Genomic DNA, 253,312 nt, shown 5'->3' on the forward strand with positions numbered 1-253,312 from the left:
GACCATGAACTACACACATCTTCCTGCCTTACCACCAGGGACTCCAGCTTCATTTCCACCCATGCATGTCACCCTCCTGCTTGGGAAGTTCCTCACAGGGACAGCAGCAATAAGCCAGGCATTCCAGACTGAGTCATTGGTATCACCCCAGACTTCTTCACCACCATATGCAATGTTTGGTTTCCAAGGTCCTTTCCATCTTCATATACAGACTTCAGCATATTCCTTGTTGTTGCTGATTAGTCTCTCAGTCATGTCCAACTCTTTGTGACCCCATGGACTGCAGCACACCAGGATTCCCTGTCCTTCACCATCTCCTTGAGCTTGCTCAAACTCATGTCCATTGAGTTGGTGATAGCATCCAATCATCTTGTCCTCTGTTGTCCCCTTCTCCTCCTGCCTTCAATTTTTCCCAGCATCAGGGTCTTTTCTAATGATTTGGATCTTCACATCAGGTGGCCAGAGTATTAGAACTTAAGGTTCAACATCAGTCCTTCCAATGAATATTCAAGACTGATTCTTTTCAGATTGACTGGTTTGATCAGCATGTCCCTATTACTCCATTGTTTAGTTGACCACTGATGGTTCTACTCAATGTGAGGGACACTGAAGGAATAAGAGCATCCACTGTGGTCCTCACATGGCCTGGTTCCCAGGTTCTTCCTCCTGTCCTCTTTACTGATCTCCTCACTGCTCCTCCCATCCCCAAACCCTTCCATAAATGTAAGAATGTAAGTCACCAAATGATTGTTAAGCAACAAGTACTTGCCTACCCATTTTTGGGACCCACACTAGACCAAGCTATCTTTTTCATTTATTTTTAATATTTACTTTTAATTGCAGGATAATTGCTTTACAATGTTTTGCTCGTTCTGCCATACAACAATGTGAATTATCCATTGTATAAATATGTATAAATATGTCCCCTCCCTCTTGAATCTGCATCCCATCCCCACACCCAGTTCCACCCCTCTAAGTTGTCACAAAGCACTGAGTTGAGCCCCCAGTTCTATACAGCACCTTCCCAATAGCTATCTGTTTTATGTATGGTAGAGGGTGTTTCAGTCCTATTTGCTCCATTTTTCATACCCTCTCCTTCCTCCAGTGTTTCCATAAATTTCTGTCTGTGTCTCTATTCCTGACCTATAAATAGGTTCATCAGTACCATTTTTCTAGATTCCATGTATATGCATTAATATATGACATTTTTTTTCATGACTTCTCTCTGTATAGTGGGCTCTAGGTTCATCCACCTCATTAGAACTGACTCAAATTGATTCCTTATTATGACGGAGTAATATTCCATTGTATACATGTACCACAACTTCTTTATACATTCATCTGTCAGTGGACATATAGTTTGCATCCATGTCCTAGGTATTGTAAATAGTACGCAATGAATGCTAGGGTCCATGTTTCTTTATGAATTATGGTTTTCTCAAGGTCTGTGGTGGGAATATTGGAGAAGGCAATGGCACTCCACTCCAGTACTCTTGCCTGGAAAATCTCATGGACGGAGGAGCCTGGTAGGCTGCAGTCCATGGGGTCGCTAAAAGTCGGACACGACTGAACGACTTCACTTTCACTTTTCACTTTCATGCATTGGAGAAGGAAATGGCTCCCACTCCAGTACTCTTGCCTGGAAAATCCCATGGGCGGAGGAGCCTGGTAAGCTGCCGTCTCTGGGGTCGCACAGAGTTGAACGCGACTGAAGGGACTTAGCAGCAGCAGCAGCAGCAGCAGCATGGTGGGAATGTACATTGATACCGCCATTATGCAGAACAGAATGGAGATTTCTTAAAAAGCTAAAAACTACCATATGACCCAGAAATCCAGCCTATCTTAAATTCTAAGACTGAATGCATGCTGACACCTCCAATGAAGACTGTCAGATAGCAGTATGAAATCATTATGATTTTAATTGCATTTCTCAGGATTTTTTATGTTGAGTGTTGTTGGTTTTTAACGTCTCTTTTCCTGTGTGTTTTGTTTGGATATCTTTCTGTTCCTATCCTTTTGCCTACTTTTATTTTGTGGGATTTCCCCATTTTCCCTTTTTGTGACAAATAAGAGAGCAGGGAAACAACAAAGATATCTGTGGTATTTCACTTATTCTTCAATAATGTGAGTGTCTCCTGCATGGAATTTGAATTTGGAATACTGAGAGAACATGTTCTCATGTTTTCCTCAATTTCTTTACTATGCATAATGTAATAATCAAATACATTACACACATTTAAGATAAATGTATACTATTAGCATAAGCTACCTCAATCTTAAGTGCAGACATTCAGTTACAAAGTAAATCCTTTTTTATATTATAGTGTTTGCCAATTTCCATGAGTGCAAATACTTCCATAGCCAATGTTGGACTGAGAACATAATGTCACTGAATATGAAGTTGGGAAGAATTGCCAGTAGCACACCACTGTGTACTTTCCCTTTTAACAGGTTCGGTAGCCAAAAATAACTTTCAAGAATGCTACCATAGTTGAATGATCATATGGTGACAGGTTTTGCATATTTTAAAAATCGTTTTCTGGTTGTGTAGTAGACTTAAATTTTACATATTTAGAATGTAAATGTCAACATGCTGATACTTTGTGTATACCTCTCAAACCAGTTTCTACCTGCCATTTTAATTCATCTTCAACATTAAAATTACTGATGTAAGAACATATTCCACTTTTTAAAATATATAATTTTATTTATTTTTTCTGGTGGTGGGTCTTCATTGTTGCACAGGCTTTTTTCTAGTTGTGGAGAGTGAGGGGTTCTCTCTAGTTATGGTGCACAGGCATCTCATTGCAGTGTTCTAGAGCAGGGCTCTAGGGCACTTGGGCTTCAATAGTTTTTGCATATGCGCTTAGTAGTTTTGGTTCCCAGGCTCTAGAACATAGGCTCAATAGTTGTGACCTGTGGTATTTCCTTGACCAAAGATTGAAACCTTGTCTCCTGCATTGGCAGATGCAGTCTTTACCATTGAGTCACGAGGGAAGCCCACTACTTTTGTGATGACTGTTTTCAAATGTTTATATAAATGGAATGACTATTGGGTCCTACCCCTTTGTGAGATCATTCATCATATCATGTATTTTTTTGTGTGTTTTTGTAACATCATGTCATCTGGAGTGTAAGCAGTTCAAGAAACAGAATGTCCCAGTCCTAGGTTCTATGTGGTGGACTGGTTGAAGGCACAATGGGACAGATAGAAAAGTTGCAGGTGCCTGAGCTCTGTTTAGTAGGAGTTTGCTTGCTTGCTCCTGGCCCTTGAGCCTGGCAGAGTGAGGTCTGCTTTATCTGCTGCCGGTTTCCAGTGAGCAGGTTCACATACACCCTAGCCAAGGAGAAGACATGCTCTGGCTCCATTGACTCCATTGCCCCAATGTGTTGCTGAATCTGGTGCAGTCAAGACCAGGGTAAGGACTTGATTTTGGGGTGCAAAGGCAAGTCCCAGGGCAGAGCCCAGGTTGGGCTGCAGTGGCCATTGTTGGCAGTTACTCCATGGGTGCGTGGGAGCAGCCCACATTTCTGATAGCTGCTTAGCCACAGTTTACCCACCCCAGCATATCTACAGAGAAACCACCCTGGCCCTGCCTCCTCCCTGTGGAACTCGGCCAGGCAGGACAGGAGTGGCAGAAACTGGAGACACTGATCAGCTGTGAGAGACAAAGGGGTCTAGTCTTAGAGTCAGGATAACCTATTAATAATCGCTCAGACTGAATACCAAAGAAAGAGCCCAGAGACAAGGACAAAGACATCACAAGGTCCAGGAGAGACACATCACCATGGTCAGATACAGCAGGCAGGATGTGGCGGTAGGCTTTTTTTTTTACTGGGGAGGATAGGGAGGTTATTGCTTTAGAGGGAATTGAGGTGAGATTGGCTCATCAGTTGACCAGGAAACCAGGAAAAAAGCAGGCCACTCACAGTCTCTGAGAAACTCAATGTGAAGTAGTTACTATCTAATGACAAAAACAAGGACTATCTGGGGCTAGAGCAAGAAGGTAGGTATTGACAGATGAGGCTTTATTATTAAGTGAAAGTTCAGGTAGGTGAGTAGGGTAAGGTGAATCAGACTGGTGGGGCAGTGGATGCACAAAGAGGAAGCATACAGCCATTTTGGGTGTCCTGACTGTCCATCACTGTTTCTCACTCAGTTGCACACCATCACTGACTATGCAGGCAAGACAGCCTTTTCTGGGGGACCAAAGTAAGTGTTTCTCTCTTGTTCAGCTGTAGCAGGCCTGTCCAGTATCAACTTTCCACATTCCCAGCCAGAATCCTGTAGTCTTTTTTTCTTTTTTCTTACTATAATTTACAGATGACTTGAGCACTTCAGGCTGCATGCATTTCAAGAGCAATAAGATAATGTTTTCTCACTTCCCGTTACCAGTGGATGTCAGCTAGATTATCCCTACACTTCAGTGATCAGTATCGTTAAAGACTTAAATTCTCTGGAGCACCCTCCCCCACTTCGTCATCGACTCCCCAGCTCTTTAATGAGGATGGAGGCCCCCGACACGTGATTTCCCAGCGCTCCTCGCGGTGCTGCTTAGCTTTCCTCCTTGCGATTCCAGTGTGGCGCCATTCCTTGAGGCCTTGGCACTACATTACCCAGAAGAACTTGGGCTAAGGCGAGGTAGAGCCCTTGAGAATTCAGAAACTGCGCAATTGCTGGAGGCCGAACATCCAGCAGTGTGACTTCCGGCGCGTTTATTTCGACGTTTTGTTTGTTGTTGAGACCGTGGGGTTGGTGATAAGCTCACGAGTGAGCAGTTTGCTGGGCGGTGAGGGGCCTAAGGCGGAAGCGGGGTCTTCGTGCACACTGCACAGGATCTGTTGTTAGGGTCGGAGAGGTCTCCTTCTGCGGGGAGTTATTGTACCGAAACCGACCTGGTCGCTATACTTTGGAAGCTCCGCTCCGCCCGCAGGCTCGGATGGCGGCGGCTTCGCTGCCGGTGCCACCTCAGGTAAACGTTCTGCCCTGCCCCCTTTCCCGTCAAACTGTGACTGCCCTGACCTTCTCAGGTCGCTTTATCTCAAGGGCCTCTTCCATGACAAGCCTGAAGGCCTCTTGCAGGCCTTCACGGGTGGTGTCCTTATTTCCGAGGACCTGTGTAATGTGTGAGTGAGGCTTTGAGATGCAACTGAAGCAGGAATGTTGGGGAACCTGAGGTCCGTCTAGCTTCTGTGAGGAACAACGCTTAGGGGCAGGCTTCACCAGGAGTGGAAAATGAGAGGTTGTAATCTCCTGCTTAGACCCTCTGGAAGCACTGAAGAGTTGAGCATGGAGGGACGTCATCTGAATTTAGGTTTTTAAAATTAGGCTTCAAAACTGTTCAGTGAAAGAAGTCTGTTGGTTTGTGATGATTAATTTGAGGCAGAGGGAATTTCTGGCTTTTTCTTGCTCACAACTGGTAAGAGGTGGTACTGAGGATGGAGTCACGAAGGAGACCTTAGCCAGCCACCGTGCCATTACGAGGACTCTGGTCCCAGGCAGAAGTCCTAGGAAAGTTTGAGCCCCTGGAGCATCACCCAGGTCACCTTCCTACATGGCCTGCCCGTTCCCACAGATTCCCAGGACTGCAGAAGCACTTTTGGTAACTGGAGGTTGTCCCTGTCCCTCAATTATTCTCAAGCCCATGCACACATTCTTTGTATTTGAGAAGGGTCTTGAGGCTCTTCACCTGCCATTCACCCAGACCCTTGGTTTGGGAACCCCATGTTCAGGGTCCTGAATGCAGGACGGGGTCTATTGAGGTGGTTCCTATTTTCCATCATCAATGGAAGGAAGTGTGGAACTGGTCACTTTTAATGTGAGGCTGAACTGGTCTAGGTAAGTGCAGGTTTTGTTTTTTTTTTTTTTTTTCCTGGTGGGAATAAACAGGGAAGAGCAGAATTTTGGCTTGAAAGGACTACCTGTGTTTTCTGGAGCCAATGGGAGGGTCAGATCAAAGGAGGAAGGTTTTTTTCTAACTCCAGGTTTCAAGAGGCCCCATCTGACTGGGCAGTGAGGGAGATGTGCGAAGGAGTTGGATGGTGGTTTTTTGGGAATGAGTTTGTTCATTGTTTTGTTTGTCCTTATTGTACCAGGGCAGTGTGACCTTTGAGGATGTGGCTGTGTACTTCTCCTGGGATGAATGGTGTCTTCTTGATGAGGTTCAAATACGCCTGTACCTTGATGTCATGCTGGAGAACTTTGCACTTGTGTGCATGCTGGGTAAGGTCTGCACACCCACCTCCCTCCTCTGAGCTGCTGCTGCTGCTAAGTCGCTTCAGTCGTGTCTGACTGTGCGACCCCATAGACGGCAGCCCACCAGGCTCCACCATCCTCTGAGCTAGGCTCTGCCTTTCTCCTTTTCCCCTGGGGCAGGTATGTCCTTCTCACATATGGACCATGGGCACTACTTTCTCACAATGCTGAGTTATGTCCTGTGGTTAGTATAGCTAGGAAGAGCGCAACCTCAGTGCCAGAACACCTGTATCCCCAAATTTGCAGCTGAGGATTCAGGGTCAGTAGTCTTTCTGTGTTTTTGTTTTTATAATTTTATTAAAATATTCTGTTCAGTTCTCAACTTTATGTTAATTTTTGCTGCACAGCATAGCTACTAAGTTTTTTTTTATACACACACATACACACAGACACATATATATGTATATTATTCATTTCCCTTACGGTTTATCACGGGTATTGAATATAGTTTCCTGTAATATGACATCAAGACCTTGTTTATCCATGCTATGTTTACTAGTTTGCATCTGCTAATCCTATACTCCCAATCCTTTCCTCACTTACTTCCCTCCCACTTGGCAGACACAAGTTTGTTCTCCATTCCTGAGTCTGTTTCTGTTTCCTATATGTTTATATGTAGATATGTTGTATCATATTTCAGATTCCGTAAAGAAGTGATATCAAATGGTATTTGTTTTTCTCTTTCTGACTTACATCATTTGCAAATATTTTCTCCCGGTTTTTAGGTTGTCTTTTTTGGTTGCTTTTGTTTTGTTTTTAGAATACTTAAAAAAAATTTTTTTTTTGGTTGCATTGGGTCTTTGTTGCTGGGAGGATTTTCTCTAGTGATGAGCAAGGTGTACAGGTTGGTTTCAGTACTTGTGGCCTGAGGGTTTAGTTGCCCTGTGGCATGTGGAATCTTCCTGGACCAGGGATCTTACCCGTATCCCCTGCAGGTAGATTCTTAACCACTGGACTGCCAGGGAATTCTTGACATGGATTCTGTTTATTGTTTTTTGAATGTTACATTATCCTTGTGTCAGTCAGTCAGTCAGTTCAGTCGCTCAGTCGTGTCCGACTCTTTGCGACCCCATGAATCACAGCACGCCAGGCCTCCCTGTCCATCACCAACTCCTGGAGTTCACTCAAACTCATGTACATCGAGTCGTCGATGCCATCCAGCCATCTCATTCTCTGTCATCCCCTTCTCCTCCTGCCCCCAATCCCTCCCAGCATCAGAGTCTTTTCCAGGGTACCTTGCAATAATCCCAGTTGGTCATGGCATATAATTTTTTCTTTTTTTTTTTTTTTACAGTTTTTGATTCAATTTACTGATATTTCATAGCATGTGGATCTTTTAGTTGAGTCATGTGAACTCTTAGATGCAGCATGTGGTGTCTAGTTCCCCGACCAGGGATGGAATCTGGGCCCCTTGCTTTGAGAGTTAGGAGTCTTAGCCAATGGACCACTAGGGATGTCTCTCCTCTTTCATTTTTTTCCCCTTTTCTTTCATTTTTGATATTATTAATTTGTGTGCTGCCTCATTTTCACAGTTAGACTGACTAGAATCCTTTTTATATTATTTGTCATTTTAAATAACAAGGTTTTTTGGAGCTTTGTTGATTTTTCTATATAGTAGTTTCATAAGGTAAAAGCACAGATAGGTCTCCTTTTGGTCTCCTTTGATTTTAGGTCTCCTTTTGCAATATGTTCATTCAGTGCTATAAATTGCCTTATAAAACACTGCTTTCACTTATTTTGAGAAGTGTTGTGTTTATTTGAAAATACTTAAGAAGTTTTCTTTAGTTCATTCGCTTGGTCATGTCTGACTCTTTGCGACCCCATGAACTGCAGCACGCCAGGCCTCCCTGTCCATCGCCAACTCCCGGAGTTTACACAAACTCATGTCCATTGAGTTGGTGATGCCATCCAACCATCTCATCCTCTGTCGTCCCCTTCTCCTCCTGCCCTCCAGCATCAGGGTCTTTTCAAATGAGTCAGCTCTTCACATCAGGTGGCCAAAGTATTGGAGTTTCAGCTTCAATATCAGTCCTTCCAATGAACACCCAGGACTGATCTCCTTTAGGATGGAGGACTGGTTGGATCTCCTTGCAGTCCAAGCGATTCTCAAGAGTCTTCTCCAACACCACAGTTCAAAAGCATTAATTCTTCGGTGCTCAACTTTCTTTATAGTCCAACTCTCTCATCCATACATGACTACTGGAAAAACCGTATCCTTGACTAGACGGACCTTTGTTGACAAAGTAATGTCTCTGCTTTTTAATATGCTATCTAGGTTGGTCATAACTTTCCTTCCAAGGAGTAGGCGTCTTTTAATTTCATGGCTGCAGTCACCATCTAGAGTGATTTTGGAAAAATAAAAAGTAAAGTCAGCCACTGTTGTTTCCCCATCTATTTGCCATGAAGTGATGGGACCAGGTGTCGTGATCTTAGTTTTCTGAATGTTGAGCTTTAAGCCAACTTTTTCACTCTTCTCTTTCACTTTCATCAAGAGGCTCTTTAGTTCTTCTTCGTTTTCTGCCATAAGGGTGGTGTCATCTGCATTTCTGAGGTTATTGATATTTCTCCCGGCAATCTTGATTCCAGCTTCTGCTTCTTCCAGCCCAATGTTTCTCATGATGTACTTTGCATATAAGTTAAATAAGCAGGGTGACAATAGACAGCCTTGATGTACTTCTTGCACTATTTGGAACCAGTCTGTTGTTCCATGTCCAGCTCTAACTAAAAGTTTTCTTAAGATTTCTTTTTTGGGACTTCTTCTTTGACCCATGTTTTATTTGAAAGTGTATAGTTTAATTCTCAAAATTTTTGGATTTTTTTTTTTCAGCTATCTTTGTGTTACTTATTTTTTTTTTTGAAAGTCGCTCAGTCATGTCCAACTCTTGGCGACCCCATGGACTGTACAGTCCATGGAATTCTGCAGGCCAGAATACTGGAGTGGGTTGCCTTTCCCTTTTCCAGGGAATCTTCCCAACTGTGTTACTGATTTTTGTTATAATTCTACTGTGTTCTGAGAAAAGACATTGTATGATTTCAGTTGTTTCAAATTTGTTAAGGTATGTTTTCTCACCTAGGATGTGGTCTATCTTGTGAATGTTATATGTCAGCATGAATAGACTATTGTGCTGATTTTGGATAGAGTATACTAGTAGTCTTTAGATGTCCTTACATCCAGTTGATTGATGATGGTACTTTTCAGTTCAACAGCATCTTTACCGATTTTCTGTTTGCTGAATCTGTTCATTTCTGGTAGAGCAGTGTTGAATGAAGTCTCCAACTATTATAGTCTCCAACTATTATATCTGTTTCTACTTGTAGGTCTGTTTTGCCTCACTATTAAATATTCTGTTGTTAGGCACATAAATGTTAAGGATTATTCTGAAATCTTAAAAACTGACCCCTTTATCATTGTGTTATTCTCTTTATCCCTGATGACTTTGCTTATGTTAAGTCAGCTTTGATATTAATATAGTAACTATTTCTTTTTTTTAAAAAATCTTTTCCTGTTTTTTTGGCTCTGAGACATGTGGGATCTTAGTTCCATGGCCAGGGATTGAACTTGCGCTCCCTGCATTGGCAGTGCAGTGTCTTAACCACTTGGCTGTGAGAGCCACATCCAGTCCTTGTGTCCTGGACATGGTGAGACCAGCTCCTTCAGTTTAATCCCAGTTCATGTCCTGAACATGATTCCATGGACTGCGTCTTTCATGTATCAGATGTACTTGTGATGATATTATTCCCTCCAATAAAGTCACCCTGTTTGTTTTCAGGTTCTTGTCGTGCAGTCCAGGATGCAGAGACATGTTCTGAACAGAATGTATCTGCAGAGGGAGCATCACAGATTAGGACTCCCAGGGCCGAATTGTCTCCTGAGAATACCCAGCCCTGTAAGATATGTGTCCCAGTCTTGAGAGACATTTTACATTTAGCTGAAGAGCAAGGAACAAATAGGGAGCAGAAAGAATACACGTGTGGGGAATGTGGGAAACAATTCTATTTTACTGCCATTGTTCAGCAGCACATTGGAGTGAAATTCTGCCAGTGTCATATGGGAAGACCTGCATATTTGAAAAGCTGTACGATACATGCAGCAAGGAATCTGTCTACCAACATGGAGATTGGGAATGATTTCCTGGCCAACATGGGAGTTCAGAAACAAGCCACTAATACCAGGATGCCACGAAGCAACACTAAGGAGTATGATGCTGTTTTTCACAGTGGAAAAAGTCATCAGAGCTGGGGAGAAGGCAAGATAGTCTCCAACCCCACAGACATACTTATTCAGGATGAAGAAGCCCTCACTGGTGAAGGATTTTGTGAGTTTAGCAAATGTGGGGAAGCCTGGACCCAAAGAAATAGCCTTATTCAGAACCAGGAAGTTCGTGCCAGAGAAAGGTCTTACGAATGCAGCCATTCTGGAAAATTTTTTGCCCACAAGTCTGGTTTCCTTGCAGGTCAGAGATTTAACTCTGGAGGAACGCTATATGCCTGTCCTGAATGTGGAAAGTCATTTAGCCAAAGGAGGTACCTCAGAATCCATAGAAAAATCCACACTGGAGAAAAGCCTTATAAATGCAAGGAATGTGGTAAATCTTTCATCCAAAAGGGGAGGTTAATTGACCATCAGAGAGTTCACACTGGTGAACGGCCCTATGAGTGCAGTGAATGTGGAAAGTCTTTTGTTGCTCTGCGTGGCCTCCAGTATCATCAGAGAGTTCACAGTGGCGAGAGGCCCTATGGGTGCAGTGAATGTGGGAAATCTTTTATTGCTAAATCTGACCTCCATTATCATCAGCGAGTTCATTCTGGAGAAAGGCCTTACGAGTGCAGTGAATGTGGGAAATGTTATATTGATAAGAGAGGTCTTCAGTATCATCAGAGAGTTCACAGTGGAGAAAGGCCCTATGAGTGCAGCGAATGTGGGAAATGTTTTATTTTTTCAAGTGGTCTCCGGTATCATCAGAGAGTTCACAGCGGAGAAAGGCCCTATCAGTGCAGTGAATGTGGGAAATCTTTTATTGTTAAGAGAGGCCTCCAGAATCATCAGAGTGTTCACAGTGGAGAAAGACCTTATGAGTGCATTGAATGTGGAAAATGTTTTATTGATAGGTCACGTCTTCATCGGCATCAGAGAGTTCACAGTGGAGAAAAGCCTTATGAGTGCAGAGAATGTGGGAAATGTTTTACTGATAGGTCAGGCCTTCATCGTCATCAGAGAGTTCACACTTCTGAAAGGGCTTAAATGTTGGTAATCCTTTAGCCAGAGACAACTTCTACATATCCATAGGAAAATCCACACTGGAGAAAAGTCTTACGAGTGCAATGAATATAATAAATCTTTTTTCCAAAACTGAAACATAATTGTACATCACAGAGTTCACGGTGGAGAAAGGCCTTACGCCTACACTGAATGTTGGAAATCCTTTAGTTGAAGGAAGTACCTCAGTGTCCATAGCAAAGTCCATAGTGGAGAAAAGCCTTATCAGTACAAGGAATGTGATAAATCTTTTACCTGAAAGTACTGTTTCATTGGACATCAGAGAATTCATACTTTAGAAAGGCCTTATTAGTGTAATGTATGTGGTAAAAGTCTTACATATTCTGTCTGGTTTCCATTATCATCAGGGCAGTCACAGAAGAAAAACACTATATATGTGCAGTAAATATAGGACATCCTTTAACCAAACCCACCAACTGAGTTCCTTTAGGATAATCCACACTAGAGAAAACCCTTACGATGCAAGGAAATGTGGTCAATCATTTTCCTGAAAGTGCCACTTGATTAACCATCAAGTGTCTCACACTGGAGAAAGGGCTTTATGAATATCGCAATATGGCTGGCAGTGACATTGAGAGATTTGAGTTAGTAAGAAGGTGGGACTTACCTATACAGCAAACGGACACTTTCTAGAGAGGAAACTGAAGCACAGAGACACTGTATCATGTTTGTGATCTCTTCGCAATGGATACGGATCTGGGATTTAATTCCAGGTTACCTGTTTCAAGATTTAGGGAGTCTGGTCATTTTACCCCCTCCTGCTCCCTCCAGGTTTGGAGACTGAAAGAACACCTTGTCCATCCTGACATTTCTGCACCCCTCATCCCCTGCCTGATGAGCCCTGCTTATACCCTAGCCTCACGCTGATTATCTTTTTTCTGAAAACCAGCATTGATGACTTTCTGCAGATTGTTCCATTTAGCTACTCAACCAAACCAGCGCTGTGATTCAGTTTTTATTATTGCTATTTGAGAAAGAAGGGGCGTCCATCTCAGAGAGGTAGAGGGCTTTTCATAAAGGCTCTATTGCCAGACCTTTTGTGAGAGTGGTTTTTCTTAACTGCACATATACGCTGGCAGCTTTTCTGCCACTCAGAGCAGGCACTCTTATTTCTTGTGTTCCGACCATGAACTATGCACACCTGATGCCTGCATTACCACCAGGGGCTCCAGCTTCATTTCCACCTATGCACAATTCTTGCAAACACTCTCTCCTTGGGAAGTTCTTCACAGGGACAGCAACACTAAGCCAGGGACTCCAGACTTGCTCGTTGGGTCACTCTACATTTTACACTGGCTTCACCACTTAAGGATGTGCCTGTTGTTCCATTATGTAGTTGACCCACTCATGTTCTAGGCAGTGTGAGGAACACTGAAGAACTAAGTATCCTCTGTGGTCCTCGCATAGCCTGGTCTCCAACGTTCTTCCTCTTAACCTCTGCGTGTCCTGTCACTGCTCCTCCTACCTCCACTCAATTCGAAAAATGGAAGTTGCCCAGTAATGATTGTTAATCAGTAAGAACTTGCCCCCCCACCCCCAATCATTAGGAAGCACAGTTGACGAACACTTCTAAAAAATATTTTTGTTTGGAAACTTTCTTTACAGTATGTTGGTTTCTTTCATACAATGACATGAATCAGCCATAAGTATACATATGTACCCTCCCTCTTGACCCCTCTCCCACTCCATCCCACCTCTCTAGGTTGTCAAAGAGCACTGAGTTGAGCTCCTTGTGTTATACAGCAACTTCTCACTAGCTATTTTACACATGGTAATTATATATTTCAATGATACTCTGAATTCCTCTCACCTTCTCCTTCACCTGCTGTGTCCATAAATGTCTTCTCTATGTCTCTATTTCTGTTCTCTTCCTGCAAATAAGTTCATCAGTACCATGTTTCTAGATTCCATATGTGTGCATAAGTAAACTATATCCGTTGTCCTTTTTTGACTTTGTATAATGGGCTTTTAAGTTCATCCACCTCACTAGAACTGACACATTGATTACTTGTTATGGCTGAGTAATTATATATATACTGTAGCTGCTTTATCCATTCATCTCTCAGTGAGTATCTTGGTTCCTTCCATGTCCTAGCTATTTTAATATTGCTGCAGTGAACATTGGAACATGTATGTTTTTGAATTATGGTTTTCTCAGGGTATATGGTGAGAGTGGAAATTGATACAAACATTATGGAGAACAGTATGGAGATTTCTTAAAAACTAGAACTAAAGGTACCATATGACCCAGAAATTCAGCCTACGTTAAAATCTAAGACTGGATGCATGCTAATACCCCCAGTGAAGACCATTTAACAGCAGTGTGAAATCATGATTTTAATTGCATTTGTCAGGATTCTTGAGGTTAAGTGTTGTTTCTTAATATCTCTTTACCTATGTGTCTTGTTTGGAGATCTTCCTATTCTTATCTTTTGCCTTCTTTTATTTCCCCATTTTCTCTTTTTTTGATGAATAGGAGAGCAGGTAAACAAGAAAGACATCTGTGAGAGTTCACCCATTAGCCAGTAGTGTCAATGATGCCTGCACAGAATTTGGAATACTGAAAGAATGTGTTCTCGTGTTTTCCTCAGTTTCTTCAGTATGCATGATGTAATGACCAGATACATTATGCACATTTAAGATAAATCTGAATTTTTAACAAATGCTACTTCAGTCTTAAGTGCAGACATTAAGTTACAAAGTAAATTAAGGCCTATTTTATAATGTTTGCCAATTTGTGTGGGTGTAAATACTCCCATAATCAGTGTCAGATTGCCAGCATAATGTCACTTAACCTGGAGTTGGGAACCTTTGCCAGTACCCCACCATTGTGTACTTCCCCCCTTTACAAGTTCAGTATCTCTGCATATAATTTTTAAGAATTTTACATTACTTGAATGTCTATAAAAGACAGGTTTTGGATATTTGTTTTAAACATTTCATGGATGTATAGTTCGCTTAAAATAAATTTTACTTATTTTAAATGTATGTTTTGATACTTATGTACACCCCTTGAAGCAGTGTCCTGCCATTTTTAATTCATCCTCAGCGTTAAAATTACTGATACAAGAGCATATTCTACTTTTTAAAATATATAATTGTATTTACTTACTTATTTTTGACTGTGCTAGATCTTTATTCCTGTGCAATCTTTTCTCTAGTTGTGAAGAGTAGTGACTTCTCTTGTTGCACACTACTGGCTCTAGGTCATGGGCTTCAGTCATTGTTCTCAGGTTCTAGAGCACAGGCTCACTAGTAGTGGATCATGGGCTTAGTTGCTCTGGGGGCATGTGGGATCTTTCTAGACCTGGGATCAGTTGAACCTGCGTCTCTTGCATTGGCAGGTGGGTTCTTTACCACTGAGCCTTGAGTGCAGCCCACCACTTTTGTGAGACTATTTTCAAATGTTTATATGAATGGAATGACTATTGGGTCCTTCCCCTATATCATTTATCTTATCATGCACATTTTTTGTATTTTTGTAGCATCATGTACTACATGTACTTTTGTGTTTTTTAAATTTATAATCCCAGGTATCATGTCATTGCATGCATAACATCTTAGAATGCATTTGTAAACTGCTGCTGCTAAGTCACTTCAGTCGTGTCCGCCTCTGTGTGACCCCATAGATGGAAGCCCAACAGGCTCCCCTGTCCCTGGGATTCTCCAGGCAAGAACACTGGAGTGGGTTGCCATTTCCTTCTCCAGTGTGTGAAAGTGAAAAGTGAAAGTGAAGTCGCTCCGTCGTGTCTGACCCTTAGCGACCCTACGGGCTGCAGCCTACCAGGCTCCTCCATCCATGGGATTTGTAAACTAAGAGAGCCCTTATGTAACTCCAGTAACTTTACTGCACATGAAAGTATTCTAAATATTGCTGCATGTTAGCCCAACAGGGGACACAGTGTGACAGAGTTTGAATGCTGACCACCCTTCATTGTGGCCTGGATCTACAAACTCATGTACCACAGCACAAAGGGAAATGAGAAATGAGACCTTGTTGGGAAAATACAGTGGGAATTGCAGACCCAACACAGCAGGTTTGGCCAGAGAAACACACAAACATTCCAGAGAGATGTTGGGACAGGCATGTGAGATGGATGCCCAAAGTTCTGGGCTTGTTACAATATGTGTGGAAGATTGAGTTCAATGTTAAAGTAAAGATAGCTGAGAATTTATAGCCAAGAAGAAATGTTAAGGGACAGTGGATGGAAAAACACTGGCATGAAACACCATAAGGGCTGTTCTTTGCAAGCCAACTTAAGACTTGCCATATAAATCAGATAGTAAGCATAGGAAATAGGTGTTTGATTAGATATCAATATGAGAGTTATACTTGCTAAGTTGCCTTTATCTGTTAGGCTTCATCAAGCCTATTAAATATCAACTTTCTGCATTCCCATTCAGGGTATTGCAGACTTTTTTTTAAAATGACTTCAACACTTCAAGCTGCATGCATTTCAAAAGCAATAGGATCATGTATGTTTACTTCCAGTTATCAACGGATGTCAAGTAGGGTTGGCTTCAAGGAGTCTGAGATTATGTCTGTAACACTTCAGTAATCAGTAGCAGTAAAGAATTAAAATGCTCTGAAGCACCCTATTTTCGTTCCCTCCTGGGCCCCCATCCTCTTTAGAATTATGGAACCACCCTCCTCCACCTCAGGTGATTTCTCTGCGATCCTCGCGGTGCCGCTGGGCTTTTTTTCTTGGGGCTTCCAGAGTGGGGCGCAATTGCTCGAGGCTGTGGCACTACATTACCCAGAAGATTTTGCGCTAAGGCACACCTTCAGCCAATGAAAATCCAAAGGCGGTGCATTTCCTAGAGGCGGGACATCCGGTAGTGGACTTCCGGTGTCTCGGTGGCTGACGTTGTGGTCGCTCCTGGGACTGTGGAGCTGGTTAGAAACTCCGGAGTGTGTTGTTGGAGAGGGAAGTGAGGGACTAAGGCAAAGTTGGACGCTTGTCCGTACTGCTCAGGGTTGCAGACGTCGCCGTCGGCCGAGAATAACCGTGCCAAGTCCGACTCGGTTGTTCGTGTGTTGTCGCTCCGCCCACAGGCTACAATGGCGGCGGCTGCGCTGTCGGCCCCACATCAGGTAAAGGCTTCGTGCTCCGGGTTCTCCTCTGCCCATTTCCTCACTGAAATCCTGATGCCCAGCGTAAGAAGCGCCTGCTCAGGTCGCTTTATTTCAGGCCGCTGGTTCAGAACATGCAGGCCTTCGGAGGTGGTGTCCTTATTTCTGAAGACAAGTGTAATGTGTGGGTGAGGTTTGGATGCAGCTGAAGCAGGATCGTTAGGGAATCTATAGTCCATCCTGTTTCTGTGAGGAGCAAAGTTTGAGGTCAGGCTGCAGCTCGAATACTAGATGAGAGGGTGTATTTTACCTTTCTTCTTAGGGCCTTGCGAGCCGTGGAGTTTTGACCAAAGGAAGGACACGGTCTAGTCGAGCTTTTTAAAAGTTCTCCAAAGATTGTTCAGTGGAAGAAGAGTCTGTAGGGGGTGATGAGTACTTTGAGCAGAGGGAAGTTGTGGCTTTTTCACGGTATCATCTGATAAAGGGTAGCACTGACGATGGAGTTACGGAGGAGAGGCTAGCCAGTCAGCTGAGACTCCCTGGCCCTGGTACCAGGCAGCGGCCCTGGCATGTCCGGAGTCCCTGAAGCACCTCCCTGGTCACTCTTCTCCGTGGCCTTCGTGTTCCCGCAGATTCCCAGGGCTGCAGAAGCACTTTTAGTAAATGGAAGTTGTTCCAGTCCCTCACTTGTTATCACTCCCAGGAGCAAATTCTCTGTATTTGGTCTTGGGGCTCTTCACCTGCCATCCACCAGTTTTTTGGTTTGGGGACCTTGGGAACCCCATGCCTGGGTTATTAAGTGCAGGCCTGCTCTATGGAGGAAGTATGGAACATTACTCCTGGAACCCCTGTCAGTCCATGGAAGTGCTTTGAGGTGAAACTGAGCTGGTTTAGGTAAGTGTAGGTCTCCTTTTTTTCTGGTGGGAATGAGCAGCAGGGAAGAGCAGGATTTCAGCTTCAGATGACTGCCTGTGTATTCTGGAGGCAATGGAAGGTTCAGATCAGAGGAGGGAGATTTGCTTCCCGATGTTTCTAGAGGTTACATCTTACTGGGCTGTGGGGAGATATGTGGGAAAATAGATGGTGGCTTTTCAGGAGTGAGACTCTTCATGGTTTTATTTGTTCGTGTTGTACCAGGGCAGTGTGACCTTTGAGGATGTGGCCATGTACTTCTCCTGGGAGGAATGGTGTCTTCTTGATGAGGCTCAGATACAGCTGTACCTCGATGTCATGCTGGAGAACTTTGCACTTGTATGCATGCTGGGTAAGGCCTGCACACCCACCTTTATCCTCTGAGCCAGGCTCTTTCTCCTTTCCCCCAAGGACATTGCTTTACTCCTCACATCACTGCTTACATAAAGTGCTGAGTTATGTGCTGTGGTTAGTATGTCTATGGAGAGTGCATTCCTACTCCTTAGTGCCCGAACACCTGTAGCCCCAAATTGCAGCTGAGGATTCAGGGTCAGTAGTCTTTTTGTTGTGTATTTAATTTTATTGAATTATTGTTGATTTACAATTTTGTTTTAATTCCTGTTGTACATTAGGTTCTGCTGGTTATCCATTTTAAATACAGCAGTACATGTCAGTCACAGACTTTCTTAACTATCCATGACCTTCCCCTTTCCTCTTTGGCAACAGCAAGTTCATTGTCTAAATCCTTGAGTCTGGTTCTGTTTCCTAAATAAGTGTGTACGTATCAGTTTTTTTTTTAAATTTCATTTAAGTAATATTATATGATATTTATCTTTCTTGCCTGAGGTCCTTTCTCAATGACCTGGTTTAAAGAAGCCCTTCCCTAACACATACACACATTAGTCACTCTCTGGGACGTTATCCTGTTCGTAAAAGCACCTTTGAGGTGTCCTGGTTTGTTTGCTTACATGTTTATGATCTGCCTTCCCCACTTAGAGTGCTAGTATCCGAGAATGCTTTTATACCTGCTTCACAGTTGTGTTCACAGCCTGGAAAAGAGTGCCTACTATATAGTAGGTGCTCAATGTAATCTGGCACATTAACTGGTTGAGTCGCTTTTCCAGTAAACAGAAATATGATGTTTCTTCCCACAGAATACTTTCAATTTTGGTTGGTTTGAATCTATTCTAGTTTTCCTAAGTTTTTATTTTGTAGCGGGTTATAGCTGATTAACAATGTTGTGATAGTTTCAGGTGAATGGGGAAAGGACTGGGCCGTCCACGTACAGGTATCTGTTATCCCCCAAACTCCCCTCCCATCCAGGCTGCCACATAACATTGAGCAGTTTCATGTGCTGTATAGTAGGCTCATTTTGGTTATTCATTTTAAATACAGGCGTGTGCACATGTCCACCCCAAACTCCCTAACTATCCCTTCTTCCAGTCCTTCCTCCTGGCAGCCATTCTCTAAGTCTGATTCTCTTCCTGTTTTGCAACTTCATTGGTATCATTTCTTTTTAGATTCTACATATAAGGGATGTCATAACTATTTCTCCTTCTCTTTCTGACTTAACTTCTCTCAGTATTGACAATCTCTAGGTCCATCCATGTTGTTGCAAATGGCATTATTTCATTTGCTTTGATGGCTGAGTTCTATTCCATGGTATATAAGCACCACATCTTCTTCATCTATTCATCTGTCAACAGACATTTAGGTTGCTTCCATTTCCTGGCTCTTGTAAACATTACTGCAAGGGATATTGGGGTGCATGTATCCTTTCAAACTATGTTTTTCTCTGGATACATGCCCAGGAATGAGATTGGTGGATCATAAGGTAACTCTTATTTTTCTTGTTTTAAGGAACCTCCTTAGTGTTTTCCATAGTGACTGTACCAATTTATTTTCTCACCAACAGTGTAAGAGGTTTCCTTTTTCTCCACACCCTCTCCCAAATTTGTTATTTGTAGACTTTTAAAAAATTGGTTAATTAATTTACTTATTTTAATTTTGGCCACACTGGGTCTTCGTTGCTTCGCTGGGTCTTTTCTCTAGTTGCGGAGAGAGGGGTCTCCTCTCTAACTGAGGTGTCTTCTCTTGTTGCGGAGCATGGGCTGTAGCCCTGCAGGCTTCAGTAGTTGTGGCTTGTGGGCTCTGGAGCACAGAACTAGTAGTTGTGGTGCACAGGTCTAGTTGCTCTGCAGCACATGGGATTTTCCCGGATCATGGATTGAACCCGTATCCCTTGCATTGTAAGGTGGATTCTTAACCACTGGACTATAAGGAAAGACCATATTTGTGCACATTTTACTGATGGCCATTCTGTCCAGTGTGACGTGGTACCTCATTGTATAATAGTTTCTATTTGCATTTCTTTGATAATTAGCGATGATGAGCATTTTGTCATGTGCCTATTGGCCATCTGTATTTTTTCTTTGGAGAAATGTCTAGTTAGGTCTTCTGGGTTGGGTTTTTTGTTATCAGTTGTACTCCTCTCTATATATTTTGGAAATTAAGCCCTTGTCAGTCACATTATTTTCAGTAGTTTGTCTTTTTGTTTTGTTTATGGTTTCCTTTGCTGTGCAAAAGCTTTTGTTTGATTTTGTTGTTGATCACTCATTCAGTTGTGTCCAATTCTTTGTGACTCCATGAACTGCATGCTTGGCTTCCCTGTTCTTCACCATCTCTTGGAGTTTGCTTACATCCGGTGACTTAATGGTACCATCCAACCTTCTCATCCTCTGTTGCCCTCTTCTCCTTCTGCCCTCATTCTTTCCCAGGATCAGGGTGTTTTCCAGTGAAGTGGCTCTTCGCATCAGGTGGCCAAAGCGTTGGAGCTTCAGCATCAGTCCTTCCAGTGAGTATTCAGGGTTGATATCTTGTAGGATTGACTAGTATGATCTTTTTACTGTCTAAGGGACTCTCAAGAGTCTTTTCCAGTGCCAGAGTTTGAAAGCATCAATTCTTAAGCACTCAGCCTTCCTTACAGTCCAAGTCTCACATCCGTACATGACTGTGGGCCCATCCGTACATGACTGTGTTTGATTAGGTCCCGTTTATGTGTTTTTGCTTTTATTTCTCTTGCCTTGAGAAACTGTCAGGGTCAGTAGTCTTCCATCAGCCTGATTTATTTCTCCTTGTTTGCCCTCTTTTTGGCCAAGTGACTTTCCGAGTGAATGGTGCCCAAGTTTTCCTCTGTTACTATACCTGACATTTCTTTTTGTGCCTGACTCTGCAGCAGTGTTGTCACTGACACCATTACTCCTGAAACAGACCATGAGATATTTCTGCAAGATCTTTTTGCAAGGTTCCAACTTCTTTATATCCATGCCAGCATCTGTTATTTTCTGTTCTTTTGTTTTGGTCTCCCCAAGGGGCATGCAGGATGTTATTTCCCTGACAAGTGATGACCAGGGATTGAATATCTGCCACCTGTATTGGCAATATGCAGTTTGTTTATTTTATTTTTTAAATATTAGGGAATTGAAGGTATGAGTGCAAGGTTTTTCTTTTTTGTGTTTTGTTTTTTATTTATACTATTTATTTATTCATTTGGCTGCCCTGGGTCTTAATTGTGGCACTTCAGGTCGTCAGTCTTCAGTCTTCGTTGCAGCATGTGGCATCTTTAGTTACAGCATGTTAACTCTTAGTTGTGGCTTGTGGGATCTAGTTCCCTGACCTGGGATGGAACCCGGGGCCCTTGCTTTGGAAGCCTGGAGTTTCAGCAACTGGACCACCAGGGAAGTCCTTGTTATTTTCTTTTCTTTTAATTATTGCTGTCCTAATGGATGTGAAGTGGTATATTTTCCCATTTTGGTTACATCCCTCATGGTGTGCTTATTGGTCATTTGTGTATCTTTTAAAAATATCTACTCAAGTCCTTTTTAAATTTATTAATCGGGTTGGCTTTTTAGTTGTTTTTGAATTAAAATTTATCCATAGATTCTGAATATCAGTCCTTTACAATTTATTTATTTGGTTGCACTGGGTCTTTGTTGCTGTGCACAGGCTTCTCTTCAGGGTGGCTTCTCTTTTACTACGTGAAAGAGACTCTCACAGGCCTCAGCAGTTGCAGCACCAGGGTGCAGGAGTTGCCGTGTTGGCGCTCTTGGATGTGTGGGCTTCAGCAGTTGTGGTGCACAGGCTTATTTACTTACATGTGGAATCTTCCCAGACCAAGGAGCGAACCTGTGTCCCCTGCATTGGCAGGTGAATTCTTATCCACTGTACTATCAGAGAAGTCTGTTATTAATCAGTTTTTGTATTTGTGTTTTGGAAATGCTTTCTCCCAACCTATGGTTTCTTTTTTACTGTGTTTATAGTGTCCTTTGATGTACAAACCTTTTCATTTTTTTCTTTTTTCCCCACAGCTTTCTTGAGGTATTATTGACACATGATACTGTATAAGTTAAAGGTATGCAACCGAAATTGTTCCTTTTTATGAGGCCCAGTTTATCTTGTATGTTTTTCCTACGAATCTGTAATTTTCTCTCTTAAGTTTAGATCTTTGGTATACTTTGAGTGAATTTTTGTATATGGTATTAGATAAGGTTCCATTTTCATTGTTGTACATGTGGGTATCCAGTTTTCCTAGCACCATTTGTTGAGAAGACTGTCTTTATTGAATGGTAATGGTCCTCTTGTTAGTAAGTATTGGGTTATATACTTGAGAGTTGATGTTTAGACTCGTTAGTCTCTGTTTTATCCCATTAGAATATATATCTGCTTTTATGTCAGTAGCACACTGTTTTACTTTCTCTAGCTTTGTAAGAATTTCAGATTCATGTATTGTGGGTCCTTAAACTTTGTTCTTTTTAAATAAAATGTTTATTTGTTTAACTGTGTATTTATCTTGGCTGCATTGGGTCTTAGTTGCATCATGTGGAATCTTTTGTTGTAGCATATGGGCTCTTTACTTGTGGATCACAGGTTCAGTAGTTGTGGCTTTTGGGCTTAGTTGTTCCAGGGCATGTGAAATCTTAGTTCCCCAGATAGGAATCTAATCCAAGTCCCCTGCATTGCAAGGAGGATTCTTAACCATTGAAACCCCAGGAAGTCCCTTAGCTTTATTTTTCATAATTGCTTTGGCTGTATAGAATCCTTTGAGAGTCCATATGAATTTGAGTTTGAGTTTTTCTGTTTTTTGAAGATGTGATTGTTTTTGATAGGGATTGCATTGAATCAAAAATCCCTTATCTGAGTGTTCTTTTTAAATTAACTTTTTCCTGTCCTCGGGCTTTCTCTAGTTTCAGTACACAGGCTACTCATTGAGGTGGCTTCTCTTGTTATGGATCATAGGCTATAGGTGCAGAAGCTTCAATAGTTTCAGAATGCTGGCTGAGCAGTTGGGCCCAAGAGCCACGAGGAATCCAGTAGTTGTGGCACACAGGCCTAGATGCTCTGCAACATGTGGAATCGTCCTGGTCCAGGGATCAAACCCACATTCCTTTCATTGGCAGATTGACTGTCATCAACTATACCACTAAGGAAGTCCCCATCTGAGTGTTAAAATTTTTGTTTTTTTTTGAGTGTTAAAATTGATGAACCTACATGAACACATCGTTACACTCAAAATCTGAGTTTGTGTTAGGGTCCACTATTGATATTTTCCATTCTATGGTCTTTGATTTTTCAGCTAAAAAATTCTCTGGGCTCCACCTGTTCATTCCTTCTTCCCTCTTACTCCTTGGTATCCCCTGATTGCTATTTTACTGACTCTTTAGTTTCCCCTTTTCAAGAATCTCATACTCTTGGAATCATGCAGTATGTAGGCTTTTCATATTGACTTTCTCATAGTAGTAAGTATTTTAAGCTTTTTGCCTGTCTTTTCATGATTTGAGTAGTTTGTTGCAGTTTAAATAATATCTCTCTTCTGTGGGTGTATCATGTTTATCCATTCATCTACTGAAGGACTTCTTGATTACTTCCAAATTTTGAGAGTTATGAATAAAGCTACTGTAAGTTTCTGTGTGAAGGTGTTTGTGTGGATATACGAAGTGGACTCTACCACTAAGCATTCCAGTTGGCATTGAATAAATTTCTTGTTGCTCCACACCCTTACCAGCATTTGCTATTGTCAGTGTTTGGGTTTTGGCTGTTTCATAGATATATTAATATATTGGTATAGCCTTTTGCATTTAATTTTCATTTCCTTTCATCTATGTACACGCTAACTTGTCTGTATATCTTTGCCTTTAATGAGGTGTCTAGTGAGCTTGCTCGAACTCATGTAAATTGAGTCGGTGATGCCATCCAACCATCTCATCCTCTGTCATCCCCTTTTCCTCCTGCCCTCAATCTTTCCCAGCATCAGGGTCTTTTCCAGTGAGTCAGTTCTTTCCATCAGGTGGCCAAAGTGTTGGAGTTTCAGCTTCAGCATCAGTCCTTCTAATGAATATTCAGGACTGATTTCTTTTAGGATGGACTGGTTTGATCTCCTTGCAGTCCAAGGGACTCTCAAGAGTCTTCTTCAACACCACAGTTCAGAAGCATCAATTCTTGAGCGCTCAGCTTTCTTTATAGTCCAATTCTCACATCCATACATGACTATTGGAAAAACCATAGCTTTGACTAGATGGACCTTTGTTGGCAGAGTAATGTCTCTGCTTTTTAATATGCTGTGTAGGTTGGTCATAGCTTTTCTTCCAAGGAGCAAGTATCTTTTAATTTCATGGCTGCAGTCACTGTCTGCAGTGATTTTGGAGCACAGAAAAATAAAGTCTGTCACTGTTTCCACTGTTTTCCCATCTATTTGCCATGAAGTGTTGGGACCAGATGCCACGATCTTAGTTTTCTGAATGTTGAGCCTTAAGCCAACTTTTTCACTCTCCTCTTTCACTTTCATCAAGAGGCTCTTTAGTTCTTCGCTTTCTGCCGTAAGGGTGGTGTCATCTGCATATCTGCTGCTGCTGCTGCGTCGCTTCAGTCATGTCCGACTCTGTGCGACCCCATAGATGGCAGCCCACCAGGCTCCCCAGTTCCTGGGATTCTCCAGGCAAGAACACTGGAGTGGGTTGCCATTTCCTTCTCCAATGCATGAAAGTGAAAAGTCAAAGTGAAGTTGCTCAGTCATGTCCGACTCTTAGCGACCCCATGGACTACAGCCCACCAGGCTCCTCCGTCCATGGGATTTTCCAGGCAAGAGTACTGGAGTGGGGTGCCATTGCCTTCTCCCTGCATATCTGAGGTTATTGATATTTCTGCCAGCAGTCTTGATTCCAGCTTGTGCTTCATCCAGCCTGGCATTTTGCATGACATACTCTACATATAAGTTAAATAAGCAGGGTGACAATATGCAGCCTTGACATACTCCTTGCCCTGTTTAGAACCAGTCCGTTGTTCCATGTCCAGTTTTGATGTTGGTTCTTGACCTGCATACAGATTTCTCAGGAGGCAGATCAGGTGGTCTGGTATTCCCATCTCTTGAAGAATTTTCCACAGTTTGTTGTGATCCACACAGTCAAAGGCTTTGGTGTAGTCATTAAAGCAGAAATAGATGTTTTTCTGGAACTCTTGCTTCTTCAATGATCCAAGGATGTTGGCAATTTGATCTCTGGTTCCTCTGCCTTTTCTAAATCCAGCTTGAACATCTGAAAGTTCATGGTTCACATACTGTTGAAGCCTGGCTTAGAGAATTTTGAGCATTACTTGCTTGCATGTGAGATGAGTGCATTTGTGTGGTAGTTAGAGCATTCTTCGGCATTGCTTTTCTTTGGGATTGGAATGAAAACTGACCTTTTCCAGTCCTGTGGCCACTGCTGAGTTTTCCAAATTTCCTGGCGTATTGAGTGCAGCACTTTCACAGCAGCATCTTTTAGGATTTGAAATAGGTCAGCTAGAATTCTGTCACCTACACTAGCTTTGTTTGTAGTGATGCTTCCCAAGGCCCACTTGACTTCCCATTCCAGGATGTCTGGCTCTAGGTGAGTGATCACACCATCATGGTTATCTGGGTCTTGAAAATCTTTTTTGTACAGTTCTGTGTTTTCTTGTCACCTCTTTTTAATATCTTCTGCTTCTTTTAGGTTCATACAATGTCTATCCTTTATTGAGCCCATCTTTGCATGAAATGTTCCCTTGGTATCTGTAATTTTCTTGAAGAGATCACTAGTCTTTCCCATTCTATTGTTTTCCTCTGTTTCTTTGCATTGATCACTGAGGAAGACTTTCTTATTTCTCTGGGCTATTCTTTGGAACTCTGCATTCAAATGGTTTTCTCTTTCCTTTTCTCCTTTGCCTTTAGCTTCTCTTCTTTTTTCAGTTATTTGTAAGTCCTCCTCAAACAACCATTTTACCTTTGTGCATTTCTTTTTCTTGGGGATGGTCTTGATCACTGCCTCCTGTACAATGTCACAAACCTTTGTCCACAGTTCTTCAGCACTCTTATCAGATCTAATCCCTTGAATCTATTTGTCACTTCCACTATATGATCATAAGGGATTTGATTTAGGTCATACCTGAATGGTCTAGTGATTCGTTTCCAAGGCAAACCATTCAATATCACAGTAATTCAAGCCTGTGCCCCAACCAGTAATGCTGAAGAAGCTGAAGTTGAACGGTTCTATGAAGACCTACAAGATCTTCTAGAACTGACACCCAAAAAAGGTGTCCTTTGCGTTATAGGGGACTGGAATGCAAAAGTAGGAAGTCAAGCGATACCTGGAGTAACAGGCAAATTTGGCTTTGGAGTACAAAATGAAGCAGGGCAAAGGCTAACAGAGTTTTGCCAAGAGAACGCACTAGTCATAGCAGATACCTTAACAACACAAGAGACGACTCTACACGTGGACATTACCAGATGGCCAATACTGAAATCAGATTGATTATATTCTCTGCAGCCAAAGATGAAGACGTCTATACAGTCAGCAAAAACAAGACCGGGAGCTGACTGTGGCTCAGGTCATGAACTCCTTATTGCCAAATTCAGACTTAAATTGCAGAAAGTAGGGAAAACCATTAGACCATTGAAGTATAACCTAAATCAGTTTATTTATGTCCTCTTAATAACTTCTGGGGATTTGATTTGGATTATATTGAATTGATAGGTGAAGGTGGGCATAACTGACATCTTGACAAAAGTGGACTGTGAAATATCTTTGACACTTTAGGAATGTGAAGTATTTTTCCATTTATTTAGTTCTTTGATTTCTTCATCAGAGTTTTTATCATTTCCGTTATGTAGATCTTGTACATGTCTTGATAGATTTATAACTATTTCTTCCTTTCTGTCTCCATTCTTTCAGGGGGTGTTAATGTACATGGTATTGTGTTTTGGGGGGACTTCTCAGGTGGTGCTAGTGGTAAAGAACCTGCATGCCAGTGCAGGAGATGTTAAGAGATTCTGGGACAATCCCCTGGAGAAGGAAATGGCAACCCACTCCAGTATTCTTGCCTGGAGAATCCCAGGGACAGACGAGCCTGGAAGTTTGTGGTCCATAGGGTAACAAAGAGTCAGACGTGGCTGAAGTAACTTAGCACATTGTGTTTTTAATTTCAAACTTCACTTGTTTATTGTTGATGTATAGGAAAGTAACAATTAACTTTTGTATAATATTCTTGTATCCTGAAACCTTGCTGTAATTGCTTCTGAATTCCAGGATTGTGTGTGTGTGTATTTTGTTATAGCTGGTTATGCCATCTGAGAATGAAGGCAGTTTTATTCTTTCACTCCCTGTCAGTATAACTTTTATATAACTTTCTTTTCTCATTGCATTAGTTATTACTTACAAAGTTGAATTCTTCATCTTAGTGGCAAAGTTTCTAGTTTTTGTCTAGGAAGTTTGATGATACTAGTAGGGTTTTATTTTGATTGTGAAGTTAAAGAATTTTTCTATTTTTAGATAGCTAGGAGAGGGAGATTTTTGTCATGAATGGGTATTGGATTTGGCCAGATCCTTTGGTGTTTTTTTTTTTTTGCATCTCTTGATGAGATCATGTATTGGTGGGTGCTTTTGTTTGTTTTTTTGGACATGCCACAGCTTGCAGTGTCTTAGTTCCCTGACTGGGGATTGAACCCCAGCTGAAGCAGTGACAGTGCTGAGTCCTAAGCCCTAGACTGCTAGGGAATTCCTGCATGTTCATGTTTAAAGTGGGGTTTTTGGAAGGAATATGTACTTGACTCGTCCTTCTGAATTCACTCTGATAATGTCTTTTTTCATTGGTGTATTGAGACTATCAATATTTAATATAGTCATATAGTTGAATAAATATCTAATGAATTTGTTACCATTTTATACCATTGCCTTTATTCTTTTTCCTATGTTTGTTGTCCACTCTTTTTCATTTGTTAATTGAGAATTTTGTATGATTGCATTTTCTCTTCTTTGTTAGCATATCACATATACTTTTTTCCTTTCATTTTTCTTTAATGTAATTGCACTGGAGTTTGCACTATGTATTTACATCTGATTGTAGTCCACTTTCATATGACCCTGTATGGCTTCCTTGGTAGTTTGAATACTTTGTAATTTAAAAAAATTCCTAATTGCTTTCTCTGCTCCATTTTATAATTGTTCTCATTTGTTTTAATGTTATATAAACATATATATATATATGGGTGTTTTAAAAATGCCTAATGGGGTACACAGTTGCTGTTGTTCTTTAGAATACATATGTATAGGAAGCAGATACATGAAAAGATGCTCGGTATCATGAATGGTTGGGAAAATGCAAATCAGAAAGACAATGAGATACTACCTCATACACATTACAAAGTGAAGTGAAGTGAAGTTGCTCAGTCGTGTCCAACTCTTTGCGACCCCATGGACTGTAGCCCACCAGTCTTCTCTGTCCATGGGATTTTCCAGGCAAGAGTACTGGAGTGGGTGCCATTTCCTTCTCCAGGGGATCTTTGCAACCCAGGGATTGAACCCAAGTCTCCCGCATTTCAGGCAGATGCTTTATCCTCTGAACCACCAGACACGTTACAATGTCTGTTATAAAAAGGACAAAAAAATAAATGTTGGTAAACTTGTAGAGAAAACGGACCCCTTGTGCACTGTTGGTGAAAGCGAAAGTGTTAGTCGCTCAGTCAGTTGAGACACCATGGACTGTAGCCCTCCAGGCTCCTCTGCCCATGGAATTCTCCAGGCCCGAATACTGGAGTGGATAGCCTTTCCCTTCTCCAGCGGATCTTCCCAACTGTGGAGTTAGACCCGGGTCTCCTGCGTTGCAGGCAGATTCTTTACTGTCTTTGGGTAGGAATATACATTATTGCAGCCACTATAGTAAAGATTATGGAGACTGCTTACAGAGTTAAAAAAGGAACTTACATATTGTCCATCAGTTCCACCTTTGTGTATTTATGCAGAGGGAGTAAAATCATCATTTCAAAAAGGTATCTGTGCCTTATGTCTATAGTAGTTTATTTATAATATTCAAGAGATGGAAACAACCTAAGTGTCCATTGATGGATGAGTGGATAACAAAAATGAAATATATATGGAATATTATTCAGTATTATATAACCATAAAAAAGATGGCTATATTGCCATTTGCAATATAGCATTATACTAAGTGAAATAAACCAGGGAAAGACAAATCCAGTTGTCCCACTGTGTCCACTGAGGAGTGGATCCAGGACCCTCTAAATATACTGAAGTCTAGAGGCCCATATTGGAGAAGGAAATGGCAACCCACTCCAGTGTTCTTGCCTGGAGAGTCCCAGGGACGGGGGAACCTGGTGGGCTTCTGTCTATGGGGTCACGCAGAGTCGGACACGACTGAAGTGACTTAGCAGCAGAGGCCCATAGTCAGTCCTCTGATTTTGAAGTTTCCCCATTTGTGGATTTCATCCAACTACACAGAGCATATGATTCTGTGTGTGTTTATTGAAAAGTATTCCTGTAAAAGTGTACCCAAGCATTCAGAATTCAGGTTGTACCACATTTACCTGTACTGGATGGTTATGCTTACATGTTGAATCTTTAAAACAATAACACCAACACCAAACAGATACAGACAAAGGATTAGTGACTGCCAGACCAGAGCAGGGTGGGCAGATGAATGAAGGATGTCAGAAGTTATACACTTCTAATTATGAGGTGAGTAAGTCCTGGGGATGTAAGGCACAGTATAGCGACTCCAGTTAACATGACTGTGTTGAATATTTAGAAATTTCCCAAAGAGGGCATCCCTGGTAGTCTCCTGGTTAAGAATCCACCTGGCAATGCAGGAGACAGGGGTTTGATGCCTGGTACAGCATTGCTGCACACATGCTATGGAGCAACTAAGCCCATGTGCAGCAATTACTGAGTCTGCCTGTTGCAGCTACTGAAGCATTCCTGCCTTAGAGCTTATGCGCTGCCACAAAAGAAGCTATTGCAATGAGAAGCCCATCCAAGACAACTAGAGACTAGCCCTCGCTTGCTGAAACTAGAGAAAGCCTGAGACCAGCAACAACCACCAAGCGAAGTCATAAATGAGTAAATAAATGAAAAAAGAAAATTCCAAAAGAGTAGATCTTAAAATACTCATCACAAGAAAAAAAATCACAGTCAGATTTTCTGAGGCTTGGAGATCTGCTTCCTTACAGTGTCACAGGTTGAGATGTGTTCCTGGTAAAAGCCATTGACAGAGGAGGGAATTGTAGAGGGAATTGCCTTTCTCCTTGGGCCACATCCAGTCCTTCTGTCCTGCGCTTAGTGAGAGCAGCTGCTTCTCAGTTTTATCCCAACTCCATTTCCTGAACACAGTCCTGTGGAGTAATTCTTTCATGTGTCAGATATAGAATTGTGATGGCATTCCCTTCCTCCAGTAAAGTCAACGTGAACTTCACTGTCACTTCTTTGTTTTCAGATACTTGGCATGGAGTTCAGGATGAGGAGACACCTTCTGAACAGAGTGAATCTGTAGAAGGAGTGTCACAGATTAGGACTCCCAGGGCAGGTTTGTCTCCTGAAAAGGTCCAGCTTTGTCAGATGTGCATCCCAGTTTTAAGAGACATTTTGCACTTGGCTGAAGAGGAAGGAACAGATAGTGGGCAGAAAGCATACACATGTGGGTCATGTGGGAAACAGTTCTATTTCACTGCAAACATTCAGCAGCACATTGGAGAGAATCCCTTACACTGTATCATGGAGAGACCCTCATTTTTGAAGAACTGCACAGTTCTTGCATCAGGGAATCTCTCTACCTTCATGGAACTTGGGAATGAATTCATGGGAAATATGGGAGCTCAGCCACAGGCCACTAATACCAGGAAGAAACTGAACAATAGTAAGGAATGTGAAGCTATTTTTCACAGTGGAAAAAGTCATCAGAGCTGGGGAGAAGGCAAGATAGTTTCCAGCCACACAGTCATACTTGTTCAGGATGAGCGAGTCCTCACTACTGAAGGGTTTTGTAAGTTCAGTACATGTGAGAAAGCCAGCACCCAAAGAAATAGCCTCATTCAGCATCAGAAAGTTCATGCTAGAGAAGGGCTTTATGAATGCAGCCATTGTGGAAAAATATTTAGCCACAAATCCCATTTCCTTGCACATCAGAGATTTAACTGTGGAGGGATGCTTTATGACTGCAGTGAATGTGGAAAATCCTTTAGCCAAAGGAAATATCTCATTGCCCATAGAAAAATCCACACTGGAGAAAAGCCTTATGAGTGCAAGGAATGTAATAAATTGTTTATACAAAAATGGAACTTAATGGAACATCAGAGAGTTCACACTGGAGAAAAGCCTTATCAGTGCAAGGAATGTGGAAAATGTTTTGCCCGCAAATCCAATTTCCTTACACATGAAAGACTTCACACTGGAGAAAACCCTTATGAGTGCAGCAAACGTGGGAAAGCTCTTACTATTAGCTCTGGTCTCTATTATCATCTGAGAGTTCACACTGGAGAAAGGCCTTATGAGTGCAGTGAATGTGGAAAGTCATTCATTACTTGGTCCATCCTTTCTAATCATCAGAGAATTCACAGTGGAGAAAGACCTTTTGAGTGCAGTTCCTGTGGGAAATTCTTTAGCCGAAATGAACAGCTAAGTGCGATATGAATGTTCACACTGGAGAAAAGCCTTATGAGTTTGAATGCAGTGAATGTGGGGAATTCTTTCGCCAAAAGGCACATCTCAATGCCCATAAGAAGTTTCATGCTGGAGAACAGGCTTATGAGTGTAATAAATGTGAGAAATCTTTAACTGCTAGGCTGAACCACCAGTGTCCCCAGAGAGTTGACACTGGAGAAAGGCCTTTTAATTGCAGTGAATGTGGAAAATGTTTTACTAGTAGCTCGAGCCTTCTTCGTCATCAGAGAATTCACAGTGGAGAAAGGCCTTACGAGTGCAGTGAATGTGGGAAATCTTTTATTGCTAGGTTGAGCCTTCGTGATCATCAGAGAGTTCACAGTGGAGAAAGGCCTTATAAGTGCAGTGAACGTGCAAAATGTTTTACTAGTAGTTCGAGCCTTCTTCGTCATCAGACAGTTCACAGTGGAGAAAGGCTTTACGAGTGCAGTGAATGTGGGAAATCTTTTGTTGCTATGAGTGGCATCCAGTATCATCAGAGAGTTCACAGAGGAGAAAAACCTTATGAGTGCAGTGAATGTGGGAAATCTTTTACTGCTGGGTGGACCCTTCGTGATCATCAGAGAGTTCACACTGGAGAAAGGCCCTATAAGTGCAGTGAATGTGGGAAAGCCTTTAAGCAAAGACAGCTCCTCCACACACATTGGAAAATCCACCCTGGAGAAAAGCCTTAGGAGTGCAAGGAACGTGGTCAATCTTTCACCTGAAGTTGCCGCTTGATTAAACATCAGGGAGGTCACACTGAAGAAAGGGCTTTGTAAATATTGCAAATATGTCTGACAATGATGTCAAAGAAGTTTGAGGTGGTGACAGAGTGGTCAGAACCTGTGAAGCAGATGGACCCTTCATAGAGCAGAAATTGAGGCACAGAGATGCCATGTCATCTGTTTATGATCCCTGTTGAAGGGATAAGGATCTGAGATTGAATGCCACGTTGCACTCCTCCCTTGCTCTATGCTCACCAGGTTTGAGGACTGAAAGAACCCCTTCTCCATCCTGACACTTCTGCTCCCTCTGCCCCCACCCCATGAGCCGTGCTTACATCACAACCCATGCTGATGGTCCACATTATCTTTTCTCTGGAATCAGCATTGATTACTTTTCTGTGGATGACTCCATTTATCTATCCATCCTAACCAATGCTTTGATTCAGTTTTTATCATTGTCTTTAGAGAAAGAAAGGGCTTCCCTGGTGGCTCAGACGGTAAAGAGTCTGCCTACAATGCGGGAGACCTGGGTTCGATCCCTGGGTCGGGAAGATCCCCTGGAGAAGGAAATGGCAACCCACTCCAGTACTCTTGCCTGGAAAATCCCATGAATGGAGGAGCCTAGTAGGGTACAATCCATGGGGTCGCAAAGAGTCGGACACGACTGAGCGACTTCAGTTTGAGAAAGAAGGGCTGTCCAGCTCAGAGAGGCAGAGGGACTTCCACAGGAGCTCACTACTGCCACACCTTTCATGAGAGTGGTTACACTGCACATGTCCACTGGCTTTTCTTTTGCCCCTCAGAGCAGGGACTCCAGTTCCCATATCCTGACTATGAGCTGTGCACACCTGACAGCTCTATCACCACAAGGGGATGCAGCCTCATTTCCATGTGTGCACATCTCCCACTAACACCCTCCGACTTGGGAAGTTCTTCACAGAACAACAGCACTAAGCTAGGGACTCTGGACCGACTCATTGGCATTTCCCCAGATTTGACAGTGGCCTCACCGCTGTCTGCGGTGATTGGTTTCCCAAGTCTTGCTCATCTTCTTCACATACCCACCTCAAGATGTCCCTGTTCCCCTGTTACGTGGTTGACCTGCTCACTGTTTTGGGCAGTGTGAGGGACACTGGAGGCTTGAGAATGTCCAGTGTGGCCCTCACATGGTGCAGTCTCTAAAGCTCTTCTTCCTTTACCCCTTTACTCATCTCCTCACTTTTCCTCCTACCCTTCCAGAAAAATGTTACTTAGCAAAATAATGCTTATTTATTAGTGTGAATTTGTCCTCACTTTCTGAGACCCACACTTGATCAACCTAGCTTTAAAACTAACAGGAATGCAAGGTGACCCCTCCCTTGAAGACCAAAACCTCTTGTGTTAAAAAATCGTTATGGTTTTAATTACATTTTTCTCAGATTATTTATTTACCTAACGGTGCCATGTGGCATGTGGGATCTTAGTTCCCCCAACCAGCAATCTAAACCATGTCCTGTGATGTGGACATGGGGAGTCCTAGCCACTGGACCGCTGGTGATTCTCTTTCTCAGGATTCTTGATGTTAAATTTTTGTTTTTCATGTGTCTGTCTTTTACCTGTGTGTCTTGTTTCATTAGATTTCTGTTCATACTTTCCAACTTCTGTTTTGTGAAATTAGGCTATTTTGTCTTATTTTGACATTAGGAAAGCAAGGAAATAACAAATACGTGTTAGATTTCACTCATTCATAAATGTGAGTGGCTATGTTTTCTGCATGGAATTGTAATTCAGAATACTGAAAGTTTGTGTTCTCAATTTTTATACAATGCATAATGTAATGGCCACATACATTATACATGTTTTTGGTAAGTTTCATTTATTAATATATGTTGCCTTCAGATATAATTACACAGTATATCAATCCCTGTTTTGTAGTGTTTGCCAATTTCCCTGGTGAAAATATTCACACCATTACCAGTGTCAAATTGCTAACATAATTTCACTGAAATGGAGTTGGGAAGCATTGCCTGTAACCCACCATTGAATGCTTTTTCCCCCTTATAGGCCCAGTAGCCACAAAATGTTTTAGGAATGTACCTAGTAAACCATAGTACAGTGATTATGAATAGATTTTTCTAATTTGAAAAATCGTTTACTGGTTGTATAGTTGACTTAAATTTTGTGTATGTACATTTAAACATTTTTATGTACATCCTTAAAATCAGTTTCCTTCTGCCATGTTAAACTCATCTTCAACATTATAATTACTGATACAAGGGCCTACTCTACTTTAGTAATAACTGTTTTCAAATATATATATAAATGGAATGACTGTGTTGGACCCTTCCTGTATATTCTATCATTTATCATAATTATACACATTTTTTGTTTGTATCATGATTTACCTAGTCATTTTTAAGTTTTGTAATCGCAGGTTTCACATCTTTCAACACATAACTTCTTAGAATGCTTTTCAAAAATAAACCTTTTTGTAATGCCAGCAATTTATTACTCTAGAATGTATTCTAAATATCAGTGTTTATCCGCACAACCCGAGGGCAGTGTAACAAAAGGTTGAATTTTCACACCCTTTAATGCAGCCTGAATTTACTAACTCATGTACCATAGCACAAAGGATGTGTGACCGAAGTGAGACCTTATTGGGGAAATACAGTGGGACGTGCTGACCCAATACAGCAGGTATGGGTACAGAATTCACAAGCAGTGAATTTTGGGGGCGCCAGGCATGTGATAGGATGCCCAAAATTGTGGTGTGTGGACCAGACACAGTCACACAGTTCTCATAGATCCCGTATGATCAGGTAAGTGCAGATGGGATTAGAAAGACAATCTTTCACATCACTTCAAGTTTGATGCACTGATTGTGTTCAGATTAGTGACTGAGTCACAATTGTGTTATAAGCTGGAGATTCACATCTGTGAGCAGCTTTGTTTAGCAGAGAACTTCGGGTTGGGTTTTTGAAGCTTTATGGGAGGTGTCGTCATTCCTTGAGCCCTTAGCATTTGGACTAAAGTTTGTCAAGGTTCGGTCCCCAGAAGATGTGGGCAAGTTCTTGCTGATTATCTTGCTAGATAGCAATCATTTGGTGATTTATATTTTTCTGGTGGGTAGGAGGAGCAGTGGGGTGATGGGTGAGGGGATTAGGAGGAAGAGCCTTGGAGACAGGGAGAGGTCCACTTTGGATATTCCTAGTCCTTCAGGGTCCCTCACTGTGCTCAGGATAGTGACTGGGACAGTTTGGGCAAGGTATATCCTGAAGTGGGTTCATGAAAAAGATGGGCAGAACCTTGGAAAGAAATCACTGCATACGGCATGTGGTAGAGGCCATTGTCACATCTGGGGTGACACTGAAGACCATGTGTGGCTTGTTAGTTTGGTGCCCCTGTCACTTTGCACAACATCACAACAGGAAACGCGTTTGCACAGAGATGTGAGCTGGGGAAGGTTGAGCTGGAGGCCCAGTGAAGATGTAGACCCCAGAATAAGTAGTTCATGGTTGTGACACAGTTGATGGTGTGCATGCTGGGAAATGCAGAAGAGAAGTCAGTGCATCTGTTTGGTGTAGTGTAAGCACTCATCAAAGGCCTGGCAGCTGTGTGTCCTTGTAGAAGCTATTCAGCTGAGATGCAGACCCGTTCCTCCACAAATTTGAAGAATAATGATAGATTCTGAGCCCAGGGAAGTTTGCATAAATAAATGGGATCATTCACGTTAAAATTATGAATGTTTGTTCCCACTGAAAAGAAAGGTGTGTCCATTGGCACGGGGCTGTGGTATGACTAGGGCTGTTGTGGGGAGGGAGACAGGGTGTCAGGACGTGTACATGGTGTTCTTTGAGTCTCCATTTGGGTAAGGTGGTCATGGGGTACAGAGACAAGACTTCAGTAAATGTGAAGAAATTATGATCTAAAGATAGAACAATCACTAGCTGAGGCCAGGGCAAGAAGGTAGTCATTGACTGATTAGGCCTTACGATAAAGATGAAAAATCAGCCATGTGAGTAGGCTATAGTTGAATCCGACTGGTTGGGCAGGCGATGTTCAGAGAGCAAGAGAACAGCCATTCTGTGTGCCCAGATTATACATCGGTGTTTCTCAGTGAGTTGGGTACAGATTCTGCAGGCAAGAGAGCGTTTTCTGGCTGTACAAAAGCAGTGCTTTCCCTCTTGTCCACCTGCATTAGGTGTGCCTAGTATCTCCTTTCCAGATTCCCAGTCAGGGTGCTTTTTTTTTTTTTTTTTTTTTTAAGGCAAGGCTTTGTTGGGACTTGAGCTGTAGCACCAGAGAGCAAAAACGTGTAACAGGTTCCATTGCTTGGTCTCAGAGGGGCCCTTTCTGACATTTTTATTGTCCTTGAGCAAAGTTTGCAAAATTAATTCAAACTTTTTTTTCTTCTTTTTTTTTGACTGGGACAAGGGGCTTGCTGCATCTTATTTCCTGGAATACCGATTGAACCCAGCCACATGGCAGCAGCGAACATGGTAAATCTTAATCACTGAACCACCAGGGAATTCCCCCAAATGGCTAACACTTCAGGTTGTATGCATTTCAAGAGCAATTGTTCAGTCTCTAAGTGGTGTCAAAGTTTTTGACCCCATGGACTGCAGCATGCCAGGCTTTCCTGTCCTTCACCATCTCCTGGAGCTTGCTCAAACTCATGTCCATTGAGTCGGTGATGCCATCCAACCATCTCATCCTCTGTCATCCCCTTCTCTTGCTTTCGATCTTTCTCAGCATCAGGAATCTTTTCCAGTGAGTTGACTTTTCGCATCAGGTGGCCAAAGTATTTGAGCTTCAGCATCAATCCTTCTAATGAATATTCAGGGTTGATTTCAAGATCACTAGGATAATGTTTGTTTGCTTCCAGTTACCAATGGTGGATGTCAGCTTGAGTTGGCTTTAAGGAGTGAGGCCATGTGCAGACACTTCGGTGGTCAGTAGCATTAAAGACAAATAGTCTTAAGCCCTTCCTCCGGTCCAGAATCTTCCACCCACCTAAGAAGGATCAAGCCCTTCCTCCGCACAGGCAGTTTCTCAGTGCTTCTCCCCTCAGCGGTTTAGCTTTTCTTGTTGGTCTTCTAGTGTGGGGTGCCATTTCTTGAGGCCTTGACACTACATTTCCCAGAAGACCATGTGTTATGATGGCGTTCAACCAATGAAAATGTAGAATCTGGACATTCCTTGGAGGCCAAGCATCCGGCAGTAGACTTCTGGTCTCTTCTTGGCAGGCATTTTGATTGGTGTAGAGATTGTGGTTGAAAGTCTTTGTGTCTCATATTCGTGCATGTCACATTCATGTCTGCTGTACAGTAAAGTGACTCAGTTACATGTATATATATTCTTTTTCTTATTCTTTTTCCTTATGGTATATCACAAGATACATAATATAGTTCTCTGTGCTATAGAGTAGGACCTTGTGCTTTATTCATCCTGTATATACTAGTTTGCACTCCCAATCCTTCCCTCACTCAGCTGCCTCCCACTTGGAAATCGTGTCTGTTCTCTGTGTCTGTGAGTCTGTTTCTTAGATGTATTCATTTATGTGATAGTTTAGGTTCCATATATAAATGATATATGGTATTTTTCTTTCTATTTCTGACTTGCTTCACTTAGGATGATGATGTCTTAAGTCCATGCATGTTGCAGCAAATGGCATTATGTAATTATTTTTTATGAACTCAATAATGTTCTATCGTATACATGTACCCTATTGTCTTTATGCATTCATCTGTCAATGGATATTTAGGTTATTTTCATGTCTTGGCTTTGAAATTTTTTTCTTCCTGTTTTTTCTGCAGTTTTATAACGTCTATTGATGTACAAAAGTTTTTCAGTTTTTTCTTTTTTCCCTCCAATTTTCTTGAGGTTCAGTTGACACATTATATGATGTAACTTAAGGTATAAAGTGGTAATTGTTCTTTTTTTTCAAGTCCAGTTTGTCTATTTTTTCTTTTGTCAATTTTGCCTTTATTGTCATAGGCAAGAATTTATGGCTGAATCCAACATTTTGAAATTTTTCCCTTTTTTTTCCCCTAAGAATTTTGTGATTTTAGCAGCAGCAGCAGCAGCTCTTACATTTAGAATGCCTTTTTGTATATGGTATAAGACTCTTCATTTCATTTTTGTACATGTGGCTATCCAGTTTTTCCAACATTATTTGGTAAAAAGCCTCTCTTTATTGAATGGTAATGGTCTTCTTGTCAGTAATTATTGGATCATATATATGAGGGTTGATATTTACAATCTGAAGTCTCCATTCTATTTCATTGGAGTGGATATATGTCTTTATGCTATTAGCATGCTGTTTTGATTACTATAATTTTATAATATGGTGTGAAATAAGCCTTAAGTGCCTTTCATGAATCCCACTTGGTCATGATGTATAATTATGTTTAAATAGTTTTTGAATCAGTTTACTGACGCTTTGTGTTTTTGAATTTATGTTCATCAGAGATATTAGTGTATACTTTTTCTTTACGTTTTTGGTTTGATATTAGAGTAATGTTGGCCTCACAGAATTAGATAGGAAGCAGTCTCTCTGTTTCTGTCTTCTGAAAGGAGTTGTAGAGAATTGTATATCTTTCTGAAATATTTGTCATATTTCACCAGTTAACCAATCTGGGCCAATTACATTCTGTTTTGGAAGGTTATTCCTGATACAGTTACTTTAACAGATGTATATATATTTAGATTGTGAATTGTTGTGTGGGCTGTGACAGACTGTATATTTCAAAAAATTAATCCATTTCATTTAGATTATCACATTTATTGTCTTGGAAATGCCCATGTATTTCATTATGTGTATAATGTGCATTATCTCTGTAGGGGATTTTCCTCTTTCTTTCTTTAATTCTTTCTTCTTTTTTTTTTTTGGCTGTGCTTCGAGGCATGTGAAATCTTCATTTCCAAACCAGGGATCAAACTGTCCCCTTCTGTGGAAGTACAAAGGTTTTACTACTGGAACACTGAGGAAGTCCTCCTTTATTTTTGATACTAATAATTTATGCCCTGTCTTGTTTTTGTGATTAACCTGACTAGAATCTTTTTTATTTTATTGGTCATTTTAAGGAACCAACTTTGGCTTTGTTGATTTTTATCTTGAATTTTTAAAATTATTTCTTCCTTTGGATTTTCTCTTTTTCTAGTTTCCCAAGGTGATTGCTTTTAGATCTTAATTCTTTCTAATATATGTATTCAGTGCCATAAATTGCCCTATAACCACTGCTTTCACCACATGCACATTATTTTGAGAAGTGCTGTGTTTATTTCAAGATACTTAAAAATTTACCTTGAGATTTCTTTTTTGACCCTTGTTTTCTTTGGGTTGTTTCATTTCTTCTCATTGTGCGATTTGCCAGCTATCTTTCTGTAACTGGTTCTAGTGTGATTCCATTATATTCTGAGAACAGACATTGTCTGGTTTCTGTTTTTTCAGACTTGTTAAGGTATCATTTTTTGGCTCATGGTGTGCTCTGTCTTGTAAATTTTCCATGTCAGCTTACGATTATTCTTCTGTTAGATGGAGAAGAGTAGTAGTCTGTAGAAGTCCCTATATCCAGTTGGCTGTGCTGGGTCTTCATTTCTGTGCAGGCTTTCCTCTAGTGCAGCAGGAGGGGGTACTCTCTAGTTGTGATGCACAGACTTCTCATTGTGATGGCTTTTCTTGTTCAGAGTATAGGCTCTCAAGCATTTAGGCTTCAGTAGTTGTGGCTCCTAAGTTCTAGAACACAGGCTGTGTAGTTGTGGCACACAGACTTAATTGCACTGTCGCGCGTGGGATCTTCCCAGACCAGGGATTGAACCTGTGTCTCCTGCGTTGGCAGATGGATTCTTTATCACTGAGCCATCAGGGAAGCCTCTGGTTAGATATTAATGTAGTTAATAGCACTTTTTATTGTTTTGAATTCTGTTAATCTCTATCGTTTTTCTTTAATGTATATTTGGGTTTTATTTAAAGTACATTTTGTTGTTTTAAATTTCATTTACTTAAAGATTTATTTTGGCTGTGTTTGGTCTTCTTTGCGGCGCACAGGCTCTGGAGTGTGCAGAGTTAGTAGTTGCAGAATGTGGGCTTAGTTGCTTAGTGGCATGTGGAATTTTAGCTTCCTGACCGTGGATTGAACCAGTGTCCCCTGAATTGCAACGCTGATTCTTTACCACTGGACCACTAGGGGAGTCCTAAAAGGGGTTTCTTAGATAACATATGGTTGAGTCCTGTTTCTGAATCCACCCTGATAATGTCTCTTTTAATTGGTACACTGAGACTATCGATGTTTAGTATATTGATATAGTTTGATAAATACCTACTGTGTTTGTTATCATTTTCTAAAATTGCCCTTGTTCTGCATTCCTGTGTTAGTCTACCACTCCTTCTCTTTTGGTGTTAATTGAGCATTTTGTATGATTTTATTTTCTCTCCTTTGTTTGCTTACCAGCTATATTTGCTTCTCACCATTTTTTAATTTAGTGGTTCTAAAGTTGTGTTATGTATTAACAACTGATTTAAGACCACTTCCATATAATCCTGTATGACTTCATGGGTAGTTTGAATAAATATATATTTGCATCTTGTGGGATCTTACTTCCCCTACCAGGGATCGAACCTGGGCTTCTGGCAGTGAAAAATGTGGGATTGTAACCACTGGGCCACCAGGGAATTCCTACGTAACTAAAAAATATCCTAACTGAGGTGAGGTTCCATGGTTGCCTAGTGGGTAGGACTCCATTTTTTCACTGCTGTGGACCAGTTCACCCCAGCTGTTACCTGTTAGATATGAATAGATATTTTTCCAAAGGAGACATGCTGATGGGAACCTTGTACATAAAAAAACACGCAATATTACAAATGGTAGGGAAAATGCAAGTCAAAATGACAGATACTACATCACATGTTATAACATCTGTTATGAAAAACACAAGAAATAATGCTGGTAAAGATGTGGTGAAAAGGAACCCCTTGTGCAGTTTGTTTTGATCCTTTGTTAAAATTCCAGTCTCTCTGCTTACATTGTCCTTCGAGTTTCAATGCTGTCTGCCCTATCCATTAGTAGACATTAATTAGCTTATTAATCATAATTGTTTAAAATTACCAATATGATCATTCCAGTATATCTGTGGTATTTGATTGTAGTTTTGAAGCTTTGTCTCTTCAAACTCTGTTTTATGGGACACTGTAGAACTTCAGTAGGCTCAATAGTTGCAAAAGAGTTATATCAGTTAGATTCTGCCAGAGCAGTTATGTTTACGTGGGGAGTTGAACTCTTAAAAAAGTTTGTACTCCATCCACCGTACATCCTTTTCTCTGGTTCCAATAGAGATTATTTATTCATTTACTCATTTTAACTTCTTATTTTATATTATAATTCGGTTGATTTACAACGTTGTGTTAGTTTCAGGACACTTTTCATAGTATTTAAAGATTATTTAAATGTTTTTGTAGTATTTGATGTCATGTATTGTGTATTGAGTTCCTCTGAGCCACTGTTACTGTTCTTTTGTCCTAACTTTGTTAGGACTTGCATCATTTTGACTCTTGTAACTGGGAATGGAGAGTCCTTGGGCCTTATGGGATGGACATGACTCTGGTCTCTGCAAAAGAGCTTGGAGATTCTCTGGCCCAGATGAGTGTCAAGTGGGGAAGGACTTGTTATCAGGTCTTTGTTCGTCATACCAGGAACATATGACTTCCATTTTTTGACTAGTGTTGTGGTGCCATTGCCAGTGGCTACAAATGACTTCTCTTGTCTTTCTCTATTCTTGACATTCTGCCAACTTGTCATTTCTACTACTTTACATTCTTAGTCTGACTCCAGCTTGGGATTCATCTCCCACCACCTGTGTAAACCTCATGTGGTCTTCACATTGTTTTCCCTGTGTTACTTGGTGGCAAAATTGTTTATGTCCTCAAACATGCATGTATGCTTGTTGAACTCCAGCTGCGTGTTGCAGCCAGATTTTCAGTGGCATGGATGAACAGTATACTTCTCTACAGTGTCACAAGTCACCAGAGGATGTAGTCCTGATAAATGCATTGAGAGAAGAGTGCTTTGTAGAACATGCCTTTTGCCTTGGGTTACATCCAGTCCTTGTGTCCTAGACATGGAGAGAGCACTTGCTTCCTCAGTTTGACCCCAACTTCATATCCTGAACATGATTCCATGGACCTGTGTATGCTTTCTGCTCCCCATTTTTCCCCACTGCTTCTTTCATGTGACAAATATACAATTGTCGTGATATCATTCCCTCCAATAAAGTCATCTGGAACTTCACCATCACTTGTTTGTTTTCAGGTTCTTGGCGTGGAGTCCAGGAAAAAGAGACACCATCTGAAGAAATCAAACCTGCAGGGGTGTTACAGTTTTGCACATCCAGGGCAGGTTTGTCTCCTGAGAAAATCCAACCCTGTGCGATGTGTATCCCAGTCTTGAGAGACATTTTGCACTTGGCTGAAGAGCAAGGAACAAATGGGGAGCAGAAAGCATACACATGTGCGGCCTGTGGGAAGGAGTTCTATTTCACTGCTAACATTCAGCAGCACGAGAGGCAGCGCGTTAGAGAGAATTCTTTCCTTTGTAATACCGAGAGACCCTCATTTTTAAAGACCTTCACAGTTCACCCAGCAGGGAATTTCTCTACCTACATGGATATTGGGAATGACTTCATGGCCAGCATGGGAGTTCAGCCACAGGCCACTAATACTGGGAAGAAACTGAACAACAGTAAGGAGGGTGAGGTTGTTTTTCACAGTGGAGAAAGCCATCACAGTTTGGGAGAAGGTAAGGTAGTTTCCAGCCACACAGACATTCTTGTAGAGGATGAGAGAGTCCTCATTAGTGAGGCATTTTGTGAGGTAAACAAATGTGAGAAAGCTGGCACCCAAAGAAGTAATCTCATTCAGCATGTGCAAGTTCACACTGGAGAAACGTCTTATAAATGCAGCCGATGTGAAGAATTTTTTAGCCACAAATCCCAAATCCTTTCACATCAGAGCTTTAATTGTGGAGGAACGCTTTATGACTGCAGTGAATGTGGGAAATCCTTTAGCCGAAGGAAATACCTCATTTCCCATAGGAGAATCCACACTGGAGAAAAGCCTTATGAGTGCAAGGAATGTAATAAATCCTTCAGACGAAAGGGGAACTTAATTGAACATCAGAGAGTTCACACTAGAGAAAAACCTTATCAGTGCAAACAGTGTGGAAAATTTTTTGCCCGCAAATCCATTTTCCTTGCACATGAGAGAATTCACACTGGAGAAAACCCTTATGAGTGCAACAAATGTGGGAAAGCTCTTACTACTATCTCTAGTTTCTATTATCATCTGAGAGTTCACACAGGAGAACGACCTTATGAGTGCAATGAATGTGGGAAATCTTTCACTACTTTGTCAACTCTTTCTAATCATCAAAGAGTTCACAGTGGAGAAAGACCTTTTAAGTGTAGTGAATGTGAAAAATTCTTTAGCCGAAAGGAACATCTCAGTGCCCATATGAACGTTCACACTGGAGAAAAGCCTTATGAGTGCAATAAATGTGGGAAATCTTTTACAAGTAGGTCAAACCTTTGTAATCATTGGAGAGTTCACATTGGAGAAAGGCCTTTTAAGTGCAGTGAATGTGGGAAATGTTTTACTAGTAGCTCAAGCTTTCTTCGTCATCAGCGAGTTCACACTGGAGAAAGGCCTTACGAGTGCAGTGAATGTGGGAAATCTTTTGTTGCTTCGAGTGGCCTCCGGTATCATCAGAGAGTTCACAATGGAGAAAGACCTTATGAGTGCAGTGAATGTGGGAAAAATTTTACTGCTCGGTCGACCCTTCGTGATCATCAGAGAGTTCACACCGGAGAAAGGCCTTATAAGTGCAGTGAATGTGGGAAGTATTTTACTAGTAGGTCGAGCCTTCTTCGTCATCAGAGAGTTCACACAGAAGAACGGCCTTACGAGTGCAGTCAATGTGGGCGATCTTTTACGACTCAAACATACCTCTATGATCATCACAGAGTTCACATTGGAAAAGGCCAATGAATGAAGACAGTTCCTCCTCATCCATTGGAAAATCCACATTGGACAAAAGCCTTTTGAGTGCAAGGAATGTGTTAAATCTTTCACCTGTTGGTGCCACTTGATTAAACAACAGAGTTCACACTAGAGAAAGGGCTATATGAATATTGCAAATATTGCTGACAGTGATGTTGAAGAAGTTTGAGGTGGTAACAGAGCTTGAAGAACCTGTACAGCAAATGGACTCTTTCTCAAGTGTAAACTGAGGCACAGAGAGTGTATCATCTGTTTGTGATTTCCCTGGAATGAATAGGCATCTGGGATTCAATGTCAGGTTGCCAGGTTTAGGATTTAGGGAATCTGGTCACTTCTCTCCTGCGCACCCCCTTTCCTCCCCTTGACACACCAGGTTTGAAGACTGAAAGAACAGCTTGTCCATTGTCACCCCCCCACCCTAGGAGCCCAGCTTATACCCCAGCCTCATGCTGATTGGACAGGATTGTCTTCTCTGCCATCCAGCATTGATGTCTTTCATGTGAATTACCACATTATCTACCCATCTAAACCAATGCTTTGGTTCAATTATTATTATTGCCATTTGTGAAAGAAGGGGTGTCTGGTTCAGAGATTTAGAGGGACTTACACAGGAGCTCACTACTGCCACACCTTTCATGAGAATGGTTGCTCTACACTGCAAGTGCTTCTCTTCTGCCCCTTAGAGCAGGGACTCCATTTCCTGTGTCCTGACCATGAGCTACACAGACCTGAAGCCTGGATTAACCCCAGGAACCCCAGCTTCATTTCCACCGATGCACATGTTTCACTAACAGCCTCCCACATGGAAGGTTCTCAGGGACAGTGGCATTAAGCCAGGGACTTTGGACTGGCTCATTTTTATTGCCCTAGGTTTGGAACTGGCTCCACCACCATAAGCAGTGATTGGTTTCCAAGGTCCTGTCTACCTTCTTTATATAGCCACCTCAAGAAGTCCTTGTTGCCCTGTTATATGGTTGACCACTCATTGTTCTGGGCAGTGGCAAAGACACTGAAGGCCTGAGAATGTCCAGTGTGTTCCTCACATGGCGTGGTCTCCAGGATTCTTCTTCCTTTACCCCTTTGCCCATCTTCTCACTTTTCCTCCCACCCCTACAGAAAAAAGTAGCTCAGAAAGTAATGGTTGTTTATTAGTATGAACTTGCCCTCCCTGTCTGATCAGCCTAACTTAAAAACTAGCCCTGAATGCAGACTGACCTCTTCCATGAAGACTAAAACCTCTGAATAAAAAAATCACTATGATTTTAATTGTCTTTCTTCTCAGGATTTTTTTTCCCCTTCACTGTGCCATGTGGCTGTGGGATCTTAGTTCCTTGTCCAGGAATCTAAAATGTGCCCCTTGATATGGACATGTGGAATCTTAGCCACTAGACTGCTGGGGAATTCCCTTTCACTGGATTCTTAATGTTAATTTTTGTTTTTCATGTGTCTGTTTTTCACCTGTGTGTTCTATTTGGGAAAATTTCTATTCATATTTTGGCCTACTTTTGTTTTCTGAGATTTGTTTTCTCTCTTTTTTTGACAAGAAGGAAAGCAAAGAAACATCAAAGACATCTGTTAGATTTCACTCATTCACCAGTAATGTGAGTGAATTTTTTTCTGCATGCAATTGTAATTCATAGTACTAAAAGTATATGTTCTAAAAGCTTAGGTAATGTAATGGCCACATGCATTATACATGTTTTCAATAAATCTGCTTTATTCACATTTGTTACCTTAGTCTTAAGGTCAGACATTTAATTGCACAGTAAATCAAACCCTGTTTTGTAGTGTTTGTTCGCCAGTTTCTTTGGTGTTAATATTCCCATCCTTTCCAGTGTCAAATTGTGAACATAATGTCACTGAAATTGAGTTGAAAAGAATTGCCAGCAGCCCACCATGTATGCTTTTTCCCCCTTATAGGTCCAGTATCCGGAAAATATTGTAGGAATGTAGCTAATAAATCACACTAGAATGATTATTGATAGATTTTGCTAAATTGTTTTAAAAATCATTTACTGGGTGTAGAGTTCATTTAAATTTTATGTATTTAAGATGTTCATTGGACATACTTGTGTACATCCTTCAAACCAGTTTCCTCTTGCCATTTTAAATTTACTTTCAACATTATCATTACTGATGCAGGAGTATAGTCCGCTTTAGTAATGACTGTTTTCAAATATATATATATATATATAATTGGAATGACTGATGGACTCTTCCTGTATCTTATACCATTTATCATATTTATACACATGATCACTTTTTGTGTTTGTGTATCATGATTTACCTAGTCATTCTTAAGTTTTATAATCTCAGGTATCATGTTTTTCAATATGTAACTTCTTGGAATGCATTTCTAAAATGAAGCTTTTTCGTAACTCCAGTAACTAATACAAGAAAGGATTCTAAATATCAGTGTATATCAGCACAGCCTGAGACACAGTGTGACAGTTTGAATGCTCACACCCTTTGACGCAGCCTCAATCTACAAACTCACATAGCATAGAACGAAGGAGGTATGACAGAAGTGAGACCTTGTTGGAGAAATACAGTGGGACGTGCTGACCCCGCACAGCAGGTGTGGGTACAGAATTCACAAACACTCCAGGGAGATTTGGGGCTGGGCGTGTGATACAGATGCCCCACATTGTGGTGTGTGGGCCACACACACTCACACAGTTCTTGTGGATCCTATGTGATAAGGTGAGTGCAGACAGGCTTGCAAAGAACAAGTTCTGACATCACCACAAGTTTGATGGTGCACTGATGGTGTTTAGTTGAAGGACTGGGTCACAAGTGTGTTACAGGTGAAAATTCACACCTGTGAGCAGCTTTGTTTCACAAGAACTTGGGGTTGGGTTTTACAGGCATTATGGGAGGTATCATTCTTCAGCCCTTAGCATTTGGACAAAAGTTTGTCCAGGATGGGTCCCCAGATGTTGGCACATTCCTTCTGGTTATCTTGATAATTAATAATCATTTGGGGATTTACATTTTTCTGCTGGGTAAGAGGAGCAGTAGGTTGATGAGTGAAGTGGTTAGGAAGAACAGCTGGTGCAGAACGAGAAGACCTTAGGATTAAGAGGGAAGGCCAATCTTGTGTGTAGGATATAGTTGATTAAGACTGGTTGGGCCAGGGGAAGAGCTAAAGAACAGCTTATTTGGATGGCCTGAGTATATATTGGTATTTTTCACCAAGTTGGGCACAATCACAAACCACAGGCAAGAAAGCCTTCCCTGGGGGGACCAAAAGTAGTGCTTTCCCCCTTGTCTACCTGCTCAGGCCTGCTCAATATCTATCTATATTCAGGGTCCTGGCTGACATTGTTTTTTTTTTTTCTTCCTCAGACTAGGAAGAAAAACGAATAACAGGTTCCCTTGCTGGCTCTTTGAGGGGCCCTGTCTGACATTTTTAGTGTCCCTGGCCAAAGGTTACAGAATGACTTTTTCCCCTGGCTGCGCAAAGGCACTTACTGGATGTTATTTTTTGGACCAGTGCTTGAACCCAGACACATGGTGGGAAACACCAAGTCCTAATTACTGAACCACCAGGGAATTCCCCAAAATAGCTTTAACACTTCAGGCTGCATGCCTTTCAGAAGCATTAGGATAATATTCATTAGCTTCCAGTTTCCACTGGATGTTAACTTGGGTTGACTTTTAGGTGTCTGAGACCATTTGCAAACACTTCAGTGACCAGTATCATTAAAAACAAATGTTCTTAAGCCCTTCCTCCTGCCCTGGATCCTCTGCCTGCCTAAGGATTGAGCACCTCTGTCACAACAGGTAGTTTTTCAGCTCTCCTACCTCAGTGGTTTTCCTCTTCATTCTTCCAGTGTTGTTTTTCAGTTGCTCAGTCGTGTCCAACTCTTTGCGACCCCATGGACTGCAGCACGCCAGGCTTCCCTGTCCTTCACCATCTCCTGGAGCTTGCTCAAAGTCACGGTCCATAGAGTTGGTGATGGCCATCCAACCATCTCATCCTCTTGTGCCCTTATCCTCCTGCCTTCAGTCTTTCTCAGCATCAGGGTCTTTTCTAATTAGTCGATTCTTCGCATCAGGTAGCCAGAGTATTGGAGCTTCAGCATCAGTCCTTCTAATGAATATTTAGGATTGACTGGTTGGATCTCCTTGCAGTCCAAGGGACTCTCAAGAGTCTTCTCCAACACCACAGCTCAAAAGCATCAGTTCTTTGATGTTCAGCCTTCTTTATGGTCCAACTCTCACATCCATACATGACTACTGGAAAAAACATAACTTTGACTAAGTTGCTCCACAGCATGTGGGGTTAGTTCCCTGATCATGGATTGAACCAGTGTCCCCTGTATTGTAAGACAGATTCTTAACCACTGGGCCACCAGGCAAGTCCTAAAGTGGGTTTCTTGAAGACAACATATGGTTAAGTTCTGCTTCTGGATCCATCCTGAAATATTTCTTTTAATTGATGTACTGAGACTATCCATGTTTAGTATATTGGTGTATACTTGGATTATTAATTAATACTGTATTGATAGTATACTTGGATTAATATCTAACATATTTGTTATTATTTTCTAAAATTGCCCTTGTTCTTTTTTAATTTTTTTTTTTCATTTTCATTTTTTGGCTGTGCTGGGTCTTGGTTGCTGCCTGGACTTTCTCTGCTTGCAGAGAGAACAGACTACTCTCTAGTTATGCAGGCTTCTCATTGCCGTGGCTTCCCCTGTTGTGAATCTTGGGTTCTACGGTGCATTGTCTTCAGTAGTTGCTGCTTTGGGGCTCTAAAGCACAGGCTCAATAGTTCTGGTGCACGGACTTAGTTGCTCTGTGGCATGTGGGATCTTCTGGGATCAAGGGTTGAACCTATGTCTCCTGAATTGACGGGCAGATTCTTTACCACTGAGCCACCAGGGAAAAAGCCCTGCCCTTGTTCTCTGTTCCTTTGTTAATCTACCACTCTCTTTTTTTGTGGTGCTAATCAAACAGTTGTATGATTTTATTTTCTCTCCTTTGTTAGCTTATCAGCTCTATTTGCTTCCATTTTTTAATTTAATTGTGCTAAAATTTGTATTATGTATTTATAAATGATTAAGGAGTGCTTCCTTATGCTATATGGTTTCATGGGTAGTTTGAAAATATATGTATTTCTATATAATACACAGATACAACACATATATATATACATGTATGATCCTGTGGTTTTTTATTGAAAAGTATTCATGTATAAGTGGACCCAAGTATTTTAGAACCTGTGTTCCAGGTTTACCTGTACTGATTGATTATACTTACTTGTTGAATCTTTAAATCAATACCACCACCACCAATCAGATTCAGATAAAGGATTAGTGGTTGCCAGATCAGGGTAAGGAGGGTAGATGAAATGAGTTGAAGGGTGTCAGAAGTTACACACTTCTAGTTTATAAGGTAAATCCTGAGGATGTAATGCACAGCCTAGTGACTCTAGTTAACAAGATTCTGTTTTATATTTAGAAATTTCCTGAGAGCATTCCTGGTGGTCTGGTTAAGAATCTGCCTGCCAATGCAGGAACAGGGGTTCGATCCCTGGTGCAAGCAGATCCCATATGCTGTGGAGCAACTAAGTTCATGCGCCGCAACTGCGGAGTCTGCCTGTTGCAACTACAGAAGCATTCCTGCCTCAGAGCCTGTGCTCTGCAACCAGAGTTGTAGTAAGAAGCCGACGCATTTCAACTAGAGAGTAGCGCCTGCTTGCCGAAACTAGAGAAAGCCTAAGACCAGCAATGACGAACAAGAGAAGCCATAAATAAAGAAACGAAAAAAGAAATTGCCAAAGGAGTAGATCTTAAAAGTTCTCCTCGCACACACAAAAAAATTGCAGTCAGAGTTTCTGAGTTCTGGAAGTATACTTTCTTACCATATCACAGGTCCAGGAAGTGTGTTCCTGGTAAAAACCATTGACAGAGGAGTGAACTGTAGAAGCCGCCTTTCACCTTCAGCCACCTCCAGTCCTGTCCTGCGTTTGATGAGATCAGATGCTTCTAAGTTTTACCCCAACTAATTTCCAGAACACAGTCCTGTGGAGTGGTTCTTTCACTTGTCAGAATTTATGGTTGAATCCAACATTTTAAAAGTTTTCCCTGTTGTTTTCCCCTAAGAATTGTGTAACTTCATCTCTTACATTTTGACCTTTGATATATTTTGAATGCCTTTTTGTATATGGTATTGGGTAGGACTCTAACTTGATTCTGTACATGTGGCTATTCAGTTTTTACAACACTATTTGTTGAAGACTCTATTGAATAGTAATAGTCTTGTCAGTAATTATTGGATCATATATTATGAGGGTTGATCTTTATAATCTGAAGTCTATTTCACTGGAGTAGATATCTGTCTTTATGCTATTAGCATGCTGTTTTGGTTCCTATAACTTTTAATATGGTGTGAAATAAACCTTAGGTGCCTTTCATGAATCCCACATGGTCATGATATGTAATTCTGTTTGTATAGTTTTTGAAGCAGTTTGCTGATGCTTTGTGATTTTTGCCTTTATGTTCATGAGAGCTATTGGTGTATATTTTTTCTGCATGTTTTTGGTTTGGTATTAGAGTAATGTTGGCCTCACAGAATTAGCTAGGAAGTAGTCCTTATGTTTCTGTCTTCTGAATTGTATATTTTCCTAAAATGTTTGTCATATTTCACCAGTTAACCAATTTGGGCAAGTTGCATTCCCTTTTGGAAGATTACTTCTTATTGATTCAGTTACTTTAACAGATATATACCTATTTAGATTGTGTATTGTTGTGTGGGTTTTGGTAGACTGTATCTTTCAAAAAATTGGTCCATTTCATTTAGGTTATCACATTTATGGTCTTGGAGATGCCTGTATATTTCAGTATACCATTTAATTTCCATTCTGTGTAGTGGTTTTTCCTCTTTCTTTAATTCTTCCTCTTTGTCTCTCTTTTTTCTTTTCGCTGTACCTCCAGGCATGGGAGATCTTTGTTTCCAAACCAGGGATCAAACTGTCCCCTGCAGTGGAAGTACAGAGACTTTACTGTTGGAATACTGAGGAAGTCCTCTTTTATTTTTGATATTAGTAATTTATGTCCTGTCCTGTCTTGTTTCTGTGATTACCCTGATGAGAATATTTTTTATTTTATTGGTCATTTTAAGGAACCAGCTTACTTTGTTTGTCTTTGTTATTTTTCTTTGTTGATTTCTTAAATGATATCTTTTCTTCCTCCTTTGCATTTAATTTTCTCTTTTTTCTAGTGTTCTGAGGTGATTGCTTTTAGATCTTAATTTTTTTCTAATATGCATTCAGTCCTATAAATTGCTGTATAACCATTGCTTTCACTGCATGCACATATTTTGAGAAGTGTTGTGTTTATTTCAAGATACTTAAAACTTTACCTTGGGATTTCTTGTTTGCTCTGTTTTATTTGGGTTGTTTGATTTCTCATTGTTGTGCGATTTTTCTGGTTCTAGTGTGATTCTACCATGATCTGAGAACAGACATTGTCTGATTTCTGTTGTTTCAGATTTGTTAAGGTGTTTTTTTCTGGCCCAGGATGTGCTCTGTGTGACTACTCTGCTATTAGACGGAGTAGACTTGTAGTCTGTAGGTGTCCAGATACCCAGTTGACTATGCTGGGTCTTCATTGTTGTTCAGGACTTTCCCTAGTCACAGCCACTGGGGGCTACTTGCCAGTTATGGTACACAGACTTCTGATTTGGTGGCTTTTTTTTTTTTTTTTGAGCACAGGCTCTCAAGCATTTAGTCTTCATTAGTTGTGGCTCCTGGGCTCTAGAGCACAGTCTCACTAGTTGTGGCGCATGGACTTAGTTGCCCTGCCACATATGCGATCTTCCTGGACCAGGGATTGAACCCGTTTGTCCTACATTGGCAGGCTGATTCTTTACCACTGAGCCACCTGGGAAGCCTCTAGTTAGATATTAATATAGTTACTAACATTTTTATTTTGAATTCTGTTAATCTCTCTCTATCCTTTTACTTTAATGTTACATGCATGTTTTTATTTAAAGTGGGTTTTGTTGTTTTAAAATTTTATTTTTTAAATATGTTTTTAGTCCGCACTGGGTCTTCATTATGGTGCACAGGCTCTGGAGTGTGCAGAGTCGTTAATTGTGGCCTACAGGCTTAGTTGCTGTGGCATGTGGGTTCGTGACCATGGATTGAACCAGCGTCCCTGTGTTATACTTCGAATAGTTAACCACTGGACCACCAGGGAAGTCCTATAGTGTGTTACTCAGAGACAACATATCGCTGAATCCTGTTTCTGGAGCCACCCTGATACCTTTCTCTTCATTGGTACACTGAGACTATCGATGTTTAGTATATTGATATAGTTTGATAAATATCTAATGTATTTGTTATCATTTTATAAAATTATCCTTGTTCTTTGTTCCTGTGTTAGTCTGCCATTCTTTATTTTTTGGTATTGGTAGAGCATTTTGTATGATTTTGTTTTCTTTCCTTTGTGAGCTTACCACCATTTGCTTCTTTTCATTTTTTTATTTAGTTGTGCTAAAGTTTGTGTTATGTTTTCAGAATTGATGTAAGACCACTTCTATATAACATTATATGACTTTATGGATAGTTTGATATATATATCAGTTCAGTTCATTTCAGTTGCTCAGTCATGTCCGACTCTTTGCGACCCCATGAATCACAGCACGCCAGGCCTCCCTGTCCATCACCAACTCCTGGAGTTCACTCAAACTCATGTCCATCGAGTCAGTGATGCCATCCAGCCATCTCATTCTCTGTCGTCCCCTTCTCCTCCCGCCCCCAATTCTTCCCAGCATCAGAGTCTTTTCCAGTGAGTCAGCTCTTTGCATGAGGTGACCAAAGTATTGGAGTTTCAGCTTTAGCATCAGTCCTTCCAATGAACAATATATATATATATATATATTTTTTTTCATCTTGTACCCTTATGGCAGAAAGGGAAGAGAAACTCAAAAGCCTCTTGATGAAAGTGAAAGAGGAGAGTGAAAAGGTTGGCTTGAAGCTCAACATTCAGAAAACAAAGATCATGGCATCTGGTCCCGTCACTTCATGGGAAATATATGGAAAAACAGTGGAAACAGTGTCAGACTTTATTTTTTTGGGCTCCAAAATCACTGCAGATGCTGATTGCAGCCATAAAATAAAAAGACGCTTACTTGGAAGGAAAGTTATGACCAACCTTGATAATACATTAAAAAGCAGAGACATTACTTTGCCAACAAAGGCCCGTCTAGTCAAGGCTATGGTTTTTCCCATGGTCATGTATGGATGTGAGAGTTGGACTGTGAAGAAAGCTGATCGCCAAAGAATTGATGCTTTTGAACTGTGGTGTTGGAGAAGACTCTTGAGAGTCCCTTGTACCGCAAGGAGATCCAACCAGTCCATTCTAAGGGAGATCGATCCTGGGTATTCATTGGAAGGACTGATGCTAAAGCTGAAACTGCAATACTTTGGCCACCTCATGTGACGAGTTGACTCACTGGAAAAGACTCTGATGCTGGGAAAGGTTGGGGGAGGGAGAAGAAGGGGACGACCGAGAATGAGATAGCTGGATGGCATCACCGACTCTGTGGACATGAGTTTGAGTGAACTGCGTGAGTTGGTGATGGACAGGGAGGCCTGGCGTGCTGTGATTCATGGGGTCGCGGAGAGTTGGACACGACTGAGCGACTGAACTGAACTGAATGTCTTAGTTCCCTGACTAGGGATCAAACCTGGGTCCCTGGCAGTGAAAGTGTGATGTCATAACTGCTGGCCCATCAGGGAATTCCTTCATAACTAAAAAAATAATAACTGAAGTTCCATGGTTGCTTAGTTGAATAGGACTCTAGGCTTTCATTGCCATGGACTAGTTTGAACAAGGTATTATCTGTTAGATCTGAAAAGATATTTTTCTGAATGAATCATGCAAATGGGAACTTGTATGTTTAAAAAAAAAGTTCAGTATCACAAATGGTCAGAAAATGCCAATCCAAATGACAGTGAGATACCATGTCACACCTGTTCTAATGTCATGAAAAAGAAAAGAAATAATGTTGGTTAAGATGTGGTGACAAGGAACCCCTTGTGCACTCTTGGGAGGTGTGTACATTGTTGTCACCACTATGGAATAGATCATGGAGAATCCTTACAACATTAAATAAGGAACTACAGTATGATCCAGCAATTCCAAGTCTGTGTATTTATCCATAGAGAGTGAAATCATTGTATCAAAAAGGTATCTATACCCCATGTTTATTGTTGCATTTTTAACACTATCCAAGTGATAGAAACAAGCTGAGTGTTCATTGATGGATGAATGGATAACAAACATCTGGAATATATGGAATATTATTCAGCCCTAAAAAAGAAGGCCGTTTTGCCATTTGCAATTTGTGTGTTTGCTTTACTATTTCTTGAAAACCAGCTACCTGTTCCACCCAGATTTTCAGATATATAGGATGTACGGTATACTTCTGCACAGGTCACCAGAGGATGTGGTCCTGGTCAAAGCCATTGACAGAGGAGTGAGTTATGCAGCATGCTTTTCACCTTGGGTCACATCCAGTCATGTGTCCTATGCTTGGTGAGAGCAACTGCTTCCTCAGTATGACTCCAACTTCATACCCTGAACACGATCCCATGGACCGCTTCTTTCATGTACCAAACGTACAGTTGTGATGGTGTCCTTCACTCCAATAAAGTCAACCGGATCTTCACCATCACTTGTTTGTTTTCAGGTTCTTGGCGTGGAGTCCAGGATGAAGAGACACCATCTGAACAGAGCAAATCTGCAAGAGTGTCACAGTTTTGCACTCCCAGGGCATGTTTGTCACCTGAGAAGACCCAACCTTGTAAGATGTGCATCCCAGTCTTGAGAGACATTTTGCACTTGTCTGAAGAGCAAGGAACAAATGGGGAGCAGAAAGCATACACATGTGTGGCATGTGGGAAAGAATTCTATTTTACTGCAAACATTCAACCGCACCAGAAGCAGCACGTTAGAGAGAATCGTTTCCTATGTAATACTGAGAGACCCTCATTTCTGAAGACCTTCACAGTTCACCCAGCAGGGAATTTCTCTACCTACATGGATATTGGGAATGACTTCATGGCCAGCATGGGAGTTCAGCCACAGGCCACTAATACTGGGAAGAAACTGAACAACAGTAAGGAGGGTGAGGTTGTTTTTCACAGTGGAGAAAGCCATCACAGTTTGGGAGAAGGTAAGGTAGTTTCCAGCCACACAGACATTCTTGTAGAGGATGAGAGAGTCCTCATTAGTGAGGCATTTTGTGAGGTAAACAAATGTGAGAAAGCTGGCACCCAAAGAAGTAACCTCATTCAGCATGTGCAAGTTCACACTGGAGAAACGTCTTATAAATGCAGCCACTGTGGAAAATTTTTTGCCTATAAATCCAGTTGCCTTGCACATCAGAGAGTTCACACTGGAGAAGGGCCTTATGAGTGCCCTGAATGCGGGAAATCTCTTGCTAATAGGTTGACCCTCTCTTATCACCTGAGACTTCACACTGGAGAAAAGCCTTATAAGTGCAATGAATGTGGGAAATCTTTTCCTGCTAGGTCAAGCCTTCGTCATCATCAGAGAGTTCACACTGGAGAAAAGCCTTGTGAGTGCAGTGAATGTGGTAAATTGTTCAGCCGGAATGAGCATCTCAGAGACCATAAGAACATTCACTCTGGAGAAAAGCCTTTTGGGTGCAATAAGTGTGAGAAATCTTTCACTGGTAGCTCCAATCTTCGTCATCATCGGAGAGTTCACGCTGAAGAAAGGTCTTATGAGTGCAGTAAATGTTGGAAATCTTTTACCAGTAGGTCCGGCCTTCGTTATCATCAGAGAGTTCACACTGGAGAAAGGCCTTATGAGTGCAGTGAGTGTGCAAAATCATTCACAACTCAGTCAACCCTTTCTAATCATCAGAGAATTCACAGTGGAGAAAGACCTTTTAAGTGCAGTGCATGTGGCAAGTTTTTTAGCCAAAAGGTACATCTTAGTGCCCATATGAATGTTCACACTGGAGAAAAGCCTTATGAGTGCAATAAATGTGGGAAATCTTTTACAAGTAGGTCAAAACTTTGTACTCATTGGAAAGTTCACATTGGAGAAAGGCCTTTTAAGTGCAGTGAATGTGGGAGATGTTTTACTAGTACCTCAAGCCGCCTTTGTCATCAGAGAGTTCACAGTGGAGAAAACCCTTATGAGTGCAGTGAATGTGGGAAATCTTTTGTTGGTTCAAGTAGCCTCCGGTATCATCAGAGAGTTCACAATGGAGAAAAACCTTACGAGTGCAGTGAATGTGGAAAATCTTTCGTTGGTTCAAGTAGCCTCCAGTATCATCAGAGAGTTCACAATGGAGAAAGACCTTATGAGTGCAGTGAATGTGGGAAAAATTTTACTGCTCAGTGGACCCTTCGTGATCATCAGAGAGTTCACACTGGAGAAAGGCCTTATAAGTGCAGTGAATGTGGGAAGTATTTTACTAGTAGGTCGAGCCTTCTTCGTCATCATAGAGTTCACACTGGAGAAAGACCTTATAAGTGCACTGAATGTGGCCGATCTTTTACTACTCAAACACATCTCTGTGATCATCACAGAATTCACACTGGAAAAGGCCTATGAGTGCAATGAATATGGGAAAACAGTTAAGCAAAAACAGTGCTGCTTCATCCATTGGAAAATTCATACTAGAGAAAAGCCTTGTGAGTGTCAGGAATATGTTAAATCTTTCACCCGAAGGTACTACGTGATTAAAAATCAGCGAGGTCACACTGGAGAAACAACTTTATGAATACTGCAAATATTTCTGGCAGTGATATTGAAGAAGTTTGAGGTGATAACAGTGGGAAGAACCTCTGGAGCAAATGGACCCTTTTTAGAGAGGAAACTGAGACACAGAGACGCTGGATCACCTGTTCGTGATCTCCTTAGGATGCATAGGGATCTGGGATTCCATGCCAGGTTGCCTGCTGTAGTTTTCGGTGAGTCTGCTCACCGTTCACCCCAGGTTTGGGGACTTGAAGAACATCTTGTCCATCCTGACCCTTCTGCCACCCCACCACACACACACACATTCACCACCCCATGAGCCCTGCTTATACCCCAGCCTCATGCCGATTGCACAGGATTGTGTTTTCTCTGGAATCAGCATTGATTACTTTTCTGTGGATGACTCCATTTATCTACCCATCTGAACCAATGCTGTGATTCAGTTTTTATCATTGTCTCTTGAGAAAGAAGGGCTGTCCAGCTCAGAGAGGCAGAGGGACTTCCACAGGAGCTCACTACTGCCACACCTTTCATGAGAGTGGTTACACTGCACATGTCCACTGGCTTCTCTTCTTCCCCTCAGAGCAGGCACTCCATCTATTTTCTATGTTCTGACCATGAGTTAGGCACACCTGAAGCCTGCATTGACATCAGGGGCCCCAGCTTCATTTCCACCGTTGCACATATCCTACTAACACCGTCCCACTTTGGAAGTTCTCCAGGACAGCAACAGTAAGCCAGGGCCTCTGGACTGCCTCATTGTTATTTCCCCAGGTTTGACACTGGCTTCACCTCTATATGCAGTGAATGGTTTCCAAGGTCCTGTCCATCTTCTTTATATACCCACCTCAAGATGTCCCTGTTACCCTGTTTTATGGTTGACCTGTTCACTGTTTTGGGCAGTGTGAGGGACCCTGAAGGCCTGAGAATGTTCAGTGTGGCCCTCACATGGCATGGGCTCTTTTCCTTTACCCCTTTACCCCTTTAACCATCACCTCTCTTCTCCTGTCCCTCCAGAGAAATGTAACTCATGATTATATGTAAGAACTTGTCCTCCTTCCCTGGGTCCACACTTGATCAACCTAGCTTAAAAGCTAACACTGAAATCAGGGTTGACTCTTCCCATGAAGACTAAAACCTCTGTATAAAAAAAATCATTATGATTTAATTGCTTTTTTCTCAGGATTTTTTTTTCTTGACTGTGCCACGTCCCTATGCAATACCCCTGTCCAGAAATCTAACCTGTGCCCTGTGATGTGGACTTGTGGAATCCTCACCACTACACTGCTGGCAAATTCCCTACTCAGAATTCTTGATGTTCAGTTTTTGTTTTTCATGTGTCTGTTTTTCACCTGTGTGTTCTGTTTGGTAAAATTTCTATTCATATTTTTGCCTATCTTTGTCTTCTGAGATTTGGCTATTTTCTTTTATTTGACAAGAAGGAAAGCAAAGAAACAACAAAGATATCTATTAAATTTCACCAATAATATGAGTGACTTTTTTCCTGCATGGAATTCTAGTTTGGAATATTGGAAGTTTATGTTCTCAGTGTTTATACTGTTTGTAGTGTAATTGCCACATACATCATATGTTTTTGATAAGTCTGCTTTATTAACATATGTTACCTATTCTTAAGACATTTAATTACACTGTAATTAAATCAAGCCCTGTTTTTTAGTGTTTAGTCATTTCCCTGGTGTAAATGTTCATACCATTACCAGTGTCAAATTGTGAACATAATGTCACTGAAATGGAGTTGGAAAGCACTGCCAGTAGCCCACCATTGTATGGTTTTTCCCCCTTAAAGGCCCAGCAGCCGCAAAATATCTTAAGAATGTAGCTAGTAAACCATAGTAAAATGATTATGGACAGTTTTTGCTAAATTGTTTTTTAAATAGTTTATTCAATGTATATTTGATTTAAGTTTTACATATTTAGAATGTACATTTAGACATACTTGTGTACATCCTTCAAACCAGTTTCCTTCTGCCATTTAAACTTTATCTTCAACATTGTAATCACTGGTGCAAGAGTATGTTCTATTTTATAATGACTTTTCAAATATATGTACAAATGGAATGACTGTGTTGGACCCTTCCTGTATCTTATATCATTTCTCCTATTAGTACACATTTTTTGTGTTTGTGTATCATGATTTACTTAATCATGTTAAAGTTTTATAATCGCAGGTATCATGTCTTTCAATTCATAACTTGTTAGAATGCATTTCTAAAATAAAAGAAGCCTTTTCATAATTCCAGTAACTAGCAAAAGAAAGAATTTTAAATCTCAGTGTATATCAGCACAACCTGGGATACAGTGTGACTCAGTTTGAATGCTCACACCCCTCGATGCAGCCTGGATCTACTAACTCATGTGCCATAGCACAAAGGATGTGTGACAGAAGTGAGACCTTGCTGGAGAAACACAGTGGGAGGTGCTCACCCCACATAGCAGGTGTGGGTACAGAATTCACAAACACTCCAGGGAGATTTGGGGGCCAGGCATGTGATACAAATGCCCCACATTGTGGTGTGTGGGCCACACGCACTGTCACAGTTCTCATGGATCCTGTGTGATAAGGTGAGTGCAGACCGGCTTGGAAAGAACAAGCTCTCCTACGTCACTGCAATTTTGATGATGCACAGATAGTGTTTAGTTGAAGGACTGGGTCACAAGAGTGTTACAGGTGAAGAATCACACCTGTGAGCAGCTTTGTTTCACAAGGACTTGGGGTTGGGTTTTACAGGCATTATGGACGGTATCATTCTTCAGCTGTTAATATTTGGACTAAAGTTTGTTAAGGATGGGTCCCCAGAAGATGTTGGCACTTTCCTGCTGGTTGTCTTCCTAATTAATAATCATTTGTTGAGTTATGTTTTTCTACTGGGTAGTAGAAGCAGCAGTGGGGTGATGGGTGAGGGCATTAGGAAAAAGAGCTTTGGAGATAGAGAGTCTGACATTTTTAGTGTCCTGACCAAAGCTAACAAAATGACGTTTTCCCCTGGCTGCGCAAAGGCGCTTGGTGGATCTTAGTTTGCACCAGCGGTTGAACCCAGACCCATGGCTGGGAACACACCAAGTGCTAATCATTGAACCACCAGGGAATTCCCTAAAATAACACTTTTAAGGCTGCATGGCTTTCAACAGAAATAGGATAATGTTTATTTGCTTACAGTTTCCGCTGGATGTCGGCTTGAGTTGGCTTTAAGGAGTCTGATGTATGTATGCTAAGTCGCTTCAGTCCTGTCCGACTCTTTGTGACCCTGTGGACTGTAGCCCTCCAGCTCCTCTGTCCATGGGATTCTCCAGACAAGAATGCTGGAGTGGGGAGCCATTCCCTTCTCCAGGGTGTCTTCCGGATCCAGGGATCGAACCTGAGTCTCCTACAGCTTCTGCATTTTTTAACCACTGAAGCACTGGGGAAGAAACCAGAGACCCTGTGGAAACACTTCAGTGATAAGAAGCATTCAAGACAAATTATCTTAAGCCCTTCCTCCCTCACTGGATCCTCCTCCCACCTAAGAAGGATGAAATACCTCCCCCACCACAGGTAGGCTATCGGCGAGCCTCCCCCAGCGGTTTCGCTTTTGGGGCTAGGGGTGGGGGTTCCCTTGCTTGAGGCCTTGGCATACATTACCCAGGAAACCTTGCGCTAAGGCTACGGTCATCCAATGAACGTGCAGAAGCGGGGCGTTCCCTGGAGACCGACATCCGCTAGTGGGACTTCTGGTGTATTCCCCGCGGACATTTTGATTGCTGTAGAGTCTGTGGCCGGTCAGAAGTCCCGGTGTCTGGTGTTGGGAGCGAAGTAAAGGGCCAAGAAGGAAGAGAAGGCTCTGTGTTCGAACAGTAGCGGGTCTTAGGGTCTGGCACATCGCCGGCTTCGGGGAATAACCCGGCGGAATCCAAATGAGTCCTTGGAGTGTCTCTTCTGCTGCGCTGAGGGAACCAGCTGAGGTAAAGGCCGCGTGCTCCGGCTTCTTCCCTGGCCGATTCCCGACCCGAATATGAACTCCCCGAGTGAGAGGCTGCTGGTCCAGGGCAGTGAGGCCTTCAGGAGTGGTGTCCCTATTTCTGATGACCAGTGTTGTGAGGTGTGAGTGAGACTTGGAGATACAACTGAAGCGGGGAACCTGGAGCCCGTCCTGTTTCTGTGGGTGACAAGGTTTGAGGCCATGCTGCACCTGGAGTGGCAGATGAGAGTTGGTACTTTTTTCTTAGGGCCTTGGCCGTGGTGGAGAGTTTTGAGCACCGGAAGGACAGGGTCTGGATCAGGCTTTTAAACATTCTCTGAAACCCGTTGACTGGAAGAACAGAGTGTAGGGGGAGATAAGGACTTTGAGGCGGAGCGAAGTCGTGGGTTTTCCTTGGGCACAGCTGTGAAAAGGGGTATCGATGGGGACAGTGTCACAGTGAGACGTTAGCCAGTCACCTGGCTGTGGTACGGCCAGAGGGCCAGGGAACGCCTGAGCCGTTGATCACCTCCAGGGTCACTTTCCTCCTTGGGCCAGTTTCACAGATTGCTAGGGCTGCAGAAGCAATTTTGGTAAATGCTTCCCAGCCCCTCACTTTTTCTAAACACCCCCCACCCCCACATTCTCTGCATTTGAGGTGCATTTAAGGGGCTTTTCATCTGCTATTCTGCCACTCTTGTTTGGGGACTTTGGGGAACCATATTCTCTGGGTCATGAGATCAGACTGGGTTCTCTGGAGACGGTGTGGAAGTTTCTTCTTGAATTGGTACCAGTACATGGAAGGGCTTTTAGGTGCGTCTGAGCTGGTTTAGGTCAATGAAGGTCTCATTGTTTTCTGGTGTGGGTGAACAACAGGAAAGAGCAGGATGTCAGCTTCAAATGATTGCCTGTGTTTTCTGAAGGTTCAGGTCAAAGGAGGAAGGTTCTTGCACCCAGGTCTTCGGAGGCTCGATCTGACTGGGCCGGGGGGTGGGGGGGATGTGTGGGAAGATGGATGGTGGGTTTTCAAGAATGAGACTGTTGATGGTTTTATTTGTCCCTGTTATACCAGGGTAGTGTGACCTTTGAGGATGTGGCCGTGTACTTCTCCTGGGAGGAATGGTGTCTTCTTGATGAGGTTCAGATACACCTGTACCTTGATGTCATGCTGGAGAACTTTGCACTTGTATGCATGCTGGGTAAGGCCTGCACACTCACCTTCCTCCTCTGAGCTGGGGTCTGCCTTTCTCCTTTTTCCCAGGGACAGCTCTGTCCTTGTGACAACTGGACAGTGGACTCTGTTTTCAATTTATTTCTTTGTCTTCTTCTTCCTTGGGTATTAGTTGCGGCAGGAGGTATCTTTGTTGTTGCAAGGGGGTTCTTTCCTTGAGGCGTGCAGTCTTCTCTCTAACTGTGGCATGTACAGACTCCAGAGCTCTCGGGCTTACTTGCCCTTCACTGTGGGAGCTAGTTCCCAGACCAGGAATTCAACCCATGTCCCCTGCATTGCAAGACGGATTCTGAACCACTGGACCACCAGGGGAGTCCCCACTACTTTCTTGCTAAATTGTTTGGTTATGTGTTGAGATTATTATGGCAAGGCCAGAGTACATCCCAACACTGGTAACTCCAAAGTTGCTGCTAAGGATTCAAGGTCAGTAGTCTTTTGTTGTTTTTAAGTTTATTGCCATATTGTGTTCAATACAATATTTAATTTTGTGTTAATTTCTCCTGTACAGGGAAGTGACTCAGTTATACATATATATATATATATTCTTTTTCTTTTCCCTTATGGTATATCACAAGATATTGACTACAGTTCCCTGTGCTATAGAGTAGGACCTTGTGCTTTATCCATCCTGTATGTACTAGTTTGCATTTGTTAATCTCAAACTCCCAATACTTCCCTCACCTACCTACCTCTCACTTGGCAATCACAAGTCTGTTCTCTATGTCTGTAAGTCTGTTTCCTAGATGTGTTCATTTATGTAGTATTTTAGATTCCACATATAAATGATATCATACGGGATTTTTGTTTTTACTTCTTACTCATTTCACTTTTAGAATGATAATGTCTAGGTCCATGCATGATGCTGCAAATGGCATTATTTAATTTTTTATGGCTCAGTAATATTCCATTATGTATATGTACCACATTTTAATCCATTTATCTTAGGTTATTTCCATGTCTTACCTTAGGTTATTTCCATGTCTTGGCTAATGCGAATAGGGCTGCTATGAACATTTGGGTGAATGTATCTTTTCAAATTATAGTTTGTACTGGGTATATTGTACCAGAAGTGGAATTGCTGGATCATATGACAACTAGTTTGTTTTTTGAGGAACCTCCATACATTTTTCCATAATGGCTGTGTTAATTTACATTCCTACAAACAGTGTAAGAGACTTCCCTTTTCTCCACACCATCATCAACACTTGTTAATTGTAAACTTTTTAATTTTGGCCATTCTGACAGTTTTTCGGTGGTACCTAATTGTAGTTTTGATTTGCATTTCACTGATAATTAGCAATGATCCAGCGTCATTTCATGTGTGTATTGGCCATCTGTGTGTATTCTTTGGACAAAAGTCTGTTTAGGTCTTCTGCTCTTTTTCCCAGTGCATTGGTTGTTTTTTTTTTTGTTATTGAGTTGTATTGCTGTTTATATATTTTGGAAATTAAGCCCTGTCAATTGTGTCATTTCCAGATATTTTCTTCCAGTTAGTATGTTCTCTTCATTTTGTTTTTGGTCTCCTTTGTTGTGCAAATAAATGCTTGTAAGTTTGATTCGGTCCCATTTGTTTATTTTTGCCTTTATTTCTGTTTCCTTGGGAGACTTTCAGGGTTAGTAGTTTTGCTGTCCAACTGATAGATCCCTCCTTGCTTGCCCTCTCTTTGTCTGGGTATCTGTTTAAATGCATGGTGTGTATGTTTTTCTCCATTCCTGTACCTGACATGTTTTTGTTGCTGACTGTACAACAGACTGTTGTCACTGACGTGGTCAGTACTGAAACAGACCTTGAGACATTTATGCAAAACTTTTTCAAGGTTCTGATTTCTCTATATCTGCACTGGCATTTGCTATTTTGTGTAACTTTTCAATTTTTTTTCAACTCCTTTTTCCATTTCTTAATCAGGTTTTTTTTTTTGGTTGTTGTAGACTACTATTCTACAACATATATTCTTTCTGGTATACATGTTTTTGAAATGTTTTCTCCTGATTTCTTCTGTGATGTTTATAGTGTCTGTTAATGTACAAGTTTTTCAGTGTTTTTGTTTTTGCTCCAGCTTTCTTGAGGTACAGTTGACACATTATGTAATATAAGTTGGGCTTTCCTGGTGGCTCAGTGGTAAAGTGGAGAAGGAAATGGCAACCCACTCCAGTATTCTTGCCTGGAGAATCCCACGGACAAAGGAACCTGGTGGGCTACAGTCCATGGGGTCGCAAAGAGTCACACGACTGAGCGACTAAAACACACCAACACACACACAATGGTAAAGAATCCACCTGCAATGCAGGAGCCACAGGAGACATACACCTGAGTCAGAAGGAACCCCTGGAGGAGGGCATCGCAACCCAATCTAGTATTCTTTCCTGGAGAATTTCATGGACAGAGGAGCCTGGCGGGCTACAGTCCATAGGGTAACACGGAGTCAGACATTACTGAAGCAACTTGGCACACAGGCACATGATACAAGTTAACATATAAAATGGAAATTGTTCATTGCTTTGAAGCCCATTTTGACTATTTTTTCTTTTGTTGATTTTGCCTTTATTGTCATAGGCAAGGAATCATGGCTGAATCTAACATTTTGAAAGTTTTCCCTTTTTTTCCCCCACCTCAGAATTTTGTAATTTTAGCGACCTCATGAACTGTCACCTGCCAGGCTCCTCTGTCCATGGAATTCTCCAGAACAGACTGGAGAGGGTAGCCAGCTGTTCCCTTCTCTAGGGGACCTTCCCAACCCAGGAATCGAACCCAGGTCTTACCGACTGAGCCACCAGGGAAGCCCAAGAATACTGGAAAGGGTAGTCTATCCCTTCTCCAGGGGATCCTCCCGACCCAGGAGTCAAACTGGGGTCTCCTACATTACGGGCAGATTCTTTACCAACTGAGCTACCAGGAAACCCCATATGGTATTAAGTAAGACACTAATTTCATTCTTTTACATGTGGGTATCCAGTTTTAACAACTCTGTTTGTTGAAAAGAAAGTGAAAGTGAAGTCGCTTAGTCGTGTCCAACTCTTTGCGACCCCATGGACTGTAGCCTACCAGGCTTCTCTGTCCATGGGATTTTCCAGACAAGAATACTGGAGTGGGTTTCCATTTCCTTCTCCAGGAGATCTTCCCAACCCAGGGAATGAACCCGGGTCTCCCTCATTGTAGGCAGAGACTTTACTGTCTGAGCCACCAGGGAAGTACCTAACAACCTATTTGTTGAAAAGACTCTCCTCATTGAATGGTATTGGTCTTGTCAGTAATTATTGGAGCACACGTTATGAAGTCTCTGTTCTGTTTCGCTGGAGTGTATATCTGTCTTTATGTTATTAGCATGCTGTAGTTATTGTAATAATATACATCTTACATACCATTCCTTAATCCCACTTGGTCATGATGTATAATTCTTTTTATGTAGTTTTTGAGTCAATTCAGTGATACTTTGTATTTTTGCATCTGTGTTCGTGAGAGATATTGGTGTATACTTTATTCTTCGTGTCTTTGGTTTGGTGTTAATGTTGGCCTCACAGAATTAGTTAGGAGCAGTCCTTTTATTTCTGTCTTCTGAAAGCCGTTGTAGAGAATTGTGTATCTTCCTGAAGTGTTTGTCATATTTCACCAGTTAACCAATCTGGGCCAATTGCATTCTGTTTTGGAAGGTTATTCCTTATTGAGTCAGCTACTTTAACAGATGTACACCTATTTAGAATATAGATACTTTTGTGGGTTTTGGTAGACTGTATTTTTCAAGAAACTGTCCATTTCATTTAGGTTATCACATTTATGATCTTGGAGATTCCCATTTATTTCATTATTATCCTTTAATGTCCATTTTAAGGAACCAGCCTTGACTTTGTTGGTTTTTCTTTGTCGATTTTTTAAGTTATTTCTTTTCTTCTTCCTTTGGATTTAATTTTCTCCTTTTCTAGTTTCCTAAGATGATTGCTATTAGATCTTTCTTCTTTTCTAATACAGTGCATTCAGTGCTATATATTGCCCTAAAACACTGCCTTCACTACATACACATATTTCAAGAAGTATTGTGTTTATTTCGAAATACTTAAAAATTAATCTTGATATTTCTTCTTTGACCCATGTTTTATTTGGATTATTTTCTCAGTATTGTGTGATTTTCCAGCTATCTTTTTGTTATTGGTTCTAGTATAATTTCACCATGCTCTGAGAACAGACATTGTATGATTTCTGTTGTTTGAAATTTGCTGGGGTGTGTTTTCTGGCTCGTGATATGCTCTGTCTTGTGAATGTTTCATGTCAGATTAAGACTATTCTGCTGTTAGATGGGGAGAAGGCAATGAATGGCAAGCCACTCCAGTACTCTTGCCTAGAAAATCCCATGGATGGAGCAGCCTGGTAGGCTGCGGTCCGTGGGGGTCACTAAGGGTCGGACACGACTGAGTGACTTCACTTTCACTTTTCACTTTCACACATTGGAGAAGGAAATGGCAACCCACTCCAGTGTTCTTGCTTGGAGAATCCCAGGGACAGGGGAGCCTGGTGGGCTTGCATCTATGGGGTCACACAGAGTCGGACACGACTGAAGTGACTTAGCAGCAGCAGCAGCAGCAGCAGCTGTTAGATGGAGTAGACTAGTAGTCTATAAAAGTCCATAGTGAAGTGAAGTGCAAGTCGCTCAGTCATGTCTGACTCTTTGTGATCCCAGGCTCCTTTGTCCATGGGGCAGATTCTTTACCAACTGAGCTACCAGGGAAGCCCATATGGTATTAAGTAAGACACTAATTTCATTCTTGTACATGTGGGTATCCAGTTTTAACAACTCTATTTGTTGGAAAGAAAGTAAAAGTGAAGTCGCTCAGTCGTGTCCGATTCTTTGCGACCCCATGGACCGTAGCCTACCAGACTTCTCTGTCCATGGGATTTTCCAGGCCAGAACATTGGAGTGGGTAGCCTTTCCCTTCTCCAGGGGATCTTCCCAACCCAGGGATCGAACTCAGGTCTCCCGCATTGCAGGCAGATTCTTTACCAACTGAGCCACAGGGTAAGCCCATAGAAGTTCATATATCCTGTCAATTGATGATTTGGGGAGGTTGACTCCTTTGTCACTGTGTCATTTTCTTTATTCATGATAGCCTTGCTTAGGTGAAATTTGGTTGGCTATTTGTTTATTTTGCTGGGTCTTTATTGATGTGCATACTTCTCTCTAGTTGTGGAAAGTGGAGTTACTCTCTAGTTGAGGTGCTTGGGCTTCTCACTCTGGTGGCATTTCTTGTTGAGGAGCACAGGCTTTAGAACATTTGGGCTTCAGTAGTTGCAGCTCCTGGGATCTAGAGCACAGGCTCACTAGTTGTGACTCACAGGCTTAGTTGCTTCACCCCAAGTGGCAGCTTCCCAGACCAAGGATTGAACCCAAGTCTTCTGCATTGGCAGGCGGAATCTTTACCCCTGAGCCACCAGGGAAGCCCTGCCCTTGTTCTTTGTTCATTTGTTAGTCTATCACTCTTTCTGTGGTGTTAATTGAGCATTTTGTATGATTTTATTTTCTCACCTTTATTAGCTTATCAGCCCTATTTGCTTCTTTTTTTTTAATTTAGTTATGCTAAAATTTGTATTATGTGTTTAGAAATGATTTAAGATTCCTCCCATATAATGCTATATGGCTTCATGGGTAGTTTATATATATACACACACATGTATATTATCCCCCCGCTCTGTCAGTCTTGCGGGATCTTAGTTCCCTGACCAGGCATTGAACCTGGGTCCCTGGCAGTGAAAGCCCTGAAACGCCGGAATTCCTACCTCATAATTTTAAAATATCCTTACTGAAGTTCTGTGGTTACCTAGTGGATAGGACTCTGGACTTTTCACTGCTGTGGACCAGTTCAAACAAGCTAGTATCTGTTAGAGCTGAGAAGACATTTCTCCAAATAAGACATGCAGATGATAACCTTGTACATAAAAAAAGCTCAATGCCATTAATGGCTGGGAAAATGCAATATTAAAATAGCATTGAGATACCACCTCACACCTGTTATAATGTCTGTTAGGAAAAGACAAGAAATAATGCTGAGGAAGATGTGAAGTAAGGGGACATCTTGTGCACACTTGGGGTGAGTGTACATTGTTGCAGACACTGTAGAATAGAGCATGGAGAATCCCTGCAATATTAAATAAGGAACTACAGTATGATCCAGCAATTCCAGCTCTGTGTATTTATCCAGAGGAAGTGAAATCATCCTATCAAAAAGATACCTGTACCCCATGTTTATTGTGGCATTATTTTACCCTATCCAAGAGATGGAAATGAAGACAGTTTGCAACCACATAGAAAGACCTTGAGGGCATTATGCTGAGTGAAATAGGTCAGAGAAAGACAAATACAGTTCTTCCTGTTTCCTCAGAGCTTTGGTCCCAGCATAAGTGCTTATACTGATATCTGCGGATGCGCAAATTCTGTAGTCACACCACTGATTCTGAAATTTTCACACTTGTAGATTCATCTAACTACAGATCATGTAATGCCATGTAAATTTACTGAAAAACAGCCATGTGCGAGAGGACCCAATCTTTCATAATCCATGTTGTTCTGTGTTTATCTGTAGTATGTGATTATACATATACAATAAATCTTTAAAACAACAATAACACCAAACTCTGATATAGACAAAGGATTAGTGATTGCCAGAGTGAGGGAAGTAGGGCAGGTGAAATGTCTGAAGGGTGTTGGAAGTTATAGACTTATAGTTTTAAGGTGAATAAATCCTGAGGATGTAATATACAGCATAGTGGTTGTAGTTAACTAGATTGCAGTTAGGACTTGTATCAGATAGGACTTGTATCATTTGTAACCCATGTTGTTATTCAACTGGGAATGGGAGTCCTTTGAGCTTCACAGGATGGACATGACTCTGGTCTCAGCAAAACAGCTTGAAGATTCTCTGACCAAGATGAATGGCAAGTGGGGAAGGGCTTGATACCAGGTCTGTGTTCAAGTCATACCAGGAAGATATGACTTCCATCCTTTGACTACTGTTGTAGTGCCATAGCCAGTGCCTACAAATGACTTCTCTCGTCTTTCTCTATTCCTGACATTCTGCCAACTTGTAGTTTCTGCTACTTCCCATTTTTAGTCTGACTCTAGCCTGGGTTTCATTGCTTCTCTCCTCTATAAACCACTTATCTCATGTGGGGTTCACACTTGTTTTCCTTGTGGTACTTATTGACAAAAATTTTTATGTCCTTAAACATGCATGTATGCTTTACTGTTTCTTGAACACTAGCCACTTGTTGCAGCCAGATTTTCTGGGGCACTCGTGTTCAGTATACTTTTGCACAGTGTCCCCAGCCACTGGCAGATAGGTTTTGGTAAAAGCCATTAACAGAGGAGTGAATTGTAGAGCACGCCTTTCACCTTGGGTCCCATCCAGTCCTTATGTCCTGTGCCTGATGAGAACAGCTGCTTTCTCAATTTGACTCCAACTTCATGTCCTGAACATGATTGTATGGACTGTTTCTTTCATGTGGCAGAGGTACAATTGTGATGGTGTCATTCCCTTCAAGAAAGTTAACCAGAACTTCACCATCACTTGTTTGTTTTCAGGTTCTTATCATGGAGTCCAGGATGAAGAGATACCTTCTGAACAGAGTGAATGTGCAGAAGGAGTGTCACAAATTAGGACCCCAAGGACCATTTTGTCCCCTGAAAAGGCCCAGCCCTGTAAGATATGTGTCCCAGTCTTGAGAGACAGTTTGCATTTGGCTGAAGAGGAAGGAACAGATAGGACACAGAAAGCCTACTCATGTAGGGCATGTGGGAAAGAATTTTGTTTTCCTGTAAACATTCAACAGCACCAGAAGCAATACATTAGAAAGAAACCCTTTCAGTATGATATGGTGAGATCCTCATTTTTTAAAAGCTGCACAATCCATGCAACAGGGAATCTCTCTACCAACATGGAGATTGGGAATGACTTCAAGGCCAACATGGTAGTTCAGCCACAGGCCACTAATACCAGGAAGAAACTGAACAACAGTAAGGAGTGTGAAGCTATTTTTCACAGTGACAGAAGCTATCAGAACTGGGGAGAGGGCATGATGGCCTCCAGCCACACAGACATAGTTGTTCAGGATGAGAGAATTCTCACTACTGAAGGGTCTTGTGAGTCCAGCAAAGTTAGGAATGCCGGCACCCAAAGAAATAGTGTTACTCAGCACCAGAAGGTTCACACTGGAGAAAGGTCTTTTTAATGCAGCCATTGTGGAAAATGTTTTACCCACAAGTCCGGTTTTCTTGCACAGCAGAGATATAACTGTGGAGGAATGTTTTATGATTGTACTGAATGTGAGAAATCCTTTAGCCAAAGGAAATACCTCATTGCCATAGAAAACTCCACACTGGAGAAAAGCCTTTTGAGTGCAAGGAATGTGATAAATCTTTTACCCAAAAGGGCAACTTAATTGAACATCAGAGAGTTCACACTGGAGAAAAGCCTTATCAGTGCAACCAATGTGGAAAGTTTCTTGTCAGCAGATCTAGTTTGTCTGTGCATCAGAGAGTTCATAGTGGGGAAAGGCCTTATAAATGCAGTGAATGTGGGAAATCTTTTATTACTAGGTCTGCCCTCTATTCTCATCTGAAAGTTCACACTGGAGAAAGACCTTTTGAGTGCAGTGAATATGGGAACAACTCAGTGCCCATATGAATGCCTATATGAATCTGTCCATGGGATCTGTAAAATCTCTCAAACTGAGGGATTATAGTAGAAACTGGGTAAGTTCTCTCCAATGCAGTTTTCTCTTTCTGAATACCCAGCTTCCCTTCTGCTTGAGTTGAATGGTATAAATGTGTTTTACACAAAAGAAAATGGGCAGAAATGACTGTGAAGTTGCGTCGGAACATGGTTAGGTCTGAAAATTAAAACTAAAACAGGAGAAAAGCGTATAAATGTTACTGAATTTTTCCACATACATCAGCGCCTTCACATGAGAATGAAAACCTGAAGAACTGAAAAGAGTGGCAAGGTTTGTTTTATACATTTAGACCAAAAAAAATTAACTGTTTTAAAAATGAAAAAAACTAGGGGTTTTGGCTGCTTCTGCTGCTAAGTCGCTTCAGTCGTGTCCAACTCTGTGCGACCCCATAGATGGCAGCCCACTAGGCTCCTGGTCCCTGGGATTCTCCAGGCAAGAATACTAAAATGGGTTGACATTTCCTTCTCCAATGCATGAAAGTGAAAAGTGAAAGTGAAGTCGTTCAGTCGTGCCCGACTTAACGACCCCATGAACTGCAGCCTACCAGGCTCTTCCATCCATGGGATTTTCCAGGCAAGAGTACCGGAGTGGGTTGCCATTGCCTTCTCCTATAGGTAGTAAATTGGTTAAAAAGTAACAAGGTATGTTAATACAGTTTTCTCCGCTGTGAATTCTCTGTCTCTAGTGATTAGAATGTACCCACTGGTACAGAAAAGGACCTTTCACCTGGGAGATTTATCTACTTTCAGGGAAGCAAGATGTGGGGGTGATGGGAGGTAGGAATGGGGGGAAGTCAGAGTGAGCTTCCCTAATTCAATGGGTTTTTCACCTCTTTGAGTTTGAGTTATCCAGTATGCCAAGGGGCCAATTTTTGAGGTACTGTGTCCTGAATTCAACAAGGTCAACAAGAAAAAGCGTTAGGAATACACACACGCCCACAATACACACACCTACCCAGGCAGTACCCAGCCTGTCCCCCTGTGAGTTGATACTTCCAGGGAAGTGCAGCGATCCCACCAGTTACATTATAAGAGGTTGTGACGCCCTCTACTCTCTTACAAGTGATTTTCTTTCTTTCCCCTCTATATTTTGGCCCTGATGTGGGATCTTAATCCCCTCACCAGGGATTGAACCTATGCCCTCTGCAGTGGAAATGTGGAGTCTTAACCACTGGACAGCCAGGGAAGTCCCCCAGGTGATTTTCATCTGTTCCTTTATGTAACTGTTGACTGTTGGTCTCCAACAGCTCTTTACCTCCTTGGGTTTCCCCACTTCTTAGGGTTGCTTTTCCAGACACCCCTGAATTGGAGAAGACCTGGGCAGGGGGTTGGGGGTCATTGTGGGCCTCTTGGTTCCTGTCTGGGCTTTTCAGGTAGACCAGAGCCCAGGGATGTAGGGGGAACCCCACAAGGGTTAGTCCACTGAAACTCTTCCTGCTCCCCTCTTCCACATGGAGCTTGATGAGGACTTTTCCTCCCTGCCCCCCCTCCCCTCTCAGAGGGGACGATGAGAAAGGAGGTAAGCCAGGTGGGGTACAGAGTGGGGAATGGGGCCGCCGCAGACTCCCAGAGACATCTGGAGTTGGTGGTGCCCCAGGAGGGTTATTTAGGAAGGACCCCTAGACTGAGAACCCTCTCCCATCCCATAGGCGGTATCCCCCACCCTCACTCAGGCTGTGGAGTAGTGACTGGATCCTAGACACAAAATTCAGAGTGTTTGCCCTAAGCTGAGCCCTGCCTTTTCACCACTGTGGCCCTGGCTCCTGCCCAGGTGTGCACCCCCAGGTCACAACCTTGAGTAACCCGCTCCAATTGGGTCCAGAGGCTGCACCAAGAAGAGCAAGAAAGAAAAGGAGCTTTGCCCACTTTCGAGGAACTCAGTTCTCTCTGGGACTCCCCCACCTCCAGAGTCCCAGTGTGGGGAGCCAGCCTCAGGGCTGTGCCCTCTGCACTGTAGCCAGCACATCCTCTGGAAGGTCCCCCAAGACAGGAAGCCACCCAATCAGGTGGCCCTGATCTAATCTTCCTGGATTCCTGGGGACACCATGGCCTTGAACCATGCCCCTCTCCCACCTCTCCTCACCTTTAGGCGCTTGATCTCTGTCCTGAGGCAGAGACAGCTTGGAGGAGGACAGAAAGGGGCCTGACTTGCACAGAGAGTTCCCTGGGGACCTGCAGGCAGTTTCTCTGCCCTGGAGGACCCTGCAGGGACCGAGGTGCCAGTGGTGGCCCAGAGCCAGACTGTGTGGTGCATACAGACAAGGGGCAATAAAGCCGGCCCTAAAGGAAGAAGGCAGCTTGATAAATGAAGGTACATAGATGTCTTACACACACACACGTATCTGTATACCAAGTATGACTTTACTTTTATGAAACAAAAATAAACTTGTATCTGAATATATATGTCTAGTTGAGGGTTGCAGCCATGTGCAGAAAGTAAAACATACCATGCTGCAGGAACCCTCCTGTTCTGTTGGTGGGAATGTAAAATTGGTATAACCATTATGAGGAAGAGCATGGGGGTTCTTTAAAGAACTGTGTTTACAACTACCCTATGATCCACTAACCCCACTCCTCAGCATATATTACAGAGAAAACCATAATTTGAAAAGATACTTGCACCCCATTCCCATTGTTCATTACAGAGCTATTTACAATAGCCAGGACATGGGAGCAACCTAAATGTCCATCGACAGAAGAGTGGATAAAGAACGTGGTATACATATAATGGGATATTACTCAGCCATTAAAAATAATGAAATAATGCCATTGGCAGCATTATGCGTTGTCATATTGAGTGAAGTAGGTCAGAGAAAGACAAGTATATGATACCAATTATATGTGAGGCCTTGGTACAGATGAACTTATTTACAAAGCAGAAATGGAGTCGTGATGTAGAAAACACGTTTATGGTTACCCGGATGGGAAGCAGGGGAGAAATTGGGAGATTGGGATTTACATATACACAGTATTAAATGTAAAATAGATAGCTAGTAAGAGCTCACTGTATAGCACAGGGAACTTTATTCAGTATTCTATAATAACCTATATGAAAATATTAAAAAAGTGGATATATGTATAACTTATAAGTCAACTATACTCCAATAAAAATTTAAAAACAAGAAAAAATATACCGTGGTGCAAGCTTTGTGTTTTTCTTTTTAAGATTTATTAATTTTTTTGGCTGGTCATTGTTGTTCACATGGTCTTTCTCTAGGAGAAGAGCAGGGTCCACCCTTCATTGCAGTGCGAGGGCTTCTCATGGTAGCTCTCTTGTTGCCAAGCACAGGCTGTAGGGCTCAAGGGCTTCAGTCTGTAGAGTGTGGGCATGTAGCATCTTCTCAGATCAGGGATCAATGGGTGTTCCATGTATTGCAAGGTGGATTCTTAACCACTGGGCCATCAGGAATGCCCCAAACTTTGTTTTTGTACCTGAGACTTTTCACTTTCTTTTTCACAAGTTTATATACTGAGGTACACTTTTATTAACAGTCACCATTTTCATATTTCATTCATTTGAAGTTGCAGTGTATATTGAAGAATAGGGCTTCCCTGGTGACTCAGACTGTAAAGAATCTGCCTACCAATGGAGGAGACCCGGGTTTGATCCCTGGGTTGGGAAGATCTCCTGGAGAAGGGAGTGACAACTCACTCCAGTAATCTTTCCTGGAAAATTCCATGGACAGAGGAGCCTGGCGGGCTACAATCCATAGGGTTGCAAAGAGTCAGACACGACTGAAGCAACTGAGTCCACAAACAGATTGAAAAACCTTACAGTTGCCCAGCTTCAAGACCAAAGAGCCCAGAGACAACAGTGGTTTAATGGACAGGGATCTTACCCAAAGCAAGGTCCTGAAGAGATACACCTAACATGGTCCACAGACAGCAGGTAGGATGTGTCAGTAGTCTCTCTCTCTCTTTTTTTTTTTTACTGGGCATGAGAGGGAGATTACCTGCTTTAGGGGGGATTGACCTGAGGTTGACTCATTGGTTCTCACGGAAACCAGCAGAAGAGCACACCACTCCCATCCTCTTTGACATACTGTCAGTGTCACTAACTGGGGCTAGAGCAAGAAGATAGAGTTTGTACTATGCGTTTACAATTAATGGATGTCCAATTCCATATAACACTATGGCTTCCTGGGTAGTTTGCATATTTGGCTGTGCTGGTTCATAGTTGCAGCACCTGGAATCTTCAATCTTCATTGCAGCTTGCAGGATCTTTAGTTTGCGGCATGTCGTATCTAGTTCCCCAAGCAGGGATCGAACCCAGGCTCACTATGTAGGGAGTGTAGAATCTTAGCCAGTGGGTCACCAGGGAAGTCCCTGAATACCTTATTTTCTTAATAATTTTGTTTTCATTTTTATTTTTTATTTCTTGGGTACACTGGCTCTTCATTGCTTTGCATAGGGTTTCTTTAGTTGTGGTGAGTGGGAGCTCCTCTTCCTTGCAGTGTGTGTGCTTTTCATTGCTATGGATTATCTTGTTGCAAAGCATAGGCTCTGTGCACGTGGGCTCAGTAGTTGGGGCTCACAGGCTCTAGAGCTCACGCTTGGTAGTTGTAGTGCATGGGCTTAGTTGCTCCCTGGCAACAATCTTTTAAACACCAGCTACCTGTTGTAATCAAATTTTCTGGAGCCTGGGTGTACAGTATACTTCTGAACAGTCACAGGTCACCAGCAGATGTGGTCCTGGTAAAAGCCATTGACAGAGGAGTGATTTGTAGACATGCCTTTCGCCTTGGGTTACATCTAGTCTTTGTGTCCTGGACATGGTGAGAAGAGCTGCTTCCTCAGTTTGACTCCAACTTCATATCCTGAACACAATTCTATGGACTGCTTCTTTCATGTATCATGTACAGTGTGTGTCATTCCCTTCAATAAAGTCAACAAGAACTTCACCATCACTTCTGTGTTTTCAGGTTTTTGGTGTGGAACCCAGGATGGAGAGACACCTTCTGAACAGAGTGAATCTGCAGAAGGAGTGTCACAGATTAGCACTCCCAGGGCAGGTTCATCTCCTGAGAGTGTCCAGCCCTGTAAGATATGTACCCCAGTTTTGAGAGACATTTCACATTTGACTGAAGAGCAAAGAAATATTAATAATAGTGGACAGAAAGCATACACATGTGGGGCATGTGGGAAACAATTCTTTTTCACTGCAAACATTCAACAGCACCAGATACAGCACATTGGACAGAAATCCTTCCAATTTGGTATGAGGAGCCCCACATTTTTGAAGAGCTGCATGATGCATGCAAGAGAAAATCTCTCTCCCAACATGGAGATAGCAAACAACTTTGTGGCCAGCATGGAACTTCAGCAACAGGACACTAGTACCAGGGAGAAACAAAGCAACAGTAAGGAGTGTGAAGCTGTTTTTCACAGTGGAAAAAGTCATCAGAGCTGGAAAGAAGGCAAGATAGTTTCCAGCCACATAGACATACTTGTTGAGGATGAGGGAGTCCTCACTAGTGAAGGGTTTTGTGAGTTCAGCAAACATAGGAAAGCCAGCACCCAAAAAATTAACCTTATTCAACACCAGAAAGTTCACACTGAGGAAAGGCCTTATGAATGTAGCCAATGTGGAAAATTTTTTAGCCACAGATTCCGTTTCCTTGCCCATCAGAGAGTTCACTGTGTAGCAAGGCTTTATGACTGCAGTGAATGTGGGAAATCCTTTAGCCGAAGGAAGAATCTGACTGCCCATAGGAAAATTCACAGTGGCGAAAACGCTTATGAATGCAAGCAATGTAATAAATCTTTCACCCAAAAGTTCAACTTAATTGAACATCAGAGAGTTCACACTGGAGAAAAACCTTATCAATGCAGCCAATGTGGAAAATTTTTTGCCCATAAATCCAGTTGCCTTGCACATCAAAGAGTTCACACTGGAGAAAGGCCTTATGAGTGCAGTGAATGTGGGAAATCTCTTACTAATAGGTCATCCCTCTCTTATCATCTGAGACTTCACACTGGAGAAAAGCCTTATGAGTGCAATGAATGTGGGAAATGTTTTACTACTAGATCTATGCTTTGTAATCATCAGAGAGTACACAGTGGAGAAAGACCTTTTGAGTGCAGCGAATGTGGAAAATTCTTTAGTCGAAACGAACAACTCAGTGACCATAAGAATGTTCACACTGGAGAAAAGCCTTATGAGTGCAATAAATGTGAGAAATCTTTTATTAGTAGCTCCAGTCTTCGACATCATCGGAGAGTTCACACTGGAGAAAGACCTTATGAATGCAATAAATGTTGGAAATCTTTTACTGGTAGCTCCAGCCTTCGTTATCATCGGAGAGTTCACACTGGAGAAAGGCCTTACAAGTGCAGTGAATGTGGGAAATCTTTTGCTGCTAGGACTGGGCTCCAGTATCATGAGAGAGTTCACAGTGGAGAAAGGCCTTATGAGTGCAGTGAATGTGGGAAATCTTTTACTGGTAGCTCCAGCCTTCGTCATCATGAGAGAGTTCACAGTGGAGAAAGGCCTTATGAATGCTGTCAATGTGGGAAATTATTTTCTGGTATTTCCAGCCTTCTTTATCATTGGAGAGTTCACAGTGGAGAAAAACCTTATGAGTGCAGTGAATGTGGGAAATCTTTTATTGATAAGTCAAGCCGTCGTCGCCATCAGAGAATTCACAGTGGAGAAAGAAGGCCTCTTTGAGTGCAGCGAATTTGGGGAATCATTTACTCAAATACAGCTTCTCCATATCCATAGGAAAATTCACATTGCAGAAAAACTTTATGAGAGCTAGGATTGTGATAAGTCTTATCCAAAGGTGCCACTTGAGTAAATATCAGAGAGTTCACATGGGAGAAAGGGCCTTATGAATATAGCAAATGTGGACAGCAGTGATGTCGGAGGAGTTTGAGGTGGTAACGGTGGGAAAAACTGATGTAGTTACTGTGCATCAAATGGAGCCTCTCTTTTGTGGAAACTGAGACAAAGAAAGTATGCATCATTTGCTTGTGATCTCCCAGCAATGAACGGGGATCTGGGATTCAGTGTCAGGTTGCCTGGTTCAGGGTTTGAAGAGTCTGGTCACTTCACTCCTTACCCCCTGCCCCACCCTCAGGTTTGGGGACTAAAGAACACCTTGATTATCCTGATATTTCTTCCCTCCTTAATCATCCTGCCCCTTGAGTCCTGCTCATACCCCAGCCCCATACTGATGGACAGGAGTATCTTTTTTTCTGGCATCCAACATTGATGCCTTTCATGTGAATGACATTTATCTACCCAACAAAACTAATGCTGTGATTCTATTATTATTTGCTGTTTGTGAAAGAAGGGGTGTCCAGCTTAGAGAGGCAGAGGAACTTCCACAAGAGCTCACTACTGCCAGACCTTTCATGAGAGCAGTTCCTCTACACTGCACATGTGAACTGGCGTCTCTTCTGTCCAGCAGAGCAGGGCCTACCGTGACACCTTTATTTCCACCAAGGCCCCCCAGTGCACATTTGCTTCCTATAAACACTCCTGTTTGGGAAGTTCTTCACTGGGACAGCAACACTAAGGCAGGCACTCTGGACTGGGTCATTGGTGTCACCCCAGACTTGGCACTGCCTTCACCGCCATATGCAGTGATTGGTTTCAGATATCCTGTTCATCTTTTCATATACTCACATTAGGTGTCCGTGTTGCCCTGTTATGCAGTTGACTCACTCACTGTTCTGGGAATTGTGAGGGACTCTGAGAGACTAATTGTGGCCCTCACATGGCCTGGTGCACAAGGCTCTTCATAATCCCTTTACTCCTTGCCTCACTGCTTTCTACCACCACTTCCTGAAAAATGTAAGTCACCAGCTAATGATTGTTAATCAACAAGAACCTACCCACCTCTCTTTGGGACCTACACTTGAGCAACCTAGCTTAAAAACTACGACTGAATGCATGCAGACACCTCCAATGAAGACTGTAAAACCCACTGTGAAACCATTTTAATTGCATTTGTTTCAGGATTCTTGATTTGAGTTTTGTTTCTTTTTCATGTGTCTATTTTTTTTTTAACTTGTGTATCTTGTTTGGATGAATTTCTATTTGTATATTTTGTCTTCCTTTATTTTGTTAGATTTGGGTATTTTTTTTTCTTGACAAGTAGATCAGCCAAACATCAAACACATCTGTGAGATTTCACCCATTCACCAATGGTGACCAAAGTCAGTGACGTCTTTTCTCAGTGTAATTGTAATCTGGAATACTGAAATACTCTATTTTTTTCTCAATTTTATACTTTGCATAGTGCAATGACCATATACGTTATACATATTTGGGATAAATCTGAATTATTAACATATGCTACCTCAGTCTTAAGTCCAGACTTTCAGTTACATAGTAGATTAGCCTCTGGTTTGTAGTGCCTGCCAATATCTGTGGTGTAAATATTCCCACCATAGCCAAAGTCAAGTTGCCAACATAATGTCACTGGAATTGGGAAACATTGTCAATAGCCCACCATTGTCTTCTTTATGTACCATTACAGGTGTGGTAGCCACAGATAATTTTAAGAATGTAGTTCATAAACCACAGCAGAATGATTATAAAAAGAAAAGTTTTGTATATTTGATTTAAAAATGGTGTCATGGATGTGGAGTTGACTTACAATAAATGGCATCACCGACTCTGTGGACGTGAGTTTGAGTGAAGTCCGGGAGTTGGTGATGGACAGGGAGGCCTGGCGTGCTGTGATTCATGGGATCGCGGAGAGTCGGACACGACTCAGCGACTGAACTGAACTGAACTGAAAGTGTACAAAATTTTTTGTGTAATATATAATTCTAGATATGTGATTAAATAACTTCTTAGAATACATTTTTCATTAAAATTTTTTTTTGGCTGTAGTTGCTCTTTTTTGCTGCTTAAGGCTATTTTTAGTTGTGGCACAGAGAGCAGACTCTAGTTGCAGTGCTTGTGCTTCTCCTTTTGGAGGCTTCTCTTGTGGAGCACAGGCTCTAGGCACGTGGGCTTCAGGAGTTGCTGCAAATAGGCTCAGTAGTTGCATCCCTCTGGCTCTAGAGCGCTGCTGGATCAGTAGTTGTGCAAGGGCTTAGTTTCGTCCCAGACCAGGGATGGAACCTGTGTCTCTTGCAGTGCAAAGAGGTTTGGTAACCACAGGAAGAGCCTTTTCTAGAGGAACGTTTCCCTCTTGTGCAATGCTTCAGGCCTGTGCAAATCTCTCCACACTGCCAGTGAGGGTTCTTATTTTGGTCCCTGACCAAAATGCCTTTAACTCTCCATTTCAGAAGAAATGGGATAATGTTTAGTTGTTTCCTGCCACCAGTGGATTTACACGTAGGTTGGCTTCAAGGCATCTGAGGTCATGTCCAAAGTCCTCAATAAGTAACGTTAGATTCTTAAGTGCTCTTCATACGCCTCGTCCCCGTGGGTCCTCGCCCCCTTAAGAAGGCTGGAGCCCCTCCCCAGCACTACGGTCGTTTCCCAGTGCTTCTGGGGGTGCTGCTTAGCTTTTACGCAGTTGCTTCTTGTGTGGGGCATCCTTCCTTGAGACTTTTGCAGTTCGTTTCCCAGAAGAATTTCTGATCAAGGGCAGAGATGTTCACCCACTGAAAATCGAGTCAGGGGGCTTTTCCCTCACTGCGAACTTCCTAGAGAGGGACTTCCGGTTTCTAAGTGGCAGCCGTTTTGGTTACGGTGAGGTTTGTGGAGCTGGTCAGAAGGTCTGGTTTGTGGTATTGGGAGCGGGCTTACGGGACAAGAGGCGCAAGAGGAGGCTCTGTGCTCCCCGAACCTGGGCGGTTCTGGGGGTCGGGGACACCGCCGCCTGCAGGGAGTTTCCGTGCAAAGTGGGACCTGGTAGCTCGACCGTCACCGCCTCACTCCGCCCAGAAGTTAACGATGGCGGCGCCTGCGCTGAGGGACCCGTCGCCTCAGGTGAGTGAGGAGGCATGCTCCAGGGTCTTCCCCTGCCTGTTTCCACAGAGAGTTAAGAACGCCAGGGGTGAGAGGAGCCTGTCCACGTCACTCTACCCCCAGACTCTTGGTTCACTGAGATCTTCAGGGGTCGTTTCTCTTTTTTCCACATGAGTGAGGCTTAGAGATGCAACTGAAGCAGAACCATTCAGGGAACCGGAGTCCAGCTTGTTTCTGAGAGGAAGAAAGCTTGAGGCCAGGCCGCACCTGGAGTGGTGGATGAGAGGTTGTACCTTCCTTCTTTTGGCGCTGGGAGCAGTGGAGGGTTTGAGCACAGGATGGACATCACCTGAATTAGGCTTTTAAAAACACTCCATGGCAGAAGCCAGCAGGATATTGTAAAGCAATTATCCTCCCATTAAAAGTAAATTTAAAAAGTACTCCTGAGCCTGTTGAGTGGAAGCACAGACTTCAGGGTGATGAGGTCACTGAGACAGAGGAAGTTGTGACTCTTCCAAAGTCACTACTGGTAAGAAATAGATAGCACTGGGAACAGAGGCACAGAGGAGTGGTTTGCCAGTCCGCCCGAGGTTACCTGGCTTCTGGTACCGGGCAGAGGTCCAGTTGTGAGAAGTACTGAGCTGTCCTCAGGGAAAAGGAGAGGAGCCTGGCTCAGAGGATAGGGGTGGGCGGGCAGCCCTTACCCAGCGTGTGGAAAAGTGCGTGAGGCTCTGACACACTGCCATGGTCACTGCCCTCCATAGCCTGCCTTTTCTTACACATTACAGAGGCTGAAGAAACACTTTGGGCAAGTGGAGGTTGTTCCAGGCCCTCACTTATTCTCACGCTCATGCACACATTCTCTGTATTTGAGGAGGGTCTTGGGGCTCTTCACCTGCCATTCTCCCAGCCCTTTGTTTTTGGGACCCAGGAGAACCCCATACTCAGGGACCTGAGTGCAGGTCAGGTTCCTATAAGGGGGTTCCCATTTCCTTCCACCAGTGGTCCTGGATCCCATACCAGTATGTGGATGTTCTGTGAGGTGAGGACTAGCTGGTTTAGGTAAGTGCAGGTCTCCTTCCTTTTCAGTGGGAATCAAGAGCAGGGGAGAGCAGGATTTAGGCTTGAAATGACTGCCTGTGTATCTTGGAAGCAATGGGAGGTTCACATAAAAAAACAGAGGCTTTCCCAAAAGACATAGGCTGGCTGAGCAGATGAAAACATGTGCATGTATGCACTTCCACTTAACCCCAGCACTCTGCTTCAGTTCAGTTCAGTTCAGTCGCTCAGTCGTGTCCAGCTCTTTGCAACCCTGTGGACTGCAGCATGCCAGGCCTCCCTGTTCATCACCAATTGCCGGAGTTTACTCAAACTCATGTCCATTGAGTCGGTGATGTCATCCAACCATCTCATCCTCTGTCAACTCCTCCTCCCGCCTTCAGTCTTTCCCAGCATCAGGGTCTTTTCCAGTGAGTCAGTTATTCGCATCAGGTGGCCAAAGTATTGGAGTTGGCAGCTGAGTCTTTCTCACATGTGGACTGTGGGCACTACTTTCTTTAATTCCTTGGTCATGTGCTGCAGTTAACATGGTTAGGCAGAGTGCATCTCTACTCCTTAGTGCCATGACACCTGAAACCCCAAAGTCTTGCAGGGCACCATTCAGTTTCAGTAATCTTACACCTACAAGACCCTTTCCCAAGATTCCAATTTCTCTGTATCCACGGTGGCATCTCTTAAGCACTGTAATCAGCAGTGAGTGAAATTCCTATTGCTCCACATCCTTACTAGCATTTGGTGTTGTGAATGTTTGGATTTTGGCCGTTCTTACAGGTATGGAACATTGTGTATTTTTTAATTTGCATTTCCTTGCTTCTTTGTATATATAGTCATTTGTCACCTGTATATCTTTTTTTAACATAGTGTCTGTTAAGGGTTTTTCTCATTTAGTATTTGAGTTTTTGTTTTCTTAGTAAATTTTACGTGTTTTTTTTTAACATGTCCATTTTAAGTTAATTTTGTTGTGATGGGTATAATGTTTGTGTCTAGGTTCATTTTTTGACATGTGATGTTTAGTTGTCCTAGTACCGCTTATTCCCAAAACTTCCCTTTTCTCCACTGTACTGTGCTTGCTCATCTGTCAAAGGTCAGTTGAGTGTATTTTGAGTTTATTTCTCAATACTGTTCATTAATCAATTTCTCTATCCTTTAAACAATACCATATTGGCTTGATTACTTTAGATACTAAGTCTTGAAGTTGAGTAGTATCAGTCTGCCAGCTTTGTTCTTCAGTAGTGTGTTGTTTATTCTGGGACTTTTGTGTCTCCATATAAACTTTGGGATCAATTTATTTATATCCACAAAATAACTTGCTGGGATTTTGATTTGGATTGCATTGAATCTATAGATGAATTTGGGTAGAACTGATATCTTGACGATAGTGGGTCTTCCTATTTATGAACATAAAATATCTATTTAGTTCTTTGATTTCTTTATTAGTGTTTGTTTTTTGTCCACACTGCTCAGTTTGAGGGATTTTAGTTCCCTGACCAGGTATCCAACCCAGGCCAACTACTTCAGTGAAAGCACGGAGTGGTAACCACTGAACCATCAAGGAATTCCTGATTTCTTTATCAGAGTTTTTTTGTTTCCCCTCATGTAGATCTTCTTGTGCATATCTTGGTAGATTTATAACTTAGTATTTCTTTTTCTACCCCCCCCCCGCTTTGAGGGGGTGCTATGTACATGGTTTTTAATTTCAGATTCATTTGTTCATTGATGGTATTGACATGATTGGTTTTTGTATATTAACCTTGTATGCTGACACCTTGCTATAAATTGCTTCTTTGGTCCAGGATTTTTTTTTTTTATCTAGTTTTTTTTTCATGGTTTATATTAAGGTTTTTTTTTAATTTATTCATTTTAATTGGAGGCTAATTACTTTACATTATTGTATTGGTTTTGCCATACATTGACATGAATCTGCCCCGGATGTACATGTGTTCCACATCTTGAACCCCCCTCCCGTTTTTTGTTTTTTTACGTAACTAGTCATGTCATCTGAGAATGAAGAGTTTTATTCCTTCCTGATCAGTATACCTTTATATAACCTTCTCTCATTGCCTTTGTTTTGACTTTAGTATAAAATTGAAAGGGAGTTGTAAGAGGGAACATCCTTGCCTTCTTCATTGTAGAGGGAGAGTTTCTAGTTTTTCTCTTGTAAGTGTGATAGTAGGTGTAGGATGTTATTTAGATCATCAATTTGAAGATATTTTTATGTTTTTAGGTTATGATGAGATTTTTATCATGAATGACTGTTGGATTTTGTCAGAATAGATGAGATGATGAGGTTTTGTTTGTTTTTTCATTTATTTCACTGCACTGGGTCTTATTTGTGGTATGTGGGATCTTTAGTTGCAGCTTCAAACTCTTGGTTGAGGCTTGTCGGATTTAGTTCCCTGACCAGAGATTGAGCCCAAGACCCCTGCCTTGGGAGTGTGGAGTCTTAGCTACTGGACCACCAGGGAAGTCCCCAAAAGTTGGTTTGTAACCTGCTGATGACATGGATTATATTAATTAGTTTTTAAATGTTAAATTGGCATTGCATTCCTTGGATCATTCTCAGGTAGTCACAACGTATAATTCTTTTCCAACAGTTTTTGAAACAGTTTACTGATAACTTTGTTAGGATTGTTGCAGTTATGTTCTTGAGAGGTATTGATCAATGGTTTTCTTGTAATGTCTTTGTTTTGGTATTTTCTCATGAAATTAGTGTGGAACTATTTCCTGGTTTTTGTTTTCTGAAAACAATTAGAGAATTGAATAATCTCTTTATTAATGTTTGTCAGATTTGACTAGTGAAGCAATCTGGGCAAATGGCGTTCCCAGAAAATTTGGAAGTGTATTCATTATTGATTCAGTTTCTTTAATAGATGTAGACCCATTCAAACCATCTATTCTTGATAACTTTGCTTACATGAAATCTGTTTTGATACTAATACAGTTATATATTTATTTATTTTTGACTGTTCAGTATGTGGGATTGTGGGATTTGATGTGGGATCAAATGCATGTTCCCTGAAATGGGGGCGGGCTGTCTTAACCACTGGACCACCAGGGAAGTCCCTACTATTTATCTGTATGCCTGTATTTAAAGTGGGTTTCTTGGAGACAGCATATAACTGAGTTCTGTTTTTTGATCCAGTCTGATAATCTTTCTTTTAATTGGTGCATTGAGACTATCAATGTTTAATATATTGATATAATTGGATAAACGTCTAACATATTTGTTACTGTTTTCTTTTCATTGCCCTTGTTCTTCCTATTTAATCTTGCAGTCTGCTTTCTGTGGTTTTAATGAATCATTTTGTATGATCTTTTCTCTCTCCTTTGTTAGCATATCAGCTATCCTTGTTCCTTTTCATTTTTAATGTATTTGCACTAGAGTTTCCAATATGTATTTAAAACTAATTCAAGTACACTTTCAGGTGACACTTTATGGCTTCATGGGTAGTTTATTTATTTACTTATTTTTAAATAAAAATATGCCCGAACCCCCCCATCGCTGCCGCTTGCACACAGCTCCGCCAACTTGTCTAGGGTCGCTGGCCACTTTCTCACTTCCGCTCTCACACCGCGTCACCACATGGTGCCCGCGGCAACCGCTCCTGGGGCCATGGGTAGTTTAAATAGCTTATAATTTAAAAAAATACTAATTGTTTTCTCTCCATTATGTTATTGTTCTCGTTTGTTTTAGTTTTATATAAGCATACATATATGAGTGTGTTTGGAAATGCATGATGGAGTACATTGTTGCTGGGTTTTTTTTTTTTTGTATAAACTGTTATTTGTTAAATCTGAATACACAGCTTTTTGGAATAGATAAAAAAATGGGAATCTTCTGCATGAAAAGATGCTCAGTATCAATAATGGTCAGGGAAATGCAAATCAATATCACAATGAGATACCACCTCATACCTGTTATTATATCTGTTATGAAAAAGACAAGAAATAAGTATTGGTGAAGATGTGGAAAAACGGAACCCCTTGTGCACTGGTGGTAGGACTGTATATTGGGACCCCTTGTGCGCCGGTGGTGGGACTGTATATTGTTTCAGCCCCTGTTGAAAAGAGCATGAAGAATCCTTATAAAACTAAAAACAGTACTATCATATAATCAGCAGGTCCATCACTGTGTATTTATCCAAAGGGATTGAAATCATCATCATCTCAAAAAGATATATGTACCCCATGTTTATTGCTGCATTATTTATAATATCCAAGACTTAGAAACAACCTACATGTCCGTTGATAGATGACCGGATGAAAATCGTGTCATATATATGAAATACTATTCAGTTTTATTCAACCATTAAAAAAGGAAATTTTCCCATTTACAACAATATGATTGGATTTTGAGGGCAGTGTGCTAAAGTGAAATAAGTCAGAGAGAGAAAGACAAATCCAGTGGTCCCTCAGTTTCCACAGAGGATTGGTTCCAGGATCCCATGCATATACTGAAATCAGTGGATGCTTAGGTCCTTTCTGAAGTTTCCCAGTTGTGGATTCATTCAACTGAAGATCATTTAGTGCTCTGTATTTACTGAAAAATATCCCTGTATGAGTGAATCCAAGCAGTTCTAACCCATGGTGTTCAAGAATCTTAGAAAAAAATAAAAAAATCAACACCACCACCAAACTCAGATGCAGACAACCAATTAGTGATTGCCAGAACAGGAGAAGATAGGTAGATAAAATGAGTGAAGGATATCAGAAGTTACAGACTTTTAGTTGAAAGATGATTAAGACTTGTGGATGTAATTCACAGCTTAATGACTTTAGATAACAAAACTGAATTGTATATTTAGAAGTTTCTAAGAAAGTAGTAGAAGTTGGCTAGGGTGTGGAGGATTTGGGACCCTTGTGGTATTGCTAGTGGAAATGTAAAATGGTGGAGCTGCTATGGAAAATGGTATGACAAAATCTTAAAAAATTAAATATAGATTAAGCATATAACTCAGCAATTTCACTTTTAAGCATATACCCAAAACATTTTAAAGCAAGCACATGAAGATATATTTGTACAGCCATGTTCACGGCAGTGTTATTCACCATAGCCACAGGTCAAAACAACCCAAATGTCCATCAACCACTGAATGGATAAACAGGTGTTGTATACATACACTGGAATATTATTCAGCTTTAAAAAGGAAGGAAATTTTGATACCTGCCACAACATGGGTGAATCCTGTGAACAACATAATGTACTTTATACTTTTAAAGAATGTACTTAGAGATGGCTAAAGCAGCAAATTAATGTATGTCTTTAAAAAATAGTAAAGGTGAGCTAATTCTGCCCACAGGATTAACACTTCAGGAAATGGTATTGGTGTAAATAAAGTGATGAGTTTTTTAAAATTTGGGTGCTTCTTACCTGCCTTTTAAGCATTTAAGAAAATGTGATATTTAATAAAACTGCTTGATCCTTTGCATATCTACCAGTTTTGCATCTGCACAGTCAAGCAACCATGGATCAAAAATATTATAAAATCCCAGAAAGTTCCAAAAAGCAAAACTGGTATCCTCTGTGGGTTTTGGAGCCAATTTCGATCAATTATTAAGTCCCTGGATGGCCTTAAGTCCATCCAGTTCTAACGTTGAAAGTTCCTGAGAAAGCTGAGGCCCCTCTGTTCATGATTGGGTCTAGGCTGTGCGCGAGCCTGACTGGCCTTTCCCTTGTTTACAGGGAGTATATGTGAGTCTGCTGAGACTTAAAAAAGGAGCATCTACATTTTCCAACAATATTTCCATTCCAGCCATGGCTCTTTACTTCCTACTGCTTTCCCCTCTGGCAGATTCTTCTTGTACCAAACAGAGTACTCCTCCCCACTACACACTCAATTTAGTTCTGCCCTTCAGCACATTCCTCTTCAGGATCCATCTGACAGTAAAACCTGCTCTCCCAATCTGAGCACAAGGCTTGATTCTGGTCCAGGCCTCAGGGTCCCTCCTCAAAACTCCAGACCTGGAATCCAGTTGCTTATGTGCCACTTCCACTTTGGGGCATCTCAGAATCCCCATATCCAAAATCCAACTCATAATCTTCCCTGAATCCTGTTTCTCCCACCAAATTCCCCATCTCCATTCTCCTAGATGTTTGGGCAAAAAATCTGAGTGGTTATTTACTTCGATCATTAAGATCCATCAAGAACCTGCATTAATCTCCAGGCTACTGCCACTTCTAGAACTGTCCACCACCAGAACTGTCCTCCTGTGGCTTCCTCACTGGTTTTTCCCCCTCCACTTTCATCATGCCTTGTCCCGCCCAGTCTGCTCGCCCTGAGCAACATCTCAAATACTTTGAAAACCATGGCTCCGAGTCCCTGCTCTCTTCCAACGTCCATGATTACCAGGAGCCCCCGACTGAAGACCCAGCTGCTTGGACTGCCAAAGTGTGCCTCCTTTCACACTGCTTCCTGCGGACACAAGAGGGAACCCAGGTTTCCAGAATGGTCTTGACTCATGTGTGCCTCCAAGGCTTTGAATATGTGTGTCCCTCTGCCTGTAACACTCTTACACATTTCATCATTCCCTGTCAGACTGGGGACCCTGTATCTATAACTGCCCCGCTGTTCTGGAAACAGGAACATGCACTGCTATAGCTGGAGCCGGAGAACCTTCATTTTTAAGTAGGGTTAGGGTTGGGAGTTGGAGAAGGAAGTGGCAACCCACTCCAGTACTCTTGCCTGGAGAATCCCAGGGATGGGGTAGCCTGGTGGACTGCTGTCTATGGGGTCACACAGAGTCGGACACGACTGAAGTGATTTAGCAGCAGCAGCAAGGTTGAGAGTCTGGAGAGCTGACATTCACCTGGGCCTGGGCCTTCAGCGTGGCCATGGGAACGGGTGGGCGGAGCAGTGCCAGGGCTACCCAGGAGAAAAGAGGTAGACCTGAGCAGGACACAGTAGAGACACTATGGCAGCGCCCACAGTGAACGTCAGACCCACCACTGTGCAGTGGGGACCTCGAACCTCTGATCCAGAGAATGGTATCAAAAACAGTCATAATAACCTCTATGTGCAAGATGCTGGAAGTCCCACCCCGACACGTTGCACGCTCTCGGAGATGCTACTCTTCTGGTCGTTAGCTCATTCCCCACGCAGTCTGCGACCTACTGAGCCCGTCATTCTGGGAAATGTTTCTATCATGGCGGCATCTGCAGGGATGGTAGGCCCATCCTGATATCTAGAAATTAGCTAAGTAGTATTGTGGGCAGGCAAGGATGGAATACATTAAATATAAGAGCAAAGCCTATGGTTAATGGAGTAAAAGAAGAGGCCTTAAACTCAGGATTCTCAACGTAAAAGCAGAGGCATGATTATAGTCAAAATGTTAAGAGCGTTGGCACGGTGCTTAGTTTTTATTACATGTTTTGTCTATATGACTACCTCAATGAAAACCTTGGAGAGAACTTTTAACTGCACTGAATCTGTTGTGTCATGTGGGATCTAGGTCTAGCAATGGAACCCGGTCCCCTGCAGTGGAAGTGCAGTGGCCTAACTACTAGTCGGCCAGGGAAGTCCCAGTGCCATTCTAAATATTCAGTTCAGTTCAGTCGCTCAGTCGTGTCCAACTCTCCGCGACCCCATGAATCACAGCACGCCAGGCCTCCCTGTCCATCACCAACTCCCAGAGTGCACTCAAACTCATGTCCACAGAGTCAGTGATGCCATCCAGCCATCTCATTCTCGGTCGTCCCCTTCTCCTCCCGCCCCCAACCTTTCCCTGCATCAGAGTCTTTTTCCAGTGAGTCAACTCGTCACATGAGGTGGCCAAAGTATTGCAGTTTCAGCTTTAGCATCAGTCCTTCCAATGAACACCCAGGATTGATCTCCTTTAGAATGGACTGGTTGGATCTCCTTGCAATCCAAGGGACTCTCAAGAGTCTTCTCCAACACCACAGTTCAAAAGCATCAATTCTTCGGCGATCAGCTTTCTTCACAGTCCAACTCTCACATACATACATGACCATGGGAAAAACCATAGCCTTGACTAGACGGACCTTTGTTGGCAAAGTAATGTCTCTGCTTTTTAATATGCTCTCTAGGTTGGTCATAACTTTCCTTCCAAGGAGTAAGCGTCTTTTAATTTCATGGCTGCAATCAGCATCCGCAGTGATTTTGGAGCCCAAAAAAATAAAATCTGACACTGTTTCCACTGTTTTTCCATCTTTTTCCCATGAAGTGATGGGACCAGATGCCATGATCTTTGTTTTCTGAATATTGAGCTTCAAGCCAACTTTTTCACTCTTCTCTTTCACTTTCATCAAGAGGCTTTTGAGTTCCTCTTCACTTTCTGCCATAAGGGTAGTGTCATCTGCATATCTGAGGTTATTGATATTTCTCCCAGCAATCTTGATTCCAGCTTGTGCTTCTTCCAGCCCAGTGTTCCTCATGATGTACTCTGCATATAAGTTAAATAAGCAAGGTGACAATATACAGCCTTGACGTACTCCTTTTCCTATTTGGAACCAGTCTGTTGTTCCATGTACAGTTCTAACTGTTGCTTCCTGACCTGCATACAAGTTTCTCAAGAGGCAGGTCAGGTGGTCTGGTATTCCCATCTCTTTCAGAATTTTCCACAGTTTACTGTGATCCACACAGTCAAAGGCTTTGGCATAGTCGAAGCAGAAATAGATATTTTTCTGGAACTGTCTTGCTTTCTCCATGATCCAGCGGATGTTGGCAATTTGATCTCTGGTGCCTCTGCCTTTTCTAAAACCTGCTTGAACATCTGGGAGTTCACAGTTCACATATTGCTGAAGCCTGGCTTGAAGGATTTTGAGCATGACTTTACTAGCGTGTGAGATGAGTGCAATTGTGCGGTAGTTTGAGCATTCTTTGGCATTCCCTTTCTTTGGGATTGGAATGAAGACTGACCTTTCCAATCCTGTGGCCACTGCTGAGTTTTCCAAATTTGCTGGCATATTAGTGGAGAGTAATGATTTCCCCAGGAGGCACCTGACTCAGATCAACCAACCCCTCTACTTCTTGGGCAGAGGAATCCTCAGCCCCCAGTGCCTTCTCCTGCCAGCCCCTCCATTTACACCACAATTTCCTGCCCTGTATCTCTGACCATGACCACTTCTTTCCCTTAGTTACACCCAAATATCACGAATCTTTACATGAACTTTACTAAATCATCATCTTTCACCCTCCCACAACACCACTGCTGGACCTACAAACTTCCCCTGAGACATAAACCAAGATTTATTGTAGATCTCACAATTTTAATATACTTTACAACTCTACCAAGATAATATGACTATCCCCCAAATTACATATGTTTTCTTGGATAATGCCATAAAAAACAGTAAACCTAATTATGGGCCAACCTGTAAAAACTCCTTTTATATGGACTTAGGGTCGTTCTCTGCCTCTCTAATGGGTACTTTCTTAGATTCTATATCTGTCAGTTTGGCAGCGACTAATCACAGGGCCATCTTCAGAGCTAGAGTTGTGTTTCTACTGCAGATAGCCTCCCTGGAGCACACCATTCAAGTGTAGATTCAGGACCTTGCCACCTTCTACTTAAACACATGTGAATGTTTCTCCTGTCCTAAATCAACCCAGGGTCATGAACTAGACTAGGAAAAGGGCTATTTACCCTAAAACCTGTGGAAATCATTCAAACCAGCCAATCTTAAGCTTTTTACCCAGCCCTGCCTTGCCTTTCCTGCAGAAACCCCAACAAAGCCTGTGTTCTAGGAATTCCCATTCTTTCCCCTATTTCTCCCTCCCGATTACCCTGGTCACCAAATATGGGGATATGTTACTAGAGACAGAAAGGACCAAATGAATAGAAATGATGGGCCAAACTTAATGTGTTATGGACACAATATTAGTAATTGCACTAGTGTCAAGAATGGCGTGAATTCTTCAAACTTTCTGAAAACTGCATAAACTGATACAAAGGAGGATTCAGTATGTGGATGTTAATGGGATTTGTGAGAAAGCTTATTTTTTAAAAAAACTATTAGCCTAATTTAAGACAGTAAAGATTCCTGCTGCTGCTGCTGCTGCTGCTAAGTTGCTTCAGTCGTGTCCAACTCTATGCGACCCCATAGACGGCAGCCCACCAGGCTCTGCCGTCCCTGGGATTCTCCAGGCAAGAACACTGGAGTGGGTTGCTATTTGCAAGCTAACTGACAAGAGGTAGACTCTCTTTTCAGTTATCAACACAAGTTTCAAGAAAGTTGCATTAAAAATAAAAGAATGAAAAAATATAGAAGAATGGTTAACATAAAAACAAAAATCAGTATCATTCTTTTCAGGTTAACATTTAATAGAGATTATTGTTTATAACTGACTGGAAAAGAAAAGGGGGCTACAGAGGATGGTGGTTGGATGGCATCACTGACCCAATGGACATGAGTTTCAACAGACTCTGGGAGATAGTGAAGAACAGGGAGGCTTGGTGTGCTGCAGTCCATGGGGTTGCAAAGAGTCAGATGCGATTAAATGAACATCACTGTTTATAAATTTGACCTATGAAATGCAAATTAATAATTCTTATGTAAGACACTGTGGAGAAGGGAATGGCAATCCACTCTAGTATTCTTGCCTGGAGAATTCCATGGACAGAGGAGCCTGGCAGGCTGCAGTTCAATGGGGTCGCAAAAGAGTTGGACACAACTGAGTGACTAACACACACACACCCACATAAGACACTACTGCACAGCCCACTCGCAGTGCCTACCAGGCCTGCTCTAGGACATGATTTCTCCTGGTTCTGTTCTTCACTTTCTTCATATCCTGTGCTTGATGAGAGTATGTGAAATGCTGCTCTGACACTTCAGTGAGCGTTTGTCTTTATACTGGTGCCCTTGGTTACTGCATATATCGCTTACAGCAGCAATTTTATGGGCTCTGCAGGGCTGGAGAAACCATGCATTCAGGAGGCCTGTGCACAGTTGATAACAGACCAGTTACATGCCATATGAAGGTAGTCAGGAGACAGATCTGTAGGTTTGCTTCTCCACATTCTGATACCATGAGCTAATGGGAACAAGGTCTAGGGGATCTTAGTGTACTAATGGGCTTCCCAGGTGGCTCAGTGGGTAAAGAAACTGCCCACAATGCAGGAGACACCAGAGATATGGGTTCGATTCCTTGGTTGGGAAGATCCCCTAGAGGAGGGCATGGCAACCCACTCCAGTATTCTTGCCTGGAGAATCACATGAACAGAGGAGCCTGGCGGGCTACAGCCCATCGGTCGCAAAGAGTTGGACACAACTGAAGTGACTGAGCACAGCATATTGCTTTTAAATGTTAAAAAAGCAGTATAAAATAAATGATAGTTTTCACACAAACTTTAAAATAAGCAAGGGAAATCACTGAACATGTGTATATTAACTTTATAAAACAACAGTAAAATAGATTTGATAATTATGGAATTAACTAAGACTAAAGACTCATAATTTTGGTATGTAATAAATGCTATTGGCAGTTGAATATAGATATTTACACATGTATGTACATTATATCTAGACTCCGTTAAAATTGCTGGGATTTCCAATTATAAAAGATTGAGTAAAACTTTAAAAAATAGAGCACACTCAATTATCCAGAGAGAAATAGACCTTTTTAAAAAATAAGCTATCAGTATTTAAAGTCAGAATATTTTGAAATTGAGTGAAAACAGCTGATAAAAATAAGTTTTAATTATTTAAATACTTAATGCTGGCCATTAGAAACTGATAATATATTTCCTTTTAAGGTTAATAAATGTCCAACACTTAAGAGGACCCCAAAATATTCACAAATGTTGAGATAAATATTTGAATGCCACTGAGAACAGACTCATAGAACAACAATCACATTAGCAAACAGTGTTTTCCTTGCCCTACAGGCAAAGCAGAACTGAGAGATACGAGTGTCCTTGATAATAAGCACAAAGGGGCTGAATGCTGGAAAACATGTGGCCAAAAGGACAGAGATGTTCACCATCCACTGCCCTCGGTTTGCAACTAGAGTCATCCAAATTGTCAAAACAATGTAGATTGTATAGAATGTAACAAAGGAGCTTGCCAGGATCAGGACAGTGTTTGTGGCTCTGACCTCACGAGAAGGTCTGGGGGGGAGTTGGTTGCTGTAAATGTGTTGGACTCGCTGTTTGTGTCTGCATAAGAAAAGAACTATAGTGCTACTGGCCCAAACCATAAAACCTAAACTCATAACATCAAGGGAAAAATACATGACTGTGTATAATGAGCCTACAGAACCCTCTGTCATAGACCAAGAACAGTATCCGTAATTATTTCTCGTACTGAAGTTCTTCTCATTCAGTGGACCCTTTACTATGATAAGAACACATGAATTTATCAAGATATGCACAATCCAGCAGAGGAAACAGCAGAAGCCAATGAATCTTAGAGCTCTCGTCTGGAGTTCCATCCACCTCCAGATACTGGGCTTGAGTTTAATGGCCTGGAAGCCATTGAAGAGGCAGATGGTGCTAAAAGAAACTCCCATGGCTACTCTGTGGAAATAGAAGACAAGTTTACATCCAGTGTCATCCAGGAAATACCTCCATCCGAAAGCTGCCAGTGTCTGTGGTATGCCTTTAGAGAAAAGAACTGTGGCATTGGCAATGACCAGTTGCATGAGGATTGGGTCTGTGGATCTCAAACTACGTCCAGTGAGCAAAGTGAAGTTATAAAGACAAAAGAGGGAGATATTTCCCATGAGGCCAATTCCTGTCTCAATGAGGAATATAGTCCCCATTTCCAAGCTGGCAGAAAACATCACATCAGTGCCTAGAGGGCACTCGTTTTACTGAAGTTAGAGGAATGAAGAGTTAAAAATTTGAAAAGAAGTGTGTCATAATCACCATGTCCCTCAATTTTCAATATTAAGCCTGCATCTCGTATAATCTCATGTTAAGTGGGCATTTAGAATTTTTGCTCATGTGTGCAAAGGCAATGGAAATGAAGACTATGATCATGAAGTCAACTGCTGTATGAGTGTAAGTGGCCAAATGCACAATAGGAAACTCTGAGGCTGCAGAGATGTGTGAGGGAGTTATCTGTGTACTGATACAGGTCTTCCCCCACAATACACTCTGAGAAGAAAAATGTAAGATATAAAACATGTGTGTTTCCAATTTTTTCTTTTTAAGAAAGTAGAGCAATATAAATCGAGGCAAAGATTTCACAGGATAAAAGGATAAACTAGGCTTCGTGAAGTAGTTTTACACATATATGTCACAATTGTTGAAAAATATTAATCAAAATTAGATATCAAGATTCAAATAAAAAAATTTCCCTGGTTGTCCATCAGCATGATGTTCTATGTATACTTGTAAAAAAAATCACAAGTTACACAGAGGCATATATTTGTCCATACTCACATTTTGCCAGTTATTTGGCATTAATTATTAGAAACATATGCAAAGTGTATTAATATAATTGGCAAATAAGACTTTCATCATAAGGCAAAAGAATATACAAATATTTTAAATGAAAACTCAAAATCCTATACATTTTCGAAGAAATAAGGCATGTATTAGTAGTACATAATTTTAAGACTGTTTTTTTTTTTCCCAGTGAGTCTGTCTAGACGCTGAACAAGTCTATGGTTAGCAAATGTAAGCTTTTGAATGGATAAACAAGGTCCTACTGTATAGCAAAGAGAACTATATTCAGTATCCTATGATAAATCATAATGGAAAAAAGAATAAATATATATATATATTTGCAGTACAGCAGTGATTAGCACAGCATTGTAAATCAGCTATACTTCAACTTTAAAAAGTCTATGGTAACAACCATCTAAAATACCAAGATTATGATATCTAAAGCTATTTATTGCTAATAGCAAAATATCTTGGAGATACATAATGCTTCTGGTGTGGGGTAGAAAACATCCAACGTGTCCCTATAACGTCTTGTCAAACACAATAGTTAGCCACATGTTTCTTTAAATAATTGTCCCTGACATTGAAGATGAAATGAACCTTACTTTTCTCTAAATAAATGTTAACTTTTGTCTAAGAACAGAACTTCAAAGGCATATTAAGACAGATTGCATTTAACCCAACATACTCTCTCCCCCGCCCCAAAACAAAACAGACACCAGATGTCAGCTCAGCTGCTGGGAGCTCATCTTCTTTATCTTATTTTTGGCCATTTGCCTGTAGCATGAAACCTTGACAGTGAAAACTGTGAGGCTCCCTGTGATGAGTCAGAGACAAAGGAGAAAGAGATGTCAGGCGGTCTCAACACAGGTGAATGAGGGTAGCACTATGCTGAGGGTATCCTGAAAAAAACCTGTCCTGCCTGCTGTACAGCACAGGGAACTCAGTGTTCTGTAATAAACTAAATGGGAAAAGAATCTGAAAAGAATCTGTATATGTGTAACTGAATCACTTTGCTGTACACCTGAAACTAACACGCTGTAAATCAACTATACTTCAATATGAAATTAAAAAAATTTTAAATCTGTCCTGAATGTGTATGTATTACAGGTGTGTGCATAGTTTTATATTCCAATCCCCCGAAACAGAATTTTTTTTCCATATGGACGACTGAATTTTCTAATGAAGCTTGTCTCAAAATCTGACACTTACCTGAAACACATTGCTACTTACCTGACTGGTTATTTCCTGTCAGCACAGTAGATGCTTGGGCAGCAGTTGTGCAGGTGTGAAAAGGGGCATCTCAACCCTGAAATAAGGCTTTGCGTTTCTATGACCTCATCTCCTTGTTGGGAAGTTATTATCATGTCACTTGTAATAGTGGTGACAAGGTCTGCAAAGGGAGTGGTGAGTATCTGTGAAGACCATCTGTGAATTGTGCTCATAAACAAAACTATTAAGGTGAGAAAGGTATCTAACAGAAATGGCAGAAACAGAGGAGTGAAACCACTTGTTCAAAATGAACAATAATCCCAATGGAAGTTAAATGGAAGACACTGAGGCCCCATAAGTGGGAGAAGTCGTACACACGGCTGTGTGAAATTTTTAGTCCCTTTGTTAGTCTTGTCTTCAAAATACAATTGTTTTCATGCCTGAGACTCTAGGGTACTGAAAATGAAGGGAAGACAGAGTGGTTCAAACAGACAGGAATATTACAGAGACACCGAGTGCTTCAAGAAACATTCATTCCATAGCTTATGTGGGTCACGCCCTTTCCTGGGGTGCAGAGGATAGGTCAGTATACAACCATTACAATGATTTTGCCACCTTGAAATTTTTATCCTGGTTGAGGGAAAGAGACCATAAGTGAGGCACTCAAGTTATTACACTGTACATTATTATATACTGATGGGTTGTATGCAAAAGAGAAAAGGACAGGAGTGTAGTAAAACACAAGAATAGGCATGGGCCACAAAACTGAAAAGGATATTTGTAGTAGGACTCAAACTGATGATGCTATTTTAGAAAATGCTTTAGTAATGGAAATCAACCCTAAATATTCATTGGAAGGACTGATGCTGAAATTGAAGCTCCAATACTTTGGCCACCTGATGTGAAGAGCCGACTCACTGGAAAAGACCCTGATGCTGGGAAAGGTTGAGGGCAGGAGGAGAAGGGGACAACAGAGGATGAGATGGTTGGATGGCATCACCGACTCAATGGACATGAGTTTGAGTGAACCCTGGGAGATGGTGAAGGACAGGGAAGCCTGGTGTGCTGTAGTCCATGGGGTCACAAAGAGTTGGACATGACTGAGTGACAGAACAACAAGATGGGAAAAAACAGGTTTATTTCTTCCTTTGCAGTTCTCTATACATATGTGCGTGTACTCAGTCGCTTAAGTCATGCCCAACTCTTTGCAACCCTGTGGACTGTAGCCTGCCAGGCTCCTCTATCCATGGGATTCTCCAGGCAAGAATACTGGAGCAGGTTGCCATGCCCTCCTCCAGGGGATCTTCCCGACCCAGGGATTTAACCTGCATCTCCTGTATTGCAGCTACATTCTTTACCTACTGCTGAACCACTGGGGAACCCCCTATGTGATACAGTGATAATTCTTTCATCCCTGAACTTGAGTGAAATATTTTAATAATGGACCTTTATTTTTGATGTCTGTGGTAGGGTTTTTTTGTTAATACTTATTAGAAGTTTAAGGAAGTTTCCTTCTATTTCTAGTTTGTTTTAAAAATTTTAAGAAAGGTTGAAATTGCATAAATATTTAATTCACTTAGGTTGATTACATAAAAGATCTCATTTCTTACTAAGCAGTGAAACACATGAAACAATTTTTCCATTTAAAAAATTTTGATACAATTTCAAACTTACAGAAAAGCCACAAGAATTTTAAAAATATATACTTGTAAACACTTTTTCAAAATTTAATAATTATCTTTTGCTGTATTTACTTTTTTCTTTCACCACATACACATCATATATGTATGTATATGTTTATATATACATATATATATCTTCTGAACAACTAGCATATAATTTAAAATTTTCCAATGAGTACTTCAGTGCATAATTCCTTTAGGCATGGAAAACTTCTTATACATAATCAGAGTCCTGTAATAAAATCAGGAATTTAAATATTGACACAATACTATTATTTAAACAACATACATATTACATTATCATTTGTTCCAATATTCCTCTTCATATTTTTCTTTCTGTAGGACCAAATGAACTTAATGCATTACATTTAATTTTCATGTTTCTTTATAAAAGTCCTTTCACAAAACAGTTCCTCAGCCTTCAACTGAGTTCTTTGGATTTGTTGTTTTTTACATGACAGGCCCACTAGTTTGAAACTTTCCCCTGTATTTCTCTAATGTTTTCAACTTACCTGAATAAGTTTTTAGATATTTTTCAGGGAAAATGTCTTCCTCACAGTTTTGTATAGGAGAAAGATGTACATATTTTTCAGAACTATTTTTGTCACTTAAATTTTGTCAGGTTTCTAGACTTTAAACATAATACTTTTCCCATTATATTTAATAATTAATTAGGAGATATTTTGAAAACAATTAAATATCCTGATCAATGACAATTTTCTATCACTAGTTTTAAAAACCACTGGGTATTTTCTAACTCTCTCAGTCTATACATTTTACCTGATATTCTACATATTCTACTGACCTCCCATTTCCTCTATTAATCATTCATATAGAGTTTCATTCATTTATTCACATACACATGAATTTGTGGATTCTTAAATATTTAATTTTTCTCATTGCTCCATTAAGACAATTTCTTATTGTCCAATCAGTACAGTTCAGTCGCTCAATTGTGTCCAACTATTTGCAACCCCACGGACTGCAGCACACCAGGCCTCCCTGTCCATCATCAACTCCCAGAGTTTACTGAAACTCATGTCCATTGAGTCGGTGATGCCAACTAACAATCTGATCCTGTCGTCTCCTTCTCCTCCTGCCTTCAGTCTTCCCTAGCATCAGGGTCTTTTCCCATGAGTCAGCTCTTCACATCAGATGGCCAAAATATGGGAGTTTCAGCTTCAACATCAGTCCTTCCAATGAACACTCAGGACTGATTTCCTGTAGGATGGACTGGTTGGATCTCCTTGCAGTCCAAGGGACTCTCAAGAGTCTTCTCCAACACCACAGTTCAAAAGCATCAGTTCTTTGGGGCTCAGCTTTCTTCACAGTCCAACTCTCACATCCATACATGACTACTGGAAAAACCATAGCTTTACTAGATGGACCTTTGTTGGCAAAGTAATGTCTCTGCTTTTTAACATGCTGTCTAGGTTGGTCACAACTTTTCTTCCAAGGAGTAAACATCTTTTAATTTCATGGCTGCACTCACCATCTGCAGTGATTTTGGAACCCCCCAAAATAAAGTCTCTCACTGTTTCCATTGCTTCCCTATCTATTTGCCATGAAGTGATGGGACCAGATGCCATGATGTTAGTTTTCTGAATGTTGAGTTTTAAGCCAACTTTCTCACTCTCCTCTTTCACTTTCATCAAGAGGCTCTTTAGTTCTTCGCTTTCTGCCATAAGGGTGGTGTCATCTGCATATCTGAGGTTATTGATATTTCTCCCAGCAGTCTTGATTCCAGCTTGTGCTTCATCCAGCCCAGCATTTCGCATGATGTACTCTGCATATAAGTTAAATAAGCAAGGTAACAATATACAGCCTTGACGTACTCCTAGCCCTATTTGGAACCAGTCTGTTGTTCCATGTCCAGTTCTAACTGTTGCTTCCTGACCTGCATACAGATTTCTCAGGAGGCAGGTTAGGTGGTCTGGTATTCCTATCTTTTGAAGAATTTTCCACAGTTTGTTGTGATCCACACAGTCAAAGGCTTTGGCATAGTCAATAAAGCAGAAGTAGATGTTATTATTGAACTCTCTTGCTTTTTCGATGATCCAACGGGTGTTGGCAATTTGATCTCCGATTCCTCTGCCTTTTCTAAATCCAGCTTGAACATCTGGAAGTTCACGGTTCACGTACTGTTGTTCACGTATTGTCCATTATTGTCAGTGATAATCTTTTCCCAAAGTGTCCTTGCCATTTCACATTTCCAAATCAGTGAGTGTATATTCTGCCAGTGTTTGGTGTCATTGGTGTTTATTATTTTATGCTTTCCTCTGCATTTGAAATGATCTGTCATTGAGGTTTTAATTTTCATTTCCCTTATGACTGATAAAGTAAAAACACTTGAACATAGTTTGTGAAACATGTAATGCACTTGCTTCAACATAAAATTTCACGATTTTGATCACTGTACTCAGAATATGTAAATTACTGTTCATTTAGGAACCATAACCAAAGTATTCATTGGTCAAAGGGTTTAATGTTCCCAATTTACCCTCAAAAAGGAAAATGTGTACACATGGAGAGAAAATATTTATAAAACCAAGATAAAGGAATCTTTACTCATAAAGAATATGAACTAATTCTATAGAAAATCTATCTCAAACTTGATTGTAAAAATATTCCCTTGAGATTAGAAATCAAAAGAAGATGGCCACTCTCTGCACTGATACCATATGGTACTGGAAGTCCTACTGGAGGTCTTGCCTCACACAATAAGGCAAGACAACAAATATGTAACAAGTCCTCAAAACTTCAACTATTTCCACAAATGTCATCTTCACTATGAATCCTATTGGGGACACTCTATTTACTATTTCAACCCATCCTAATCCACTGTCCCTACTCCTGTTCTGTCTTCTATAGGTTCCTCCCTTGCCTTCTGACATACACTGCAACCTAGTAACTGAGGTGCTCTGTTTATTGTATGTTTCTAGCAACTACAATTTAAGTTTCATGAGGGGAATTTTAAGTTTTGGGTACTGATATATGGCAAAAAAAAAAAAAAGTCCTTGATCCACAGAAGATATACAATAAATATTTGCTGAAACACGGTATTCCCATTGACTTGTACCAATCTGGAATCTTCCTTTGGTCTACTAACACCATTTCTGTTTTCAACTTCAGAAAACTTCCCGCACTTTGGGAAAAAATCAAACTGTATTTTTGTGTCAAAACTCTTCTGATGGTTTGACATCCATTGGAGTCATGTGTTTACCTCCATTATCTTACTTGGATCTCAATGTCCTCTGCTTAGCTGCCCTTGAGATTGAGTTTTCCACTTTCATTTTTCCTAGTTAAGGTGTTCCCCAGCTACTTCTGTAACTCCCACTGGAAATTTTTAGCTGGAAGTTAATAGTTTCCAGTACTACACACAAGTCACAAATGCTTTTCATAGTCTCCACTCCCCTTGCACATACTGTCACTGCAATTACAGGTGAAATGATAATCACTCCCCATCAGAGGGATGACATCATGAAATCAAAATCTTTTTCCTCGTGTTCAAATATCCACTTCTCACTTCTGCACAGATGCTATCCCTGCAATGCAGAGTCCTGACAGCAAATTCCCGTCAAGTAAGTAACACTTCTCTTCAGAAAACTTTCACATTCTTAGAAGGAAAATATCTCAGGAAATCTAACTGCCTATTCAGGCTAAAATATTTATGTCTTCTGAATTTGAAACAAAAGTATTTTTATATTCGTGTATGTTGAAAGTTTGTTTGCTAAGAAAACAAGTATATTACCACCCTTAGCCACCTCTGCCCTCCTACTTTGAGCCAGCTCTGAAGTCATCTTTCCCTCAGAGAGATTTCACTAACTGAAATATGAAGGGGAAAAGTTATACTATAAAGTCTTATTTCTATAAATCTTATATGAAATACACCCCAAATTGGAGGGGTTTTGTAAAAGAGGTAAAAGTGGGTGAGGAGACCATACATATATACATATATAATCTCAGAGAATTCAGGTTTTCAACATCTTTCAGAGCTTAGGATAGCATAAAGAATTACCAGTTGTAAAATTAATAAGTCCTGGGGATGTAATATACAGCATGATGACTATAGTTGTTCAGTCGCTAAGTCGCGTACAACTCTGCAACCCCATGGACTGTAGTCCATCAGGCTCTACTGTCCATGGCGTTCTCCCAGCAAGAATACTGCAGTGGGTTGCCATTTTCTTCTCAAACAGTTAATAATAATACTATATTTGAAAGTTGCTAACAGTAGATCCTAAAATTTCTTATCACAAGAAAATTGTGATTATGTGTGTTGATGAATGTTAACTAGACTTACTGTGGTGATCATTTCCCTATACGTGTAAATGAATCATGCTGTACACCTGAAACTAATATGATGCCACATGTCAGTTATATCAATTTACACAAAGAGTTGTTAGTTGTAAATCATGCTTAATTTATTATGGTTTGTGATAGTAAGTGAAAGGTAAAACTTCTTTCTGGGAATACCACACCACCTGACCTGCCTCTTGAGAAACCTGTATGTAGGTCAGGAAGCAACAGTTAGAACTGGTCATGGAACAACAGACTGGTTCCAAATAGGAAAAGGAGTACGTCAAGGTTGTATATTGTCACCCTGCTTATTTAACTTATATGTAGAATACATCATGAGGAACGCTGGGCTGGAAGAAGCACAAGCTGGAATCAAGATTGCTGGGAGAAATATCAATAACCTCAGATATGCAGATGACACCACCCTTATGGCAGAAGGTGAAGAGGAACTCAAAAGCCTCTTGATGAATGTGAAAGAGGAGAGTGAAAAGTTTGGCTTGAAGCTCAACATTCAGAAAACGAAGATCATGGCATCTGGTCCCATCACTTCATGGGAAATAGATGGGGAAACAGTGGAAACAGTGTCAGATTTTAGTTTTGGGGGCTCCAAAATCACTGCAGATGCTGATTGCAGCCAGGAAATTAAAAGATGCTTACTCCTTGGAAGGAAAGTTATGACCAACCTAGATAGTATATTAAAAGTAGAGACATTACTTTGCCAACCAAGGTCCATCTAGTCAAGGCTATGGTTTTTACTGTGGTCATGTATGGATGTGAGAGTTGGACTATGAAGAAGGCTGATCGCCGAAGAATTGATGCTTTTGAACTGTGGTGCTGGAGAAGACTCTTGAGAGTCCCTTGGACTGCAAGGAGATCCAACCAGTCCATTCTAAAGAAGATCAGTCCTGGGTGTTCATTGGAAGGACTGATGTTAAAGCTGAAACTCCAATACTTTGGCCACCTCATGCGACGAGTTGACTCACTGGAAAAGAGTCTGATGCTGGGAGGGATTAGGGGTGGGAGGAGACGGGGACGACAGAGAATGAGATGGCTGGATGGCATCACCAACTCGATGGACATGAGTTTGACTGAACTCCTAGAGTTGGTGATGGACAGGGAGGCCTGGCGTGCTGTGATTCATAGGGTCGCAAAGAGTCGGACACGACTGAGCGACTGAACTGAACTGAACTGAAAACTTCTTTCAGAGGAATTTGATCCAAAATAATGTATGTTATAGTTGAAAATAATGGAATCTCACCTCAAATTCATTTGTATTTTTCTGATGAGCCCTATGTTAAAAGTTTTACTTTTTCTAAGGACTGCCCCTTCATACATATTAGCAGCATTTCTTGGGTCGTTTTTTAACTGTATAGTCTCAACACTGAGGTGATTATTGATACTTTTCTATGTCCTACTATATTCTATTGTAATGAATATTTTAATAAATATTTTACTTAGACTAATTTTAATATGTGGCCTGTTCCTTCTGCCTTCATTATGACATTTTTATGAAATAGTCTTTTGTCTGTAGCATGTACAGTATTGATGTACTCTATCAAAGATTATAAAAATATAGTCAGTATTTTATCTATGAGATTGGTTATATATCATTTTAGGTCCTATAATTTATTATTTCTTTAGGTCCTGTTTTGAAAGTTCTCTAAGGTGTGAGATAAAAATTTACCTCTAATTTCAACCATTATTCTTCTAATACTGTGTGACAAAGTGAAATACTTAATTCCCCAACTAATTAAAGATGCTACAGTCTATAGGGTTGCAAAGAGTCAGATATACTGAAGCAACTTAGCAGGCACATGTGTAATCTTAGCTTCCTGACTGACCATGGGTCAAACTGATACTCTCTGCGTTGGAAGGTGAAGTTGCAAGTTTCAAATTTTATTAATTTTTTAAAGTATTTTTAAGTTGCAGGGAAAATTTAGGAAGATTTTCATTTGAATAATATTAAACCATATATTTACATAAATGAAGCTTCCCTCATAGCTTAGTCAGTAAAGCATCTGCTTGCAATGAGGGAGACCTGGGTTCAATTCCTGGGTTGGGAAGTTCCCTTGGAGAAGGAAATGGCAACCTACTCCAGTATTCTTGCCTGGAGAATTCCATGGAAAGAGGAGCCTGGCAGGCTACAGTTCCAATGGTGTCGCAAAAGAGTCAGACATGACTTAGCACTATCTTTACATAAATGAAATGATTTGCAATATTTTAGCTTCTCTTTTAGTCTGCAATGTACCTCTACTGATTATCATTTTGTCCTGAAGTCAATATATAAAATTAGTTCTTACTTTTGTTTCAATATCCCTTTATGAATTTATAGAATAAATACTCTATTCCTTAACTTCCTGAAAACATAACCACTTACTTAACCTAAAGTAATCCCAGATGTCTGGGGAAATTTCCTTGCTTGATGGTCTGAGAAAATGTTCCAGGCACCTTTTATTTTACTTTTTTTTTTTAAAGATACATGTTTTCTTTCAGTGAGGAACTGTTTTTGTGAACACAGTTGTAGTAATGGGAATGGGAGTTGGTCAGAGTATGTAGATATGTTCAATGGAATGGTGTACAATATATATTTATGATTCAGATAAAATACAGCTCAAGTTAATGATAATTCTTTCAAACAAATGTAAAAGTATAAAATTTTCTCTTAAACTCTTTGCAGTTTTGTTTTTTCTTAGTTTCATTTCAGTTCAATTCAGTCGCTCAGTCTTGTCCGACTCTTTGCAACCCCATAGACTTCAGCACGCCAAGCCTCCCTGTTCATCACCAACTCCTGGAGTTTACTCAAACTCATGTCCATGGGGTCAGTGATATCATCCAGCCATCTCATCCTCTGTCATCCCCTTTTCCTCACGCCTTCAATCTTTCCCAGCATCAGGGTCTTTTCCAATGAGTCAGTTATTCGCATGAGGTGGCCAAAGTATTGGAGTTTCAGCTTCAATATCAGTCCTTCCAATGAACACCCAGGACTGATCTCCTTTAGGATGGACTGGTTGGATCTCCTTGTGGTACAAGGGACTCTCAAGAGTCTTCTCCAACACCACAGTTCAAAAGCATCCATTCTTTGGCGCTCAGCTTTCTTTATAGTCCAACTCTCACATCCATACATGACCATTGGAAAAACCATAGCCTTGACTAGACGGACCTTTGTTGGCAAAGTAATGTCTCTGCTTTTTAATATGCTCTCTAGATTGGTCATAACTTTCCTTCCAAGGAGTAAGCGTCTTTTAATTTCATGGCTGCGCTCACCTTCTGCAGTGATTTTGGAGCCCCCAAAATAAAGTCTGCCACTGTTTTCCACATCTCTTTGCAATGAAGTGATGGGACTGGATGCCATGATCTTAGTTTTCTGAATGTTGAGCTTTAAGCCAACTTTTTCACTCTCCTCTTTCACTTTCATCAAGAGGCTCTTAGTTCACTTTCTGCCATAAGGGTGGTATCATCTGCATATCTGCGGTTATTGATATTTTCCTCAGCAATCTTGATTCCAGCTTGTGCTTCATCCAGTCCAGCATTTCTTTTGATGTACTCTGCATATAAGTTAAATAAGCAGGGTGACAATATACAGCCTTGACGTACTCCTTTCCCTATTTGGAACCAGTCTATTGTTCCATGTCTAGTTCTAACTGTTGCTTCCTGACCTGCATACAAATTTCTCAAGAGGCAGGTCAGGTGGTACGGTATCCCCATCTCTTTCAGAATTTTCCAGTTTGTTGTGAGCCACATAGTCAAAGGCTTTGGCATACTCAATAAAGCAGATTTTGCAATTAGTATTTTAAGATAGTTGGAAATTTCTTAGTTTAGAGGAAGCCTCATTTTCCAACTACCATAAAATACTAATTTCAAAATATTTATATCCCTGTTTTTATTAATATGGTCATAGGAAATTTTAACATCTTTGAAGGTATTTTTTCTTTGATATATAGTTTAGTTGAAATATATAGTCCAGCCGTGATCCTATAGTGGTTAGTACTCTGTGGTGTGAAATATATAGACCAAACTTCTTTTTCTTTTTGCTGCACCAAGCAGCTTGCAGGTTCTTAGTTTTCTGAGTGAGGATTGAACTGGGGTCCCAGCAGTGAAAGCACTGAGTCCTAACCACTGAACCACCACGGAATTCTCCACAAACTTTTTTTTTTAATGACATGTTTTTATTGCTATATTTGCAATGACTTTTTAGCATAGTTAGGGTGTCCCTGCTGGACCCCCACCCCAACCCAGCCTCACCCCTCCAGCCCATGTCAGAGTATGAGGGAAGCCTTTCCAGGACTCCCTCGGCTGTCTCAGATTGGACATGACACAGATGTGGGCTAAGTAAAGCTGCTTCAAGGAAGAATTCAGTCATAGAAAGTGCATCAGCCTTCAGTTCGAAGGCCCCCAAACATTTTTTTAAGTACTTATTTGACTGAACCAGGTCTTAGTTGCAGCACACAAGATCTTTAGTTGCAGACTGTGAACTCTTAGTTGCAGTATCTGGAATCTAGTTCCCTGACCAGGGATTGAACCTGGGCCTCCTGCACTGGGGGCATGGAGTCTTAGCCACTGGGCTACCAGAGAAGTACCCCCCCAAACATTTTTTAAGTTAAAACCTTACCTTGTTGTACAGATAGGACACATACCTATTACATAATATAATGAGCCATATATGTTTTATTATAGATTTGCCTTTGAATTTTAGGAATGTTTTAATTCCATTTTAAGTGAAATAAATCTTTAGTTTTTAAAACTGTAACACAAGATCAATTCATATATATCTAGCTTTCATTTCTGCCGTTCCAGCTTCTACTTCCTATGCAATGCTATATCATTCATCTTAATATGGGTTTGGGGTTTGTTCTTACGTGCATTTTTAAAGCAGTTTAATACACATACATGTGTGTGTTCATATTCATTTGGAAACCTAAGAAAATTGCAGCATACTATGCCTTCTCTTCCCCATCTCTTCTTTTACTTAAAAACTATATTCTGGAAATAATTTCATAGACATGTATAGAGAGGTTCCTCATTCGATTTTATAGATATCAGTATTCTATTGTGTGAATGGTACATTATTTATTTAAACATCCTCTTTTAGTTGGATATTTGTTTACAACATGGGGCTCTAATAAATAGCTTTGAATCCATAAACACATATTAATGCCCATTTAAAATGAGAAAAGTGTATTGCTAAAAGAAGAGAAATATGTGTTAGATTTAGGCTGGGCAGATGAAAGTAACACATTGTTGCTTGTTTTTCTATCATTTCGGGACTCAAACTCAGCGTCTCTGAGGTACTGATGTAATGGGCTCTTCCAATTTGAAAATGGGGATTACCTTCCTCACTCAGACTGGAGCTGGGATCCTGGGAAACTCTCTGCCTCTGTTTTTATAACTTCACTTTACTCAGTGGAAACAAGCTGAGACTCACAGACCTGATTCTCCATCAGCTGGTTTTAGCCAACAACTTGGTCCTTTTCTCTAGAGGGATCCCACAAACCATGGCAGATTTGAGGTTAGAATATTTCTTGGATGTGGCTGGATGTAAACTTGTCATCTATGTACAGAGTGGCTAGAGGGGTGTCACTTAGCACCACCTGCCTCCTCAATGTTTTCCAGGCCCAGGCCATTAAGCCGTGTTCCAGGACCTCAAGGTGGATGGAGCATAAAGTGAGATCCTGGAAGTGCCTTCATTTCTGCTGTGCCCTCTGCTGGCTCCCATATCTCTTGGTAAAGGTCTTTATTCCAATGAGAGTCATAAGACCAAGAAACTGCAAAAACATTAGTCCAAAAAAAAAAAGTTACAGATATTTTTTGTCACTCAGATCAGAAAGATTTATGGTCACACAACATGCTGTCCTAGTTTTTTCCTTTGATGTTGTATGTTTGGGCCTCTTTGTATGGACTGGTGGCTCCATGGCCAATGTCCTGATCAGGCACAAGCAGCGAGCTCAACACATTCACAGCCGCAGACTTTCTCCCAGACCTTCCCACAAGGCCAGAGCCACATGCACCATTGACCTGGTAAGCTTCTTTGTCTTCTTTTATTCTCTCCCTTGCATTTCAGCTCTTTCCATTATCCTTACTGTGTCACCAAGCCAGTGGCTGGTGACCATTTCTGTGTTCCTGGCTTCATGCTTTCCAACATAAAGTCCCTTTTTCCTTATGACCAGTGACACCCATATCTATCAACTCTTCTCTGATTTCTGGGCCAAAATTTCATTTATTGCTAATCTGGTTAAACAGCTATAACTATGCTGATTTTTGCACTTGGATAAATAATAAGTTTAGTTTTGAAAAAATTTAATGAATAAAGGTTATTGTTAGATACTAAGAATCCTGCTAGGAATCTAGTGAGTAAAACTAAATACATTTCTGCCTTCCTAGAATTTCTAGTATTACCAGAAACTGAAATCATATACTCAGTTATATCAGTTATACTGAACTTATTTCATTTACTGATGTTTCTTTGTCATGAATGGAGACTCTTGAGAAAGTTTTGAGGAAGTACAAAGGAGCAAATTAGCAAATTTTGTGATAAAGACTGATATTATGTGCTTATTTTTCATATAGTTAACCTTAAAATTTATTAATTTTTTTTGTATTTTTACAAAATGAAATTTTTAAAGCATATTTGTATCCAGTAGTTTCAGATAGAGAAAAATCACCTGAAAAGACCCTTTAACTGAAAGTCACAGTAGCCCTCAGAGATCTCATGAAATCTGCCATGTCTGGTGTTGATATACAGTGAGGAGGACCATGTTGGAATGTGAAACAATAAATATACATTATGACTGGTTCTGATACATACTATAAAACTAGTCATGAATTCTAATTGTTCTTGTAAAAATAATGCCAGTACAATTTAGGTTTAAGGTTGGGGGCGGGAGGAGAAGGGGACGACGGAGAATGAGATGGCTGGATGGCATCACCGACTCTGTGGACATGAGTTTGAGTGAACTCCGGGAGTTGGTGATGGACAGGGAGGTCTGGCGTGCTGTGATTCATGGGGTCGCGGAGAGTCGGACACGACTGAGCGACTGAACTGAACTGAGATGGCCCAAATTACCAGCTCTGATTATTAGAAATCATTTTAGTAAAATATTCAGAAGATCCCCTGGAGAAGGAAAAGGCTACCCACTACAGTATTCTGGCCTGAAGAATTCCATGGACTATATAGCATAGTCCATGGGGTATAGTCCATGGTGTCGCAGAGTCGGACACGGCTGAGTGACTTTCACTATCACTTTCATTCGATTAAATATATGTCATAAGAGTTACATTTTTACCATCTTTAATTTCAGTTGATATTTTGTCTTAATTGTTCTGAAAAAGTGAATCACTAATTTTTGTAGGATCAAATTTTGTTACTTAGCATCTCTTTTGTATGATCAGGTAATGCAAATTAATGGTAAAATATTTAGCATAACACATTACATTTCTTCTTTTTTCTAGATTCTATCTTTTTTTTTTTTTTTGGCCATGTGGCTTGCAGGATCTTATTTTCCAGACTAGGGATCAAACCCATGTCCCCAGCAGTGGAAGCACAGAGTCTTAACCACCAGATTGCCAGGGAACTCCCTCTTTTTTTCTAGTATTAAAGTAAAAAACTATCTTCTTTGCAATTATCTGATTATTATCTGCTTGTTATTTAAGGCAAGTTTTTCTGAGGCTTTTAATATGTCTATGTAAAAACCAAATTGTCTGTGTCATTTTCGTGATAGATCAGATATCTCACATAAGTGTTTTGAAATTAGTTACATAATGTCTTGAATTTTACTTCCTGGAAATACACAACCTAAAATCTTTCATACCAACACTGTGAGCTTAAGTCATCTCCTTAACACAGAGCTATCTTATAATTTTTTATTAAATCACAGTGGTCTTCAAAATTGAACATGTATCAGGAAGAAAAGTTTGTGAATGTCTATGAAACCCATATTCTGGGCCCCCAACTCTAGTGTTTCTGACTGAGTACAGAAGAATTTACATTTCTAACAAAATTTACAGAGCATACTATGATACTAATCCAAGGAATTATTTTGTGAACCATTAATCTAATTTTTATTAAAGTTCACATAATTTCTATGAGTTTTTGTACCCTAACTTATGCTTTATTACAACAGTGGTTTTTTCATTTTTATCAACCCAGTTCTTTCCAGATTTACCACGGAGAAAGGAGTCCATATCTTTCATATGATGCACGTTTAAAAATCTTTACACTTACCAAACAAAAACTCACCAACAAAAGTGACCTTAGTGAAAATGATGCAGTAAGGAATTTGAAATCTCTATCCTGCCACTTAAGCAAAGATTACGCCTATGAAAGCTCTCAGAATCAGCTTTTTCAGGAATCTGAAATCTAATTTAAAAACTTACAATCACCAGGGGAGTATTAAATGAACAAAGAAGTTGCCAAATTTTGGAAAATATTGCAGCCTGTTAACTTACCTGCCTACCATCCCCAACTCTGCTACCACCTCATGGGCTCGCTGGTGTATTAGTGGGCCTTATGGACCTTATTCTCAAAGACTTATAGTTTTGAGCTTTAGCATGTCTGATGGTGGCATGGGCGATCAGCTAAGGGACCTGTCTCTGTTCTCTCCACCTCACATTAGTTCCCAGAGCTGCAGTGGCTTTCTGAGGGACATCAGTCAAAAGCACTAAAGACAAATATCTCAGTTGTTTCTTTGAAAAGATAACAAAATTGATAAGCCCCTAACTAGAAAGATAATGGCATCTGGTCCCATCACTTCATGGCTAATAGATGGGGAAACAATGGAAACAGTGACAGACTTTATTTTGGGGGGCTCCAAAATCACTGCATCCATGAAATTAAGACACTTGCTCCTTGGAAGAAAAGTTATGACCAACCTAGATAGCATATTAAAAAGCAGAGACATTACTTTACCAACAAAGGTCCATCTAGTCAAAGCTTTGGTTTTTCCAGTAGTCATGTACGGATGTGATTTGGACTATAAAGAAAGCTGAGCGCCAAAGAATGGATGCTTTTGAACTGTGGTGTTGGAGAAGACTCTTGAGAGTCCCTTGAACAGCAAGGGGATCCAACCAGTCCATCCTAAAGGAAATCAGCCCTGAATTATTCATTGGAAGGACTGATGCTGAAGCTGAAACTCTAATACTTTGGCCACCTGATGCGGAGAACTAACTCATTTGGAAAGGCCCTGATGCTGGGAAAGATCAAAGGCAGGAGGAGAGGATGAGATGGTTGGATGGTATCACTGACTCAGTGGACATGAGTTTGAGTAAGCTCTGGGAGTTGGTGATGGACAGGGAGGTCTGGTGTGCTTCAGTCCATGGGGTCTCAAAGAGTCGGACACAACTGAGCGACTGAACTGAACTGAGACTGATTAGGAAAAAAAGAGTGCAGGCTCAAATTACTAAAATCACACATGAAAGAGGGTTGTTGTTACTGATCTGGCAGAAATAATCAGGATCAGAAGGCAACACTATGAATAAGTACACTCCAATGAATTACATAACACAGATTAAATGAACAGATTTCTAGAAACACATAAAATATCAAAACCAACTCAAGAAGTAGAAAATCTGAATAAATCTGTAACAAAGACACTAAAATAATAATACAAAAACTACTAATAAAGAAAATCCCAGGGTCAAATGGCTTCTCTGATGAATTCTAACAAATATTTGAAGAGGAAATAACACTAATCTCTCTCAAATTGTTCAAATTAAAAGAGATGGATAGGACATTTCATAACTCATTCTACAAGGCCAGTAATACCTTATACCAAAAACAAAAACATCACAAGAAAATACTTCAGAACAATATCCTTTATGAATAAAAATACAAAACGCTAACAAACCAAATCCATCAGTGTGGTTCAACTTACAGAAATCAATCAACATAACATATGTTAGGTGGGAGGGGGGTTCAAGAAAGGGAACACATGTACACCCGGGGTGGATTCGTGTCAATGTATGGCAAAACCAACCAATATATTAATGTAAGGTAATTTGCCTCCAATAAAATAAATTAAAAAAAAACACATAACATATGTTGATAGAATGGAGGGAAAAAAAAAACCCAAATCAAAGCAATCGATGCAGAACAGTTTTGATGAATTCAACATCCTTTCATAATGATAAAAATACTCAACATGCTAGGATTACTTCATAAAGGGCATTATGAAAACCTCATAGATAACCATACTCAATGATGAAAGACTAAAAGATTTCCCCCTTAACCAAGAATACTACAAGAAGGTTTACTTTCACCACTTCTATTTCACATTGTACTGAAACATCTAACTAGAACAATTACTTAAGCAAGAAAAAGAAATAAAAGGCAACCAAATCATATAGGGAGAAGCAAAACTCTTTGCAGATGACATAATCTTACAGGTATACAATGTCAAAGAATACACACACACATAATTAGAATAATGAATTAATGGAATTGTAGGATATAAGACCAATGCGCAAATATTATATTTCCAGACACTGGAAATCTGAAAAAGAAATTATAAAAACAATTCCACTTACAATAGCTTCAAAAAAGAATAAAACACATAGCAATAAATTTAACCAAAAAGGAGAATGGCAGGGATGGGCAAAATAGGTAAAGGGGACTAAGAGGAACATACTTCCAGTTTTAACATAAGTAAGTCACAGAGATGTAATACACAAATATGGAATGCAGTCAATAATACTGCAACACCCTTGTATGTGACAGATGGTAACTAGCTGATGGTGATCATCTTGCAATATATATAAACACTGAATCCCTGTGTTTTCCATCTGAACTAAACATCCCGCATGCTGCAACAAAGGCTGAAGATCTCTCATGCCACTTGGCATGAGAAGACTTGGCAGAACCAAATGAATAAGTAAACATTAAAAAAAAAAACATTCACAGAATACCTCAACAGCTCTGCCATCACACACAATCTTAGACAGTACCTTCTCTGTATCCACCTTTCTCTGGGGGCACATGTACAACATTGCTTTTAGTACTTTTTTGGTTCTGATGGCAACTTACTCCTTATTTCCTAATTTTGCTTTCAAATGAAAATCAGCCAGCACCCCTGTTAGCGCCTTCAGCAACTCCTTCACTGTAAAAGTTTTGGCAACCTTTTCTCACATATCCTGGAACTTTCTGAACAACTCATGATGACTACAGGTTGCTCAAAGGCTTCTAATGCAAGGAACTGCCCCCTCTTGGTTCCATGGTCTACACCATTAAAAAAAAACACACACACACAACTGATGACTGGTTGATGACTAATGATTGATGCATTTGAACTGTGGTGTTGGAGAAGACTCTTGAGTGCAAGGAGATCCAACCAGTCCATCCTAAAGGAAATCAGTCCTGAATATTCATTGGAAGGACTGATGTTGAAGCTGAAACTCCAATACTTTGGCCATCTGATGCGAAGATCTAACTCATTGGAAAAGACCCCGATGCTGGGAAAGACTGAAGGTGGGAGGAGAAGGGACAACAGAGGATGAGATGGTTGGATGGCATCACCAACTCAATGGACATGGGTTTGAGCAAGCTCCGGTAGTTGGTGATGGACAGGGAAGCCTGGTGTGCTGAAGTCCATGGGGCCTCAAAGAGTCAGACATGCCTGAGTGACTGAACTGACTGAATATCTGGTTACAGAAATCGTGATCTTGAAAATAGAGGCTCTCATAAACCCTGAGTTCGTGACCCTCCATACCACAGTACCCATTATGCTTTTAGTCAAGGAAATAGCACCCCACCTGCTCAGAATGGCGGCCTAGGCCTCCATAAAACAGGATGAAGACAAGCCTGGGACCCCTAGCAAACTATTACTACCCTTGCAGGAGGAGTGGTTTACCCTGTCCTCAGTCTCTTGCCAGAACTTTGGTGCTGGAGGAGGTCACCATGTTCTCTGGACCCAAGGCCACCTGGAGAGCCCCTTGGGATTTACTAAGTGATAGACAATTCCTAGACTGTGTCAGTGGCACTGCTGACCATCAGTGGATGGCCACTGTTCTCCATCCCTTAGCCAGGATGCCCCTGATAAAGGATGGAACAGAAAGGTCAATACAGCTGACGACACTTTATGCAGTTATCTCAGCACTGGATGCCCTGGCGCATCTTCACATTATCACAAAAAATTGTCCCCTTCAAGGTAAAAGACTCTGGGAATCTCCTGACTCACACATATCCAAGCATACATACATCAAAAAATCACTCATGAGGAATTCCCTGGCAGTTCTGCTGTGGGTGCAGATCCCTGGTCAGGGAACTAAGATCCCACAAGCTGCACAGTGTGGCAAAAACAAAAACCCACTCATGTCTCTACATATACTAAGCCTTGCCATAATGCTCCTTATATCTTTTGGAGTTACAGACGCTATTGATAGTAACCAGGACACACATTTCACATTGCAAAATAACAATGAGGGCTCTTGGGAAAGACATCAATAAAACTTTCATGTTCCTATAGATCACAAACAGCTGTTTTAACTGACAGACTTAGTGGTCTCCTCAAGCAACCCCTTTTAAAATTCTAGTCTAGCAAATACACCTCTGAGAGTCTCTACTTTGCTCCAGGCCCTTTGGGTGGCTTACACCTCACACCAACTTTAGCGATTTTTCCATTGTCTTTTCCTACATTTAAAGGGAGGTGTGTCTCACCTTCAAGTACATTAGGCCCTTTAATTATGTCTCTTATAAGTTTTTGATCCTGCCCCCATTGGACAAGGGCTGGAGGCAAGATGGTGGTTGCATACAATCCTCAGGTGCTTTATCCATAGATTATCGCATGGACTCACAAGCTACTCATTTGATAGGGGACCAATTTGAGCTAAACATCTACCACAAAAACAAAATTTTGATCCAGCAATTCCACTTCTGGGTATTTATCTGAAGGAAACAAAATATTTAACTCAAAAAGATATGCACCTCCATGCTCACTGTGGCATTATTTACAACAGTCAAGAAAGCAACCAAAGGGTCCATCTAGATGAGTAATAAAGAAAAGGAAGTGTATATATACATGTAAATGGAATATTACTCAGTCATAAAAAGATGACAATCTGGCCATTTTCAATGTGAACTTTGAGGGCATTATGCTAAGTGACATAAGCCAAAGAAAGAATATAACTTATGATACTGTATTGTATATATGAAAGTTGTTAAGTAGATCTTAAAATTTTCATCACAAGAAAAAAATTGTAACTATGTACAGTGATAGATGTTAACCAGTCATACTGTGATCACCGTGCAATATATACAAATATAGAATCATGTACACCTGAAACAAAAATAATGTTACATGCATTATGCCTCAATGTAAAAGAACTCACATATCTTTAAATTTTATATGTTGAATAGGATTGGTGACTGAAATCTGCATGATGAAATTTTGTTAGCAAACAGAAAACAGAAAAACCAAGTGTGTTTCATTAATTTTATCCAAAGAAGGTGAGGGCTGGGATGATTATTTCCTGAACTGGTTCGAAAGGACAGTGTGGATAAAAAGTTCTCTGCACAGTTGAGGCAAAAGCCAGCATGTTGGTAAATCACCTAACATGCATTAGTGAGTGGGTTTCCACCTGGAAAACTGGTGCTCAGTCACACCAATAACGCACTGCTTGTCATGCAGAACATGTCCAAATCTTGGAAAGGGGAAATTCTGTAGCATAAATTGTGATGCTTCTCTGGTTTCCTCTCTGCATCTGAAATTGCTGAAATGCAAGTCTGTGTGCCTGCCACAGTGAGGCCAAATAATATCAAAACTTTGGACTATGGAACAGAGGAAGGTTTACTGCAGAGTCATGCAAGGAGATGGGTGGCTCATGCCTTAAAACCCCAAAAGCTCAGCAAAGCCCTCTTCTAGGAAAGGTGAGGGAGGGGCGTGGTTAGTTGTTACAAACTTCTTGGCCTCAGCTCCTTTGTTTCTGAGGTTAGGTCATGGTCAGCAAAAAACTTTCCTGTAAATCTCTACCAAAGGAACGTTATTCTCTGTTCTGACAAGAAAGGGCAAGGTCCCAAGGCACAAGTTTCACTCTCCGAGGTCCAAGTCCTGCTAAGAGGAGGCAGATCGCAGCTGGTGGCTCCCTCATGACAAAGTACCCAGATCCTGCCCAGCTGTCGCCACCGAGGGAGCCAGGCACCCAGGACTCAACCAGCCCTCAGGCTTCCCAAAACGCCCTTTGCCGAGGTGGGGGCGGGGCAGGTCCCACAGACTGCAACTCAGGCAGACAGCCATTGCTAGTAGGTCACAGAGGCGACCTGGGCCCCTCAGCTCTCTAGATGGGCCAAGTCCAGTTGAGCTGGAGGGCCCGGGGTAGAAGGCCAGCACCCACTTTTTACCTTACTCCACCAGAGGACCACCATTCTGCTGGCAGTTGGCTGAAAATGGCTCACTAATGGTGGCTCATTGACGGTTGCTTGTGGGCAAGACCCACGGAGGCATCAACTAATGGCTGAGCAGGACCATTAACAGTCTCCGAGTAACAGTTGCCTGGTACAGGGTGGGGCAATAATGCTGCACAGCAACTGCCCCAGCTAAAGGGCTGCACTAGGCCGCCCTCTATTATACATTTAGCCACAGAAGAGATGACTATTGGACTGAGCATAACATCCGGTGTAAGGAGAAGCCTATTACCCATCCTCTTTCCTGGACAGCGTCGCACCAAAACTTGAGTCACGGACATCAGGGACAAACTGTAAATTGGCCAACACAGGGGCATTAAAGAAAACGAAACTTTACCTAACACAGCTGCAGGGCTTTACAGTTCTCAGAAATCAGCGGAGAATGTCAGCCAATCTTCAAACTCCCAAGTCTGTTCACACCATCTCTGGGCCTCCCTGTTTCCCTTTCTCAGCTACCCTGGTCCAAATATGGAAGATGACTAGGCAACCAATCAGCTGAAGTTTTAACTCCTGCATTTACCCTGCAAGAATCCCTTAGTCTGTAAGCAACTCAGAACTCGTTACTCCAGTATCTGTGAGTTTCCTGAGTTGCAGACTGAAACTCAGCAATAAACTTATCTTTCTTCTTTGCTTTACTTAATGTGCAGTCTGGGTTTTTAACAACTATACCCAGGTGCTTTGCTACTGTGAACATTGCTGTACATGTCATCTTGTACACGAACTTCTTTTTAGAAAAATGTGAGGTGGGAATAAATCTTTCAGAGTGGTTGTACTAATTATCACACCATCAGTAGGTAACGGCAAGACCCCTGAATATCCACGTCTTCTGCAACACTCGGTGCGGCAACCTGTCCGACTTTAATTCCCGAACCTTGGAAAACGTTTATTGGAGTGAGCAAACAAGACTAGGGCTTAATACAGCTCTCTCTCCTCCCACTCCTGCATTACCAGTATTCTTGGAGTTTGCAGGAGAAATAAATTCTTGACAGATTTCCCTGACGCATCAAATGCCTGTCAGATCCTGCTGGACATCATATCCTGTAAAAATCCTAAATGTCCAAAGGGAGCGTCAGGCCCCTACCCATCTCCGCATACCCGTGACTACATCCAGAATTCACAGATACAAAGGCTTTCCGGTTAACTTTCTTGTGCAAAAGTCCTTGTACACGTTCTTACAATGCACTTAGCGTTAAATTCCCAGAAATGAGAAAGAGCTAAGACCAGGACAATATAACAACCACTGTCTGCACGCACCGCTGATAAAGCAAACGACGCGCATTCCATGACAGCTTGTCTCGCGAGGTGACAAGGTCTCGCGGAGTATGTGAGCCCTCCCACCACAGAACGTAGCGAATCCCGGCTTGAGATGGGGTGGGGTGGGGCCTGCGGTTCACGGAATCCGTTTCTGCCTGGAAATTAAGTTTCCCGCTCGAATGGATTTTCCCTGTGTCGCTGGGCCTTACATTAACTACATTCCCATCTCACATCTTCACTTGTAAGATTATATTATGTATTGAGAGGACTTCTCTGGCGGTCCAGTGGTTAAGGTTAAATGAGACTCCACGCTCCCAATGCAGGGGGCCCGGTTCGATCCCTGGTTGGGGAAGATCCAACATGTCGCATAATGCGACATCCCCCACATCCCCTAAAAAGGGGGATCTTCATCTCTATTTCAAATTATGACAGGGTTTTAAATTTCCTAAAATTTTGTTTAGGATATTCTGTGTCCATGTTCATGTGGGTGTTGGGTCTTCAGTTCTAATAGTACTACCTGATTTTGGTATCAAGTTAATCTCCTAAAACTAGTTGAGAAGAGTTCCATCCTTTAAAAAAAATGATTTGAGTAGAATTGGAATTACTTCTTCCTTATGTCTAGAAGAATTCACTAGTGAAGTCATCTTGGCACAAAATCATAACGGTAAAATTTTAAACTACCTAATTTAGTGTCTGTAATAGAGGCCACTTCAGAGTACTCGTTTCTTCCTCAGTGAACCTGAGTTGTTGGAGTATTCAAGAAATTTTTTGGTCAATTTCTAGTTGTTGTAGAGTTGTTGGAAAGAATTGTTAAAAATATCGTATACTCCCTGGAGCCCTGCGTGGGAACTGTCTTCCCTGCTAGAACTCAGGCTGAAGGACGCAGCTCCTATAGCAGATTTGAGGTCAGGGCCCAGGGCACAAGGGGCCAAGAGGGGACATATCAGAGGGCAGCAGAGGCTCTGCCCTTCTTTCCTGTATCCTGTGGACTTACTTTTCTGAGTTACCTACACTGGCCTAAGGTAGGCCACTGTTCATCCCTGGTCAGGGAATTAAGATCCTGCATGCTGCATGGCAAGCTATCTAATTTTTGTTGTGATTTCTTTTTCAACCGAAACATAGTTTGTTTTGCCCAACTTTTTATTGGACCACCCTGAGAGAGAGGAAACGCACTGTTGTGAGATGACTGGAGTGGCGCAGCTGCTATATAAATCAAGGTTTTGTTGCATTTTAAATAAATAAAAACTGAAATATCACATATAACCTTGACTTCCCTGGTAGTCCATTGGTTAAGACTCTGCACTTCCAGTACAAGGGACACGGGTTCAATCCCTGGTCAAGGAACTAAGATTTCACATGGGGCAGCCAAAAATCATTTTTTTTGGCCATACCATGCAGCATGGGGAATCTTATGTATAATTCTTTGAATGTTTTTACTGTATCTAGTGCTATCCCATCTTTCATTCCTTATATTGGTAATTTTTTTCCTGATCAATCTACCTAGAGATCCATCAGTTATATTGATCCAGTCAAAAGACAGCTTTGGAGTTCACTGATTTTCTGTATTTTAATTATTTTATTAATTTCTGTTCTTTATTCCTTTTGCCTACTTTGACTTTATGTTTGTTTCTAATAGTGTCTTAACTTGGATATTGTTTTAGTTCTTCCCTTACTTTCAAAATACTTAAATCTATACCTTTTCTTCTAATCTCAGCAGTAACAAATCTTGATATATTAGGTTTCATTCCACTTGGTTCAAAATATTATCTAATTTCTCAGGGTCTTCCCTGATGGTCCAGTAGTTAAGATCCTGCATTCCCAATGCAAGAGGGCATAGGTTCAATCCTAGGGAACTAAAATCCTGCATGGTACATTGCATAGCCACACACAAAAAAAACTGTTTAACTTCCAAATATGTTAAACTAGGGATTTTTTCTAACAGTGTTCTTTCATGAATTCTAGTTTAATTCTCCTGTGCTTAGAGTATATATCTTCATGATTTTAATTTTATATTTATTGGTACTTTTTATGGCCTAGAATATTATTTTTGTGAAAATTCTTTCTGACCCTAAAGTTCTCTAAATGTTAATAAGGCAAAAGGTGGTTGCTAGATTAGTTCCCAGAAACTGAGTGGCTTAAACACTATTTTATGCTCTCACAATTGTGGAAGCTCAGTTCAGTTCAGTTCAGTCGCTGAGTTGTGTCCGACTCTCCGCGACCCCATGAATCACAGCACACCAGGCCTCCCTGTCCATCACAAACTCCCGGAGTTCACTCAAATTAATGTCCACAGAGTCGGTGATGCCATCCAGCCATCTCATTCTCTGTTGTCCCCTTCTCCTCCTGTCCCCAATCCCTCCCTGCATCAGAGTCTTTTCCAGTGAGTCAACTCTTTGCATGAGGTGGCCAAAGTATTGGAGTTTCAGCTTTAGCATCAGTCCTTCCAACGAACACCCAGGACTGATCTCCTTTAGAATGGACTGGATGCATCTCCTTGCAGTCCAAGGGACTCTCAAGCGTCTTCTCCAACACCACAGTTAAAAAGCATCGATTCTTCGGCGATCCGCTTTCTTCACAGTCCAACTCTCACATCCATACAAGACCACGGCAAAAACCATAGCCTTGACTAGACGGACCTTTGTTGGCAAAGTAATGTCTCTGCTTTTTAATATACTATCAAGGTTGGTCATAACTTTCCTTCCAAGGAGTAAGTGTCTTTTAATTTCATGGCTGCAATCATCATCCGCAGTGATTTTGGAGCTCAAAAAAATAAAGTCTGACACTGTTTCCACTGTTTTCCATCATTTTTCAATGAAGTGATGGGACCAGATGCCATGATCTTTGTTTTCTGAATGTTGAGCTTCAAGCCAACCTTTTCACTCTCCTCTTTCACTTTCATCAAGAGGCTTTTGAGTTCCTCTTCACTTTCTGCCATAAGGGTAGTGTCATCTGCATATCTGAGATTATTGATATTTCTCCCAGCAATCTTGATTCCAGCTTGTGCTTCTTCCAGCCCAGCGTTCCTCATGATGTACTCTGCATATAAGTTAAATAAGCAAGGTGACAATATACAGCCGTGACGCACTCCTTTTCCTATTTGGAACCAGTCGGTTGTTCCATGTACAGTTCTGACTGTTGCTTCCTGACCTGCATACAAGTTTCTCAAGAGGCAGGTCAGGTGGTCTGGTATTCCCATCCCTTTCAGAATTTTCCAGTTTATTGTGATCCACACAGTCAAAGGCTTTGACATAGTCAATGAAGCAGAAATAGATGTTTTTCTGGAACTCTCTTGTTTTCTCCATGATCCAGCGGATGTTGGCAATTTGATCTCTGGTGCCTCTGCCTTTTCTAAAACCTGCTTGAACATCTGGGAGTTCACGGTTCACATATTGCTGAAGCCTGGCTTGGAGAATTTTGAGCATGACTTTACTAGCATGTGAGATGAGTGCAATTGTTCGGTAGTTTGAGCATTCTTTGGCATTCCCTTTGGGATTGGAATGAAGACTGACCTTTTCCAGTCCTGTGGCCACTGCTGAGTTTTCCAAATCTGCTGGCATATTGAGTGCAGCACTTTCACACATCATCTTTCAAGATTTGAAATAGCTCAACTGGAATTCCATCACCACCACTAGCTTTCTTCGTAGTGATGCTTCCTAAGGCCCACTTGACTTCACATTCCAAGATGTCTGGCTCTAGGTCAGTGATCATGTTATCGTGACTATCTTGGTCGTGAAGATCTTTTTTGTACAGTTCTTCTGTGTATTCTTGCCACCTCTTCTTAATATCTTCTGCTTCTGTTAGGTCCATACCATTTCTGTCCTTTATCGAGCCCATCTTTGCATGAAATGTTCCCTTGGAATCTCTAATTTTCTTGAAGAGATCTCTTGTTTTTCCTATTCTGTTGTTTTCCTCTATTTCTTTGCATTGATCTCTGAGGAAGGCTTTCTTATCTCTCCTTGCTATTCTTTGCAACTCTGCATTCAGATGCTTATATCTTTCCTTTTCTCCTTTGCTTTTCGCTTCTCTTCTTTTCACAGATATTTGTAAGGCCTCCTCAGACAGCCATTTTGCTTTTTTGCATTTCTTTTCCATGGGGATGGTCTTGGTCCCTGTCTCCTTTACAATGTCACGAACCTCCGTCCAGAGTTCATCAGGCACTCCATCTATCAGATCTAGTCCCTTAAATCTATTCCTCACTTCCACTGTATAATCATAAGGGATTTGATTTAGGTCATACCTGAATGGTCTAGTGGTTTTCCCTACTTTCTTCAATTTAAGTCTGAATTTGGCAATAAGGAGTTCATGATCTGAGCCAGTCAGCTCCTGGCCTTGTTTTTGCTAACTGTATACAGCTTCTCCATCTTTGGCTGCAAAGAATATAATCAATCTGATTTCGGTGTTGACCATCTGGTGATGTCTAGAGGTCTGAAATCAAGATGTTATTAAGGCCATGTTTCTTCTGCTCAAGAGAAGATTCCTTGAACTTCCTGTCTTCTGGTGGTTGCTGTCTGGTTTTTAAACAAATAGGGAAATGTCTCAGCTCTTCTCCCTTCCTTCCTTTTTCTTTCTTGTTATGCTCTCGCTTCTGGCCTTCCAAACACGTGTATATTAGATCATGTGGTATTCTCCTACAAGTCACTACTATTGCTGTTATTTTTTCACTACGTGATTTATTTTGCATAATTTCTGTATCTTTAAATTCACTGATTTTCCTTCCATATTATCTCATCTGCTTTTCATATTACACAGCATTTTTCTCTTTTCTGGCTGTGCCCTGCAGCATGCAGGATGTCAGTTCCACCAGGGACTGCAGTGAAATCCCGGAATCCTAACCACTGACTACCAGGCAATCACCATGGTCTTTCCTCAGTTCTTTGCCCCTCCCCTTTCTCTGTACCCCTCATCTCCAGCTCCCTCCTCTCCCTTACCTGAATTCTAGTCACATTGGCCTCATGTATCCTGAGCTGCGTCTCTAAATGGACAAAATCACAGTGCTTTACTCCTGTTTCCTTTCTGGAAAGCCAAGTGTCCCAGGGGCTACTTCTGATTTTCCTAAGACTCACTGAACAGCTGGAAACAAAGACAAAAAACTGGCCAGAAAACAGGAAACAAATAAACAAGGGTCTTTGCCAGGGTGCGAAGAGGTAAAAAAAAGGAAAGCCAGAGAATGAAACTGTCGCATCAGAGCTTTTTTTCTGATGAGAAAACTTCAGCATTTGCCCAAGTAAAATGGGCCTCTTTTTCCTAGGGAATCATTCAAAATGCCCAGAAAAAAATGCCTTCCCTAGAATTCACCCTGAATTAGGTATTCATTGGTACTACTCACACCTGCCTCTCACAAACACTCTCATATATCACCACCCGAGGATGTCCACAAATTCTAGGTTCAATTGGACTACCTTCTCTCACTCTAGACTTAATATAGCTACACTTATTTCAGTGTTTCCTCTATGATGCAGGATGACGGAGTGACTTTGCAGCAGGGCCAGGATTTGAGGCACTGGACACTTGGGCATAGGGGCCTGCAGAACCAGGTAGATGCCAGGTGGAGCCCAAGGCAGAGTAGTGGGTGTGAGAAGTAGTCTTGGCAACCAGGGGAGAGGGATCAGAACCCTTGATTCTGCAGGAGAGTTGGGTGTAGGCAGAGGGTGTGGAGCCATTAGGTGAGACGGTGGAAGCAAAGCACTCAAGCCATGCTACTCCAAAATACATTGCAGGTTTTTCCAACAACAGCACCCTCCTCAAGTTAATATCTGGACCTTCTAATAATTCTGAAATCCAGATAAAATCAGGCCTACAAAGCCCTGAATTTTCATCTATTAAGCTTTTGTCAGCAATGAGACGTGTTCTCTGCCAACCTGCTATTCCATTTGAGGCACCCAAAGTTGAAAGCCCCTACAAACACTTTTTACCTCCTCAGTTTGGCAGAGCCTAATAGTTTCCAAACCACTCCAATAAAAAGAACCTCCATGGTTAAAGGTGGCTTAAATAATAAGATATTTATTATCACACAAACCAGAGCAATATGAGGCAAATAATTATCCAGGTTGGGTGACTTGGAGGCTGGAAAAATGTTACAAGTATCACATGAGAGTGAAACCAACAATGTCCATGAAGAAAGTAAACCTTTTCTGTTACCAGAAAACAGCTCAGATCCTCTTGGCTAAAGATGGGTCATGCCCACTCCTTTGCCAGTCAGAGGGGAGCAAATGAGGACCCCCATTTAACTCAGGTTTCCATTTACTTATTTATGGCAACATGGCTTGTGGGATTTTATTTCCTCAACAAGTGACTGAACCCAGACCTTCAGAAGAAGCATAGAGTTCTAACCATTGGACAACCAGGGAATTCTGGAACTCAGCCCTCCAGGGACTAGAGAGAGAATACAAAGTTCTGCCTCCCCTGATGATATTAGGATAACTAAGCTGGTACAGTTGTTTTCAGCCACAGGCATTGATAGTAAAAAATTCAGCAAGGAACCCGAGCAGGTCTGAAAGTGCAACATAGCTTCTGAAAGTTTCCCCCATAAATGACATTCATAAACTCTCTCTCAAGTGTCAGTGTCTAGATATACATGGTTCAACACATGATTTGATGTCTCCCTCTCTACAGGAAGTCACAGAGCTCTTCCCTGTGAGTTCTGCTGTGTTAAAAGCACTCCTAGAGCCTTCCTGCAGCATGAACTTTCTGGTGCCTAATGAGGTGGGAGCTTAAGCTATATGATTTCCCACACTCATTGCATTCATATGGCCTTTCTCCAGTGTGAACTTTTTGGTGCCGAACAAGGTGGGATGTTCTGATGAAATCTTTCCCACATTTGCTGCACACAAAAGGCCTTTCACCTGTGTGAACTCTCTGGTGGGCAATAAAATCAGAGCTTCGACTAAAGAATTTCCCACATTCAATGCACTCAAAAGGCCTTGCCTCAGTATGAATTCTCTGGTGTTTAATAAGGGTGTATTTGTGGCCAAAGGATTTTCCACAGTCACTGCAAACATAAGGATTTTCTCCAGTATGGATACTCTCATGCTGAACAAGTGTGGATTTGTGTCTGAAGACTTTCCCACAATCGTTGCACTTGTAAGGTCTTGCTCCATTGTGAACTCTCTGGTGTACAATTAGGTTGGAGTGATGGCTAAAGTATTTGCCACACTCGCCACACTTATAAGGCATCTCTCCAGTGTGAACCCTTTTGTGCTGAGTAAGGTTGTCTTTGCGGCTAAAGGCTTTTCCACATTCGCTGCACTCATAAGGCTTTTCTCCTGTATGGATTCTCTGGTGCTGGACAAGTGTGGCTTTGCGGCTGAAAGCTTTCCCACATTCACTGCACTCATAAGGCTTTTCTCCAGTGTGGATTCTCTGGTGCTGAACAAGCGTGTCCTTGCGGCTGAAAGCTTTCCCACATTCGATGCACTTGTAACGCATCTGTCCAATGTGCAAGGCCTGCCCACTCTCAGGACTCCGTGTCTTCCTCTTGCTGTGGGTGGCCTTTTGCTGGTGACTGCCCAAACTGGCCTGGAAGTTCTTCTGCTCCTCCTTACATGAAAAGGGCTTCTCTGACAGCGGAGGTTCTTCACGAGCTCTACAGTTAGTAACAAATGAGGTCTTGCCTTTGTCACCTCTTAGGAGTTTCTCTACATCGTACAGGTTCTGATGCTGGTCAAAGTTTACACTGAACCAGAACTGCCTTTCACACGCCCCACATGTGTAAGGTTTCAGTCCATGCAGTGTTTCTTTGTGTTCAACCAGGTGCAAAATATCTTTTAAAATTGGGCCACATAAGTTACAAGGATGAGCCATCTGAGTCAATGAATCTGCCTTGGAAGTATGAATGTGTGACACTGCTACAGAAACACTCTGCTCAGAAGGTGCCTCTTCCTTGTCCACTCCATGCCAACAACCTGAAAGCAGAAAAATGTCACTGAACAGCATGTTTACTTCAGTGGGAGTGGGCACTCTCATCACAAATGTGTCCCCAGCACAGCTAGGACTGAGTCCATAGGGTTGTTGCCAGGACAATAGATTTAGTGTCAAGTTAAAGAAAGCTGCTGTGCAGTACTGGGCTCTATGTGTCACAGGATAGGGAAGGCCTCACAACCCCAAAGACACAGGGATGGGATGTGGCTCAGGGAGATGAGGCAGGCAAGATCTCCAACTCACAACATGCAAATGACTTTCAGAAGGACCTTGGCATGACTGAAGAGGGGACCACTGTCCAGAAAATAAGTAATTGGTATTCAAAACCTATTTTAAAGATATGCTTATGTCTCAAGACACATGAACACTGTCCAAAAGAGAAAAGTACCACAGAGGAAGCAGTAGAGAACACTGGTGAGTGGGGTGGGCAGCCCTGGGCCACAGGTCAGAATAGAAATGACAAGTAAAGTGTCCAGAATGGGGAGGAAAAGAGAAATAAGGTATGGCCTGTAGCCTGGGCACAAAACAGTAGTGGGCACAGAACAGGTTTCTAGTGCTATTTGAACCCATCCTTGCAGTTACATTCTTTCCAGGCTCCCACTCACAAGGACCTGTCCAAGCTCCTTCTGCTGTGACTTGAGTCATGACCTCTCAGAGTTGAGTCACAACCTTTTTATAGTTCTACAGAGGATCTAGAACACAAAAGTCACAGAGGAAAAAGACAGGGCAAGTGAGCAGGAAAGCACTGGCCAGGGGAGTCCACCCATGGGTGAGCAAAAGAAAACTAAAGCAACAACCCAGTGGGCCCCACGAGCAGTGGCTGTAGCTGTACTTCATGACAGAGGTATGCCCAAAGGACTGACAATTAAAGGAAGTGAACATAATCTGGAGCATGTGAATGTGAAAGTCGCTCAGTCGCGTCCAACTCTTTGCAACCCCATGGATTACACAATCCATGGAATTCTCCAGGCCACAATAGTGAAATGGATAGCTGTTCCCTTCTCCAGGGGATCTTCCCCACCCAGGACTCCCATACTGAAAGTGGATTCTTTACTAGCTGAGCCACCAGGGAAGCACAGAAGTGCCCTAAATGAAAACAGAGCCACCCACCCAGGAAGAGGGCAGGTGGGGTAGTATCCACTAAGTTGACCACAAGACCCTCAACCTGCCTGGCAATTTTGGGGCAACAGAAGCTGGGAAGCAATAGGGAATTCCCTGGTGGTCAAGAGGTTAGAAGTCCACAGTTTCAGTGCTGGAGGGTGCAGTTTAGCACAGGGAATGGAGAAGGCAGTATACACAGTCAAGCCCTGGCACCCAGAGGATCTACATGAGGGAGTGCCCCTGGTCCAGTTACAGGAAGGAAATCACAGCTTCTAGGGGAAAGGGGGGAAGGGGACAACATATAAAACTGGGCGATGCAGGGTCTTACCCAGGAAAACCATAAGAGCAAAGCATTGAAGGCACTGCACCACAATGAGCGTCTCTGAGCCTTATCAAGAAGCTCCCATTGCTCCCAGGAAAAATACACAGACCCTCAAAGGTCACGTGTTCCTGCATGAAGTGGACAACTGAGTAAAAGGGCAGCCTCTGTCCCTAGGGCTCCTGGCCTATCTGCCACACATTCACTTTCCTCCCAGGCTTCCCAACTTACAACAAGACAGCAGGCCCTTGTGTGACTGACACCTCCTCTCTCATTTCCCATCAACTACCCTGTCCAGCCTAGAGCAAGTAAGCGGACAGACACTGTATAGTCTGGGCCTGGCAAGAAGGGACCAACACTTCACTGCCAGCTAGTTCCCATGGGATCCAGAGATGATGCCCCTCATACACAAATTTGAGTTTCGCATTCCTTCTAGAACCCTCAGTACCAAAGACCCCAGGCCGTGACTTCAGATTGCACCTCAAAGGGTATGTTATTCTTTAGACCACACTTCCCTTGTTACCTAAAAGGCTTACAACACAAGTACCTCCCAGACGTAAACCTGCACATAGCATCCAAAAATGCTTGGTCACTGCATCCAGGATCAACTCTGGCCCCCACTGCCATAGGTATATCCAAACACAGCTTTTAAATTCTTCCTTCCTTGATTCACCTTCAGCAGTTTAGAACCACGTGCAGATTATCGGATAAAGCCAGCCCTTTCCCACCCTGCTACAGCATGTTTGGGATACTATACCCTCATCAGTCACAGGGTTCACACTTACCACTAAGTTCTCATTCAAAGCCCACACCCACTGGCCTTCCACCCCAAGTACAGTGGCTCTGTCAGCTGACCCAATTTAGCCCTGAACTAACCAATCAGCTTGACTGAAACTTGCCAGTGCACACAAAGGTCACAAAAACCTGAGAAGCACAGGGACAGGGGAATAAGCACTGACTTTGTTCTCACTTTCGCCTCATCTCCTTTACTGCTTTACCCCAGCTTTCATCTCATGTCCACTTTCTCCCTAGAAGACTTCATCAACTGCCACATCCTGTTTTCCTTACTCACCATGGACACCAATCTCCCTTTTCTTGACTTGAAGGTAACTCTTACTTCCACTCCATTGTCCCCACCTCCTTTCCAGACCCCCATGACATAAAGGTTCTCTCTCTAAACCTGATACACGACTCTACCCTAGTCAGTTACTGGCTCTCATCTTGTGAATGTCTCCAACTTGAATCCCACCTCTGAACTCCATACCCATGGGTCCAGCTGTCCGCTTGATACCTCAAATCAGATGTCTTTGGAACATCTCAGATTCAATATGATCAAAACCTAACTCCTGATACCACCTCTGAAAGTTACTCTCACCACCAACTTCACAAATTCAGTTGAGGCTTTTTTCTCCCTTACATCTTCTCAGGCAAAAAACCTGTGGATTCATCTGTGACCCTTCCCCTTCTTTCTCACACCCTCCACATCAGAAAATCTGGTTGGTTCTACTTTAAAAAACAAAACAAAATCCACCAGAATCCAAGCACTTGTCTCTCATCTCTGTAGTCATCACTCTGGCCCAGCCATCATCAACAGTCCTCTTTCCTATACCCCCATAGTCTTTTCTTCACTGTACAGCCAGAAATATCCTGATAAGAACAGAATCGGATCACTTCCTTCTCTGCTCCAAACTTTTCATAGCTCCCACCACTTTTAAAATAGAAGCCCAGCTCCAAAGGTTCCTAGTCCAGAGCTGAATCCTGTCCCCTGCTCTCTGATCACCAAACATAATGGAAACCTTAAGTTCCCTGAACACTATCTGTTCAGTCTTAAGTGATGCACCTGCACAGGCTGGTTCCCATGCCTGGGGCATTGTTCCACACTTCACCCCATTGCTTGCTAGAAATGGAAACCTTTTCACATAATTCCAGACCAGTTTTCAGAGCACAAGACCTTTGGGGACACAAGGGTCTCCAAACCCAATGGCTGGCAGAAGGGTAGATTAAAATTCCCAAGACCCCACTATTTGCCATATAGGTCACCAAGAACATGGAGGGGTGGGCTAGGCTGACTGAGGACTGGCACACATTGCACTCATTTATGCAGGGATAATAATCACTTCTGTCACTACAGCAACCTGGTAGGAAGAAGGATCTGGGAATGCTAGGTTACCCCAGTGGGGTCTCACGAACTTAACTGTTTGCCTCATCCCTGCTCTGCCCTTTGGTGAGAATGATTTCAGGTTGTCTAACTTTAGATACTCAGACCTTAGTGCTGCCTCCTACCAGCTATGTGACCATAACCCAAGCTCTCAGTATTCCCAGGTATAAAGCAGGGATAATGGCGGTATCCACCTTATAGGGCTGTTTGTATCAGATGTGTTAGTACACATTAATTTAGTAGACATCAACCTTTGAATTAACTTTTACTGCATATGCTTAACAGTTTTGCAAACATTTTCCGTGCAAATGAATAGGTTCTGAGTTTTTAAAGCCTTTAATTTCTAACTGTCTACTTATGTATACTTACCAAGTATACACTAGGTCCTCTCACCAAACCAATTTGCCAGGTATATATACCTCTGCAGGTGAGCATGCTGTTGGCTCTTCACCTCTTCTCACCTGAGAAGCTGTGGAACTGATGTACCAGTACCCTGGAATGGGGTGAGGCTGCTCCACTAGCCTGGCTGACTCCTCCTCTGTGCCACAGAGGGGCATGCTGAGTCCACAGGGTGCCAAATTTATAGCACCTCACACCTTGCTCTCCAACTCAGGTCAGGTCCTAACACCCTATGGCCCTCTCCTTCTGCTGACACCAGCCAGAACCCGTTCATATTCCAGGACTTCTCCTTTCTAGAGGGAATCTCAGGGATGCCCCCCTCTTCCCTGTACTCTAATCTCTCACCTCAGGGACCACATAAAGTAACATCCTTAACAAACTTCTCCCCCTAAATCTCATCTCCAGGCTTTGACCTGAGGCCTCATTCCTCAGAGGTATCCAGCCTAGCTTGCTCTGCATAACTCTGGACCAGCATAACCAGATGCCCCTGTGATGCCTCCACTGTGAGACACTATGGATTTACCATGTCCAGATATCTCCCCACGAAGATCACCCCCCACGAAAGGTGCTCCCTGTTCCACCCTGTTCCAATCTACCCACTTTGATTCTTTCAGATGTTCAGGAGAAAAACAAAACAAAACCTGGGCAGTCCTTCACACTCTTTTTCACTTAGTCATATTTGACGCAGCAGAAGACTCAGTTCTATCTTTAAAATCTCTCCAGAATTTAATGACTAATCCACTCCCAACCCTTCCTGCCACTGTTCTGGAACAGCCCCCACAACATTCCTGGAGTTTATAGTCTCCTTACCGGTGTGCCTGCCTCCATCCTCATCACCTCCACCCGACCCTAGTCTGTCTTCCCCTAAGCTTTGGCAGAGAATGAGATGGCTGGATGGCATCACCGACTGGACGGACGTGAGTCTGAGTGAACTCCGGGAGTTGGTGATGGACAGGGAGGCCTGGCGTGCTGTGATTCTTGGGGTCGCAAAGAGTCGGATACGACTGAGCGACGCAACTGAACTGAACTGAAACTTTGGCATACTTTTAAAATCTTCTGATCAGATCAGATCCGGCATGGCTGAGGACGTTGTACTTGCCTCACCCTGCCATTCCAGGAACAACTACTACTCACCCTCCTCTGCTCCCCGAGGATGTGAATACCCACGTTTCCCGAAAGCTCCCGGCTCAGTCGCAGTCCCAAGCCTTTGCTCCTGCTAGTCCTTGGGCCGGTAACACTCTTCCACGCCCCAACACAAAAATCGTCAGAAACGGCGACTCCATCCACAAAGGCCCCGGACCCTAGACCACAAAGACCTCAATAAACACCACTCATTCAGGGTCCTACGATTCTGAGGTGGGGGTCGCGACGCGCCAAGATCCGGGGAACGCAGCACCCACCTACGCGGGTTCACTGCTGCCGCCGCCATCAGTCACGACCACGGAATCCGGAGGGTCTCCCGTCGGAACCGCGCACCACAGTCGATTGGCGTGGTGGCGGAATCCTCCACCACGGCGAGAGTTGCCACCGCCGAGCCTCTTTGTAGCGAGAACAGGGTCTCCTCCCGCGCCTTCTCGATTTCTGTCACCTCTGAACAGGACCACAGGTCCCGAGGTTCTGTTCGGACAGGTGGACCAAGGACCGATAAGATGTCCGCCGCGAGAAAGATGCCGGAAGTCCCTCCCAGACGACCTCGCACGTACAGAAACACCATTTAGCAGTGCCGCCGCTCTGTGGCGCAGAGGCTTCTGGTTAATGTAGTTTCCGCTGAGACAACATTTGCAGCGACTCGCAGACGCCCTTACGGCCTGGGCTAACGCCGATTGTTATCACAAGGGGCGCTGGGGCGTCGCGGCTCCGAGGATAGGGCGGGGCTTCACTCTTCAGAAGCCGGCACACAGCTACCAAGTAGGGATACTTACCATCTGTAGGGATGGAAGAAACGTTTAGAAATGTCCTCTCAGATATTCCCCAAAGCTCTAAGACCTAAAGGACGCACCAAATGTCAGAGTCCAGTCACACTCGACTCATATTTCTTTTCAAAAACAGTTACAGATGGAAGCCTTAAGTGGTTTTTGTGAGTTTCAGCTGTGTTAGGGATAAGAAAGACTTATCACTGAAGGCTCAGATGATGGTTAGCATTTTTTTTTTAAATAAAGTATCTTTTAAATAAAAAGCATCTGGTCCCATCACTTCATGGGAAATAGATGGGGAAACAGTGTCAGACTTTATTTTTGGGGGCTCCAAAATCACTGCAGATGCTGATTGCAGCCAGGAAATTAAAAGACGCTTACTCCTTGGAAGGAAAGTTATGACCAACCTAGATAGTATATTAAAAGTAGAGACATTACTTTGCCAACCAAGGTCCATCTAGTCAAGGCTATGGTTTTTCCCGTGGTCATGTATGGATGTGAGAGTTGGACTGTGAAGAAGGCTGATCGCCGAAGAATTGATGCTTTTGAACTGTGGTGCTGGAGAAGACTCTTGAGTCCCTTGGACCGCAAGAAGATCCAACCAGTCCATTCTAAAGGAGATCAATCCTCGGTGTTCATTGGAAGGACTGATGCTTAAGCTGAAACTCCAATACTTTGGTCACCTCATGCGAAGAGCTGACTCACTGGAAAAGAGCCTGATGCTAGGAAGGATTGGGGGTGGGAGGAGACGGGGACGACAGAGAATGAGATGGCTGGATGGTATCACCGACTCGATGGACATGAGTTTGAGTGAACTCCGGGATTTGGTGATGGACAGAGAGGCCTGGCATGCTATGATTCATGGGGTCGCCAAGAATCGGACACGACTGAGCGACTGAACTGAACTGACACCAATACTTTAAATAAAATAGTCCTCTTTTTTTTTTTTTCCGGATTATACTGCTATTGCACACAATAGGCTACAGTATAAAAATAACTTTTATTTTAGCTTGTAGACCAAAAAATTATGTGACTTTCTTCCACTTCTCCAAATGTGAGAAATCTTTTAACCAAAACTCCAGCCTCATTCAACACCAAAGAGTTCACACAGAAGCAAGGCCTTATGAGCGCAGGGAATGTGGGAAATCCTTTAGAGAAAGATTCAGACTCACTCTACATTGGAGAATTCACACTGGAGAAAAACCTTATGAATGCAGTTGAATGTGGAAAATCATTTAGCCAAAACTACCACCTCATTCAGCACACTAGATGAAGGCCTCAAGAGTACAGCCAACATGAGAAAGCCTTCAGTTAACAATATGCTCTGATTGAACACCAAAATCTCAACTCAGACCTTAAGTTTTGGGAATTCTGCTTATGTGGGAAAAAAAAAGCTTTCTGCATGACAAAATCTACATGAGTTAATGGCCTTTGACCTTCAGGGAATGTGCTCTCTGCTCAGTGTGATAGCACTAGAGAGCCTCTATGAGGAGCCATCTGCCATGGGTTCCAGGTATGTGAGCAATCTTCAGGAGCTGTGTTTCATATTTTACTTGCTCAGGACCCTTGCCATAATTAAGTCACTGCCAGGTTTTATGGTGGAAGTCATCTCACCTTTGCCACCAGACAGATCCTCATAGAGTGTATCAGTCACCACAGCATCCTCAGAGAAGATAGATGTCTGTCTATCTACAGAGGCAGCAGTAAAGAGGAAGGGGTAACAGGTGGAGGCAGAAAAGTTGGGTGAAGCCAGGAACTAAAAGTCAGAGTTAAAATGACAAGTTGACCAAGTATAAAGGATGAGGAAAACGATGTAAACAAGGTGTGGTACCCAGCAATGGCTGCAAAACACTAGTCTATATAGGTTCCCGGTAAGATGTGAACTCTGATGTCATGTTCTCACCCCACCTAGCTCAGGCCTCTGTATTCCATCTTGCCATGGTAGGACTGATATCCATTCTGTGAGACAGCCAGGTCTCCCTCACAACCTATGCTGAGCAACTACATGGAACCTAGAAAACTAAAGTCCCAAGGGAAAGGCAAGACAGGTAAATGGCCAGTACCAGCCCAGATAAACTTATCACATGACCGATCACAGAAAAGAAAACTAAATGTTACAAAAGAACCTCAGATGAGTGTATCAGTAAAATAGCTCATTGTGCACCTAAGTAGTGCCCACCTCAGTGATGGCAATTCTCAGCACAGGCAGGTATGAAAGAACTGTGAGAAGTAGGCAGCCAAACCAAGCAATCCACAGGTCTGCAAAGTGATCCAACCACGGAAAGGACAAGCAAGATGGGATCCATTCAGCTTCCTACTAGGCTTCAGGGCAGCAGGTACTGACACTCCAAGGAGAGAAAAGGGTAGAGCAAACAACTCAGTCCTGGCAACAACAGTATCTACCCAAGGAGCTAAGGAAAAAATAATCCCCATGGTTTGAATGCAGGAAGGACAGAGCAGCCCCTAAGGAAAAGCAGAAGGCAAAGTCTAGCCCAGGTCACAAGGGGTGATTGTGCAGGCCTTACCCAGTGAGGATATAAGTGCAAAGACCTGCATCATCACATCATGGTACTGGCGCCTCTGAGCCTCATTAAGGAGGCTCCATTCCTCCCAGGAAAATACACAGCCACATCCTCCAGAGTCACATTGCCCTGTCATGATGGGGACAGATGAAACCACCAGTCCTCTCTCCTGAGGATCCACAATCCATCTTGCACACATCTAACCCACACCCAGGTTTCTCCTGGGCTCTCCACTTCAGATGAGATACCAGAACCTGAGGCCACCGGTACTGCTCTCCACTCATGGTTCCACTCATCACTATGCCCAGCCCTCAACAACTACACACAGGGAGGCAAAGAGATGCCATCGGAGAGATGCTCAGGGACAGAATTGCAGAACTCAGACCCTTCCTGCCAGGGCTGCCCTGGTGGCTCAGCCAGCAAAGAATCCCCCTACAATCCCAGGTTTGATCCCTGGGTCGGGAAGATCCCCTAGAGAGGGAAATGGTAACCCTCTCCAATATTCTTGCCTGGAAGATCCCATGGACAGGGGAGCCTGGTAGTCTACAGACCATGGGGTTGCAAAGAGTCAGACATGACTGAGCAACTAAACACCCCTTTCTGCCAGGCAATTCCCATGGGATCTTCCATATCACACCTCACAATAAAATGTGGAGTCACCTATTACCCTTATATATCCTATACCAGGGCCCAAGAACCATCAATTCATGCTTCCTGCCTCCACATGTACCTCTCTCACATCTCCAGACCCCACAGCTGCGTCCCTGCAGCCACTGCCAACTCCTTGTCCCACACCATAGTCATCTCCTTGGACTCACCCCAAAGAACAGGGCAAAACCAAACAGTATCCAGTTCTACCCATGACCTCTCATGGATCCCAACACCATTTGAAAACCTGTTCAGTTCAGTTCAGTTCAGTCGCTCAGTCGTGTCTGACTCTTTCCGACCCCATGAATCACAGCATGCCAGGCCTCCCTGTCCATCACCAACTCCCGGAGTTCACTCAAACTCACGTCCATCGAGTCGGTGACACCATCCAGCCATCTCATTCTCCGTTGTCCCCGTCTCCTCCCACCCCCAATCCCTCCTAGCATCAGACTCTTTTCCAGTGAGTCAACTCGTCGCATGAGGTGGCCAAAGTATTGGAGGAAAACCTCTTACCTGTCCCTAATTATTGCTTTAACATTAGTCATACTGCATCACATGTGAATTTTAGATACCTATAACTCTCTATCAGGCTTACCAGGTGGCTCAGTGGTAAAGAATCCACTTGCCAAGCATGAGACACAGGTTCAATCCCTCGTTGAAGAGACCCTGGAGTTGAAAATAGCAACTGCCCCAGTACATCTGCCTGGAAAATTCCATGGACAGAGAAGCCTGGAGGGCTATAGTTCATGGGGTTGCAAAGAGTCAGAAGCAATTGAGTTCACACATACATGCTAAACCACACCCCAGATTTCCAGACTTCTCTGTCCAGCTGCCCACCTGATGCCACCACTCATTTGTTCTCTGAAAAAAAATCTCAGAATGGAAACCCAGCCAAAAACAAAAACTCTTGATGTCTCCAAGGAAAATCACTCTACTACTGAACACCTCATCTCAAAGTTAGTGAAGCTTCCAGGCTTTCCGTCTCAAGACCAAAGCTTTACCATCAACCCTGACTCTTAGCTTTCTCTCTCACACCCTCAAAATCAGAAAATCTGGGCAGCCCATCTTAAATAATGAATCCAGAATCCAACCACTTCTTCCACTCCACAGCCACTACTCTGGTGCGTGGCCATGCATCAGGACTTCTGCAGTAGCCTCCTTCCTGGTTAGCCTTCCTCCTCCCAAAGTCTATTTTCCACTCCATAACCAGATGAAGCCTGGAAGTAAGGTTATCTCCCTCCTCTGTTCCAAATCTGCGTTACTTCCACAGCAGATGCCCAACTTCACAGGCAACCACATTACAAGACTGATTCCTCTCCCCCTGCTCTCTGTTCCTAAAAGAAAGATCTGTGCCCTGTTCCCAGCTGTGGCCACCCAACCAAGCACTTGCACATGCTGGTAGGTGTTCCCGAGATGATCATCTACACCTTTTCCCATTGGTGACAGAAAGATCAATTCCTCCAGAAAATCCTTTGGCCTGGACTCAGAATTAGTCTAGATGATTTCTCCCAGGTCCCCAGACCCAGGGCTGGGAAAATGGCAGGTGAAGAGACCTAGGACACCACAATCTCAGGTTCTATGAATGAGATCCAAACCAATGAGGGCCTGGGACACCCTCCACTTCCCTGTGTAGGTTCCATTAAGTGATTCTTCAGCCATGGGGATCTGTGAGTAGAAGCAAGCCATAGACATGCATTCCAAGGGGTTCAAACCTCACCGCACCTCTCCCCAGCCCTGGAGACCAGATAACCTTGGGTTAAAAGACTAAACTCTCGGCTTCAGTCAGCAGAGCTGCCTCTTTGCAGCTATGCTGGACAAGGACTCACCCTCCCTGCACCTCACTGCCCACATCACTCGCATTTCAGTCTGTTCTCTGAGTAGCTCTTGGAAAACTTTCAAAATCCTAAGTCAGACTGTCTTTCTTCTCTTCACAACTCTCCATGGCTTAATGGGTTCTCAGAAGTGAAAGTGAAATTAACTGCTCAGTCCTGTATGACTCTTTGTGACCCCACAGACTGTAGTCTGCCAGGCTCCCCCATCCGTGGAATTCTCCAGGCAAGAATACTAGAGAGGGTTACCATTCCCTTCTCTGATGAATCTTTCTCACCCAGCGATTGAACCCAGGTCTCCCACATTGCAGGTGGATTCTTTACTGTCTGAGCCCACAAAACTCTCAGCTTGACAGTCTAGGCAAGACTCCACCTCACACTCTCTGCTCTAGGCAGATACAAGACAGATCCCAGTTTTTTTTGAATTCTAACGCCACAGTCCAACCTCCAAGCCTCTGCACCTGTGGGTCCCTTTCCCACTCACCATCACACGGTCTGTCAGACACAGCCCATCAGTCCGTCCTACGCCTCATAGACAGTCTGTTAGTCCACACACGACCACCTCACTATCCTGGACCCCACTTCCTAGGCTGCAGGCACATGAGCAGGTGCCTTGGACTAAAGAGGAACTAAAGAGCCTCTTGATGAAAGTGAAAGAGGAGAGTGAAAAAGCTGGCTTAAAAGTCAACATTCAAAAAACTAAGATCATGGCATCCAGTCCCATTCCGTTCCGTCACTCAGTCGTGTCCAATTCTTTGTGACCCCGTGGACTGTAGCCTACCAGGCTTCTCCGTCCATGGGATTCTCCAGGCAAGAATACTGGAGTGGGTTACCGTTTCCTTCTCCAAGGGATCTTCCCGACCCAGGGATCGAACCCGGGTCTCCCGCATTGGAGGCAGATGCTTTAACCTCTGAGCCACCAGGGAAGCCCCCATTACTTCATGGCAAATAGATGGGGAAACAATGGAAAAAGTGAAAGACTTTACTTTCTTGGGCTCCAAAATCACTGCGGGCAGGGACTGCAGCCATAAAATTAAAAGACGCTTGCTCCCTGGAAGAAAAGCTATGACAAACCTAGACGGCATATTAAAAAGCAAAGACATTATTTTGCCAACAAAGGTCCAAATAGTCAAAGGTATGGTTTTTCCAATAGTCATGTATGGATGTGAATTGGATCACAAAGAAGGCTGAGAGCCAAAGAATGGATGCTTTTGAAGTGTGGTATTGGAGAAGTCTCTTGAGAGTCCCTTGGACTGCAAAATCAAAGCAATCAATCCTAAAGGAAATCAACCCTGACTATTCATTACAAGGACTGTTGCTGAAGCTGAAGTGCCAATACTTTGGCCACCTGATGTGAAAAGCCTACTCATTGGAAAAGACCCTGATGCTGGGAAAGATAGAAGGCAGAAGGAGAAGGGGACGACAGAGGATGAGATGGTTGGATGCCATCACTGACTTGATGGACATAAGTTTGAGCAAGCTCCAGGAGATGGTGAAGGACAGGGAAGCCTGGCTTTGCAGTCCATGGGGTCGCAAAGATTTGGACATGATTGAGTGACTGTACAACAAGAAAACACCAGAAATAACTCAAATATCCATAAATAGATGAATGGATGAACAGTCAATTATACATGGAAGAGAAAAGTACTGAGAAATAAGAATGTTCCTGTAAGGAACATTTAATGAATTAATGAACAATTAATTCACTAAATGAACAATTAATGAATCACAAAGTAACTATATAGCATCAATGAAATCAGAAAAAGATGTAAACATTTCATGATCAATCATAAAATTCTAAAACTACAATCTATTGTAAAGGAATGTACATAAATGGTTGTCTGTACAGCCAGGGCAAGTCAGGAGACTATAAAACAGCATGAGGAAAATATGCAGGTGACAGGAACACTCATTATCATAATAATGGTTTAACTTCTCAAACTGTACACTTCGAATATGTACAAGTTATTCTATACCTTCACAGAGGTTTAAAAACTGGTTCCATAATAAAAATCCAAATAAAAATCTAAATGCCCGATTCTTCAGAAAATGACTCCACTATCTTGATTCTCAAGACTTGAGGTGCCATCTCTTCTCAGTGGCAGGAAATATTGGCAAACAATGAAGGCCATCTCCCACTGAGTCAAGAGGACGGCTGACTGGATCATAAAACCACATATATGGACACAGTATCTCTCCACACTGCTTGTGTTGCCTGTATAGCAATGGCCTCGAGGTGAACAGCTCAGAAAGGCTAGAAGAATCCCCCCAACCCATTTATTTTGTCTGCCATTGACTTCGCAACATAAACATACCTGGAGGTCCTGAGATTTCTGGACATATTCATCCTGTAGGCACTCAGTAGAACATTTGTGGCTGTATCTTTAGAATAGGTACCTTCTTCCACACAGCTTGCTGCAGTCTCCTCCCCTCTCCAGTAACCAATGCTTCCATACCAACTGTGGTCTCCCCTGCCCCTGCAGTCTTACAACCATGGACACTAGCCTATGAATTCTGGGTGTCAGGGTACATGGCTCCTTTGGAGGAGAACTGGGGTTAAGATTCCCCTCAGCAGAGTTCGACATTGTGCATTATCCCTTTAAGCAAGGAAAAGCAAATTCATGTTGTCTCCAGTAATAGAATCCACAGACCTCCGGTATCCAGGCAAAAAATTATAATACAAAGTAGTCTTTCCTAGGAGGCCTTGGCAGCAATGCAAACTTCTACAAAACAAAAGTGCCATATTTGGCCATCTCAGGCACCTGAAGTTTGGATCTCCAATTACAAAAGTAATTTACCCCTCAGGTTGACAGTCGTATTGTGCTTTCAAACTATTCCACACAGTAAAGAGCATGTCCAAGACTAAGGTGCTTAAACTATAAGGCCTTTATTATTATACAAATCAGAGTAACATGCAGTAGGCAATTTCTGGGTCGGTGACTTGAAAGCCAGAAAACTCCATCACAAACACTACCTGAGACCAACTGTGTCCCTATAAAAGCTAGTTCTCTACAAGGACTCAGATAGCAGTCTTTGAGCCAACACAGGGTCAGGTCCAGGCCCTAACTTGTCAGAAAAAAGGGAATGAAGACTCCTTAAGGGCTGGTGATACTCATAATTTCCTCCAACACATGGGAGAGTACAGAGGCCAGTTGCTCTGAACAGACCAGGGTGTTGACTGATGTCAACCATCAGGACATGCCAGATGCTAGAGGTGAGATGGTTTCTGGCAAACAAGCTGGCAGTGAACCTGGCAGGTTACATGTGCTTCCCACACAACTGTGAAATTTACAGTGAATCAATCTGCAGTCTGTGGACATCTCAATATGAGATTTAACTTAGGTGCATGGTTCCTCACAGACGCTTACCTCCACCACAACTATACTAAGGAAGGAAAAAGCATACATTCAATGTTTCTATAAGGCCTTTTCCCAGTGTGAATTCTTTGGTATTGCCTGACATTAGATTTGCAGCTAAAGGGTTTCCTACATTCACTGCACATGAGCTCTCCTGTGTCGAAGGAGACTAGAGTAGTGAGTAAAAGATTTCCCACATTCATTGCACTTATAAGGCCTTGCTCCAGTGTGCACTGTTCGGTGTCGAATGAGATGGGTTTTGTGGCTAAAAGATTTTCCACACTCACTACATTCATAAGGCTTTTCTCCAGTGTGAACCCTTTGGTGTTGAATGAGGACAGATTTCTGACTAAAGGACTTCCCACATCCACTGCATTCATAAGGTTTTTCTCCAGTGTGAACTCTTTGGTGTTGAACAAGGAGAGATTTCTCACTGGAAGGTTTTTCACATTCAAGGCATTCATAAGATCTAACTCCAGGGTGAACTCTCCAGTGTCAAATGAGATGGGTTTTACAGATAAATGATTTCCCACATTCACTACACTCATAAGGCCTTGCTCCGGTGTGAGCTTTTTTGTGTCGAAGGAGGCCAGAACTTTGGTTAAACATCTTCCCACATTCACTGCATTTATAAGGCCTTTCATTAGTGTGAACTCTCTGGTGTTTAATGAGGATGGATTTCTGGATAAAAGATTTCCCACATTCACTGCATTCATAAGGCCTTTCTCCAGTGTGAACTCTTTGGTGTTGAATGAGATCGGATTTCTGGCCAAATGATCTCCCACGGTCACTGCACTCATAAGGCTTTGCTCCAGTGTGAACTCTCCAGTGTCGAATGAGGTGGGTTTTACGGCTAAAGAATTTTCCACATTCACTACACTCATTAGGCCTCTCTCCAATGTGAATTTACTGGTGCTGAACAAATCTGTATCTGCATTTGTCACACTCATCAAGACCCTCTCCAGTGCAAACTCTCTGGTGGTGAAGTGTATGAGTGTTGCCAAAAACTTTCTTGCATTAAATCCACTTCTGATGACTTTCTCCATTGTTCAAGGCCTCCTCACACTCAGTGCTGCTGGGTGGCTTCTCATGTTGAGAGTGGCCTGGTGCTGAGGAAGGCCCAAGGTAGCTAGGAAGTCCTTTCCACTCTCCTCACTAGGGACGGGCTTCCCTGACACGGAACATGCAGCTTGTCACAATCGAGGCCCCGTTCATGTCCATTTTAAAGGCTTTCTCTCCACTGCCATGCTCCTTGCACTGGTGAAGGTTTGGGTCAACCAGAAGCCTCTGGCCCACCCACCAAAGTATGGTGTCGGCCAAGGATATGCTGCCTGGAGCTCAGTCAGCTGCAAAATATCTTTCAAGACTGGGACACATTTCTCACAGAGATGAATCTTCTGGGTCGATGGACCTGACTAAGAAGTCCTGACCTGTGACTCTCCTACAGAAAGGCTCTGCTCAGAAGGTATCACCTCATCCCCCTCTGTTTCACACCAACAATCTGAAAGCGGAGAAACACTAATAATGTGCATGTGAGCTTTAGTGGGAAATGGAAGTCCCACAAAAAGGCACATCACACACATACATTCCAGCCAGTGAATGAAGCCATGTAAATGTTTTCAGGATGAGGCACTGATTTGAAGGGAGGGCTGCTCTGCAGTGACATGCCTCTAAAGATCACAGAAGGGAGACTTTCCAGAACAAAGGGCATAAATATGAATGCCACATGAGGAGGAGAGGCAGAATCAATGACTCACTCCTCTGCCAACAACCTTCAGCAAGATCTTGTCAGCTGAGATCATGTCCACACTACGCAGAAGGATGGCAGTGTCCAGGCCCATGGAAATACAACTGGAACTGAGAGGCTGGGTTCAAGGACTATTTAAGACTATGCACACACCTCACTTTACAGACATAACTCATTATCACGGCACTTTGCTCTATTGCCCTTTGTAGATACCACATTTTTTACCAGTTGAAGGTCTGTAGCAATGCTAAGTCCAGCAAGTCTATGAGAGCCAATTTCCCTATAGCATTTGCTCACTTTGTGTCTCTGTGTCACATTCTGGTAATTCTCACAATCTTTCAAACTATTTCAATATTATTATAGTTGCTATGGTGCTCTGTGAATCAATGATCTTTAATGTGACAACTATGAGTCACTGAAGGCTCAAACAATGGTTAGGATTTTTTGGCAAAAAAGTACTTTTTAATTAAGGTAGGTATATTGTTTTTTAGACATAATTTTATTACACACAATATACTAAAGGATGGTATAACTTCTATATGCACTGGGAAACAAAAAAATGTGTGATTCACTTTATTGCAGTGATCTGGAAACGAATCCACAATATCTCTGAAGAATGTCTATTAAGTGTAAGTCACTGTGGGAGAACTACAGAGGGTGCAGTGAAGACGAAAGTGATGCATGCAGATCAGAAAGGTGGGGACAGTCAGAAACTGAAATGACAAATCAAGAAAGTGTCTAGTATGCAAAAGAAAGTGTTGAGATGATCTGTGTCCAGTGTCATTTGCAACAAAACACTGGTGGACACACAGTAGGTTCCTAGTATGATTTAAACACAATCTCATTTTCATGCCCTCACCTCCTATGACACTCACTAGGGCCGGGCCTTCTTTGAGACCATCTTGCTCTGTTAATCCTGTAAAGCAATCAGGGCTCCCCCCACATCCCCCATTTCTGCAACTACATGAGACCTGAATGAAACATGTCCTTAGGGAAAAACAGGAAATGTCAGCACTGGTCCGAGCAACTCAAGAAACAAGAGACCACAGGAGAGGAAAGAATATTACAACAAAATCTCAAAACAGGGTCTTTCAAGAAAAACCTCCATATAGATAGTGACCATGACAAGGTCTGGAATTCCTGATATAGGCAGTCACAAGGAAGTCTTAAAATTAAAAGTTCTCATAACAAGGGAAAAAGGAAAATGCAACTCTGGATGGTGATGGAGGTTAACCAGACTTGCTGTTGTGAGCATTCTGCAGTATATACAAACATCAAATCTTTCTGTCATACACCTGAAACTAATATGTCCTATGTCAGTTATATTTTAGTTAAAAAAAAAAAGAGGAAAAGAGAAGAATCTGGGCCACGGGGTGTCATAGATACGGGCAGTCATCCAGCCAAGGAAAGGGCAGGAAATGCGAGCTCTATTAGGCTGACTGCCAGACTGACTCCCAGACACTTCCTTCCCTTCATGCCTCGGGGTAGCAGATGTTGGGGCTGCTTCAGGAGCACAGTGCTTAGGGCCATGCACACAGCTCAGCACTGGTACCCACAGCACATATGCCAGGAAGAGGGAAGGTAGCAGAGACCATGGTCCAGCTGTGGAATGGACAGAGTTGTCTCCTGGAGAGAGGGAAAGATGGGAAAAGACAGAGGTCAGTTGAGGACACTGGGAGGAATATGAAGGCCTTACCCAGGGACGTTGTAAGTGCAAAGTTCTCCAGCATCACATCACAATACAGGAACCTCTGTGTCTCATTAAGGAGCCTCCACTCCTCCTGGGAGAAGTAAATAGCCACATCTTCAAAGGTCGCACAGGCCTGCCATGATGGGGACAATTCGTTCCATGATCAGCTTCTTTCACAGGACCCCAAGTTCATCCACCCACCAATCAAACCCTGCTCACCCATCTCCCCATCTCCCCATCTCAGAGGAGATAACAGGCCTGGTGGCTCTGATGTGCACATTCTTCTCATGGTCCCTTTGATTACTTTGTCCACACACAGCAACAGGCAGGTGGGCAGACAGATGATCCCTAAGCTCTGGGCCTGGCATGCAGGGACTCCTCAGTTCCAGAAATGAAAGTATTTTAACTCCAAACTTCCCACTGCCAGGTGGGGTCCCTCCACCTGTCACCGTCTCCTAGGAGCCATCAGTCAGTCACAATATCCCACCCACAGCCACCTCACCGTCCTGGACCCCGGCGCCTGGGCTGCCGGCACGTGAACACTCGGGGCTTTAGTGTCTGGTAAGTGGCAACCCACTCCAGTGTTCTTGCCTGGAGAATCCCAGGGACGGCGGAGCCTGGTGGGCTGCCGTCTATGGGGTCGCACAGAGTCGGACACGACTGAAGAGGCTTAGCAGCAGCAGCAGCAGGATAAGGGCGGTGCGGGCCCTAAGGATCAGCGTTTACCTGAGACGGGTCCCTCAGCGCCGCAGCCGCCATCGGACTCTGAGGGCGGAGCGGGGACAGGAGCGTCAGGAGAGACGGGGGGACGCGGGAAGAGCGGTTTCTCTCCTGGGCCTGGGGCGGAAAGAATCTGCCCTCGGACTGTCTCGATCTGCATTCGCCGCTCCGGAACCTGAGACTGGGCGATAGCACCCAGGAGCCGACAGATCGACCGCCACCAGGAGAATGCCGGAAGTCCCGCCCCAACGCGATGCTCACACAGAAAGTACTCTTCTCCTGAGTTCTGATTGGCTTAAAGCCGAAGGCAATCGGGGCAGAATCGTCTGGGAAATGTAGTTCTCCCGGTTCTATACCTGAGCTCGGAGCACAGTTTACCAGGATCTCCAGGTAAACTCGCAGGGTGAGGGCCATGAGTGCAAAGAAGATTCCGGAACCCTGAAATAAAGGTTTGGGACATCAGCCTTTCTCTTTAAACAGTCTTGAAGCCTGTGGAGTCCTGCGGGGGAAAAGACTTCTGAAAGGACACATATATCTGGAAGACTGTGATCCAAGGCCGCTTTTGCTGAATATAAATAAGCCCAGTCTCCGGAACCAGAGGGAGCGCACAGCTCTTCTTAAAAATGTGTGCTCGAAATGAATTCTAAATATCTAGGCAAAAGATGTACTCATGTGTACAGAGCAAAGAACAACAACACAACACCTGATGGAAAGCCGAACAAAACCAGAGTAATCTAGGGAAAATATCTCGTGTTCACAGACACAGTGGCATGATTTGTTCCAAATTCCAAGCAACCTTCTTGCTAACACCAGTGGACATAGAATCTGTGTGATGCTATACTCAAGGATTTAAACCCATTCAAACATAAATAAATAAAAGTGAGGAAAGAACAACCAAAAAAAAAAATTGGGGTCATCAAAATCTGATCTCTTTGATGAGAAGTGATTACTGTCATGGTCTGGGTGCGGGTTGGAAAAGAATTTCCAAACATGAGACAGAATGAGCGTGAAATAAAATTTATTGGAATGGGAGACTCAGTTAGAACAGCGGGCCAGCTCAAGGGAAAACTGACGTTGAACAGGGGTTCTTAGTCCACTTTTATGTCCAGGGTACAAGGAGTGGGATGGGGGTCTTGCAGGTCATTTGCTGATTGGGTGAGGCGTGTATACGTGAGGGAAGAGTAGGGCAAATACATTCTCTTTATGGGATGGGAGGGGAGACAGGTTATACTGTTCCATTAGTAGTTACAACATGCAGGAAGGAAGGATGATAAGGGTCTGGTTTTTCCATTCCTGCATTCCAAGACCCTGCTTGGTTTTATCTGCTTTTTAGTCCTTGGGTAAACACAATTATCATTTCTACTGCTATTTGCTGGAGAAGACTCTTGAGAGTCCCTTGTACTGCAAGGAGATCCAACCAGTCCATTCTGAAGAAGATCAATCCTGGGTGTTCATTGGAAGGACTGATGCTGAAGCTGAAACTGCAATACTTTGGCCACCTCATGCGACGAGTTGACTCACTGGAAAAGACTCTGATGCTGGGAAAGGTTGGGGGCGGGAGGAGAAGGGGACAACAGAGAATGAGATGGCTGGATGGCATCACCGACTCTGTGGACATGAGTTTGAGTGAACTCCGGGAGTTGGTGATGGACAGGGTGGCCTGGCGTGCTGTGATTCATGGGGTCGCAGAGAGTCGGACATGACTGAGCGATTGAACGGAACTGAACTGAACTGAACTGTTATTGCAAAGAGTGCGTCTGCGTGGGGAGTGGAGATGATTCCAGAAAAAGTTGTGAAATGAAAATCACTGAAAGCTGTTAATGCAGTTTTTCAAAAATAGTGGCTGGATAGCTCTGGCAACATATTTGCAGAGGATTGAAAAACAAAAGTTAAGATCTCAAAGAAAACTGAGCAGGACACAAGAGTCTGCGAATAGACAGTTATCTGAACAGTGGCTACGTGGAAACTTTGGTCACTCAGGATTTTGTCTTAGAAATTTGATTATTTTTTCATTCTTTAAAACAATAATACTTTGAAGTATAGTTTTAAGACTTTTAAAGTAGCCTTAAAACAGTAAAAACGTAAAATGGATAGGAATCTGGGGTCATGTTCATTCGATTCTTTAATAAAGAATTAAATGTTTAATAAAAAATTAAATGTTCGATGAGTATCTACTGATTTTCAAGCTCTATTGTAGTTTTGTATTTACATAAAGGTTTTGCCACATTCCACAGCCATGAAACCTCTCTCCAGTGTGAACTCCCAAGTGGTCACTGAGATGGGAGTTTGGCTAACAGATTTACCCTATTCACTACCCTACAAATAAGGTCTTTCCCAGGGTGTACTGCCTAGAGCTGAACACCTGAGCACTTGCTGTAAAAGCTTCCTTACTTGTAGGCTAGACTTGTAAAGCCTTTTCCCAGTACAGACTGTAAGATGGTGATCAAGAACGTCTTTGTGGCCAGAAGAAGTGAACTGATTAGGTGCCTCTTATTCTTAGGACACACATGGGGGTAAGGTAGGGTGAGGACATGAAGAACCCTGAATTACATGACGAGGGTCGCTCAACACGGTGACTGCCATCCCAGGTGTGCCTTGAGCGGGATCCCTAAGGGGAGGAGGAGAAGTACAGGATCCAAGCACATTTGTTATTCATCATCGTTGACCTTCAGATATATCGCTGTGAAGTTGGCCCCACTAGGGACAATGGGCATGAGTTTGAGAAACTCTGGGAGATGGTGAAGGACAGGGAAACCTGGCGTGCTGCAGTCCTTGGGGTTGCAAAGAGACACCACTCAGCAACGACAACAGGGACAATGGGAAGTGGCGCTGCCAACTTCTGGGAGCAGAGGAACAACTTAACTCCTTTTAAATGAGGCCAAAGGCTGATTTCTGGGAATCTTGTCTGTAGATCACCAGAATGTTGAGAAAGAAATCACTTCAGCCTCCATCAAGCGCAGCTACTTAGTAAAAATAACTGCTTGCCTGCATAGGTAGGGTAAGCCTCACAGAGCAGGAAGGGTACAGCCCTTTGCAGGTAGCTGGTGGTGTGCTTCATTACTCTGCTCCCTGTTACTAGGCAACAGGTCTTGCTAAGTCATTGGCCAGTGACTCAGTGGGCCCCGCCCACAAGCAACCAACTGTCAATGAGCAACCTGGTAGTTGTCCTGGTGAGCTATTGGTCAGCCCTGCCCACAGGTAACTGTCAATGAGGGACCATTGGGAAAATGATTCAGTCACAGGCCCATGATGTGGTGGTCATTAAGTGGAGAGTGAGGTAAGAAGCAGATTCAGACCTTCTCCTGGAGGCCCTCCAGCTCACCCATCTTGAGCCAGTGGGTGAGCTGGAGAGCCCAGGGAACAGACTGAGATGAACATCCTGAGCGCTCCAGGGCCCTTACTAAGGCCCTCCACTAGCCGTGGCCCAGCCATTGAGGCAGCGGTGAACCTCTCCCCCATCGCTTTCTCTGTGACCTAATAGCAGTGGCTGTCTGTGTGAGTTACAGTCTGTGAGACCTGGTCTTCCACTTTGGGCAGCCTGAGGAGACAGAGGGCCAGTTGGGTTGGATGCCTGGCTTCCTCAGGGATGACAGCTGGGCAGGATATGGGAACCTGGCCCTGAAGGAGCTGCCAACTGAGATCTGCCTTCTCTTAGCTAGGACTGGGACCTTGGAGGGTGAAAGTTGTGCCTTGGGACTTTGCCCTTTCTTGTCAGGATAGGTAATAATATCCATCTGGTAAAGACTTACAGGAACATCATTACATGGCCATGACCGGACCTCAAGAACAAAGGATCTGACACTGAGAAGTCCGCAACGGCCAACCATGCCCATCCCTCACCTCTTGCTTTTAAAGGGACTTGCTGAAAGCTTTTAGTAAGTTTGGGGTTCTTAGGGCACGAGCCACCCACCTCTGTATGAATCTATAAGAAACCTTTCTCTGTTTCAGACTCTAATGTTTAGTATTGATGGGCCTCACTCTGTGTCAGGCACACGGACTTGTGATTTCGGTAACAATTTATGGCACCCCAGATAGGACCTCTGTGCCCATGCAGGTTGATCCCAGCTAGGGACAGCCCCTTCCCAAGTTCCCAGAAACTGCTCCAGGGAGTTTTCATTTTTCTCACGGGAACTGGAAGGGATTCTCCCTGACAGGTGCCAGCCACTCAAGGGATGAGGCTGTTTGGAGCAGAGAAACGTCCAGAGCTATGGACCACATTTCATGTCACCTGGGGTAAGTTACTCAAGCTTGCATAGGCTGGGAATTCTGTCCACTCCAAAAAAACCAACCGCCACTTAAAAAAAATTTTTTATGAAGTCCAGTTTATTTTTTCTATTGTTGTTTCTGCTTTTGGTGTCTTATCTAAAATACCATGACCTAATCCAAGGTCATGAATATTTACTTATTTTCTTTTAAGAGCTTTAGAGTTAAACTCTTACATTTAGGTCTTTGATCCATTTCAAGTTAATTTTTGTATCTGGTATTAGGTTGGGGGTTCAATTTCATTCTTTTGCATTTGGACTTTTTACTTATTTTTTACTAATTTGACTGTGCTGATGGACTTTTTCCATAGTTGCGGTGAGTGGGGGCCACTCTCTAGCTGTGGTGCACGGATTTCTAGTTGTGCTGGCCTCTCCCACTGTGGAGCATGGCCTCTAGAGCATTCAGGCTTCAGTAGTTTCAGCACGCCAGTTCAGTAGTTGCACTTCCAAGGCTCTATAGCACAGGCTGAATAGTTGTGGCACAGGGAATTTGTTGCCCTGCAGCATGTGGGATCTTCCTATATCAGGAATCCAACCTGTGTCTCCTGCATTGGCAGGCTCATTTTCCACCACTGAACCATCAGAGAAGTCCCCAACTGCCACTTTTGAAGAGCCTGGAGCAAAAGCAGAGGGTCAGGAGCAAAAGTAGGGTGCTTAGCCCCACCTTGGGGAGCAAGCAAACAAGGGAACCTATTATTTGTTTTCGCTCCCCTCTGCTGCAGCATGGACCTCAATAAAGCCTTGCCTGAATTTCTTTTCTGGCCTCTGGTCAATTTCTGTTGATTAAGAAAGGAGGCCAAGAACCCTCCTTTGGTTGGTAACAAAGCAATTTTATTGAGCTTCAGGGGAAGGTCGAGGCCTGGGAGGAAAATAAGATCTGATGTTCTCAGCGGGACCCAGATCTCCCCAGATACACAGTTGCTGAAAAGCTGAAGCCCACAAGATAAAAGGTGTGGACAGAGAACAGGGTAGCAGGCAGCCAAAGCCTCAGTTCAGTTCAGTTCAGTCGCTCAGTCATGTCCGACTCTTTGCGACCCCATGAATCACAGCACGCCAGGCCTCCCTGTCCATCACCAACTCACGGAGTTCACTCAAACTCATGTCCATCGAGTCGGTGATGCCATCCAGCCATCTCATTCTCTGTTGTCCCCTTCTCCTCCCGCCCCCAATCCCTCCCAGCATCAGAGTTTTTTCCAGTGAGTCAACTCTTCACATGAGGTGGCCAAAGTATTGGAGTTTCAGCTTTAGCATCAGTCCTTCCAATGAACACCCAGGATTGATCTCAGTGGACCACTATGAACTGGTGATCACGTGTTCTGGCATGGGAACTCATTGTCTTCTCATGTGGGGCTAAATTTTAAAAATAACACCAATCTTAAAGATAAATTCATGTACTAAATAGATATTTATTAGTTGTTTGAAATGTGTCAGCTATTTCAAAGCACCCAGGATAAGTTAGTGAAAAAAACTGAGAAACTACTTGTCTTCTTTAAACTTACATTTGGGTGGTGTGAGATAATGGGAATAACATGAGGAAATTATAAAGTATATTCTAAATAGAGAAATACTATGGAAATCTACATATTCACATACATATTTATGTCCATTACATTGGGGCCGTAGCCAAGGAAGCTTAATTTAGTGTGGAGCACTTTTGAGGGTAGTTTTCTGGTGAAACCTAAGATGGCGGTGGTAGGTGGAGGACTGGCGGAAGCGTCTCTGGCAGAGGGAACACTCATAGGGCTTCTCTCCCGTGTGGGTTCTCTCATGAGCTCGAAGGTTGGTTTTGTGGGTGAAAGCCATTTCACATGTGCTGCACGCGAAGGGCTTCTCTCCTGTATGAATCCTCTGATGCACGTGGAGGTCTGATGCCTGGAAGAAGCCTTTGCCACACTCGCCACAAATATATGTCCTCTCATTATTGTGTCTTTTCTGGTGAACTCTGAACCGAGAGGAATGTCTGAAGGTCTTGGGACATCTCTCACATCTGTATACTTCTGGGGCTCTGTCGGATCTTTCCTGGTGTTCCCCACATGCAGAAGTCCCCTCAGAGCTCTGGTGGGTAGAAACAGGCTCAGGGGTGACCTGGTCTGGTTCCACTTCCATGAGGACATCTTGAGAGGAGGCTCCTTTCAGGAATCTGTCCTGGGGCCTGGAGGGGCATGGACTGGCTCCTCTTCTGGAGCTTCGTGGATTCTCCAGAGAAACACCTCCTTCTTCCAGTCTTGGATGGTTCTCTTCTTGGACAATGATTAGGGAAGGTATTTGATTGCTTGGACTAGTAATACTGTCATTTACTTGATGAGTTTTCACAGAAATGTTGCCATCATTTTCTTTATCTTCATTTCCTGTAGGAGGCGAAAAAGTGACTCAGTGAAGTTGCACCCAAGAAAGAGCCCACACAAGCCACCCCTCTGGGACGTAGGCTCTGCCCACTCACTTTGTCCTGTTTCCAGAGATGTATCTTGCACAATCCAGGACTGAGTCCCCATGTTCACCCCTCCTGTCGACAACTGACTGGTTAGATGAAAAACGATTTCTTTTAAGGGCATATTTTCTGAAAAGAGGGCTTCCTGCCCCTGCATGTGGACATGGATCTATTAAAAAAAAAAAAAGGCATGATTATTCACACATGGATCTACCATGTGATAAAACCGGTTTTGGAAAACCCACCTCAGTCAGGCTTTCCCAATATCTTTGTACTGTGCGTTCCCACACCTCTTTGTCCTGCCCTTATTTCTGCTTATATCAAATTTCATGGTAATTTCTTTTTTAGTGGGTCTTCCATAATGAATAAGGATGAATACTGAGAGTCCCTTGGACTTCAAGGAGATCAAACTAGTCAATCCTAAAGGAAATCAACCCTGAATATTCATTGGAAGGATTAAAGCTGAAGCTGAAACTCCAGTACTTTGGCCACTTGATGCGAAGAGCTAACTCATTAGGAAAGACCTTGATGCTGGAGAAGATTGAGGGCAAAAGGAAAAGGGGGTAACAGAGGATGAGATGGTTGGTTGGCATCACTGACTCAATGCATATGGATTTGAGCAAACTCCAGGAGATAGTGGAGGGAGGGAAGCCTGGCGTGCTGCAGCCCATGGGGTCTCAAAGAGTCGGACACAACTGAGTGGACAATAACAAGGCTTTCTGAGGGAAGAACCAGCTCTTGTCAAGGCATTTCTCATCCTAAGGTTTCTGCCCAATTGACATTTTCTCAGTGGGGGCCTCTTAGCACTTCACCAATGAAAATCAATTACACTAATTAATATGTTGGTTCCTATATGCCATATTGAATAAACACACAAAATGTTTATTCTTGCTTACTTGGGATAGTAAATATTTGTCTGGGTGAGGAAGAGTGATCTGACTAATAACTTGGTCTACAGTAACCTTTCTTTCTCTTCTTACAGGCATTGACAACTTAATGTATTATTTATTCCTTACTCCTTTCTGCCCCTCATCCCAGAGATCAGAACGCTCTACTTACCAAGTCAGGAAGCTTTATGCAGTCATCATGCAGGTCTTCCGTGAATTTCTCCAGGTCTCCACCACTTGCTTCCCATTTCTTTTTCAAAGTAGACTTTTCACTGCAGTGCTTATTGATCATAAATTGTTCCAGGGCAAGTTGAAAAATAATTTCATCCTTGCTGTGTTTTTCTGGCTGCAACCATAAATGAAATGACTTATAGAGTCTTTGCAGTTCCTGGCTTGCACGTGAGTTATTGCCATTTTGCAATAAGCTGGGCTGAGTGTTCTGCAACTTAGAGATATCCTCTGCTGTTTGCAGAGTGGGTCCTCGACTGGGGATAAAGTCTGTACTTGCTGACTTTGAGTCATCCTTGGATGGTTCACGCTGAAATGATGCTCTGAAACCTAAATCCATTCTTGGAAGTGTTTCTTATAGATTCAACTGTCAGGATTTTTAGTTCTTGACGACTTTTGCTTCTGGAGATCTGCTTTAAAACAACATCAGGAGATTTATAAATAATATTTTATAAGTTTTCTTCTTTCTTATTTTCTTATCTCACTATTTAGGTAACAATCAAATGTTGCACAAAGGCTGCATATGTTGATAGTGTTGGATGCTTAAAGGTCATACAATAGAAACAGGAGGTTTGTATCTAATTATATATATCACCAGTATAATTAAAAAAGAAAGAGAAAGCATACATTTCAGGCTCAGATAACTTCATAGGTAAATTTTGAGAAGCTTAAGAAAGTAATAACTCTAATAATACACAAATTCTCACAGAGCATAGGGAAAGAGGAGACATTCCTATTTTAATTAATGAACCTTCCTGATCATGAAACTTTACAAGTGCATTAAAGTAAGAACAACTACTGTCTAGTAATTCACATGAGTATAGATGTAAAAATCCTCAACTAAATATCTGCAAATGAAACTAAGTCATGTGTAAAGAAAGTATATTATGTGTAGATGAATTCTATATTCTGCATGCATTTTGGGTTAAATTTCAAAAAGCCACATAATTTACCACAGTAATAGAACTGAAAGAATATACTACCACATAAGCAGATACATTGAATATGTTTAATAAATATGTTTAATAAAACTCAGTACTCAATCCTAAGAAAGACACTTGCTAAGCTAGGAATAGAAGGAAACTTTCACTGTGATAAAATAATTACAAAATAACTACAACAAAAATTACTCTTAAAATTACAACAAAAATTGTTCTTAAAAGTTTTATTCTTAGGATTGAGAGATGGAAGTCTATTGTCAACTCTATACAACATATGACTGGTACCCAGCCAGTTAAATAAGATCAGAAAATGTATCAAGGACTTCTCTGGTGGTCCAGTGGTTAGGACTCTGTGCTTTCACTGCAGGGGACATGGACTCCATCCCTGATCAGAGAGCTAAGATTGCATATGCTGCATGGCATGGCTGAAAACAATTTAAAAATTTTTTAATGTAAAAAAGAAAATGTATCAACTATTATTTCTAGATGGCCCAATTTTATTTGGGAAAAAACCCTAAATATCTACAAATATTAGACTAGATGAATTTAGCAAGGTGCCTTTTACAAGGTCAATATTCCAAAAGCAATTTTTATAAGAGAAATAAAATTAAAGTAATAACTTTTATCATAATTTCCAACATTAAATACCTATGAACAAATCTAATGTAAGATATGCAAGTTATCTGTAGATAACTACAAGATAATAAATGTATGAAGAGAAAAGCCATGTTTATGAATTGATTGAAAAGCTCAATATTATTGGAAATGGAAGTTTTCTCTGGATGGATTGTATAGTCAATGCATTTTCAAGGAAAATCCAGAATATGTGTGTGTGAGAGAGAGAGAGAGAAAACTGACAAAGCCAAAAAATAGACAGGGTATTTCTGAAGAATAAATTTGGAGGGAGACTTCCCTGGTGGTCCAGTGGCCAAGACTCTGATCTCCCAATGTAGGGGGCTTGGGTTCAATCCCTGGTCAGGAAACTTATATCCCACATGCTGCAAATAAGACCCAGTGCAGCCAAACAAATAATAAATAAAAATAAATATTAAAAAATAAGCTTGGAAGATTTACACAATCAGATAGTAAAATACTATTGAAATTATAATAATTAAGATGGTGTCATAGTGCCACAGAAATAGAAAATAGAGCAACATAACAGAATAGTGTCCCAATACAGAGTGACATATATTCAGTCACTTGATTTATGGAAGACATAAGACTTGCTCAATATAATTAAAGTGTTAGTTGCTCAGTCCTATCTGACTCTTTGCAACCCCATGGACCGTAACCAGTCAGGCTCCTCTGTCCATGGAAGTCTCCAGGCAAGAATATTAGAGTGGGTAACCATTTCCTTGTCCAGGGGATCTTGCTGGAGGATTGAAACCGGTCTCCTGCATTGTATGCAGATTCTTTACCATCTGAGCCAACAGGGAAGCCACCAGTTAAAAAAGGCAATGATCTGTATAAAGTATGTTCTTTTAATTACTGTAAGAAAGTAAAACATTAGAAAAAATAGAGAAAAGTGAACCAAATAGAAGCAATAGGATGGAATCCATATGCTTTATTTCTCTGTGCTGAAAACGGCATCAGGCACAGACATCTGTCTGGCTACCCCAGCTACATCACTGCGACACAGTTCACTGATACATCACTTAGGAGGAAAATTTCCCTCATCGCATCTCCTGTTTTGTTTTTCCCTCCAAAGTTACTCTTCCTTGTAAACAACATTTGTCTCTGCTTCACTGTGTTTATCAAAGTTACAACTTTATTATGGTTTATCTGTATTTCTAATCCCTGCCCTTTCCCACTGGTGTGTGGAAGCAAGTACAGATGGCACTATAGTTAATAATACAGAATTACATATTTGAAAGTTGCTAAGAAAGTAAACATTTTTAATTTTTTGAGAGTAAATCTTAAATGTTCTCATCATAAGAAAAAAATTTTCACAACTATATATAGTGATGATATTAACAACTTATTTTAGTGATTTTAATTAGCCATGAAAATAAGATTTTTATTTAAAAAGTCATGAAATTAAAAGATGCTTGCTCCTTGGAAGAAAAGCTATGACCTACCTAGACAGCATATTAAAAAGCAGAGACATTACTTTACCAACAAAGTTCCGTCTAGGTCAAAATTATGGTTTTTCCAGTAGCCACGTATGGATTTGAGAGTTGGACCATAAAGAAAGCTGAGTGCCAAATAATTGATGCTTTGAACTGTGGTGTTGGAGAAGACTCTTGGAGAGTCCCTTGGACTGCAAGGACATCCAACCAATCAATCCTAAAGGAAATCAGTTCTGATCATTGGAAGGACTGATGCTGAAGTTGAAGCTTCAATCTTCAATACTTTGGCCACTTGATGTGAACTGACTTATTGGAAAAGACCCTGATGCTGGGAAAGATTGAAGGCAGGAGAAGAAGGGGACGAGAGAATGAGATGGTTGAATGGTATCACCGACTTGATGGACATGAGTTTGAGCAAACTCCCGGAGTTGGTGATGGACAGGGAAGCCTGGCGTCCTATAGTCTATGGGTTGCAGAGTAGGACACAGCTGAGCAACTGAACTGAACTGATTTTAGTGATTGTTTCACAATATTATAAGTATCAAATCATTATACTGTACATCTGAAAGTTTGTTTGATGTTTTGCTTGTTTTTTTTTTTTTTTGCACTGCTGGGCCCTTGGAAGTAAAAGTGTGGAGTCTTAATGACTGAACTGCCAGGGAATTCCCCATTTGAAACTAATATAATGCCATATATCAATTATACCTCACTAAAAAATGATTAAGTCCATCTTGTATATAATTTGCCTATTTTGTGTCCTTTTCAATTTTCCATATGGTTAGTAATTCAAGGATTCAAATATATATATATATATATATATTTTTTTCAATTTTATACCATAAAACAAAAGGGCTTGGTGGGAGTATGATAGGCGCACAGAAAACAAATTGTTTTCTGTTGCATACCTCCATGCTAAGTCATTTCGTGTCCAACTTTTTTTGACCCCATAGATTGTAGCCCGATAGGCTCCTCTGTCCATGGGATTTTCCAGGTAAGAATACTGGAATGGGTTGCCATTTCCTCCTCCAGGGCATCTTCCCCACCCAGGGATCAAATCTCTTACATCTCCTGCATTGGCAGCAGATTCTCTGCCACTAATGCCACCTGGGAAGCCCTGGTTTCTGTTAGTTGGTGATATTTCACATTTGGTGTCAACCTCATCAAGCAGTCTGATCGGATCAACTGCCTTGATCTCATCAATAAAAAAGCAAAGATAAATCCAGAAGGACCCCATAGGAGAAAATTTAATACATTCTTTCCTTTTCTTAATGCATTTATTACATACTGGCAGATGGCCCTATATAACTCTAATCCTCTAAGGACACCCCGTTTTACCATTCTTTTCCCTCAGGGAGAACTATCAAATCCTTCCCAGCAGCACAGAGCCTAGCTGGGGCATGCATTCCCCTGAGCCACAGCTTAGGTGCTCCGGGTGGCTCTCCATATCCGAGTACACTGGCCTGTTATTATTTTTTTGTAGATCCCATGGTCTCTCCATCTGGGCCTCCCCACAAGTTCTTTCAGGACAACCCCAGGCACACACGGGCCATCTGGTCACACTTGCAGACATGCACTCAACCCCACAGGGACACTGTGGGGCTTTGAGGTTAAGACCTTGGAATTTGGGACTTCTCTGGTGGTCCAGTTAAGAATCTGCTTTGCAATGAAGGGGACACAGGATCAATTCCTGCTCCGGGAAGTAAGACCCTGCATGACCCAAAGTGTGCCAGAGTGGGGAAGGGAAGAAAAAGAAAGAAGTGTCTTCAGTCAGGCTATGTCTTTAAACAGAGTTCAAATATCAAAGCCTCTGGGGCCAGAGAAGTCGTAAAAAAAACCATCCTCTAAGCTTGGACAAGTGGGCTTCCCATGTGGCTCGGTGGCAAAGAATCCGCTGGCCAATGCAGGAACTACAGGTGACGCAGGTTCCATCCCTGGGTGGGGACGATCCCCTGGAGGAGGAAAGGGCAACCCACGCCAGTATTCTTGCCTGGAGAATCCCAAGTTCAGGAGAGCCTGGCTACAGTTCATGGGGTCACAAAGAGTTGGACACGACTGAGGGCCTGTACCAGAAAGCTTGGAAAAGTCAGTACCTATGAATTTTCCCCACATACGAATGCACTGAGCTTTGGCTCAAGTACGAAGTTTGAAGTTTTCCCTTTGTCCAGGAAACTCACCTCCTCCAGAAGACTGAACCTCAAGCTGGGTGATCCTGGGCTGACAGCTGAGGACTCTTCGCTGTGTGACTTGCTCTCTGAACTGGGTTCATCTGGTCTGCCCTCCCAAAGCTCCTCCCTTTTATAGGGCCTGGGGTAGTAATGCATTTAAAGACATGATTGGATAAAACATGCTTGTTGATGCAATCTTTGGAATTTTCATCCAGCTCCAGCTTTCTATAGTTAAGCAAACTAATATTTCTGCAGTGAAGTGTAACAACACGCACACTAATTGGAGGTATAAAGCTTAGTCTCATCTTCTGATCAAGTTTTCTTTGTTTAATATAGAACATTTCATAAATATGCCTGTTGTCCTTGCTCAGGGGCCATGCTAACCATCTCTGTATCATTCCAATTTTAGTACCTGTGTTGCCTCAGTGTGTACTGATCAGGTTTTGTTCTAAGTGAGTGTAATAGAAACTTTTTTTAAAAATGCACTTAATTTTGGCTGTGCTGGGTCTTTATTGCAACGCCCTGGCTTCTCATTGTGGTGGCTTCTCTTGCGCTCCACAGACCTCAGTAGTTGCAGCACACGGGCTTAGTTGCTCCATGGCATGTGGGATCTTCCTGGACCAGGGAGCAAACTGGTATCTCCAGCATTGGCAGGTGCACTACCCACTGTACCACCAGGGAAGCCCCTTTGGTACCACTTGCTAATTTTCCAGGACTTGTGGATCACGAGCGAGGCAGAGCACAAGGTTAATATTCTTTCCTCTTGTGCTAGTTTGGGGCTTGTGAGTCAGAGGGTTGCCCCAGGACCCCACAGGAGAGGTTCCTAGTCCAGCAAAGTTGCAGGGGCTGAAACTTAGATCATTTCAAGGGAAGAGAGACAGTGGTGATTATCTTACACTGACAAAGTGCACCATCTGAGAGACTGAATGTGAGGACTGAGAGTGAAGCTGGACTCATGTTCTAAGGCTTCTGGTTTAAAAATCGGCTGTTGGCAGGTCGTGTACTGAGTCCCACAGGCCTCAACCAAGAGTTCTCATGCTGCAACTAAAGATCCCGTGCACCTCAATGAAGACCGAAGATCTCACGTGACATGACCAAGACCTGGTCAGCCAAATAAATAGCTTTTAAAAAAGAAAGAAAAGAAAGGCAACGGGAGGAGATCCTTTGGAACTCCTCCCCTCCATTTCCCAACTCACATGGAGTGAGTCACCACCCCATGTAAGATGAGGCAGAGTAAGAGTATGGAGAAAAACAAAAGGGTGTATTTGACAAGAAAGGGGCCAGTGCAGCAGCCAGGTCATTATCTGTTCTCTTCTTTCAGTTGGATCCAGGGTCAAACCAATCTTCACCCTTCCACTGCCAGGACCCTCAGTCTTGTCAACTAAATTTCAATTAGCAGTCAAGAAGAAAATGGAAACTTTTATTCAAGTCAAACTGAAGGTTATAACCCAGAAGACAGGCTTTCAGAATCTCTGAGAAACGTTGCACCTGTTAGAAGTCGAAGGCACAGTCATATATATTTTTGAGACAAACGACCGTACATCAAAGTGACATACAGACATTTTACATAAACTTCACTAATGCTACAGGGTCCAGGTCAGCGCATGTACAAGGCAAGCAACAAGTCCCTAAGACTCCTACAGAGTGGGGAACAACACTGATCCTTTAAGACAGGAGTCCCCAGTCTCCAGGATCTAATGCTTGGTGATCTGAGGTGGAGCTAATATAATAATAATAGAAATAAAGTGCACAATAATTATAATGTACTTGAATCATCCTGAAACCATCCTCTGTACCCCGTTCCATGGAAAAATAGTTTTCCACAAAACTTGTCCCTGGAGGACTTCTCTGGTATTCCAGTGGCTAAGACTCTCTGCTCCCAAAGCAGGGGGCCCAGGTTCAATCCTTGGCTGGAGAATTAAGATCCCACATGCCAAAAAAATTAAAAAAAAACACAACTTGTCCCTGGTGCCAGAAAGGTTGGGGACTGATGTTTAAGAAATAACTGTGGGGACTACCCTGGTGGTCCAGTGACCGGGACTTTATGCTCCAAATGTAGGGGGCCTAGGTTCAATCCCTGGTCAGGGAACTAGATCCCACATGCCACAAGTAAAACTCAGCACAGCCAAATAAAAAGAAATTTTTTAAAGTAGTTACATTGTGCAACTTCCTTGGCTGTCCGGTGGTTAAGACACTGCACTTCCACTGCAGAGGGCATGAGTTTGATCTCTGGTCAGGGATCTAAGATTCCATAGGCCGCGTGGCCAAACAAAACAAAAGTTACGTCGCTAGTGTCAGAAGAAAGAAAACAAAAAACAGAAACATTCCTTTTTATGGTTCACCAGGAATTCCCTCCTGTGAGGGAACCTGGTTAATGTATAACACAGATGCACACCAAAGGGGGAGAGGCGAGGCCCAAACAAACACACAGAGAATTTTATGTTTAAGGTGACTTGTCTTACCTTCAAATATAAATTTTGTGTCATCAGTCCATCCTCTGCCTCTTGGCTAGCTGAAGTCAACTCCTGACTGGCCTCTCCTCTTTTCGCCAGGCTTCAGTCTATTCTTAAAGTGGCCACTAGAGGGAGCCTGTTCTACAGTCCTCTTGTCCTGGTGCGGCTCCACCTTGACTTAGCAGAACTTCCCCAACTGGGAGGGGAAGGACCTGCTACCCCATGCCACCCCCACCTTCTTCCCGTCTGCCTGAACACACTTTCTTCTTCTTTTTTTTCTTTAAAGGATAAGTAATCTCATAATCATTGAGAGAATCAGAACCATCGCTGACACCCACTCTGGGTAGGATTGGCAACTTCAGTAATTTTAGATGGGGAAACAATGGAAACAGTGACAGACTTCATTTTCTTGGTCTTCAAAACCACTGCAGATGGTGACTGCAGCCATGAAGTTAAAAGACGCTTGCTCCTTGGAAGAAAAGCTATAACCAACCTAGAGAGCATATTAAAAAGCAGAGACATCTCTTTGATGACAAAGGTCTGTCTAATCAAAGCTATGGTTTTACCATTAGTCATGTATGGATGTGAGAGTTGGACCATAAAGAAAGCTGAGCGCTGAAGAATGGATGCTTCTGAACTGTGGTGTTGGAGAAGACTCTTGAGAGTCCCTTGGACTGCAAGGAGATCCAGCCAATCCATCCTAAAGGAAATCAGTCCTGAATGTTCATTGGAAGGACTGGTGCTGAAGCTGAAACTCCAATACTTTGGCCACCTGATGCAAAGAGCTGACTCATTTGAAAAGACCCTGATGCTGGGAAAGATTGAAGACCGGAAGAGAAGGGGACGACAGAGGATGAGATGGCTGGATGGTATCACTGACTCAATGGACATGAGTTTGAGCAAGTTCCAGGAGTTGGTGATGGACAGGGAAGCCTGGTGTGCTGCAGTCCATGGGGTCGCAAAGAGTCAGACACGACTGAGCGACTGAACTGAACTGATTTATTTATTTTTGGCTGTACTGGGACTTCCGTTGCTGCCCGGTGCTTTCTCTAGTTGCAGTGCGGGGGTCGGGGTGGGGCTTCTCATTCAGGTGGCTTCTCTCATTTCCTGCTCACCGCAACGAAGAATAGCCCCAAATGGCCACAACTAGAGAAAGCCTGCTCAGTAACAAAGACCCAGTGGAATCAAAACTATACATATGTTTGTAAAGTGACTTTGTCTCCCAGAGAGAGTCACTGAAGTATTTAGAGATGCAGTGGTGCAACTTCTGGGATTAGCTTTAACAGGAGATTTGCAAAGGTGACAGTGTAGGATTATACATAAAACGAGTTTCTCTGTGGATTGGTTCTGTCGATGGTTGTGATGGATTCACACAGTTACTCCATCCTTTTCAATTTTGCAGATGTTCGGTAGATTCCATAACATTTAGAATATTTCAGTAATTACCAGATGCTGACCGTTTGTTTATGGCATCTGGTCCCATCACTTCATGGGAAATAGATGGAAAAACAGTGGAAACAGTGTCAGACTTTGTTTTTTTGGGCTCCAAAATCACTGCAGATGCTGATTGCAGCCATGAAATTAAAAGACGCTTGCTCCTTGGAAGGAAAGTTATGACCAACCTTGATAGTATATTAAAAAGCAGAGACATTACTTTGCCAACCAAGGTCCGTCTAGTCAAGGCAATGGTTTTTCCCGTGGTCATGTATGGATGTGAGAGTTGGACTGTGAAGAAAGCTGATCGCCGAAGAATCGGTGCTTTTGAACTGTGGTGTTGGAGAAGACTCTTGAGAGTCCCTTATACTGCAAGGAGATCCAACCAGTCTATTCTAAAGGAGATCAATCCAGGATGTTCATTGGAGGGACTGATGCTAAAGCTGAAACTGCAATACTTTGGCCACCTCATGCGACGAGTTGACTCACTGGAAAAGACTCTGATGCTGGGAAAGGTTGGGGGCGGGAGGAGAAGGGGACGACAGAGAATGAGATGGCTGGATGGCATCACCGACTCTGTGGACATGAGTTTGAGTGTACTCCGGGAGTTGGTGATGGACAGGGAGGCCTGGCGTGCTGTGATTCATGGGGTCACGGAGAGTCGGACACGACTGAGCGACTGAACTGAACTGAACTGAACTGACCGTTTGTTTTCTCCTACAGTTTTATTCTTTTGGTCTCTAAAGCACCATCTATGACTTAAACAACTTTGCAAACTGTAAATCTGGTTAAAACATTGAATCATTCCCATTTTTTAAAATTGTTAATAGCTCTGTGCCACTGTCCATGTTTTAAAAGCCCATATTTTTATATATCAAATGACATGAAGTAGAGTTTTAGTTCTCTTTTTCCAGTAGCGCTCATATTTTAAAAATTCATTTTCACTCCACCATTCAATTCCCAATATTTTGCATATTATACACCTAGCTAATTTCCTACTGTGTCTCAGTCTCTTCAGCTCTCTGTCTCTCTTACCTTCACCACACACACAAATACTTTGTGTTATTCACTCTCGAATACATATTCATTATCACTGACTTTACTATATGAGTCTTTACTAAATACATTTGAAATTTAAAAAAATCTAGTAGAACTGTATCTCCCATTAAATACGATTTTATTTATTTGACTTCTTGTTTTTTGTCTATGTCGTGCAGCTTGTGGGGATCTTAAGCTGGGTGTTCACCCAGCAACTGAACCTGGACCACTGCAGTGAAAGCGCTGGCTCCTAACAGCTGGACTGCCAGGAAATTCTTATTTGTCTTCTTTTTATCAGGTGTTTAGAAATGTTAGCATTTACATTGTAAAAATCATACCATTCTAGCTGATTGAATTTTTATTGTATTTAAGTTTCCCACAAAGGACTGTTTTGTCTTTATGTTTATTTAAATCTGCTTTTAAGTTCTTCAGTTTTTTTCAATGTTTCCACATATTTACTTAATTCTGTGGTTGAACACATTTTCATAAGGTGTTTTTCCTCATATTTTCAAAGATAATATTCTCTCTGGAGAGAACATCTGTATTTTTAAAAAATTTGCATTTGAGGACTTCCCTAATTATCCAGTGGTTAAGATTACATGTTTCCACTCCAGGGGCCATGGGTTCAGTCCCAGGTTGAGGAACTAAGATTCAAGTTATGGCCAAAACATTAAAAAACAAACAAACAAACTTGCATTTGTGTACATTCTAAACTCATTAATATGAATAGAAAATAATTTTACTCTGGAATATTTGGCATGCTGCTGCTGCTAAGTCACGTCAGTCGTGTCCGACTCTGTGCGACCCCATAGACGGCAGCTCACCAGGCTCCCCCGTCCCTGGGATTCTCCAGGCAAGAACACTGGAGCTGCCATTTCCTTCTCCATTGCATGAAAGTGAAAAGTGAAAATGAAGTCGCTCAGTCGTGTCCGACTCTTAGCGACCCCATGGACTGCAACCTACCAGGCTCCTCCATCCATGGGAGTTTCCAGGCAAGAGTACTGGAGTGGGTTTCTCCATATTTGGCATATATACAACTGAATTATATACTGAATTCATGTATGCCCATAATATAGTCATGGTACTATTTTGTCTTTTCGATTGAGTATGCCAGACATTTAATGCTTAAGTGGTGGTTTCCAGCAATGCAATTAGATTTCTACACAATTTTAAACTGCTAGTGAAGATATAACCATATCATACCAGAAAAAAAAAGGAAAAACTTACTATGTCCGAGTTTTTAGAAAATATATATTGTACATTAGATTATCACCTTAATATACTGCATGATTATTCATTACCAAGGTCAGGAAGGGAGAGATCACATATTTCACCTATATCAAGGACATCATTTGCTTGCCTGTATATGGTTTCAGCTATAATTTTTGTAATTCTTAAAACTGAGAATCTTTCAAACAGCCATCTGGATCTGATGACCTGGTTTTGCTGTTGTTCAGTCGCTAAGTCATGTCTTTGTGACCCCATGGACTGTAGCGCGCTAGGCTTCCCTGTCCTTCACCATCTCCTGGAGTTTGTTCAAATTCATGTCCACTGAGTCGGTGATGTTGTGTAAACTTCTCATCCTCTGTTGCCCCTTTTTCCTTCTGCCTTCAATCTTTCCCAGCATCAGGGTCTTTTCCAATGAGTGGACTCTTTGCATTAAGTGGTAACACAAATTAGAAAATGGCCAGTGGTTGGAACCACAGCCACTCGGGTGGGTCTTATGATTTTCCAGGTTATACATTTGCCTGCCTAGTTGACAGCACTGGTGTTCCCTGAGACTTCTTAAATACTTCATAGGTAAATTGTTCCAAGCTGTTTCTGTAATTTTCAATAGAAAACATTATCATCAATAGTAATTGCTTTCAGTGATTTGAACAATGCACAAATATTTTTTCAAGATAATCTCAACTCCCTCTGAAAGTATTGCCACTGAAATGACAGGCTACAGGATAATCACTTCCAAATAAGGAGATGACATCATGGTATTCCAAACCTTTATCTTGGGTTCAGTTACCCCTTTCCACAGACCTGCACAGATGCTGTCTGGGAACACACAGTCCTGATTGCCAATGGTATTTGGTAAGGGTCTATTTTTTAGGTAAATGTCAGACTCACAAGATAATTATATTACAGATGATTCAGTTTAAAACACCAATATACATCAAGTTCTCTCTCTCGTGTTTCCTGGGATGGGAACACAATTATATCTTTGTATACAGTGAGGAATTGTGCTTCCTGCACATATTTGATGCATTCCTCCCCTTTGCCCACTCCTCTGCTGCTTGATGTCTCTCCTCTTTCCTGTCATTTTCAGCTTCTATGAAATCTTCCTTCATGTTTCTTTGAGTAAAGGTGCTGAACCTCACAGCATTCACTCTAAAGACTTCACACTGCAGGCAAGTGCCCAGCAACTAGATAATGATGCTGATCTCCCAGCTCTGAGTGATGAGTTACCTGAGGCCTGAGTGAGAGGATGAAATGCTTATTTGGTTTTGTTGTATCTTCTTATTAGCCTGAGGTGCTAAATATGTCTTTAAAATAGAATTCTACAATTTCGGTAATCAACGTGTTAACATTTATCTCTTATTTAGAAAACTGAAAGTCTTGTTGTTCTCCTTTTAAGGAAATAAAATGTTTATTTAAAAAAAACCCAAAATATGCTTAATTTTTGTGGAGTTTGAAAAAAAAAAGAATAATCAAAAGACTTCAGTTCCTTAAGATCATCATAGACTTAGCAAACAAGCAAGCAAGCAAATGTAACCAGATTTTAAGTGCCTCGCTATTCACATTCTGTGATTAATCTTTGCTCTGTCTGCTCTCTAAAATGTATGTTTATTAATTTAAAATGATAATAATACTAATCAAATAAAATTCTGACTAGAGAATTTGTTTGATGGTCACGTTCAAATCCTTCTCTAGGAGAACGGGAGTCACTTATTTTAGGGCCTCCCTTTGTTACTCAAAACCTTGCAATTAAGGAAATACCATGATCCTTTACTGTCATGTATTGCTGAAGTTTTTAATAGTTGCAATGATTAATAACCACAGCAAATTCCAGATTTACAGAATCCTGGTTTTTCTATGTAAACAGGTTTTTATTAACTGGCATGTTCTATCTTCTTACTTGTTTTTTAAAAATGTATTTCTTTTTAACTGGAGGATAATTACTTCAAATATTGTGTTGATTTCTGGCATACAACAACATGAATCAGCCGTTAAGTTCTTCCTACCTGTGTTATATTCAATTTTTTGATGTCTCTTCCTAAAGATTCTCAAATCTTTGCCTTTCTCATAATTTACTTCACTGTCCTAATGTTATTACATATTTTTATTCCATTAGTAATAGCCAAATTTTCTTTCAGTCTTACATATTTTCTAAATGATAAAATTTTAATTGTAAAACTGCAAATTTTATTATGAAAAATTTCACAAATCAAGATGTGTATAAATTTAAGGTGCGTATTCAGTCTGACACCCCTACCCTTCTCCTTTCCACCTTCTCACCTCAGATAAGTAGCCCTGCTTCACTTCAGTTCAGTTCAGTTCAGTTCAGTCGCTCAGTCGTGTCCGACTCTCCGTGACCCCATGAATCACAGCACGCCAGGCCTCCCTGTCCATCACCAACTCAGTCACTAAGATTTCTTTTAAACCACATCTGCTGATTTATGGCAGAGTGATTCATCTTCTGTATCTCTTATAAAGCATACTAATCATGTCCAAGGGATGTGAATGGACATTGATAATGAGATATGTTCATGTCCTACTCATCCCTCCACCTGGTCAGATTTTTTCATCACTGGTATTGTAGTTTGTTTACTGAGGCATGTCTTCATACTTTAATACAAAATGCTTTCTTTATTTCAGTTACTGAAATATGATTGAAATATATTTTACACAGCATTTAATTTACTTAATTCTAAACTGCACAGTCACTTTGGAGACGAGAAAGCAAATTTTATAAATATGTAGAATTATATATATATAGGATTTTCTGTGTTCAGCACGCTAAATGAATTTTTAAATTTAAATTTGTGCTTGCTTTGTATCCCTTAATACATTCCATCGGATGAAGATACAGGAAGGAACGTGGGAGAGGTCCAGGGATAAAGAGCTTATTATACTCACAGGTCCTAGAGAGACAATCACTGGTGGCCAGAGGAGGCCATCAGGGGAGAGCTCACGCAGAGAGAGGGCACAGCCAAATAGGTGGGCAGGAGAGAGAGAAACGGGGGTGGATCTGTGGGCCAGTGCCATTACTGGGGTTCAAGGGAGAGCACACAGCACAGGGTGAAAGATGGGATCTCACTGGAAGGTTTGAATGCTCTGTGGTCACAGGAGGGGAGGGCAAGAAGGGGAACAGGTGGCAGTGGCCAGCTTTTACATTGGTGCCCCTGGTCACTCTGGTGGGGTGTTCACACCCTGTCTGTGGGAATGTTCAGGTAGCAGGAGAATATAGAGTTTTAAAATTTACAATATAGAAAATTGTAAAATTTGTTTGCAATTTTAAAATTACACACTTTAACATTTTTACCGTTTTTAAGTTAAAAAATTTTTTTTAAAATTTTTTTGTTGCACTATCTAGCATCTGAGATATTTCCCAAACCAGGTAATGAACCTGTGCTCCCTGCACCAGAAGCTCAGACTCTTAACCACTGGATCACCATGGAAGTCCAAGCCCATTTTTTACCAACTTCAAAGTTTAAATCATATTTGATTAAGATTTTGATAGAGGATTTTTGATAGAAAAGATACATTATGTAATTCTTTATTAGAGGACATTAACCCTAAAATGAAATTCCAACACTCACAAGGGTATGTGAAACATTCAGTGTCCTTTTCAATATACTTTGGCTTATGAGAAAATGATAGTTTATAATGTGTGATTTCTTTTCTAAAAATTGCTTATTTATATACAGTTCCCCCCAAAAGCGCTGAGGTTATAATCATCTCTTGGTGTTCTATATATCTAAAGGTTTTATCTCATTTTATTTTTTTGCTTTAGGAATCATTCAGCACAAGATATTATAAAAGTGGAAAACTTCTAATTTTTATCAATATGAAGATGAAAAAATATTTAAATCCTCAGGTTTCATACATGCTTAGTAATACTTTGCCCAGGCGACATCGTGAGGATACACTGCAGCATTTTTCCCTAAGATATTAACAATTCCTTATATGTAGATCTAGTATTATTTTTTCTCTAAGATTAATGTTGGAAATATAGCTCTAATGTCCTAATTAAATCTTCAAAGATATTCATTTTCTATGTTAAATAAGTAATTTCTCTAAAATAATTAATGAACTTTTATCATATATAAACTTCATAGACTTCAGTTCAATTTAGTTCAGTTCAATTCAATCGTTTGGTTGTGTCTGACCCTTTAAGACCCCATGGACTGCAGCACGCCAGGCCTCACTGCCCATCACCAACTCCCAGAGTTTACCCAAACTCATGTCCATTGAGTCGGTGATGCCATCCAACCATCTCATCCTCTGTCGTTCCCTTTTCCTCCTGCCTTCAATCTTTCCCAGTATCAGGGTCTTTTCAAATGAGTCAGCTCTGCATCAGGTGGCCAAAGTATTGAAGTTTCAGCTTCAACATCAGTCCTTCCAATGAACACCCAGGACTGATCTCCTTTAGATTGGACTGGTTGGATTTCCTTGCAGTCCAAGGGACTCTCAAGAGTCTTCTCCAACACCATAGTTCAAAAGCATCAATTCTTTGGCGCTCAGCTTTCTTTATAGTCCAACTCTCACATCTATATGTGTGGATGGAAAAACCATAGCTAGATGGGCCTTTTTTGACAAAGGAATGTCTCTGCTTTGTAATAGCCTGTCTAGGTTTGTCATAACTTTCCTTCCAAGGAGTAAGCGTCTTTTAATTTCATGGCTGCAGTCACCATCTGCAGTGATTTTGGAACCCCCAAAAATAAAGTCAGCCACTGTTTCCCCATCTATCTGCCATGAAGTGATGGGACCGGATGCCGTGATCTTAGTTTTCTGAATGTTGAGCTTTAAGCCAACTTTTTCACTCTCCTCTTTCACTGTCATCATGAACCTCTTTAGTTCTTCTTCATTTTCTGCCATAAGAATGGTGTCATCTGTATATCTGAGGTTATTGATATTTCTCCCAGCAGTCTTGATTCCAGCTTGTGCTTCATCCAGCCCAGCGTTTCTCATGATGTACTCTGCATATAAGTTAAATAAGCAGGGTGACAATATACAGCCTTGATGTACTCCTTTTCCTATTTGGAACCAGTCTGTTGTTCCATGTCCCATTCTAACTGTTGCTTCCTGACCTGCATACAGGGTTCTCAAGAGGCAGATCAGGTGGTCTGGTATGCCCATACCAGAAACATCAGTGCATCTGGAAGAAAGAGTTGTCCTCATGGGGAAGTCTCTCCCAACATGTTGTTGAATTTATTTTTTATTATTTAATTTGCATTTCTGTATATTTTCCCACGATGAATAATGTTTTTATGTCCATCCACAGGTCTTATCCAAAACAGTTCAGTTTGATGTTCAGCACAAAGATTTCTTCCTGTGTTCAGCACCAAGATTTCTTCCTGTGAAACGTAGTATGTACAGTAACTATAAAAGAAATGGTTGATATTTACCCTTTATTAGTTTTCTGAATAATGAGCTGTTTCCTTAACCTCTTCCAACTTTAACTTTTGTAGTTATTTTTATTACATTTATAGACATTTGGTTTATATGAGTCCATTTTGGGGAGTTACTACGGTATGAAAATCATGCAGGAGCAGCTTCTTAAGGTGTAATCAGTGACATCAATGTTCTAAATACTTGCTTTCTGTATATGATAAGTAGCTTCACAATTAACTGTTGGAAAGTTCCTGTCCTAAGTATGAAATAAATATTTCCCCCTCCCCTCAAAAATCTCTTTACTTATACTGGGACATATATTGAATCTATAGACTGGGTGCTAGACTTCACTTTCCCTTTTCACTTTCACACACTGGAGAAGGAAATGGCAACCCACTCCAGTGTTCTTGCCTGGAGAATCCCAGGGACAGGGGAGCCTGATGGGCTGCCGTCTATGGGGTCACACAGAGTCAGGCACGACTGAAGTGACTTAGCAGCAGCAGCAGAATTAGGCATTGTTGTAAGGTTGTCCAAAATTTTCAGATTTTTTTTCAATGGAAAGTAAAAATCAAATATGTATCAATTTAAAATCTCATAATACTTGTGTTAGTACTGTCTGCTGTCGTCACTTGTCAATTTTAACTTTATTAAAATTCTTTGGTTTTATATTTGCATTTATTCCATCTCCCATAATTACTCTTTCCCAATGATATTAACATATTTGATTCAAACTACCAATACATTATAGTAAACTATATAGACAATACATAAGCTTTCTTTGTCACTAGTCTGGCCTTCATAGTCTCCTTTTAGGGATATGCAGTCAAATTCTGTATTTTCAATTACTTGAAGTATTTCCTTTACATATAGAGACCACTAGTCAATGTTTTTTTTAACTTGTGAATTTAATGTCTTTAAAACATTTCCTTTGCTCTAATATCTTTTCATAATTAGGTGAAATATGTACACGTCTACAAATGAAACATTCTAACCATTTTTTTTCCCCTTCAAAGTCTAGCTTGAGGACTTCCCTGGTCATCCAGTGGTTAGGAATCCACCTGTCAATGCAGGGTGCACAAGTTCGGTCCCTGGTGCAAGAAGATCCCAGTGCCATGGAACAACTAAGTCTGTGCACAGCCACTACTGAATCCCTCTTGCCTAGAGCCTGTGCTCCTCAACAAGAAAAGCCATGGCAATGAGAAGCCCCTGCACTGCACCACAATGAAGACTCAGCACAGCCAAAAGTAAATGAAAAGTTAATAATTTTTAAAAACATTTGGTGAATGAGAAAAAAAGTCTAGCTTTAAATTCCTCCCCACCCTAAATAAATATGTGTTCTGTGCCTGTATATTCATTTCTCCACATATCTGGGAAAAATCCAGCCCATTCTACACAGAGCTTCATACCCAGCTTTTCAATGCAAAATGCATCCAGATCATAACTGTAGATAAGAGGGTACAGACCTTCTTCACTCAATTTACACATGTATAAAACTCTGTCACACAGATATGCCACACAGATGCTTCCACACAGATCACGTTTCCGAGTAGAACCAGATCATCATGAGTAAAGTCTGCACCCATAAGCACATACTTGATGCTCATTTAAATTGCAAAAGTATGTATTAGGTTTAACACTGGAGGATACTGGACATGGAGGTGGTGGTAACTTTTCTTTTTCTTTCTGGAACTAACCATTCCTCTGGTTCCAACTATTAATAAAATCAATGTTCCATAGATACTAATATGATGGCTTCTTCAAAATGGGAAATGGGAATTATCTTAGTTATTCAGATGGGAGTGGGAATCCTTGGGAACTCATTCCTCCTTTGTCTTTATAACTTCACTTTGCTTACTGGACGCAAGGTGAGACCCACAGACTTGATTCTCAATCAACTCGTCTTAGCCAACTCCTTGGTGCTTTTCTCCAGAGGGATCCCTCATACAATGGAAACTTTTGGATCCAGGAATTTCCTGAACGAGACTGGATGTAAATTTCTCTTCTATTTTCAAAGAGTGGCCAGAGGGATTTGCCTTAGCATGACCTGCCTCCTCAGTGGCTTCCAAGCCATCAGGCTTTGCCCCCATTTCTCTAGGTGGCTGGAGCTCAGAATGAGATCAACAAAGTGCATTGCCTTCTGCTGCTTCCTTTCCTGGATCCTCCATCTTCTAGCAAATATTTCTATTATTCTGTACATCACTAGTCCAGCACACAATGAAAGCTATAGTATAAAAGTAAATTATGGATACTGTTCCACACTGGCTGCAGCCAGAAATGTAAGGTTTGTATGTCCGGCCATATACTTCACAATGGACTTTATATGTTTGAGTCTCATGGTCTGGGCTAGTGGCTCCACGGTTGCTTTCCTGCTCAGGCACAAGCAGCAAGTCCAACACATTCACAGCAACAGCCATTCTTCCAGAGCTTGTGCTGAGGCGAGAGCCACATCTACCATCTTGATCCTTGCGAGCTCCTTTTGCTCATTGTACTCACTGTCTGCTCTTTTGTCCATTTGGATGACTCTATTTGCTATTCCAGGCCAGTGGCTGGTAGATATCTCTATATTTTTGTCTTTGTGTTTCCCAACAGTCAGCCCCTTTGTGCTTATTTGCAGTGATACTCGTGTCACTCATAAGACAGTTTTGTCATCTTGGAGGTGAGGAAAACACTTTTTGCTAATTTGGCTGTGACCATTTGACTCTATTCTCTATAGAAAACTCAATTTCTTTCCCTCATTTGTTAATATTTAGTTTCCTAAAAATTTTCAGAAGCTTTTCACATTTTTTTCCCCTGTAGTTTATCTCAAATCTCATAGCACTATGATTGGAAATGATGCTCGATATGATTTCAATGTTTTTAAATTTACTGAGTATCACTTTGTGTCCCAACATGTAGTCAATACTGAAAAATGTTCCACGCATATGAGAAGGTGTATTTTGTTGCTTTTGGATAAAATGCTCAATAAATATCAATTAGGTACACATCATCTAAAGTGTCATTAAAAGCATATGTTTCCTTATTGATTTTCTGTCTGGATGATCTGCCCATTGATGAAAGTGGGGTGATAAACAACCCCCATTATTATTGGATTAATGTCAAGTTCTCCCTTTATGGCTGTTCAGTTTAGTTCAGTCGCTCAGTCATGTCCGACTCTTTGCAACCCCATGAACCGCAGCACACCAGGCCTCCCTGTCCATCACCAACTCCCGAAGTTTACCCAAACTCATGTCCATTGAGTGGTGATGCCATCCAACCATCTCATCCTCTAGTATTCACCTTATATATTGAGGTCCTCCTATGTAGGGTACATCTATGTTTACAACTGTTATATATTCTTGAATTGAACCTTTAGTCATTATGTAGTGCCCTCCTTTGTCTCTATACCAGTCTTTACTTTAAATTCTATTTTGTCTGGTATGAATATTGCTACTCCAGCTTTCCTTTAACTTTTATTTGTGTGGAACACTTTTTTCCATCCCATCACTTTCAGTCTATATGCATCCCTAGATCTGATGTGGGTCTTGTAGACAGCATATATATGGGTCTTGTTTCTGGATCCATTCATCTAGTCTGTGTGTTTTGGTTGGAACATTAAATCCACTTACATTTAATGTATTTATCAGTTTGTCTGTTATTATTGCCACAATTTTCAGATTATTCATAAGAGAGTATATTTTATGCAGATGGAAACAATTAGGTCCTAAATGTTTATCTGTATACGAGGTCTAATATTGTTGGTGAATATATATACCATCAAACTAGCTATGCTAGCTTCAACAACAGAAAAGTTCATGAAGTTTTGAAGTAGTCTAATGAAAATTTTGGGGAGAATTTGGACAAAAATCTCTCACTTTGCAGTTTTTTTGGTGTGTGTATATATAGAGTTTAATTATATACAACAAGAAATTTGCCATTTTAATACTTTTCAAGTATACAGTTAAGTGGCAATAAATATATTTGCAATGTTTTGCATCTACCACCACTAGCTTGAAAAAAACATCAAGCCAGATGGAAGATACATACCCGTAAAGCAATAATTCGCCATCTCCCTCTCGGTCCAGGCTCAGGAAATCTCTGATCTACTTTCAGTTGGTGCAAGCTTGTCTATTTTAGATCTTCCTTATAAGAGGCATCATGCATTATTTTTCCTTTTATGTCTTGCTTTAATTGTTTAGGCTGTTTTCAAGGTTTACCATACTGCAGCATGTGTCAGAACTTCATTGCTTTTTATTACGAAATGATAGTCCATTGTATGTATGTACCATGTGTTAGAAATCCATTCATGTGTTAATGGATACTTGAGTTGTTTCCACCTTTTGGCTATCCTAAATAACGCTGCTATGAACTCTGGTGCACAAGAATGTGTTTGGGTCTGGGCTTTCAATTATTTCAAGTGTATCCCCAGCAATGGGGGTCCAGAGGAGAGGGTCCTTGTGGGAACATAACAGTACAGAAGAGAAATCTCAGCTCATCACTGGAGAAAAAAAAAAAGGAACGTTGAGCACATTGAAGAGAGTAAGAGAATCAGTTTGACCCTCCTGTCAACCGACCCCATAAGTAGTACAACCAAGTGCCAAGCGAGGCCTTCTCAGTTGCAATTTCTCCTGTTGGGGAGAAGGAGAGCGTGTGAGGAAGTGCCTGCTCCCCAGCTGCTCAGGACGCTCAGTTCTCATGTTAGGGTCTGGAGTTGCCCTTCCCTCAAAGGAACAGAGGACACTCACGATAATGCACGACACACAGCGAGGTTTATTTCCAGCTAGCTGGGGTCCAAGTGTCTGCCCGACACAGCGGGTTTCAACAAGGACCCCAAGCACTCTAAGCCAAGGGTTTATATAGCATTTTCAAACCATATTAGTTTTAAAACATCCACACATAGTAATCTTTTTACACACAGTAATTTCCCACACTCTACACACAGCTGTATATCTCACCTCCTGGTGGTTTAACGAGATAAGCCCACCTTGGCCCTTTGACCTATTTGCCTGATCTCTGTGTCACAACTGCCCACATTCTGGTGTTTAAGATTAACTTGCTTTTCAGGTTGCTGTCTTCCTAGGAATCCTCACTCATCCTTACTCAACAAACAATTCTAGGGATCTTTACTTAAAACAACCTTAACTTTGGTTCTACAAGCAGCAAGCGGCAAGCAAAGTACAGAAGCAACAATGCATTGCAGAAGCATTAAGTTCTATATTAGGTTCTACATTTCCCCCTTCTCAAGTCCCTGAGAAGACCCAATCATGGGTCTATATTTAGTTCTATCTGGTCCCCCATATGGGAAGGTGAGTCCCCTGTTTTAAGTGCCGAGTATTGGGACCTTAAGACCATTAATTGGATGGTATCAAAGTGGTTTTTTACAAAAGCTACCAGTCAATTTAATATGCAAGGTCCAAAAGTGAGGAGCAGAAGCAGGAGATCAAAGGTCCCATCAGGGTAGATATCAGAGTAGCATACCAAGGGGAAGAGTTAAACCAAGATTCAAACCAATTCTGAGACTGTTTTCTTTCTTTTTTAGAAGAATAGGGCTGAAACCCAGTCTGGACCTGGCGCTTCAGGGAGACTTATAACCAGCTAGCCACTTGCCTAGTTTTATAAAAAAAAAAATAAGGTTGCAGTTACTAGCTTCCAACAGACATTGTTTTGAGAATGGTTGCATCTAAGCCTGACACGACTCAGAAAACTCAAGTGTTTAGCAGTACAGCGTCTAATCTGAAATTACACCCATAATATCATTTTTCAGGATATCTGGGAAATAGTTATTTCTCAGGATGTCTGAACCATAGCTACTCTATTTTGGCTTTTAATTGTAAAAAAAAAAATTTAATAGCCAAAGCAGATGTCACCATTAATAACATCAGTGTTTTTCTAGGTATGAGAAGATGCAAGAATTGGAATTCATAAAACCATTTCTGAAAAGATCTGACTATCTGAAGGCCTGTTCTGCCAGTTTTTTTAGAGCACAGAGTGCCTCATTCCTGAGTTTCACCCTGAACTTCTTTCAGGGGGTGTTGAAGTTCAGCAGCTTGCAATGGTCATGATGTAATCTTGGTAGAGGCAGCTGGCAAGTACCAACTTCCAGTCAGCAGGGTCTCTTCATAGCCACATATCTGACCATGTGACACTATTTCATGGCCATTGTGTCCCGCGGTGCTGGGAAGGCTCATTCCCAGGTCTAGGGAAACGATGGGCCACTCAGTGTGCCAAAATTGGACCAGGCCGTGCAAGTAGCAAAAGTCTCTGGACCACTGTCTTACTAGCTTTCTGGTCCAGGAAAATATTCCCTCTTGTTGCTTTTTCTCATACCCAGAGTCACATTATTACAATTATTGATCTCATATGGAACTGCATATCAGCATTATATCGCAGGCTCAGTGAAACAAGTGACATAGAAAATAATATAGCCATAGCTAGCAGTTATTAGTAAAATGAGAATTATAAGTCAAGAACTTTTATTAGATAAAGCCTGGTATACCCCAAGTCACCTGACTTCATTTGTTAAATGACTATAGCCTGGTGTTAATCTCCTGGTTGTACATTATGGAGCATCTGACCTTTATCTGAAGATTGGTTACTGAGATAAGCCTTAGAAACTAACCTAGAGTGTCTTCTTTTTTTAATAACTTAATTAAATCTTTTAGCAGTATCACGTAACAAGGAACTGTAGTCTTAGTAAACACTAGACCTTAATTAACAAAACTAGAAACTTAATTTAACAATTTTACAAAACTTAATATTCCGTGATTTTTCCATTATGGAGGCATTAACCCTGTAGCCAGGAAGGCTTTAACCCATAAAAAATGAGGTTTGTCAGGGAGCTGGGAAAAGCCAAGCAGCCATCTTGGATTTCTCATAGCCCTGACTCTGATTTCCAGCTATTGTTTTTAATTTTCCAATTTAAAAGCAGACTGTTGCCATGGTTTAAGGACATTAGGATGGCACAAGTCTAACAGTTTTTGTATAAGCAGAATGAGCTTTTACATGTCTACAAACCCGACAATTGGATTAATTTCTAAACCTAGCATAGGATCAAGCCTATGGTAGAAAAGCATTTGATTTATATGCAGAGGGCTAAGAAGTCAAGAAAACGTTATAAATGATCGTACGAATCAGGTCCAGCATCTTGGGCAAGCTGTCTACCTCTGATGTCGTCGTCTTCTCATCCTGGTGTAGTGTAAAAAAGTCCTTCCATCCAGGTTGGAGACAGTCCCTTAAATTATGTCTTTTTCTAGTCCTGGTTGCAGGTCATGAGGCATCTGATCTTTATCCAAAGATAATCACTGAGACAAGCTTCAGAAACAAACCTAGGGTGCTCTTCAAGAACTCAACCAAACCCTATATTAATATCACATAGCAGCAAAGATCCATTCAGGAAATGAGTCTTAGTAGATACAGACTTCTATTAACAAACTGGGATTCAACATTCATTGAAACATCTTTTTTTTTTTTCCTAAAATTACTCTCATTTTTATCAAATATAATCAAATTAAGACTTGTTTACAAAATAGATCTGTTCTCAATAAAATTGACCTGATTATTTATATAACCATAGACTTCTTTTTTTTTTTTTCCTTCTTTGCTGAAACCAAACTTAACTTTAAAATAAAACCTTTCATGACTAGGAAAGTCATCCCAAAGGCTTATCACAGATTTCACCTAACAGATCTAAGTGAATTCCTCCCTTTTTTAAGATCTCCAAAACTGAGATTTCTGTACCTGTTAGTGAGATAACCTTTTTAATTTATCTGATAAAGTTACTGGAAGCCTAAGAGTCTCCAGTCTCTGAAGGGGTCAGATAAAAATGTTAAATGCTTCAATTTGTTTATTAAATATCATTTTACCAATTACTCTTAAGTCATAATTAGTTTGAGGGGAAGGTTTCCTAAGATCTGGAAAACATAGATTCAAATCAGTAATTTTTCAGAAACCATAAAAGTTATAAGCATATTTGCCAGTTCATTCAGTCTTTTTGTTAACCTTTGTAGAGTCATCAGGTTTCCCACTAGAATCTTTTAATTTCTTACCCAGTTCAGAAACTTGTGTTTATCTAAAAGTCCTTTTTATAAATCTTCTGGAAGAGGAAGCATTTTCACAAGACACTTGGTTAGTGCTGTGACAACACTTTAAGAAGTAATCAGAATTATGGCAACATTTTACCTGAATATATCAGAATTTATATACAAATTGTTTCTAGGATACCTGTATTAGTAACATTTACCATACAATATACCCGAGACTTATTATTCACTTGACAGTACTTCCCATGTAATTTAACATGGAAGTTGAGCCCAATTAGTGTAATATCTCCCTTTGGGATGTTTCAGGGGCCCTCTGAAGCATCCCAAAGTCAGCTAGAAGACCAAAGTGCTTCATCAGAATGATTTAGAAAGTTTTGTCAACAAATATCAGAAAGGTTTAGAGCACTCAGTCAGATGGGATTATAGGTCACTGTGAAACAATAGCTATTTACTCAGCCATGGTAACAATATAGGATTTCAGAGGCAAATATAGAACAGATCATTTAAGAGGCAAATAAACTTAAATCTATTGTCAAATGCAGTTTAACATCTCAAGAAAACGTTTGTTTATACACAAAACTCTTTCCTTGGGGTCCACTTTTCACAAAACCTTTTTGTCACTTTTTGCACCCATTTGTTCTCCCATCCTGGAACAGCCAACTGTAAGTTAGACCTACTACCTTTTTTCTCTATAAAATGTAACTTCATTTTTCATACCTTTTTATTGAACACACACATCTTACTTTTTTTAAGCAACCAGGAATTGACCTTTATATTAGCATTCTATAGATTGGTGAACATAAATACCAGTGATAACCTAAAGAATTTTAGCGAACATCTCAGGATGGCATCAAACATTATTTATAGTAGCCTAAAATCTTTAGTTTTTCTGTAAGTTAGTATTCAGTAGTGAATGTTTCAAAATCTTATTTTATTTGGAAATGACCTAATTATTTAGTAGACTTCCAACACTTAGCACAACCCTTAGAAATTCAAGTTATGCCAATCTGGAGAGACTATTTTAGACAGATATTCCTAAAGAATAATTATTTTTAATAGAGCTTATCTAAAAGCTCATGTCTCATTTACATTTTTTAGAAGTTTTTTTTTTTCACTCAAGGTAATTTCTTTGTCAACAAACTTGTGACAGATATAACAATACAACAACATTTAACTTAAACCTAGGTACAATGAGAATATGCTTAATGTTGATGACTCTTAGACATGTCTATATTAGATAGATCAACAAACATTAATATCAGGTATTTAATACTGAATATTTTCCAGTTTACAAGGAATTTATTATTTAATTTAGATTTATTTGATTTGTAAGCGCTTACCTTTTTTAAGCCAATTAAATAGAACTCATTTACAAATTAACTTCAAAAATATTACTCAGAGACAAAGACATAACAAGACATATTTAGACAGACACAGTGCGAGTCTTTAGTCATGAATTAGATATTACAATATAAAATTTACTAGTTTATAAAAACAGTTGGACCTATTCTATAGGGGGTTGGCAGAGGGGCCCCATAAACAATAAAAGGGCATAAGGAAGGAGAGTCACCCAGTTCCCCCTGCCCCCGCCAGTCTCTATTGCCAATTTTGCCAATGTTTCAGCCAGGAGGGAGGATTTTCGGCCAAAGTCTGCTTATCAAAATATAGGGATATTGGTCCAGGTGGCCCTGTAATCTGGGCCAGTTGATTACGTCTCAGACCTTTTTAATAATATCCAGGAAAAAGGTGCCCTGGGTGGCTAGCCCACGTTAAAAGTAGGCCATTCTGCAGAGCAGAGGGTACCAAACTTACCGTTTTTTACTTCCACGCCGCCATGATTGCGAGCCATGGTGCAGATTTCAGGGAAGCGGTTCAGGAGCAGGGTCTTAGGCGTTACCTGAGCCTGTCCCATTATTGTTACAAAAAGAAGCCAGAAAAAGATAAGGGATACAATGCCAGCGAACACACCAATTCGAACCGAGCTTTTCAACACCCACTGGCCGGTCCGCCACACCACATTCACAGGCGCCGTCTCATTCACACAGCACTCAGGACCCTTACCTGGGGTTCCAAACGGCGTCCACTGTGGGCGTCGTTCAGGCACCCCATCGTCGGGGACGTCTCCCACGACTTCCAGTAATGGAGCCTCCAGGGTCGTAACCCGCTCCTTCCTTCTCGCGAGAATTCTCAGTTGGGACCGGGCAGACCTGTTTCAGTCCTCCCCTCTAGGACGTAGCCAAACCTCCTGCCACGGCTTTTGTGCAAACCTCGGTATCGGAGGTTGTCTGTCTCTTTGAGGAGGGGTCTTGGGATCCCGGACGAGCCCCCAAATGTTAGGGTCCGGCGTTGCCCTTCCCTCAAAGGAATAGAGGACACTCACGATAATGCAAGACACACAGCGAGGTTTATTTCCAGCTAGCTGGGGTCCAAGTGTCTGCCCAACGCAGCGGGTTTCGACAAGGACCCCAAGCACTTAGAGCCAAGGGGTTATATAGCATTTTCAAACCATATTAGTTTTAAAACATCCACACATAGTAATCTTTTTACACACAGTAATTTCCCACACTCTACACACAGCTGTATATCTCACCTCCTGGTGGTTTAACGAGATAAGCCCACCTTGGCCCTTTGACCTATTTGCCTGATCTCTGTGTCACAACTGCCCACATTCTGGTGTTTAAGATTAACTTGTTTTTCAGGTTGCTGTCTTCCTAGGAATCCTCACTCATCCTTACTCAACAAACAATTCTAGGGATCTTTACTTAAAACAACCTTAACTTTGGTTCTACAAGCAGCAAGCGGCAAGCAAAGTACAGAAGCAAAAATGCATTGCAGGAGCATTAAGTTCTATATTAGGTTTTACACTCATTTCAAGGCAGCTCATGTCTCTCATCTTAATCAGAGTGTTAAGGTGTGAGCTGCAAGATTAAGGGGTTGGAAGTGTCTGGGAGAACAGCTCAAGACAGAACATATAAAAAGGGACTCAAGGACTTCCCTGGCAGTCCAATGGTTAACACTCCACACTTCCAATGTAGGGTGCATGGGTCCAATCCTGGTCAGGGAACAAAGATCCCACATGTCACGGGCAGCAGGGACAAAAAATTTTCAATAAAGCCCTCATATCCCCCACCTTACATAAGATTTCCATGTAAAATGTTATATTCCTACTTCTGTGTACACCACACCATGCTCATCACCAAAAATTTAATATCCATTTATCACACACTGTGGACCCCTTTTACCCGTTTCTCCCTCCCACACCACCTCTTCCTTTCTGGTAATTGCTAATCTGTTCTCTGTCTATACATTTTTGTTTTTGTTTGGTGTGTTAATTAATTTTTTTTCCATTCCATATGTGAGAGGAATCTTATTTTATTGTCTCTCTCCATCTGAATTATTTCACTTAGTAGAAAACCCTCAAGGTCATCCATGTTGTCACAGATGACAAATTTCATATTTCTTATGGCTTACTATTAATAGTGTTCCATTGTGTGTGTAGCTATTAAGGGTCTATTGTGTTCCATACAACCCTAACTTTTTAACAAAGAATTTATGTAACCTTGCAGGGGGTTTGCCTGTAGAAGCCCCCTCCCCAATTTTGTAGTCTGGCAGAACACCATTCAAGTACCTCTTGGATCAGTGCCACCCCTGCCACAGTCCTCAGTTCGGTTTAGTTCAGTTCAGTCGATCAGTTGTGTCCGACTCTTTGCGACCCCATGAACCACAGCACGCCAGGCCTCCCTGTCCATCACCAACTCCCAGAGTTCACTCAAACTCATGTCCATCGAGTCGGTGATGCCATCCAGCCATCTCATTCTCTGTCGTCCCCGTCTCCTCCCACCCCCAATCTCTCCTAGCATCAGACTCTTTTCCAGTGAGTCAATTCGTCACATGAGGTGGCCAAAGTATTGGAGTTTCAACTTTAGCATAAGTCCTAACCAACCCCAAATAAACATCTCTTTATTTCAATCAGGTCTCTGTTCATGAAAATTTTGGTTAACACTCCTCACCTCTTTAAAACATTTGCTGAACTATCATCTTCCTTATCTCCCAGGTTGTAGTCCTCAGTTCGGCTTGAATAAAACTGTTTCCTATTCCTGCTGTGTTCTGTGTGTGCTAAGTCACTTCGGTCATGTCTGACTCTTTGCAACTCTGTGGACTGTAATCTGCCAGGCTCCACGGTCCTTGGGATTCTCCAGGCAAGAATACTCGAGTGGATTGCCGTTTCCTTCTCCCGGGGATCTTCCCAACCCACGGATCGAATCTGTGTCTCTTATGTCTCCTTCATTGGTAGCTGGTTCTTCACCACGGGCGCCAGTGATTATTTCTGTTGACACGAGACAATGAGACGACAGCATAGTTTCTTACTTGTTAGATCTCAGTTTTTCTGTCCTGCTCCATGTCGCGTGAGTCTTTAAAAAATATTTCACAGGAAAATTGTTCCCGAGGTATTTCTGCAATTTTTAACAGGAAATTCTATAATCATAGAATTCTATAATTCTATAATCAATAATAATTGCTTTCAATAATTGTACCATCTGCAACTATTTTTCAAAGATAATTTCAACTCCCTCTGAAAGTATTGTCACTGAAATGACAGGTGACAGGATAATCACTTCCCAATAAGGAGATGACATCACAGTATTCCAAACCTTTATCTTGGTTGGGTTCAGATGCCCTTTCCCACATCTGCACAGATGTTGTCTGGGAACACACGGTCCTGACTGAGAATGTTATTCGGTAAGTGTCTCTTTTTGAGGCAAGGGTCAGATTCGCAGGATAATTATACCACAGAAAATTCAGTTTAAAACACCAATATAAATAAGCTTCTCTCTCTCGTGTTTCCTGGGATAGGAACACAAATATACCTTTGTAAACAGTGAGGAATTATGCTTCCTGCACACATTTGACGCACTCCTCCTCTGCCCACTCCTCTGCTGCCTGATGTCTCTCCTCTTTCCTTACATTTGCAGTTTCTATGAACTCTTCTTTCATGTTTCTTTGACTAAAGATGCCGAAGCTCTCACCATTCACTAAAGACTTCATTCAGCAGGCAAGTGCCCAGCAACTAGATAACGATGCTGATCTCCTAGCTCTGAGTAATGAATTACCTGAAGTCTGACCGAGAGGATGGAATGCACAGTTGGTTTTGTGGTATTTTCTTGTTAGCCTGTGTGTAAAGGGAGGTCTTTATAATAGAGTTCTCTCATCAGCCAGAGTGCTCACATTTATCTCCTGTTTAGAGAACTGAAAGTCTTATCATTCTCCATGTAAGGAAATGAAGTTTTTATCTTAAAGAAATTATGTCCAATGATTGTGGGGTTTGGACAAAAAGGATGAATGAAAGACTTCACTATCTTAGGATAGTAATATTACCCTGACATGTAATGTGACTCTTCCAGGAAGGGGGATCCCCTCCAAGGCCTGAAACTGGGCTCTTGTCTAACACTCAGAAATGAATTGTCCGAGGAGACACATGTGCTGACAAAACAAGAGATTTTATTGGGAAAGTGTGCCTGGGTGGAGAGCAGTAGGGTGAGGGAACCGAGGAGAATGGCTCTGTCACATGGCTCACAGTCTCAGGTTTCATGGTGATGGGATTAGTTTCCGGGTTGTCTTTAGCCAGTCAGTCTAACTCAGAGTCCTTCCTGTTGGTGTGAGCCTTGTTCAGCCAAGATGGATGCCAGCAAGAAGGACTCTGGAACGTGGTTGGACATGTGCTGTCTCCTTTTGACCTTTCCAGAACTCTTCCAGTTGGTGGTGGCTTATTAGTTCCATGTTGCTTACCAGAACCTCCTGTCATAAAAGAACTCCTGCAAAAGGTTACTATGGTGCCTGGCCAGGGTGGGAGATTTTGGTCAGTGTGCTTCCCCAAACATAACCAGATATTAAAATATCTTGCTATTTACATTCTGCAAATAGTTTATTCCTGTCTCTACGATGTATGTCGATCAGTCTAAAAAGATAAGAATAAAAACAGTAAAATAAAATTCTGATTGGAGAACTTGATTGATAGTGAGGTCCACTGTGCTTCTCTCCAAGAAGAAGAGGCACTTAATTTGGAGCCTCCCTTTGTTACCCGAAACCCTATGATCAGGGAAATATCACGATCCTTTATTGTAATGCATTGCTAAATTCTTTAAGAGCTGGAGTGAGTAGTAACCACAGAAACGACCGTCTGCATAACATCCTGGCTTCTAGTTAAACAAATTTTTATTCTGTCTACCCTCTTCTTACCTGTTTTACTTTTAAATTAACTTTGGATGTCTCTTCCTAAAGCTTCCTAACATAGTGTACTTCACTGTCCCAAGGCAATTCCATATTGTTATTTCATTAGGCCCAATTTTCTCCTTTCAATCTCAGTTCAGTTCAGTTCAGTCGCTCAGTCGTGTCCAACTCTCCGCGACCCCATGTATCACAGCACGCCAGGCCTCCCTGTCCATCACCAACTCCCGGAGTTCACTCAAACTCATGTTCATCGAGTCGGTGATGCCATCCAGCCATCTCATCCTCTGTTGTCCCCTTCTCCTCCTGCCCCCAATCCCTCCCAACATCAGACTCTTCTCCAGTGAGTCAACTCGTCGCATGAGGTGGCCAAAGTATTGGAGTTTCAGCTTTAGCATCAGTCCTTCCAATAAACACCCAGGATTGATCTCCTTTAGAATGGACTGGTTGGATCAAGGGCTTCACAAATGATAAAATTTTAATTGCAGAACTATGAATTTGATTGTGAAAATTTTAACAAATCAATTCCTGGATAAATTTCACTCTGACACCCGCTACCCTGCCGCTTTCCACCTTCTCACTTCATATAGGTAAGCTTGCTTCCCTCAGAGAGTATACTTCTGGCGAATTTATACTCAGTCACTAAGATTTCTTTTAAATCACAATTGCTGATGTATGGCAGAGTGAATTCATCTTCTGTGTCTCTTATACTAAAACATACTAATCAAGGTCCAAGGAATATGAGTGGACATCAGTAATGAGATATGTAAGTCTCCTACTCACCCCTCAACCCACCAGATTTTTCCTTCAAAAATGTTGTAGTTTGTTTACCGAGGAAAGGCCTCCTGCTTTAATACAAATTGCTCTCATTATTTCAGTTTCTGAAATTTGATTGAAATATGTTTTACACAGCATTTGATTTACCTAATCCTAAACTGCACAGTCATTTTGGATACAAGATTAGAAAAACAGACAAAATTTTATGTGTTCAGCACACTAAATAATTTTCAAAAAGACTTCAATTTGTGTTTGACATGTATCCTTTTATATGCTCTGGCAGAAGCAGCTACAGGATGGAACAAAGGAGAAGCCCAGGGAAGCAAACTTTTCTATACTCACAGGTCCCAGAGAGACAGTCACTGGTGGCATGAGGAGGCCACGAGAGGAGAGCTCACGCAGGCAGTGGGCTCAGTCAAGTAGGTGGGCAGGAGAGAGAGAGAAGGGGCGGATGGAGCTGAGGGCCAGTGCCTTTCCTGAGGTTCTGTGAGAGCACAGAGCAAAGGGTGAAAGGGGATCTCACCGGCAAGTCTGAATGCCCGGTGGTCACAGTGAGGGGAGGGGAGAACACAACTGGTGGCAGGGCCAGCCTTCACACTGGTGCACCTGGCCATCTTGGTGGGACGTTTACACCCTGTCTGTGAGGATGTTCGGGCAGCAGGAAAGTATGAAGTTTTAAAATTTACAATAGAGACAGCCAGGTTTAGGGTTGGTTTTTTTTTAATTTTTCTTTTTTTTTTTTTTTTTTGTTGCACTGCACAACGTATGGGATATTCCCCAACCAGGGACGCTCTGTGTCTTAGCCACTGGACCGACAGGGAAGTCGAAGGCTTTTTTATTTTTTTCTTTTACAAACTCTAAAGTTTAAATTGTATTTGACCAGGATCTTGATAGAAAAGATAGATAATGTAATTCTTTATTAGAGGACTTGACTCTAAAATGAAATTTCAGCATTCATATGTGTATATATGAGTCATTCAGTGCCCTTTTCAATATAACTTGACCTTTTTTTGGTGTTTATGAGAAATCATATTTTATAATATGTGATTTCTAGAAATGGCTTATTCTTATCTAGTTCCCCCCAAAGCACTGAGGTTATAATCACCTCTTGGTGTTCTATATATTTAAATATTTTCATTGAGCTTTTATTTGTATTGACTAAGCAGTTGCTCTTTTATTAACGAGTGATGAATTATTCCTTTATGATTGCGTTAACTCTTCCTTATTTGAAATCAATCTGGGATGGAGATGGTTGGCGGCTTCTCGACAGCGAGGGTGGGAGGACAGGCCCGCTGCTCCTGGAGAAGCAGGGCCGTGTACTTTGGTTGCTTTCAGGGCTGCTGCGCCAAGCGCTGCCCGAGGGCAGCCCCGTGAGGGTGGCCTGGTTTCCTGAGCACCCCCCCACCCCATAGGTGCCCCAGCAGGGCCTCCCCCACCTGCCTCCCTGGGCCCAGAAGTGCCTGAGGCCGAGGTCAGGCTGGGGAGCAGCCCCTGAAGGCCCTGGGCATTGCTGGGGACTCCCGCACCTGGGGACCAGGGGTCACCTGCATTAAATGTTTTCAATGAGCCTTATATTCTTTGTTTTAGGAATCTTTCAGCACAGGATATTATAAAAGTGAAAAAAGTTATAACTTTTATAAGTACAAATGTGTGAAAAATGTTTTAAATCCTCAAGTTTGGTACATGCATAGTAATATTTTGCCCAGGCAACATTATGAGGTTATATTGCAACATTTTTACCTAAGACATTAACAATTCCTTATATGCAGATCAAGTATTTATATTTTTCTCTGAGATTAAAGTTGGAAATACAGCTCTAATGTCCTAATTAAATACCATATGTTAAATAAGTAATTGCTGTAATATAATTCATGAACTTTTATCAAATATAAACTTCTATGTAGACTTACTATATGCTGCTGCTGCTGCTCCTAAGGCGCTTCAGTCATGTCCGACTCTGTGGTGCCAGACTTACTATATGAATAGTGAGTCATCATCTTCCTGGCATGGTCATTTCATTATGTCTGGAATAACAGCTATGATATGAATTTCCGTTTCCATGATCAAGAACCGAAATGGTTTTACACTTAAGAAGTAAAGGAATTGTTATTATGATAGCAATACAATTCAGAATAGTCACAAATCAAGACAGCCATTTTATTTTTCTTTTGTGGAAAGTCTCCTTTAAATGTACAAGGAAAATACATAAGTGAAATTTTGGAAAACAATATTAAAATTAACTAATGTGCAGAAAACAGTGAGTGAAAACCAAAAAGTATATTTAAACCATAGGACATAGATAACTTGCAAGATCCTTGCTCTGTTCTGCTTTTTGCTATTGTCAGTGGCAATGTGTAATTATTACCATACTATACGTAAAGCAAGTTCATTTTATAAACTAAATTTTTTTCTACAAAATGTGTGTTATTTTGATGTTAGTATTCAATTTTCATTGAAATTTTATTCAGTAACATACTCTTTAGTGAGAACTGAATTATTCACTTTGGGAAAATTTCCATCCAGGGCAACAGTTTTTTTCTGCTGCTACTTAAAATTAATACTATGGTTTAAATATACTTTTGATATATGGTGATACCATCCAACCATCTCCTTCTCTTTTGCGCCTTTCTCCACCTGCCTTCAATCCTTCCCAGCATCAGGGTCTTTTCCAATGACCTGGCTCTTTGCATCAGGTGGCCAAAGTATTGGAGCTTCAGCCTCAGCATCAGGGCCTCCAATGATATTTAGGATTGATTTCCTTTAGGATCATCTGGTTTGATCTCCTTGCAGTACAAGGGAATCTCAAGATTCTTCTCCAACATCACAGTTCAAAGGCATCAGTTCTTCAGTGCTCAGCCTTCTTTATGGTCCAACTCGCACATCCATACATGACTATGGGAAAAACCATAACTTTGACTATAGGGACTTTTTCGGCAAAGATTTTATCTCCCATAAATACTCATTCCCATTGATATTAAGTATTTGATTCCAAGATATTCTTCTACTACATTATAGTGAAGTATATATGCAAAATGTAACATTTATTTGCAAGCAGTTTTACCTTCATACTATCTCCTTAAGGATATACAGTAAAAAATCTGCATTTTCAAGTCACTTGAGGTATTTTCCTTACACATAGAGATCATCATTCATTTTTTAACATTTGTAAACTAAGTGTCTTTAAAACACCTACTTTGCTTTAATATCATTTTATGTGAAATATGTACACTTGTTCAAATAAAACATTCTAACCAATTTTTTTTCCTTCAAAGTCTTGCTTTAGGATTTCATTGGTGATCCAGTGGTTATGAATCCACCTGCCAATGCTGGGGACACAGGCTCAGTCTCTAGTCCAGGAAGATCCCAATATTATGGAGTAACTAAGCCCATGCAACTACTGAATCTGGATACCTAAAGCCTGTGCTCCTCAAGAAGAGAAGCCACTGCAGTGAGAAACCCCTGGGCCACAATGAAGAGCCAGTCCAGCCAAAAATAAGTAAATAAAAAATAAATAATTTTAAAAAGCTTTTGGTGAATGGGAAAAAAATTTCTAGGTTTAAATTCTCCCCTACTCTATACAAATACGTGTTCCTTGTCTGTACAGTCATTCCTCCATACATTTGGGAAAACTCGAGCACACTCTACACACAGTTTAGTACCCAGCTTTTCAATGCAGAATGCATCCAGCTCATAACTGTAGATAAGAGGGTAGAGACCCTCTTCACTCAATTCACACATGTGCAAAACTCTGTTGCTCATATAGGGCCTAATGCATTCACCTGGATCCTAGAAATAGACATTACATGTTTCCAAGTAGAATCTGAATATTCAGAAGTCTCCATCCATAAACATATATTTGGTGCTCATTTAAATTGGGAAAATATGTATCAGACTTAGTACTGGAGGATACTGGGCATCATAGTGGTGGAAACAGATTTCTTTTTGTTTGTTGAACTACTCATTTAGTTGATTCTAACTAAAATCAGTGTCCCATAGATACCAATATGATGGCTTCTTCAAAGTGGGAAATGGGAATTATCTTAGTCACTCAGATGGGAGTGGGGATCCTTGGGAACTCATTCCTCCTTTGTCTTTATAACTTCACTTTGCTTACTGGACGCAAGGTGAGACCCACAGACTTGATTCTCAATCAACTCGTCTTAGCCAACTCCTTGGTGCTTTTCTCCAGAGGGATCCCTCATACAATGGCAGCTTTTGGATCTGAGAATTTCCTGAAAGAAGCTAGCTGTAAATTTCTCTTCTATTTTCAAAGAGTGGCCAGAGGGATTTGCCTTAGCATGACCTGCCTCCTCAGTGGCTTCCAAGCCATTAGGCTTTGCCCCCATTTCTCTAGGTGGCTGGAGCTCAGAATGAGATCAACAAAGTGCATTGCCTTCTGCTGCTTCCTTTGCTGGATCCTGAATCTTTTGATAAATATCTCTATTCCTTTACATATGACTAGTCCAACTCACATTAAAAACTTTAGCATAAAAGTAAATTATGGATACTGTTCCGTACTGAATCCAGAAAGAATTATAAGGTTTGTATCCGCGGCCATATTCTTCACAATAGACTTTATATGTTCGGGCCTCATGGTCTGGGCTAGTGGCACCATGGTTGTTTTCCTGCTCAGGCACAAGCAGCAAGTCCAACACATTCACAGCAACAGCCATTCTTCCAGAGCTTGTGCTGAGGCGAGAGCCGTATCTACCATCTTGATCCTTGCGAGCTCCTTTTGCTCATTGTACTCACTGTCTGCTCTTTTGTCCATTTGGATGAGTCTATTAGATATTTCAGGCCAGTGGATGGTAGATACCTCTATATTTTTGTCTTTATGTTTCCCAACAGTCAGCCCCTTTGTGCTTATTTGCAGCGATACTCGTGTCACTTGTAAGACAGTTTTGTCATCTTGGAGGTGAGGAAAACACTTTTTGCTAATTTGACTGTGACCAGTTGACTCTATTCTCTACAAAAGAAAACCTCAATTTCTTTCCCTCATTTGTTAATATTTAGTTTCCTAAAAATTTTCAGATGCTTTTCACATTTTTTCCATGTAGTTTATGTCGAATCTCATAGCACTATGATTGGAAATGATGCTCGACATGATTTCAATGTTTTTAAATTTACTGTGTATCACTTTGTGTGCCAGAATGTGGTCAATACTCGAAAACGTTCTATGTGCATATGAGAAGGTGTATTTTGTAGCTTTTGGATAAAATGTTCAATAAATATCAATTAAGTACATCTGGCCTACAGTGTCATTAAAAGCATATGTTTCCTTCTTGATTTTCTGTCTGGATGATCTGCCCATTGATGAAAGTGGGGTGATAACCCCCGTTATTATTGCAATAATGTCAAGTTCTCCATTTATGGCTATTAGTATTTACCCTATATATTGAGGTCCTCCTATGATGGGTCCATCTATATTTACAATTGTTATATATTCTTGAATTGATCCCTTAGTCATTATGTAGTGCCCACTTTTGTCTCTATACCAGTCTTTAATTTAAAGTCTATTTTTTCTGATATGAATATTGCTACTCAAGCTTTCCCTTAATATTCATTTGTGTGGGATACTTTTTTCCATCCCATCACTTTCAGTCTATATGTGTCCGTATATCTGATGTGTGTCCCATAGACAGCATATATATGGGTCTTGTTTCTGTATCCATTCATTTAGTCTATGTGTTTTGGTTGGAACATTAAATCCACTTACATTTAATGTATTTATCAGTTTGTCTGTTATTATTGCCACAATTTTTCGATTATTCATAAAAGAGTATATTTTATGCGGATGGAAACAATTAGGTCCTAAATATTTATCTGTATAAGAGGTCTAATATTGTTGGTGAATATTTATACAATCAAACTAGCTGTGCTAACTTCATAAACAGAAAAGTTCATGAAAGAGGGAGAACAAGATGGCGGAGGAGTAGGTGAATGTGAAGTACATCTCTTTCCATGGGTACATCAGGAATACACCTTCAGACACAGAAGTGCATGCAGAACACCAGCTGAGAGCAGACAGGAGTACTTGACCAGTGGAAAAGACTATATAGAACCACTCAAAACTTGGTAGGAATAAAGGAACTAGGGGGACAAGCAAAGGTGTTAGTAGGACTGGACCTGCCCTTGGTGGGTGGGGAACCGAAGATAGGGTCCAACCCCCACAGCGGGGCAATTGTCTGAGTCAGAGGAGAAACATTTAAGGGTGAGAGTGAAACAGCTGATCTGTGACAGCCTAAATAGAATGAGAATCAGACAGTCCTTGCCACAGCCATTCATATGCCAGGCTGGAACGCAGGTCTCCTGAAAGGGGCAGAGGCTGGGAGCTGAAGTTTGTGGAGCAATCCCAGAGTGGGGGCTGCTGCTGACTGTGGAGAGACGGATCAAGGAGATGTGAGGGAGGAGATCGTGGTGGGAAATGCCTGTGGAGGAAAGCCAGGCAGCCTTGGAAGCAAAGTGATACTGCTGAATCACGTGTATGGGCGTGGAGCCATCACCATAGGCTCTCTCTCTCCACACACCAGCATCAGCAGCTGAACAGTAGAGAGGCTGTCCCATCTAACGCCTGACGCACCCCACCCAGGGTGCCCCTTTAAGTGCCTGATGGGCCTATCTACATAGTAGGACCCCAGTGGGGGTGTGGGGTGTGGGGAGGTCCTCTATGTGCCTGACATGCCAAACAACAGAGAAGAACACCAGGCAAAGGATCCCTTTAGGTGCCTGCATGGGTGGAGCGATGGAGACAGATTGGCCAAAGAGGCCTTCTGATCGCCAGCTACAAGAGGCTTGAAAAAGGACTCTGATAGGGCCATAACTCCTGCCGCGCAGGCAGTTTGTGTCCCTGAATACTTGGCACCGCCAGGGTCCCTGCAAGCCAAGAAGCTGCACCACCTTCATACTCAATTCTCACTGGGGCAGAGCTGCCACAGGCAAAAAAAATGTCTTGTGTTTATGCACGCAGGGTTGCTTAGGTCCTGTGCGACTCTTTGCAACCTTGTAGACTGTGGCCTGCCAGGCTTCTCTGGCAGAGGGTTCTCCAGGCAGGAATACTGGAGCATATTGGCCAATACTGGTTGCCATACCCTTCTAGAACATTATATTTCCTGCTGCCCTAGCCGCCAACCCCCCTGAATACCTGGTGCTGGCAGAAACCCTGTGATGAAAGCAGCTGCACCACCTCCACACCTGGCCCTCCCAGGGGCAAACCCAAGCCCTCCAGGGAAGCATCAGGAACTAAACCCCAGTGGATGACCCACATGCAGAGGTGAAAATAAAACCACAATTGAAACCCAGGGGCAGTGTGGCTAAGGAAGAAGACCCAAAACCTTCCGACCAGCTGTAGAAGCTGCAGATTAAATCCACACAATCAACTAAGCAGACTCTGTGTCAATGGAATATATAAAAGGACACTGAGAGCTCCCACAAAAGAAACCACACTAGTTCTGATAGCTGTGAACATTGGAGGCAAGAACACACAGGATTAGGACCAGATTAGAATCTGAGCTGCCCCCACAGCACGTCCAGAGATCAGCACGGTGTTGGAGGGCATCCTAGGGAGGTGAGGTGGACTGTGATTCCCAGCACTGGAAAGGACTCTGACAGCAGTGACTCAAGAAAAACATTTATTATTATTATTTGTTACTTGTTTTGTAGATTGTTTTGCATTTTTTCCTTTTTCCCCCCCTTTCCCCCACCTCTATTGTAGTTGTCAATTTTATTGGCACTAAGAAATCCAGTTAAGCTTTTGAGCTTTTTTTTTTTCTTTTTCCTCAGTCACAGTTTATATTGTTGTCATAAACCTCTGCCTCTACATTGGGCTATTGCAGTTCTGTGGAATTTTCCTTTTTTTTTTCTTTTCTCTTTTTTTTATTTTTAATTTTTTAAACCTATTATTATTTTTCTACATTTATTCTTTTGTTTGTTTTTCCTACTCTTCTTTTCCCCTTGTAGTTAATCTTTAACATATATAAATCTTCTTTATCTACCTCTATTTAATTTTGCGTATCTATTCTTTTTTTTTCCTTTCTCTCCTTTCCTCTCAGCGTATTTGTTAGTTTTGTTTTCATTGCTTTATTCCCCAATTGGCGCCTTGCTTTTGTTTTGTTTTCTAGTTTGTACTTTAATTAGTTTTGTTCTGGTAGGTATAATTTTTGGTTTCCTTTGTTCCCTGGGTCAAACTATTGTATTAATTTTTGTTGGACTGTTTTGATTTTGCTTATGGGTGTATATGTATATGTGTATATTCAGTTCAGTTCAGTTCAGTTCAGTTCAGTTCAGTCGCTCAGTCGTGTCCGACTCTCCGCGACCCCATGAATCACAGCACGCCAGGCCTCCCTGTCCATCACCAACTCCCGGAGTACACTCAAACTCATGTCCACAGAGTCGGTGATGCCATCCAGCCATCTCATTCTCCGTCGTCCCCTTCTCCTCCCGCCCCCAACCTTTCCCAGTATCAGAGTCTTTTCCAGTGAGTCAACTCGTCTCATGAGGTGGCCAAAGTGTTGGAGTTTCAGCTTTAGCATCAGTCCCTCCAATGAACATCCAGGATTGATCTCCTTTAGAATGGACTGGTTGGCAGTCACACTTTCTATTATTGTTATAAACCTCTGCCTCTACATTGGGCTTTTGCAGTTCTGTGGAGTTTTCCTAATTTATTTTTTTTTCTTTTCTCTTTAAAATGTTTTTAAACCTATTATTATTTTTCTACATTTATTCGTTTGATTGCTTTCCCTACTATTCTTTTCCCCTTGCATTTAATCTTTAGCATATATAAATCTTCTTTATCTACATCTATTTAACTTTGCATGTCTATTCTTTCTTTTCTTTCTCTCCTTTCCTCTCAGCGTATTTGTTAGTTTTATTTTCATTGCCTTATTCCCCAATTGGCGCCTTGTTTTAGTTTTGTTATCTAGTTTGTGCTTTAATTAGTTTTGTTCTGGTTCATATAATTTTTGGTTTCCTTTGTTCACCGGGTCAGTCTATTGTGCTTACTTTTTGTTGGACTCTTTTGATTTTGCTTATGGGTGTATATTTATATTCAATCACATTTTCTATTGTTGTTATAAACTTCTGCCTCTACATTAGGCTTTTGCAGTTCTGTGGAGTTATCCCTATTTTCCCCCTTTTTCTTTCTTCTTCCATTTTTTTTCTTTTCTCTTTTTTATAATTTTAATGTTTAATTTTTTTAAACCTATTGTATTTTTCTACATTTATTCCTTCATTTGCCTTTCCTACTCTACTTTTCTCCTTGCAGTTAATCTTTCAGTTCCGTTCCGTTCTGTTGCTCAGTCGTGACCGACTCTTTGCGACCCGGTGGACTGTAGCCTACCAGGCTTCTCCGTCCATGGGATTCTCCAGGCAAGAATACTGGAGTGGGTTACCGTTTCCTTCTCCAGGGGATCTTCCCGATCCAGGGATCGAACCCAGGTCTTCCGCATTGGAGGCAGATGCTTTAACCTCTGAGCCACCAGGGAAACTTGTATATAAATCTTCATCTACCTCTATTTAACCTTCCATATCTATTATTTCTTTCTTTTCTTTCCTCTCAACATATTTGTTAGGTTTCTTTTCATTGCTTTATTCCCCAATTGGCACCTTGCTCTAGTTTTGTTTTCCAGTTTGTGCTTAAGTTAGTTTTGTTCTTAACTGGTAAATACAATTTTTGGTTTCCTTTGTCCACCGGATCAATCTACTGTATTTTTGTTTGACTGTTTTCACTTTGCTCGTGGGTGTATATTTATATGTGTATATTCCATCATTTTAATTATTATCTGCCTGATTTTGTAACTGCAATTGGTCTAGGATTCATCTTTGGTTTCTCATTAATGGATATTTGTTTTACTCTCCCTGAATGCCATAACAAACCACTTGTGGTGATACCAAAACCAGACAAAGACAACACAGAAAAAGAAAACTACAGGCCAATATCACTGATGAACATAGATGCAAAAATCCTCACCAAAATTTTAGCAAACAGAATTCAGCAACACATCAAAAATCTCATAAACCATGATCAAGTTTGGTTTATTCCAAGGATGAAAGGGTTCTTCAATATACAGAAATCAATCAATGTGATACACCATATTAACAAATTGAAAGATAAAAACCATATGATCATCTCAGTAGATATAGAAAAAGCCTTTGACAAAATTCAACACCTATTTATGATTAAAACTCTTCAAAAAATGAACACAGAAGGAATCTACCTCAACATAATAAAGGCCATATATGATAAGCCTACAGCAAACATTATTCTCAATGGTGAAAAACTGAAAATATTCCCTGTAAGATGAGGAATAAGACAAGGATGTCCACTTTCACCAGTATTATTCAACATAATTCTGGAAGTCCTAGCTACAGCAATCAGAGAAGAAAAAGAAAGAAAAGGAACCCAGATTGGAAAAGAAGAAGTAAAGCTCTCACTGTTTGCAGATGACATAATACTGTACGTAGAAAACCCTAAAGAAAGTATCAAAATTATCAGAGCTAATCAGTGAATTTAGCAAAGTTGCAGGATACAAAATCAATACACAGAAATCACTTGCATTTCTATATACTAACAATGAAAAATCAATAAGGGCAATTAAGGAATCAATCCCATTCACCATTGCAACAAAAAGAATTAAATATCTAGGAATAAACTTACATAAGGAGACCAAAAAACTGTACACAGAAAATTATAAGACACTAATGAAAGAAATCAAAGATGACATAAACAGATGGAGAAATATTCCATGTTCCTGGGTAGGAAGAATCAGTATTGTGAAAATGACAATACTACCAAATGCAATCTACAGATTCAGTGTGATCCCTATCAAATTATCAATGGCATTTTTTCACAGAACTAGAACAAATAATTTCACAGTTCATATGGAAATACAAAAGACCATGAATAGCCAAAACAGTCTTGAGAAAGAGAATAGAGCTGGAGGAATCAAGCTTCCTGACTTCAGGTTATATTACAAAGCTACAGTCATCAAGACAGAATGGTACTGGCACAAAAACAGAAATATAGACCAATAGAACAAGATAGAAAGCCCAGAAATAAACCCATGCACCTATGGGTACCTTATTTTTTACAAAGGAGGCAAGAATATACAATGGGGCAAAGACAGCCTCTTCAGTAATGGTGCTGGGAGAACTGGACAGCTACATGTAAAATAATGAAATTAGAACACTTCTTAACACCATACACAAAGATAGACTCAAAATGGATTCAAGACCTAAATGTAAGACCAGAAACTATAAAACTCTTAGAGGAAAACATAGGAAGAACACTTGATGACATAAATCAAAGCAAGATCCTCTATGACCCACCTCCTATAGTAACAGAAATAAAAACAAAAGTGAACAAGTGGAACCTGATTAAACTTAAAAGCTTTTGCACAGCAAAGGAAACTATAAGCAAGGTGAAAAGACGACCCTCAGAAGGGGAGAAAAGAATAGCAAATGAAACAACTGAAAAAGGATTAATTTCCAAAATATACAAGTGGCTCATACAACTCAATACCAGAAAAACAAACAACCCAACCAAAAAATGGGAAAAAAAACCTAAACAGATATTTATCCAAAGAAGACATACAGATAGCTAACAAACACATGAAAAGATGCTCAACATTGCTCATTAGAAATGCAAATCAAAACTGCCATGAGATATATCATCTCACATGGGTCAGAATGGTCCTCATCAAAAAGTCTACAAACTATAAATGTTGGAAAGGATGTGGAGTACTGTTGATGGGACTGTAAATTGATACAACCACTATGGAAGATGGTATGGAGTTTCCTTAAAAAACTAGGGATTAAAAAAAACTACCATATGACCCAGTAATCCCACTCCTAGGCATATACCCTGAGGAAACCAATATTGAAAGGGACACATGTATCCCATTGCTCACTGCAGAACTATTTACAATAGCTAGAACATGGAATCAACCTAGATGTCCATCGACAGATGAATGGATAATGAAGCCGTGGTACATATACACAATGGAATATTACTCAGCCATAAAAGGGAGGGCATTTGAGTCAGTTCTAATGAGGTGGATGAACCTAGAACCTATTATACAGAGTGAAGTGCGTCAGAAATAGAAAGATAAATACTGTATTCTAACACATATATACAGAATCTAGAAAAATGGTACTGAAGAATTTATTTACAGGGGAATAATGGAGAAACTTGTTCCAAATAGGAAAAGGAGTACGTCAAGACTGTATATTGTCACACTGCTTATTTAACTTATATGCAGAGTACATCATGAGGAACGCTGGGCTGGAAGAAGCACAAGCTGGAATCAAGATTGCTGGGAGAAATATCAATAATCTCAGATATGCAGATGACACTACCCTTATGGCAGAAAGTGAAGAGGAACTCAAAAGGCTCTTGATGAAAGTGAAAGAAGAGAGTGAAAAGGTTGGCTTGAAGCTCAACATTCAGAAAACAAAGATCATGGCATCTGATCCCATCACTTCATGGGAAATAGATGGGAAAACAGTGGAAACAGTGTCAGACTTTATTTTTTTGAGCTCCAAAATCACTGCGGATGATGATTGCAGCCATGAAATTGAAAGATGCTTACTCCTTGGAAGGAAAGTTATGACCAACCTAGATAGCATATTAAAAAGCAGAGACATTGCTTTGCCAACCAAGGTCCGTCTAGTGAAGGCTATGGTTTTTCCAGTGGTCATGTATGGATGTGAAAGTTGGACTGTGAAGAAAGCTGATCGCTGAAGAATTGATGCTTTTGAACTGTGGTGCTGGAGAAGACTCTTGAGAGTCCCTTATACTGCAAGGAGATCCAACCAGTCCATTCTAAAGGAGATCAATCCTGGGTGTTCATTGGAAGGACTGATGCTAAAGCTGAAACTCCAATACTTTGGCCACCTCATGTGAAAAGTTGACTCACTGGAAAAGACTCTGATGCTGGGAAAGGTTGGGGGCGGGAGGAGAAGGGGACGACAGAGAATGAGATGGCTGGATGGCATCACCGACTCTGTGGACATGAGTTTGAGTGAACTGCCTGAGTTGGTGATGGACAGGGAGGCCTGGAGTGCTGTGATTCATGGGGTCGCAAAGAGTCGGACACGACTGAGTGACTGAACTGAACTGAACTGAACTGAATGGAGAAACAGACATAAATAATAGGCTTATGGACATGGGGAGAGGGGAGAAGAGGGTGAGATGTATGGAGAGATGTATGGAAACTTACATTACCGTATGTAAAATAGATAGCCAATGAGAATTTGCTGTATGACTCAGGAAACTCAAACAGGGGCTCTGTATCAACCTGGAGGGGTAGGATGGGGAGGGAGATGGGAGGGAGGTTCAAAAGGGAGGGGATATATGTATACCTATGACGGAGAAGGCAATGGCAAGCCACTCCAGTACTCTTGCCTAGAAAATCCCATGGATGGATGAGCCTGGTAGGCTGCAGTCCTGGGGTTGCTAAGGGTCGGACATGACTGAGCGACTTCACTTTCACTTTTCACTTTTCACACATTGGAGAAGGAAATGGCAACCTACTCCAGTGTTCTTGCCTGGAGAATCCCAGGGATGGGGAGCCTGGTAGGCTTCCGTCTAGGGGTCACACAGAGTCGGACACGACTGAAGTGACTTAGCAGCAGCAGCAGGATGGCTGATTCATATTGAGGTTTGACAGAAAACAGCAAAATTCTGTAAAGCAATTATCCTTCAATTAAAAATAAATTAATTTTTTTTGAAAAGTTCGTGAAGGTTTGAAGTACTCTAACAGGAAAATTTTCGGGAGAATTTGGACAAAAATCTCTCACTTTGCAGCTTTTTTGGTGTGTGTATATATAGTGTTTAATTATATACAACAAGAAATTTGCTATTTTCATACTTTTCAACTATACAATTAAGTGGCATTAAACATAATTGAAACGTTTTGCATCTACCACCACTAGCTTGAGAAAAAGATCAATCCAAATAGAAAATACACACCCATAAAGCAATTAATTCCCCATCTTCCTCTTGGTTCAGGCTCAGGAAAATCTCTAATCTACTTTCAGTTGGTACAAGTTTGTCTATTAAAGATATTTCTTATAAGAGGCATCATACATTATTTTTCCTTTTATGTCTTGCTTTAATTGTTTAGGCTGTTTTCAAGGTTTATCATATTGCAGCTTGTGTTAGAACTACATTGCCTTTTATTACCAAATGATAGTCTATTGTATGTCTGTACCACATGTTAGAAATCCATTCAGGTGCTAATGGACACTTGAGTTGTTTCCACCTTTTGGCTATCATAAATAACACTGCTATGAACACTGGTGAACAAGAATGTGTTTGAGTCTGGGCTTTCAATTCTTTCAGGTGTATCCCCAGCAATGAGGTTCTGGCTCTGGAGCCTGAAGTGACTCATGAACCAGCTCCAGCCTATCTTGGCTGCTATCCAGGAGCCCCTGGAAAACGTCTATTTAGAGAAATACCCATGGAGGAGAGGGACTTTGTGGGAACATAACAGTTCAGAAGAGAAATTCCAGCTCATCACTGGAGAAAAGAAAAATGAACACTGAGCACATTGAAGAGAGTAAGAGAATCAGTTTGACCCTCCTGTCAACCGATGTTGAGAAACTGAGGAAGAGGTGCCTGAGGAGAAGGTCCTCACCAGAGGCCTTGGCGGAGGGCCGGCCTCGCTCCACACGTCTCCAACGTTCTCACAAACATCTTGCCCTTTGAAGCTGTTTCACTCAGCCCTTAACAACCCTTGGCATGCAGCGCAAGAAACACTCCCTAGCCTAAGAAACAATTTCTTTTAGCTTTAGGAATTCTCCCTGCGCATGTAGTCCTTGAGAATTGAAAGCTGTGCCGGTAACCTTGATTGATAGCTGACTTGAAGCTTAGGAAACTGATTACGCTTAGAAGTGGAGCCAGCATGTCTGGTAAAGCTATGTAAATCTAAGTTTATCAACACTCCACAGGTGTCCTGGTTTTTGTTAAAGTCTTACTTCCTTGTTAAACTATATAATAGCGCTTGTAAAATAAAGCAAATTGTCAGTCTCCGAGAAGGCTGTCCGTGTCCTTTTTTCAGAGGCATCTCTGCCGAGCTCTACAACTGACCCCATAAGTAGTACAGCCAAGTTCCAAGCGAGGCCTTCTCAGTTGCAATTTCTCCTGTTGGGGAGAAGTAGAGCGTGTGAGGAAGTGCCTGCTCCCTCAGCTGCTCAGGACGCTCAGTTCTCATTCCAAGGCAGCTCATGTCTCTCTCATCTTAATCAGAGTGTTAAGGTGTGAGCTGCAAGATTAAGGGGTGGGAAGTGTCTGGGAGAACAGCTCAGGACAGAACATATAAAAAGGGACTCAAGGACTTCCCTGGCGGTCCAGTGGTTAACACTCCACACTTTCAATACAGGGTACATGGGTCCAATCCTGGTCAGGGAACAAAGATCCCACATGTCACAGGCAGCAGGGACAAAAAATTTTCAATAAAGCCCTCATATCCCCCACCTTACATAAGATATCTATGTAAAATGTTATATTTCTACTTCTGTGTACATCACACTATGCTCATCACCAAAAATTTAATATCCATTTATCACACACCGTGGACCCCTTTTACCCGTTTCTCCCTCCCACACCACCTCTTCCTTTCTGGTAATTGCTAATCTGTTCTCTGTCTATACATTTTTGTTTTTGTTTGGTGTGTTAATTTATTTTTTTTCCATTCCATATGTGAGAGGAATCTTATTTTATTGTCTTTCTCCATCTGATATTTCGCTTAGTACAAAATCCTCAAGGTCATCCAAGTTGTCACAAATGACAATATTTCATATTTCTTATGACTTACTATTAGTAGTATTCCATAGTGTATGTGGCTATTCAGGGTCTATCGTGTTTCCATACAATCCTAGTTTTTTTTTTAACAAAGAACTTATGTAACCTTGCAGGGGGTTTTGCCTGTAGAAGCCCCCTCCCCAATTTTGTAGTCTGGCAGAACATCATTCAAGTACCTCTTGGATCAATGTCAGCCCTGCCACAGTTCTGCTGCTGCTGCTGCTGCTGCTGCTAAGTCGCTTCAGTCGAGTCCAAGTTTGTGCAACCCCACAGACGGCAGCCCACCAGGCTCCGCGTCCCTGGGATTCTCCAGGCAAGAACACTGGAGTGGGTTGCCATTGCCTTCTTCATGCCACAGTCCTAACCAACTCCAGATAAACATCTCTTTATTTCAATCAGGTCTCTGTTTGTGAAAATTTTGGTCAACACTCCTCACATCTTTAAAACATTTGCTGAACTATCATCTTCCCTGTCTCCCAGGTTGTAGTCCTCAGTTCGGCTTGACTAAAACTGTTTCCTATTCCTACTGTGTGCTGTGTGTGCTAAGTCACTTCGGTCATGTCTGACTCTTTGCAACTCTGTGGACTGTAATCTGCCAGGCTCCACGGTCCTTGGGATTCTCCAGGCAAGAATACTCGAGTGGATTGCCGTTTCCTTCTCCCGGGGATCTTCCCAACCCACGGATCGAATCTGTGTCTCTTATGTCTCCTTCATTGGTAGCTGGTTCTTCACCACGGGCGCCAGTGATTATTTCTGTTGACACGAGACAATGAGACGACAACATTGTTTTTCACTTATTAGATCTCAGTTTTTCTGTCCTGCTCCATGTTGCATGAGTCTTTAAAAAATATCTCACAGGAAAATTGTTCCCGAGGTATTCCTGTAATTTTCAATAGAAAACTCTATAATCAATAATAATTGCTTTCAATGAATTGTACAATCTGCAACTATTTTTCAAAGATAATTTCAACTTCCTCTGAAAGTATTGTCACTGAAATGACAGGTGACAGGATAATCACTTCCCAATAAGGAGATGACATCACAATATTCCAAACCTTTATCTTGGTTGGGTTCAGATGCCCTTTCCCACATCTGCACAGATGTTGTCTGGGAACACACGGTCCTGACTGAGAATGTTATTCGGTAAGTGTCTCTTTTTGAGGCAAGGGTCAGATTCGCAGGATAATTATACCATAGAAAATTCAATTTACAACAGCAATATAAATCAACTTCTCTCATATGATTCCTGGAATGGGAACAAAAATACACGTTTGTATAGAGTGAGGATGGAGGAGGAAATGGCAACCCACTCCAGTGTTCTTGCCTGGGGAATCCCAGGGATGGGGGAGCCTGGCGGGCTGCTGTCTATGGGGTCACCCAGAGTCGGACACGACTGAAGCGCCTTAGCAGCAGCAGCAGCATACGGTGAGGAATTATGCTTCCTGCACACATTTGACGCACTCCTCCCCCTCTGCCCACTCCTCTGCTGCCTGATGTCTCTCCTCTTTCCTCACATTTGCAGTTTCTATGAACTTTCTTTCATGTTTCTTTGACTAAAGATGCCAAAGCTCTCACCATTCACTCTAAAGACTTCACTTGGCAGACAAGTACCCAGCAACTAGATAACAAAGCTGATCTCCTAGCTCTGAGTAATGAATTACCTGAGGTCTGACCGAGAGGATGGAATGCACAGTTGGTTTTTGTTGTATTTTCTTGTTAGCCTGTGTGTAAAGGGAGGTCTTTATAATAGAGTTCTCTCATCAGCCAGAGTGCTCACATTTATCTCCTGTTTAGAGAGCTGAAAGTCTTATCATTCTCCATGTAAGGAAATGAAATCTTTATCTTAAAAGAAATTATCTCTAATGATTGTCTAATAATAATGAAAGACTTCACTATCGTAGGATAGTAACATTACCCTGACATGCAATGTAACCAGATGTTAAAATATATTGCTATTTACATTCTGCAATTAATTTCTTGCTCTCTCTAAGATGTATGTCGATCAGTCTAAAAAGATAAGAATAAAAACAGTAAAATAAAATTCTGATTGGAGAACTTGATTGATAATGAGGTCTACTGTGCTTCTCTCTGAGAATAGGAGGCACTTAATTTGTTACCGAAAACCCTATGATCAGGGAAATGTCATGATCCTTTATTGCACTGTATAGCTGAATTCTTTAAGAGCTGGAGTGAGTAGTAACCATGGAAACTTCCACATGTACTGGCTTTCTACTTAAACTAATTTTTTTAATATGTCTACCATGTCTTCCTACCTGTTTTACATTTAAATTAACTTTTAATGTCTCTTCCTAAAGCTTCCCAAATCTTGCCTTTCTCATAATGTACCTCACTGTCCCAAAGCAATCCCATATTGTTATTCTGTTATAACCAATTTTATTCTTTCAATCGCAAGGGCTTTTCTAATGTTAAAATTTTAATTGTAAAACTATAAATTTGATTGTGAAAATTTTAACAAATCAATTCCTGGATAAATTTCACTCTGACACCCGCTACCCTGCCGCTTTCCACCTTCTCACTTCATATAGGTAAGCTTGCTTCCCTCAGAGAGTATACTTCTGGCGAATTTATACTCAGTCACTAAGATTTCTTTTAAATCACAATTGCTGATGTATGGCAGAGTGAATTCATCTTCTGTGTCTCTTATACTAAAACATACTAATCAAGGTCCAAGGAATATGAGTGGACATCAGTAATGAGATATGTAAGTCTCCTACTCACCCCTCAACCCACCAGATTTTTCCTTCAAAAATGTTGTAGTTTGTTTACCGAGGAAAGGCCTCCTGCTTTAATACAAATTGCTCTCATTATTTCAGTTTCTGAAATTTGATTGAAATATGTTTTACACAGCATTTGATTTACCTAATCCTAAACTGCACAGTCATTTTGGATACAAGATTAGAAAAACAGATAAAATCTTATGTGTTCAGCACACTAAATAATTTTCAAAAAGACTTCAATTTGTGTTTGACATGTATCCTTTTATATGCTCTGGCAGAAGCAGCTACAGGATGGAACAAAGGAGAAGCCCAGGGAAGCAAACTTTTCTATACTCACAGGTCCCAGAGAGACAGTCACTGGTGGCATGAGGAGGCCACGAGAGGAGAGCTCACGCAGGCAGTGGGCTCAGTCAAGTAGGTGGGCAGGAGAGAGAGAGAAGGGGCGGATGGAGCTGAGGGCCAGTGCCTTTCCTGAGGTTCTGTGAGAGCACAGAGCAAAGGGTGAAAGGGGATCTCACCGGCAAGTCTGAATGCCCGGTGGTCACAGTGAGGGGAGGGGAGAACACAACTGGTGGCAGGGCCAGCCTTCACACTGGTGCACCTGGCCATCTTGGTGGGACGTTTACACCCTGTCTGTGAGGATGTTCGGGCAGCAGGAAAGTATGAAGTTTTAAAATTTACAATAGAGACAGCCAGGTTTAGGGTTGGTTTTTTTTTAATTTTTCTTTTTTTTTTTTTTTGTTGCACTGCACAACGTATGGGATATTCCCCAACCAGGGACGCTCTGCGTCTTAGCCACTGGACCGACAGGGAAGTCGAAGGCTTTTTTATTTTTTTCTTTTACAAACTTTAAAGTTTAAATTGTATTTGACCAGGATCTTGATAGAAAAGATAGATAATGTAATTCTTTATTAGAGGACTTGACTCTAAAATGAAATTTCAGCATTCATATGTGTATATATGAGTCATTCAGTGCCCTTTTCAATATAACTTGACCTTTTTTTGGTGTTTATGAGAAATCATATTTTATAATATGTGATTTCTAGAAATGGCTTATTCTTATCTAGTTCCCCCCAAAGCACTGAGGTTATAATCACCTCTTGGTGTTCTATATATTTAAATATTTTCATTGAGCTTTTATTTGTATTGACTAAGCAGTTGCTCTTTTATTAACGAGTGATGAATTATTCCTTTATGATTGCGTTAACTCTTCCTTATTTGAAATCAATCTGGGATGGAGATGGTTGGCGGCTTCTCGACAGCGAGGGTGGGAGGACAGGCCCGCTGCTCCTGGAGAAGCAGGGCCGTGTACTTTGGCTGCTTTCAGGGCTGCTGCGCCAAGCGCTGCCCGAGGGCAGCCCCGTGAGGGTGGCCTGGTTTCCTGAGCACCCCCCCACCCCATAGGTGCCCCAGCAGGGCCTCCCCCACCTGCCTCCCTGGGCCCAGAAGTGCCTGAGGCCGAGGTCAGGCTGGGGAGCAGCCCCTGAAGGCCCTGGGCATTGCTGGGGACTCCCGCACCTGGGGACCAGGGGTCACCTGCATTAAATGTTTTCAATGAGCCTTATATTCTTTGTTTTAGGAATCTTTCAGCACAGGATATTATAAAAGTGAAAAAAGTTATAACTTTTATAAGTACAAATGTGTGAAAAATGTTTTAAATCCTCAAGTTTGGTACATGCATAGTAATATTTTGCCCAGGCAACATTGTGAGGATATATCGCAACATTTTTACCTAAGACATCAACAATTCCTTATATGCAGATCAAGTATTTATATTTTTCTCTGAGATTAAAGTTGGAAATACAGCTCTAATGTCCTAATTAAATCTAATACCATATATTAAATAAGTAATTGCTCTAATATAATTCATGAACTTTTATCAAATATAAACTTCTATATAGACTTACTACATAAATACCTTCAACCATAGATAACTTGCAAGCTCCTTGCTCTGTTCTGCTTTTTGCTATTGTCAGTGGTAATGTGTAATTATTACCATACTTTATGTAAGGCAAGTTCATTTTGTTAAACTAAATTTTTTTCCTACAAAATTTGTGTTATTTTGATATTAGTATTCAATTTTCATTGGAATTCTATTCAGTAACATACTTTTTAGTGAGAACTGAATTTTTCACATTGGGAAAATTTCCATCCAGGGCAACAGTTTTTTTAAATGTTGTTTTCCAAAATTTTACTTATTTATTTTCCTTATACATTTAAAGGAGACTCTTGCCACAAAAGAAAAAATATTGACTGTCTTGATTTATGGGTAGTTTGAATTGTATTACTATCGTAATAACAATTCCTTTATCTCTCAAGTGTAAAGCCATTTCAGTTCTTGATCATGGAAATGGAAATTCATATTATAGCTGTTATTCCGGACATAATGAAATGACCATGCCAGGAAGATGGTGACTCAATAAAACCCTGTCCGGCATAGTGGATTTGTGTCTCCACCGTTTGAAAATGTCCTCTTATCTCATCACCTAATACTGAAATATCAGTTCATCTGGAAAAAGGAATTGTCCTCATGGTGGGGAAGTCTCCACCATGTTGTTGAATTAATTTTTCTATTTAATCTTGTATTGCTGTATCTTTCCCCATGATGGACAATGTATTATGTGCATCAGCAGGTCTTATCCAAACCAGTCCAGTTTATGTGGCAGTTCAAAGATTTCCTGCTGTGAAATACTATCTATGCAATTACTACGGGAGAAATGCTTGATATTTACCCTTAATCAGTTTTCTGAACAATGAAGTATTTCCTTAAGCTCTTCTAGCATTAACTTTTGCAATTAATTTTATATCATTTAGAGTTATTTAGTTTACCTGAATCCACAGTGGAAACAGTGTCAGAATTTATTTTTTTGGGCTCCAAAATCACTGCGGATGCTGATTGCAGTCATGAAATTAAAAGACGCTTACTCCTTGAAAGGAAAGTTATGACCAACCTAGATAGCATATTAAAAAGCAGAGACATTACTTTGCCAACAAAGGTCTGTCTAGTCAAGGCTATGATTTTTCCAGTGGTCATGTATGGATGTGAGAGTTGGACTGTGAAGAAGGCTTATTGCTGAAGAATTGATGCTTTTGAACTGTGGTGCTGGAGAAGACGCTTGAGAGTCCCTTGGACTGCAAGGAGATCCAACCAGTCCATTCTAAAGGAGATCAGTCCTGGGTGTTCATTGGAAGGACTGATGCTAAAACTGAAGCTCCAATACTTTGGCCACCTCATGCGAAGAGTTGACTTACTGGAAAAGACTCTGATGCAGGGAAGGATTGGGGGCAGGAGGAGAAGGGGACAACAGAGAATGAGATGGCTGGATGGCATCACCGACTCGATGGACATGAGTTTGAGTGAACTCTGGGAGTTGGTGATGGACAGGGAGGCCTGGCATACTGTGATTCATGGGGTCACAAAGAGTCGGACACAACTGAGTGACTGAACTGAACTGAACTGAATGAAAATTGTCCAAAAGTAGCTTCGTTGGTGGAATTCGGTGACATCTGAGTTCTATTTCCTTCCATCCTGTGTATGACAAGCAGTTTCAGGATTGCCTTAGAAAGTTCCTGTCCTAAGGGTTAAATAAGCTTGCTTTTCCCCCTACCCTCAAGACATCGTGTTTACTTATACTGGGACACATATTGAGTCCATAAACTGGGTGTTAGAGTTAGGCATTGTTGTAGGGTTGTCCAAAATTTCCAGATTCTTTTGAATGGCAAGTGAAATAAAATACATGTCAGTTTAAAATCTAATACTGTATGTGTATTGCCTGTTGTTCAGTTCAGTTCAGTCGCTCAGTTGTGTCCTACTCTTTGTAACCCCATGACTCACAGCACGCCAGGCCTCCCTGTCCATCACCAACTCCCGCAGTTCACTCAAACTCATGTCCATCGAGTCGGTGATGCCATCCAGCCATCTCATTCTCTGTTGTCCCCTTCTCCTCCTGCCCTCAACCTTTCCCAGCATCAGAGTCTTTTCCAATGAGTCAACTCGTTGCATGAGGTGGCCAAAATATTGGACTTTCAGCTTTAGCATCAGTCCTTCCAATGAATACCCAGGATTGATCTCCTTTAGAACGGACTGGTTGGATCTTCTTGCAGTCCAAGGGACTCTCAAGAGTCTTCTCCAGCACCACAGTTCAAAAGCATCAATTCTTCGGCAATCAGCCTTCTTCACAGTCCAACTCTCACATCCATACATGACCACTGGAAAAACCATAGCCTTGACTAGATAGATGGACCTTGGTTGGCAAAGTAATGTCTCTGCTTTTTAATATACTATCTAGGTTGGTCATAACTTTCCTTCCAAGGAGTAAGCATCTTTTAATTTCATGACTGCAATCAGCATCCACAGTGATTTTGGAGCCCCAAAAAATAAAGTCTGACACTGTTTCCACTGTTTCCCCATCTATTTCCCATGAAGTGATGGGACCAGATACCATGATCTTTGTTTTCTGAATGTTGAGCTTCAAGCCAACCTTTTCACTCTCCTCTTTCACTTTCATCAAGAGGCCTTTGAGTTCCTCTTCACTTTCTGCCATAAGGGTGGTGTCATCTGCATATCTAAGGTTATTGATATTTCTCCCAGCAATCTTGATTCCAGCTTGTGCTTCTTCCAGCCCAACATTCCTCATGATGTACTCTGCATATAAGTTAAAGAAGCAGGGTGACAATATTGCCTGTTGTTACCAAATGTCAATTTTAACTTTTATTCAAATTCCTTGATTTTATATTGCTATTTATTTTGTTGTTGTTCAGTTACTCAGTTGTGTCCGACTCTTTGTGACCTTGTGGACTGCAGCACACCAAGCTTCCTTGTCCTTCATCATCTCCCAGAGTGTACTCAAACTCATGCCCATTGGTTCGTTGATACCATCCAACCATCTCCTTCTCTTTCGCCCCTTTCTCCTCCTGCCTTCAATCTTTCCAAGCATCAGGGTCTTTTCCAATGACTTGGCTCTTCGCATCAGGTGGCCAAAGTGTGGGAGCTTCAGCCTCAGCATCAGGCCCTCCCCTGGTATTTAGGATTGATTTCCTTTAGGATCATCTGGTTTGATCTCCTTGCAGTACGAGGGAATCTCAAGATTTTTCTCCAACACCGCAGTTTAAAAGCATCAATTCATCAGCGCTCGGCTTCTTTATGGTCCAACTCTCACATCCATACATGATTATGGGAAAAACCATAGCTTTGACTCTAGAGTCCTTTGTCAGCAAAGATTTTATCTCCCATAAATACTCGTTCCCATTGATATTAAGTATTTGATTCCAAGATATTCTACCACTACATTATAATGAATTATATAGGTAATACATAATGTTTATTTGCAAGTAGTTTTACTTTCATACTATCTCCTTAAGGATATACAGTAAAAATTCTGTATTTTCAAGTCACTTGAGGTATTTCCCTTACACATAGAGGCCACCATTCATTTTTTAAAATTTGTAAACTTAGGGTCTTTAAAAAATCTACTTTGCTTTAATATTATTTTATAACTATGTGAAATATGTACACTTGTACAAATAAAACATTCTAACCATTTTTTTTCCTTCAACGTCTGGCTTTAGGATTTGCCTGGAGGTCCAGTGGTTATGATCCACCTGCCAATGCCGGGGACACAGGTTCAGTCTCTAGTCCAGGAAGATCCCAATATTATGGAGTAAATCACTGCACATGCTGATTGCAGCCATGAAATTAAAAGATGATTACTCCTTGGAAGGAAAGTTATGACCAACCTTGATAGTATATTAAAAAGCAGAGACATTACTTGCCAACAAAGGTCCATCTAGTCAAGGCTATGGTTTTTCCTGTGGTCATGTATGGATGTGAGAGTTGGACTGTGAAGAAAGCTGATCGCCGAAGAATCGATGCTTTTGAACTGTGGTGTTGGAGAAGACTCTTGAGAGTCCCTTGTACTGCAAGGAGATCCAACCAGTCCATTCTAAAGGAGATCAATCCTGGGTGTTCATTGGAAGGACTGATGCTAAAGCTGAAACTGCAATACTTTGGCCATCTCATGCGACGAGTTGACTCACTGGAAAAGACTCTGATGCTGGGAAAGGTTGGGGGCGGGAGGAGAAGGGGACGACGGAGAATGAGATGGCTGGATGGCGTCACCGACTCTGTGGACATGAGTTTGAGTGAACTGCGGGAGTTGGTGATGGACAGGGAGGCCTGGCGTGCTGTGATTCATGGGGTTGCGGAGAGTCGGACACGACTGAGCGACTGAACTGAACTGAAGCCCATGCAACTACTGAATCTGGCACACCTAAAGTCTGTGCTCCTCAAGAAGAAAAGCCACTGCAATGAGAATCCCCTGGGCCCACAATGAAGACCCAGTGCAGACAAAAATCAATAAATAATTTTTTAAAAAAACTTCTGGTGAATGAAAAAAAAAGTTCTAGCTTTAAATTCTCCCCTACTCTATACAAATACATGTTCCTTGTCTGTATGGTCATTCCTCCATATATTTGGGAATACTCAAGCACACTCTACACACAGTTTTGTACCCAGTTTTTCAATGCATCTGCGTCATAACTGTAGATAAGAGGGTAGAGAACCTTTTCATTCAATTTGCACATGTACAAAACTCTGTTGCTCATTAGGGGCCTAATCCATTCACCTAGAAATAGACATTACACGTTTCCAAGTAGAACCAGGATCTTCAGGAGTAAAATCTCCACCCATAAGCACATACTTGATGCTCATCTAAACTGGGAAAGAATGTATCAGCCTTAGCACTGGAGAATACTGGGCATGGTGGTGGTGGGAACAGATTTGTTTTTGTTTGTCGAACTACTCATTTCTCAGGTTCCAACTAAAATCAGTGTCCCATAGATACCAATATGATGGCTTCTTCAAAGTGGGAAATGGGAAATCTTAGTCACTCAGATGGGAGTGGGAATCCTTGGGAACTCATTCCTCCTTTGTCTTTATAACTTCACTTTGCTTACTGGACGCAAGGTGAGACCCACAGACTTGATTCTCAATCAACTCGTCTTAGCCAACTCCTTGGTGCTTTTCTCCAGAGGGATCCCTCATACAATGGCAGCTTTTGGATCTGAGAATTTCCTGAAAGAAGCTAGCTGTAAATTTCTCTTCTATTTTCAAAGAGTGGCCAGAGGGATTTACCTTAGCATGACCTCTCTCCTCAGTGGCTTCCAAGCCATTAGGCTTTGCCCCCATTTCTCTAGGTGGCTGGAGCTCAGAATGAGATCAACAAAGTGCATTGCCTTCTGCTGCTTCCTTTGCTGGACCATGAATCTTTTGATAAATATCTCTATTCCTTTCCATATAACTAGTGCAACTCACATTGAAAACCTTAGTGTAAAGGTAAATTATGGATACTGTTCCACATTGAATTCAAACAGAAATGTAAGGTTTGTATGTTCGGTCATATTCTTCACAATGGACTTTATATGTTTGAGTCTCATGGTCTGGGCTAGTGGCACCATAGTTGTTTTCTTGCTCAGGCACAAGCAGCGAATCCAACACATTCACAACAGCAGTCATTCTTCCAGAGCTTGTGCTGAGGCGAGAGCCACATCTACCATCTTGATCCTTGCGAGCTCCTTTTGCTCATTGTACTCACTGTCTGCTCTTTTGTCCATTTGAATGACTCTATTTGCTATTCCAGGCCAGTGGCTGGTAGATATCTCTATATTTTTGTCTTTGTGTTTCCCAACAGTCAGCCCCTTTGTGCTTATTTGCAGTGATACTCATGTCACTCATAAGACAGTTTTGTCATCTTGGAGGTGAGGAAAACACTTTTTTCTAATTTGGCTGTGACCAGTTGACTCTGTTCTCTATAGAAAATTCTATTTCTTTCCCTCATCTGTTTATATTTAGTATACTAAAAATTTTCATAGTTTTCTTCCTGAACTTTATTTTGAAGCTCCTAGCACTATAATTGGAAATGATGCTCAATATGTTTTCAATGTTCTTAAACTTACTGAGTATCAATTTATATTCCAGCATGTGGTCCATACTGGAAAATGTTCCACGTGCATATGAGAAGGTGTGATTTTTTGCTTTTGGATAAAATGTTCAATAAATATCAATTAAGTACACCTGGTCTAATGTGTCATTAAAAGCATATGTTTCCTTATTGATTTCCTGTCTGGATGATCTGCCCATTGATGAAAGTGGCATGATAAACAATCCCCATTATTATTGCATTAATGTCAATTTCCCCCTTAATGGCTGTTAGCATTCACCTTATATATTGAGGTCCTCCAATGTTGGGTGTATCTATATTTACAATTGTTATATATTCTTGAACTGATCCCTTAGTCATTATGTAGTGCCCTCCTTTATCTCTATTTCAGTCTTCATTTTAAAGTCTATTTTGTCTGATATGAATATTGCTACTCCAGCTTTCTTTTAATTTCCATTTGTGTGAAATACTTTTTTCCATCCCATCACTTTCAGTCTATGTGCATCCCTAGATCTGATGTGTGTCTTGTAGACAGCATATATGTGGGTCTTGTTTCCATTTCACACTGAATCCAGAAAGAATCATGAGTTTTGTATTCGTGGCCATATTCTTCACAATAGACTTTATATGTTCAGGTCTCATGGTCTGGGCTAGTGGCTCCATGGTTGTTTTCCTGCACAATCACAAGCAGCGAGTCTAACACATTCACAGCAACAGCCATTCTTCCAGAACTTCTGCTGAGGCAAGAGCCACATCTACCATCTTTGTCCTTGTGAACTCCTTTTTCATCATTTACTGTCTTCTCTTTTGTCCATTTGGATGAGTCTATTTGGTATTCTGGGCCAGTGGCTGGTAGACACCTGTCTATTTTTGTCTTTATGCTTCCCAACAGTCAGCCCATTTGTGCTTATTTGCAGTGATATTCATATCACTCGTAATATATTTGCTTCATCTTCTAGGCAAGGAAAACGCTTTTTGCTAATTTGGCTGTGACAACTTGACTCTATTCTCTATAGGATTTCAAATTATTTTCCCTTAACTATTAATATTTAGTTGACTAATATTTTTCAGATTCTTGATATGAATGCAAATTTTATGTTGATGAGAACAACTAGGTCCTAAAATTCATATTCCTATGCTGCTGCTGCTGCTAAGTCGCTTCAGTCATGTCTGACTCTGTGCGACCCCGTGGACTGCAGCCTACCAGGCTCCTCCATCCCTGGGATTTTCCAAGCGAGAGTACTGGAGTGGGTTGCCATTGCCTTCTCCTCATATTCCTATAGCAGGTCCAATATTGTGGGTGAATATTATACAATCAATCTAGCTGTTCTAACTTCATCAAAAAGCAAAAAGTTCAGTTCTCTGAGCTCGCAGTTCCTCTCTCTTCCCCTGGGAGGATTCTTGGCTTTTTTTTCCCAGCATGGCCTCCAAACACCAGTCTTCTCTTCCACCCCAAGCGAAGAAACTGAAGAAAACCAGGCCGACTCCTGCCTCCAGGCCAGATGAGGCATCTGCTTCTTCAAACTTGCCGAAGGAAGAAAAAGAACAGCAAGAAGCAATTGAACATATTGATGAAGTACAAAATGAAATAGACTTAAATGAACAAGCCAGTGAGATTTGAAAGTAGAACAGAAATATAACAAACTCCGCCAACCATTTTTCAGAAGAGGTCAGAATTGATCGCCAAAATCCCAAATTTTGGGGTAACAACATTTGTTAACCATCCACAAGTGTCTGCACTACTTGGGGAGGAGGATGAAGAGGCGCTGCATTATTTGACAATATTTGAAGTGACAGAATTTGAAGACATTAAATCAAGTTACAGAATAGATTTTTATTTTGATGAAAACCCTTACTTCGAAAATAAAATTCTGTCCAAAGAATTTCATCTGAATGAGAGTGGTGATCCATCTTCAAAGTCTACTGAAAGCAAATGGAAATATGGAAAGGATTTGACAAAACAATCAAGTCAAACACAGAATAAAACCAGCAGGAAGAGAAAGCATGAGGAACCAGAACGCTTCTTCACCTGGTTTACTGATCATTCTGAGGCAGGTGCAGATGAGTTAGGAGAGGTCATCAAAGATGATATTTGGCCAAATCCGTTACAGTACTACTTGGTTCCTGACATGGACGATGAGGAAGGGGAAGGAGAAGAGGACGATGACGATGATGAGGAGGAAGAAGGACTGGAAGATACTGATGAGGAAGGGGATGAGGATGAAGGTGAAGAAGATGAGGATGATGAGGGGGAGGAAGGAGAGGGAGATGAAGGAGAAGGTGACTAATGGAACACTGATGGATATGGAGTCCAAACTTTTTTAATTTTCTCCAGTCCCTGGGAGCAAGTTGCAGTCTTTTTTTTTTTCCTCCTCTTGTGCTCAGTCTCCCTGTTTTTGAGGTCTCTTTTCTCCTTTATACCATGGTTCACAACTTATTTGGGTAGGGGGGGCGGAATACCTTGAGTAGAATTCAGTGGGAAAAGAATCTCTACCCCTTTCTGTTCCAAATTCATTTTTATCCCTTCCTGTCTCAACAAAAACTATGGAATCAACACCACCATGCTCTGTGGGAGAAAAAAAAAACCTGCTCCCTTAGCTCTGCTGGAAGCTGGAGGGTGCTAGGTCCCTGTGTAGTAGTGTATATTGGGCTCAGAGATTACACTGTGTCTCTATGTGAATATGGACAGTTAGCACTCACCAACATGTCTACTTTCTTTTGTTTAAAAAAGGAAAGAAAAACTTTAAAAAATGGGTTTATAGAAGGTCAGCAAAGGGCGGGTTTGAGATGTTTGGGTGGGTTAAGTGGGCATTTTGACAACATGACTTCTCCTTTGGCATGTTTAACTGTGATGTTTAATGGACATCCTTGAAGTTTAAGATGACACTTTTAAAATAAAATTCTCTCCTAATGATGACTTGAGCCCTGCCACTTGATGGGAGAATCAGCAGAACCTGTAGGATCTTATTTGCAATTGACATTTGTTCCTGTTTATTTTTAAATTTTTCTATTTGTTTCACTGGAAAGATGATGCTCAGTTTTAAACGTTAAAGGTGTACAAGTTGCTTTGTCACAATAAAACTAAATGTGTACACACACACAAAAAAGCAAAATGTTCATGAAATTTTGATATAGTATAACAGGAAAATCGAACTTGGGAATTTGGACAAAAATATCTCACTTAGCAGTTTTTTTTTTTGTTTGTGTATATATACAGTGGTAAATTATATATGAGAAGCAATTTGCTATTTTAATTTTCAAATATATAATTCAGTGGCACTAAATATATCTGCAATGTTTGGTATCTACTACCACCAAATTAAAAAAAAATCAAACAAAATGTAAAATGTATACCCATTAAGCAGTAATACCCATTCCCCTCTCTGGCCAATCCCTGGAAACCTCTAGTCTACTTTCAGTCTGTACAACTTGGCTATTCTAGTTATTTCTTATAAGTAAATTAGTATACTATCTTTTTATGTCTGGTTTTAATCATTTATTACATTTTGAAGGTTCATCATGTTGTGGCATGTATCAGAACTTCATTCCTTTTTATGACTGTATAATACTGCACAGTATGAGTGAACCACATTTTAAAATTCCATTCATATGTTAATGTACACTTACGCTGTTTCTGCTTTTGGCTATTGCGAATAACACTGCTATGAACATTGCTGCCCACAGTTGTGTTTGAGTCCCTGCTTTCAATTCTTTGGGTGTATACATAGGAGTGGAATTGCTGAATCCAACGGCATTTCTCTATTGTTTATGGGGAGCTGCGGAACTGGTTTTCATATTATTAAACTCATTCTCACATTGCAGCATTTTATATTCCCATCAGCAATGGGCAATTGTTCCCATTTCTCTACAGCCTCATCAATACTTGTTATTTCCCCTTTTTCCTGGTAGATGTAGACTGGTATCACAAGATTTTGATTAGAATTTCCCTAGTGAACAGTGACATTGACATATTAAGTAATTTAATCCTGTTTTTCATGAGCCTTTTCCTCCCTATTTTCCCCCCATCTTCTGACCTCTCATCAGTGTACAAACAGGGACTGATACGTACTTTCCTAACAGGAAAACTCTCTATTGTCCACCACCCCCTCAAAGTGTTAGCTATTTCCTGAGGTTCCCTGGCTCCTCTTCCCCACTGCCCATCCCAATCAGGTTAAATTCCTTCTCTCACAATCTCCCTTCCACTCCCCAAAGTCAGGGAAAGCCATCTTTCTTCCTGGAGTAAACTGCATATTGCATATAGCAAAATCAATCTCCAACAGGATATAGGTACATCCCATTAGGAACAGAGGTAGTATATAATGTGACTTGAATCTGTCATTTTGGGATTTTCTGCCCTGCTTTCAGCTCAGAAAATAATTTCCTTAACTCCAGTAAGTCTCTTTGAAGGCACTTCTACTTCAAACCACATTTCTTCCAGGCTTTAAATTATTTGTAAGTTTCATGTTATACTCTGAATTTCCAAATAGTCAGAGCTCAGGGCAGAGGATGGTTGCATTCCTGTATGGACCTGACAGAAAATGGGATGCCAGCAATGAAGATGTCTCAGAAATCTGCACGGGGCCACCAGGGTGTCTGGAAGAAAACTAAACTGTGCCTGGTCAGGGTGAGACTTCAAAAGGAGGCAGGAATTATTGCTGCTAGGGCTAAGAACTGACTGGAGGAGGTTCTGGCAATATTAGACCGACCAGAGTGGGGACACCTCCCTGAACACCTTAGGTGTGGTCGGTGGAGACCCCAGAGAGGCTTCACCAAAGAGTAAGAGGGTGGCATATATATATATATGTATACATATTCCTGGGACAGTAAAGAATCCGTCGGCAATGCAGGAGACCTGGGTTCGATCCCTGGGTTGGGAAGATCCCCTGGAGGAAGGCATGGCAACCCACTTCAGTATTCTTGCCTGGAGAAGCCCGTGGACAGAGGAGACTGGTGGGCTACAGTTCACGGGGTCGCAAAGAGTCTGACACGACTGAGAGACTAGGCACAGCACCCTGGTCACGCAACACTGCTGAAGCGGGTGGAGGGGTCAGGAGGAAATAAGAGCAGCGCTGGCTGCCTGCATTTAGGTTTTGACGGTGTCCTACTGCCCCACAAGGGTTTCCCTACTTTCCGAATTCTCTTCAGGTACTTTACAATTCTCTCTTTGAATAACGGGAGGAGTTATACTTGAAAAGAATCCTCTATTGAACTGTATTGCTTTTCCAGACACCCCGACTTTGGGAAAATGTGCAAGTGAGGGAGTTGGAGAAGGACCATGGGCCGCCTACCCCGTCCACGGCTGGCCTCCCTCAGAAGGCCCCGGGCCCAGGCGCAGGCTGGTCTAGGGCCCTCCCAGCGCTCTATACAGGGGGTAGGTTCTGGCCCAGTCTGTCCCTGCTCGCGTTCCAAGGGAACTTATTTATTTTCCTCCGGAAACAGACACGCTTGAAGGTAGCGAAGCCACTTGTGATCTGAGGTTGCATCTTGAAGAGGGCACCGTCGCCTAGACACAATGGGGGTGGGAGGAAAGACAGGCTGGAACTTCAGACCCCACGGTGCCCACTGCCCGTGGGCTGACAGTTACTAAGGCAGAGAGCAGGGGGGCGCAGGAGCCCAACGAGGCACTTCCCTCCCCGGCCCGAGTCTGCGTTTCCTCCTTTTCACTCAAGGGCTGAATTCCGACTTTCATGAGCAGTCGCCAGGGGGCGCCCGCGGAGCCCCGCTAGCTGCCTTGGAGGCTTTCCGAGTGGGAGAGCGCGGAGCTGCAGGGACACGCCGAGGGCCTCCAGACACCACAGAGGCTCCTCCGTTCTTCAGGCTCCTCCTGGGAAGGGTCAGCCTGGAGCCCCCAGAAGGTCTCCCCCGGCCGCTCTGGGCTTCAGGCACGGGCTCTCCCAGGACGAAGGTCCGCACATCCTCCCCCTTCACAGAGGTCAAGCCCAGACCCCGGCCGCTGGCGACCAGTCCACGCGACTCTCCGGGAGCCGAGTCCACCCCCGCCCCCCGACGCCCCTAGCAGTCTCAACTTTTCGCCTATGAAGCCAAATCCCGATCTTTTCCAGGAAAGCCCCCCAGGTGGTTCAGCCAAACCCGCCGCCAACCCTGATCCGGTCAGATCACGAGCCTGTTTTGCGGTCAGGGGTCTGAGAAGGGTGGGAACGGCTCCCACTCCGGGGAGAGACCGAGGACGTTTCACAAAAGATGCGGATGGTGTCTCCCTTCAACCCCCGCGCCCGGGGAGACCTCCCACGTAGCTCAGACCACCCGGATCCGCGTAGGGGGTCCAGATGTGAGGTCAAAGCGTCGCCGGCCCCTCACCCGGACAGTTCCCGGGAAAGCCTCCGTCCCGGCCCACAGGGAGACCGCCACCCAGGCCACAGGGCTCTGACACAGCCTCCAGGACTCCGCGATCTCGGGGTGGGCTCCCGCTTCCGTGGCTGGTGGCGCCGTGGGAACTACGTTACCCACAATGCCGGACGTCGGGCCCATGGCATGTAGCCAATGAACGCTCGGAATCAGCGTGTTTCCGCGACCCGAGGATCTGGGCGGGACTTCCGGCGCCCCTGTGGCGGCGGTACGTACGGTGACTGCTCAGTGTAGAGCTGCCCTAGGAGACCTTTTGGAACGTGGACGGAGGCTGGGGGATGAACAGAGCGAGGAGCCTCTAGAGGAGAGGTTGTCCCCACAGCCCAGCGGCGAGTCTGCAGGGCTGCGGCTGTAGATGATAATTGTACACGAGTTCCGTCTCTGTCGCCTGTCACTTAAAACCCCGCTCCTCTCAGACTCCGATGGCGGCCGCCGCGCTGAGGGACCCGCCTCAGGTAAACGTTCGACCTCCGGGCCCTCACAGTCCTCACCCCACCAGACACTAAAGCCCTGAGTGCGGAGCGCCTGCTCGCGTGCCCTCAGACCGGACCCCCGAGTCCAGGATGGTGAGGTGGTCGTGGGTGGGGCCCTGTGTTTTATAGACAGTGTGATGACGCGTGGGAGAGGGTGACAGGCGGAGGGACCGGCTTATGTAAATTCGCGGAGGATCATTCCCGTTTGGAATGGGAAGAGGAGTGTTCCTCTCAGGACGCAGGAAGCCATGGAAGGTTGTGAATACAAGAGGCTCACGGTGTGAGTTAGGCTTTTCAAGTTTTCCAGAAGTTGCTCAGGTTTAGAACAGACTGGAAAGGGGATGTACAGGGAGGTTGACTGTTTATCCAAGATCACACAGTTGTAAGAGCACTGCAATGGCAAGCCACTCCAGTACTGTTGCCTAGAAACTCCCATTGATGGAGGAGCCTGGTAGGCTGCAGTCCATGGGGTCGCTAAGGGTTGGACACGACTGAGCGACTTCCCTTTCACACATTGGAGAAGGAAATGGCAACCCACTCCAGTGTTCTTGCCTGGAGAATCCCAGGGACGGGAGAGCCTGGTGGGCTTCCGTCTATGGGGTCACACAGAGTTGAACACGACTGAAGTGACTTAGCAGCAGCAGCAAGAGCACTGCGGTCTCAGAGATAATGAGATACTCATTATACTCAGAGATACTGCAGTTATCTCAGGTCACCTTGCTCCGGGGCTAGACAGAAGTAGAGGGAGGGCTGAGCCTACTGAGCCTGCCATGGTTACATGCCTGTAATGACCTCCCTCTTCCCACAGACTCCCATGAGGACAGAAGTGCTTAGGGACTCTTCAAAGGTGAGCAGAGGATGTTCCAGGCCCTCAATGGTCCTGACCTCACCCGTTGTCTCTGGGATTCCTCCAGTCCATGGAACTGGGCACCCTGAAGAAACCCAAAGCCCACATTTGGTTATCTCTGGGAGATACAATTCAGGACTCCAGGGGAATTACCTGACAAGAGGATGGATGTCCTCATGCCAGGCTCAGAGTTTAGATGGTGTCTCCCTGCCCATGTGCCTGTAGTTGGTGAGTAGACAGTGATCTTGATACCATGAGAGGAGAGCAGGTACCTGTGGCCCCAAGGCATGATATTTCCTTCAAGGTGGGGACACTGGGAGGAGAGTTAGCAGGGGATGGATGTCTGGGTGAAGGAACTTGGAATCCTAGGAGAGAAATTGATCATGGAATGATCTGTCCCCATCATGGCAGGGCTATGTGACCTTTGAGGATGTGGCCATTTACTTCTCCCAGGAGGAGTGGGGGCTCCTTGATGAAGCTCAGAGACACCTGTACCACAAGGTGATGCTAGAGAACTTTGCACTTACAGCATCGATGGGTAAGGCCCTCACTCCAGTGTACTGATTTGTGTCGTACTTTCTATCCCCCAGAGGCAGCTCTGCTCTTTCCATAGTCAGACCATGGGCTCTGCTTACTTTGCCACTTTCTTGGCGTATGTGGTGTGGGTGCCACTGCTGAGCTGAGTGCACTGCCCCAAGTAGTTTTAAGTCTGTTGCCCAAGCTTGCAGGTAAGGCTCTGGGATGTAGGAATTTGGCAGTCAGCCTAAAACAAGGCATCTTACCTTGTTTACCTCACCCTGGCAGGATGAACGTCCCAGGTGTCATGACACCTGGTGTCCAAAGTCCTGATTCAGTAATTTTAACAATATGTATATAATATTTGACAAAATGTATATATGATATATAATGGGAAATAGATGGAAAAACAGTGGAAACAGTGTCAGACTTTATTTTTTGGGGGCTCCAAGATCACTGCAGATGCCGATTGCAGCCATGAAATTAAAAGACGCTTACTCCTTGGAAGGAAAGTTATGACTAACCTTGATAGTATATTAAAAAGCAGAGACATTACTTTGCCAACAAAGGTCCATCTAGTCAAGGCAATGGTTTTTCCCGTGGTCATGTATGGATGTGAGAGTTGGACTGTGAAGAAAGCTGATCGCCGAAGAATTGATGCTTTTGAACTGTAGTGCTGGAGAAGACTCTTGAGAGTCCCTTGTACTGCAAGGAGATCCAACCAGTCCATTCTAAAGGAGATCAGTCCTGGGTGTTCATTGGAAGGACTGATGCTAAAGCTGAAACTCCAATACTTTGGCCACCTCATGCGACGAGTTGACTCACTGGAAAAGACTCTGATGCTGGGAAAGGTTGGGGGCGGGAGGAGAAGGGGACGACCGAGAATGAGTTGGCTGGATGGCGTCACCGACTCTGTGGACATGAGTTTGAGTGAACTGCGTGAGTTGGTGATGGACAGGGAGGCCTGGCGTGCTGTGATTCATGGGGTCGCGGAGAGTTGGACACGACTGAGCGACTGAACTGAACTGAATTTTTAGTGATGTTATGTATGGGGTCCTGATGGATGGGATCATAGCATTCAGTTCAGTTCAGTTCAGTTCAGTCGCTCAGTCGTGTCCGACTCTTTGAGATCCCATGAATCACAGCACGCCAGGCCTCCCTGTCCATCACCAACTCCCGGAGTTCACTCAAACTCATGCCAATCAAGTCGGTGATGCCATCCAGCCATCTCATTCTCTGTTGTCCCCTTCTCCTCCAGCCCCCAATCCCTCCCTGCATCAGAGCCTTTTCCAGTGAGTCAACTCTTTGCATGAGGTGGCCAAAGTATTGGAGTTTCAGCTTTAGCATCAGTCCTTCCAACGAACACCCAGGACTGATCTCCTTTAGAATGGACTGGTTGCATCTCCTTGCAGTCCAAGGGACTCTCAAGCGTCTTCTCCAACACCACAGTTCAAAAGCATCCATTCTTCGGCGATCAGCCTTCTTCACAGTCCAACTCTCACATCCATACATGACCACTGGATAGCCTTGACTAGACGGACCTTTGTTAGCAAAGTAATGTCTCTAATTTTTAATATGCTATCTAGGTTGATCATAACTGTCCTTCCAAGGAGTAAGCATCCTTTAATCCTAGTAATCCAACACGAGGCACCTTTCATTTCTTTCTTGCTTTCTTTCTCGTATCTCTAGTTGATGTGAATTGGAGCTACTCTCTAGTTGTAGTAGATGGGTATTTCCTTGTGGTGGCTTCTCTTGTTGTGGAGCACAGGCTCTAGGGCATGTGTGCTTCAGTTGTTGTGGCACATAGGCTCAATGGAATCTTAGTTCCAAGACCAGGGATTGACCCCACATCCCCTGCATTGCAAGGCAGATTCTCAACCACCAGACCACTGGAGAGGTCCCTAGCCTGTGATTTTCTTGATGTTGTAGTGTTCTTATTTGGCTTTGGTGTAAGGGTGATACTGGCTTTATAAAATTAGTATTGATGTGTTCCCTCCTCTTCAGTGTTTTTTTTCTTTTGAGCATTGGTATTAAATGTAATGTTTCCACTTTCATTTATAATTTTGAGTCCTCTCTTTTTTTATTACTCTAAAAGGTTTGTCAAGTTTATCTTTTCAAAAAAATCTCTTAGTTTTCATCTTTTCTATTGTCTTTCTAGTCTGTTTTATTTATTTTCACTTTAATCTTTATTGTTTCCCTTCTTCTGCTAACACTGAGTTTAGTTTGTTCTTTTTTAATCTCTGAAGTGTGAAGGTAGGATTTTTTAAAAAAGATTTTTCTTAGTGTATGTATCTGCTAAAATCTTCTCTTTTAGAACTACTTTTGCTGTGTCCCATAAGTTTTGGTATTTTGTTTCCATTTTCATTTATCTCAATATATTTTTTTATTTCCCTTTTGATTTCATCTTTGACTCTTTGGTTGTCAAGAGTAAGTTTAATTTCTACATATTTGTGAGTCTTCAATTCTACTCCTGTTATTATTTTCTACTTTTATCATATTTTGGTCAGAAAAGAGATTTGATATGATTTCAGTTTTCTTAAATTGGTTAAGACTTGTTTTATAGCCTGCTCTATGATCTAATCTGGGGGATTATCCCTGCATTCTTGAGTAGTGTGTATTTTGCTGCTGGTTGATGAAATGTTCTGTATATGTCTATTAGGTCTATTTGATTTATAGTGTTCAAGTCCAGTGTTTCTCTAGCCATGAAGGTTTTTTAAGATATCGAAATGTCATATTATACAGAAAGTTAAAAGAAAAACAAAACATGATGAATACTATTCTACCATAATCAGCATGATTCACAAATATTTCTCTTCTTTCAGTTTGTTTGCATGAAACAGAGACTAAAGAGACACCTTCTGAGCAAAACGTTTCTCTAGAAGCTTTGTCACAGGTCGGGACTCCAAAGGTAGGTCCATTCACCGAGAATGCTTGCCCCTGTGAGAAATGTGTTCCAATCCTGAAAGACATTTTGTACCCTGCTGATCTACCAGGGCAGATACCATACTTTCCTGGGGCATCTGCAAACCTACAACAGCTTCAGAAGTATTTCAGTACAGAGAAAAGTGACGTGGATAAGGCAACATTTGTAAAGAGCTGCATAGTCCAGGTGTCAGGGAATCCCTTCACCTATAGGAAGGTTGGAATGGACTTACCAGGTACATTGGTTCTCCTCCAGCACCAGATTACTTCTAATGGTGAGAAACCCAACAAAATCACAAAGTTTGGGGAGACTTTTAAAGGTAGAAAAAGTCATTACAAGTTGCATGAATGTGGGAAAGCTACCAGCCACAAACGCAGTCTTGTTTACCACCCAAGACTCTCTGCTAGAAAAAGAGTTTATGAGTTTAGCAAATATGGAAAAGCCATGCACTGTAAGTACTCACTTGTTCAGCTCCAGAGAGTCCACACTGGAGAAAGGTCTTATGAGTGCAGTGAATGTGGAAAATCTTTTAGGCAACGAGCCACTCTCATTATACACCAGAGAGTTCACACTGGAGAAAGGCCTTATAAATGTGGTGAGTGTGGAAAGTCCTTTAGTCAGTGCTCCAATCTTATTGAACACTGCAGAATTCACAGTGGAGAGAGGCCTTTTGAGTGTGAAGAATGTGGGAAAGCCTTTGGGTGCAAATCCAATCTTGTTCGGCACCAGAGAACCCACACTGGAGAAAAGCCTTATGAGTGCAGCGAATGTGGGAAATTCTTTAGACAGAGCTTCACCCTGGTTCAACATCGGAGAATTCACACCACAGCAAGGCCTTATGTTTGTGTCCAGTGTGGGAAATCCTTTAGCCAAAGAGCCACTCTCATTCGACACCAGAGAGTTCACACTACTGAAAGACCTTATGAGTGTGGGGAATGTGGGAAAGCTTTTGGATCGAAATCCAAACTTGAGCGACACAACAGAAGTCACACTGGAGAAAGGCCTTATGAGTGTGCTGAATGTGGAAAATCTTTCAGACAGAGTTACAGCCTCGTTGAACACCAGCGAATTCACAGTAGAGCAAGGCCTTTTGAGTGTGGCCAGTGTGGGAAGTCCTTTAGCAGAAGAGCCATCTTCACTAAACACCAGAGAATTCACACTGGAGAAAGGCCTTATAAATGTGACGACTGTGGGAAATCTTTTAGTCGAAGCACAAGCCTTATTCAGCACTGCAGTATTCACACTGGAGCCAGGCCTTATGAATGTGGGCAGTGTGGGAAATCCTTTAGGCAAAAGTCTGTTCTCATTCAACACCAGGTAGTTCACACTGGAGAAAGACCTTATGAATGCAGTAAATGTGGCAAATCCTTTAGCCAACGTTCCAGCCTCAATCTCCACCGAAAATTTCACACTGTGGAGCAGCCCCATGAATGCAGGAAATATGAGAAATTCTTTACTCCAAACAGCTAACATTGTTTAGCACCAAGAAATCCACGAGAAAGACCTTAGACCTGAAGGAATGTGCTCTCTCCTTGTTCATTATAACAGCTCTAGACAGCTTTTGTAAGCGAGCCATCTGCCTGAAATTGAACCTCATACTTGCAAACATCTAATGACTTGAAATTCCAAATGAGTTCCAGGTGTCTATGAGGCTTACAGGAGCTACATTCCATGTTCTGAACTCCCCAGGGCCCTCATCAGAGTTACATCACTGCCAGTTTCTCTGGTAGAACCCATCTCACCTCTTCCTTGCAGAGTATTTCATCGGTCACCCTGATGTGCTGACACAAGGCTGATGTCTGTGTGCCCTAATGTTCCCTGGATGAAATATTGAGTAGTGTGTGCCCTTACATTTTCCTATTTCAATTGATTAAGTATGAATCTGACCTTCGAATTCATTGGTTTCACTTGATACCTATGGTTGGTTTTCCTGCCTCCAAGTCACCAGCTGGGAATTGCTCCCTGTTGCTCTGGTTTGTGCAGCAATAAAGGTCTTATTGTTTAATCTACCTTTAATCTTGGGGTTGTATTCACTGTAGGGGTGGGTGGAAAACAGAACTGGCCTATTTGTTTGAAAGGATGGACAGCTTTCATGGGTCCTCAGCTTTGTGTACCTCAGCAGGGACTATATAATGATAGGAGAGTATAATTTTCAATCCAGTTTTGACCTAATTTGAATTCCTCCTCAAGGTCTCTTAGGAACTAAAGCAGTGTTTTGTTTAGTTCCTAAATGTGTGACCTGGAATATATGACCTAATGTGTGACCTGGAAGCTTATATACTGTGTGACCAATAGGTTCCCCCTGGGGCTTCCTAGGTGGCACAGTGGTGAAGAACCTGCCTGCCAATGCAGGAGACTCAAGAGATGCAGGTTCGATCCCTGGATTGGGAAGATCCCCTGAAGTAGGAAATGGCAACTCACTCCAGTATTCTTGCCTGGGAAATCCCGTGGACAGAAGAGCCTGGCGGGCTATAGCCCATGGTGTAACAAAGAGTCAGACACAACTGAGTGACTAGGCAACACAGCACATGTAGGTTACCCTGAGGAAGGGTTACTTGTTCCAGAAAGCTCCAGGGCCTTTGTGAATGCCATGAATTTGTTTTCATATTCCCAGAGGGTATTCCTTAATGCTCAGCACTGTTGAGGGGAAGCTTTCCACCAGGTTCTACAAAGGAGCCAAATGTCCTGAAGTTCATAATTCTGTGGACTAGTATCCCTCCTCAGACATCAGGATCTAGGTTTCAACCTTAACTGGTACTGAAATTCTGTTGTTGAATCACTAAATCATGCCCCACTCTTTTGCGACCCCATGGATTGTAGCCTGCCAGGCTCCTCTGCCCATGGGATTTCCCTGGCAAGAATATTGGGTTCCTGTTTCCCCCTCCAGGGGATCCTCCCAACCCAGGAATTGAACCTGAGTCAATTACGTCTCCTGTATTGTCAGACAGGTTCTTTACCACTGAGCCACCAGGGAACCCCCTGAAATTCTGGGTGTGATTAATAGTCATTGGAGGAGCCTGCATCAAATTAAATGGAATGTGCCTCTTCTCATGTGCATCCATAAATCTTCAGTGACTATAGCTGTGTGGAACTACAGCCCTTCCAGAGCTGTGTATCTCCTGTAGCTGAATTTATTGTTGGCAAAGTAATCTAAAGGTTTTGTGAATCCCCATTGTCTTTCTGGGCTGGCCACCTCCAGGTCATTGCTGTACAGACAGGGAAATGAGAACAGAGAATGGAGATCCTGTTGTCCAGGGATATGGCTTTTATGGTCCATCCAGTGGTCCTGTTGTCCCAGACTGGAACAGCCTCTGTTGCTTGCCAGTATTTCCTGCACTGATTCAGGGCTACCCTTCTCCAGGAATGGGAAAAATAGAGTGGAGTCAGTATTGAGTTCAGAGAAGGCAATGGCAACCCACTCTAGTACTCTTGCCTGGAAAATCCCATGGATGGAGGAGCCTGGTAGGCTGCAGTCCATTGGGTTGTGAAGAGTCGGACACAACTGAGCGACTTCACTTTCACTTTTCACTTTCATGCTTTGGAGAAGGAAATGACAACCCACTTCAGTGTTCTTGCCTGGAGAATCCCAGGGACGGCGTAGCCTGGTGGGCTGCCATCTATGGGGTCACACAGAGTCGGGCACGACTTAAGCGACTTAGCAGCAGCAGCAGTATTGAATTGTTAAACCTTCTGGTTTCCAGAAAGAGTGGGAAGTCCAGGTTTTTGGGTTTGTTTCTTTTTTTTAATTTTGAGCCATTTTTAAAAGAAATTTTATTGAGGTATAATTGACATATAGTATACATATTTAAGGTGTATAGTCTGAAAATTTTTGCTATAATATAAAGTCATAAAACCATCAGAATCACGATGATGAACACAAACTTGATTTACCTCATGCCCTTTTACAATCTCTCGTTCTCCTTCCCAAGCCTATAGGAGGCCACTACCTTCAACAATAACTTAGTTTGTGTTGTCTAGGATTTACGTTTATCCATCTATCTGCTAATGTGCAGTTGGGTTTTTCCAGTTTGGTGTTGTTAGAAATAAAGTTCCAATGAACATAAGCATACGGTTCTTTTATGAATATGTGTTTTAGTTCTCTTGTGCCTGTACTTCAGAATATGTGAATTGCAAACTGCCAAATTGTGATCTAAACTGGTTGGATCCTTCTGTGTTCCCATCAACAGTATATGAGAGCTCCTGTTCTTCCCCATCCTGCCATACTCTTAACTGTAGTTCTCTGATGTTTCATGATGTCAAGCACTTTTTTCCTGTTTATTTGCGACTTGTGTATCTTCTTCAATGACTGTTAATACCAGTTGCTTCTTTTGAAATGGATGTTGACTGATGTTTTCCTTTTTTTTAATAAATAAAAGACATTTGTCCAACAAAGATGTGTTGGAACTTCATTACTCCTCCCAGTGATGTGTCCTTTTTACTAAAAGGAAATACTGTTTTTGATGCTATGAGAGAGTCAATTCCTAGGCAGATTGATAAGAAGTTCAGGGTTCCCAAGTAGGAGAAAGGGGTTTGGGGCTCTTGAAGTGAAGATTGGGGGGTCTGGAATTCTCAAGGAGGAGAAAAGGACAAACATTTTTGTTTTGCATTCCTTCAGTTCAGTTCAGTCGCTCAGTCGTGTCCGACTCTTTGCGACCCCATGAATCACAGCACGCCAGGCCTCCCTGTCCATCACTAACTCCCAGAGGTCACTCAAACTCATGTCCATCGAGTCGGTGATGCCATCCAGCCATATCACTCTTTGTCGTCCCCTTCTCCTCCCGCCCTGCCAGGGTCCAGCCTTGGCAGAGTCTAGGGATACCCTCAGGATGAGCGGCATTGGCGAGAAAAGAAAGAAAAAAAAAGCAAGTCAAGTCTTGGTAGAGTGCAGAATCAAGACTGCTTTATTTTTTATATCAGTGCTTATATACCCTAAAACCAGCAGTACTAAAAAGGGAGAAGGGATTGTCTTGATAAAATTGTGCCAGGAATGCCGTCATAGACCATCTTCTAGAACAGTCAGCACCTTCACGCATAGCTTTCAAACAATGGGCTTTTAAGACATCAAGGCCACAAGGCATGAGAAAATGGCTTTATCTGTGAAGAAGTTCCGTTCCGTTCCGTTCAGTTGCTCAGTCGTGTCCGACTCTTTGCGACCCCATGGACTGTAGCCTACCAGGCTTCTCTGTCCATGGGATTCTCCAGGCAAGAATACTGGAGTTAGTCAATTGTAAAAACTATTAGCAAGCCTTATCTTGGGAGTCTCATTTCTGCGCAAACTTTGTGACTCCCTAGGAAGTATGGTATCTGTTTTGGGCTTTACCCCCATATCTCTGCAGAAACAATTTTCTACATTAACACTATATGCTTATTCATTTTGTTGTAAACCATTATCTCTATGTATTCCTTTAGTGTATTCCCAGGCACACCATGGACAGGGGGCAGAGAGACATATCAGCAAGCACTGGTATGTGACCTTGAAGGCCAAGAGTCTCATGAGCTCCCTCTGGATCTCGCTTTAAGGGGCCCTTCTAAACTCATGAAAGGCTTTGTATCTATATTGCTTGTGAAATGCTTAGGCCTATTGTTAGCGGACTTAGTTTTATGCCGGGGGCGCTTTGTGCAGTCCTGAGCATTCCAAATTCTAAATTGACAATTATAACCCCAACAGGGCCAGAAGAATCAGGATGTTCTATGTAAAAATATTTTCTTCATTTCTGGCCTGTTTATAGGGCCCATACACCCTCAGGGACTGTATTGCTGCCATGCAAAGGCTTCAAGGGGGATATTTGAGCAGGAGTCAGAAGAATTCTTGGAAAGCACAGAGGACTACCAAGCATCAGAAGAAGAAAAGACGGAGGCCCGGGAGTAGATGATGGGGTGGCCCCAAGAAATCCCTGGAGGTATGGACGGCCTTGCATGCCAGCTCCTCAAGCCAAGACCTTGTCATGGGCGGGGTCTCTCTTGTCGGCTCCCGACACCGCCCCCAATCTTTCCCAGCATCAGAGTCTTTTCCAGTGAGTCAACTCTTCGCATGAAGTGGCCAGAGTATTGGAGTTCCAGCTTTAGCATCAGTCCCTCCAATGAACACCCTGCATTCCTTAGTCTTCGTCAATTACACAGCTCAGTTTAAACTCTGTACTAGGGATTACACAACAACAATGTATCAGGCTGGAGGACAGTTTTTCCTTCCTGAAAACCTTCTGACTAATCCTGGTATCTTAGAATATATATTATGGGAGTGGAGGATCTTTCTATTGTTAAATTCTAATCTTGTTATCCTAAAATGTAAATTGTGGGAGTAGGTCTGGTAAAATTTTCACAAACTTGAGATATTCTTTTGATTCATTGTAATAACTAGTTAAAAGGTATACAACTCCATTGCTAACACTAGCAAGGGGGTACTCTTTCTGCCCCCTTCAGATGTCTATGTCAGAAGCTTTCTCTATCCCTTTTATACTTTAATAAAACTGTATTGCACAAAAGCTCTGAGCAATCAAGCGTTGTCTCTGGCCCTGGATTGAATTCTTCTTTTCTGGAGACCAAGAATCCTGGCGTCTTTTCGTGGGTCAGCAACAACCTTTCAAGAATATTTTCTCAAAGTTTTGGTGCTATTTATAGTTAACACAAAAAAGATCTTCAAGACGAAGATAATCACGATGGCGTGATCACTCAACTGGAACAAGACATCTTGGAATGTGAAGTCAAGTGGGCCTTAGAGAGCATCACTACGAACAAAGCTAGTGGAGGTGATGGAATTTCAATTGAGCTATTTCAAATCCTGAAAGATGATGCTGTGAAAGTGCTGCACTCAATATGCCAGCAAATTTGGAAAACTCAGCAATAGCCACAGGACTAGAAAAGGTCCATCTTCATTCCAATCCCAAAGAAAGGGAATGCCAAAGAATGCTCAAACTACCGCACAATTGCACTCACCTCACACGCTAGTAAAGTCATGCTCAAAATTCTCCAAGCTAGGCTTCAGCAATATGAATCGTGAACTTCCAGATGTTCAAGCAGGTTTTAGAAAAGGCAGAGGCACCAGAGATCAAATTGCCAGCATCCGCTGGATCATGGAAAAAGCAAGAGAGTTCCAGAAGAGCATCTATTTCTGCTTCATTGACTATGCCAAAGCCTTTGACTGTGTGGATCACAATAAACTGTGGAACATTCTGAAAGAGATGGGAATACCAGACCACCTGACCTGCCTCTTGAGAACTGTGTATGCAGGTCAGGAAGCAACAGTTAGAATGGGACATGGAACAACAGACTGGTTCCAAATAGGAAAAGGAGTACGTCAAGGTTGTATATTGTCACCCTGCTTATTTAACTTATATGCAGAGTACATCATGAGGAACGCTGGGCTGGAAGAAGCACAAGCTGGAATCAAGATTACCGGGAGAAATATCAATAACCTCAGATATGCAGATGACACCACCCTTATGGCAGAAAGTGAAGAGGAACTAAAAAGTCTCTTGATGAAAGTGACAGAGGAGAGTGAAAAGATTGGCTTGAAGCTCAACATTCAGAAAACAAAGATCATGTCATCTGGTCCCATCACTTCATGGGAAATAGATGGGGAAACAGTGGAAAACAGTGTCAGACTTTATTTTTTTGGGCTCCAAAATCACTGCGGATGCTGATTGCAGCCATGAAATTAAAAGACGCTTACTCCTTGGAAGGAAAGTTATGACCAACCTAGATAGCATATTAAAAAGCAGAGACATTACTTTGCCAACAAAGGTCTGTCTAGTCAAGGCGATGGTTTTTCCAGTGGTCATGTATGGATGTGAGAGTTGGACTGTGAAGAAAGCTGAGCGCCAAAGAATTGATGCTTTTGAACTGTGGTGCTGGAGAAGACTCTTGAGAGTCCCTTGGACTGCAAGGAGATCCAACCAGTCCATTCTAAAGGAGATCAGTCCTGGGTGTTCATTGGAAGGACTAGTGCTAAAGCTGAAACTCCAATACTTTGGCCACCTCATGCGATGAGTTGACTCACTGGAAAAGAGTCTGATGATAGGAGGAATTGGGGGTAGGAGGAGACGGGGACGGCAGAAAATGAGATGGCTGGATGGCATCACCGACTCGATGGACATGAGTTTGAGTGAACTCCGGGAGTTGGTGATGGACAGGGAGGCCTGGTGTGCTGTGGTTCATGGGGTCGCAAAGAGTTGTACACAACTAAGCAACTGAACTGAACTGAACAGTTAACACTCCCACAGTGCTTATACTTTTCAAGCATTATCTACCTTCTTAACATATTCTCTCTCACTTTCATAAGTCTATCCATTCAGTCAAATAAAGATGGCCCATTTTGTAGAATTTGCCCGTTTCTCTGGTGTATGTATCCCCATCCTGGCCAATTTCAAGTTGGCAAAACGATGTCACTAAACACGGATTTGGGAAGAGAGTGCAGTAGCACAGTATTGTATTTATACTATGCTGATGCAGTGTTCACAAATAACATCAAGAATATACAGGAGTAAAACATAGTAAAATAATTTGGAAGTGACGATTCTTGAGGATTTCTTACATTTACTGTTAAAATAACTATTGAAGTAACAGAATAGTCTTCTAATAAATTCTGTATATTTAAAGTGAACGATTTGTGTTCTGATACATGGTTAAGAACGTGAAACCAAAAGTTTCCTCTGCCTTTTTTAGGCAGCCACATCCATCCTGTCCTGTTGGCCTGAGGAAGGAAAGCTGAGGCGACAGACCTTAGAACAGACCAGGGATCCCAGCCCTGCCGTGGCCTTTGCAAGGCTCACTCTTCCCCAGAGGCAGGTTGGGCGTCACTGAACCTGTGAATTCGTCACCTGGAGAAGGTGGTGGAGGAGGGCCTGACCAGAGCCCAGTCTGACATTCCAGATCAAGGGGTGGGTGTGTGCTGTGGAAATTGAGGCCTCCTGGGACCGGCTCCAGCTTGTCATCTCAGTTTAATTTTCTAGCAGGAACCCGTCCCCCGACCTCACCTTCCTAGTTATTGCTGTAATTTATTGACAGTCCTAGTATTGCTTGTGCCGGGAGCGCGGGGGTGAGGGTCTGCTTCCACCGTTCGCACAGAATGAGGACTAAAATCAGAAATGGGGGTGAGGGTGCATTCCTTCTGAGACCAAGGCTTAAGCCGTCGGAGTCACTTACCTGTTTCCTCTGTACCTAAGACCCCGCGTTGTTCTGGCTCTCTCCCTGCACTGGGAAAAAGGCGCCCTCACCCAACCCCGCCCACCCCAGCCGGGGCGCAGGGGTGTGCCTTGACTATGTGTGAGAGTCCCTGGCGCTCTGCGTCGCCCAGTCTGCCCGGTGCTGCACCCTCCGCGGGGGCAGTCCCCGAAGCACTTCCATCTGTCCCCACTTAAACAAGATGTCCAGATTTGGAAATCTACGTCAGCAGGTTTCATGGAGTTCCTCGACGTCTTGAAAAGTGAAAGTGAAAGTCGATCAGTCCTGTACGACTCTGCGACCCCATGGACTGTAACCTGCCCGACTCCTCTGTCCTTAGAATTCTCCAGGCCAGAATCCTGGAGTGGGTAGCCTTTCCCTTCTCCAGGGAATCTTCCCAACCCAGGGATCGAATCCAAGTTTCCTCATTGGAGGCAGATAAAGAATCTGGCAAAGAGCCAGCTGAGCCACCAGGGAAGTCCAAGAATACTGGAGTGGGTAGACTATCCCTTCTCCAGCGGATCTTCCCGACCCAGGAATCGAACAGGGGTCTCCTGCACTGCAGGTGGATTCTTTACCAGCTGAGCTACCATGATGTCTTGAGAGCGGTCAATTTCAGGGGTTCACGGTATCCTAACAACTTCGTTGCTTAAACGTTCCCATAATAGGGAAGCTGCAAGGAGGCCGCAGAAATGCCGGGACCCGCCCGCCACCCCTCTATCGCCGCAAAGGTTTCCGTGACGTATGGGCTCATTCATAAAACGCTGTTATAAACAGAGGCGGCGGCACCTGGTTCTTGCCAACCGCAATGAGAGCAGCCCAGCCACGGGCGGAAAGGCAGAGACCGCGCGCCGCCCCCAGGCGCCGCCCCCGAATTCCTCCGGCCTGACACCATTTTTGGCGTCCTCCCGCTTTGCCTGCGCCGGCCGGACCAGGACAGTCTCTCTTGATGCCATTCCCTGGCTGACTTCCACCGGGGACTCTCCAGACCACGCTCAGGAAGGTTGGGCTAGCGGGGCCCGCAGCTTGGGGGTCACTCCTTCGCTGGGGAGCGAGGCTGCTCGGAACGCTGGACGTGCTGGAAGCGCGCGCACTGTTGTCCCAGTGAGAACGGTCCCTTCCTCGCTGGCTCTTTCTGAGCGCTTCGGCCCTTGGCTCGGTGGCTGGTGTCCGACGAGAGCCGAGCAAACGGGTGCCAAACGGACTCCTCGCTGGAGGCTGGTTCCCCGAGGGGACAGCAGAAAACGGCCGTCCTTCCTCCGCCGGACCCCTCGGAGCAGGCAGAAGGGGCGGGTGTGTGAAGTTCATTGATAAAAAGCGAGTTCCTTCAGGTGACTCTAGGGGGCTCCTGCGTCAGTGCAGAAGTCGGGTATGCTTGTAAACAACCCCTGCGACTGCGTTGCTATTTTTCCCTCAGTATCCCTGGCTCGAAAGGGGGCCCGATGACTCAGCTGGTAAAGAATCCGCCTGCGGATGCAGGAGACACAGAGAGGAAGTTTCCATCCGTGGGTCGGTAAGATGCAGTGCAAGGGAAAATGGCAACCCACTCCAGTATTCTTGCCTGGAGCATCCCATGGACAGAGGAGCCTGACCGGCTACAGTCCATGGGGATCAACACCTGTGGGTGGGGGGGGGGGGGGACATGCTAACAGACCAGAGGAGTGGGGGCACCCTAGATGAGTGCCTTTACTGGGGATCAGGGCAGTGTACACAGGCAGCAGCCATGAGGGGATTTCAGTGGTGGGCTGAAATGTCACTAAATCACAGGGGAAGATAAGGGCAGCTTGAATTGGGGCCACAACTGCATCACTCCTGTGTACCTGGCCCCCCAGGCGGGGTGCCTAGAGCCAGTCTGCGGGAACGCTGAGGCAGAAGAATATTTAACTTTAACTTAAATATATGATAATACAAACATACACTACTGTATGTAAAATAGACAGCCACTGGGAATTTGCTTTATGACTTAAGGAGCAAACCTGTGTTGTGTGACAACCTAGAGGGGTGAGATAGGATGGGAGGAGGGAAGTTCAAGCCAGAGGGGCCATAAGTATACCTATGACTGATTCATGCTGATGTATGGCAGAAACCAACACAATATTGTAAAGCAATTATCCTTCAATTAAAAATTTAAAACTTTATGTTACAAGGGTCTTAAAAGACAAGACGCAGAAAACACAACAGGGATCTGGATTGGCGCCTTCAGGAACATTCCATGCCTCGCCTCCTTTACTAGAGCCTCTGCAGTTCCTCCGCCAGCTCTTCTCCAGACCTCCGGGCCCCAGGGTCCTCTGGAGACACATTTCTCCCGGAAGGGTGCTGAAAAAGAACTACCCAGAAGCCTCTGCTCCGTTTGAGAGCGGTCGACTGATGACGTCATTGAAAGGGGCGTTGCCGGCTCGCGTAGTCAGAGGCGGGACTTCCTGCGCCGCCAGAGCGGGATTTTCGTGTTGAGGCTGGTGTCCTCGCACTCGCTAGGGTCTGTAAACGGGATTTGGGTTGCTATTTCCACTTCCAGGGGATCTTCCTGACCCAAGGGTCGAATCCGCGACTCCTGCATTGGTAGGCGGCTTCTTTTTTGTCAGTGATTGGGACACGGTGTAAAAGGGAGAGAACTGTCTGCTAGAATGCCCCTGACCCCATGCCACTGGTGTGGAAGGACTCGTAGGGCAAAGCGCACACCCCACAGTCCGGAGACCGTTCTGTATGTCGCAGCCACACCCCTTCCCGAGTATAGGACCTTGAGCAACTTTCCCTGCTGCCCTTGGCTTTTATTTTAAAGTTCCTCCAAGTGGATTGAAAGAACTAGAAAACGCGCATGAGATACCTGACGTATGTTCACGTGTCCAGTGCGGTCCAGGGAGCATCACTCTGGCTCTCTTTTCGTGGAGGTGCCTCCTGAGCCCATGTTGATGGCAGAGGCTCATCCCTGGGGGAATCTGACCCTTGGGCTTCCGTGTCCTGTATCCTCTATAAAGATAAGGACTGGGATGGGGGAGAACTTGCCTGCAGCACTTTGGGGATTGCTGTTCTGCTAGGACAGAAAAGGTGTCAGGACAGTCCAGGAACCCAGAAGGCCAAGGAATTTACCTTTCAGTTTACAGCCAGTGAAACTAGCTTCCCCCTGACAGTCGTGAATCTATCTTCCTGTTTGAGGTTCGGTTATATTTGAAAAGTGAGTCCGTTTAAATGGTTAGGTATGATGGTGTACAGGAACGTGGGTCCTTTTGGACATAAAAACACAAGAGGTCCTGGGTTACTGCACAGCCGTCGCCCTGAGTGCCCTCATCATAATCCTGATCACTGTCAGGACTTGTCTTATTTGTTACTTTGCCACCCACTTGACTCCCTTCCTCACTTTATTTCAGACTCACTCCCATTCGCAGTCTTGAGAGAGGCTTTCCCTGGTGCCCAGTCACAAGTAGACAGTCACTTCAGTCATCTCTCTCTGTTTTCTTGAGTTTGGAACCTTTAGGTCCCTCTGGCATGGCTGTTGTCGTTCAGTCACTCAGTCATGTCCTACTCTTTGCGACCCCACGGACTGCAGCACGTCAGGCTTCCCTGTCTATCATTAACTCCCGGAGCTTGCTCAAACTCATGTCCATCAAGTCGGTGATACCATCCAACCATCTCATCCTCTCGTCCCCTTCTCCTCCTGCCTTCAATCTTTCCCAGCATCTGAAATGATGGTGACTGCTTATTTAGTTGCTTGTTTAGGATCTCTTTCCAGCCCCAGAGTGTGAGCACCTGTTGCTGCTCTCTGCTAAGACGTAGAGCAGCTGAGCCTGTAAAAGGTGCTCAACAAATAGTTGAGTGAATGAATGGGTCTCCCACTCAGGTGCTCAGGTCACACTTATAATAGTCTTTGTCCCAACTATGGCCCACAGGGCTCTGCCCCTTGCTTACCTCCACACTTCTCCCCCTTCTGTTCTTCCCTTGCTCACAGCATTCATTCCTGCCCGGTGTGCAGCTTTTGCTCTTGCATTTCACTTTGTCTGATCCTGGATCTCTGCAGGGCTGTCTCTCCCCCGCTCCCTGTGCCTCAGTGTCTCCTCTTAGGATAGTCTTTTCCTGGCCGTTTTCCTTCTGACTGAGATACCCCTGGCTCCCACCTGCCCATCTTCTGGAAACTCTGCCATCTTTTGCTGAATGTTGAAATCTCACATCCTTCCTTAAATTTGAGGTTGTGACTGACTTTCTTTCCCTTCCTTCTTCCCTCCCTCTCTTCCTTCCTTTCTTTCTTTTTTCCTGAAAGGCATGTGGAATCTTAGTTCCCCAAGCAGGGACCAAACCTGTGGCCTCTAGTGGAAGCATGGAGTCCTAACCACTGGACCATCAGGGAATTCCCTGTGGCTGACTTGCTGGAGCTGCCTGGAGCTCAGGCCTCTGCCTGAGACACAGAGTTGATAATGGCCTTTCCCTCGAAGACTGTGGGGAATTAGTAAATGTCACAGAGGACATGGAGCACTTCCCTGTGCTGATCCTCCCACATCTGCCCTGTGAACGTGTTATTTTCTCTTTAGTTCTCAGAATCATGGCACGTTGGGAATGAACATAGTACTGATGGTGACACTGATGCTTGGAGAAATGATGAGATGTTGTGCCTACGGTCACACTGCCACAGTGTCAGACTTCAGACTCTTCATTTGAACCCTGGATCTCTGGCCCAGAGCAAGGGATCTGCAGTCACTTGAACGTCAGCGTGTGAAGCCCTCAGCCTGGGCAGGCGCTCAGACAGGGTGAGGGCAGCTCAGGTGCTGTCGCTGCTGTGGCCGGTGTTGGAATTACATCTGGAGCATTTTTCCCAGAGCCCTTACCTCTGCCGCCCAGACCTCGCGGAACACCACTGTCTGTGTCATCTCCCGTGGCCTCCTTCACCAGAGGCTTTCCTCTCAGCCACAGTTGCTTTATGTCCCAAGGCTGCCTCTGCTTCCCCCTTGAACCCGGCACAGAACTTGGCCATCGGCAGGCCTCATGGTTCAGGCCTGGGTCTCTGCAGCTTCACCAGCAACAGAGTGACAGGCTTGATCCCACCCAAGTGCGCATCACTGCTGCTGTGCTTGACTCGCCAGGTGCTGGTGACCTTCGGGGATGTGGCCGTGACCTTTACCCGGGAAGAGTGGGGACAGCTTGACCTGGACCAGAGGACCCTGTTCCGGGGGGTGATGCTGGAGACCTGCGGGCTCCTGGTCTCCCTGCGTACGTGCTCAGCTCTTAGACCTGTGCGGCCCCAGCTTCCTCTTGGTGTTTGGCTGATCAGAAGGTCATGGGAGTCACCTTTCCTGCTCCCCACGGGCCCTGCAGTTTGCTGGCCCCTCCTCCTCCTGCCTGATCTGTGTCTGGGATGGAAACAGTGTCCCTCTGAACACCAGCACTCATCCCGGCGCCCAGTACCCTTGAGCATCAGTCTGAGGTCCCTGTTCTTGACTCCTCTGCCGGGACACTGACTGACCCAACCTGGTGGGGTCATGTGTCCTCACAGCTCAGATAGTAGGGCTGTTCTCAGAAGGGAGGGGGGGGTCAGGCAGATCCTCATAGCATTTTTCATCAGTGCCACCAGGGATCTTCCTGACCATCACAGTCTCAACAGAGGTTGCCCCCTGGTTGGCATGACCCTCACGTGTGTCTGGGGGCCCTGTTGGGTTGCGTGGGGCAGTCCTTGGAGGGCCAGGAAGAGATTTCTCAGGAGGCTGTATATGCTTGGAATCATCAAATGACAGTTCAGACTCTTTGTCCCCTAACGTGGAATCAAGGGGCGGACACGTGAGTGGCACCACTGACAGTTATCCACAGTGAGGCACTAGGGAACACTTTTGCTTTCCGTCCCCATGAAGTGCTGATTGTGTAGAGGTCTTTCTTCTAATGGGAGTTGTGCTTCTTCTGCAAAAGAACGACTCCATTGTCCTGGAAGGTGACCCTGCCAGTCGGCCACTTTGTGCTCCTCAAACTTCTGAATCAACAGGGAGAGAATTACTGTGCTGGCTCTGGTGGTTGAGTATGATACCAGGAGCGAATTGGACTATACTTCCCACTGCTATTTGCACAAAGGAAGTGTGTGTCTGGAATGCAGAGGTCCCTGAAGGTGTCTTATTGTGACAATGAAAGTCAATGAAAACTATAACAGTCTAATTTATGCAGGACGACTCATAACCCAGACCCTTCAGGAATGAATGATTGGTCACCTACTAGTGAATAAAAAAGGAACATCTGAAGTGGTACTGTGATCTCTGCATGTGAATGAGGAATTCCCTCGTGGTCCGGTCGTTAGGACTCTGTGCTTTCATTCATTTGAATCAACCCCTTTTAAAAAATTTATAATTTATTTATTATTTTTGGTTGTGCTGGGTCTTTGTTGCTATGTGCAGGCTTTCTCTAGTTGCTACAGGCAGGGGCTACTCTAGTTGTGGTGCATGGGCTTCTCTTCTTGAAGAGCAGGAGCTCTAGGGCAAGTGGGCTTCAGTTGTAGCGCTCAGACTCAGTAGTTGCAACTCACAGGCTCTAGAACTCTGGCTTAGTTGTTGTGGCACACAGGCTTAGTTATTCCTCAACATGTGAAATCCTCCCAAACTAGGCATCAAACCTGTGTCCCCTGAATTGGTAGGTGGATTCTGACACTGCACCACCAGGGAAGTCCTTGAATCAACACCTTTTTTTTTTTTTTGAATCACCTTTTATGTCAACATTTTTTTTAATCAAATCTGAAAGTCATACTCTTTGATTTTGGATTAAAAGAAGTAACATCTACATTTATTATTTTGCAGCTGTATTTTCATTATTCTCATCATGATAGATTATGTAACTCAAGTTATTCATGATTTTATGGAAGAAAACTCAAGCTTGATAAACATATATGAACCTGTATGGACACGACTCCTGACTGGTGAAGGCAGTCATCCCACTAGCAGGGACCATGGGCAACTGGACATCAGTCAGGACGTGTGACAGGGAATACAGGAGAAGTCCACTCCGCACTGTCAAGCAGGGGCTGTTCTCAGATCTTACTGAACATTTGTGTGAAGTTGTCATTTCTGTCTGGAGGGATCCTCACCAGTTCTGCGCAGTGTTCCTTCCTGGGTTGGGGACTTGGTGAGGGAGGAGTGCAGTGTATCAATCTCATTATTCAGTTTATACTCAAGAGGTTTGTTCAAAATATTCACAGTAAACCTGATTTTTATACTACTTAAGGTTGTAGGAAATATAACCAGTGTGATGAAAGTAAGTTACAAAAGTAGAAAACAAAGCAAAATAAGGGAAAAAGGAAAGAACCAGGAGTCTTGATAAGAGTCCCAAAATGAAGTTAAATAACAAAGATATATCAGTAGAATTTACTGTGGAAATTAGGGCGTTTGCATAAACCTGAGTCTGACAACTGTGACATTGCTTAGGTTATGGATCGCTCCACTCAGGGAGTCACAGGCAGTAATGACTGATAACTTCCCCTGATCATATAGGTTCTGTGAAGACAGAAAGGTTCTAAACTAAATGCCCCCCTTCTCATTGAGTGTAGGGTGATGCCATTCTTCAAAAATATCTGGCCCCAATTTTTCTGTTTAAAAAAATTATAGATGGGATGTCATTGAGATAAAACCAGAGTAAGGCTGAAGATAGAGATAGATAAACATGTGAGATATTTAAGGGGGTTTCCCAGGTGGTTCAGTGGTAAAGAATCTGCCTGCCAATGCAGGAGACCAGGGTTCAATCGCTGAGTCGGGAAGATCCCCTGGAGAAGGAAATGGCAACCCACTCCTAGGTATTCTTGCCTGGAGAATCTGAAGGACAGAAGGAGCCTGTCAGGCTACAGTCCTTGGGGTCACAAAAGGTATAAGCACGCATGCATATAGGTAGATGATAGATATATAGGTAGGTGATGGATAGATGATAGAAGAATGGATCCATTTTTACAGGTAAGGAATGGAAGCCGAGGCCCCAGGAGGGTAGAGAGTGTTGATTACTATGAGAAAGAGAACATCCATGTACTTGAGATGCAATGAACAGCCTTCCACTAAGGATAGAAATTTAGAGACACATCATTAAAGGCTCCGTAACATAACATGCCCCAATCAACAGATACTACACAGACCCTAGGACTTCTCAGATGGCTCAGTAGTAAAGAATCTACCTGCAATGCAGGAGACATGGGTTCGATCCTGGTCGGGACGATCCCCTGGAGGAAGGCATGGAAACCCACTCCAGTATTCTTGCCTGGAGGATCCCATGGATAGAGGAGCCTGGTGAGCTACCATCCATGGGGTCATACAGAGTTGGACACAGCTAAAGCAACTGAGCACATATGCACACAGAACCTAGGTGCTGACCCAGACTGGGAGCTCATCTTCATCTTATTACTGACAACCTACCTCATCTTGACAGCTTCCCTCATGACTCAGTACTCTGCCTACAATTCAGGAGACTTGGGTTCGATTCCTGAATCGGGAAGATCCCTGGAGAAGGGAATGGCAACCCACTCCCTCCAATACTCCCAACAATACTCCACAGTATTGTTGCCTGGAGAATCCCAAGGAGAGGAGTCTGGCAGGCTACAGTCCATAGGGTTGCAGAGTCAGACACAACTGAGCAACGAACATTTTCACTGTCACCTTATCTAGAGGAGAAGGGGGAGGTGTCAGGCACTCCTGAAGCACATTGATGAGGGGCAACTTGCCTCTGGTTTCCTCAGCAAATGCCTTTCCTGTTTATATGGGTTTGTTCTTGTCTGTCTGTATCTATATGTATCCACAGATATGATTTATCTAAGGTGTTTCTTTTTTTATTGTCCTAACAGTAAGAATCACAGCACGCCAGGCCTCCCTGTCCATCACCAACTCCCGGAGTTCACTCAAACTCATGTCCATCGAGTCGGTGATGCCATCTAGCCATCTCATTCTCTGTCGTCCCCGTCTCCTCCCACCCCCAATCCCTCCTAGCATCAGACTCTTTTCCAGTGAGTCAACTCGTCGCATAAGGTGGCCAAAGAATTGGAGTTTCAGCCTCAGCATCAGTCCTTCCAATGAACACCCAGGATTGATCTCCAGAATGGACTGGTTGGATCTCCTTGCAGTCCAAGGGACTCTCAAGAGTTCTCCAAAGAGTCGGACATGACTGAACTGAACTGAACCTCAGTAAGTAAAATCTAAAGAACAGTTAACCTTGGGTTTCCTGAGATAAACATCTTCTAAGACTCAGATACCTGAAATGAAGAGATACTCACCAAATATGTATTTGCTCCCAGGACAAGGTCTGCCATGGCAACCTCTGTGCGTCTGCAGTGAGGACACAAGCCTGAGATAAAGGTTTAGACCCTCCACGATGTCATCTGCCCCTGGCAAAATGATCACCTGTAAGTGCACCAACAGTAGCTTGTGTAGGGTGTGGAGACAAATTCTGAAAAATGTTTGGGGCTGTGTAACTACCAAGATGGAGAAGGCAATGGCAAGCCACTCCAGTACTCTTGCCTAGAAAATCCCATGGATGGAGGAGCCTGGTAGGCTGCAGTCCGTGGGGTCGCTAAGGGTCGGACACGACTTCACTTTCACTTTTCACTTTCACACATTGGAGAAGGAACTGGCAACCCACTCCAGTGTTCTTGCCTGGAGAATCCCAGGGACAGGGGAGCCTGGTGGGCTTCCGTCTATGGGGTCACACAGAGTCGGACACGACTGAAGTGACTTAGCAGCAGTAGCAGCAACTACCAAGAGCTATGGAAAGTGCTTCATGTGATAGATATCTGTCAGGAGTGGAAGAAATTGATGGTGGGAAACTGGTTTTTTAAATAACCAAAATCCCACTGGAATGTATGCGGGGAAAAAGCCCCGAGTTCTAATAAGTGAGGGAAGGAAAATGCCTACTGGGGATTTTTTAATTGATTTAAAGGCTTTTTGCAAAACATGATTTCTTTTCATAACTCTGAGCACTGAGAGCAGGGAAACTGAAGGAAAAAGCAGAGTGAGGAGAGTTAGAAAGTATATCCACAGTTGTGCCAATGAATAACTATGTATTTTCAACTTGTTCTGTATTTCAAGACATTAATATATATCCTAGGAGTTTCAGACATGTTTCTAGGAATATGTCAATGCATAACATTTAAATACATATTTCCCTGCTGGAACTTAGTATTTGATAGAAAAATACAATAAGCAGTTTTTCTATTTAAGTTGCATAGTGTCATAGAAGGTGATGGTTCCTAAGGAAGTAAGGGCAGCAAATGGGTGATTAAAAAAAGAGTTTATGATGAGTCCAGTCATTAAATTGAGTGTCCATATTTGGACTACTAGTGAAGATGAAAACTAAGGACATACTATAGATGGTTTATTTTCTCCTTTCCAATTGCTTCATATTTATTGTTTTGCCTTATAATGAAATTGAACTCCAGGATAATGCTGAATTGAGAACAATGAGCGGCTGTCCTTCTTTTATGCTAATCAGTTCAGTTCAGTTCAGTTCAGTCGCTCAGTCGTGTCCGATTCTTTGCGACCCCATGAATCACAGCACGAAGGCCTCCCTGTCCATCACCAACTCCCGCAGTTCACTCAAATTCATGTCCATCGAGTCGGTGATGCCATCCAACCATCTCATTTTCTGTTGTCCCCTTCTCCTCCCGCCCCCAATCCTTCCCAGCATCAGACTCTTTTCCAGTGAGTCAACTCATCACATGAGGTGGCCAAAATATTGGAGTTTCAGCTTTAGCATCAGTCCTTCCAATGAACACCCAGGATTGATCTCCTTTAGAATGGACTGGTTGGATCTCCTTGCAGTCCAAGGGATTCTCAAGAGTCTTCTCCAGCACCACAGTTCAAAAGCATCAATTCTTCAGCGCTCAGCTTTCTTCACAGTCCAATTCTCACATCCATACATGACCACTAGGAATATTTTAATAACAGTTCAAAAATACAGTATTTATAATAACTTTTTGTAGATGTTATTTATAAAATTATTAAGAAGGATTGCTTCTATCTGCAGTTTGATATTTCTCTCGGTGTACTTGCACTGAACAATTCACAAAGGAAAAAAAAATTAATTCCCATTCACAGTATTACCAGATTTAGAAAACACATAAGCAAGACCAATAAAAAGAAATCTAAAAACACTGTTAACAAAAATTATGATCTAAACAAAAGGAAACGTATCATGTTTATGGATTGGGACACTCAGTGTTTCTTCCTAAATTGAAAACTAAGGAAATGTCCTGGTGGTCCACTGGTTAGAACTCTTGTGTTTTCACTGCCATGGCCTGGGTTGAGGGACTCTAGATCCTGTAAGCCACACAGCATGGCCAAAAAAAAAAAAAAAAATCAATGCAATCCCAGTCAAACTCCTAGTAGGATTTTTGTACTGTATAAACTAGAAGGTGGATTCTAAACTTCACATGAAAAGCAAAGATCCAAGAATGGCTATGAAGACTTTGAAGGAAAAAAAAAGGAAGTCAAAGGAGTATACAACTTTGATTTCAAGACATATTATGAAAACAAATTAGTCAATACATGAAAATACTGGCATAAATAAAGTAGGTAAATGCAACAGAATAGAAATTCCAAAAATAAACATACATAAAGGATTGACCTTCAATGAAGTACTAAAGCAATTCAGGGGGAAAAGTATAATCTTTAAATCACTATCATGGCAGGAATTGGGTGTCCATATTTTTGAAAATAATCTCAACAATTAACTGAAAATAATTCACTTACATCAGTAAAAGCCCCAAACCATAAAAATTACAGGAGGAAGCAAGGGAAAAAGTAAAGAGAATAAATGAACAAATTAGACTACAATAAAATTAAAAACATTTTCTCTAGATAAGTGATTGAAAAGACAAAACCAATTCTGGAAGATTGTATTGCTAAGTATTTCCATTAGGGTACCTTAAACAGTAAGCAATGACAAAATGTCAAAACTCAGTAATTAGAACAAATTATATGAACAGAAATTTCAAGAATGATATGTGGTCGGAAATCAACACATGGAAGACCATTTGGCATCATATCATTAGAGAAATGCAAATTAAAATTACTTGGTCCCACTATGCAACTATGGTGTCACTAAAATTGGGAAGCCTGAACATACCAAGTAAGAATGTAAAGAACAGGAACTTGGCTTGTGGTGCTTCTGATGAGACTATAAAAGGACACCACCACTTTTAGAAGAACTGGACTGACCCTACATGAGTTTAACATTCACTTACTCTATGACGAGGAGTTGTGCTATTCACTCAAGTGAAGGAAAGCATGAGTCCAGAAGGCATTTCTCCAGTGTGAACACTGGTGGTGCAGTGCTAAAGAGTCCACCTGCCAATGCAAGAGACATGGGTTCGATCCCTTGGGCGGGGAAGATCCCCTGGAGAAGGAAATGGCAACCCAATCCAATAGTTGTGCCTGGAGAGTCCCATGGACAGAGGAGCCTGGTAGGCTATAGTTCACAGGGTTGCAAAGAGTTGAACATGATAGAGCAACTGAGTGCATGCGCGCGCACACACACACATATTAGATCATGACCTTGGAGCTGTGTACAAAGAACTACACGCATAAGGCCTTTCTCCACTGTGGGTTCTCTGGTGGACAATTAGACTTGTTTTGTAACTGTAAGGCTTCCCACACTCATTGCACTGAAAAGGCTTCACTCCAGTGTGGATCCTCTGATGGACAATAAGACTTGTTTTGTTACTGTAGGGCTTCCCACATTCACTGCACTGGAAAGGCTTTGCTCTAGTGTGGACGTTTTGGTGGCTAATGAGTGTGTTCTTCAGCTTGAAGGCTTTCCCACATTCATTGCACACATAGGGTCTTTCTCCAGTGTGGATTCTCTGGTGCTCATCGAGTGTGATTTTCCTCTTGAACCCTTTCCCACATTCACTGCACTCATAACGCCTCTGTGAGGTGTGAACATTCTGGTGTTTGTTGAGGGCGAAGCTGCTCATAAACAAATTCCCACATTTCTTACAGGCATAAACTTTTTCTCCACTGTGGATTCTCTGGTGGACAATAAGACTCTTTTTGTTGACATAGGCTTTCCCACACTCCCCACACATATAAGGCCTTTCTCCAGTGTGAGTTCTCTGGTGGATAATAAGACTTGTTTTGTAACTAAAGGACTTCCCACATTCGGCGCACTTAAAAGGCTTTTCTCCAGTGTGGATTCTCTGGTGCACAAGGAGTTTATTTCTGTACAGGAAGAGCTTCCCACATTCAGTGCACTTATGAGGTTTTTCTCCAGTGTGGACTTTTTGGTGCTGGACAAGTGAATCTTTGCGGGCATAGGCTTTCCCACATTCCTGACACTCATAGGGTCTTTCTCCAGTGTGGACTCTTTGGTGCTGAACAAGCTTACATTTGTAGATGAAGACTTTCCCACATTTACTGCAATCGAAAGGCTTTTCTCCTGTGTGAACTCTCCGATGATGAGAGAGACCCCCCCGGAGTCTAAAGAATTTCCCGCAGACATTGCACTTATATGGTTTTTCTCCAGTGTGAACTCTCAGGTGCTCTGTGAATTTGTACTTCTTACTGAAGGCTTTGCCACATTCACTGCACTTGTAATGCCCTTGCCCAGGGTGAGAGCCCCCCCTGCTCTGCCTGCTTCTGTGTGGATGCTCTCCATCATGGCAAGGCTGGTGCTGGAGAAAGCCCAGGCTACCGAGGAAATCCTCCTCAACCTCTCCACATGTGAACACAGTGTCAGGTACAAAGATCTTGCAGCTTGTCACAAGCAAGGCCCTGTTCTCGTCCCTCCTGAGACGTTTCTCTCCACTGAGCTGTGTCTGGCACTGCTGCAAGTGAGAAGTGAGCATTTTCCCAGAAGTCCCAGAAGAGGGCAGGGTTTTCTCCACCAGGGCACACATGTCAGTGGAAGTGACAGCCTTCAGGATAGATGAGTCCACCTGTGGATTCTTGTCTCGTGTCACTTGTTCTGCAGAAACACATTGTTCAGAACTGGCCTCTTCGGTATCTCCTCCACGCCAACACCCTGAAATCATAACAAATGCTGATAAAGTGTATGGAGACGCTGGTGGGGAAGGACACATGTAGGAATGAGCCCATGGGTTTGTGTTCAGAACAAGGGAGGAAGGGTCAAGTGGTAGAAGGGGATACTATGCATTTCTCGGCCCCTGGTGGTCACAAAAATAGAAATGTTTCAAACCAAGGAGAACACGGGATATGGAGCTGTGCCAGGAGGAGACCCTGGAACAACTCAGTCCTTGGCCAGTGGCAGTCAGCAGGGTTTTCTACTGGAGACAAGTGTCAGCTCTGTAGAACGTGTGTCCTAATCCAGTAAAATGCAATTACACCTGTTTGCCTGGTGTTCAAATACCATACAAGTAAACGTGCACTTCTAAAAATACATTAAACATATACGATATACTAAACACACAATATTGGAGAAGGTTTCAAAGAGACAGGGAAAGGGGAGATGTGGAGGACACTAAGGTAGAAGACAGAGAGAAGTGAGAAGTCACAGTGAAAGGAAAAATGGGCCAAGTGTCAAAACAGGGAGGAAAAGAAAGAAAAAGAGTATGACCATGATGAATCTGGGCACTAAAACACTAGTGAGAAAAGGACATTTCCCTGTAGGATTAGAAATGACCTATGATGTGCAGTCCTACAGCCCCTGCTCACCAGGCCCAGGATCCAGTAAATCTCTTCCAATGACTAGAGAAGTGTCTACCTCATCAGGCACCCAGGGCCACCTCCATCCCCAGGTTAGGTTGGGTGACTGTGGAACTTACTAGATCAAAGGCCTGAGGGGAAAATGGGGCCATTATGAGAAAGAGTTCAGAAAAAAAAAAAATATATAGTACTAGAACCTTAAGTAGTCTTCCAAAAATAACCTAGTGTTGACCATAAATGCTGACCACATGTCCCTAATTCCTGAGACAGGCAGTGCACACAAAAAGGGTTAAAACCTGTGACACAGATCTTCCACCCAGTAGAACAGTCAACACACAAGCGATGGCAAAGCAAACTGGAAGTGGACAGACAGTTAACAAGCCTCCGAGACCAAACCCTTCTGTGAAAGGCATCAGGGCATGTGATACAGGACTAGACATGCATGGGTGGGGGCACAAAGCTTAAATGCCAGGAAGCCAGGGAATGAAGCAGTGTCCATGGCCCAGGCTAGGAAGGCTGGAGTGAGCCATGCAGACAGAAGGGCCGAGCCCAGCACCAGGGGTGTGTGCGGACACAGTTCTTACCCAGGGAGGCTATCAGGGACAGGTTCTCCAGCATGACGTCATAGTACAGGAGTCTCTGAGCCTCGCTGAGGAGCCCCCACTCCTCCTGGGAGAAGGACACTGCCACATCCTCAAAGGTCACATGGCCCTGTCAGAAGGGGGACAGATGAGTTCGCAGCGGCCTCTGTAGGCAAAACACCCCTCCCACCCTCCAGCCATCATGGCACCAACACCGTGACCTGAGGGCCTGAATCTGACATGGTCCACCTGCTGTCCACCTGCTGAGGAGTATCTTCACACCTGGACCCTGCCCCCACCTGATCTCCAGATGTGTGTCTAGTTGTACACCTGACACCTCCCGTGAGACACCCGTGCCACATTTCAGACTCAGCATGAGGATACGTAATTCTGGACAGTCCTGCTCATCACCCCTACTTTTTGTTGGCTGCACGAGCTCTTATTTGTGGCATGTGGGATCTAGTTCCCTGACCAAGGATCAAAGCCTGGGCCCTCTACATTGGGAGCGCAGAGTCTTAGCCCTTAGGCCACCAAGGAAGTTCCATCACTCCTACTTCTCACTTCCTGTCTCAGACACAGTGTCCCTATTCTCACCTAAAGGCAAACGTCATGGTGTCATGTCAGACGACTGTCTCTCACCCTGCGTAGCAGAAAATCATCCAGCTCCTCAGGCTGCCACCCCAGGAAAGGTTCTGCTCTGTCTTTATCTGCCCACGTTCTGGGTCCTGCAGTTTCCTGGACATGCCCCATTTGGTCTCACCTCCAAGCACATGGACAGGCTGGCTCCAGTCCCAGGAACATCTCACCACCTCACCTTCTCCACTGGACACAGGAGACCACCTCAGTACCACTTCCCGGGTCCTGTGCCTGAGGTGACCCCAGGGCCAGAACTGTGTCTGGCCAACAACCCCAGGACAACTGTATCTCCTATATCTGTGTGTCAATACCAGGGGTGGGATGACATCAGGAGAGGTACTGGGGCTTCTTCCACTTACCTGTCCAGGGACCATAAAGGTTGCTGCTACCATGGGAACCTGTGAAAAGAGGGAGGATCTGAGATCAGGGTCATCTTGGTGAGGATGGAAAGGGGGAACTGTGTCCTCCCTTCCCTTTCCTGCAGGTAAGTCACCTCAGGCTGACCTCTGATCTCAGAGCTATAACCTGACAACTCAGATAGCCTTTGATAAAGACTCAACCTCCTGAGTCTCAGTGTCTTCAGCTGTAAAAGGGCAACACTTAAGATGTCTATCTCCTAATGTTGTGTAAACATCAAATGCATTATTAACCTCTCCCAGGCTAAGGTTCACTATGACATAACACAGGATAAAGATTTCTATAAATGTTTTTTTTTAAATCAGGATTTCCTTACATGTCTTTCAAAGCTTTCTAAGACAAAGTATCTCTTTTCCACCACCAATTATTTGATTTCATGAGAGAATTCACTCCTATTATTACACTCCCTGAAATTCATGACCATAGGTTTAAGAGCTCAGTCCCATAAATTGCCCTCTTCTGAGAAGCCAGTTCCAATCCCTGGTCCCCAGGCTACCAGTACTTCTGTTCCACTGGCTACAAATTCAGGGATTCCCCTGACCCGTCAATAATGATAATTTGATAAAATAACCCATGAAAGTTAGGAAAACACTTTTCTTACTTCTGGCTTACTGTAATGGATACAACTTAGAATAGCCCAATGGAAGGGATGTCTAGGTTTAGGTAGTGGGGGGTGGAGGGCAGGAGGGGGTTTCAGGCCCTTTCAGTACATGCCACCCTTCCAGGACTTCCATCGTTTCAAGGTGTTCAGCAATCTTGAGGCTCCTTGAATTTCATTCCTCTGCAATTTTTATACATAATCTCCAGTTCCCCTCTGATTCTTGGAAATTTCCACATAGGGCTGAGAATTTAACCTTCTATTCTCCTTATTTCCTGGTGACCTGTCCAATCCTAAGTCACCTCAATTATAAATAAACTACTGTGTGAAACAGGGGCAAGTTGTAACAAAGAATAGTCCTAAAGCTAGGAAATTCCAAGGAGCCCAAGATAAAACCTAAACAAATGTATATTATTATAGCACAGCTATTCATTCTCATTTTAAACAGTTAGTACTTGCTGATACAAGATTAACTTGTTAAATCTATACATTTTTAACCTTGTAGTTTCCTGGAAGAGCTGAGGCACCTGTGCCCTTGACTGAACCTAAGATTGACTGACTGGTCAGCATTGCCCAATTTTTGTGGCTCCAAAAGGAATAGAAGGTCAGCTGGCTGAGTATTCATCACAGTCAATGTACACAACCTCACCCCTCTTCTCCACCTCCTTCCCAGTCAAAGCTCTTTACTCCTTATACCCACCCTTGCTTTCTTAGAAAGCCCTGGAGCCTCAGGACCCTCCCATTTTCAGGCAGCATCTGAAAGTCCTACCCACTCTGCCCTCCAGCCCCACTTCTTTCATCTCAGGTCCCCTTTCATAGAGAAGTGAAAAGATTTTCCCACCTAAATATGAGATCCAGACTTAGGTGTCACCACAAGGACATCCTTGAGCCAGTGACCTCCTCCCTCAATTCCAGACTATAGATTCTACCAGCCCCTACATTACCTCAATTTTGGAATCTCAGAAATAGCATGTCTCAAACTCAACTTTTCTTCTCTCCCTAAAACTGACTTCTCACATCAGTGTGGTCTCAGATCGTAAAGAAAACCTTTATTGTCCTTTACTCTGTCTTTAGCTCAGAGCCACATTTACTTCACCAGGAAATCGTGCCAATTACCTGTGAGACTTATTAGGAATATTATCTGTTACGTTCCTTTGGAAAAAAAATTGACAAACAGAAAACCTCAAGTAGAGTTGGCACACCAGAAGGGGGAGCTCTCACTGACCTGAGACAAGAATGGTATTCCAAAGGAAGAAGTCTCCTCGTTCCTGGAAAGGACTCAGCCAATGAAAAGCCATGGGCTCTTTGGTGACTACAGCCCTTTTAACTCCCTTTGTAATCTCTATAAAATGTTAGGTCCCCCACAGTCACACACCCCAATTGCAATTCCCCGAATGATCCTGAAAAAAAATTTTTTTTTAAAGCCCATTTTTGTGTGCGAAATACAGGGCAGGCTATTTGTTTCAGGTCAGCAACTTCCATACCCACCAGCCTCCCCCAGGTCTCCCCGCCTCCACTCTCATCTCCTCCTCCCCAGTCTGTACTTCTCGGAGCTGGCTTTGAAATACTTTAAAACTCAAACGTCTTCCTAATTTATTCGCAACCCTCCATGCCTCCCAGAATGCTCTCGGCCCAGGTGACCCAGACGATTGACTCTTCTTTATATACCCTGTCCCTGCAGAGAGGACGCCAACCCCAAGTTTCCCTAATGCTCTGGCTCGTGTGTGTCTCCAAGGAGCGGCACGTGCCGGGCCCACGGCCTTTAACACTCCACACTTTAGCACATTGTGTCAGAAAGGTGACCACCACACACGCACGCCTCAAGTTCTGCAGACGGGCCTAAGCCTCGGCGCCGTGAGCAGGAGATCCTCACAGGGGCTTGAAGATCCGGGGATGGAACTGTCACCTGGGCCGGGTCCTGCAGCGCGTCGGTTGCCATAGGACCCTGTGGGCGCAGTGGTGCCAGCAGACGCGCGAGATAATGGCGGAGACCTGGGCCGAAAATCCTGGAAGTATCCCGAAATCCGCTAACTCCTGTGCACTGTGGACGGCGCCCCTGGGGTTCTTCCCAGTTTCTCTAAGGCCGGCTGCACCCAGTTATTTAGAGTCTCAGGTTCTGCAGTAAACAGCAAAAGCCGTCAAACGACCGCCATCAAACACACGGCGGAAATCCCACCCCCTCCTCTTTCACAATCCCGGAAGAGCCCGAGTTTGGGGGCTTCATTGGTGCGGAGAACACGGCTGACCCGCGCGTGGTCTTCTGGGTAGTGTAGTTCCCTCGCTTCCGGCTTGAGTTACAAAGCCCTCCAGGTCTCGCCTTACCATGTTCTGACGAAATTACAGATTAAAAAGTAGGCCCAAGAAAACCTTTAGGTATAATCTTTACAAAATTCTGATTTAACCACCATGTCTCAACTAAAAGTTAATACAAGTTTAGCAAACAAGCGTTTCCCTCTTGGAAATACTGACAGTAGCCACAGTCCTCAGTTGTTATTGTTTTTTATGAAAGTCTTGGAGAAATTTTCAAGTAAGTAAAATCAAGTCAGTATGATTTGGAGGAAAAAATATTTAAAGGGAATTATATGAAACAAAATATCTCGGTGTTTTTCATTACTGGCTAACAGAAAAAGCATATGGTCAGATAATAAAGTCTGTAACGGGTGCTATGGACCAAAATAAACCCCAGAGGCAATAGTCTTGCCAGACACGTTTACATAGGATCAAAGAGTTTCAATTGCGGACACATATTCAAATAGCCACACTAAAGGTGTCCTGAGAGGGAATAAACTTCAGGAGCTTTTAAAGGCAAAGAGAGGTTTGTATCACAAAGAATTTTAATTGCAGCTGGACTCAGAAGCTAGAGTACGGTAGCCTGAACAGGGCAGAACAGGGTTGAGTGCCAAGGCCACCACTAGGGGAAGATGTAAGCCCTTTATTGTGGCAAGTTGTAGGCATTCTTTCCGAGTCCTTGGAATATTTGCCCTTTGGACCATGTCAAAGTGCATAGTTTTACCTGGTGGGGAGGTGCAAGAGGTGCATGATTAACATGTTCAGTTCAGTTCAGTTGCTCAGTCGTGTCCGACTCTTTGCAACCCCATGGACTGCAGCAAGCCAGGCTTCCCTGTCCATCACTAACTCCCAGAGTTTGCTCAAACCCATGTCCATCGAGTCGGTGATGCCATCCAACCATCTCATCCTCTGTTGTCCCCTTCTCCTACCACCTTTGATCTTTCCCAGCATCAGGGTCTTTTCAAATGAATCAGCTCTTTGCATTAGGTGGCCAAAGTATTGGAGTCTCAACTTCAACATCAGTCCTTCCAATGCATATTCAGGACTGATTTCCTTTAGGATTGACTGGTTGGATCTCCTTGCAGTCCAAGGGACTCTCAAGAGTCTTCTCCAGGGAGGTGGGAGGGGGGCTCAGGAAGGGGAACCTATGTACACCCGGGGTGGATTCATGTCAATGTATGGCAAAACCAACCAATATAATACTGTAAAATAATTACCCTCCAATAAAAAACAAACAAACAAACAAAAAAGAGTCTTCTCCAACACCACAGTTCAAAAGCATCAATTCTTTAAAGAAAGCGCTCAGCATTCTTTATAGTCCAACTCTCACGTCTGTACATGACTACTGGAAAAACCATAGCTTTGACTAGATGGACTGTTGTTGGCAAAGTAATGTCTTTGTTTTTTAATATGCTGTCTAGGTTGGTCATAGCTTTTCTTCCAAGGAGCAAGCTTCTTTTAATTTCATGCTGCAGTCACCATCTGCCATGATTTTGGAGCCCAGAAAAATAAAGTCTGTCACTGTTTCGCCATCTGTTTCCCATGGAGTGTTGGGACCTGACACCATGATCTTAGTTTTCTGAACATTGAGTTTTAAGCCAATTTTTCCACTCTCCTCTTTCACTGTCATTACATGGCTCTTTAGTTCTTCACTTTCTTCCATAAGGGTGGTGTCATCTGCATATCTGAGGTTATTGATATTTCTCCCGGGAATCTTGATTCCAGCCTGTACTTCATCCAGTCCAGCATTTCTCATGGTGTACTCTGCATATAAGTTAAATAAGCAGGGTGACAATATACATCCTTGACTTACTCCTTTCCCAATTTGGAACCAGTCTGTTGTTCCATGTCCAGTTCTAACTCTTGCTTCTTGACCTGCATACAGGTTTCGCAGGAGGCATGTCAAATGGCCTGGTATTCCCATCTCTTTAAGAATTTTCCACAGTGTGTTGCGATCTACACAGTCAAAGGCTTTGGCATAGTCAAGAAACCAGAGGTCAAGAATAAAGCAGTGGCCACAGGACTGGAAAAGGTCAGTTTTCATCCCAATCCCAAAGAAAGGCAATGCCAAAGAATGCTCAAACTACTGTACAATTGCACTCATTTCACACGCTAGCAAAGTAATGCTGAAAGTTCTCCAAGTCAAGCTTCAACAGTACATGAACCCTGAACTTCCAAGTGTTCAAGCTGGATTTAGAAAAGGCAGAGGAACCAGAGATCAAATTGCCAACATCCGTTGGATCATGGAAAAAGCAAGACAGTTCCAGAAAACCATCTACTTCTGCTTTATTGACTGTGCCAAAGCCTTTGATTGTGTGGATCACAACAAACAGTGAAATTGACATGTTAGTTAATTAGTTAACTAACCAGCTCCATGTTAGTGTTAGTCACTCAGTCGTGTCCGACTCTTTGCAACCCCATGGACGGTAGCCTGCCAGGCTACTCTGTCCATGAGATTCTCCAGGCAAGAATACTGGAGTAGGTTGCCATGCCCTCCTCCAGGGAGCTCCATGTTAATCCCCCCCACTTTTTTTTTTTTGCCTAATTGCCCTGTATGCAGGATCCCAGCTCCCCAACCAAGGATCAAACCCTTGCCCTCTGTACTGGGAGCATGGAGTCTTAACCACTGGACAACCAAGGAAATCCTAGATAAAAGATATTCTTGATTGATGTATTTGGTTGCATTGTTTCACATATTATACTTTAAATTCACTTACAAATAGTTGTCAAGTCAGAGACCTCTATCAACTAAATTTCATTAGGTTGAAAGGCCACAGAGCCCTACCGCTGGAAGGCAGCATAGAATTCATCCCTCAGGAAGCCTCAGTGATTCAAGACTGGGACCCTCTCCACCTTTCCCAGTGAGTAATAGATTTCAGGGTCAGTTCAGTTGCTTAGTCATGTCCGACTCTTTGTGACCCCATGAACCGCAGCACGCCAGGCCTCCTGTCCATCACCAACTCACGGAGTCCACCTAAACCCATGTGCATTGAATCAGGGATGCCATCCAACCATCTCATCCTCTGTCATCCCCTTCTCCTCCTGCCCTCAATCTTTCCCAGCACTCGGGTCTTTTCAAATGAGTCAGCTCTTCGCATCAGGTGGCCAAAGTATTAGAGTTTCATCATTAGTCCTTCCAATGAACATCCAGGATTGATCTCCTTTAGGATCGACTGGTTGGATCTCCTTGCAGTCCAAGAGACTCTCAAGAGTCATCTCCAACACTACTGTTCCAAAGCATCAATTCTTCGGCACTTAGCTTTCTTTATAGTCCAACTCTCACATCCATACATGACCACTGGAAAAATCATGGCCTTGACTAGATGGACGTTGGTTGGCAAAGTAATGTCTCTGCTTTTTAATATGCTGTCTAGGCTGGTCATAACTTTCCTTCCAAGGAGTAAGCGTCTTTTAATTTCATGGCTGTAATCACCATCTGCAGTGATTTTGGAGCCAAGATATATAAAGTCAGCCACTGTTTCCACTGTTTTTCCATCTATTTCCCATGAAGTGATGGGACCAGATGCCATGATCTTAGTTTTC

The 253,312-nt window shown here is 42.4% G+C and overlaps 10 protein-coding genes, 1 non-coding gene and 3 pseudogenes across 19 annotated transcripts; 8 read left to right on the top strand and 6 right to left on the bottom strand.

Annotated features, from left to right (window-relative positions):
• Positions 1 to 4,646: 4,646 nt before the first annotated feature.
• LOC129546371 (uncharacterized) lies at positions 4,647 to 15,278 on the top strand. Its single transcript, XM_055411267.2, has 3 exons — positions 4,647 to 4,973; positions 6,097 to 6,223; positions 10,027 to 15,278. The coding sequence occupies exons 1-3, from the start codon at positions 4,941 to 4,943 to the stop codon at positions 11,496 to 11,498; spliced, it is 1,632 nt and encodes a 543-aa protein (XP_055267242.1). The 5' UTR covers positions 4,647 to 4,940; the 3' UTR covers positions 11,499 to 15,278.
• A 715-nt stretch (positions 15,279 to 15,993) lies between these two features.
• LOC129546374 (zinc finger protein 552-like) lies at positions 15,994 to 49,728 on the top strand. Of its 2 annotated transcripts, XM_088830378.1 has the most exons (5): positions 15,994 to 16,629; positions 17,746 to 17,872; positions 20,298 to 20,374; positions 36,659 to 36,723; positions 42,532 to 42,614. In XM_088830378.1, the coding sequence occupies exons 1-5, from the start codon at positions 16,597 to 16,599 to the stop codon at positions 42,569 to 42,571; spliced, it is 342 nt and encodes a 113-aa protein (XP_088686504.1). In that variant the 5' UTR covers positions 15,994 to 16,596; the 3' UTR covers positions 42,572 to 42,614. The 2 variants fall into 2 exon arrangements, with proteins under 2 accessions (XP_088686504.1, XP_088686503.1); XM_088830377.1 differs by lacking the exons at positions 15,994 to 16,629; positions 17,746 to 17,872; positions 20,298 to 20,374 and having other exon boundaries at positions 36,661 to 36,723; positions 42,532 to 49,728.
• On the top strand, positions 31,385 to 33,779 carry LOC129546395 (uncharacterized). The gene has a single exon (XM_055411304.2). It carries the CDS (start codon positions 31,502 to 31,504, stop codon positions 32,207 to 32,209), a length of 708 nt encoding a protein of 235 aa, XP_055267279.2. The 5' UTR covers positions 31,385 to 31,501; the 3' UTR covers positions 32,210 to 33,779.
• Positions 49,729 to 55,102: 5,374 nt separating the features above from the next.
• Positions 55,103 to 60,580, top strand: LOC148774242 (uncharacterized). Its single transcript, XM_088830683.1, is given in 2 exon segments — positions 55,103 to 56,868; positions 56,870 to 60,580. Coding segments are annotated over 2 exon segments (1,950 nt in total). The 3' UTR covers positions 57,054 to 60,580.
• Positions 60,581 to 60,609: 29 nt separating this feature from the next.
• Positions 60,610 to 78,931, top strand: LOC129546285 (uncharacterized). Its single transcript, XM_055411154.2, has 3 exons — positions 60,610 to 60,991; positions 62,060 to 62,186; positions 75,856 to 78,931. The coding sequence occupies exons 1-3, from the start codon at positions 60,944 to 60,946 to the stop codon at positions 77,601 to 77,603; spliced, it is 1,923 nt and encodes a 640-aa protein (XP_055267129.2). The 5' UTR covers positions 60,610 to 60,943; the 3' UTR covers positions 77,604 to 78,931.
• LOC148774243 (zinc finger protein 211-like) lies at positions 66,711 to 70,885 on the top strand (annotated as a pseudogene).
• A 10,664-nt stretch (positions 78,932 to 89,595) lies between the features above and the next one.
• Positions 89,596 to 95,717, bottom strand: VN1R1 (vomeronasal 1 receptor 1). The gene has a single exon (XM_088830432.1). It carries the CDS (start codon positions 94,610 to 94,612, stop codon positions 93,668 to 93,670), a length of 945 nt encoding a protein of 314 aa, XP_088686558.1. The 5' UTR covers positions 94,613 to 95,717; the 3' UTR covers positions 89,596 to 93,667.
• Positions 95,718 to 95,722: 5 nt separating this feature from the next.
• Positions 95,723 to 131,645, bottom strand: LOC129546390 (uncharacterized). 3 transcript variants are annotated; one of them, XM_055411301.2, is made up of 3 exons: positions 131,347 to 131,645; positions 131,114 to 131,247; positions 95,723 to 125,953 (listed from the first exon to the last, which is right to left on the bottom strand). In XM_055411301.2, exon 3 carries the CDS (start codon positions 125,850 to 125,852, stop codon positions 124,713 to 124,715), a length of 1,140 nt encoding a protein of 379 aa, XP_055267276.1. In that variant the 5' UTR covers positions 125,853 to 125,953; positions 131,114 to 131,247; positions 131,347 to 131,645; the 3' UTR covers positions 95,723 to 124,712. The 3 variants fall into 3 exon arrangements, with proteins under 3 accessions (XP_055267276.1, XP_055267275.1, XP_055267273.1); XM_055411300.2 differs by having other exon boundaries at positions 131,081 to 131,247; XM_055411298.2 differs by lacking the exon at positions 131,114 to 131,247.
• Positions 131,646 to 138,763: 7,118 nt separating this feature from the next.
• LOC129546286 (uncharacterized) lies at positions 138,764 to 144,590 on the bottom strand (annotated as a pseudogene). Its single transcript, XR_016035868.1, has 3 exons — positions 144,378 to 144,590; positions 143,658 to 143,784; positions 138,764 to 141,715 (listed from the first exon to the last, which is right to left on the bottom strand). The product of XR_016035868.1 is annotated as an uncharacterized LOC129546286 (transcript).
• A 5,681-nt stretch (positions 144,591 to 150,271) lies between these two features.
• On the bottom strand, positions 150,272 to 152,516 carry LOC129546288 (zinc finger and SCAN domain-containing protein 4-like). The gene is made up of 3 exons (XM_055411155.2): positions 152,121 to 152,516; positions 151,074 to 151,230; positions 150,272 to 150,981 (listed from the first exon to the last, which is right to left on the bottom strand). The coding sequence occupies exons 1-3, from the start codon at positions 152,514 to 152,516 to the stop codon at positions 150,272 to 150,274; spliced, it is 1,263 nt and encodes a 420-aa protein (XP_055267130.2).
• Positions 152,517 to 157,677: 5,161 nt separating this feature from the next.
• LOC129547414 (U6 spliceosomal RNA) lies at positions 157,678 to 157,784 on the bottom strand. The gene has a single exon (XR_008684087.1). It is a non-coding gene; the product is annotated as a U6 spliceosomal RNA (small nuclear RNA).
• A 54,009-nt stretch (positions 157,785 to 211,793) lies between these two features.
• On the top strand, positions 211,794 to 212,698 carry LOC129546394 (protein SET-like; annotated as a pseudogene).
• A 4,097-nt stretch (positions 212,699 to 216,795) lies between these two features.
• LOC148774244 (zinc finger protein 549-like) lies at positions 216,796 to 228,310 on the top strand. 4 transcript variants are annotated; one of them, XM_088830355.1, is made up of 5 exons: positions 216,796 to 217,194; positions 218,021 to 218,059; positions 218,471 to 218,597; positions 221,398 to 221,483; positions 227,228 to 228,310. In XM_088830355.1, the coding sequence occupies exons 1-5, from the start codon at positions 217,162 to 217,164 to the stop codon at positions 227,369 to 227,371; spliced, it is 429 nt and encodes a 142-aa protein (XP_088686481.1). In that variant the 5' UTR covers positions 216,796 to 217,161; the 3' UTR covers positions 227,372 to 228,310. The 4 variants fall into 4 exon arrangements, with proteins under 4 accessions (XP_088686481.1, XP_088686482.1, XP_088686480.1 ...); XM_088830356.1 differs by lacking the exon at positions 227,228 to 228,310 and adding an exon at positions 223,254 to 225,927 and having other exon boundaries at positions 216,803 to 217,194; XM_088830353.1 differs by lacking the exon at positions 227,228 to 228,310 and having other exon boundaries at positions 216,877 to 217,194; positions 221,398 to 225,928.
• Positions 228,311 to 240,559: 12,249 nt separating this feature from the next.
• LOC129546378 (uncharacterized) lies at positions 240,560 to 249,646 on the bottom strand. Of its 2 annotated transcripts, none has more exons than XM_055411277.2 (4): positions 249,387 to 249,646; positions 246,825 to 246,863; positions 245,833 to 245,959; positions 240,560 to 244,607 (listed from the first exon to the last, which is right to left on the bottom strand). In XM_055411277.2, the coding sequence occupies exons 1-4, from the start codon at positions 249,417 to 249,419 to the stop codon at positions 243,133 to 243,135; spliced, it is 1,674 nt and encodes a 557-aa protein (XP_055267252.1). In that variant the 5' UTR covers positions 249,420 to 249,646; the 3' UTR covers positions 240,560 to 243,132. The 2 variants fall into 2 exon arrangements, with proteins under 2 accessions (XP_055267252.1, XP_055267251.1); XM_055411276.2 differs by having other exon boundaries at positions 249,354 to 249,646.
• Positions 249,647 to 253,312: the final 3,666 nt, after the last annotated feature.

Source organism: Moschus berezovskii, chromosome 22 (assembly GCF_049115385.1).
Source record: "Moschus berezovskii isolate FMDL1 chromosome 22, NW_MosBer_1.0, whole genome shotgun sequence".
Lineage (NCBI taxonomy): Eukaryota > Metazoa > Chordata > Mammalia > Artiodactyla > Moschidae > Moschus > Moschus berezovskii.

Excerpts from the sequence above, each read along its gene's own strand:
- LOC129546371 (XM_055411267.2), top strand. The coding sequence starts at position 4,941 with ATGGCGGCGGCTTCGCTGCCGGTGCCACCTCAG. Across the intron at positions 4,974-6,096 it reads CGCTGCCGGTGCCACCTCAG|GGCAGTGTGACCTTTGAGGA; the intron begins GTAAACGTTCTG and ends TTATTGTACCAG. Across the intron at positions 6,224-10,026 it reads TGCACTTGTGTGCATGCTGG|GTTCTTGTCGTGCAGTCCAG; the intron begins GTAAGGTCTGCA and ends GTTTGTTTTCAG.
- LOC129546395 (XM_055411304.2), top strand. The coding sequence starts at position 31,502 with ATGAATGTTCACACTGGAGAAAAGCCTTATGAGTTTGAATGCAGTGAA.
- LOC129546374 (XM_088830377.1), top strand. The coding sequence starts at position 42,651 with ATGTGTATCCCAGTCTTGAGAGACATTTTGCACTTGGCTGAAGAGCAA.
- LOC129546285 (XM_055411154.2), top strand. The coding sequence starts at position 60,944 with ATGAGTCCTTGGAGTGTCTCTTCTGCTGCGCTGAGGGAACCAGCTGAG. Across the intron at positions 60,992-62,059 it reads CGCTGAGGGAACCAGCTGAG|GGTAGTGTGACCTTTGAGGA; the intron begins GTAAAGGCCGCG and ends CTGTTATACCAG. Across the intron at positions 62,187-75,855 it reads TGCACTTGTATGCATGCTGG|GTTTTTGGTGTGGAACCCAG; the intron begins GTAAGGCCTGCA and ends CTGTGTTTTCAG.
- VN1R1 (XM_088830432.1), bottom strand. The coding sequence starts at position 94,612 with ATGTTTTCTGCCAGCTTGGAAATGGGGACTATATTCCTCATTGAGACA.
- LOC129546390 (XM_055411298.2), bottom strand. The coding sequence starts at position 125,852 with ATGGCTCATCCTTGTAACTTATGTGGCCCAATTTTAAAAGATATTTTG.
- LOC129546288 (XM_055411155.2), bottom strand. The coding sequence starts at position 152,516 with ATGGATTTAGGTTTCAGAGCATCATTTCAGCGTGAACCATCCAAGGAT. Across the intron at positions 151,231-152,120 it reads GCATAAAGCTTCCTGACTTG|ATCCATGTCCACATGCAGGG; the intron begins GTAAGTAGAGCG and ends TTTTTTTAATAG. Across the intron at positions 150,982-151,073 it reads ATCTCTGGAAACAGGACAAA|GAAATGAAGATAAAGAAAAT; the intron begins GTGAGTGGGCAG and ends CGCCTCCTACAG.
- LOC148774244 (XM_088830353.1), top strand. The coding sequence starts at position 217,162 with ATGGCGGCCGCCGCGCTGAGGGACCCGCCTCAG. Across the intron at positions 217,195-218,020 it reads CGCTGAGGGACCCGCCTCAG|ACTCCCATGAGGACAGAAGT; the intron begins GTAAACGTTCGA and ends CTCTTCCCACAG. Across the intron at positions 218,060-218,470 it reads TGCTTAGGGACTCTTCAAAG|GGCTATGTGACCTTTGAGGA; the intron begins GTGAGCAGAGGA and ends CCATCATGGCAG.
- LOC129546378 (XM_055411276.2), bottom strand. The coding sequence starts at position 249,419 with ATGGCAACCGACGCGCTGCAGGACCCGGCCCAGGTGACAGTTCCATCC. Across the intron at positions 246,864-249,353 it reads CCCCGGATCTTCAAGCCCCT|GTTCCCATGGTAGCAGCAAC; the intron begins GTGAGGATCTCC and ends CTCTTTTCACAG. Across the intron at positions 245,960-246,824 it reads CCTTTATGGTCCCTGGACAG|GGCCATGTGACCTTTGAGGA; the intron begins GTAAGTGGAAGA and ends CCCTTCTGACAG.